Source organism: Schistocerca gregaria, chromosome 3, assembly GCF_023897955.1.
Source record: "Schistocerca gregaria isolate iqSchGreg1 chromosome 3, iqSchGreg1.2, whole genome shotgun sequence".
In the NCBI taxonomy this organism is placed as follows: domain Eukaryota; kingdom Metazoa; phylum Arthropoda; class Insecta; order Orthoptera; family Acrididae; genus Schistocerca; species Schistocerca gregaria.
The window spans coordinates 198,297,695-198,505,400 of NC_064922.1; the positions used below are offsets into that span (position 1 = coordinate 198,297,695).

At 43.2% G+C, this 207,706-nt stretch overlaps 1 protein-coding gene across 1 annotated transcript; it reads right to left on the reverse strand.

Annotated features, from left to right (window-relative positions):
• Positions 1-29,463: 29,463 nt before the first annotated feature.
• Positions 29,464-150,810, reverse strand: LOC126354713 (acyl-CoA-binding protein homolog). The gene is made up of 4 exons (XM_050004562.1): positions 150,727-150,810; positions 110,329-110,374; positions 44,322-44,436; positions 29,464-29,647 (listed from the first exon to the last, which is right to left on the reverse strand). Exons 2-4 carry the CDS (start codon positions 110,344-110,346, stop codon positions 29,511-29,513), a joined length of 270 nt encoding a protein of 89 aa, XP_049860519.1. The 5' UTR covers positions 110,347-110,374; positions 150,727-150,810; the 3' UTR covers positions 29,464-29,510.
• Between the last annotated feature and the right edge of the window lie 56,896 nt (positions 150,811-207,706).

A 207,706-nucleotide genomic window follows, 5' to 3' on the forward strand; every position in this document is an offset into this window, starting at 1 on the left:
AAAGCATTGCAGCAGCAGCAGCATTGCATGGCTTGGCTTCGTCAAGTCGTTGCCAGGTTTGTGCTGGGATGTGGCACCAGGCAGTTATCGTCCACTTTCCTTAATGACACATTTTTTCCAAAATATTCGAACAAGTGATGTACTCAAGAGTAGTTGTGCACTTTAAGTGGAAGCAGTCCACTTCTCACATCACAGTTTGGTTTCCAGAAGCCTTGCACGACTGAGAATGGTACTTATTCATCCAAGAATCAAAAGCACAAGCCTTAAGAAATATATATCGCCAATTGGTATTTTCTGTGACCTTTTCACGGCATTTGGCGGTGTAGATCATGGTTCCCTCTTAGAAAAAAACAAGCTGGGAATGATGGTTTTTCACATAGCTGGTCTGAATCATAATCACCAAACAGAATGCATAAAATTGAGTCGAATAATTCAGAGAATGTCGGAAAGGTAGAAAAGTTTATTGACTGGGGTAGGGAAGGGGGTGGGGAAATTACAACAGCGTACGGTTTTGGGTCCACTCCTTATATACAGTGATGGAAAAAAGTCGCAAGACCAAGAGGGAGTTGCGCGAGATAAACGAAAGTTGGTAGGCATGTTTCTACATCTTAAAGATGATGTCTATTCACATTTCGCGACAGTCGCTTGAGAATGGGGCTGTTAGCGCCACTATGATGATACAAATCAGGTTTGCTTTAAACATACGCTCTAACGGTCGTGAGCGTTAGTTACCTTTAAGGCTGGACATGGTGAGTTGATAATAAGAATCCCTTTAATGCAACAAACACGCCATTGTCAACACCTCACCGAATTTGAGACAGGTCGTGTAATAGGGATAGGAGAAGCTGGGTGGTCCTTCTGCGATACTGCGGAAAGACTTTGTAAGATGGTAATGTCAATTTGATTTTTGTATGTTATCGACGTGTTCGTCAGAAAGACAGCAAGTTACGTTTCTGTTAAACAATATTTGGTCTTGTCTTGGCACAGTATTTGCCTCTGCACAGTTTGATACTTTCTTAGTTGAAGTATGGTAGGTGATGAACGCATTCAGTAATGCTGTGTTGACTTGGGATGGTATCTGTTAGATGAAGAAAGATTTATTGTAAAGGACAGCAAGGATTTTTTTTTAAAAGATATGTTTTCAGGTAAAACTACAGCACTGCGCACCTAGTTTGTAGAAATTATTATTGGCAGCTACTTTGTTCATTTGCTAAGAGCTGAGAGAAAGACTATCCCATTTCCTTCCGGCATTTATTAACGTAATAACTAATTAAACTGTTTGGATTTTCTAGAAATTCTCTGTTAACATTCCACCCTTTTTAAACCATTGTTCACTTTGTTAAGCATAGTATTGTTCGGACCAGTGTTGTGTGTGAAGTTTACGCGAAGTTTTACTCTGTCTCTTTCTGTACATACTTCATTCTAAAATCGTTGTCTTGGAATATCATTTCATAGGAATAGTTCCTCTCCTCATCTCCATGTTTCTCATTCCGCATTACACATTCCACCATGTGGTTTTGCAATACTTTGAATACAGTTTGGAATTTTCATTTAACAATAGAAATCTAGCTTAGCCGTTGCCTGCTTGCTGTTTGCTGTTGTCCTTTTGAGAAATCTGCAACAATTTTGTCAAGGCGCGAGGTACATGGAAATTTTGATTAGGGCCAGATAACTGTTTTACTTCAGTTGCGCATTTAATATAAAGACAAGTTCTATTCACGCCAGTTACAGTTCAATTCGAATTACGTTCTGTTAAGTGAAAGGTTAGCTCAAACGGTTCAAATGGCTCAAAGCACTATGGGACTTAACATCTGAGGTCATCAGTCCGCTACAGTTAGAACTACTTAAACCTAACTAACCTATGGACATCACACACATACATGCCCGAGTAAGGATTCGAACCTGCGACCGTAGCAGCAGCGCTGTTCCGGGATGAAGCTCCTAGAGCCGCTCGGCCACAGTGGCCGGTCAAAGGTTAACATATGAGTTTTAAGTTGGACAACAGTTTATGGGTACTTTAGTAATAAGTAGACTTTCATAGAGTGGGAGGTGAAGTTGGGCTAAATTTCATAGAAATATGATGGGGAGGTTACTATATGACAAGAATGTAGCAACTGTACATAATTGCTGGCAGCGGTGGTCACGAGAATGTATGGTCGCAAGAAAACCGGTCTCCAGGTGGTCAAGTGGCACTACCGAGAGGGAAGACCATGGAGTTCGGTGTATGGCTCTGGAGCATCGCACTGCATCTGAAGCAACAATCCGAGCCGTAGTTGCAGCAGTGACCCAACGAACTGTTACAAATCGGTTTCTTCAAGGGCGTCCTATAGCGTGCGTTCCACTGACTCGAACCACCCCCATTTGCGACGTCAGCGGTGCCAAGCGAAAGCTCAGTTGAGTGCAGGGTGGAGGTCTGTTGTGTTTTCTCATGAAATCTAGTTCTGCCTCGGTGCCTGTGATGGTCGTGTGTTGGTTAGAAGGATGCTAGTTGAGGCCCTGCACCCAACCTGCCTGTGTGCTTGACGCACTGAACTGACACCTAGGGTTATGGTCTGGGGTGCGATTTCGTATGACAGCAGCAGGACTCTTGTGGTTATCCGACGCACCCTGACTGCTACTTTGTTCGTCAGTCTGGTGATTTGACCTGTTGCTCTGTCACCCATAAACAGCGTACTAGGGGATGTTTTCCAACAGAATAACGCTAGCCCACAGATCGCAGTTGTAACCCAACATCATCTACAGATTGTCGACATGTTTCCCTGGCCTACTTGATCATCAAATCGGTCTCCAATCGAGCACATATGGGAATCATCGGGCGAGAACTCCAGCATCATCAACAAACAGCATAAAATGTCCTTGTATTGACAGACCAAATGCAACAGGCATGGAACTCCATCCCATAAACTGACATCTGGCACATGTACAACACAATGCTTGCACGTTTGCATGGTTACATTCAACATTCTGGCGGCTACGCCGTTTATTGATGTACTAGCATTTCACATTTCAAATGGCTTCTCTCGCACTTACCTATGAACTTGCAATGTTAGTCACTTAAATGTGTTACCTAGACAACTGTATTCTTGTAATTTCATTACTCTATGTTAATTATTTTTGGTGTTGCGATTGTTTTCTGTCATTGTATATGAATGACTTTCAACTTAACATTCAACAAGCAAAACTGGTACTTTTTGCAGACGATACTAGCGTTATAAGGAATCATGTAGAGAGAAAGCAACAAAAGAGTTAGCAAATGATATTTTCCAAATAATTATTAACTGGATTCTCTGAAAGTAGACACCATAAATTTTGAAAAACACACTATATTCAGTTCTGCACAAGACATATAGTCATAACAATAAATGAGGTAGTACATGACAAGGAGTTGGTAAATACAGTAGAATGCTCCAAATTTTTGGGCGTGCGTATTCATAAGAGCTTGAACAGATAGAGGAATATTTTTCAGTTTCTCAAACAATTAAATTTGGCTACTTTTGCTCTTCGTATAATTACTAATCTTGCAAACAAACATATCAGCCTCCTGACATATTTTGCATATTTCCACTTAATAATGTCTTACATAATAATTTTCTGGGGTACCTTATCACTTAGAAAGAAAGTACTGATTGCTCAAAAACGAACAGTAAGAATAATACGCGGTGTTCACCCACCGACGTCATGTAGGCACCTCTTCAAGGAGCTAGGAATTTTAACTGCGGGAAGGAGGATGTATGTCATGCGCTTGAAATATATTTCTCACAAAGTAATATTAAATTCCATACGACTGATGGGTTGGGAACACAAGCGATCTAACATTATAGCCCGTTTTAAGTGCAGAACGTTGTAGCCTTAGGAGTGCGTGTGCTTATTTTCTCTTTTACCAGTACCTTCCAGGTACCGATCCTAGACTCTAGAACAGTTATTTAGAGTTCGTAGCTTGATTGATTTACGTAAAAATGCGTAGAACTCCATCCGTCTGGAGCTCCATCGCCTATAAAAATTATTCCTTTCTTGTTCTTCTTAACTGTCCGCTATTACATCACGGCACTTTGAAATCTGTTACTATACATCGATAAAGAGTGCTAAGCTCTTCGACATGGACGCATCTCGAGATGGGTGAGGGCTCGGAAAGCTCCATTCATTCACGAGAGGTGGAGTGTAGAGGTCTTCTTCTGGTCGGTTGCAGATTAATTCGCTAACGGTGTTGCATGGCAGGTTGGTCAATGACAAGACGGAGGGGATGTTCTGTGAGTCCCATACGCAGAGAGATCATAAATTAAATACTATGCTCGAGGTGATGGAAATATGTGGAGCGCTGTCTGGTATACTTTGATGATTTACGTGTTCGAGAATGAACACTGAATGGATGTACTCCACAGTCATCTATCCATGTTCTCACTGATACTCGCAAAGTGGAGAACGGGTGGTTTAGCCATAACAGTAAAATTGGGGAACGTTGCTGTCATATCACTGGCCGGTGCTGAAGTTAGTGTAAAATTGTTCGCGCTGTCAACTGTGATTGTTATTATTAGAGTACATCAATGTTGTCTTTTCCATCCCATTCATGCACTGGTTACCACATAATCATTGACCGATATTGGTTGTTTGAGTTGGGAAAAAAGTTTTGGTGGAAGGACAGCAGCTTGTGGGGTGGATAGCACCAAAACACTGATTGTGTATGTAAGTGCAACATGAGGAATCAGTAGAAAGGGAATGCAGAGTCATCAGCTATTCCGTGAGTGTGAGAAACGAGTCTAAATGCAGAGCTCGTGAATCACCTTAGGACTGTATTTTGGTGACCTACGCCAACGTGGCAAAACTCTTCCAGTTTGTTTATGTTGTAACTGTCTTTTATTTAAAATCAACACATGTGTGCCATGCTATGCTATCCGTTGTAAGAATATGCAACGTCTAGTTTCCTGCGAAAGGTCGTCGATCAGAACTTCTTAATGTCAGTTTAGAACCTGACATTGGCCTCTAAGTCGTGGCAGAAAAACGAAATGTTTGGCATTGTACAAAAGCGTGTTAGAAAACAGTGTTCGAACCAGGACCAGATAGAGCATCTCTTGCGACTTAGTATAGTCTGTGGGATACGATCATTCGCCTAGAGTATAGGTGAACAAACTCTGTCTAACACACACACATATATTCGCTAATGAAATTCGTCATAAATAATCTATCACAATCTGAGAAGGAGAGTGCTGTCCATGCTACAACACTTGGGGGGGGGGGGGGAGGGGATGACATTTAGTACCCATTGTTAAAGCTGTCAGTGACTCAGAAAAGAGTTCGTAAGTAGCAAAAAAAAAATTTGATGATTTGCTCACTAACATAAAAATCTGACAGCGAAGCAAGTTTTAAATATAATTGAAAATCGTTTTTCTTGGACCGCTCCTTCTGTTTCATTGACGAATTTCTCATTAAAAACTAGTAGCCAGTAAAAAAAGTGAATGTATTTGCATGAGTAGGACTAAAAATTATACTGAGTTCTTGTGTTATTAATGTTGACACTAAACATGTATATATGCTCTGCAAAATGACTCGTTCCACATCATTTCGTTAAAGTAATCGTTTAAATGATGTATGGAACATGTAAGTAACCAACCAACCAGATATCTACGCATAGGTCACAATTCCCGATAATTACGAGCCAGTTGTTTGTGGGCACGAGCTGGCGCTCTCTGGCGTTCCAGGTGTGTTCCATTGTGTTCAGATCGGACGATTTTGGTGACCAAAGTGAGTTTACTATTATGCTTCTAAATTATTCTGGCACGATTATGGTCATTTGGTACGCATAGTTACCCTGTTCGAAGATGCCATCTCCGACATGGAAGACATCAAGCATGAGGGAATTCAGGGGGTTTACAATAATTTTCACGTAGCCAACAGGTATAACGGTGCCTTCGATTACTCCCACTCTTCCCGTGAATATTCCCGTAACATAATACTGTCCCCACAGGCCTGAGTAGATGAGGTGGTGCCTGTTTCGAGGAGTCATTCACCTAAAAAAAAGATAACCTGACTTCAAATAATTAATTCAAAAGAATTGCCCTGACTAAAAAGAAATCCTAACAGTAACCTATACATTTCATTAAACACTTACCTCACAAAAATCTTCATTACGCGAACTACTGCAACACAGCGAGCATCAATACTGCCAGCTAAATAAAAGTTTCTAACTACTAAAGCCACTAACTGCTAATAGGCATGTGGTTGCCAAAGGAAAGATTTTGTTGCAAACCAAATAATGTATTTTTTTACCTTAATAGTGTGACATCCAGTTCAAACACGAATATAAATCGTCATTTACATATAGTACAAAGGTATATAATCATGAATAATATTCAGTCTCCAAGTCGAACATGTACAGATCGATAGCCTATACTAACACTTCAGACCTCTACCCTCCATCAATGCTAACTTCTCACATCTAACACCCATCACTGCTGGCCGTTCACCTCCAACCACCCAACAGTACTTCTATTACTGCTGGCGACTAACTTCCAACTGCCCATCACTACTGGCGATTAACTTCTAACAATGAGTCCAACCAGCCACAGAAAGCGCAGTCAGAGATCCAGTGCAAAGCGCTACACAGCGCTGCGACCACAGAAGCAGCCCACTTAAACTTCATGCAATGAAAGTACGTCCACTTGTTATCATAAATGCAAACTGAATGGCCACTTGCAAAACCCAGCAGAGTGGACGACTGGACAAGTGCCTAACACGGGCACTGATATATTGCAAAATGGCCAAAAGCTGTTAATTATTAAAATAAACCACAACTTCAGTTGTATATGCCGATCATAATGTGCCGCCAATAGGTTTAGTTATAATTAAAACTGCTTTTCGTAAAAACAGCCGTCTGGCTTCGTCCTACACAAAATAATACACATATCAGATGTGACATATGTGGCCAGTAACAGAAAAAAACATGCAACTGACGGAAAAGATTCATGTGTGAATAGAAACTGAGAAAACTGCGCCTAGATGGCGCTGATACACACCGTGGTCTATAGCAGCAGCATACAGCTAATGAGACTGTACCACAAGCAAAAATCGAAACATTTTCATAACATAAATCCTGAAGACAGTGAGTGAGAGAAAGCATTAAACATTTTTACAATAGGACAATTTGGGTTATGAAAATTACGTGAGAAGTGACGTGATTTTACTGATATGCACAGCATTTTATTGGGAATGCTTATGAAGAGTTTAGAATTCAGAAAACAGTATAGCAGCTAAATGTAATAAAAATGTTAATTCGAGCACAGGAAGAAACCGTCAAAGAAATTTTTATTTATTTTTTTGTTTTATTTTGTGTCGATTCATTCTTCTCAGTGCAGCCAACCTGCAGTACTCCCATTAGTTATACTAACAGGTGGTGGCCGAGCGGTTCTAGGCGCTTCAGTCCGGAACCGCGCGATTGCTACGGTCGCATGTTCGAATCCTGCCTTGGGCATGGATGTGTGTGATGTCCTTAGGTTAGTTAGGTTTAAGTAGTTCTAAGTTCTAGGGGACTGATGGCCTCAGATGTTAAGTCCCATAGTGCTCAGAGACATTTGAACCATTTTTTTTATACTAACAGGAGTAAGTAAGATATATCTCAGGGGTATACCAAAGTAAAAAAAGCATTATGCATGTTCATTTAATTATGTACTGAAAGAAATTATTTTTCCTTTCATAATTTAAAACTGATTAATATATGTGGATTAAATTGTTCCAAGTGCCAATAACGCGTATCTAATTAATCTGCCCTACCGCTGCGGTAAGCCTGCCATCACTTTGGCGCCACCAGACAAAAACTTGGAAACCCCAGAAATCTGGGTCAAATCGGATTATTTTCCCGCACGCACATAGCCTGCAGACGGGAAATGGCCAATGGCCACGATGTACCGTGGTAAGCGGGGACGTGAGAGGGGGAATGTTTCCTCGTTTGCGTTTCAGTGCTGACGACACCAGCGGATGCTCGCCTCCTACCGATCGGCGCATGTAAAAGACATACGAGATCAACAAGGACTAGTTCAAACGTAGTACTCATTTGCAGTAAGGAATATTAACGTAAATTAAGTCAGTTATAATATAGCTCAGTGAGTGTAGGCAAATGACATTTAAAATAATCACTTGACGGAAGGGAGTGCCGGCGTCGCGGTGCATGCGATCGCTGATTGACGTCGACTTCTTATTGTCTCAGTAAAGAAGTATGGAAAGCACTGGGTATTTCAAAATGATATTTACAACTTTTATGAAACGTCCCCTTAGAACAGTTATATAAGACTGGCCTATGTGAAACGTCCTCTTTGAACAATTATACACGAATGTGCTTAAACAGACACACAATATCTTTGGCGCAACGCAATCTGACTTTCAAAAATCCATACGAAAGAATGGCCCTGACTAACATTAACCTATACGTTTCACAAATCACTTACCTCACAAAAATCTTCGTTACTCAAGCTACTGCAATACAGCGAGCGCCACTACTACCAGCTAAATAAAAGATTCAAACTACTGAAGGTACTAACTACTGATAGGCATAGTTAGCAAATGAAAGATTTTAATACAGAACAAACAATGTATTTACCTCAATAGCCATAATATATATATCAGTTCGTGACACCAATTCTTACAAATTTCAAAACTCCGCCATCTCTCTCCCCACGTCCACCACTGCTGGCGGCTCACCTCCAACTGCGCAACGCTACACGCTGTTAGCATCCAGCTGCCGCTGCCCAACACTACAATGGCAGACAACAATGCAGACTAAACACAGACTGCACACGGCACAGCCAGTGATTTTTTCATACCGAGCGCTATGTGGCGTTACCAATAAGAAAACCTAAACAGCTACTTACACTTTGGTCATACGTATTTCATAAATGGGGAGAAGTACAGGCATGCGATTTGCGGCGTAATATTCATACGCACCAAAGATTGTAGTAGCCCCGTACCGAGTACACCGCGCTAGAGTTGCCATATTTTCTAGACGCAAATTCGAAACACATTTAAAAATTTTGATAATGCGAAAAAGTCTTAGTTGAATGTAAAAGTTGTTAGCTTCAATATTAGTGATTATTGTTTGTTCTGGTGAAAGACATTCGGACATATGTGACTTTCCATCTCTGGCAATAATAGTATTCTGATTGAGAGAGAGAGAAAAAAAAGCAGAAATCAATTACTCTTCCTACAGATCAGGAAAAGATCACTTCTCAAGTAACTGACTGCGAGTTTTAAAATACTCTTACGTGTCCTAACAACAATGCTGCAATGCTCCTGTACGCAACAGACAACTTACCTCGTCTTGCCGCTGTAACCGCGTGACCAGCAACATAATAAAATACATCTACATCATACTCCGCAAGCCACCGAATGGTATGCGGCGGAGGGTACTTTCGGTACCACTATCTGACCCCTCCAAACCTGTTCTACTCGCGAATAGTGCGTGGGAATAATGATTGTCGGTAAGCCTCTGCATTGGCTCTAATTTCTCGAATTTTCTCCTCGTGGTCAATACGCGAGATGTATGTGGGGAGGGGGTGGTGGTGGTGGGGGGGGGGGGGGGGGGGGAAGTAATATGTTGTCTGACCCTCCTCAAAAGTGCTGTCCCGAAATTTGAGAAGTAAATCTCTCCGTGATGCACAACGTCTCTCTTGTAACGTCTGCCAGTGTAGTTCGTTTAGCATGTCCGTAGCGCTCTCTCGGCAGTTAAACGATCCCGTGACGAAACGCGCCGCTATTCGTTGGACCTTCTCTATCTCGTCTATCAGTCCTACCTGATAGGGATCCCAGATAGATGAACAATACTCAATAATCGGGCGAACAAGCTCCTTATAAGCCACTTCTTTCGTGGATGAGTTACATTTTCTTAAGATTCTTCCGATGAATCTGAGTCTTGTGTCTGTTTTTCCCACTGTTTTATATGGTCATTCCACTTAAGGTCGCTCTGGATAGTTACTCCTACATATTTTACGACAGACGTTGTCTCCAGCTGTTTGTCATCAATAAAGTAGCTGTACAGTAGTGGATGTTACATTTATTTACGTTCAGGGTCACCTGCCAGAGTCTGCACCATTCATCAATTCTCTGCAAGTCGTTCTGCAATTGCATCTTTCAGCACGATCGAGCACCTGTTCACAATGCACGGCCTGTGGTGGAGTGGTTACACGACAATAACATCCCTGTAATGGACTGGCCTGCACAGAGTCCTGACCTGAATCTTAAAGAACGCCTTTGGGATGTTTTGGAACGTCGACTTCGTGCCAGGCCTCACCAACAGTCATCGATACCTCTTCTCAGTGCAGCACTCCGTGAAGAATGGGCTGCCATTCCCTAGGAAACCTTCCAGCACTTGATTGAACATATGCCTGCGAGAGTGGAAGCTGTCATCAAGGCTAAGATTGGGGCAACACATATACTGAACTCCAGCATTGCCGATGGAGGGCGCCACATACATGTAAGTCATTTTCAGTTAGGTGTCCGGATACTTTTTATCGCATAGTGTACATACATATTGGAAATACCTTATTTTTAGAAATTTACGTTTATTCACATCTCCATGAATTAAAATACTTTATTACTGTAAAAACATTGCCAGTCCTAGCATTGTTCACGTATAACCGAAAAGGCTGAAAAAGTATGTAAATGAAAACAATTTTCCCCTTAGACTGAGTGAAAACAGTCATATACCGGCCGAAATCGACAGAGACTTGGGCCCATCGATTCTGTCGCAGTTAATGATACCACTCTAACCCGCCGGAAGTTGGGACAGCAGTATCATTTAATGGAAGACTGTCCACCACACTACAAAACGGTCTTAAAGCAACTGCAGAAATTGAAAACTTCAAGAATGATTGAAACCACAAGATAATAATCGATAAAGAAATGTGTTGTAATTGACCTAGAACTGATCAATAGCGACGACCTTGACACCTTCCTCATAGACAACGCAGTACAAAGAACTCACAACTTGCAGACCACCTGCAGTGGGAAGATGGCCGATTGCGAGCATTTGGCAGATGTGGTAGAGGCCATGAGGGAACAGATAGTTGAGCATATCGTCCATGTAGTAACCTCGGCGACTGGTGTTCTGCCAAAACCAACTGTGAAGAACCTATGACAGCTAAAACTGCATCCTTCCCTCTGTCGGCAAGTCCAGAAAGCATCTGGAAGGAACACATGCACAGTATTTCCTGACATATTAAAGCTGTGTGCCATACCGGGACTCAAACCCGGTTTTGTAACCTTTCACGAGCAAGAGATCTACGTACTGAGCTACCCAAGCACGATTCACAAACCCACCATCACAGTTTTACTTTCTACAGTACCTCATCTCCCACCTCTTAAAACAACACAAATTCTCTCGCGTAGCTTGTGGGAGTAGCGCTACTGGAAGAAAAGAAACTGTGGAATTGGAAATGTTTCCAGAATGAGTTTTCACACTGCAGCGGACTGTATGCTGATTTCAAACTTCCTGGCAGATAAAAACGATGTGTCGGTCCAGCGGAAGTAAGCTTTGAGTGTGTGTTTCACGCTTGCCATAGCTCAGTCGGTATTGCACTTGCTTATGAAAGGCAAAGTTCCCAGGTTCAAGCCCCGTTCTGGTGTACCGTTGTAAATCAGAACTCTCAGCTGAAGGGTGAAAATTCATTCTGAAGATCTGCAGAACAGTTGATAGGGTTATTGGGAGAACATGATCAAAATAATGAAAAAATGAAATGTCGTGAGGGTAGGGCCCCCCGCCGGCAGTCTTTTGAGTTGGCGCCACTTCGGCGACTTGTGTTTCGATGAGAATGAGTTGATAATTAGGAGAACACAACACCCAGTCATTGATCGGAGGAAAATCTCCAAGCCAGCCGGGAATCGAACCCGGACCGTTTGGCATGACATTCCGTCGCGCGAACCACTCAGCTACTGGGGCGGACATTAACATAGTGATAACTTCTTATTAAAATGTTATAACCTGTAAAAATGAGTGAACCAGTAAACAATAGCAAAAACAATGACAATAATAATAATTATAACAATAATAATGATAACAATGAGACATAGGAGGATGTTGACTCCTTCTGTTCTCTGAGGGCTTACTTCTACATCTACATCTACATCTACATCCATACTCCGCAAGCCACCTGACGGTGTGTGGCGGAGGGTACCCTGAGTACCTCTATCGGTTCTCCCTTCTATTCCAGTCTCGTATTGTACGCGGAAAGAAGGATTGTCGGTATGCTTCTGTGTGGGCTCTAATCTCTCTGATTTTATCCTCATGGTCTCTTCGCGAGATATACGTAGGAGGGAGCAATATACTGCTTGACTCTTCGGTGAAGGTATGTTCTCGAAACTTTAACAAAAGCCCGTACCGAGCTACTGAGCGTCTCTCCTGCAGAGTCTTCCACTGGAGTTTATCTATCATCTCCGTAACGCTTTCGCAATTACTAAATGATCCTGTAACGAAGCGCGCTGCTCTCCGTTGGATCTTCTCTATCTCTTCTATCAAACCTACCTGGTGCGGATCCCACACTGCTGAGCAGTATTCAAGCATTGGGCGAACAAGCGTACTGTAACCTACTTCCTTTGTTGTCGGATTGCATTTCCTTAAGATTCTTCCAATGAATCTCAGTCTGGCATCTGCTTTACCGACGATCAACTTTATATGATCATCCCATTTTAAATCACTCCTAATGAGTACTCCCAGATAATTTATGGAATTAACTACTTCCAGTTGCTGACCTGCTATTTTGTAGCTAAATGATAAGGGACCTATCTGTCTATGTATTCGCATCACATTACACTTGTCTACATTGAGATTCAATTGCCATTCCGTGCACCATGCGTCAATTCGCTGCAGATCCTCCTGCATTTCAGTACAATTTTCCATTGTTGCAACCTCTCGATACACCACAGCATCATCTGCAAAAAGCCTCAGTGAACTTCCGATGTCATCCACCAGGTCATTTATGTATATTGTGAATAGCAACGGTCCTATGACACTCCCCTGCGGCACACCTGAAATCACTCTTACTTCGGAAGACTTCTCTCCATTGAGAATGACATGCTGCGTTCTGTTATCTAGGAACTCCTCAATCCAATCACACAATTGATCTGATAGTCCGTATGCTCTTACTTTGTTCATTAAACGACTGTGGGGAACTGTGTCAAACGCCTTGCGGAAGTCAAGAAACACGGCATCTACCTGTGAACCCGTGTCTAAGGCCCTCTGAGCCTCGTGGACGAATAGCGAGAGCTGGGTTTCACACGACCGTCTTTTTCGAAACCCATGCTGATTCCTACAGAGTAGATTTCTAGTCTCCAGAAAAGACAATATACTCGAACATAATACGTGTTCCAAAATTCTACAACTGATCGACGTTAGAGATATAGGTCTATAGTTCTGCACATCTGTTTGACGTCCCTTCTTGAAAACGGGGATGACCTGTGCCCTTTTCCAATCCTTTGGAACGCTTCGCTCTTCTAGAGACCTACGGTACACCGCTACTTGTCAGGAAAAGCTGACTTGCACAAACAAATATACTTGAGGAAGCATGTAATGAACATCTCTCTCTGCCGTGTGAATATCTACTAATTGCAACAGCTGTTTGGGTGAGTATTGAATCGGTTGTTTATTGTAGGGGACTGTCCCTGCACTTACATGTGCTTGTAAGTAGCTGTCTTTTCCGGAGCAGAGACCGGACAGGTCGTGCTGTACTAGTCCTAACCGAAAAAGTGATGTGCGTTCTGGTTCTGTCTCATGGTTTTGACCCATAAACGTATAACTAGCGGTGAGAATAAGTCGGAAAGAGGCCATAGTGCTACATTCAGTCACATTCTTCTATTCCTTCAGTGGCTCTCGCACGTTTCTTTTCTTCCACTTGTGTATCACTCATGGTCTGTCACATGGTTCTTACAAATGATTTAAATGGCTCTAAGCACTATGGGACTTAACATTTAGGTCACCAGTCCCCTAGACTTAGAACTACTTAAAGCCAACTAACTTACGGACATCACACACATCCATGCCCGAGGCAGGATTCGAACCTGTGACCGTAGCAGCAGAGCGGTTCGGGACTGAAGCCCCCCAAAACCGCTCGGCCTCATGGTTTTTACATCTAAAAGAGCTTGCTGAAAAGTAATACCTCCGAATTATTATGTGAAAAATCTTCAAGCTTTTTAGATAAAACAAACTTTTTTAACTTGCACTCCATGAAGTAGTTTCGTTTCTTTCGCCAAGTTAACGTTAATCAGATTTTCAAAATAATATTTCGTAGTGGGCACTAATTTAATATTTACAGCTCACTTACCCCATTATTTAATTTACGCACCGTCTGCAGCAAAAACGTGTGGAGCGCGCGCCACGAGAGCGCATGCGCATGTGCGTCGTATGTGTACGTGTATGTGTCTGGGTGGGTGGACGGGTGTAGGGAAGAAGGGAGGAGAGCCGGATGCCTAGCCCGTTGTTTTAGTTTCCTAGTTGAATACAATCTATTAAACAAACTTCTAAAAAATAAAAAAAATAAATAAATTGCTACAGAAGTCTCATTCGATCTCTGTCTCAAATTTATTTACACAAGTGTTTTATCAAGCATGAGGGTATTAACAGATTGCGTGTGGTGTTTCGGACGTTAAAGCATTTGGTGTACTCCACCGTATCCGAGTTCCATAATGCTACTAACACATAGTTACAACATAATCATATTGGCAGACACATAGAGAGTTGCAAGACTTTCATTAGGGCTCGATAGGTTAGGGTGATAATGAGTCAACGGAATAAAATGGGTGGACTGAGACCAGAGAACAAAAAGAGCCATTCCATCATTTTCCGTAACCAGTATGCCAATAAAGCAATGGTCACTTGCAATCGGCAGCTCCTTCCCCTTCCAACAGGCTGTAGGAATGGGTAACAAGAATCGTTCCACCACGACAACCTTGAAATGTTGCTAAGGCCACTCAAGTTTCGTCACATGGCTGTTTCGATCAGTGTAAGCACTTCCATCCATGACCGTATTTACGTGCAGGCTATACGGGCTGCAGCCTACGAACCCATACCACAAAGGGTTTCCCACCACAAACGTTCAAAGTAACACAATATCTTTGTTTTGATATTTAAGTCAGCGTCCACTTCTCGAACCCCTCTCAGGTTGCAGTCAGATTTCCAGTGGCCGCAGGTGATATTTCAGTTAACAAAACTGCTCAGACCTTTATAAAAATGGTGGAACTTTGGCAGTTTGAAGTGCGTGTGATTTCGCGGGAAACTGATATCTTCAATACTAATTTCATCCAAAAAAGAGCCATGAAATATTTTACTTCACAATGCCTTTTTGACCTCCTCAAGATGCAGGAAACTTTATTCCTGAACGAGATATTATGGGGAATGTGCAAAATGTATTAATAATCACTGTATCTAACAAGATAACACGTTGTCTCGTGATGTCATAAATATCAGTGGTTAGCACAATGGACTCGCATTCGGGAGGACGACGGTTCAATCCCGCATCCGGCCATTCTGAGTTAGGTTTTCCGTGATTTCCCTAAATCGCTCCAGGCAAATGCGGGGATGGTTCCTCTGAAAGGGCACCGCCGACTTCCTTCCCCGTCCTTGCCTGATCCCACGAGATCGAAGACCTCGCAGTTTGGTCTCTTCCCACAAACAACCCAATCAACCATAAATATCACGCGACATCTAGTGGGAAATTCAGAAGCCAAACTAACAACGCTATTTTTAAAATATAAATGTATTCTTATAGAATATATTTTTACTGTTGTAGTAAAGTACTACAACAGTACTACAAACGGGAAATAACTCCAAATACTCATCAACATCCCCATTTCAACATTGAGGGCTATATCCGTTACCGTAGGCAAATCACTACAATGTAATAGAAAAATAAAGCTGTTACTGTAAACATATATATATCTTCTTCTTCGCGGAAGGATCACTTAGGACCACGCGTAATAAACATTTGTTGGCCTTCCTTTTCGCCTAGTATTCCTTCATAAACAACGAATGGGCTAGCTTTCGTTGCGTAGACCACGTATGTCGGTTGGTTTTTCTCTCTTCTTCCTAAAAACCCCGTGTGTTTGTCATTTTTCTGATTTCATTTCTATCATGTAGATTTGGAGACCCTAATTCTCTCAGGTCGTTTTCCGTCTGTTTGTACCAGTTCGGTCTTGTAGATTTGTTCTTTAAAAATGTATGGATTTTGTGCACCAGATGGCAGTCATAAGAGTCGAGGGGCATGAAAGGGAAGCAGTGATTGGGAAAGGAGTGAGACAGGGTTGTAGCCTCTCCCCGATGTTATTCAATCTGTATATTGAGCAAGCAGTAAAGGAAACAAAAGAAAAATTCGGAGTAGGTATTAAAATTCATGGAGAAGTAAAAACTTTGAGGTTCGCCGATGACATTGTAATTCTGTCAGAGACAGCAAAGGACCTGGAAGAGCAGTTGAACGGAATGGACAGTGTCTTGGAAGGAGGATATAAGATGAACATCAACAAAAGCAAAATGAGGATAATGGAATGTAGTCAAATTAAATCGGGTGCTGCTGAGGGAATTAGATTAGGAAATGAGGCACTTAAAGTAGTAAAGGAGTTTTGCTATTTAGGAAGTAAAATAACTGATGATGGTTGAAGTAGAGAGGATTTAAAATGTAGACTGGCAATGGCAAGGAGAGCGTTTCTGAAGAAGAGAAATTTGTTAACATCGAATATAGATTTATGTATCAGGAAGTCGTTTCTGAAAGTATTTGTTTGGAGTGTAGCCATGTATGGAAGTGAAACATGGACGATAACTAGTTTGGACAAGAAGAGAATAGAAGCTTTCGAAATGCGGTGCTACAGAAGAATGCTGAAGATAAGGTGGGTAGATCACGTAACCAATGAGTAGGTATTGAATAGGATAGGGGAGAAGAGAAGTTGGTGGCACAACTTGACTAGAAGAAGGGATCGGTTGGTAGGACATGTTTTGAGGTATCAAGGGATCACAAATTTAGCATTGTAGGGCAGCGTGGAGGGTAAAAATCGTAGAGGGAGACCAAGAGATGAATACACTAAGCAGATTCAGAAGGATGTAGGTTGCAGTAGGTACTGGGAGATGAAGAAGCTTGCACAGGAGAGAGTAGCATGGAGAGCTGCATCAAACCAGTCTCAGGACTGAAGACAACGACAACAACAACAACAACAACCTGTTTGAGGCCATTCTTTCTAAGTGCCCCATGAATTGGATTCTTCTCATGCTCATTGTGCCTGTTATTTTGGAGATATTTTTATATATTTCTGCATTGGGTCTTGGATAGTGCACACCATCTTTAGTTCTTGGTCCTAGGATTTTCCTCATTATCTTACGTTCTTTCACTTCTAATTCCTCTTTGAGTGTTCTGTGTTGAAAGTTTAGTGTCTCAGATGCGTAACGAGCTTCGGGTCTAATTACTGTTGTATAGTGTCGTATTTTGCAGTTAGTTTTTGTTGTAAATGTTTTTTTGTTAACTGAAACGCCGTCTCCGTTTTCTGGACTCTTGATCTGACAGATATCTTTTCATTTCAATTTTCTGCAATCCATTCACCTAAATATTTAAATTCTTTTACTTGAGAGATGTATTTATTACCAATTTTGAGATCAGAAGGTGCATCTTTGATGTCAGTCATAAATTTTGTTTTTTCAAATAAAATTTCTAGTCCTATTTTAGCTGCCTGTTCTTGTAACAATTCTAGCTGTTTCTGTGCCTCGGCAATGTCTTGTGCGATCAGTGCCATGTCATCAGCAAATGCTAAACAGTCTAATTCTACGCCCATACGTCTTGGTCCCGGTCTGTGTGCCGGTGCACCTGCTTTTCTCCATTCTCTAACAACTTTTTCAAAAGCACAATTGAAGAGCACTGGGGACAGTACGTCCCCTTGTCGTACACATGTGTCTATTTCAAATTCTGTGCTCAATTCTCCCATAAATTTTACTTTGGATTTGGTCTCCGTGAGTGTTTCTTTTATGATGTTTGTTGTCTTTTGATCTAGTCCAAATTCTGCTAATACTTCAAAAAGGGATTCTCGGGCTATACTGTCATATGCTTTTTTAAAGTCGACAAACGTGATGAGATAACTTTTGTTTGTAGTACTATGTAAATATTTCATTGAGTTTTTCATGTTAAGGATTTGTTCTACGCAAAATCGACCTTTTCTGAACCCACCGTGGTATTCGCCTAGTTTTGAATCCAGCTGAGGTTCTGCGCGGTTTAGTAGGGCTTTAGACAGAAATTTGTATGTTATTGTCAATAAAGAGATTCCACGATAGTTGTTGGGGTCTGTTTTACATCGTTTTTTTGTACAGAGGATGTATGGTTGCAGTCTTCCAACCTGTGGGTATTTTTTCAGTTTTCCAGATTTCATGTATAATTTCTTTGAGTTTTGCAATAAGGTTTTCTCGTGCATTTTTCCATAATTCTGCGATGATTTGGTCTTCTCCTGATGCTTTGTTATTTTTCAGTGACTGAATTATCTCTTTAATCTCTTGTAAACTTGGTGGCTTTCAGTCTGGGATTCGTTGTGTGTGATGGAACTCAAATTTTTCTGCAGGCTTTTCACAATTCAGTAATTTAGAAAAGTATTTTGCAAGAATTTCACTGTTTTCGGTGTTCGTATGGGCAATTTCCCCATGTTCATTTTTGAATTGGAGTGATGGAGGAGAGTAATTTGTTAATTTTTGTTTGAATATTCTGTTGAAATTTCGGGAATTGTTTTTCTTGAAATCATTTTCTATGTCTTGCAATTTTTGGTCTTCGTGTGGTTTACGGACTTTTCGTATTGCTTTTGTGACTGTTTTCCTGGTATCTTTGAGATCTTCCAGGGTCTTTTGATTTTTGTTGCACAACCAATTTTGCCACGCCTGTTGTCTGAGATTTATCAGTTGGTCACACTCATCTGTCCACCATTGGTGTTTACGTGTTCTTGTTTGCGGTGCTACAGCTTCAGCTGCATTTAAAAGTCCCGCTAGCAGTTGTTGCCAATTTTGTGGTTTTAAATGTTGTGTTTCTTTTGTAAATTGTTCATTGCCATTTATCTTTTGTACATCATATTTACCGTGTGGAGATTTCTTAGTGAATTTTCTTTTTTCTGGAATGACATCTAGGGAGAATTTTGTTGGGTAATGGTCGGAATCTAGGTCTAGTCCATTAAGGACTTTAAGTTTCATGATTTCTACTGTATTTACGCGGGAGATCATTAGCTGATCCAACTGATATTCACCTAGTAATGGATTAGGTGAGATTCAAGTTTTCGGTTTCGAGGCTCTTTTCTTGAAAAATGTTGATTTGAAAAATAGATCATGGTTTTTGGCAGATTTCAATGAGTCGCATGCCATTCCGGTTGGTCTGTGTATGCCCTGACCATTTACCTACCCAATATCGATATTTCTTTTCTTTACCGATTTGTGCATTGGAATCTCCCATAAGGATTTTGACATGGTTATTTGGGATTTTTTGGAGAATATTATCTAATTGGTTCCAGAATACTTCTACTTCTTCTACTTTGTTTTTGTTAGTAATGTTAGTTGGCGCATGTCCGTTGATAAGGGTGTATATCTTATTAGCTGATTTTATTGTCATCGTGGAGAGCCGACCCGAGTAAGATTTGAAAGTCGCGACTGAATCAAGTATTGATATATCCACTATAAATCCAGTTCCAAATTTTCCAGCTTTTCCTTTGTATATCCTGTATCTTTCTGAATCAAAAGGATTTTCATCTGGATATCGTGATTCCTGAAATGCAATAATTCTGATTTTACGTTCTTTGGATTTGTCCAGGATGTTTTTTAGTTTTCCTATTTTTAAGAGAGAATTTACATTAAATGTCATTAGCCAAATTCTAGATTTTGGTTTGATTTTGTTATTACGGGGTTTTGAGGTGCTCCGATTTACCTCCACACACACTTCTGTGGTCTCCCCAGAATCCGAATAGACCACTTGCGGTTTTTCAACCGTGGGATTTGATCCACTGGGCTAATTTGTCTTTGAAGGTGCTGTATCCATGTTGATTTATTTGGTCTGGGTTTGTGACTGAAATTGATTTCAGTCTGGTTAACCTCAGAGTTCCACTTATGAGTTTTATAGATCAGCCGCCACTAACATGTGGAACAGACGCTGTAGGGTTACCGCCACTAACCTGTGGAACCGTCGTGCCCTTCGTCCAAATAACGTTGGACGATAGCTTTTATAGTATCACAAAAAGCAAGGTTGCCTCTTCCGCCAGTTCTGCCGTACCGATGATCTTCATCTCAGCCTTCACTGCCGTTGAGGTCTTCACCGTGTCCCTGGCAAGGGGCCCTCACGAGGTACTGTCACCCGGGCCAGGTGAACCAAGGTTTTTTTTATGAGATGTTACTCCTCCCCCTCCTTCTTTTTCAACCGGTCTTAGGACCGGCTATGGCGCAATATATATATATATATATAGTGGACCGCTTAAAATACAAAATAATCGCCATAAAAAGCAGAAGGAATAAAAGCGCAAGTGCCATTATTTTCATTTTTTACATCTCGTCGATCATAACTGATCATTAACTGTTCCTTCCAGTAACCGGCAATCTTTTATCAATTCTTGTGTGCCTGTAGCAGTCAGTTTACCTGTCTCAACAAGACACCTAAGCATGGCGTCTGCAACTGACTGCACCAGCAACGAAAACGTCTCTTGACAGCAGAACAACTCGGGTCCTAGTGTGTTGGGGCTCTGCTTTAGGTCGTTATTTAAATCCTTGGGTTTCGGAGAAAACGACTGACTGCGCCGACAGCACTTCTTTTAGTGTCCACCATAACTCCAAAACTGTGCTTGTTTTCGCAGTTTTCTTCTTTCGATCATCTCTATTTTCTCTGTCAGTCCTATCTGGTACGGAAGCCACTCTTAAGAGCAAAATTCAAGAACTGATCGAAGGAGTGTTTTGTAAGCAACTTTCTTTGTCGATGGACTCTACTTCCTGAAGTTTCTTCCAGCGAATGTCAGTTTGGCATCTGCCTTACTCGCAGTTAATTTTGTGTGTTCGTTGCATTTCAAATCGCTCGGTATTTGTTGTGAGTTTTTTTGTATATAACAGTATCACCGGCGAAAAGCCCAATTGAACTTCTGACCTTGTCTACTAGGTCAGTTACATATATTGTGAAAAGTAATGGCCCTATAAGATTCCTTGTCGGACGTCCAAAGTCACTTTTAAGTCCGAAGACATCTCTCCATTCAGAATGACGTGTTGCATTCTGTTTGGCAGACTTTCCCGTCCAGTCGCACAGTTGGTCAGATATTCTGTACGCTCATATTTGATTGATCAGGCGGCAGTGCGGAACTGAATAGAATACCTTCTGCAAGTCAAGGAAAACGGCATCTATCTGGCCGCCTGTACATACTGCTTTCTGTGTCTCTTGCACGAACAGACCGTACTTGCCGGAACCCATGTTGGTCCCTACAGAGATTTTCGGTCTCCAGAAACGTCATAATAAACATGTTCCAAAAATCCGCAACTGACCGATGTCACAGGCTCATCTGATTCCTGAATTACAATGATGACCGGCAAAAAGTGTGGACAATACCTATACACCGGGACATATTTAGGGTTTATTTGTTATCTCTCATCCGCCACTCAAAACACACGAAACCACGATCCAATTTTGATCAGAATTACTTCGTAAAGGAATATATTTGTGAGTTTCAAAAGCTTGTTAGTCTCTAACCTAATTGCGATGTGGCGATATTGGGAACTTGAATTAATTCTCACTGTTTGCTGGACAGATGGTTCAAATGGCTCTGAGCACTATGGGACTTAACTTCTGTGGTCATCAGTCCCCTAGAACTTAGAACTACTTAAACCTAACTAACCTAAGGACATCACACACATCCCTGCCCGAGGCAGGATTCGAACCTGCGACCGTAGCGGTCACGCTGTTCCAGACTGAAGCGCCTTTAACCGCACGGCCACACCGGCCGGCTTGCTGGACAGAAAAAACAAGTGTATTCTAATAGAATGACGTAAGATAATTTACTGAAAGAAAAAAAAAATTCTTCACTTGGTTTGCAACATGTGGTTTGGAACTGACGTGAAGTAGAGTGGCTTTGTCATGTCTCTGAGCATATTGTGTACGTTTGTCTTTAAGTGCGCCATTCAAACTGAGTAATTATGCTGTATAGCGTTCAGCTTGACCCGGGAGCAGCAGCTGATGCTACACCGACCAGCAGCCGTTTTGTCACTCACCTCAAAACTGTTGTCTTTGATTTTTCGAAACCAATCTGTACACGTTGTTTCAGACAGAGCATGTTCTCCATCCGCTTCCACCAGCTAACGATGACTTTCGGCAGCAGATTTGGTTTAAATGGCTCTAAGCACTAAGGGACTTAACATATGAGGTCATCAGTCCGCTAGACTTACAGTTACTGAAACCTAACGAACCTAAGGACATCACACACATCCATGGACGATGCAGGAGCGCGGTTCCGTACTGAAGCGCCTAGAACTGCTCGGCCACAGCGGCCGGTCGCAGCAGATTTCTTGAGATAAAACCAGAAGAATAACACTTCCCGCAAAATCCGAAATACTGAAGGCACTGCGTAGGTGTGTTCTTTTCGGTCCACTTGAAAGTCACACAAAGATCTGAAAATCTTACGTTTCTACTGTTAAACAGGCGTCGTGTGGCTGCACTTAAACTACTGCTGCACACTCTTCGTGAACTGCGAGAATTAATTTAAGCTCCAAGTAGTTTGCCACCCCTGGAATGTGGTACCACAGATAATCTTCATACCTGTAACTAGCAGCGCATTTTAATAAAGTCTGTACAGCTGCAAAGAGTGTTTCCAAACATGTCTTTCATCAAACGTATCAGATAAATCCACAGACTGATATGGAGGGATGAATGGCATAAATTTAGAAGGCGTTTGGTGCTTGCTGAGGATGCGAGTGATGGAGCAGTTGCTGAAAGCAGTGACGCCGGGCAGTCGCCATGTTGCTGTAGTGGCTGTCACCTAGGTGGTAGAGGACTGAGCAGATAGGATTAGCAAATGTACGGAAAGCTCAGGACTAAAAGGGGTGGTGTTGAGAGTTGGCGCATGGAGTCGTCAGGATCACTGTGTGTAAGTTGGACGACCAGGGAATGGAAGGGTAAAGGTATGTTAGGATTATGTAATGACGAGAGGGAGCTTATTCAAATTACATTGGGACTGTGTATCTAGAATGTCAAGGTCTGATGGTACGCCTCAGGTTATATCACTTGTTTGCATGATTATGTTTCCATAACTTCTGTTCCCTCGCTGTACCTGCACTGACATCCATACTCTGCACAGCACTATGAATTGCATAGAGAAGCGTACTTCACATAGCACCAAATATATGTGTTTGTTCTCACACCACCACATATGTAGTGCTAGAAGAATTAGTACTTAGGATTTATACGTCTTTAATTAGTTGAATCTCGATTTCGCAAGCTCTACAGAGTGATATGCCGGGGACTGTATGTAGTATCTAGACTCATCACCTAATGCTGATTCTTTGAACTTCGTAAATAGGTTTCAGCTAAATGGTTGTTGTCTATCTTCAAGACATATTTCAGCGTTTCCACGCAGCTCTGCCCTGTCTCGAACAAACCTGTGATAGTTCATACTGTCCTTTGTGGATGTTCAGTGTACCCTGTTTGGTATGGGCCCCGCACACTTTTACTAACGAACCGAAGTCTGACAGTTGTTTTACCTAAGACTGAACGCCATTTCACATCCCCACAAACTGTGGACACCGGGGAATTTGTAGCTGACAGGTCTAATTGTGTCTCGTTGATATTGTAATAATAGAAAACTGCATTTTTGAGTTTGGTGATGCACACAGTTTCACATTTATGAACATTTAAAGCGAGTTCCTATCTTTGCGCGACTTTCAAATCGACAACTTACGTGTTTAAAATATGCAACCAGTGGCTTTTTTGTTGAATTTTGTAATCATTTATTTCCTGCACCGTTAACTGGTTTTCGAGCCACTGCCTGCTCATTATTAGATGGAGGTGTTACAGTAACATTATATGGTGGACCATGGGTAGCTCCACGCAATGACTGTGGTGTCAGCGGAACTGAAGAAAATTTACTTTTGAATGCATGATGGGAGTGAACAGTGATCAATGTGTCACAAATATTTTCTATCAAAAACAGGCTTGATCACAATTTATTTATTACGGTGACCGATTTCGACCACTACTGTGATCATCTTCAGACCAATGAGTAAGAACCTCCTGCTGGATTCTCTCACTGGTCTGACGATCACAGTAGTGGTCGAAACCGGTCGCCGTAATAAATAAATTGTGATCAAGACTCTTTTTGATAGGAAATATGAAGAAAATTTATTTACAGGCAAGAAAAGTCATTAAGACGAAAATAATTGTTATATTTTAGTACAGACAATACAACGTAAGTATTCTAAAACGTAAGTTTTTTCCATTTTAAACATTTTTCGTTACCGGTAACCAAAGTTCCATTATTTTCGGCGACGCCACGATCACTGCTTCCAGCTGCATATGGTCCACGGTATAGTGTTCCTGTAACACCTCCATGTATTGAGTAGCCTGCAGTGGCTGGACACTACTAAATGGTACAGAAAATAAATCTGATCAAAATTAAAAAAAAACTGCGATTGCTTCCAACTCATACCCACATTAATTGCCAATTTATGTCAAAGTACTTTACCACTGTTAATTGCATAATTTTCGAAAGTTTAAGGCCCGTTTCACACTGCGACACTGGTGACGGTCGCCAGTAATGGTCACTTGTGACTGTGGTGAACACTCTCGGATCACTGGTGTCCGATACCGCAGGTATTGCCAACTAGTTAGTTAGTGAAATGGAATCGTACAGAGGTAGCAACTAAATTTCGCTAGTCTTTTATGGTTCGTAAAATAAGGTATTAAATTTGAAAAAAAGGACATAAAACTTACCAATTCTGTATTTCTTGTCCTTGCTCTTCTCATTGAAATCAGGCACAAACTTCGTTATAATTTCTTGCCTCGCACTCGTTTTCATCAGTTTTCGCTATAGTCATCGCTTTTCACATCCCAAATAGCAGGACGGTATTCTACTTCACTAACAAAATGTTCCGCGTTAATCAAATCTAAACTCAGGAGTACAGTGTGTACAGTGTAATGTACAATGAAATTTCGCGTCATTGTCTCAGAAATGACTGCCTGTCAGTTGGCAAATCTGCAGCGCTGTGTCTGTGATCAATGTTCCAGTGTGAACACTCCAGTTCAATCTAATGCATATACGGTGGTGACTGCTGTGAGCACAGTGACCTTGTCCGTCACATGTGGCGAGGATGAGTCACTGCTGGGTCACAGTGGCTCGATGAGACATTGTAGTGTTCCAGTGTGTACGCTCCAGTTCAAACGAACTAAGATGGTCACCTTCGTCGGTGGCCGTCGCTAGTGGCCGTCACCAGTGTCCCAGTGTTAAACGGGCCTAAGATAAGTGTTAATATTTTCTGCCTGGCCGTCTATATACGAGGCGTGTTTTTTAAGTAAGTACCGTTTTGAAATTAAAAAAAGACGTGCTAAGAGATCTCAATAATTTTATTTTTACATGAAAGCCTGTATCTTAATCTACTTTTCTACATAATTTCCGTCAATATTGAGGCACTTGTCATATCGTATCATTTTTTGAATACCCTCCTCACAGAAGCCTGCCGCCTGACTTGTTCATCACTGCATCACCACTGTTTTGACTTCGTCATTGACTTCGTCATCGTCATCGTCTTCGTGGTCGCCTCATAATGAGACAATCAATGCAGCAGTTCACTGCAAGACATTGCACAACCTGTGCCGTTCAATTCAAATCAGAACAAAAGACGTGGCAAGTTGAGCAAGGGCATCGTTTTGCTGCAAGACAATGCCCGTCCGCATGTGGCGAATCATACCAAAGATCTCATCACATCTTTTCGATGGGAAACTCTAGATCATCCTCCGTATAGCCTCGATCTTTCACTTGAAGAAACACCTGGGCGGTCAGCGTCTTCAGGACGATGAGGAAGTCAAAACAGTGGTGATGCAGTGGTTAACAAGTCAGGCGGCAGACTCTATGAGAAGGGTATTCAAAAACTCGTACAACGTAATAACAAGTGCCTCAATATTGACGGAAATAATATGGAAAAGTACATTAAGGTACAGTCTTTTATGTAAAAATAAAATTGAGATATCTTAGCATGTCTTTTTTAATTTCAAAACGGTACTTACTTAAAAAACACGCCTCGTAGAACATGAACAGATATTGTCTCAACACAGTTCTAGTAACAAATACTGTTTCATATGTAGTTAGAAAGAACTACTGTTAATAAGCGCTAGTGTACTGAGTCAAATTCTTTTTGCGTGTCTAAATTGATACACATCTAAGCTGGGATTTTTCGGGGTGCACTCGGCCTCGTGATGCCAATTGAGGAGCTCCTCGACCGAATAGTAGCGGCTCCGGCCAAAGAAAACCACCATAACGATCGGGAGAGCGGTGTGCTGACCACACGCCCCTCCGATCCGCATCCTCAGCTGAGGATGACACGGCGGTCGGATGGTCCCGATGGGCCACTTGTGACCTGAAGACGGAGTGCTTTAGCTGGGATTTCTATCAGACCCAGACAAGTCGTGAGGCTTGTAGTCCTTTAAGATGTCCTGTGACGATGTCTTACCTTCTGAAGCGTCGACCAATGTAGAAAACAGTGGTTGGCCGTGTGATCTGCAGTTGCGGCGTTGAGTACGCAATCCGCTTGGGTTGAGTCGTCTGTAGTTCAATACGAGCGTCATTTTGTGTTCGGTGAATCATCATTGCCGCCGCCATGAAACGTCGAATATTTCGACCGACGTCATACTGTGATATGTGTGAGCTACCTTGATTATTAGTCGCATGGTCTTGAGACTGGTACATACATATGTTGCTTCACAATTGTCTACCGAGCGAGGTGGCGCAGTGGTTAGCACACTGGACTCGCACTGGGGAGGACGACGGTTCAATCCCGCGTCCGGGCATCCTGATTTAGGTTTTCCGTGATTTCCCTAAATCCCTCAAAGCAAATGCCGGGATGGTTCCTTTGAAAGGGCACGGCCGACTTCCTTCCCCGTCCTTCCCTAATCCGATGAGACCGATGACCTCGCTGCCTGGTCTCCTCCCCCAAAACAACCCAACTTCATAATTGTCTACAGTTTTTACACTAAAATGGCTGCCACCCTTACCTTTTTTGGTGTATTCGTTAATTTCTTATGTGGCCTGTGTTCCTGTGAGAAACAAATGAATAATGTGGAATAATTGACGTATCGGACAAGCCATGTTTGAGCTGCAGACCTGTTGTCGTTCCCTGAGTCATGGCCACACCATTACAGAAAAACGAGAAATTGAGGTTCCAAAATGTACATCATGGTATGCTGATATCGATACAGCTGTTACTGCGCATTGAAAGTTGTAGTGTGTTCAGCAGCTCGGCAAGTGGCTTAGTGTGATACTGATGGTAAGCTGCAGCAGATTTTCAGATCCTAAAGAAAATCGTTTTCCCGCGCCTATGTTCATGAAACACCTTCATCTGAAAGATCTAATAGCAATGTTATGGGGGCTCGCAGTGATATGTGTCATACATAATTGTGTTATATGAATTTTTGTATCTGAATCGATTGTGGGCGAGCATCGATGTAAACTGCATCGCAGAAGTTAGCTAACATCTTTGAACTGCGCGAGGGTGCAGTAGGACCAGACATTGTTTAGCTGTGGTAGAGACGGTGTCATAGTTTAGGTGTGTGAGAGTTAGGCTGATGATGTTAACCTGTGTTAGTGACGATGCCAGGGCAATATTATGCTTCAAATTTAATGTGTTAGCTTATTATTTTGTTCAATCGACATGATTATAAAACTGATTTGTGAAGGAAGAAATTTAATGGAATGTCAGGTAAATACAATAACAGTGTAATTTTTTTCACTATTGCTGCGCCATCGAACGAACTTGGTTACTGTACTCAAAGTTGTTAGCTTTGAGAGCTAGGAAACTGTATTGTTTGGATGTTAAGAAGTTCATTAAATTTAAAATCTGCCTTGAGCACTTTGTCTCAATAAAAAAAAAGAAGAAGTTATTTCTGCGCATATTTCATTACTAGCCTTTTTCTTACAAGTCTTTTTAATGGATGACCAATCAAGTATGTTCGATTTGCAATTAACAAAGAACTCATTGCACCTCTCGAGTATCTCTGTATAGATACAATAATTTGCACCTTTAGCATAGCGGCGCGCAAGACAGTAGTACTGCAACGTATCCAGATTTGCGCAGAATAGAGGTAAGGAGAAAAGATTATCATTTTTTTTATTTGTTCAATCAGGACCAACTTACGTTATTTACACACAGTTTTTGTGATCAAATTTTGCAAAGCCAATTACTCTAGGTTTCATGTCAAAGTTAATTATTCAGGCAGTTTATATTCAGAATTCTCGCTGTCAGATTACTAACTTTTACAGTATGAAATATTTCCCTTTTCGTTATGACAATTGTTTGTCATTACGGTGCAGCTTTGCTTTCACTTAACGACTGTTGATTTATTATCGCAGCTCTGGCATACAATCAGAAACAGAGCACTTCAGTTCATATTTTTATTACTCCAGATAACTTCAGAAGGTTCAAATGGCTCTGAGCACTATGGGACTTAACATCTAAGGTCATCAGTCCCCTAGAACTTAGAAGTACTTAAACCTAACTAACCTAAGGACATCACACACATCCATGCCCGAGGCAGGATTCGAACCTGCGACCGTAGCGGTCGCGCGGTTCCAGACTGAAGCGCCTACGACCGCTCGCCCACTCCGGCCGGCCCAGATAACTTCAAACAGACCCAGGTGCTAGTATTCTGAATGTTAAAATGATTGGAAAATGTACATTAGGCCTTATCTTTGACTAACTCATGTGCTTAGAAGACAACATTAACAAGAAGAAACCACTACAAAAATCCCGTCGGTGGTGTGAAACTAGCTGGCTCTAGTGACAGTACCGTAACATATTTCTCAGTCTTTTTTTTTCCTTTTTTCTTTTTTCTTGACCTTGTCGTGACGGGGTCTGCACGTTACTCTGGATCTGTGCAATGTTAGTGGTAGAGACGAGTGGATGCTCTTCCTCTCACATATTACCAACTTGGGCTCCCTCTGCTCCCCACTCCCCAGCCTGGTACCGTGTGAAAAGAACTGGACTCTTCAATAGGTACTATCTCAAACAGCCCGCACTACCCAAGGGGTAGAGGACGGAAGTATGAAAAAAAAAAAACAAACAAGCAAACAGTACACCACTATGTCCATCACACGACCCAGAGCAAGGCCGGTGCAAACATGGCCGAAACGTGGGGTTTCTCCATTATCTTAGAACATCATGCTGCTCTACATTCAGAGAACTTAGTTTAAGGAATTGCAGTCCGCTGAGGTAAGTGTAGGGCGAGGTTTTTAATGATACTTGTTCGGGACAGAAAAGAAACTATGAACGATAATAAGTGATTATTTTATTTGGTTATAACAAAAACATTGGATCACTTGTACTTGGGCTCGAGCGTGTCCCTGACGAATGTAATGTACTTCTCCTTGGCCTCGTCCTGAGACATGCCCTTCTTGCCAGACCATGCCTCCCACTTGGCCTTGCCTTTCAGGTCCAGCATCCCCGGTTTCTCTGAAACAAACCAATCACAAATAATTCAGAACAAGCATTCATAACCCCTCTCGTACGCACACGTCCACGCGAACAATATGCAGTAACATTAACCACTAATCTAAAGCTCGGTTTACACTGGAGCGAACACAAGCGAATGAGCATCAGCGAATGGTCTCTAGTGCAAACTGTAGGAACAGCATTCGGCCACGTTCGATTCGCATTCGCTGGTGCTCGCTCGTGTCCCAGTCGTCGTCGGTCATTCAGCGAACAATCAAAGGAAGTTCACACCTTCTCTGCTTCGAAGCTAGTACATTCATCTGATGTTTTGCATACGATTTGCTTTAATCGTTGAAATGAGCTGCGTGAGTGATGAGTGGTCGGAAGTGAATGTAACGTTACTGAGAGAATGATGTACAGGGTGATCGGAAACATCCGTTACAATCTTCTAGGACTTCTAGAGGGCAATGATTAGCTACAGGCGTTTGAAAACATGTTTGCCAGGTAGGTGCGCGACAGGGCATTTATAGCCGGGGATGCTTGCTTTGGATCGGCTGATGTCATTTGACGTTTACCTTACCACTCTGTCCTCGTTCGAGCTTCTCCCACGTGTCTGTATTAGAGGAACGTCTTTGAATACACGTTTGGAGAACATACCGACATGAGCCATCTGTATGGCGCAGCTTACGGTAATGGAAGAACTACTATTAGCCTTTCTTAAGATCGCTGTCCAAAACGTCCGTCTACATCGCATACCCTTTTCCCCACAATTACGCAACGGCTTCGAGAAAAGGGTAACTTCACTGTCAGCAGGTGTGACTGATACTTCAAGGCGAAGCTGCACACCCTAAATGAAAGAGGCCCTACTGGAAATAACAGTGTTTGTGAAAACTAAGTTTCCTCTTGCAACACACTGATATGACGTGAAGATGTGCTGCTATGGTAATTGCTCCTACACCGACGTTGTTTGTAAACACACACACGTGCGCTATTTAGGTGTAGAACGCCGCACTCTAATGGATTGCAGCATGGCACTTGAAAGTAAAGCACCAGTAGGGACGCATTAGAGACGTCAGTGGAACAGTAGGGTAAATATCCACTATTCCACGAAAGACAGTCGCGACCAATGTTCGGATCAACATCACGTTAGCTGCAGAAGGCTTGTCAACTAGGAAAGTTCCTCGACTTGTGCACCGGAGTAAAAGTGGTGTCGTATCGACGTGGAATCGGTGAGAATTGACAGGTAGTGCTCAGGGCTTCACCGCGCAGGCCGTCCTTTCTCTACAGGTGCGCAAGATGATCTTATCTACGACTTTTGAGTCACGGGAACCGTTGGCTGAATGCTCCAGAATTGAATTCAGCGGTAGAAGATGTTATAGGACGTGCATCGCATCAAACCAATGACTCCGTTACAAATGGGCAAAAAACAGTGCACAATGGACGCCCCAGTATTGGCGCCTGGCGTTGTTTACGGACGAATCTCGGATCTGTGTGTATCCTGACAATCGCAGACAAAGTCTTTGGAGACAATCCGGTAATCGAACGCCTCCAACACTGTGTCCCACATGTGCAACAAAGTGGTGGTAGAGTGATGTACTGGGATGGTATTACATGGGGCCACCGAACACCTCTCGTGATTGTTGAGGACAATCTCACTGCTCTACGATACAGGGACCAGTTTCTGCAGACAACAATGGAACGGCATAGCCAACACTTTGTTATCAATTTCGTCCTGATGCCTTGGTTCAAATGGCTCTGAGCACTATGGGACTTAACTGCTGAGGTCATCAGTCCCCTAGAACTTAGAACTACTTAAACCTAAATAACCTAATGACACCACACACTTCCATGCCCGAGGCAGGATTCGAACCTGCGACAGTAGCGTTCACGCGGTTCCAGACTGTAGCGCCTAGAACCGTTCGGCCACCCCGGCCGGATACGTCCTGATGGATGATAACTCGCGTGATCATGAACCTGTTGCCGTGAACAACAGAATGGAGTCAAAATAAATAAATAAACCAAGAGAGAACATTAAGAATGGAAGACCAAGAATGAGATACTCAAAGTGAAAAAGGTGTGCCGGTGAGCTGCTACCATTAATCTACAAGCTCCTATCATTAATCTACGCATCGAAGAAACAACGACGCGAACAAAAGAAAGATTCAAAGGTGGGATTAAAACGTATGATGCATGGATGTCACCGATTCAAAGGTGAGATTAAAATGCATGATGGATGGATGTCACTGACAATATTCGCTGATGACATTACTATCCTCGGTGAAAGTGAAGCACAGGACATGCAAAATAGCAGTACCTACGTTATTAAGGAGTACAATGCAATGTTCCTTCGGATATGCATGCACGTCCGAAGGAACAGGCACTCCAGCGACTATAGCCGCCAAGAAATACAGGAAATGTATTCGCAGTTTAGAATATGAACCACCATCGACTGTATATTGGAATGATGACGAAACTTAGTGCCAGACCGTGACACGAACCCGGATTTTCCATTTTTCGCGAGCGGTCACCTTAACGGCTTCGGCTATCCGTCAACGAATCACGGCCAGATCCAGACTTCCATATGTCGTCGTATATGTGTAACAACTTGCACCCGTACGTTACGTATATTCTCGTCTAGGAAGGGCGTGGTATTGGTCAATAAATACGAAATAGCAGTGCCTATGTTATTAAGAAGTACGATGTAATATTCCTTTGGACAAGCATTCTGTATTTATTCGCCAATACTAGGCCCTCGACTCTCAATAAATATGTCGTCCTTGGACGGTATATACGTAACGTACGAATCCAAGTCGTGACACATGGGTGAAGTCGTATGAGAATTTGTGTGTGGCCGTGATTCTGGCATGGATAGCAGAATCGTTTAAGGTAACCGCTCGTTTAAAACGGGAATTCGGTTTTGAGTCCAGGTTCGGCAAAAATTCGCAATTGCGAATACATTTTCTGAACTACAGAACCAGCTCAATGGAATGAACAGTCCAATGGGTACAGAAATGGAGAGAGTAAAACGAAGAAACACGTAGCGGTTGAGGTGTAGCAGAAGTAAGATTAGCGACAAACTGGTGACCACGAAGTAGACGAAATTAAGGAATTCTGCCACCCTCGAAGCAAAATACCATACGACGGACGAAACAAAGAAGACATAAAAGCGGAATAGCACAGGCAAAGAGTATTCGAGGAGAAAACTAGTCTACTAGTATCAAATACCGGTCTTAATATTAAGAACAAATTGCTGAGGATGGTTGGAACTGCATCAGGTACTTTGGTAAAGCAGGGCAAGAAGAGAATCGAACCATTTAAGATGTGGTGCTACAGAATGATTCTGAAAATTAGTATCAAATATCGGCCTTAATTTGAAGTAGAAATGGCTAAGAATGTTTGGAGCACAACAGTATATGGAAGTAAATCGTGTACTGTAGGAAATAGGAAAAGAAGATAATCGAAGCGCTGAAGATTTGGTTCTGCAGAATGATGATGAGTATTAGTGATAAGGAGTGTGGAGTTTGTCGACAGCATTGGCAAAGAGAGAACATATGGAAATCATTCAGAAGAAGAAGAGAGAGGGTGATAGAACAAGTTTTAGACATCACTGAATGAAGTCCATGATACTAGAGAGTAAAAACTGTAGAGGACGACAGAATGGAATAGATCCAACAAATAGCTGAGATGAAGAGTTTGATGCAAAGAGAAGTTAATGGCTGCGGGCCGTATCACAACAGTCAGAAGACTGATGGACCACTCTCTTCCACAGTACGCCCTAATGAGGCGCTGAATATGAGAAACGGCAAACGTATTTCTCATGTCCAAATAATTTCCTGCTTCAGGAATATCGATCCTGTCAGAGTTTCGGAGATATTTTATCTGCTGAAGGGTGACGAAGTGCTAGATGTGTGATGAAAGTTAGTGTGATAAATGTTCGTTAGCGTACATACAGGCACCACAGCCAACTTTGAAAATACTAAGTAAATTCAGAGAAACAATGATCGATGAATAGTTTTAACTATTCTTTTACCTCCACCATAAGCCTCGCATTGGGATCTTGAGAAAAAGGTAAGCAGTTACGGTGCGAATACAGGCAGTTAGTCACAGTCATTTTCCCCTCGCTCCTTGCCTGGTACAGATGGGCATTGTAGCGGAATGTGGGCATCGCCAAATGATGTTCTAGCCTCTAAAGATAATGTCTGATGTGGTCGTAGGAAAGTCCCAGGAATGCTGCAGAGGAAGTCAGTTGTAGAACAGGAACAGACTAGTGATGTACCTTTCATAACAGAGAGGAACTATAAAACTGCTCATGATTAAACACTAGTACATATTCAAAAACGTAAAAGCGCAAATTCTGCTTACTGTCTTCTCTGTTTGTAAATAATTAAAAGAATGAGGGAAATGAAAGAGTATAAAAAGGAATAAGAGTGAAAGAGGAATGTGTATTAATTATCATTGTTAATATGATTAGATGCGGTCTTCTTCCCTTCCTTTTTCCTCGAAACATTTCGGAAGAACTGTTAAATGGGACTTGTGAACTGTTTACCACATCATATTACCTAAGGATTACCAAAAAGAGACAAAAATAATGATATCACTGAGAAGGGGCAGGAAAATGCATGTCAACAAGATGAATAGCAAATGTGAGGACGGCACAAAAAAGAAAGTTATAAGAAATATTTTCGCGTTAAGGACTTAAACAAAGGACTAGCACTTTAGTAACAGTCTGTGCAACATAATGTTTGGTGCAATATATACAAACGCAATGCGTTCATCGTAGGAACTAGGAAAGACGAGACTGGAAGAATGTGAAATGTCTGTTATAGAGATGGACGAGTAAAGTACAAAGTGAAGAACTGTTAGCTCGGAAAGAACAAGTTGATGGTTAAGTTTATCAAAGAGGTTGATGAAGTGAAATGAAGATTACTAACAATATCAGTACCAATTCACAAGCTCAAGCTAACTAAACTGGCGATAGAGATGACTGTAAAGCCTGTACCATAAGTCACACATGATAGGGGAGACTTAAGACTGGATCATGTTTAACATATTATTAATGCAGGAGGAATGAAGACACGAAGATCAGGTCACAGTCTAGGGAAAACCTAGGCGTACGGCGTGGTCATACGAGTCGATTTAAGAATGTTGACAACAATACACGCGGAGTTTAACACGACATTTAGACACTACTCCCTTATCAACATTGATAGCTTTGGAAGTATGGAAGCCTTTCTATAATTGATGAAATGTTCATAATGACCATGACCAGATACAAATAGTGAAGGGTGATTTCTCGCATACTAGCTGTACAAAAATGCTAAGAGACATATTGACTCTTAAAAGTTCCTGGCAGATTGAAACTGTGTGTCAGACCAGACTCGAAGCCGGAACCTTTGCTTTTGGAGGGAAAATGTTCCACAGACTGAACTATCAAGGAACACCTTACGAATATGACCTCGCAGCTTTATCAGAACCTGTCTCCCACGAAGGCCCGCAAGGTATGAAAGCGAACTTTTGCCATGTTTGGTAGGTAAGAGATACTTGCTACTGAAAGTAAATCAGTGTGGGCATGTCACAAGGTATGAGAGCATTGCTTTCATCTGCAACAAATTTGAGCAAATCACATCACCAATAGCACGTTTTCACCTTTTTTGCAGTACATGTAAAATTTTTATTCTAGGATACCATCAATTGGGTTGCAATTGTAACAAATTTCCTGTTTAATTTACCTAAATTTATCTAAAACAAGATCAAACAATACATCAAAAAAGCACAGAGAAAATACTTGGCACGAAGAAGTTGAAATCAAATTATTTTGTTGGAAACATATTTGTACTCTTTGGATACAAAATCAGCACTGTTGCTGTCAGTATCATTTTTTAAATTCTTTGCATAAAGTAAATTGTTCGAAGGATGCGCTGATAATGAATAAGCTGACTATAAACATTTGTACAACATTGTAGCTCTTTGTATTCCAGCACAGTGAAAGACTATTGGGGCCAAAACAACAGATCAGTCGAGAGTGCATTTGTCAGTGAAAGGCAAAGGTTCTGGGATTAAATACCGGTGTGGCGCTCAGTTCTAATCTATTTAAGTTTAAAAATCAGCGCATACTCCACTGTAGAGTGAAAATTCATTCTGCCACAATGAGGGTTCTTAGTCAGTGACTTTTATTGTGGCCTAAACATATTTTCGTCTATTGCGAGCCATTAATAAGACATCTATCAAGTTTCTTTCATTTCTGAATATCCTGGAATGGATGGAGATCGTTTATCAAAACTAGGTGGCTCGTGTTTTGTTTGCGGTAATTATTGCAGATTCGTATGCTTTATCATATCTGAAACACTCAGCGTGTTTTGGAACCGTTTTCTGACCCTTCTCCCGTTTGACCTATGTAAAACAATTTTACGCAATCCATTATTTATAGCTGTCTTATAGTCTTCGTTTTATGGTTGAATTATTCTGGACTCAAAGGGAATTTATAGACTCCAAGAGTGAAGATTTTGTGAGTTTGTATGCATAGACTTCAAGGCTATAGATGCGTATGAGGTGTCTGGATTTTTAGAGACAAAGAATGGTGTGTTGTAAACTACAGATACTACAATGTCCTGATAACTGCTAGCCCGGTTGCTATTGTGAAATTTGTGTGCGTTGTTAAATTTAGCATTTAATGTGTTAAACCTTTCAGGGGAGTTTACAAGCAAAAAGCTGCAAATTTTTGGTATTTCTCATTTGTCCTTCGTAAAATGGTATATAATTTACCTTTCTATGGTGCATAGAATTTCTTTTTAAATTTTATTACATTACTTCATTATCTGTGAAACGGACATGCTTGTGGTTTTCACCGACGGATAGAATGTATACAGCGCTCAATGTTAGGTATCCTGTTGTTTACAATAGGGTCCGCCTGGCCCCACAAAATTCACACTCTGGCTGGTAAAAGAATAAATGGTCTTTAGCTGTATTATGGAATGGTCTCCCGGAATAACAGAAATGATTATAAGGTATGAAAGAAACTTCCTCGGCCACATACTTCCACAGACACATAACAGGACACCAATACATTCACATTGTTCCTTTGGACCTAAATCATGGAGTACATTCTGGACTGCTGATGTTCAGGAGCGTGTTTCGAGCACAAGGATTCTTTTGCTGAAGTTTGTATGGCAACCATGACGCCAACTTATAAGGGCATTATTTTATTGGTTGATTTCTTGGGCATTTTTAATCTCTTTTGTATTATTTAATTTCTTTTGTCTACTAACACAATTTGTTGATTACTGTTGAGTTGCGCTGTCTCTGCTGCAAGTTTAATTGAACAAATCAGCATTAAATACTGTTTTGGTCAAGTGATGGTTTCAATATATTTCAGACCTTCCCTGTACTGGCTGCTCATTATTGTAGAGGTATGTGTCTTATCTGACACCAGAATGAGATTTTCACTCTGCAGCGGAGTGTGCACTGATATGAAACATCCTGGCAGATTAAAACTGTGTGCCGGCCCGAGACTCGAACTCGGGAACTTTGCCTTTTGCGTGCAAGAGCTCTACCAACTGAGCTACCCAAGCACGACTCACACCCCGTCCTCACAGCTTTACTTCTGCCAGTACCTCGTCTCCTACCTTCAAAACTTTACAGAAGCTCTACTGCGAAACCGCCAGGAAGTTTCTTATCTGACTCTTTGTGACCCTAACAATTTCAACACATTGTGTGCTTCGACATTTTAAGTGCCTATAAATAACAGTACATTGTAGTAGCATCAAATCATAGTTATAGGGTTCGGCCACCATAAGGATCTGTCATTCTACACTACTGGCCATTAAAAATGCTACACCAAGAAGAAATGCAGATGATAAACGGGTATTCATTGGACAAATATATTATACTAGAACTGACATGTCATTACATTTTCATGCAATTTGGGTGCATAGATCCCGCAAAATCAATACCCAGAACAACCACCTCTGGCCGGATGGCGTGTACAGGTACAGCTGCCCATGCACCTTCAATACAATACCACAGTTCATCAAGAGTAGTGACTGGCGTATTGTGACGAGCCAGTTGCTCGGCCACCATTGATCAGACGTTTTCAATTGGTGAGAATCTGTAGAATGTGCTGGCCAGGGCAGCAGTCGAACATTTTCTGTATCCAGAAAGGCCCGTCCGTACAGGACTTGCAACATGCGGTCGTGCATTACCTTGCAGAAATGTAGGTTCTCGCAGGGATCGAATGAAGGGTAGAGCCACGGGTCGTAACAATCCCAAATGTAACGTACTGTTCAAAGTGCCGTCAATGCGAACAAGAGGTGACCGAGACGATTACCAATGACACCCCATACCATCACGCCAGGTGATGACGTTTTGCCATTCTTGCACCCAGGTTCGTCGTTGAGTACACACTCGCTGGCGCCCCTGTCTCCGATGCAGCGTCTACATCTACATCTACATATTTATACTCTGCAAGCCACCCAACGGTGTGTGGCGGTGGGCACTTTACGTGCCACTGTCATTACCTCCCTTTTCTGTTCCAGTCGCGTACGTTTCGCGGGAAGAACGACTGTCTGAAAGCCTCCGTGCGCGCTCGAATCTCTCTAATTTTACATTCGTGATCTCCTCGGGAGGTATAAGTAGGGGGAAGCAATATATTCGATACCTCATCCAGAAACGCACCCTCTCGAAACCTTGCGAGCAAGCTATACCGCGATGCAAGGCGCCTCTCTTGCAGAGTCTGCCACTTGAGTTTGCTAAACATCTCCGTAACAACACGCCGCTCTTCTTTGGATCTTCTCTGTCTCCTCCGTCAACCCGATCTGGTACGGATCCCACACTGATGAGCAATACTCAAGTATAGGTCGAACGAGTGTTTTGTAAGCCACCTCCTTCGTTGATGGACTACATTTTCTAAGGACTCTCCCAATTAATCTCAACCTGGTACCCGCCTTACCAACAATTAATTTTATATGATCATTCCACTTCAAATCGTTCCGCACGCATACTCCCAGATATTTTACAGAAGTAACTGCTACCAGTGTTTGTTCCGCTATCATATAATCATACAATAAAGGATCCTTCTTTCTATGTATTCGCAATACATTGCATTTGTCTGTGTTAAGGGTCAGTTGCCACTCCCTGCACCATGTGCCTATCCGCTTCAGATCTCCCTGCATTTGACTACAATTTTCTAATGCTGCAACTTCTCTGTATACTACAGCATCATCCGCGAAAAGCCGCATGGAACTTCCGACACTATCTACTAGGTCATTTATATATATTGTGAAAAGCAATGGTCCTATAACACTCCCCTGTGGCACGTCAGAGGTCACTTTAACGTCTGTAGACGTCTCTCCATTGATAACAACATGCTGTGTTCTGTTTGCTAAAAATTCTTCAATCCAGCTACAAGGGTAATCGCAGCCACGGTCTCCGAGCTGATAGTCCATGCTGCTGCAAACGTCGTCGAACTGTTCGTGCAGATGGTTGTGGCCTTGGAAACGTCCCAATCTGTTGACTCAGGGATCGAGACGTGGCTGCACGATCTGTTACAGCCATGCAAATAAGATGCCTGTCATCTCGATTGCTAGTGATAAGTGGCCATTGGGATCCAGCACGGCGGTCCGTATTACCTTCCTGAACCCACCGATTCCATATTCGGCTAACAGTCATTGGATCTCGACCAACGCGAGCAGCAATGTCGGGATACAATAAACCGCAATCGCGATAGGCTACAATCCGACCTTTATCAAAGTCGGAAACGTGGTGGTACGCATTTCTCCTCCTTACACGAGGCATCACAACAACTTTTCACCAGGCAACGCCGGTCAACTGCTGTTTGTGTATGAGAAATCGGTTGGAAACTTTCCTCGTGTCAGCACGTTATAGGTGTCGCCACCGGCGCCAACCTTGTGTGAATGCTCTGAAAAGCTAATCATTTGCTTATCACAGCATCTTCTTCCCGTCGGTTACTTTCGCGTCTGCAGCTCGTCATCTTCGTGGTGTAGCACTTTTAATGGCTAGTAGTGTATGAGCAGCGTACCGTCAAAGACATTCGCGTAGCTCACAAATATCAAAACGAGCTGGAGGTTCTCAGTATATCTTAACACATTACTGATGAGCTGCCTGCTCCAATCTCATTTTGGACAGACACCTCAACATGCCTGTTCCTTTCACACATATTTCTCCTTAGCCTTTGTACTTCCAGGCATACTTTTAACTTGTGTTTATATGTAAATAAGTCACGCTCTTTCACGTTCTGAGGTTACTTATTTCACTACAGTTTCTTGTGTTGCGTACTTTACTTAAATGATTATTGTATGTAACTGGAAGATGTACGAACGTCACCTATATCTGCACTCTGATATTTTATTATTCTTATTTTTTATTTGGTTAGTGAAGGTCTGTGGGAGATCGTACCAATAGCGACATGATTTGTAAGTTTCACCCATTATTTAAGAATTATATGCATTTAGTTTATGCTTAGGTTACAGCTACACGCCCTTTTTTGGCCTGTTTTGTGAGGTACATAGTTTAATAGTTTTCAGTTTGTATGTAATAGAGTCATGTTCACAATTTCTAAAATACCTTTGTTTTTATGAAGGACCAAGTGGGATAAGATGTTAGTAGAGGCATCAAGCCAAGAGGAGTGTTAGAGGCATCGAAGTGCAAAATTAGTGTTCAAGGTGTACCATAAATACTAGCAAGAACTCATTCAGGTGAAAGTATACGAGGTAGGGGGCGGGGTACACAAAATGGTATGTCGCTCGTGCAGAAAAATGCGCTCAAGCTGGCGCTCCTTACAGATCTGTTGGTGGCTCTGAAGCCGAAACTGATTAGGTGTTCAAATAAATTAAAATGTGATCAAGATTGCGAATTTATTTAGATACAAGTCACCAGTCTCCTCAAGGATGACAAAGTGAACTCATTTCGTGTAAGCGAAAGATGTTGGAAAGATATTACATGTAAATGCAAGTAAAGAATAATGCCTCGCGAACTCATAGCAGACTCTTCTCAACTGCGCGTCTGTCACAAGATAATCACCATCGAAACAAGATGAGTTGACAGACATTGTAAAGTTTCCATCTTAGTTGTCGCTTATTCACTTTATTAAAATTTGCACAATTGATCAACTTCAGCATTACAGGCCATTTTCAAGTACAGTCTACAAAAAACAGAACAATGAACAAGTTTATATTTAGCATATTGACATATAAAAATATTTTACAAGGGAGAGCGTAAAAATTGTTTACTTACAGGTGTCAACATATTGTATTACCATCCGATTATTAAACGGCAGAAATAGCAGTTCTGAGAGTTAGCACATAATGTGCAAGTGTCAAAAATAAAAACAGAATGTTTATTCAGTGCAGTAATAGTTATTCTTGAAATCAATGCCACGTTATACTCTTATGTCACTGTATGCGCTCGCTTTACTTGCTAAACACGAACTGTAATTCCTGGGGAAGCAGAAACAGCAAAGATAGAGCAGTTTAAAAGTGTGTTAATATGTCGATGAATGTGTCACATGTATACATACTACATCTATGTTGTTATAAACGCATTAGACGGTCGAAACTTAAACAAACAATTCCAGTGTGGACAGCAAGACGAAGCATCAAATGCATCTGCAGAATAGGGTAAAGTTAGAAAAGGACAAAGGATTTCTTTATTGGATTTTGGACGTAAATTAATTAAAATATTAGTTTGCCAGATGGTACAAAATAATAATAAGATGACAGAAGCAAGTGACTACAGTTACGTATGTATAACTACATCCGTATATGAAAAATGTTGTTTGTCTTCGATAAAATAGGATGTAGAATCTCAACGATACTTGCTTCCCTTTTTGCGTTTAATTAAATTGTCCTTCATAATTTCAAAGTTTCGGTTACTTGTATATTCGTACAAAGATTGACTTTATCAAAGGAGGCAAATCTACCTTCCTCTTGGATGTGGATGTTTCTGGTTTGGTCGCCCAGTTCTTGTGAGTTACGAATTCTACGTTTTTCTCTAAATGTGTGCAGCTAGCTCATTTATCAAACTATTCAATTTTGTATTTGATAAATACGCAAGACTAACTATACCAATAGCTATGAGTTGAGTCGAAATTTCAATAATCAGTTCAGCTCATAGTGTAGGGAGTCCTAGGGTTCATTATTATGCACTCCTCACAAAAATTAAATTGCTCTTAATTGCTTTTCTAATTTGGGCATTAAATTATTTACTTGGATTGTGGTTAATTTTTGTATCACAGTTATTGTAAAAGAACTGATGAATTTTCTTTTCATAATCGCTAAACAGTATAATAATTAAGGTATTGCCTTTGTTAGCTTCAGTTTCTACGACTTGCCTTGTTTTTAATTTATTGTTAATGTCACATAGAGTACTTCGTTTGTGCATTTGCTCGCTAATGTAATTAGCACCACGATTCTCCTGTTTTGAAATCATTCTGGCGATTTTACGGGTGATGTCGTTTTGCTACGGTGTTGAGATTTGTAGCCATGGAGGTACGAAAAGGAAGGGAGGTGGCTCTAGTCGTATTCCAGAAAGAGCGCCCAATCAATGCCACGTTATACTCTTATGTCACTGTATGCGCTCGCTTTACTTGCTAAACACGAACTGTAATTCCTGGGGAAGCAGAAACAGCAAAGATAGAGCAGTTTAAAAGTGTGTTAATATGTCGATGAATGTGTCACATGTATACATACTACATCTATGTTGTTATAAACGCATTAGACGGTCGAAACTTAAACAAACAATTCCAGTGTGGACAGCAAGACGAAGCATCAAATGCATCTGCAGGATAGGGTAAAGTTAGAAAAGGACAAAGGATTTCTTTATTGGATTTTGGACGTAAATTAATTAAAATATTAGTTTGCCAGATGGTACAAAATAATAATAAGATGACAGAAGCAAGTGACTACAGTTACGTATGTATAACTACATCTGTATATGAAAAATGTTCTTTGTCTTCGATAATATAGGATGTAGAATCTCAACGATACTTGCTTCCCTTTTTGCGTTTAATTAAATTGTCTTTCATAATTTCAAAGTTTCGGTTACTTGTATATTCGTACACAGATTGACTTTATCAAAGGAGGCAAATCTACCTTCCTCTTGGATGTGGATGTTTCTGGTTTGGTCGCCCAGTTCTTGTGAGTTACGAATTCTACGTTTTTCTCTAAATGTGTGCAGCTAGCTCATTTATCAAACTATTCAATTTTGTATTTGATAAATACGCAAGACTAACTATACCAATAGCTATGAGTTGAGTCGAAATTTCAATCATCAGTTCAGCTCATAGTGTAGGGAGTCCTAGGGTTCATTATTATGCACTCCTCACAAAAATTAAATTGCTCTTAATTGCTTTTCTAATTTGGGCATTAAATTATTTACTTGGATTGTGGTTAATTTTTGTATCACAGTTATTGTAAAAGAACTGATGAATTTTCTTTTCATAATCGCTAAACAGTATAATAATTAAGGTATTGCCTTTGTTAGCTTCAGTTTCTACGACTTGCCTTGTTTTTAATTTATTGTTAATGTCACATAGAGTACTTCGTTTGTGCATTTGCTCGCTAATGTAATTAGCACCACGATTCTCCTGTTTTGAAATCATTCTGGCGATTTTACGGGTGATGTCGTTTTGCTACGGTGTTGAGATTTGTAGCCATGGAGGTACGAAAAGGAAGGGAGGTGGCTCTAGTCGTATTCCAGAAAGAGCGCCATTTTAAGTAGCCCAAAACAGTAGCAGACTAATATTGTTTACGAGTACTTCTTGTTCATTACCGATGTCATGTGCGCGGTAACTATTTTAAATACTAAGAATTACAGAGCTTACATGAATAATTTAGTGCCAGGGATGGCAATTTCGAATGTTTTTCTGTTCTTGAATGCGTATTTGCTGTAGTAATACGACCCAGAGTGACGTCACAGTGAATGCGGTGAACCTAATATTTTGGGCTAGCTAAGATAGTGGCTTCAATTTGTGAAGTAGCCACCATACCTCCCATGTCCATGGTTATACCATACCAATTCGATACTCTGCGGTAATATTCTTTATCATACTACTCCGTAATTTTGAGGGCATTTTAAATTTTTAAGGATTTGTTTAATAGGTCTGTTTCTGCGTTAGTGAACTGTATACGTCAGATTCCTTGCTTCTTTAAAAATCTGAAGTTACTATTATATGATCTATCTTCACTGTATTTGTTACACTTATTCCTTTCTGTAAGCTGTGTACTTTTATTTTTGCGCCTGGTTCTAATATACTTACAGACAACATGAGCAAAGTCATTAATTAACGTAAAAAAATATCGGTTTGGAGGAGCGACAATACTTCCCCTAATTTTAGATGTGACACATAAATCTGGTGATCAAATTGTTATTTATACTTAAATTTAGCACGAACTTCGTATTTTAACCAGAGCACTTTACTAGACTTTTTACTAGAGAAGTTATCTTTGTTTTAGGCTTAATTTTACGACTGAAAAATTTAGGGATCATGTTTAGTTTAGCACACTGTTTACGTAATCTAATGGACTCAGTTGTTTTTAACAGTTTAATCTTCGTCTGTTGGTGTAATACTTTACCCCTCGCCAAGTGGGGCAGGATCAGTCATTTTCTTCATATAGGGTACCACAGCCCTCGATTGTTGATGGAATTTTAAAGCAAAGTAACAGATAATAGCGTCGCAGCCCACCTGTGTTGTTGTCGCCGACGGTGGCCTGTTTGAAGAGCGCGTACAGTTCAAGCAGCTCCTGGTCCGAGGGCATCTTCGTCAGCTTCCTCACATCCTCGGCTGCCTGGTTGAAGCGCTGCCACAGAACAGAAAGCTCTTTTCAGATGTCTTAGCAAATGGTATCCAGCACTAAACAAGTACTCATTCATCGAAAATGATTACCACTATTCTCTCGTTCGAGGCTAAAGCTAAAGATCATTAAAAAATATATTTTCAAGGTTGAAACTACTTTAGTACCTTCAGCGCTTATGAATTTAGAATGAATGCTTATTTATTTCATCGTTCACTGGTAGTGAATAAAGATGAATCTACTTAATGCACATAAAGAACAAGAACGCGGTAGTATCTGATCAGTGGTGAACATCTGAAGAGTAAGTAAAAGCTGTCGTCAACTCAGGTTGGTTGGACGGTCGCAGTGGAGATACGTTCAAACAGCTGTGGTTCTAGCTGCACCATGTGAGTACATCTACCAGTATGTTATGCACATGACGAAAAACATTAGCAGTACTCACAAACAGTAGAATTCGTGACCATGGAACAAGATGTTTAGGTACTTTGGATTAAAGGTCACTCAGGTATTTTGTATAACGGAACTAATGACCTGTAGGCCAGGGAAGCTGCCCGTATCCGGAACCCTCTTACAAGGGGAGACCACGACGTTTGGAACGCGGATTTACTGCAAACTTCGTACACTCGTAGTACTCCATGAGGACGACAAAATGTGTAAGCAGTAGCGCGTACTTCTCAAGCGTTGTTGAGAAAATCAGAAGATAATTTCGGTCGTCAAATATATTCCTGCGCGTGGCCATTTTTACCATCAAGCTCCGGCAGCCGAGTGATTAGCGTTCAACCAACGTAATCGCTGTATCGAGTCCTGACCGTCAGTTTCGTTTTATTTTCAACACAGTCATTTTCTTTGCTATTTATATTACAATCGATATAATGGGAAAAATACTTGTAATCGGATGAACTTTCATTAAATTTACAATGCTATTTGGTAGTCTACAAATTTTTATTACCACAAATAATGTAATATTCATAACTTTATATTTTTCATGTTTTGGCGAAAAATACCACCCTGCAACTCGTTCTCGTAACGTCGAAAGCGACAATTAATCGTACATCTTCCGAAAGCCGTGTGTGCCGGTCAAAACTTGCAGTTAACAGGTAGTTTCGGCTTTCTTCCAGGTATAAGGGATTTCTCAAATCACAGACAAGCATACATTTTCAGTAACACTTTATGCGTTTGGTCGTTTACTAGTCGATTGTTATGAATATTATATTATTTGTGATAATAAAAATTTGTAGACTGCCAAATAACTTTGTAAATGTAATAAAAATTCATCCGATTACACGTATTTTTCCCGTTACATCATTCGTAATATAAATAGTAAAGAAAATGATTGTTTTGAAAATAAAAAAAAGAAACTGACGAACGGGTATCGATCCATCGACCCAGCGATTACGGGGCTTGAACGCTAACCATTTTTTTTCCATTTTGTTCATTGTTGATCGTTGTGTTCGGTCGTTGCGGACGTCGCAAGACATCCAGTTCCAGTTCGGTGGGTGATCCTTCCACTCAGTTTTTTATTACAGAGGCCAAACGGCTCTCTGGCCGAACACGCTGAGCTACCATTCGGCTGCCTCCGCTTCGTGGAAAAAAATGGCCACGAGCAGGTATATATTTGAGAACCGAAATTATCTTGCGATTTTCTCAACAACGCTTGAGAAGTACGCGTTACTGCTTACACATTTTGTTGTTGTCTTCATGGAGTACTACGAGTGTACGAAGTTTGCAGTAAATCCGCGTTCCAAACGTCTTGGCCTCCGCTTGTTTGATATCAAGTTACCTAACATCGACATATGACTTCATATTAAAATTGATGCCATATCCTAGTGGGAAGAAGACTGGAAAACATCAGCTGTATGATTCAAATGGCTCTGAGCACTATGGGACTTAACATCTTAGGTCATCAGTCCCCTAGAACAGAACTACTTAAACCTAACTAACCTAAGGACATCACACACATCCATGCCCGAGGCAGGATTCGAACCTGCGACCGTAACAGTCTCGCGGTTCCGGACTGAAGCGCCTAGAACCGCATGGCCACCGTGGCCGGCACATCAGTTGTAAATGAAGGAAAATATTATCGTTGGATACAACCCACATATCCAGCTAAGCATGGTTTCACAACATGTCTGTAAACCGCAGACTTATCTCTGCAATCACGAGGAAGAGATTTACTCGCAGCAGTTTGCGTTTATTTCGTCTAAGAAATTCTGACATTGATGATTGCAGGAGGTCAGATGAGGAGGACACTAATCATTTAACCTTACCCTGCTCGAAGTACTAATCAACATAGAGAACAATCCTTTTTCAGATCTTAACAATCTCAGGCTTCTATCCCCAACAAGTACTATTAGTTTTTAATAAGGACTGATAGATAAGTGCTTCGATGTCTGTCAAGACTTATTTTAGTGGTCAATTTAAAAATCTGACTATAGGCCCTTAGTTAAAGTGCAACCTCTCTTTTTAAAGAATGTCTAGCGTTTATAAATTAGCGTTGGTGTGCCTTTGTTCACACAACACAAAAAATAATGTTTAGTTGTGTTAATGAATCATGGTCATGTCAGAGTTAAAGAAATACCAATTTCAAATGTTACTGGATAGTGTACTCACGCTGGAGCCCAAATAATAAATAATGGAAGAAGAGCAATTCTAACATAAATTTACCAATAGTAAACAAACAAAGAGCACAAAACGGAATTTGTCACAAGGAAATAAAACTATACAATACGTTGTCCAAGGAGATCAACGAATCAACTAATCTGAGCCATGTGCACGGAACCACAAAACTTCTCATATCAGGAGTTAAAGAGAATTTAAAGAACCTTCCGCCAGAGGCATATATTTTACAATATCTTACCATTGTGACTCTGAGCTGCAAAATCCTTCTCTGTGATTGTGAAACAGCTTTGCTACGGATTATCGAAATATAATAATGTGTTAGACGCTAAAATTCGTTATCGACGCGAAAGGAAGAAACGTTTGCAACGATAAACAACGGCTGTTGTAACGCCTCTTCCGGTTATTAAACGAACTAGTTTCGAACAGTCGCAGATATGGCGTCTCTTGAGAAAAATATGTGAACTATATGGAACTCTTGGGATCCTTATTTTGTAAACAGTACTAAAATGTTGATTTATAGAGATATTTTTTCTAGAGGTTCATGGCGTGCAGTTTTATTCGGGATTTGTTACGATTTTAATAGCACAGCTTAAACTGCTGCTAGGAAAACGATCATCAGTGATAGTTACTCTCACTATCGTAGCTTTTCCTTCGATATACCAACCAAAAATTAGGACGTATATAAAAATTTTATATTTTCTTTTTACAACGAAGAAAAGGTAGATTTATTAAGTATTATTCACATTTGTCTTGTTTGTTCAGGCCTAATACATAATAAATAAATTATTGGGATTCTTTGAACAGTTAGGCTATAACATTTTTTCCGTGGTTTACATCCCGTTAACATGCTGCCATCTGTTGGTCCACAATGGTAGTCAGTTCTCTCTCTTTCTACAGAGTTTTCGGAAATACCGTTGCAAACTTCTAGGACTTGGCGAGAGGAAAGAGCACTTAATATTTTGAACAGGAACCCATATTACGAAAAGTCAGTAGTTGGACAAAGTTTCCGGACATGGATTCCTATTCAAAATACTATTATGTGCTCCAAGTCCTAGAAGTCTGTAACGGGAATTTCCAGACAGCTGAATTCCAATTCTTGTCAATGTTAGTGCCAGCTGCCAGCAGCATTTTTTACTTTAGAATTCACTCGTTCAGAGGCAGGTTATGTAGCTTTCACGAAAATAAATCGTGTACAAATAGGAGTCTCAGTTCGTCATGACACTTCAGTAAAATCAATTTATATAAATTAGTTTTCATTCAATATTCCGTGTGGGGCCCAAAGCTTGTTAATTTAAATGTATTGGAACTGACTCCTGTCCCGCTGGTTTACACTCAGTACCGACGATTCTATTTCGGTAAGCGGTGAAGTAACGTGTACAGAAAGCTTTTAATATATAATTTTTTTTGATTGTTTGGTTACTTAATCACTTGCTTTTAAAACCTAAACTGTCGCTTGTCGGAAGATTTTTTTTATTTTGAGAAATATTTGTCATCATTAATTAGTTTTCCTTGAATTTCTTAGACATGTAGTTTCATAATATGAACCATTCTTGCTAATACTGTACATCTCATTGAATTCATCTGGTCATCACATTTCATCCAGTCGTTTGATTTCTTCCACTCCCACGCCATTGGTCGTTTCGGCATCCTGATCCTAACTCAAAATTCGCTATTAAAAGGACACCCATTTATAAACGTTGATGAAAAGTCGAGCTAAAAATTTTCTATTGGTACTCAATATAAAGCAAATATCGGAACGGCAATAACACTAATGACAGGCGATAACAGATTGCAGTCAACAATAACGACTTAACATCGGCAAAACGATTGAATATTTCAACTCAAAATTGAAAGTGCCAGAATGCGTAAACTGTTTTCATTCCGTTGCTCTTACAGAGTGGTTTCACTCAACAGAAATGAATGAATAGTAATGCTGTCGTCAGTTGGTCCGATTAACTGGCAATTAAATAGGATCTTCTGTGTACTCCCCGTTATACAGTGCTGTCGCAGGAAGCGATGGGTAAACTTATGGGGCAATGGGTTGACGAAAGAGGATGTGTGTTGTAATATATCTGACGTGTTAACAGAGAGCAAGTAAATTTAAGCTTACACATATCCGTCGATCCGTCCCGAAAAAGTGCTTTTACTGAGATTGCTACATTTGTAACAGGAAAAATACAATTCCATTACATATACCAAACGGCGACAGCACATGCCAGATTTTTGAAACAGCGGAGGACAACGAAGAACTAGCTATATGTAGTTTGTGTGGGTGGTCTTATACCACATATGGAGGAATGCTTAACCCCCAACTATGCCACAAAGATTATTACAATGATGAGGGGCTATGAAAATAACTAAGCATTTAAATACGAAAAAGAACGAATTTACATCAACACTTCTGAAAATAATCGTATGCAAATGTATCGAAAACATGTAACAGGATAAATATCTGCATCTATGTAACTCAGCCACATTCATAGGTCGGTCGAGGGGGGGGGGGGGGGGGGGGCAGGTACCAGGCCTGTGGGGTGACAAAACTATGCAGGTTCCGTGGCTCGAGTTCAGAGTTATTTTTTTCGCCATTTCTTTCTAAGAACTGAAAAGTTCAGTATTATAGTGCACCGACAGGTTTGTGCAAGAATCTGAAACACGTTGCAAAACCATGGTATTTATATCAGATCGTTTTGATATTTTAGAGCCCTGCGGTCTGATTAAAACGTCAGAAATTGGACTTCCCGACCGTAAAAAGTTCAGTTGACAGTAAAGATGTGATTTCTCACACCGCGCCTAAGATTTCTTCAAGCTTCTGAAGTCCAGAAGTTCGAATGGATATCTTAGTTCGTGACTGAGTATGGATTTCCTTCTTCTCCCAACCTTATTTTCAAGTTAACATTCTTCTAAAGTTCGTATGTTTCGGTAGCGTCATGTGAGAGCAGTTTTTCACGATTTAGGTTCACATGAATCAAGAATTATTTTTCCATTCATAAAAACTGTTTAAAAATAGTTAACAATATACTTTACTTACTTAACCACTTGCGTGAAATTGTTGCCTTTCCCCTAAAAAAAATATTTGATATTTTTGGGGGTTCGGGAAGGTGACAAGTTAAAAAATCGCACCGGATGTCAAACTACGCTCTTACGCTTCTGGCCATATGACAATTTCGTATGTCTGTGAATACAATTGTGAAGATAAAATGCTTTCGAAGTTAGTACACACCACCAGGAATTTTGTTCTATTCTCAACAATAAATTGATTCACCGAGACAGAGATACTCGATTTAATTCTTTTGTGCAGACGTATTGAGACACCTCAAATTTAATGTAATTTATACCACTAGTAAAATGGTCTCACAGTCTTATTTGTAAATGTTGTTTAGCTCTACTATGAATTTAACTACTAGTTATCAGCTGTCACTGTACTAACTTATGGAGATACATAAAGCGATCGTCTGGAGCTATTAAACTGGAAAGAAAAACTCGCATAGTTTCATCTGAAGGAAAGTAATTTCATGCCTGCATCGCGGTTGTTAATAAGGTTACGATAATAAGCTGTTCGCTATGTAAAAGAGGCCCTAGTGACTAAGCGTGAAAATGAAAATAGATTATCGGTGTCTTTAGCGTAACAAAAAGTATTTAAAGTGAAATAGATGCCTCGTCCTGTGTGTAGGATTCGAGGAAGAACGGAAGCCCGACGTCATGGAGACGGCGGCTATTTAGAACTCTCTGACCCCCTCCCCTCGCCCCACACCCTCCAACTCGCCGTTCTGTTCAAGGGTCCGATAGAAGTTGTGCGAAGGCTCCGTCTGTGGACAAACTGTTCTGTGAGCAGCGCTACAGGGAACACCTATAAATGTGTGTTCGAAAATTGTGGAGGGTAAAATGTTTCCTGTTCTACATTAAGCCCTTTCTGCGTCCTTGTATTCGTTCAAGACCAAATTCTTTTTTCTGCTGATCATCTACACGATTCCTAATATGTAGTTCCGGCACTCTCCCTTCCAGAATGTGTTTCCGCTTTATCTGTCATAAAGGATTTTATTTTATAGTTAATTCTTTTTATGCTATAACACATTAGTTTCATATCTTTCTCTCGTGTAGCACTGCGTCGTCACGTTGTCTGATTTTTCTGCCGTCCATTTTGCACGCAATCGAAGACTTAAGTATCTGTACTTAAATCGGCCTTGTTGCATGTGATGTCCATGACGTGGCTCTCTCACCTTGCTTCCATTCTACATTTTTTTGATCAGTAAGTTATCATATGACAGTCGCGCTTGTATTCCACTGTACTGGTTAAGATTTGTATTAATTAACTCTTTTCTCTTTTCATTCCGAATCTCACAACGTATTACCCTGTTAAAAACACCAAGCTTCTTTAACGCTATGGTGTTCACATGCTGAAATTGTGAACAGGATTACATCTGATAATATTAATCCCAATGTCCCTTTAAATGTAGGATATGGAGGATTTGATACGGTGACTGTACTAATGACAATCACCTAAGACATGATTATAACGCGAGAATGTAAAAATACGCTTGAGAACACGTTTCAGTTACCAAAAACTTAATTGTTTTGCACTAGATACAGCAAAAATAGCTGTTATCGTCTGACGCTTTCAATGAATGTTCTTCAATGGAGGTGAAATATGTACACATCAGGGAACCTGCGCTTGACTTTGGCACTTAAATTGACAGTATTTGAAATAAGTGAAATCGTTGGAATAAGTGTAGTTGGCGACAATAACATGTGTTTGTCGTTTCGGAAAGTGTATTGTTTCAGAAAAGTAAACTTGTACGACGGGCAGAGATAATGGCCTATCGCGTTGGTGACCGTTATTACATATGACAATACTGTATACAAATTATCTACTTCAAAACTATTTTAAAATAAATAAAATAGTATTAACAGAATCTTCCGTCGTTTATTGGTAAAACAACATTATAATAAATGAAAAGCACCAGTTTGCTTTTCATTTATTATAAATAAAATGATATTTGTAACAAGACAAATAGAAAGGGAATCTCTTACTTGTGATTAATAACTTATCTTCGTAAAGGTATGAAGCTGGGCATCGATGATCCCCTTTTGCCTATGATAGTTAAAAGTCTCTTACGTTAAAATTTTCCGCAAATAGTAAGTTTTAGTGCAAAATCGGTATGTCAAATGCTGGTTAAAAAAATCTTTCTAACGATACCTCATTTATCGCTGAACGATTAGTACGGGTTGATAAAAAGGGATGTTGATTTGAGAAATGATATATTAACGCATCTTTTTGACACGAGCCTTTCCTTTAATGTTGCAAACACTTCGATGTCATCCTAGAAACATTGCAACCGATTACAGCCTGCCGAACTTCTGATGTCTCATTGTGGGAAATCTATTGTATTCCTCACCTTTGTGGCGCAAGTGAACTCTCACGTGCTATCCATGGCACACAATGGCCACGGCCGGATGACTGATAGGCTAAGCGTTATAAGCTACTGACCTCCAGAACACCAATCGGTATAAAAATCCAATAATCGAATTTCACGAGCAGTGGAAGGAGTTGTACGTAGTCATCGCAATGAATTGAGAATTATCCCATCTTTCTAAAAATATAAATAAAATGTTGTTACAATTAAGCAGTATCATTAATTCATTATTTCGGGGGTTTAATAAGAGACATACTAAAACTAACTATCATTTACCTTCCATTATTTAAAAAATGAAAGCGTTCACATATAATGCTCTTTCATTCTAAAGTTTCGTTAGGCGCTAATGTTGTTGATGGCTGGGAGACTTGGTTGGGTAATACCAGTATCTAATTGCACTCAGGTGTCATAGACTCAGAAAGGTTGGGAATCACTGGCGTAAAGGAAAACCAAATTGTGATGCCTGCCGCATACACATTTAGTGGTGCAAATTTAACTGAACTTGGTAACTTCTGACACTAAGAAACACTTCTCTGTATTAATGTGTCCCTCACACTGCTTCTCGCTAATTATACGTCAGACGTATGCTGTCATGCAAGATATCCTTTTACGATACTGTGTTGGAGAAATGCTACTTGCTCGCAGATACCAGTACGACAGAATTTACAAACTTCTGGGTTTTTGGTCGAGTGCCACACGACATCGATAGTAGAATCCCTGGATTCTTAGCAAATTTCTTGAAAAACACGATACTTTTTTGACCAGCAGGCTATGGATAAAGATCAAAATCGGAAGTGTTCGCGTGTTTAAGCGTTCGTAGAACACTACTGGTGTTATTTCTTTCGTTTGGTCGTCTACAACGCTAAATTGGTATTGAAATCTAAAAATATTATATCCTAACTTATAGGAAAAGGGTCTTTTTTTTAGAAGACTTTACGGTTTTCCTAATTGTTGCCTATTGCTTGGTGAGATTCCTTTCTTTCATCTACTTCTATATCTATATTGTGAGAGCCACTTTACGGCACGTGGTAATTGTGTGTTGTGAAGATGTGTACTTGCTACAAGCTAAAAACTGAGAGATAGCGATGGTTGAGTAAGGAGTTTTCCGAGTGCAGTCACACAGTAACAGATCTCATATGAGTGACGTTGGAGTGAACTGCCTTCTTCGATAAAATGATATTGACAACCGCTATCAAGCGGGAAGCGTAGCAGCATAGGAAGTGCATCGGTGTCACCGATAGTGTGTTTTCTTCACCAATCATAGCACAAGGCAGCAAAATAGTGAGGGAGTGAGGAGCACTTAACTCATCCTTTCTTTCGACTTCGCAGAAGGATGAGAGGAAAGTTTCGTCTCAGTTACGTTAATCCTTTCTTTTTATTTATTTTTCTTTGTTTTTGGGATGTGCTCATTCGGCCATCTCAGTAGTGGAATGTCAGTTATGACGATACGTAGGTGAGGAATACACGACATCCACTCCTCGAGCGCAGAAAATCTCCGGCCCGGCCGGGACTCGAACGCGGGCCCTTTCGGTTATCGATACGCCGCGCTGATCGCGTAGCTTCTACCGAGGCGGCCTAAGTTAACCCTACAGTTTGGAGAAGGAAGAGGAAGCGGACGAAGCCAGCATCTCTTTGACAAGTCACACTGTTTGCGGGGAAATTTTGTCGTTCTGGTTTGGTCTCCACTCACGCAGGGTTGAAGGGCAGTGTCCTCTCTCTGCTGGAGACGCAGAAAACACATTTTTCGAGGGAAGGGAATGCAGCAAGTGAACTTGCAATGGAGCGGCAACGGATCGCGGAGGAGACTGACACGACTTCACACACGGAAGATACAACAGGGAATCTCCCCATCGCACACTCCTCAGATTTAGTGGTAAGCAAGCCCGGTGGGGATCCCGTCAAAACCTGAACAGAGATAAAGCATGAAAACAGGAAGAAGGTATACTAAACTTTGAAGAAAAAGAAAAATAGAAATAGTGAACGGTCGAAGGACAAGAAGTGCAATTTACAAATGCCTAAAAGAGCAACGGCGTCGTGGTTAACATCAGAGTGCCCTCTCTGTAATACAAAACTGAGAGAACGGATCAACGATGAACTTTAAGGGGTGTCATGGAAGGTCAACCCCGAACAAATACAACGAAGAATAACGAACAAAATGAGATAAAAAAAGACGGTCACGGTGGTGGACTGCCACGCGGGTGAGCCTAGTTCAAACCTCCCTTGCGCTAGTTTTCTTTTTTTTTCCCGCTGTTCGCTGTATTCAAATGTGTGTGTGTGTGTGAATGTGTGTGTGTGTGTGTGTGTGTGTGTGTGTGTGTGTGTGTGTGTGTGTGTCGTAGTGTAAGATCCGTTTGCAACAGCGAGGTGTAAGGAAGGTACCTGTAATGACAGCTGATTCTGCAAAACTACTCAGTTAGGAGTCGAAAGATGGTACGCATTCGAATGGGAATCGCAAACGTTTTATGACAAGGGGACAAATCAACCAAATACTCCACAGGAAAACACGTCTAGTATATCATACAAGGCATTAGTGACAGTACATGTGTCATATTACAGGAATCTCTTACTGACGCACCTAATTAGTACGACTGATGAGTGAGTGAGATATGCCTCCTTGTCTGATTTAGGTGTTCATATGAATGTGAACATTTTTCAAGGAAATGATGAAAACATAATAGTTTCTCACATAAGCTGCAACATATGAACGTAACAGTCTCACAGTCACACAGTTTCTCTGACTCTGTCAAAACATATGTTTCTGGCGTTTCTGAAGTTGCATTCCGTTTTGGAAAGTTTTGACTCTTGAATTCCTTTGTTGTAACATAGTTCACATCCATCTACTTGTTGCTTTTATTTTTATGAGACCTCTTTGTGGTATCTCGCCAGCTCTCACTATTCATCACGTACTTGCGACGGTAGCGTGTTCTTACCACATGACGCATATTCTACAGCCAATGTATAGTATGACAACTGCCAAGACCACAGAAGGAGAACATACATTTCAATGACCGTACGGAAAACTCATAATGTTGTGAAAAAAAGGAAACGCTAGAGATTTGAACACGGGTCACACACTTGGCAGTCTTCCACCGTGACCACTTTTTTGGTTTTTCTTTTTCTATTGATCTCATTTTGTTCGTCAAGGTCGTTCTATTTGTTCGACGCTTGTTATTGCACGTCTTGCCCATCAACCGTTCACTGTTTCTGTGTTGCTTCTTTTTTCACCTTCAGCAAACCTTCTTTCTGTTTTCATGCTTGATCAGTGTTCAGTTTTTGATTGGCTGTCCACTGAGCTACCTTACCCCTAAATCTGAGAGGTGTGCGATGGGGAGTTTTCCTTGTGAGTAATAGGCTAATATGACCAGAGAACCAGGAAGTGAAAGGGAAATACAGTGAAATGAAAAATATACAGATGTATCAGGAGCTGCAAGTGTGTTCACTGTAAGTAGTACAATGTCCAGTGTTGTGATGCGGAACTGTGACTTACATTTCGGTGGATTTGAAATGCTAATGAGTCACACAGATCTGAAGAGTGGATAGCAGACCACATGGGTTAGATACTGGAATTGGTGAAATGTGTGAAGTAACTGTAACAGAGTGCCAAAAAAAGGAAAAAGTAGAAATGTTCAAGGAATACTGAACACTGATCAGTTTAGAGAGTAAAGAAAGGGGACAGCTAGGTTAATTGGAAGAATCGAAAGAGATTCTGAAAAGAGAAAACTTGCGGAAACCGAAGAAAACTTTTGAAAAAGTAATACTCGTGATTTTTATTAGACATTTAAGGGCAGACTGAAAGGAGACAAAACCCCATGTGTCTATTTCATAAACGAAAATGACAGGCTTCATTAAGCCACATTGAAAATTTCGAAATACTTTCAAAATATTTGGATCAGTTTCTTAATTACCAGAACCAATCCATAATGTGGAATTCTCACTCATAAAATCTAGAAGACGATTTACCACTGACTATCAAAGAGATCCAAGAAGTAGTTAAAACCCTGAAAAACAATAAAGCTATTGGAGAAGACTATTACAGCGGAACTTCTGAAATGGTCTTTAGCAAAAATAAAAAAAGAGCTACAATTAGTCTTTGAAGAAAGCTAGAGAACAGAAAAATTCCATGAGAGTGGAAGATCGCCTCGATACATCGCCAACTAAAATTGTTTTGCTAGTAGGTGCGTATAAAGTATTTTCCAAGATCCTACTAAACAGTGCAGAAACAGTAGGCAGTCAACATCAAGGTGGTTTTATAAAGGGCGTATCATGTTCTGAACAAATATTTAGTCTGAAGTCCATGATTTGCCACAGATTGTGGGATTCAAAAGATATTTTAGTATGTCTGCTGATTTCAGAATGCCATTACTTTTGTTGACAGAGACAGTATACATAAAATATCCCGAGACTTTGGCATAAAGTCTAAATCAGCAAATCTTATTCGTGAAACATTTGCAGTCTTAGTATCTAAACTGGAAGTCAGCTTTTCGAAATGAACACAGGTTTACGGTAAGGTAATGGTCTATCTGCAATTCTTTTTAATTGTGTTCTAGAAAAATCAGTGAGAATATGGAATGAAAAACTTAATGAGTAAGATTTCACCAATGAAGTTTGGAAGAGGAAACGAGAATACTAGAATACACGTCTCGAATTTTGAGATGACCCATGTTGTAATAAAAATTAACATTTAGAAGAAAGTGGCAGAAGAATCGGCTTCATAATTTATGCAGGATTAAATAAATATTTAACAAGGGTTAATGCACCGAAATTACTGAAAACAACTACTGGCGAAACAGAAAAATTTTGTAAATTTCAGTATCATGGGGAAATAATCCAAGAAAATGGTTTGTAAAAAGCCGAAATAGATGAAGGATGCATAATGCGCATATAGTGTAACTAAAGACCTTTAAAATAAAAAGTGCCCGTCTAAAAATGCAAAAATAAGGTGTTACAACACAGTAGTGAAAGTAGAATGTCTTTCGTTAAATTACGATCTAGATAAATTAGAAATAACGAAGGCAAATGTTTAGGAAAATATTATACAGACAGAAAATTATGGAAGGCTAAAAACTACGAAATAACGATGGAACTTATCAAAACACAGAAAACATGTCAGAAATAACGAAGGAAAGAAGAGTGATATTTTTTGGACTGTAGACTAGCCAAAAGGATATTCATATATTTATGGTATAATAAGTCAACAATAAACTGGATATATAATACAAAAAAGATTGAGAAAAAACAGTTGTAAAAGCTGAAGAAACAACTGTCAGAAAATGATAGGAAAAAAGTAATGGATACACAAGGATTTCAAGGTAGGAAAGGGAAAATAAAATTGATATTAAATTGTCTGAAGAAAGTGAAAAGCCATACTGAATAGACGAAAAAGTAGAAAAGAAAAGAACAACGTCAAGCAGATGAAACTGGCTCGTGATCCTTAGTTGGCTTATTCGAGGATAAAAATAAAATTAAAAAGGAAGGCTGTCGCACTTGGAAAGAATTCTAGTAGAACGAATGGTAAGAGAGACATTGGCAGACCAAGGAGGCATTGGCAAGTACTTTCACGGTGACCGAAACAGGCGGATCGCCTACTTTTTGAAAGAAGAAGAAGTTGTGAGAAAGAGTGTGTTCTAGCTGAGTAATTTAACATTGTTAACATTACTCCTGCAATTTGTTCGATAGTTTAAATTATTTGTTCTTGGAAGCTGGAAGAGTTCGTAAGGACCAGACAGCAAACCCAAAGTTTCGAGGTTTGATCTGCAGTCGATCGTACGATTTCTTTTTCTGTCACTTTTCTCTTCTTTCACCTCTGCTAATAAAGTGTTGATCAGAAAAATTCCAAATTGCACAGCGGTTCGAAATCGCTGTTAAACTATAGGTCCCTCTACAATTGAATGGGTAAGTCATTTCAAAGGCCGTTGCACGGCAAATGCATGGCAACTTCAGTAGTGGGATGCATAGCACAGCACTGCTTGTGTAAACTAATCTTCAGCTTGAGGACAGATTTACTTACCGCGAGAAATGCATGTTCAACGTAAGTGGAGATGTTAGCCAAGCCTGAAGGTTGCGCTGTTGTACACTACTGGTCATTAAAATTGGTACACCAAGAGGAAATGCAGATGATAAACGGGTATTCATTGGACAAATATATTATACTAGAAATGACACGTGATTACATTTTCACGGATTAGGTGCATAGATCCTGAGAAATCAGTACCCATAACAACCACCTCTGGCCGTAATAACGGCCTTGATACGCATAGGCATTGTCAAACAGAGCTTGGATGGCGTGTACAGGGGCATCTTTAACACGTACCACAGTTCATCAAGAGTAGTGACTGGCGTATTCTGACGAGCCAGTTGCTCGGCCATCATTAACCAGACGTTTTCAGTTGGTAAGAGATCTGGAGAATGTGCTGGCCAAGGCAGCTGTCGAACATTTTCTGTATCCAGAAAGGACCGTACAGGTCCTGCAACATGCGGTCGTGCATTATCCTGCTGAAATCTTGGGTTTCGCAGGGATCGAAACTGGGTTCACCCGAAAAAATGATGTTTCGCCATTCGTGCACCGAGGTTCGTCGTTGAGTACACCATCGCAGGCGCTCCTGTCTGTGATGCAGCATCAAGGGTAGCCGCAGCCATGGTCTCCGAGCTGATAGTCCATGCTGCTGCAAATGTCGTCGAACTGTTCGTGCAGATGGTTGTTGTCTTGCAAACGTCCCCATCTATTAACTCAGGGATCGAGACGTGGCTGCACGATCCTTTACAGCCACGCGGATTAGATGCCTGTCATCTCGACTGCTAATGATACCAGGCCGTTGGGATTCATATTCTGCTAACAGTCATGGGATCTCGACCAACGCGAGCAGCAGTGTCGCGATACGATAAACCGCAATCGCGATAGGCTACAATCCGACCTTTATCAAAGTCGGAAATGCGATGCTACGCATTTCTCCTCCTTACACGAGGCATCACAACAACGTTTCACCAGGCAACGCCGGTCAACTGCTGTTCGTGTATGAGAAATCGGTTGGAAACTTTCCTCATTCCAACACGTTGTAGGTGTCGCAACCGGCGCCAACCTTGTTTGAATGCTCTGAAAAGCTAATCATTTGCATATCACAGTATCTTCTTCCTGTTGGTTGAATTTCGCGTATGTAGCACGTCATCTTCGTGGTGTAGCAATTTAAATGGCCAGTACTGTATGTATGCATGGACGGCACCTGTGCAATGTCCTTTATACGTTGCTAGCGTCAGTTACGGTGAGAAAGTGTTATGTGTAGTTGTAAGTGCATTATGTCGGAGTTAAGTGGGTTCTAACGCAGGCAAATTGTCGATGCTCGTATGGTGAGGGCTTTCGTGGGTGCTTTCGTAACGAAGGGAGCCGAAGTGTTTCGTGTTTTAATAGTCATTGTATCGAAGATATATACAGCAACAGGGAAAGCGACAGAACGCCATCCACTAAGTTACAAAGTCAACACAAGTGTATGTAGAGCTATAGTGGCAGTCACTGAAGAGGATGACATCTGCAAAAATCACTGCAGAAATGAGTGTAGCACTCGCGAACCCTGTCAGCATCAAAACAACACGAATGGAGCTCCTCAAGCAGGGAACTGCAGTGCGAGCTGGAATTACAAAACCACTTATTGGTGATACAGATTCCCGTAACACGAAAACATGGTGCGGAAGCAATAATATTTGGAGTATGGAGCAATGGAAGAAAGTCATTTGGTCGGATGGGTTTAGTTTCACACTGTATCCAACTTCTGGCTGAGTTTACGTCCCAAGATTGAAATATGGCGGAGGGTTCGGGATGATTTGGATAGCCATATCGTGGTGTTCCATGGGCCTCATGGTTACTCTGCAAGGTTGCATTAATGCCAAAGATTATCTGACCAATTTGATAGATCAAGCCATTCCCACGGTAGAAGTGATTTTTGGGCAATGATGCAAAATTGCAGCGGTGTACCGTAGGTCTCTAAAAGAGCGTAGCGTTCCGAAGGATTGGCAAAGCGCACAGGTCATCCCCGTTTTCAAGAAGGGACGTCGAACACATGTGCAGGACTATAGACCTGTATCTCTAACGTCGATCAGTTGTAGAATTTTGTAACACGTGTTAAGTTCGAGTATAATGACTTTTCTGGAGACTAGAAATCTACTCTGTAGGAATCAACATGGGTTCCGAAAAAGACGATCGTGTGAAACCCAGCTCACGCTATTCGTTCACGAGACTCAGAGGGCCGTAGACACAGGTTCCCAGGTAGATGCCGTGTTTCTTGACTTCGGCGAGGCGTTCGGTACAGTTCCCCCACAGTCGTTTAATGAACAAAGTAAGAGCATAATGACTATCAGACCGCCGGCAAGAATGGCCGTGCGGTTCTAGGCGCTACAGTCTGGAATCGAGCGACCGCTACGGTCGCAGGTTCGAATCCTGCCTGGGGCATGGAGGTGTGTGATGTCCTTAGGTTAGTTAGGTTTTATTTACTTCTAAGTTCTAGGCGACTGATGACCTCAGAAGTTACGTCGCATAGTGCTCAGAGCCATTTGACTATCAGACCAATTATGTGATTGGATTGAAGAGTTCCTAGGTAACAGAACGCAGCATGTCATTCTCAATGGAGAGAAGTCTTCCGAAGTAAGTGTGATTTCAGGTGAGCCGCAGGGGAGTGTCGTAGGACCGCTGCTATTCACAATATACATAAATGACCTAGTGGATAACATCGGAAGTTCACTGAGGCTTTTTGCGGATGATGCTGTGGTATATCGATGGGTTGTAACAATGGAAAATTGTACTGAAATGCAGGAGGATCTGCATCGAATTGACGCATGGCGCAGGGAATGGCAATTGAATCTCAATGTAGACAAGTGTAATGTGCTGCGAATACATAGAAAGAAAGATCCCATATCATTTAGCTACAATATAGCAGGTCAGCAGCTGGAAGCAGTTAATTCCATAAATTATCTGGGAGTAGGCATTAGGAGTGATTTAAATGGAATGATAATATAAAGTTGATCGTCGGTAAAGCAGATCCGAGACTGAGATTCATTGGAAGAATCCTAAGGAAATGCAATCCGAAAACAAAGGAAGTAGGTTACAGCACACTTGTCCGCCCACTGCTTGAATACTGCTCACCAGTGTGGGATATGTACCAGGTACGGTTGATAGAAGAGAAAGAGAAGATCCAACGGAGAGCAGCGCGCTTCGTTACAGGATCATTTAGCAATCGCGAAAGCGTTACGGAGATCACAGATAAACTCCAGTGGAAGACTCTGCAGGAGAGACGCTCAGCAGCTCGGTACGAGCTTTTGTTGAAGTTTCGAGAGCATACCTACACCGAGGAGTCAAGCAGTATATTGCTCCCTCCTATGTATATCTCGCGAAGAGACCATGAGGATAAAATCAGAGAGATTAGAGCCCACACGGAGGCATACCGACAATCTTTCTTTCCACGAACAATAAGAGACTGGAATAGAAGGGAGAACAGATAGAGGTACTCAAAAGTACCCTCCGCCACGCACCGTCAGGTGGCTTGAGGAGTATGAATGTAGAGGTAGATGTAGAATGATGATGTTGTGTTCCAAGACGACAGGGCCCCTGCTCAAACAGTTGGCAACGCCCAGGACTGGTTATGTGACCACGAGGATGATTTGTCGCATCTCCCCTGCTCACCACAGTGACCAGATCTCAATGTTATTGAGCCTTTGTGGTCTACTTTTGAGAGAAGTTTGCGTAACCGCCATCCATCTCCAGAATGGTTACTTCAACTTGCCACCATTTCACAACAAGAATGATATAAGGTTCCTAGAAAAATCAATCAGGGCCTTTGATTATCTTTTCCGAGAGGACTGGAAGCTGTTTTGAACGGAAACGGTTTTCCTACACCGCGTCAGACATAACGTTTTGCGTGTTTGGTGTTTCCATGTTTTTGGCCAACCCCTATAACTTATGCATTAACCACATACATTCTCATAAATTAAGGATAATGCTGATACATCTTGAGAAAACGCTCTGGTAGGCGGTTTGCGGGTTTAAATCACCTCGGGTTATGACCAATAGGTGCATCTGACCTGCGGTCGTTGCACTGTGGCGCTGGCAGCGGTCCACGTATGCAGAGGTGTGTTGGTGCATGTCACAGTACGGTGCAGCGAGTAAGTGTGCAGACGTTTCCAGACGTGCTAATAGTGACTGTGTGTTGAAAATGGCTCAAAGAGCACATATTAACGACGTTATGATGGGTAGAATACTAGGGTGACTGGAGGCTGGTGAAACACAGCACGTCGTAGCACGGGCCTTTCGTGTGCCACAAAGTGTGATCTCAAGATTATGGCAACGATTCGAGCAGACGGGAAACGTGTCCAGGCGCTACAGTACGGCACGTTCACAGTGTACAACACCACAAAAAGACCGGTATCTCACCATCACCGCCCGCAAGCGGCCACGGACTACTGCAGGCAGCATTGCTCGGGACCTTACCGCAGCCACTGGAACAGTTGTCTCCAGACACACAGTCTACAGACGACTGTACACACATGGTTTATTTGCCCAGAGAACTGCAAGGTGCATTCCACTGACCCCTGGTCACAGGAGAGCCCGTACAGCCTGGTGTCAAGAACACAATACATGATCATTGGAACAGTGGTTCCAATTTATGTTCACGGACGAGTCCAGGTATAGTCTGAACAGTGATTCTCGCCGGGTTTTCATCTGGCGTGGCCCAAGAACCAGATACCTCCTTGAAAGGGACCTGTATGGAGGTCGTGGTTTGCTGGTGAAGGGTAGAATTACGATTGGTGCATGTACAACCCTGCATGTCTTTGACAGAGAAACTGTAATAGGTCAGGTGTATCGGGACGTCATTTTGCACCAGTATGTCCGCCATTTTATGGGTGCAGTGGGTCCCACCTTCCTCCTGACGGATGATAACGCACGGCCCCACCGAGCTGCCATCGTGGAGGAGTGTCTTGAAACAGAAGATATCTGGCTAATGGAGTGGCCTGCCTGTTCTCCACACGTAAACATCATCGAGCACGTCCGGGATGCTCTCGGCTGACGTATCGCTGCACGTCTTCAAACCCCTACGACACTTCAGGAGCTCCGACAGGCACTGATGCAAGAATGGGAGGCAATACCCCAGCAACTGCTCGACCACCTGATCCAGAGTATGCCAACCCGTTGTGCGGCCTGTGTACGTGTGCATGGTGATCATATCCCATATTCTTGTCGGGGTAGATGCGCAGGAAACAGTGCTGTTTTGCAGCACATGTGTTTCGGGACGGCCTTCTCAACTTATCACCAATACTGTGAACTTAACACTTGCGTGTGCCCTATGTGCCTATGCCATTAGCGCCAGTTTTGTGTAGTGCCACGTGGTGTGTCACCACATTCTCCAATTATCCTTAAGTTATGAGCATGAGTGTATACTAGTGAACACTAGTACGAGGTACTACTTGGATATTGGTAATAAGTAATGTTTAGTACTGGGAGTAATACTGTGATGTTCAAGTCACCACTCCATCTGTACAAAGGAGGTATTAACATTATGGTAGAATACGTAAGTGCATTGGTGACGACCGCAAGGCCAGAAACTATTAAATTATCTGTACATGCAAATTTTGGCAGCTTTAGATATGATTTCGTGCTGTTGTAATTGTGACATGTCTAGTTTTTTTGAGGAGGGGGTCATCAGTTTACTGACTGGTTTTATGTCGATGCCACGAATACCTCTCCTGTGTCATCTCAGAGTTGCCCTTGCAACCGACGTCTTCAGCCATTTGTTGGGCATATTACAGTTTCGTTTTTCTCCTACAGTTTTTAGCCTAACAGCTCCCTCATGTATAATGGAAGTTATTCCTTGATGTCTTTACTCATGTCTTGTCATCCTGTCCCTTCATCTTGTGAAGATGTTCATTTCTTCCCGATTCTACCGATAATCGCTTCATTTCTTATCAGCCCACCCAGTTTTAAACATCCTTTTAAAGCACGAATATCAGACTCCCTGATTCCGTGTATGCAGGAGTTTAAATAGGCGCCCCGTAACCAAGTCCCTCGTCGCGTTCCATGTTTGCTGCAAACAGAAATAAAGATGTTCAGAGGCGGATATGGCTAAACCGTTCGGTAGATTATGCTGAGTGGAAGTTACAGCGGTCGGCCGCTGTTGCCGTACGGTTCTAGCCGCTTCAGTGCGGAACCACACGGCTGCTACGGTCGCAGGTTCGAATCCTGCTTGGGGCATGGATGTGTGTGATGTCCTTAGGTTAGTTAGGTTTAAGTAGTTCTAAGTCTAGGGGACTGATGACCTCAGATGTTAAGTCCCATAGGCCTCAGAACCATTTGAACCACTTTGATGTTAGAGCACAGTGTCACCGCCAGTTGCTTTCTGGGAAAGGTATGTTGATTTTAATTTGCCATTACTTTACTCCGCTGTAATTGCTACTCTTGAGATAACGGAAACGATGACAGCTGCAGGGTGCCTCAATACAACAAAACTGCTACAAGTCAAAGAACCGTGAAAGACCAAATCTTGTAGAAAGTAGACGCTCCGCAAGGAAGTGGGATACGGAAGTACCAAGGATTGAAGAGACATGCTTGACGTTCTCTGAGGCTATAGATACCGCGATAATGAATAGCCCAGTAGATAGTTCAGTTGAAGAGGAATGGATACCTTTAAAAAGGGCAATCACAGTAGTTGGAAAGAAAACCGTAGGTAGATGCAAGACATTTGGCAAGAAATCACGGATAACAGATGAAGTACTTGAAGCTCACAAAGAACGGGTACAAAAATGTTCAGGGAAGTTCAGGAATACAGAAATACAAGTCACTTAGGAGTGAAATAAATAGGAAGCGCAAGGCTGTATGAAAAATGTGAAGAAATTGAAAAAGAAATCTTTGTGGGAAGCACTGACCATCATATCATCCACACAATTCCGAAGATAGCATGAGCCGACAAGTGCAAGAATTATCACAATTAGCTTGTAGCTCATACATCAAAATTACTCACAAGAATGCATGAGCCGAGATGTGCAAGAATTATCCACACTCAGCTTAACGGCTTATGCATCAAAGTTGCTGACAGGAATAACAGACAGAAGATTTGAAAATTGAGGATGTGTTTGATGGTGATCAGTTTGGCTTTAGGAAAGGTATAGTCATCAGAGAGGCAGTTCTAATGTTGCAGCTGATAATGAAAGCAATACCGAAGAGAAATCGAGACACGTTCATTGGGTTTGTCGACCTGGAGAAACGTTCGATAATGTGAAGAGGTGCAAGGTGTTCGAGATTCTGAGAAAAATATTGGTAATCTGTAGGAAGACTGGTTCAAATGGCTCTGAACACTATGGGACCTAACATCTGTGGTCATCAGTCGCCTAGAACTTAGAACTACTTAAAGCTAACTAACCTAAGGACATCACACACATCCATGCCCGAGGCAGGATTCGAATCTGCGACCGTAGCGGTCACGTGGTTCCAGACTGAAGCGCCTAGAACCGCGCGGCCACACCTGCCGGCGTAGGAAGACTGGTAATGTACAACATGTACAAGAATGAAGAGGGAACAATGAAACTGGAAGACTAAGAGCGAAGTCCTCAGATTAAAAAGGGTATAAGACAGGATTTAGTCTTTCGCCTATGCTGTTCAGTCTATATATCGCATAGGCAATGAGGGTAAGGTTCGTGGGTGGAATTAATATTCAGAGTGGAAGGATATCAATGATAAGATTCGCTGATGACATTGCTATCCTCAGTGAAAGTGAAGAAGAATTACAGTATGTGTTGAATAGGATGAACAGCCTAACGAGTACAGAATGTCGATTGAGAGTAAATCGAAGGAAGAGGAACATAATAAGAAGCAGCATAAATGAGACCAGCGAAAAACTTCACATCTGAATTGTGGATCACGAAGTAGATGAAGTTAAGGAATTGCGCTACCTAGGTAGCAAATTAACCCATGACGCCCGGAGCAAGTAGAATATAAAAAGCAGACTAGCACTGGCAGAAAGGACATTCCTTGCCAAGAGACCTCTTCTAATGTCTAACATAGGTCTTAATGTGAGGAAGAAATGTCTGAGAATGTACGTTTGGAGCACAGCATTGCATGGCAGTGAGACATGGACTGTGAGAAAACCAGAAGAGAAGGGAATCGTAGCCTTTGAGTTGTGGTGCTACGGAAGACTTGAAAATTAAGTAGACTGATAAGGTAAGGAATGAGGAGGTTCTCCGCAGAATCGGCGAGGAAAGGAACATACGGAAAACACTGACAAGAAGTGACAAGATGGTAGGACATATTTTAAGACATCTGGAAATGACTTCCATAGTACTATTGGGATCTACAGAGGGTCAAAACGGCAGAGGCAGACAGATTGGAATATATTCAGCAAATAATTGTGGACGTTGGTTGCAAATGCTACTCTGAGCTGAAAATGTTGAAACACACAGGAGAAGAATTCGTGGCTGGCCGCATCAAACTAGATAGAAGAGTGATGGAGATAAAAAAAATAAATAAAAAAGTGATATCTGTAGGAGCACCTTTAAGATGGATTTGTAATAAAACCTAAAGCGATGCATAATGGTTTGTACGTCTTCTCTATAGTCTGCAAGCCACCTTACGGTCATGTCGGAGGGTATACCAATGACAGTTACCCTCTTTCCTGTGCGGGTCGCGAATTATCTGTGGTAAGAATGATATCGGTAAGCCTCTATGTGGGCTCGAACTCCTCTGATTTTATCTTCACGGTCTTTTCGCGAGACACACATAGCAGAAGGCAATGTGTCTGTCTACTCTTCTAGGAATCTTCGCTCTCGGAACGTAGCAAACAAACCACACCGTGATGCAGAACGACTCTTGCAGCGTAACGAAACGCGCCGCTCTTCTTTGGATCTTCTGTATTTCATGTGCCAATTCTATCTGGTGCGTATCCCATACTGACGAGCAATATTCAAATATTGGTCGAAAGATTGTTTTGTAAGCTACGGGGTGTTCAAAAAGTCCACAGTGCCGTATGATTGATAGCCGCGCGTGCCGTATGCCGCACGAAATGAAACTCAGTGAAATAAGGTTATTAATTTATTGAATATTCATTTTTACTTACAAATTTTCACATTAAATGTTGAAAGCGTCCCACCTGTTGTTGAATGCACAATTCAATTCATAATTTTTTCATAATGCGGGGCCACAGTCATAATATATGTCTTTAAAGTCAGTACCGCCATTAGCCTTGTTTATTTGCAGTGTTACATTTAAACGATCATGATTTCGGCTTTAAAGTGCCATTATCAAGTATTTTAAGTGTTATACAGTGCCTAAGATGGCATACTGTCGTATTTAAAGATGGTACACTCAGTGATAAAACAAAGTAGGCTTTACCAGAAATATCGACCCTTAGACAACGTGTCCAATAGTGTATTTTCAATACGACAGTATGCCACCTTAGGGACTGTATAATACTTACAAGATTTGATAATGACACTATAAAGCCGAAATCATGATCGTGTAAATGTAACACTGAATATAAACAACAGTATAATGGCGGTACTGACTTTAAAGAAACTATTCAATTCGTCTAATCATGTTTCCAAACACAAGCTGTTACATTTCTTCTGTAACAGAAGCAGTGAGAGTGGATTTTGCAGTTTTCAATTCGTCGATGGATTTTGGACGGTTTTTATAGATAGTTGCTTTCGCTGCACCCCAGGAGAAAGTCAGGTAGTGTTAGGTCAGGCGATCGTAGAAGCCAAATTCCCCGTGAAATTATGCGATCACCAAAAACATCAGCAAACAGTGACGTTGAAAAGCGAGCTGTATGCTCGGTTGCATCATCTTGTTGAAAATAACCGTTCAGTGTTTCACTTGACACAAGTTCTCCTATGAATGGGTACAGAATTCACTGCAGTATTGTTGTGCGTTTATTGTTTCGTTGAAAAACCCAGGCAGGCGCAGCTAACAATCATACGGCACAGCGGAGAGACTTATTGAACAGCCCGTAATTCGTTTATTGTTGGGCTACATTTCTTGAGAATTCGTCCAATGAGTCTCCGTCTGGCATCTTATCCGTCCTACTCGCGATTAATTTTATGTGGTCGTTCCATTTCAAATGGCTCTGTACACATGTTCCTTGGTGTTTTATGAAAGGAACCCTCCCATCGATTATTCTGCAATTGTGTAATTATACAATAAAAGGTTATTCTGCCTATGTATTCACAATATGGTTCATTTGTTTATGTTAAGAGCCAGTCTCCCCCCAAAAAATGGTTCAAATGGCTCTGAGCACTATGGGACTTAACAGCTGAGGTCATCAGTCCCCTAGAACTTAGAACTACTTAAACCTAACTAACCTAAGGACATCACACACGTCCATGCCCGAGGCAGGATTCGAACCTGCGACCGTAGCGGTCGCGCGGTTGCAGACTGAAACCGCTCGGCCACAGCGGCCCGCCTGAATGACACAGAGAGAGCATTGACCTGTAATTACTCAACATTGACTGAACACTTTGGAAAGCTAATAGTGAAGCACGAGTAGTAGGTTTAACCAGAAAGAAAGGGACTGGCAGATTACGACGAGTCTTACCGCATGGCTGGCGCTGCTGGTCTCCGTAGTATCGCAAAATCTTCGCGATTGTCAAACGACCGAAACGGCGATCGAGTCCGTAGCAAAGAAACGTTAAACTTCACTGCACCATTTGGGAGCGTACCTATAGAGAATACGTGGTCGCTGGCGAGACGGCAGGTGGTCGTTCTTTCAGTAAGGCTGCAGACCGGCCAGGAGAAGCGATGTTCAGATATTTTGTTAGGTTTGCCGGCACCTCAAACTAGTGTTCCCACGATTGAAAAAAGTAGTTATGGTGCCAACTTGCTGAGTAGCCAAGCGGGTAGCTGTCGCCTGTGGGCGTTAGAACTGGCGGTTTACTGTTTGCCCCCGAGGTTTCCTAACCTGGCGCAGCCTCGCCCGTTGGAACGGCGGACTTTCCTGTGTTAGTGCACGTGTCTGGGCAAACAAGAAGCTCCGTTTAATCTAGAATCTTTTAACGGTCGCCGTCAAATTGAACAAATTATTAATTTCTGTCTAAATGATGGCAGCCAAAACCTGTTTACAAAACAGATGTCCGTTCCTCTGTGTGTAGGGTATTATTATTACAAGGTTTTCTTCCTTTTTGTAATTGTAGATTCCTGGTTGAATCCTTAGACACTTCGAAACAAAATCTGTAAGTAGGCTGTTTAAGTTTTTATGTTGGTACCGCCACGTAGCGCTCTATATTAAAATCATTGAGGGTGCTGTGTGAAGTCTGTGGCTGGTTTGCATTGTTGGAATATTTGCTATTGTGGTGTTAGGCAGCTGGATGTGAACAGCGCGTAGCGTTGCGCAGTTGGAGGTGAGCCGCCAGCAGTGGTGGATGTGGGGAGAGAGATGGCAGAATTTTGAGAGCGGACGATCTGGACGTGTTTCCATCAGAAAGAGTAAATTTGTAATACTGTATATCATGAACTAATATATATACGATGACTTTTGAACGTTATTAAGGTAAATACATTGTTTGTTCTCTATCAAAATCTTTCATTTGCTGACTATGCCTATCAGTAGTTAGTGCCTTCAGAAAATATAAACTTTAATTTAGGTGGCAGTAGTGGCGCTCGCTGCATTGCAGTAGTTCGAGTAACAAAGATTTTTGTGAGGTTCAAATGGTTCAAATGGCTCTGAGCATTATGGGACTTAACATCTGTGGTCATCAGTCCCCTAGAATTTAGACCTACTTAAACCTAACTAACCTAAGGACATCACACACATCCATGCCCGAGGCAGGATTCGAACCTGCGACCGTAGCAGTCGCGCGGTTCCGGAGTGAGCGCCTAGAACCGCTAGACCACCGCGGCCGGCTTTTTGTGAGGTAAGTGGTTCATGAAAGGTATAGGTTATTGTTACTCAGGGCCATTCTTTGGTAGGGATTATTGAAAGTCAGATTGCGTTGCGCTAAAAAAAATTGTGTGTCAGTTTAGTGTTGATTAGAATAAGTAAAGAGAGTAATGTCTGAGTACGTTCAGTTTTGCTCATCTGTTTGAATAACAAATGACGTAAGGGGTTTATCTGCACAGTAATTCATTAATTTTTCTAAGGGGACGTTTCAAATTGATAAGCAAATTATGCATACAGGAGTGGTTGCTCCTCATTAAAAGGTCCCGAATGTGTCGCCTGCTTTCATATTCATCAATTACTTCTCGACGCTTCCTTTGCTTACGGCCTTGCGCGCTGCCCTCGCTCTCGTCGCGACATGTGGCATTCTTGGGAGCGTTCGTAACACAATGTGTTACAAATTCAGAACGACAATACAATCACGCACTTGGTCTGATATTCTGTACGCTAGTATTTTCCTCATTAGGTGTAACTGTACCAATGCCTTTCGGAAATTAAGGAACACGGCATCCACCTGGACCCATGTATGTACTTGATTTAAATTAACTTTTTAAAATCACTTGCGCGGTTGATTGCTGTATTAAATTATAAACCTTATTATTCCGTTTTGAATCCTGCAGGACTGTCCATAAATCCGTTAGAGTAAGAGGGGACGGAGATCTCTTCTGAATAGCACGTTGCAAGGCTTCCCAAATATTCTCAATAATGTTGATACCTGGGGAGTCTGGTGGCCAGCGGAAGTATTTAAACTCAGAAGAATATTCATGGAGCCACTCTGTAGCAGTTCTGGACGTGTGGGGTGTCGCATTGCCCTACTGAAATTGCCCAAGTCCGTCGGAATGCACAGTGGACATGAATGGATGCAAGTGATGTCACCTGTCGGAATCGTATCTAGACATATCAGGGTCACATATCACTCCAACTGTACGCGCCCCACACCATGAAAGAGCCTCCACCAGATTGAACAGTCCTCCGCTGATATGCAGGCATTATAAATTCATGAGGCTGTTTCCATAACCGTACACGTCTACCCGCTTGATACAATTTGAAACGAGACTCGTTAGACCAGGCAACCAGTCATCAACAGTTCAATGTTGTTGTTGAGGGGCCCAGGCGAGGCGTAAAGCTTTATGTCCTGCAGTCATCAAGGGTACACGAGTACGCCTTCTGCCCCGAAAGCCCATATCGATAATGTTTCGTCGAATGGTTCGCACACTGACACTTGTTGATGGTCCAGCATTGAAATCTGCAGCTATTCGGGGCTGCACTTCTGTCACGTTGAGCGATTCTCGTCAGCCGTCGTTGGTACCATTCATGCAGGATCTTTTCCCGGCTGCAGCGATGTCGAAGATTTGCTGTTTTACCGGATTTCTGATATTCACGGTACATTGGTGAAATGATCGTACGGGAAAATCCCCAGTTCATCACTATCTCGGATATGGCGTGTCCCATAGCTCGTACGACTATAACACCACGTTGAAACTCACTTAAATCTTGATAACCTGCCATTGTAACAGCAGTAGCCGATCTAACAACTGCGCCAGACACTTATTGTCTTATACGGGCGTTGCCGACCGCAGCGCCGTATTCTGCCTGTTTACATGTCTCTGCATTTGAATACGCATGCCTATACGTGGCTTTGGCGCTCCACTGTAGTACCGCAATAGTGAATACCAGTAGTAAGATGTATAGGGGTAGACGTAATACCGATCGTTTATGTAAATTCAGAGTAGGTGCTTTGCTGTCATCTTTTGACCACCGCTTAGCCAGAGTTTGAATCCCAAACTTTACAGGTTTTCCACGGTTTCCCATAATCGGAAATATAAGCTAGACCGTTCAATTACGAGGGCTGCTATATATATTTCTGGCCTAGGCAACACTAAGTGTTGCCAGGTGCAATCTGACATTTCCATTGGAAAGTTTGACATTTTTTAGCATAAATGTACTCAGAACTTTTTGACTTACGACATTTTTTTTTTCTTTTACAGGGACCTGAAGAAATCAATTTGGCACAAAAATGGAATTAACTCGTGAACATTTTCGTGCGATCATTTTTCACAACTTTCGACGTGGATTATCACGACAAGAGTGCATCGATGAACTTAAATCTTTGTATGGCGACGAAGCACCATCCTATAGCACTGTGAAAAACTGGTACAACGAATTCAATCGTGGCCGACGCTCGCTCAAAGACGAATTCCGTGAAGGTCGTCCAAAAACAGCCGTTGTGCCAGAAAACATCGATGCCGTATGTGAACTGATAATGCAAGACCGTTATGTGACATACCGTGAGATAGAGGCATGCCTATGCATTTCTCCCATCAGCATACATTGCATGAACACTTGGCCGTAAAAAAGGTTTGTTCTCGTTGGATCCCGCACAATTTGACAATCGCTCAAAAGAAAGCTCGTGTGGATTGGTGTAAAGAAATGCTGAAAAAATACGATCGCGGTGCTTCAAAAGACGTTTATAAGATCGTCACAGGTGACGAATCATGGATCTATGCGTATGAGCCCGAAACAAAACAGCAATCGACCGTGTGGGTCTTCCATAGACGAGCCAAATCTAACGAAAGTTGTTCGTGGAAGAAGCACTTCGAAGCAAATGGTCGCCTGTTTCTTCGGCAAAACTGGTCATGTGGCGACTGTTCCGCTTGAGCAACGTAGGACGGTCAATTCTGAGTGGTACACCACCATTTGTTTGCCTGAAGTCTTCGGAGAAATTCGAAAAATGAACAAGACGAATCATTGTGCACCATGACAATGCGAGCTGTCACACATCGGCTCAAACCAGCGCCTTTTTGACCGGCCAAAACGTCGAAGTGATGGGTCATCCGCCGTACAGCCCTGACTTGGCACCCAATGACTTCTTTTTATTCCCACACATCAAGAAAAAAATGCGTGGTCAACGATTTTCGTCGCCAGAAGATGCTGTGGCAGCATTCAAAAACCATGTTTTGGAGGTGTCTCAATCGGAGTGGAAAAAGTGCTTCGAAAATTGGTTTGAGCGCATGCAAAAGTGTATAAATCTTGATGGAGAATATTTTGAAAAACAATAAACCATTTTCGTTGATAAATATTCGTATTTTCATTATTAGGCCAGAAATATATATAGCAGCCCTCGTACTCTCCTGTCATTGCCCAATACCAACTTGCGCTGCTCCATTCATCACCTCGATGTCACGTGGCTTTTGATTTAATAGAAATTCCCCAACATTTACTTACTGCTTTTCTTGCTGCTATCACACCGATGCTAAAATCAAAGTGGTGTTCTTCGCTGTATCTTTGATAGCTGCAGATTTTATTTTGCCACTAATGGTTTCAGAGCTGTAGCGAAAACTAAGCAAAAGACGAAGCGAATCATTTTGTTCGATTTTATTTTATTTGTTGTCTTTTTGTTTCTCTGACGATCCTTAGCCTTTAAATACTTTATGAAAGAAAACATGTTTATCACAGAAACAAAATTTTAGTGACTTTGCCGAGTACAACATGGGATAATGTAATTAAATACCAAGATGCGTGCTTGAAAAAGACTTATGATCGAAATTAGCTAACTCCTCGATTTAAATGAGGAACGCTCACATTAAAGCCTGCTACGGATGATATTTTCTTTGATAAACGGATCTTTATATTCGAAATCTTTGACTGCGAGATGGAGATCTGTGTTTTACAACCAATCTCACCACATCCATTTGATATGTCCGCTCAGTGTTATAAAAACTTGGACCCTGTATGAAACTACTTATATTTCAAGCCTGTTACAAGGGGAGCCGAGATTACTGCCTGCGTCTAATCTGTATCGAGCAGACTTATCGATGATAAGATAGCTCTGTGTGCGTCAGGCGGGTTCCAAAAATACGGAGACGATAAGCGCCGATGCGCCTTTCGATGTAAAGGTCAATTAACGCTGCCCTTCAAGAAACAGAACTTACGAGCATTGCACAATGCATTTCAAATGGAAGCAAACACATAGAATTTCAACTGAACAGAACGCCACCGTCCAGGATTCTTGGAAAGAAACTTTGTACGTTGACGTCATCTGCTAGTCTTAGATGTTAAAGTGTTTTGTTTGCACTGCGTAAGGTTACACTAAGAGACTTCATTCTCTTGTGTCTTAATTTGCATTTTTATTGCTTAGTTTGTTCTCATTACATATTGCGAAGTTTCCATGAGGACACGATAAATTTAATTCGCGTACGCACTGACTAAACAGATTAGTATACGAACGCCTGTTATTATTTGTTTATTTACGGGAAGAAAGAGCCTACACTGAGCGTAAATAAGGAACAGATCCATTGAAGGAAAATATAAATTTTTACCTATATTTGACAATTAAAAAGAATATTGGCTTCTGTCTCGCGATCTTCGGCCGAAATTTGTTTGAAGATTTTTCTAACGTTTCACCAATACGTTTGGCTGGCATTGTCAAAGCTTCACTCTCTACTGCTGGTGTCCGCAATTACGGGGAAAAGCATTGACAATTCCAGCCAAACCTATTGGTGAAACGTTAGAAAAGTCGTTAGACAAATGTCGGCCGAAGATGGCGAGACAGAAGCCAAGTGGATGATTGTCAACAAGTGGCCACGAAAGACTCAACAATTTTGTAATTAAAAACAAGTCAAGACACAGAAGACAAAGCAAAAATATGATGTCTACTATATTTGAAATATTGTTTGTTGGATAACTGTTTTCATATCGTGTGCCACAGCCATAAATTTATTAGAACAATGCTTTTTCCTACTTGGTTGTAATATGACGACAGTCGTTTATTTCACACTATGAACGATGTGTCGTCCGCAGCTCATAGTCTAGTGGCTAGCGTTGCTGCCTCTGGATCACAGGGTCCCGGGTTCGATTTCTGGCGGGTTTGGGGATTTTCTCTGCCCGCGGACGGGATATTTGCGTTGTCCTCATCATATCATCATCATTCGTGAGCGTGGCAAGATCGGACTGTGTAAAGATTGGGACTTTGTTTGCGCGCTGATAACCGCGCAGTTGAGCGCCCTACAAACCAAATATCATCAACGATGTGGGAGCAGGTATATTTACATTACGATGACAGACGTACGAGGGAACTGCAGAAAATCAGTTAGACATGACGTCTCACGCAAAGACCATTGCGCAACAAGAGCGGCGAAATATCAAAGGAGAGTACATGTTATTTGTTTCTTGCTGACACAGTTTTGCTGCGGTACGGATAATAGGTGCGTCACAGTGCGGGGAGGTGAATTGGCGCGGCAACGCTGAAACGTACAACAAAGTTTAAGTGCGCGTGACAGTAGGATTTTTGTGGACAAGACGTCTACATTGCACACAGATTCAACGTTAAATTCTGACGATATCCAGACCAAATCCAATGTCGCATCCAGCCTTAGTGAAAATAGTGCCAACAATTCAACCAAGGCCGCACAGACGCGGGTGATGCCGCTAGGATTGCCAAGGTCCGGAGGAATGCACAACAGACATGAATGGATGCAGGTGATCAGACAGGATGCTTACATACGTGTCAGAGTCATATTTAGACTCATCAGGGGTCCCAAATCACTCCAACTGCACAAGCCCCACACCATTACAGACCCTCCACCAGCTTGAACAGCCCCCTGCTGACATGCAGGGTCCATGGATTCATGATGTCTCCATACCCGTACACGTCCGACCGCTCTGTGCAATCTTAAACGAGACTTGTCCGATCAGGCAACATGTTTCGAGTAATCAACAGTTCAATGACGGGAATGTTGGGCCCCAGGCGAGGCGTAAAGGTGTCATGCAGTCACCGGAGGTATGCGAATGTGCTTTCAGTTCTGAAGGCCAATATTGATGAGGTTTCGTTGAATTATTCGCCCACTGACACTTGTTGATGGCCCTACATTGAAATCTGCAGCAATTTGCGATAAGTGTTGCACATCTGTCACGCTGAACGATTCTCTTCAGTTGTCGTTGGCTCCCTTCTTACAGGAGCGTTTTCCGGCCGCAGCGATGTCGGAGATTTGATGTTTTACCGGATTCCTGATCTTTACGGCACACTCGTGAAATGGTCGCACGGGAGAACCCCCATTTCATCGCTGCCTCGGAGATGATGTGTCCCATCGCTCGTGTGCCGACTATAACACCACGTTCAAACTCAGTTAAATCTTGATAACCGGCCATTGTAGCAGCAGTAACCGACCTAACAACTGCGCCAGACACTTGTCTTATGTAGGCGTTGCCGACGGCAGCGCCGTATACTGCCTGTTTACGTAACTCCGTATTTGAATACGCTTGTATATGACGGTTTCTTTGGCGCTTCAGTGTATAATCAAGCTGAAACCTTCCGGTGTCTCCAGGTCTCTTCCAAGTATACAACCTTCTTTCATGATCTTAAACAAAGTGTTAGCTATAATTAAATTATGCTCAGTACAAGATTCTTCCAGGCGGCTTCCTCTTTCATTCCTTTCCCCCAGTCCATATTCACCTACTATTTTTCTTGTTGTTGTCGTGGTCTTCAGTCCTGAGACTGGTTTGCTGCAGCTCTCCATGCTACTCTATCCTGTGCAAGCTTCTTCATCTCCCAGTACTTACTGCAACCTACATCCTTCTGAATCTGCTTAGTGTATTCATCTCTTGGTCTCCCTCTACGATTTTTACCCTCCACGCTGCCCTCCAATGCTAAATTTGTGATCCCTTGATGCCTGAAAACATGTCCTACCAACCGGTCCCTTCTTTTTGTCAAGTTGTGCCACAAACTCCTCCCCAATTCTATTCAATACCTCCTTATTAGTTATGTGATCTACCCATCTAATCTTCAGCACTCTTCTGTAGCACCACATTTCGAAAGCTTCTATTCTCTTCTTGTCCAAACTAGTTATCGTCCATGTTTCACTTCCATACAAGGCTACACTCCATACAAATACTTTCAGAGATGATTTCCTGACACTTAAATCTATACTCGATGTTAACAAATTTCTCTTCTTCAGAAACGATTTCCTTACCATTGCCAGTCTACATTTTATATCCTCTCTACTTCGACCATCATCAGTTATTTTGCTCCCCAAATAGCAAAACTCCTTTACTACTTTAAGTGTCTCATTTCCTAATCTAACTCCCTCAGCATCACCCGATTTAATTTGACTGCATTCCATTATCCTCGTTTTGCTTTTGATATTCGTCTTATATCCTCCTTTCAAGACACTGTCCATTCCGTTCAACTGCTCTTCCAAGTCCTTTGCTGTCTCTGCCAGAATTACAATGTCATCGGCGAACCTGAAAGTTTTTATTTCTTCTCCATGAATTTTAATACCTACTCCGAATTTTTCTTTTGTTTCCTTTACCGCTTGTTCAACATACAGATTGAATAACATCGGGGAGAGGCTACAACCCTGTCTCACTCCCTTCCCAACCACTGCTTCCCTTTCATGCCCTCGACTCTTATAACTGCCATCTGGTTTCTGTACAAATTGTAAATAACCCTTCGCTCCCTGTGTTTTACCCCTGCCACCTTCAGAATTTGAAAGAGAGTATTCCAGTTAACATTGTCATAAGTTTTCTCTAAGTCTACAAATGCTAGAAACGTAGTTTTGCCTTTTCTTAATCTTTCTTCTAAGATAAGTCAAAAGGTTAGTATTGCCTCAGGTGTTCCAACATTTCTACGGAATCCAAACTGATCTTCCCCGAGGTCCGCTTCTACCAGTTTTTCCATTCGTCTGTAAAGAATTCGCGTTAGTATTTTGCAGCTGTGACTTATTAAACTGATAGTTCGGAAATTTTCACATCTGTCAACACCTGCTTTCTTTGGGATTGGAATTATTATATTCTTCCTGAAGTCTGAGGGTATTTCGCCTGTCTCATACATCTTACTCACCAGATGCTAGAGTTTTGTCATGACTGGCTCTCCCAAGGCCGTCAGTAGTTCTAATGGAATGTTGTCTACTCCCGGGGCCTTGTTTCGACTCAGGTCTGTCAGTGCCCGGTCAAACTCTCCACGCAGTATCTTATCTCCCATTTCGTCTTCATCTACATCCTCTTCCATTCCATAATATTGTCCTCAAGTACATCGCCCATGTATAAACCCTCTATATTCTCCTTCTACCTTTCCGCCCTCCCTTCTTTGCTTAAAACTGGGTTTCCATCTGAGCTCTTGATATTCATACAAGTGCTTCTCTTCTCTCCAAACGTCTCTTTAATTTTCCTGTAGGCAGTATTTTTCTTTCTCTTCCTTTTCCTACTATCGAATTCCAGTGCTCCACGGCTATTAATTTTTCGGCTCCTTTTACTATCTGAATCATTTCTATTATCTCATCATACATTTGCTTAGTTTCCTCCTCGTCTGTGGGCATCTTGACTTTTACTACTATGGTGGGAGTGAGCTTTGTGTTTGTCTTGGCTGCAATAATGTGTTCACTGTGCTCTTTATAGTAGCTTATCCAAATTCTTATTCTTTTTTTATTTACTCATTAAACCTACTCCAAAATATGAGGCTGTAATTGCCTGATGTAGTGTTATTCTGTTCTCTGAGTGACTCGGTGTTTAGGGGACTAATTAGAAGAATTTTACTTATATTGCATAATCCATTTAAATATGACACGATCACAAAAGTGCTAAATGCATCGAATGTCAGGTTTCTTCAATTCATTGCATCGTCTTACAACAGCCTTAACTTAATTTCGTATCCCTTGCTACAAATTTATACCGCTTTTGAAGGTGACTGCCACTATGATGCACATTCACGAACCTGAGTGCGAGGCAGACACACCCATGAGTGCTCGGTACTGGAAACACTGTCCGAACAAGACTTGTAAGGGTCAGCAGTGTAGACCGACCGGTGTGTCATCCTCAGCTATCAGGCGCCAGAGGGTGCGGACACTAAGCATGTGTGGTCAGCATACCGCTCTGCCGACGTTGTCAGTTTTCGTGACTGGAGCCACTTCTCAATCAAGTAACCAACCAACATTAGCTCGTGGTCGACTCACCAAAGCGAGTTAAAATGAAGCTCATCTTAAAAAATTATTATCGCCGAAGGTACTCTTGTTTGTTACTGAGCGATGTTAAGAAACAAAATTAGATGATATCTTCCCACCTTTCCCAGTATCCAAGCATATCAAGGACCCACTGCAAGTTCGAATGTTGTCGACACCTTGCACCAGGCATGCGTCTGTAACCTGCAGACCTGATCTATATACTTAATCTCGTGGGCCACCTCGTCACATGAAGCGACAGCAGAGCTCTTAACGCTAGAAGTCAAAACTGTAGCTTCAGTGACGTTATGTTTATGGAGTATCGCACCTATATGAATGGCACTCATTTCCCAATATTCCACGCCAGCGAATTATGCCTCGCAACACGCGATTTTGGGAGTTCATTCATTATTTTATGTTTACCCAATCTGCAGATCTTTGTATTTATTTACGCATCGTGAACATTATGTTCTTACAACGTTTTTCAATAGTTGTCTTAAGAACTTCTGTTGCAAAACCATGTAGCACCTTGCTCTCTCCCACGAATTTCTTCTGCGGACTGGATTGAAAACCATCATGGACCAGATACTGGGTAAGAAATCAGTCTGAAATCCCGATGGGCTGTTACTATTTGCCCAAACCTGGGGCTAGCTCTTTTCATTTTTGCTGCCTGGGATTACAAGAGCTGTGGAAGAGAATCGTTGCTGCCGTGAACTGACAAAGCGTGCCCGTTCTAAGCTGTAAGTGACCTTTCGCAGCATGTTCAGAGAGTGAACACTACAAAAACTACTCTGGAGACACAGCACACTCTGCTTAAACGCAGCCGGTCGCGGTGGCCGTGCGGTTCTGGCGCTGCAGCCCGGAACCGTGGGGCTGCTACGGTCGCAGGTTCGAATCCTCCCTCGGGACTACGGGACTGCCCGCATCTCGTGGTCGTGCGGTAGCGTTCTCGCTTCCCACGCCCGGGTTCCCGGGTTCAATTCCCGGCGGGGTCAGGGATTATCTCTGCCTTGTGATGGCTGGGTGTTGTGTGATGTCCTTACGTTAGTTAGGTTTAAGTAGTTCTAAGTTCTAGGCGACTGATGACCATCGATGTTAAGTCCCATAGTGCGCAGAGCCATTTGAACCATTTTTCTAGGGGACTGATGACCTCAGATGTTATGTCCCATAGTGCTCAGAGCCATTTGAACAATTTTTTTGAACCAGCGCGAAACAAATGCGTGTATACCCTATGGGTACCAATCCTTGTCCTGATGGCGGACCCAGTGCTTCACTATGATTTCCTCCTTATCGTCCTCAAAATGTCTTCCACGAATGGCATCCTTTAATGGCCCAAACAAGTGGAAGTACAAGGGGGCTCGCTGTAACATGTCAGGTGTGGCAGCTGTGAATGGTCCCCCGACTGCTGTAAATCGTGGGACTTCAACCGCCTTCTGGTGACCTCACCCCCTGTGCCCAGCGACTAACTGTACTTCTGTCGACAGCAGATGCTCCATAGACTCTGCACAAGCGTTTGCGAATATTCACCACAGTTTCTTCTCTGCAGTGAGAAATTGAATGATGGCACGGTGCTTGTAACGTACATCACCTACAGACGCCATTTTGAAACTGTCCTCCAGCTACTCTATCTGTCGGAAGCAGTGTTGACGGAAACTTGACGCGCTCTCTCAGGAGACTTCAGACAATACATAGTAACGGTTCGCATTCGTAGCGTTGTTTTCGAACTGAAAAAGAGTGCGGTGCATTACTTTCTCGCCGGCCGCTGTGGCCGACGGTTCTAGGCGCTTCAGTTCGGAACCTCGCTGCTGCAACGGTCGCAGGTTCGAATCCTGCCTCGGGCATGGATGTGTGTGATGCCCCTAAGTTAGTTAGGCTTAAGTGGTTCTAAGTCTAGAGGACTGATGACCTCAGATGTTACGTCCCATAGTGCTTAGAGCCATTTGAACAATTACTTTCTGGGCATCTCTCTTAAATAAGATATACTAACCATCCTCGAGTATCAGTCTATTGGCGAAAACCGTATCAAAATCCCCGCAGTCGTTGCTGAGATTAGCCTCTACTTACTGACGGCAAAATGCGGCCAATAGCTGATTCGTGATAAGTTTAGATTCTGGTCAAGGTTTGTGGGTCTCTAGAGTTATGCCGGCTGTTTAGTGCTTTTCCCGACAGATACCGCCTCTTTTGTAGCTAACGGGCTCACTAGATGTCACTTACCGACACCTGTGGAACAGGTAACAACCAGTAAGGCCCCGATTTCTTACAGGATTGAACTCCCATGCATGAAAAAGCTTCATACATCTCCTTATATTACAAAGGAGTTAATGTGTTGAACATTTGACTCTAACCATGTAAGCGACATCCGTCTTAGAAAAGGTTCTAAATTTTAGAAATAATTCAAAAGCCAAGATCGCTTAAATATTGTCTACTGGATAACCGGTTTCAGCACACTAAAGGTGCCATCATCATTTATAAACCATTTGGATATGACAATATATGAGGCAGACCAGCTGATATAAAATCATTGTCACAAGAATTAGGAAACAACTGCTCTCCTGGTCATTCTTTTCCAGAAGATACGTAAAACCGAAGTCACAAGATCAAACTATTTGGTAAATGACCACTGCTCGACTGACAGCGGTGATTCGGCTCTGACCTGATTCCTCATCCACCCTCTTCACCACACATTGCCCCAAATGAGTTTTTCCTGTTCCCTAAACTGAAACTTTTGCTTTGCTGGGAGGTAATTGTCATCAAATGAAAAAGTGATAGTTGCAGTCAACGAGTATTTTGCAGTGTTTTACAGAACCTACTTTTACGAGGATTGTATATCCCTCAGTGGAAACTATGTCGGAATGTAAGGTGACTTGTTTCAAAATGTTCAGATGTGTGTGAAATTGTATGGCACTTAACTACTAAGGTCATCAGTCCCTAAGGTTACACAATACTTAAGCTAAATTATCCTAAGGACAAACACATACAACCATGCCCGAGGGAGAACTCGAACCTCCGCCGGGACCAGCCGCACAGGGAGACTTGTTTACGAAACAAAATGTTTTCCTTGTTTTTTTGCCAGACTCATCAAAAGACCATAGTATACCCAATAATTTTACTAGCAAACACTGCAAATGCAGAAGCACCAAATCCAAATGATAAATATTCACATGCAGATTTGCAAATGTTAATATTCACATGCAGATTTGCTCCTCAAAGAAAACCCTGATGATAGCGATACATTCATAGCTGGATTCCTTACATACGGCCGAGCAGTACCCCGGAATCTGATTTATGATACGATCATTATGAGGAAATGTAGCAATTTCTCCAAAATGGAGATAACCGTTAGAATCCGCTGAACTTTTTATCGGATTCTTCTCCTCCAAAGAGGTGCCTTGTTACAGAAGACTTCTTTCTTTGCGTCGGTTGGCTACTATGCAGGGAAACTCTGAGGAACGAATGCATAATTTGCCTTCTACTGTGTATCCCAGACGGCAAAAAGTGGCCACTGCCTTTCTCAGCAGTTGGCAGGAGACCAGGGGAACTTGTCTAGGAGAGGGCACTCCAGTGTAATAAAAGTCCTGCTCACGGCCATGTCGTTAAGATCTTACTGTATTACTTGTCTTACCAGCGGCTGCTGTTGCGCGAACGGTTATCGCATTCGACTTGCCGCCTAGAGTGTCGTTACGGCTTTCCTGTTCATTACCTTGGACAGAGACACGTAATGTCGCCCGCGATAAAGCGTCAGCCTTGATGCTGCAAACAATCATCGACATCGCCGTGTGGCAAGAAGACATTGCAACCTCCTTGCATTGTCACTCCGACTGAACTCTCATGACTGCCTTAGCCTCTCAGATGCGGCTTGTTTAACTCGAAAACTTTCTCCAACCGTATCTATAGCGTAGAGGTTAAATTTAGGTCCGAAAATAACAACACAGTGTCCGCCAATCTGTAACCACTGCCTGTTTATTATTATTATCATAACTATTACCATTAGTATTATTGTTATTATTTAAACTTCCTGGCAGATTAAAACTGTGTGGCGGACCGAGACTCGAACTCAGGACCTTTGCCTTTCACGGGCAAGTGCTCTACCCACTGAGCTACCCAAGCACGACTCACGCCCCGTCCTCACAGCTTTACTTCTGCCAGTACCTCGTATCCTACCTTCCAAACTTTACAGAAGCTCTCCTGCGAACCTGTGAGGACGGAGCGTGAGTCGTGCTTGGGTAGCTCAGATGGCAGAGCACTTGCCCGTGAAAGGCAAAGGTCCCGAGTTCGAGTCTCAGTCCGGCACACAGTTTTAATCTGCTAGGAAGTTTCATATCTGCGCACACTCCGCTGCAGAGTGAAAATCTCATTCTGTATTGTTATTATTAGTACTATTTCTCCGTCTACATCGACATTCCGAAAACCACCGTACGGTGCGTGGCAGAGGGTACCCTATACGACTACTTGTCATTTCCTTTCCTAGTTCAATCTGAAATAGAGCGAGGAAGAAACGATCATCTATATGCCTCCTCATGAGCCCTCATTTCTCGTATCTTAGCGCTCCTTACGCGCAGTGTATGTTGGCGGCAGCCAAATCATTCGGCAGTAAGTTTCAAACGCCAGTTCTCAAAATGTTCTCAATAGTGTTCTTCGAAAAGAAGATTACCTCCACTCCAGGGATTTCTATTTAAGTTCCCGAAGCATCTCCATAACACTTACGTGTTGTTCGAATCTACTACTAACGAATCTAGCAGCCTGCATCTGAATTGTTCCGACGTCGTCCTCCAATCCGACCTGATATGGATTCCAAATACTCGAGCAATATTCAAGAATATATCGCACCATCGTCTTATATGCGATCTCCTTAACCACACTTCCCTAAAATTTTCCCAATAAACCTAAGTCGATCATTCGCCCTCTCTACGGCAGTTCTCGCATGCTCGTTCTATTCCGTCTCGCTTTGCAACTTTACGCCCAGTTATTTAAACGACTTGACTGCGCCAGTACACAACTAATGCTGTATCCGAACATTACAGGTTCTTTTTTTCTATTCTTTCGCATTAACTTACATTTTCCCACATTCATGAAACCAAGTAGAAATTTTGTCTAACACGGGGACCCTCCGTATTGCAAATCACGGATTTTGATGCGCTTCAAATATGTTGTAGAGGCACTTACCCTGAGTACCTGGCTATCCGGTTTCTTAGCGACAGGCCTTGGTTTTTGAAAATAATCGATTTTGAAGTTCATTACGCGATTTGTACACCCGTAATATTACGTATATTCCGAGCAAGTCGGTGTAGCGCAGCGGTAAAGGTTCACGGCTACCGCGATGGAGGTACCGCATCCGAATCCTGTTCGTGTACTTTTATCTTTTTTTTTCCTTCAAAATCTACCGAATTTTTCAATTTATTTCAAAGAATATCAACACGGTGTAAGGTGTGTGAAATTATAAAAATATATTCAGTTATTAATTTTTTCTGTCCTACAATGTTACAAAATCTTATTTTTCATCGTGCACATTGTTTGATGTGCCAGAACAATATTGTAAGTGATATTTATCATAGAAACAACCGAAGCACAAATTTTTGCAGCACCACGCGCATTTTATGAAAGCAATTGTCTTGCAGGTGCACGGTTTCTTCGTGAGCAATACCGGGAAACACAATTCTTTTGCATTAAAAAATATTTCTCTTTCATCCGCCAATTTCAATGCGAACCGCGCGTATCTAATCATGCTTTCAAAATTAGGTGCACTGAATTAATGTAGGATTAGCGAATGTAATTTTATCGAATCAAGTCGGGAGCATTCTGAATAATTTTCGTGAAAATTTTCACCTGTCTGTAAAAATAATCATCGCAGGGCTGGCAGTAAGGACTGCACTTTGGTGGGACCACTTTTAGGGCGCAGGTGCTCGCTTTCCTTTCATCAGTGAACAGATGATCGTATAAAGCTGAATCGGTTTGCCCTCCCCACGAATCGATAATGTACAAAAAATTTTGTATCCGACGTACGGAAGAATTACAAAACGCAAAAATTATTCGTACAGCAGTTTCGTGAACTTACCGTATTTCGTACAGGACACGACTAAATTTCTGTATTCCCCAGTTAATTTGTCTACTGGTTTTTGAACATTAGGACAAAATTTTCGGGACGGTTCTTGCACACATAAAAAAATATGGGAGCAGGATTCGAACACGGTACCTACAGCGTGGTACCTGTGAATCTTTACCGCTACGCTACGCTGACTTGTTCGGAATGTATGTAAATGTTACGGGAATACAAAGCGCGCAATGAACTTCAAAATCGATTTTCTCAAAAACCTAGGCCCGTCGCTGAAAAAGCGGATAGCCAGGGTAAGTGCCTCTACAACACATTTGAAACGCATCAAAATCCGTGATTTACAGTATGGAGGGTCCCCTTGTAAGTCATCTTTATCTTCCTACAGTCACTCAACTTCGACTCCTTCCGTACATCTACATGACTACTCTGCAATTCACATTTAAGTGCTTGGCAGAGGGTTCATCGAACCACAATCATACTATCTCTCTACTATTCCACTCCCGAACAGCGAGCGGGAAAAACGAACACCTAAACCTTTCTGTTCGAGCTCTGATTTCTCTTATTTTATTTTGATGATCATTCCTACCTATGTAGGTTGGGCTCAACAAAATATTTTCGCATTCGGAAGAGAAAGTTGGTGACTGAAATTTCGTAAAAAGGTCTCGCCGCGACGAAAAACGTCTATGCTGTAATGACTTCCATCCCAACTCGTGTATCATATCTGCCACACTCTCTCCCCTATAACGTGATAATACAAAACGAGCTGCCCTTTTTTGCACCCTTTCGATGTCCTCCGTCAATCCCACCTGGTAAGGATCCCACACCGCGCAGCAATATTCTAACAGAGGACGAACGAGTGTAGTGTAAGCTGTCTCTTTAGTGGACTTGTTGCATCTTCTAAGTGTCCTGCCAATGAAACGCAACCTTTGGCTCGCATTCCCGACAATATTATCTATGTGGTCCTTCCAACTGAAGTTGTTCGTAATTTTAACACCCAGGTACTTAGTTGAATTGACAGCCTTGAGAATTGTACTATTTATCGAGTAATCGAATTCCAACGGATTTCTTTTGGAACTCATGTGGATCATCTCACACTTTTCGTTATTTAGCGTCAACTGCCACCTGACACACCATACAGCAATCTTTTCTAAATCGCTTTGCAACTGTCGGATGACCTTACTAGACGGTAAATTACAGCATCATCTGCAAACAGTCTAAGAGAACTTCTCAGATTTTCACCCAGGTCATTTATATAGATCATGAACAAAAGAGGTCCCAGGACGCGCCCGCATCATCAGCAAACAACCGCAGATTGCTGCCCAGCCCGTCCGCTAAATCATTTATGTACGAGCATCAGTTCTACCACACTTCCCTGAGGCACGCCTGATAATACCTTGTCTATGATGAACACTTGCCGTCGAGGACAACACAATGGGTTCTATAACTTAAGAAATCTTCGAACCACTAACATACCTTCGAACTTATTCCATACGCTCGTACCGTCGTTAATAGCTTGCAATGGGGCACCGCGTCAATGCTTTCCGCAAATCTAGTTAAATGGAATCCGCCTGTTGCTCTTCATCCATAGTTTGCGGTATATCATGTGAGAAAAGGGCAAACTGAGTTTCGCACGAGCGATGATTTCTAAAACCATGCTGATTCATGGACATAAGCTTCTCAGTCTCAAGAAAACTTATGATATTCGAACTGAGAAAATGCTCAAGTATTCTGTCGCAAATCGAAGTTAGGGAAATTGGTCTGTAATTTTGAGAGTCCGTTCTTTTACCCTACATGCAGGAGTGACCTGCCCTTTTTTTCCAGTCTCTTGAAACTTTATGCAGGGCGAGAGATTCGCGATAGATAAGGGACCAATGCTGTAGAGTTCTCTCCGTAAAACGAAACTGGTGTTCGGACCTGGTGTTTTATTTGCTTTTAAATCTTTCAACTGTTCCTCGTGTGGTTGAATGGTCTGGTGCAAGTCTTTCTGTAGAGACGCCACTTCGGCGACTTGCGTGTCCCTAACCTACCCCAGTTATCCAACCTGGAGAAAGGGGACCTGCAGTTTGACGTGGAATCCGAACCACCCCTCGTTTCTACCAGCTGCTCACGTCGTGAGAGGTGCAGACTGGGTTAAAAAGCAAACTGAAAAATCTGTGGTCTGAGTGGCTTCGATCACGCTACATGTCGGTTTCCAGGTACGGGCTCTGCGGCTAGACCACCAAGCGTCGATTGGAAATTTATTAACAACGCCAGTTTCTCTTGAAATGTCAAGGATTTCCATATTGTCATCTCCAACGAATTCTTGGTTGCAACCGTACTTTTGTTCAGGCTGTTGGGAACATTGTGAAAGGTTCTGGTTTTAATCTACGAATACTTTTTAATGATGCCTTTCTCTTTGAGTGTTGTAACCTCTATCCACCTCCTCAGCATGTCAGTCAGTTATCAGTTTAGAATAAAATGCAAGCAGTGAAGTATTCAACTGTGTTCAGCGATGGCTCGCCTAGAGGCACTGTGTAACTGCAGCACCCCCTATTTCCACTTGATATTATCTACAACACTTAATAATATTGTGAGTCTCTTTTATGTACTTCCATTTTTATACTTGTCCAATATTTAATCCATACATAGGATGGAGCAGTGCGCCCCACAGTTTGTACGGTGTATTGTTAGGCTGTTGTGCACAAGCTGCAAGCAAGGCTGAAAACAGGACAATGCACTGTCGCTTCCGCGGTGCCGACTGCCGAACCCTGGCTTGCTGGCGCTAAGTACACTACTGGCCATTAAAATTGCCACACCACGAAGATGTGCTACAGACTCGAAATTTAACCAACAGGAAGAAGATGCTGTGATATGCAAATGGTTATCTTTTCAGAGCATTCACACAAGTTTGGCGCCGGTGGCGACACCTACAACGTGCTGACATGAGGAAAGTTTCTAACCGATTTCTCATACACAAACAGCAGTTTACCGGCGTTGCCTGGTGAAACGTTGTTGTGATGCCTCGTGTAAGGCGGAGAAATGCGTACCACCACGTTTCCAACTTTGGTAAGGTCGGATTGTAGCCTATCGCGAATGCGGCTTATCGTATCGCGACATTGCTGCTCGCGTTGGTCGAGATCCACTGACTGTTAGCAGAATATGGAATTGGTGGGTTCAGGAGGGTAATACGGAACGCTGTGCTGGATCCCAACGGCCTCGTATCACTAGCAGTCGAGATGACAGGCATCTTATCCGCATGGCTGTACCCACGTCTCGACCCCTGAGTCAACAGATGGGGACGTTTGCAAGACAACCATCTGCACGAACAGTTCGACGACGTTTACAGCAGCATGGACTATCAGCTCGGAGACCATGGCTGCGGTTACTCTTGACGCTGCATCACAGACAGGAGCGGCTGCGATGGTTTACCTGGGTGCACGAATAGCAAAACGTCATTTTTTCGGATGAATCCAGGTTCTGTTTACAGCATCGTGATGGTCGCATCCGTGTTTGGCGACATCGCGATGAACGCACATTGGAAACGTGTATTCGTTATCGCCATACTGCCGTATCACCCGGCGTGTTGGTATGGGGAGCCACTGGTTACACGTCTCGGTCACCTCTTGTTCGCATTCACGGCACGTTGAGCAGTGGACGTTACATTTCAGATGTGTTACGACCCGTGACTCTACGCTTCATTCGATCCCTCCGAAACCCTACATTTCAGCAGGATAATGCACGATCGCATGTTGCAGGTCCTGTACGGGCCTTTGTGGATACATAAAATGTTCGACTGCTGCCCTGGCCAGCACATTCTCCAGGTCTCTCACCTATTGAAAACGTCTAGTCAATGGTGGCCGAGCAACTGGCTCGTCACAGTACGTCAGTCACTACTTTTGATGAACTGTGGCATCGTGTTGAAGCTGCATGGGCAGCTGTACCTGTACACGGCATCCAAGCTCTGTTTGGCTCAATGCCCATGCGTATTAAGGCCGCTATTGCGGCCAGAAGTGGTTGTTCTGGGTACTGATTTCTCATGATCTATGCACCCAAATTGCGTGAAAATGTATTCAGATGACAGTTCTAGTATAATATACTTGTCCAATGAATACCCGTTTATCATCTGTATTTTTTATTGGTGTAGCAATTTTTAAGTTCAGTGGTGTAGTAGGCCTAGGTACGACTCTGACAGGCGACCCGTACGTAAGCATGCTGTCTGATGACGGACTGACGGACTTGGGCAATTTAGCAGGACATGACGGCACCCCACACGTTCAGAATTGCTACAGGGTGGCTCCAGGAAACGTCTTCTGAGTAAACGCTTCCGCTGGCCACGAAACTCCCTAGAAACGAATATTGTTGTGCATATCTGGGATGCCTTGCAATGTGCTTTTCAGAAGAGATCTCCATCCCCTTGTCCTCTTACGGATTTATGGACAGCCCTGCAGGATTTATGGTGTCAGTTCCCTCCGGCACTACTTCAGACATTAGTCGAGTCCATGCCATGTCGTGTTGCGGCACTTCTGCTTGCTCGTGGGGGCACTACGCGATATTAGGCAGGTGTGCCAGTTTCTTTGGCTCTTCAGTGTATGATGTAAGTGTAAAACAGTTGCACCAGGAGGGATATCTGCTAAGCTCACTTGCACCGCTCACTGTTGGGCTGAGGAACGTGACGTTAAGTTATCGTTCCGTCTAGTGTAGCGACCCAACATTTGACTGTGTCATTCCGTTGACCCCAGCGTGAATCATCCCCGATGCCAGGAACGGAATTCTCCACTGCGGTGGCGGTTGGCGGCAACGTCCTAGAGCGCCGACTCATTCGGCACGGAGGCAGCCGGGCGGCTCGGGAGGTCGTCGACTCCCCGCAACCGGCTTCGCCCTCACCGTCCTTGCGGTGAGCGGGTACGAGGTACGGGTGTTGGTGCAGGAGGAGGGGACAACGGCGGCCGCCTCACGCTGCCTGCTCCACTGCTGCTGCGGGGCCGCCGGGAGGACATGAAGCGCTGGAGAGACCTCGATCGCCGTTCGTATTTCCGGTAGACCTGGTCACATGAAATATACGGGGTGGTCCATTGATCGTGACCGTGTCAAATATGTCACGAAATAAGCATCAAACGAAAAGCTACAGAGAACGAAACTCGTCTAGCTTGAAGGTGGAAACCAGATGACGCTATGGTTGGCCCGCTAGATGGATGGCGCTGCCATAGGTCAAACGGATATCAACTGCGTTTTTTTAAAAATAGGAACTCCCATTTTTTTTATTACATATTCGTGTAGTACGTAAGGAAAGATGTTTTAGTTGGACCACTTCCTTCGCTTTGTGATAGATGGCGCTGTGTTAGCCACAAACGTATAAGTACGTGGTATCACGTAACATTCCGCCAGTGCGCACGGTATTTGCTTCGTGATACATCACACGTGTTAAAATAGGCCGATGCCAATTGCGGAAAAGTCTATATCGTGTTGATGTATGGCTATTGTGATCAAAATACCCAACGGGTGTGTGCTGTGTGTGCTGCTCGGTATCCTGGACGACATCGTCCAAGTGACCGGACCGTTCGCCGGACAGTTACGTTATTTAAGGAAACAGGAAGTGTTCAGCCACGTGTGAAATGTCAACAACGACCTGCAACAAATGATGATGCCCAAATAGGTGTTTTAGCTGCTGTCGCGGCTAATCTTCACATCAGTACCAGACAAATTGCGCGAGAATCGGGAATCTCAAAAACGCCGGTGTTGAGAATGCTACATCAACATCGATTGCACCCGTACCATACTTCTGTGCACCAGGAATTGCATGGCGACGACTTTGAAAGTTGTGTACAGTTCTGCCACTGGGCAGAAGAGAAATTACGGGACGATGACAGATTTTTTACACGCGTTCTAGTTAGCGACGAAGCGTCATTCACCAATAGCGGTAACGTAAACCGGCATAATATGCACTATTGGGCAACGGAAAATCCACAACGGCTGCGACAAGTGGAACATCAGCGACCTTGGCGGGTTAATGTATGGTGCGGCATTATGGGAGGAAGGATAATTGGCCCCCATTTTATCGATGGCAATCTAAATGGTGCTGTGTATGCTGATTTCCTATGTAATGTTCTACCGATGTTACTACAAGACGTTTCACTGCATGACAGAAAGGCGATGTACTTCCAACATGATGGATGTCCGGCACATAGCTCGCGTGCAGCTCAAAAATGGTTCAAATGGCTCTGAGCACTATGGGACTTAACTTCTAAGGTCATCGGTCCCCTAGAACCTAGAACTACTTAAACCTAACTAACCTAAGGACATCACACACATCCATGCCCGAGGCAGGATTCGAACCTGAAGCCGAGCGGTCGCGCGGTTCCAGACTGTAGCGCCTAGAACCGCTCGGCCACCCAGTCCGGCAGCTCGCGTGCGGTTGAAGCGGTATTGAATAGCATATTTCATGACAGGTGGATTGGTCGTCGAAGCATCATACCATGGCCCGCACGTTCTGACGATCTGATGTCGCCGGATTTCTTTCTGTGGGGAAAGTTGAAGGATATTTGCTATCGTGATCCACCGACAACGGCTGACAACACGCGTCATCGCATTGTGAATGCATGTGCGAACATTACGGAAGGCGAAGTACTTGCTGTTGAGAGGAATGTCGTTACACGTATTGGCAAATGCATTGAGGTTGACGGATATCATTTTGAGCATTTATTGCATTAATGTGGTATTTACATGTAATCACGCTGTAACAGCATGCGTTCTCAGAAATGATAAGTTCAGAAAGGTACATGTATCACATTGGAACAACCGAAATAAAATGTTCAGTTTAAAAAACCTACCTGTCACCAACTGTTGGTCTAAAATTGTGAGCCATATGTTTGTGACTATTACAGCGCCATCTGTCACAAAGCGAAACAAGTGGTCCAACTAAAACATTCATATTTCTTTACATACTACACGAACATGTAATAAAAAAAGGAGGTTCCTATTTCAAAAAACGCAGTTGATATCCGTTTGGCCTATGGCAGCGCCATCTAGCAGGCCAACCATAGCGTCATCTGGTTTCCTCCTTCAAGCTAGACGAGTTTCGTTCTTTGTAGTTTTTTCGTTTGACGCTTATTTCGTGAGATATTTGTCCCGGTCACTATCAATGGACCACCCTGTATATCCATTCTCTACAAACCACTGCTAAATGCATCGCAGGCGGCTCTTTCAGTTGTACCGGTTATGAGGGATTCCACCCGTTCCATTCTCACACGGAGCGCGGGAAGAATAATTGCTTAAACACCTTTTTGCTCTCTGTAATTAGTCTAGCCTTGTCCAAGCGACCTCTGCGGGAACGGTACGTAGGAGGTTGTGCAGGATGGCCAAGATAAGGCGGCCCATGTTGTACTGAATGTAGTGTTGCTATATCTAGGTGGGACCTCGTCTGGACTCTGAGATAGGGTTGTAGAAATGAAGTAAAAAGTTTAATTAACACAATTACATAGAACTTCTTACGGAAGCAGTGGTTTGTACACTATATTTCTCGGATGATTTCACCTTTTTCAGCAAGTCTTTTTTCCCTTTTAAGTATTAATGAACCTCCACGAAAGTCAGCTTGTTGTCAAATTGGAACTGTGTAAGAATGATTCCACAGTCCCTGGCAGCGGTCGTTTTTTTTCATCAGTCCAGTAGGCTGACTCAGCGAAAATACTCTTCCCACAGTAGCGTTATGTGCGGGAATAGAAAAGAAATGCTCACATAGTTTTAGCGTTTGGCATTAGCGATCAGGATTTTCGGTTTCCTTAAAAAAGTAAATCCAACCTTTCTCCCGCGGAGTGTTTAGACTTCCGGTATTCCGAGTCACGCTTAGTTTCTGAAGAGGGAGCTCTCCAGACATGTATATTACTGAGACAGTTGTCGCCTGAAATTTTCACGCCATTTTTAGTCAGGTATATAGCAGTAGAATTTTGTACAGAGCACAACTTAGTCATAGGTAACACTTGGTTTAAGAATCATGAAAGAAGGTTGTATACGTGGAAGAACCCTGGAGATACTAAAAGGTATCAGATAGATTATATAATGGTAAGACAGAGATTTAGGAACCAGGTTTTAAGTTGTAAGACATTTCCAGGGGCAGATGTGGACTCTGACCACAATCTATTGGTTATGACCTGTAGATTAAAACTGAAGAAACTGCAAAAATGTGGGAAATTAAGGAGATGGGACCTGGATAAACTGAAAGAACCAGAGGTTGTACAGAGTTTCAGGGAGAGCATAAGGGAACAATTGACAGGAATAGGGGAAAGAAATACAGTAGAAGAAGAATGGGTAGCTCTGAGGGATGAAGTAGTGAAGGCAGCAGATAATCAAGTAGGTAAAAAGACGAGGGCTGCTAGAAATCCTTGGGTAACAGAAGAAATATTGAATTTAATTGATGAAAGGAGAAAATATAAAAATGCAGTAAATGAAGCAGGCAAAAAGGAATACAAACGTCTCAAAAATGAGATCGACAGGAAGTGCAAAATGGCTAAACAGGGATGGCTAGAGGACAAATGTAAGGATGTAGAGGCTTATCTCACTAGGGGTAAGATAGATACTGCCTACAGGAAAATTAAAGAGACCTTTGGAGAGAAGAGAACCACGTGTATGAATATCAAGAGCTCAGATGGCAACCCAGTTCTAAGCAAAGAAGGGAAGGCAGAAAGGTGGAAGGAGTATATAGAAGGTTTATACAAGGGTGATGTACTTGAGGACAATATTATGGAAATGGAAGAGGATGTAGATGAAGACGAAATGGGTGATACGATACTGCGTGAAGAGTTTGACAGAGCACAGAGACCTGAGTCGAAACAAGGCCCCCGGAGTAGACAACATTCCATTAGAACTACTGACGGCCTTGGGAGAGCCAGTCATGACAAAACTCTACCAGCTGGTGAGCAAGATGTATGAGACAGGCAAAATACCCTCAGACTTCAAGAAGAATATAATAATTCCAATCCCAAAGAAAGCAGGTGCTGACAGATGTGAAAATTACCGAACTATCAGTTTAATAAGTCACAGCTGCAAAATACTAACGCGAATTCTTTACAGACGAATGGAAAAACTGGTAGATGCGGACCTCGGGGAGGATCAGTTTGGATTCCGTCGAAATGTTGGAACACGTGAGGCAATACTGACCTTACGACTTATCTTAGAAGAAAGATTAAGAAAAGGCAAACCTACGTTTCTAGCATTTGTAGACTTAGAGAAAGCTTTTGACAATGTTGACTGGAATACTCTTTTTCAAATTCTAAAGGTGGCAGGGGTAAAATACAGGGAGCGAAAGGCTATTTACAATTTGTACAGAAACCAGATGGCAGTCATAAGAGTCGAGGGGCATGAAAGGGAAGCAGTGGTTGGGAAAGGTGTGAGACAGGGCTGTAGCCTCTCCCCGATGTTATTCAATCTGTATATTGAGCAAGCAGTAAAGGAAACAAAAGAAAAATTTGGAGTAGGTATTAAAATTCATGGAGACGAAGTAAAAACTTTGAGGTTCGCCGATGACATTGTAATTCTGTCAGAGACGGCAAAGGACTTGGAAGAGCAGTTGAACGGAATGGACAGGGTCTTGAAAGGAGGATATAAGATGAACATCAACAAAAGCAAAACGAGGATAATGGAATGTAGTCCAATTAAATCGGCTGATGCTGAGGGAATTAGATTAGGAAATGAGACACTTAAAGTAGTAAAGGAGTTTTGCTATTTAGGAAGTAAAATAACTGATGATGGTCGAAGTAGAGAGGATATAAAATGTAGACTGGCAATGGCAAGGAAAGCGTTTCTGAAGAAGAGAAATTTGTTAACATCGAATATAGATTTAAGTGTCAGGAAGTCATTTCTGAAAATATTTGTTTGGAGTGTAGCCATGTATGGAAGTGAAACATGGACGATAACTAGTTTGGACAAGAAGAGAATAGAAGCTTTCGAAATGTGGTGCTACAGAAGAATGGATAGATCACGTAACTAATGAGGAGGTATTGAATAGGATTGGGGAGAAGAGAAGTTTGTGGCACAACTTGACTAGAAGAAGGGATCGGTTGTTAGGACATGTTTTGAGGCGTCAGGGGATCGCAAATTTAGCGTTGGAGGGCAGTGTGGAGGGTAAAAATCGTAGAGGGAGACCGAGAGATGAGTACACTAAGCAGATTCAGAAGGATGTAGGTTGCAGTAGGTACTGGGAGATGAAGAAGCTTGCACAGGATAGAGTAGCATCGAGAGCTGCATCAAACCAGTCTCAGGACTGAAGACCACAACAACAACAACATATAGCTGTGTCTTCAATCATCACCCAATCTGTGGTTTCAGATAGCGTTATCCAATCAAACACTTGATATTTATTAAAAGAAGTAGCCCATTTCCTTAAGTAATAAAATGGTACGTATAGAAAGTCGTTCTCTCTTCCTCAGATTTCGAAATCAAATTAATTATTTCTTGGTTAGGGTTCTCAGTCTTTAATTTGTTCAAAATATTGGTTTGCACGCCAATAAAATAGGCAGTCTTCCTTACATTCAGACATCTTCGAGTACCGATTAATATACAGGTTGGTCCATTGACAGTGACCGGGCCAAATATCTCACGAAGTAAGCGTCAAACGAAAGAACTACAAAGAACGAAACTCGTCTAGCTTGAAGGGGGAAACCAGATGACGCTATGGTTGGCCCGCTAGAAGGCGCTGCCATAGGTCAAACGGATATCAACTGCGTATTTTAAAATAGGAATCCCCATTTTAATTACATATTCATGTAGTACGTGAAGAAACACGAATGTTATAGTTGGACCACATTTTCACTTTGTGATAGATGGCGCTGTAATAGTCACAAACGTATAAGTACGTGGTATCACGTAACATTCCGCCAGTGCGCACGGTATTTGCTTCGTGATACATCACACGTGTTAAAATAGGCCGATGCCAATTGCGGAAAAGTCTATATCGTGTTGATGTATGGCTATTGTGATCAAAATACCCAACGGGTGTGTGCTGTGTGTGCTGCTCGGTATCCTGGACGACATCGTCCAAGTGACCGGACCGTTCGCCGGACAGTTACGTTATTTAAGGAAACAGGAAGTGTTCAGCCACGTGTGAAATGTCAACAACGACCTGCAACAAATGATGATGCCCAAATAGGTGTTTTAGCTGCTGTCGCGGCTAATCTTCACATCAGTACCAGACAAATTGCGCGAGAATCGGGAATCTCAAAAACGCCGGTGTTGAGAATGCTACATCAACATCGATTGCACCCGTACCATACTTCTGTGCACCAGGAATTGCATGGCGACGACTTTGAAAGTTGTGTACAGTTCTGCCACTGGGCAGAAGAGAAATTACGGGACGATGACAGATTTTTTGCACGCGTTCTAGTTAGCGACGAAGCGTCATTCAACAACAGAGGTAACGCAAAACCGGCATAATGTGCACTATTGGGCAACGGAAAAATCCACGATGGCTTTGACAAGTGAAACATCAGCGACCTTGGTACAGAGCCGAGTGGAGGGTCTGAATCAGAGGCTGAGACGGTTCTGCGACCGTGTGGGCTGCAGATTCCTCGACTAGCGCCATAGGGTGGTGGGGTTCCGGGTTCCGCTGGATAGGTCAGGAGTCCACTACACGCAGCAAGCGACTACAAGGGTAGCAGGGGTAGTGTAGCGTGGACTGGGCGGTTTTTTAGGTTAGATGGCTTCGGGCAATTACAGAAAGGGCTACAGCCTCAAAGGGTGCGGGACAAAGTCAGGACATGCGGGGACCAAGCAGCGATCGGTGTTGTAATTGTAAACTGTCGAAGCTGCATTGGTAAAGTACCGGAACTTCAAGCGCTGATAGAAAGCACCGAAGCTGAAATCGTTCTAGGTACAGAAAGCTGGCTGAAGCCAGAGATAAATTCTGCCGAAATTTTTGCAAAGGCACAGACGGTGTTTAGGAAGGATGGATTGCATGCAACCGGTGGTGGCGTGTTTGTCGCTGTTAGTAGTAGATTATCCTGTAGTGAAGTAGAAGTGGATAGTTCCTGTGAATTATTATGGGTGGAGGTTACACTCATCAACCGAGCTAGGTTAATAATTGGCTCCTTTTACCGACCTCCCGACTCAGCAGCATTAGTGGCAGAACAACTGAGAGAAAATTTGGAACACAGTTCACATAAATTTTCTCAGCATGTTATAGTCTTAGGTGGAGATTTCAATTTACCAGATATAGACTGGGACACTCAGATGTTTAAGACGGGTGGTAGGGACAGAGCATCGAGTGACATTATACTGAGTGCACTATCTGAAAATTACCTCGAGCAATTAAACAGAGAACCGACTCGTGGAGATAACATCGTGGACCTGCTGATAACAGACAGACCCGAACTTTTCGAATCTGTAAGTCCAGAACAGGGAATCAGTGATCATAAGGCCGTTGCAGTATCCCTGAATATGGAAGTTAATAGGAATATAAAAAAAGGGAGGAAGGTTTATCTGTTTAGCAAGAGTAATAGAAGGCAGATTTCAGACTACCTAACAGATCAAAGCAAAAATTTCTGTTCCGACACTGACAATGTTGAGTGTTTATGGAAAAAGTTCAAGGAAATCGTAAAATGCGTTTTAGACAGGTACGTGCCGAGTAAAACTGTGAGGGACGGGAAAAACGCACCGTGGTTCAACAACAAAGTTAGGAAACTACTGCGAAAGCAAAGAGAGCTTCACTGCAAGTTTAAACGCAGCCAAAATCTCTCAGACAAACAGAAAACGATGTCAAAGTTAGCGTAAGGAGGGCTATGCGTGAAGCGTTCAGTGAATTCGAAAGTAAAATTCTATGTACCGACTTGACAGAAAATCCTAGGAAGTTCTGGTCTTACGTTAAATCAGTAAGTGACTCGAAACAGCACATCCAGACAATCCTTCCCGGCGGAGTCAGGGATTTTCTCTGCCTCGTGATGGCTGGGTGTTGTGTAATGTCCTTAGGTTAGTTAGGTTTAAGTAGTTCTAAGTTCTAGGGGACTGATGACCATAGATGTTAAGTCCCATAGTGCTCAGAGCCATTTGAACCAGACACTACGGGATGATGATGGCATTGAAACAGAGGATGACATGCGTATAGCTGAAATACTAAACACCTTTTACCATAGCTGTTTCACAGAGGAAGACCGCACTGCAGTTCCTTCTCTAAATCCTCGCACAAAGGAAAAAATGGCTGACATCGATATAAGTGTCCAAGGAATACAAAAGCAACTGCAATCACTCAACAGAGGAAAGTCCACTGGAACTGACGGGATACCAATTCGATTCTACACTGAGTACGCGAAAGAACTTGCCCACCTTCTAACAGCCGTGTACCAGAAGTCTCTAGAGGAACGGAAGGTTCCAAATGATTGGAAAAGAGCACAGGTAGCCCCAGTCCTCAAGAAGGGTCGTCGAGCAGATGCGCAAAACTACAGACCTATATCCCGGACGTCGACCTGTTTTAGAATTTTAGAACATGTATTTTGCTCGAGTATCATGTCGTTTTTGGAAACCCAGAACCTACTCTGTAGGAATCAACATGGATTCCGGAAACAACGATCGTTTGAGGCCAAACTCGCTTTATTTGTTTATGAGACCCAGAAAATATTAGATACGGGCTCCCAGGTAGATGCCATTTTCCTTGACTTCCGGAAGGCGTTCGATACAGTTCCACACTGTCGCCTGATAAACAAAGTTAGAGCCTACGGAATATCAGACCATCTGCGTGGCTGGATTGAAGAGTTTTTAGCAAACAGAACACAGCATGTTGTTATCAATAAAGAGACGTCTACAGACGTTAAAGTGACCTCTGGCGTGCCACAGGGGAGTCTTATGGGACCATTGCTTTTCACAATATATATATCAATGACCTAGTAGATAGTGTCGGAAGTTCCATGCGGCTTTTCGCGGATGATGCTGTAGTATACAGAGAAGTTGCAGCATTAGAAAATTGTAGTCAAATGCAGGAAGATCTGCAGTGGATAGGCACTTGGTGCAGGGAGTGGCAACTGACCCTTAACATAGACAAATGTAATGTATTGCGAATACATAGAAATAAGGATCCTTCATTGTATGATTATATGATAGTGGAACAAACACTGGTAGCAGTTACTTCTGTAAAATATCTGGGAGTAAGTGTGCAGAATGATTTGAAGTGGAATGATCATATACAATTAATTGTTGGTAAGGCAGGTGCCAGGTTGAGATTCATTGGGAGAGTCCTTAGAGAATGTAGTCCATCAACAAAGGAGGTGGCTTACAAAACACTCGTTCGACCAATACTTGAGTACTGCTCGTCAGTGTGGGATCCGTCCCAGATCGGGTTGACGGAGGAGATAGAGAATATTCAAAGAAGAGCGGCGTGTTTCGTCACAGAGTTATTTGGTAACGGTGATAGCGTTACGGAGATGTTTAGCAAACTCAAGTGGCAGACTCTGCAAGAGAGGCGCTCTGTATCGCGGTGTAGCTTGCTGTCCAGGTTTCGAGAGGGTGCGTTTCTCGATGAGATATCGAATATATTGCTTCCCTCTACTTATACCTCCCGAGGAGATCACGAATGTAAAATTAGAGAGATTCGCACGGAGGCTTTCTGACAGTCGTTCTTCTCGCGAACCATACGCGACTGGAGCAGAAAACGGAGGTAATGACAATGGCACGTAAAGTGCCCTCTGCCACACACCGTTGGGGGGCTTGCGGAGTATAAATGTAGATGTAGATGTAGATATTTCGGGACGGATGGCAACTCTAACAGACCGTGATACTTGAAGCTATGTGAGTGTTGATGTTTCTTAACTCGAGGGCGGCGTTCGAGTGGGGTCATGTGATGTATAAAGGCGATTTAGTGATCAGTGCTGCGTTGTCGATAGTCAGCTTGAAGCTTCTTGTGAATGCAATGCGGCAGAATGCCTTTTTCAATCGAACAAAGAGTGTTTATTGTTGAAACTTCTTTTGGATTTAAATCTTTACAAGGTTCACAATACAATATCCAGACACAGCTGCACCTGCAAAAAGTATTATGCAGAAACTGATGACTGAAGTTAGAGTAACAAATGGTTCAAATGGCTCTGAGCACAATGGGACTTAACTTCTGAGATCATCAGCCCCCTAGAACTACTTAAACCTAACTAACCTACGGACATCACACACATCCATGCCAGAGACAGGATTCGAACCTGCGGCCGTAGCGGTCGCGCGGTTCCAGACTCTAGCGACTAGAACCGCTCGGCCACACCGGCCTGCTCTCAAGTGTATATAACGGAACTGTTGCAGCCATTCATAGTGCAGCTAGTGGGGAAAGAACGAGAGAGTTCATTTTTTCTAGAAGATGGCGATACGGCGCATCATATTTCACGGTTTTCAACGTCATACGCCCATTAAGCTTTCGGAGGAGAAAATACAGTTTCCGCAGATTTATGGCAACCCACATCACCGGAGTTTTCTACATGTGATTTATTATTTATAGGTACTTTAAAAGGTAAAGTCTTCAGTAACAATCCACATACAAGAGTTGGAAATAACATTCGCAATCGATTGCAGAAATCACACCAAATGCACTGACAAAAGATTCCAGAATCATGTTGACACATGCTGAGTTGCGTATCAAAGTTTATGGTGAACATTTTCAGCACTTTCTGTGATCTGTTGACTTACTGAATGTGATTACGTTGTTTTTCATAATAATTTACTGTCGGTATTTACAATTAATGACTGAATTGTCGGTATTCTGTTTATAAGACAGGGGCCTCTTCTTTTGGCTACTCTGTGCTGTATTCTAGAATTCTTAAAGTTGTCTCTTGAAACGTTGCATATACTCTTTCTAGGGATAACTTGCGTTTATCTGCAAGAGTCAGTCCCTCTACCGGAAAATTAGGCCTAAGACCAAGACAAGCGGAAACGTACTTTGGGTTCGAATGGTTCAGATGACTCTGAGCACTATGGGACTTAACTTCTAAGGTCATCAGTCCCCTAGAACTTAGAACTACTTAAACCGAACTAACCTAAGGACATCACACACCGTAGCGGTCGCGCAGCTCCAGACTGTAGCGCCTAGAACCGCTCGGCCAATCCGGCTGGCCGTACTTTGGGGCAAGAAACATTAACACAGGTCAACTTGGACACATTGTTGTTGTACTGGGATTCTTATGAGCCTTGTGAGATGTGTTTTTAGGCTTCTTGTTTTACCTTATTGTGTCTTTTATATTTTGGTGATATTTGGGTGTGAGTCAGTTGAGTATTTGTAGGCTGTAATGAAAAATCGGTTCAACATAGTGCGCTAGATGTTTATTTTTATGTGTATAGTTTTAGGACCGCATACTCAAGTTTCTCTCGTGTTCGTTCACGCTAATCGGTTTTTACTCGCTTAAAAATCCCATTTCCAGGCTACTGCACTGCACTGCATTGCTTGTGTCAGTCATTTCTACATCTACATCTACATGTTTACTCTGCAATTCACACTTAAGTGCCTGGCAGAGGGTTCAAAGAACCATTTTCATACTACTTATCTACCATTCTACACTCGAATGGCGCGTGGGAAAAAGAAACACGTAAATCTTCCCGTTCGAGCTCTGATTTCTCTTATTTTATTATGATGATCATTTGTCCCTACGTAGGTGGGTGTCAACAAAATATTTTAGCACTCGGAAGAGAAAGTTGGTGATTGAAATTTCGTAAATAGCTCTCGCCGCAAAGAAAACAGCCTTTGTTTCAGTGACTGCCACCCCAACTCCCGTATCATATCAGTGAGACTCTCACCCCTGTTGCGCAATAACAACAAACGAGATGCCCTTCTTTGCACTTTTTCGATGTCCTCCGTCAATCCTACCTGGTAACGATGCCATACCGCGTAGCAGTATTACAGCAGAGGACGGACAAGTGTAATGTAGGCTGTCTTTTTAGTGGGTTTATCGCATCTTCTAAGTATTGTGCCAACAAAGCGCAGACTTTGTTTCGCCTTCCCCACAGTATTATCTATGTGGTCTTTCCAATTTAAGTCGCTCGTAATTGTAATTCCTACGTATGTAGTCGAATTGACAGCTCTTAGATTTGTGAGAGTTATCGTACACCCAGAATTTATCGGATTTCTTTTAGTACCCATGTGGATGACCTCGCAGTTTTAGTGCCAATTGCCACTTTTCGTACCATAGAGAAATTCTCTCTAGATCTTTTGTAATTGGAACTGATCGTCTGATGATTTTACTAGACGGTAAATTACAGCGTCATCTGCAAACAATCTAAGGGGGCTGCTCAGATTATCACCTAGATCATTTGTGTAAATCAGGAACAGCAGAGGACCTATGACACTACCTTGGGGAACGCCAGATATCACTTCTGTTCTACTCGATGATTTACCGTCTATCACTACGAACTGTGACCCCTCGGAGAGGAAATCACAAATCCAGTTACACAACTGAGACCATACTCTAGGCATGCAATTTGATTAATAATCGCTTGTGAGCAACGGTATCAAAAGATTTCTGGAAATCTAGGAATATGTAATCGATCTACGGTGGTTTCGGCTGCGATCGTTGTCCGCGAAATTTTGAAAGTATTAGGATGGGCTTTATTGATATTAGAGTAATTTTTCTTTACGTCCGTGCAAAGGCGTGCGTAGAGAGGTTGTGTGTGTGTGTGTGTGTGTGTGTGTGTGTGTGTGTGTGTGTGTGTGTGTGTGTTTGTGTGTGTTTTTCCATTCCTCCACCACCGCGTTGATAACCTCTGCGAGTGGGTGCGCGTGTTTTAGCACCTTTTGTGTGAGGTTTCACAATTAACTTTGTCTGCTGAACAGCGTTTTGTTGCAGAGCTGTTAATGTTTTAAACTATAACCTATACACGGCGTGAGTAATGTAGCGCGTTTTATTGCGTCATGAAAGCTTTATTATGATATTCGTTTTGTTGCGAAACATTGTATTGTTTGCATTACATTAGGAAACTCTCGTATGCACGCATACCTTGCAATAAAATGAAAGGAGAGAATACTGGTTTGCAGAACTTAAGGAAGACATTAACTATCGCAATATGTAACACCGCCAAGTAACACAGCTCGATTAACCTTGGACCGTACATGGAAGGAGCTGCTACAGTGTAATACAGAATGTAATTACACTACTGGCCATTAAAATTGCTACACCACGAAGATGACCCGAAATTTAGACGACAAGAAGAAGATGCTGTGATATGCAAATGATTAGCTTTTCAGAGCATTCACACAAGGTTGGCGCAGGTGCCGGCACCTACAACGTGCCGACATGAGGAAAGTTTCCAACCGATCTCTCATACACAAACAGCAGTTGACCGGCGTTGCCTGGTGAAACGTCGTTGTGATGCCTCGTGTAAGAAGGAGAAATGCGTACAATCATGTTTCTGACTTTGATAAAGGTCGGAGTGTAGCCTATCGCGATTGCGGATTGTCGTATCGCGACATTGCTACTCGCTTTGGTCGAGATCCAATGACTGTTAGCACAATTGGAATAGGTCGGTTCAGGAGGGTAATACGGAACGCCCTGCTGTATCCCAACGGCCTCGTATCACTAGCAGTCGAGATGACAGGCATCTTATCCGCATGGCTGTAACGGATCGTGCAGCCACGTCTCGATCCCAGAGTCAACAGATGGGGACGTTTGCAAGACAACCATCTGCACGAACAGTTCGACGACGTTTGCAGTAGCATGGACTATCAGCTGTGAGACCGCGGCGGCGGTTACCTTTGACGCTGCATCACAGACAGGAGCCCCTGCGATTGTGTACTCAACGACGAACCTCGGTGCACGAATGGCAAACGTCATTTTTTCGGATGAATCGAGGTTTCGTTAACAGCATCATGATGGCCGCATCCGTGTTTGACGACACTGCGGTGAACGCACATTGGAAGCGTGTATTCGTCATCGCCATACTGGTATGGGATGCCACTGGTTACACGTCTCAGTCACCTCTTGTTCGCATTGACGGCACTTTGAACAGCGGACGTTACATTTCAGATGTGTTACGACCCATGGCTCTACCCTTCATTCGTTCCTTGCGAAACCCTACATTTCAGCAGGATAATGCACGACCGCATGTTGCAGGTTCTGTACGGGCCTTTCTGGATGCAAAAAATGTTCGACTGCTGTCCTGGCCAGCACATTGTCCAGATCTCTCACCAATTGAAAACGTCTGGTCAATGGTGGCCGATCAATTGTCTCGCCACAATACGCCAGTCACTACTCTTGATGAACTGTGGTATAGTGTTGAAGCTGTATGGGCAGCTGTACCTGTACACGTCGTCCAAGCTCTGTTTGACTCAATGCCCAGGCCTATCAAGGGCGTTATTACGGCCAGAGGTGGTTGTTCTGGGTATTGATCTCTCAGGACCTATGCACCCAAATTGCGTGAGAATGTAATCACATGTTAGTTCTAGTATATTTGTCCAATGAATAGCCGTTTATCATCTGTATTTCTTCTTGGAGTAGGTATTTTAATGGCCAGTAGTGTAAAAGAAATCCCAGTTTTATTCAAAGGATACATGGAAGTGCTGTGATTCATGATGGTTCTCCGAACATTATAAAAGGCGGGACGTGGTGCATGCTCTGCAACGTGCTCTCATGCTGATCACAAGGCCGACAAGTAGTTCTTGTGGTTGGACGTTCCTTTCGTCCTCCAGCACTTGTCAACGCCAGGATGGTCGCTGGTGCATGTGGACTCGCTGCAAAACATCTCCGAAACGCATCTCTCACGTCTTCAATGGGATTTAGGTCGGGGAAACGGACAGGCCAGTACATTCGCCGAATATCCTCCCGTTCCAAGAGTTCCTCCAGCTGCGCTGTTCGATGTGGTAGCTTGTCGTAGACCATAAAAAATCAGGACCGGTTGCATCCCAAAAATGATGCACATGCGGAAGGAGCACAGTGTCACTATAGTGATGACCGGTGACTGTACCATGTTTAAAGATTTGGAGGTCAGTAAGCCCATGCAACATTATCATTGCCCACAGCGTAACACCTGCACCACAAAAACGATCATGTTTCTCCAGTGCTAGACGTTCCCTCATATGTCGAGAGGTGGGAACCATAATGCATCCAGGAACATTGTCGAATATGACGGTGCGGTGTGCATAACGTTACATGAACGTGCTGACCTCCAAATATTTGAACTCCGAACACTCACCCGTCAATATCATTGTGACACTGCACATGTCTTTTCAGGGGTCCAGTCGGCCTTGACTTCATTTTTATGGATGACAATGAACGACCGCAACGAACAGCGCTCGTGGAAGAGATCTTGGAACCAGAGTGTTTTCGGCGACTGCATTAGCCTGCCCAGTCCGCCGACTTAAATCCCATCGGGCTTGTATGGGATGCGTTGCAGAGAGGTAGTACAGTGCGTCCATATACAGCAGCGACCACCTAGTAGTCAGCCGCGCTGGTAGAGAACTGGAACAACCTACCAACCTTGTAATGAGAAAAAGACCACGTCGCAGAGCGCGCCTTGTCATCCACGGTGACCACATACCCTATTAAGTATCAACTTCCGCCTTTTGTAATTTTTCAGGGGAACGTCACGAATCGCAGTGACTACAGTGTGATTATTATCTTTGAATAAAAGAGTCATTTCTGTTCGTCTCTCGCCGTATTTCTTTCATTTGGCCTCTGTCATTTCTTCCTACGTGTGGTCCCACTTTGATCGAGCCATCTTACAGGAACTGGGCAGTGACACGTCACGCGAAAGTTACTTTCGTCCTCCAGTTTTGCACACCAGTACGTGCGATAAATGAACAGCGAAAAAAACTATATAAATCAGCCATACCTGGTGCAATGAGAAAATAATCGCCGGCCGAGCGGTTCTAGACGCTACAGTCTGGAACCGCGCGACCGCTACTGTCGCAGGTTCGAATCCTCCCTCGGGCATCGATGTGAGTGATGTCCTTAGGTTAGTTAGGTTTAAGTAGTTCTAAGTTCTAGGGCATTCATGACCTCAGCAGTTAAGTCCCATAGTGCTCAGAGGCATTTTTTTTTTTGGAGAAAATAGTCAGTGAAAAAGAGTGGGAAAGGTAACTATATATCGCCGAGTCTTTAGATACGTAGGCACAATGAACTTTCATCTGATGCATATAATGGTAAAGATGTGTGTGACTAGGAATGCATTCGCGAATATTCAGTGTGCTCTCGATTCTGTTGAGATCGGGAACAGATCTATCTCAAAGAATCTGCGAGAATATGACACTGAAATGTTTGTATACTCTGTACACGCACACATTTGTAATACTCAGTCTACATATTCTGCGCCCAATAATGCCAACACGCCATCCATCCAGTCTTCTTTGTGTGTATTATCGTATGTGCATTTGGTTATTTTTTACATGGCTTCCTGTTTGGTTCTACAATGTAAGTGTTGTTCTCTTTGCGCCCAATGTGCATCATCATTTCGTGTACTAGCTTAGATTGCCGGACTGATCGCTTGTAACAGCAGATGTGTAGTACTTAATTTGGCCTAGTTGTAGATGAACGTATTGTTGGCGCCCAAGCCCACAAGCCCTCCAATGACAGCAACACTTAATCAGACTATTTCTACATCAATTCCCTTAAGAATCATGTAGGCACTGAGTAGGGACACACACAAAAAATCTCACCCTAAGTGATACCACCAGTTCTCCTTGATGGTCACGAAACACTCATTGTTTTGTTTTGTTTTGCCTTAGGGCGCAAAAAACATCTGGGGTCATACGCGCCCAAGTCAGAACTATAGAACATTAACACAGCAAGGCGTAAAAACGACTATACGTCAGTCCCAAATGACAGAATAGAAGACAACTAAAAAGAGGCACGTGGGAAAAAGGCTAAAAAAGACACTATACTGAAACGGAGGTCCAAAACTAAAAATTAAATGACCTTCGCCATATTGCTTTGACGGATAAAAGGTAAAACGCGATCGACAGCCTGCACGACATGTGTGCTGTTTACTGCCCATCCCTTAGTGCAGCGGGCCCAGGAACACTGTCACTTGCTCACTCTTGGTGGAGCCTGTGTGATGTTTTAATCTGCCAGGAAGTTTCACTACTATCGTCTGCTGAGCCCCTACTAATAACACGGTTGTCATGGACAGCAACGATTTTCGAGACACACTTCACCTACTCCTGAAACATTCATTGTACAGGGAGACGTTGGATGTGACAACACAACTGACTAGATAATATTACTGAAGGGAGGCTGAATGCTCGCCAGTATGTGGTAAGAAGGCAAACCTTGTTGTCATACCGTTCATGATCAAGATACAAAATAGCATATCCTAGCAGGGCAGTGCAAGACCTTGGATTGCAATTCAGTACGTAAGACGTGAGGAATCCACAGATCCTAGATAGATGTGTCTGGTCCCCTGATTTCTCACTTACAGAGCACGTCTGGTATGTGATGATAACATTATTTTCTTGTCATACACTCCTGGAAATTGAAATAAGAACACCGTGAATTCATTGTCCCAGGAAGGGGAAACTTTATTGACACATTCCTGGGGTCAGATACATCACATGATCACACTGACAGAACCACAGGCACATAGACACAGGCAACAGAGCATGCACAATGTCGGCACTAGTACAGTGTATATCCACCTTTCGCAGCAATGGAGGCTACTATTCTCCCATGGAGACGATCGTAGAGATTCTGGATGTAGTCCTGTGGAACGGCTTGCCATGCCATTTCCACCTGGCGCCTCAGTTGGACCAGCGTTCGTGCTGGACGTGCAGACCGCGTGAGACGACGCTTCATCCAGTCCCAAACATGCTCAATGGGGGACAGATCCGGAGATCTTGCTGGCCAGGGTAGTTGACTTACACCTTCAAGAGCACGTTGGGTGGCACGGGATACATGCGGACGTGCATTGTCCTATTGGAACAGCAAGTTCCCTTGCCGGTCTAGGAATGGTAGAACGATGGGTTCGATGACGGTTTGGATGTACCGTGCACTATTCAGTGTCCCCTCGACGATCACCAGAGGTATACGGCCAGTGTAGGAGATCGCTCCCCACACCATGATGCCAGGTGTTGGCCCTGTGTGCCTCGGTCGTATGCAGCCCTGATTGTGGCGCTCACCTGCACGGCGCCAAACACGCATACGACCATCATTGGCACCAAGGCAGAAGCGACTCTCATCGCTGAAGACGACACGTCTCCATCCGTCCCTCCATTCACGCCTGTCGCGACACCACTGGAGGCGGGCTGCACGATGTTGGGGCGTGAGCGGAAGACGGCCTAACGGTGTGCGGGACCGTAGCCCAGCTTCATGGAGACGGTTGCGAATGGTCCTCGCCGATACCGCAGGAGCAACAGAGTCCCTAATTTGCTGGGAAGTGGCGGTGCGGTCCCCTACGGCACTGCGTAGGATCCTACGGTCTTGGCGTGCATCCGTGCGTCGCTGCGGTCCGGTCCCAGGTCGACGGGCACGTGCACCTTCCGCCGACCACTGGCGACAACATCGATGTACTGTGGAGACCTCACGCCCCACGTGTTGAGCAATTCGGCGGTACGTCCACCCGGCCTCCCGCATGCCCGCTATACGCCCTCGCTCAAAGTCCGTCAACTGCACATACGGTTCATGTCCACGCTGTCGCGGCATGCTACCAGTGTTAAAGACTGCGATGGAGCTCCGTATGCCACGGCAAACTGGCTGACACCGACGGCGGCGGTGCACAAATGCTGCGCAGCTAGCGCCATTCGACGGCCAACACCGCGGTTCCTGGTGTGTCCGCTGTGCCGTGCGTGTGATCATTGCTTGTACAGCCCTCTCGCAGTGTCCGGAGCAAGTATGGTGGGTCTGACACACCGGTGTCAATGTGTTCTTTTTTCCATTTCCAGGAGTGTACTTTAACGGGGGCTTGTCTTCAAAAACTGACACAGCTTGTGTTACAGGTATGGTAAGAAATCTCCCCAATCCCCCCTCCCCAAAGATGATTCAGTGGCGACAAACAATACAAGAGCGTGCTCTTCTAGTTGGAGGTCACATCTCATACTGATGGTGACTGATATCAATTCCGAATGGAATGAAAGTTTAATCAATTAAATGCCCTCTATGTTATGAACGTTTCCCTAGAGTTTGATAATTATCGGACTCCTACCTCAAAGTGTAACACTTTCCATTCCGTCGGTGTATCATCCAAGAATACAGTCATCGAAGAAGGCATGCATGCTACATTAGCTATAGATTTGTCAGTGAAATGTGTAGACAGTAACGGAGAAACGAAATGTAGTCTACTCGTACAGTTAAGATACAACGAGATGTAAACATAATACAAACTGTAGCAGTAACCTAGCATTCACATACTCCAAATACAAGAAGCTTCTATCAATTATATTCTCACAGAAAATCTGTCTAAGTGCTCACTGAGAATAACGCGACTATAATGTAGCAGCCGGCCGCTGTGGCCGAGCGGTTCTAGGAGCTTCAGTCTAGAACCGCGCTGCTGCTACTGTCGCAGGTTCGAATCCTGCCTCGGGCATGGATGTGTGTGATGTCCTTAGGTTAGTTAGGTTTAAGTAGTTCTAAGTCTACGGGACAGATGACCTCAGATTCTAAGTCCCATACTGTTGAGAGCCATTGGAACCATAATGTAGCATGTCGGGGTAAACAAACATGTAACTGAGTTTTGCCTTTGTGTAAACAGGGCACAAAAGTAAAATGAAAATTTTACCTGATAGCATTACGGTAAATTGATTTGCTTTTTTACCCGTCAGCGAGCGTTTAATAATGTTTATAGCACAAAAATAAATATGTATAATTTTTATAGCGCAAAAATAAATATTAACTGTAAAAATGTGCGATCGATATGGTCTTTTGAATTTGCTATCAAACAGGAAACATTTGACGCTGCTAATAACACATACGTGTTGTGCGAAATAAATAATGAGCATCCCAACGTCAGTAAGTGCGCTTCACCAGGAAGTAGGCATCACTGTTTACTAATATTTGTACGTCTTCTGGTGACTCCGGACGTGACGTGCTCATTCTCTCCCTTGGAGACGTGCTGCTAACAAGAATTGTGGTGTTGGATGTTTGTAAACTTACCTCGTCAAGGGTTGCCATTCTTGATGCCGAGAGGTGACACAGTGACCTGCAAAAAGAAACAATTGCTTACGTAAGAGGCGATATCCGAGACTCAGTGCCGACTCGACAAGGCTGACTGCGGCCGATTGCGAGGCGTGTAGGCCTGGCGGAAATTGAAGCTCCAGCACTAATGTCGGCTGCTGAGCTCGTAATAGGAGCACGGCAGCCACGGACAGTCAAGGTGAACCAGAAGCTTTGTAAATGCCATTTAACTCTATAAAAGCTATCGTTGAAGAGTTGTCTTCTCCGTACAGCAAACATGTGAATTGTGTACCTTGAGCCAAAAAAAATTAAAAAGAAAATTGAAAAATATCGATCAAGTATTTTATGAACCGATCTGTCTAAAAATAAGTAATAATATAGATTACAGAAACGTTTGAGACACCTTATTTGCTGCAGATTCACAGGTGCGTGAAACGTTTCTCTATTTTTAATTCTTATTTTTTTGTTTTGTAAATAAAACTGCCTTTTCCTGCTGCTAGTTACTTTCTTTATCCCATACGCGTTTCGCCTTCTCCTGTTCTAAGGCATCATCAGTGGGATGATTTGCTGATCTGCGTTTCCTCACATCTCGTTTGGAGGTCGCACTACCACTTTTATCATGCGACCTCCAAACCAGATGTGAGGAAACGCAGATCAACAAATCATCCCACTGATGATGCCTTAGAACAGGAGAAGGCGAAACGCGTATGGGATAAATAAAGTAACTAGCAGCAGGAAAAGGCAGTTTTATTTACAAAACAAATATACTTGCTTCTGAGGATGGCCACACAAACAAACTTGTTTATTTCTTACATTTAGACAAATCGTTCCACAAAATATTTGACCGATTTTCATTTACTTTTATTTCCAAGTTTTGTTCAGAAAGTATGGTCTTATTGACACATTTGCTTTCCTAGTTTCTTCCATTCTTGAAATGTCCTTGATTAGGAGGAAGCGTTTTTGACAGATAATACCACACCAATGTAACTATTTGTGTGCAAAATGGCTAGCCCTTGAAGAGATGAACTTTTTGGCACTTCATTTACACAGTTAGCAGTAGTTACTCGTGAAATACTTCAATTTGTCCTCGAATCACTAATTAAGGATTTTTTAAATTATCGTCGTTATTTTCAAGCAATTATTATTATTATTATTATTATTATTATTGAAAAATAGACATCACGATGGTCAGTTTGATATCCCATTTTTCCATTTCCAATGCTTCGTTTGGCTGTGAAAATTCGGACAAAAACCTGTTGTTTAATTTATAGTGTGTCTACTTTCAGGCTGCTCAAAAATTTGAGCAAATAAATGTAAGGCAAAAATTCATGGCAGAAATTAATGACAGTTATGTAGGTAGGCGAGACACACCCAGATCTCTACAACATTTTCTGGAGCTTGCAAGGGTCGCGTATTGTCAGAATTTTACTACGTTCCACGTGATGTTCTAGTGACGGGATCAGTTGCATGAGGTAGTTGATGGATGGGCAGCCAAGAGAACAGACATGGGGCAATCTCCATGTTTTAACGTATGAAAAATGTGCTACTAAGTGGTGGGATATAAGGGGGCATAGCTGTCAGCCGTGACCAGTGGACTGAATACCTAGCCACTGACTGCATTAACCGACGGCCGGTCGAGGAATTATTTATTTTCTGGCTTCCGGCAGCTAACGGCCATTTAGCCAACTTAAGGTTAAATAAGAGACATAGTACAAACCGTAAATTGATGACATACGAGTGATACAAGTATAACAATATTGACGATTAATGTTGTTGTAGCGACACAAAAAAAATAAAGATACACGTATCCGTTTGACAAAGATATTGAAGTTGCTCTGTATGAATTTTACACGGGGCCAGAAGTTAGCAGATAAAACGAGAAAGTAGTAACACTGGAAATACGCCTGTTCAGAGCCTAAATTGAATAACTATACATATAAAACACATTAACATGACAGTTAAGGTAGCTCCCAGTGCTGATCTAGGATGGTGCGAACACAAAAGAGAAAGATTACCGACGGCTGCCGCTGAAAATGAATATGAAACATAGAGAAATTAATATCTGTTCTGATGCGTCATTATTACTGTAAAGTTCTGGCAGCGCCTAGAATGCTTGTCAATTGAACTCTGATTGTAATTGCTGAACTTCATAGTTAGTCACGGATTGGTTGCAGCAAACTTGTATTAGTTATGAGAAAATATAAGAGCGTTATTGTTAATTGCTATTGGTCGGTATTTAGTAGTACACATACACTCCCGGAAATTGAAATAACAACACCGTGAATTCATTGTCCCAGGAAGGGGAAACTTTATTGACACATTCCTGGGGTCAGATACATCACATGATCACACTGACAGAACCACAGGCACATAGACACAGGCAACAGAGCATGCACAATGTCGGCACTAGTACAGTGTATATCGACCTTTCGCAGCAATGCAGGCTGCTATTCTCCCATGGAGACGATCGTAGAGATTCTGGATGTAGTCCTGTGGAACGGCTTGCCATGCCATTTCCACCTGGCGCCTCAGTTGGACCAGCGTTCGTGCTGGACGTGCAGACCGCGTGAAACGACGCTTCATCCAGTCCCAAACATGCTCAATGTGGGACAGATCCGGAGATCTTGCTGGCCAGGGTAGTTGACTTACACCTTCTAGAGCACGTTGGGTGGCACGGGATACATGCGGACGTGCATTGTCCTGTTGGAACAGCAAGTTCCCTTGCCGGTCTAGGAATGGTAGAACGATGGGTTCGATGACGGTTTGGATGTACCGTGCACTATTCAGTGTCCCTTCGACGATCACCAGAGGTGTACGGCCAGTGTAGGAGATCGCTCCCCACACCATGATGCCGGGTGTTGGCCCTGTGTGCCTCGGTCGTATGCAGTCCTGATTGTGGCGCTCACCTGCACGGCGCCAAACACGCATACGACCATCATTGGCACCAAGGCAGAAGCGACTCTCATCGCTGAAGACGACACGTCTCCATTTGTCCCTCCATTCACGCCTGTCGCGACACCACTGGAGGCGGGTTGCACGATGTTGGGGCGTGAGCGGAAGACGGCCTAACGGTGTGCGGAACCGTGGCCCAGCTTCATGGAGACGGTTGCGAATGGTCCTCGTCCATACCCCAGGAGCAACAGTGTCCCTAATTTGCTGGGAAGTGGCGGTGCGGTCCCCTACGGCACTGCGTAGGATCCTACGGTCTTGGCGTGCATCCGTGCGTCGCTGCGGTCCGGTCCCAGGTCGACGGGCACGTGCACCTTCCGCCGACCACTGGCGACAACATCGATGTACTGTGTAGACCTCACGCCCCACGTGTTGAGCAATTCGGCGGTACGTCCACCCGGCCTCCCGCATGCCCGCTATACGCCCCCGCTCAAAGTCCGTCAACTGCACATACGGTTCACGTCCACGCTGTCGGGGCATGCTACCAGTGTTAAAGACTGCGGTGGAGCTCCGTATGCCACGGCAAACTGGCTGACACTGACGGCGGCGGTGCACAAATGCTGCGCAGCAAGCGCCATTCGACGGCCAACACCGCGGTTCCTGGTGTGTCCGCTGTGCCGTGCGTGTGATCATTGCTTGTACAGCCCTCTCGCAGTGTCCGGGGCAAGTATGATGGGTCTGACACACCGGTGTCAATGTGTTCTTTTTTCCATTTCCAGGAGTGTAGTATTAATTGGGATGGATGGGCAGCGTAATGTGTTCGGTGAGGATATTTCAGTGATGCTGTGCTGAATTTAACGGCGATGACTAAGTTAATGATTACTTCGCGAGTTATATTTGATTTATTCTGGGCAAGTGGAATATTCCTTGACTATTGTGAATTTTTCCTGACGTGTGGTTAGAATAACAAAATTTTATACACGAGTACTTCTGATCAGGCAGGATAAACGGAAAGCAGGACCTAGTAATGAGTAGCAAAAACCGTTTATGGGCAGGGGATTATATTTTTGTATAATTTAGCCCCTGGTTTGTGTTTCACCTGAGGCTCTTACAGTGGAAGCCCTCAGGTTTCAGGTAGGTCGGACGGTCGACAAAACTACTACACCCGTGGATAATAGATGTCCGACAGATAATGGAATCGCCACAAGCCATAACTATATTCTAGTTCGAAATGGTCGCCTAGAGGTCAAATTGACGTTGCGAGGCTGGTTGCATACTGTGTGTCGCCACAGCCCTGTCAATTTCCTCCAGAAAGACAGCATGCAGTTCTTTTGTTTTCTGCTCGGTGTACCTACGAGCCTTAATTTGTAGGTAAAGATCACCTGCGTTCGAAACTTCACGCTCTACAATCTCTCAAATTTTTTGAAACGTCATTCTGTTATAACCTGTACAATGTTATTTTTGTAGCGATCTGTTGACAATAAACTATAATACACCCAGGCCAAATAGTGAAACTTCTGTCTCAAATTTACGTTTGCAATTTAATCAGTGAGACCAAGTGCGGTGATTAAGAACTAGTTTCTCCTCTCTGTCATGCTCATATACATGCAGTACCTTCCGAATTGAAACCACGCTGTGACTCAGTGGATATTTTATCTCTAAGTTTTTCCAGTTTCCTTCGGTTATTCACGGCTGGTATTTCGGAGTACACAACTCTATTGTATGCAAACAATCCACGTGCGCTGCCCTCATCGCCTGGTCGTTTACATATAGTGGGAACGGACAAGCTGCTTCACACTTCCTTTACACCTTTATAGCGTTCTCTAGGTTTTTATTGGACATTCATCAACCAGAGCAACTGAGTGGCTACTCTCAATCATAATTTTCTTTATCCCAATCAGTACGCCACGAGCTTGTGTATCAGCTGAAAAAGTAATCTAGTGTCGAAAGACTTTGCGAAGTCTAAGCGTATACATGTGTCGTCGTCTTCGTCTATCATTTGTGAGGTATCGTTTGTGAAATATTAAAACGTTAATGATATAGCTTTAGGATCGTCAGCATATCTTCTTATACACATATTCCATTCAGACACATACTCTGCAAACCAGTGTGATGTGCGTGGCAGAAGGTACGTAGCATGATACATCTTAGAGTTTCTTCCCGATCCAATCGTATACGGAATGTGTAAGGAATAACTGTTTGAATACCTCTGTGTGTTCTGTAATTAGCATTACCTTGTCTTCAAGATCCCAAAGAGAGCGATACCTAGCGAGATGATGAAAATCTCTCGATCCTTCACTTCACATGGTTCTCGGAATTTTATAAGTAGTCTTTTGCGGGATTCTTGCGTCTATCCTCAAGAGTATGGCAGTTTCCTTTTTTCGATATGTTGGTGAGTCACACAAATCACGCACGTGGAAGGGCACACCTGGAATGCAGAAGTGATTGCGTGTTCCTTCCTTCGCAGACTGACTGCATTTCCTCAGTATTCTTCCAATGCAACGAAGTTTGCCGCCTGTCTTACCTACGATCGAACCTACTCGGTCATCTCATTTTACATCCTACAAATTATTTACTCAGGTACTTTTGTGAGTTTACTGATTCTGACTGTCACTCACTGTAGTTTTGCTTATATAGTACTATGGTTTTTGTTTTCGGTTTTGCGACTTGCATCATTTTACGTTTCTGCGCATTTAAAGAAAATTGCCAGCCTTTGCACTACTTTGAGATCTTATCAAAATGTGATTGAATATTTCGGTAGCTTTTTTCGGACTGTACATCGTCTCCGAAAAGTCTGAAGTTACTATTGGCTTTGACGTCATTAACATAATACATGAACAACAGAAGTCTCATTATACAGGGTGTTCAGAAAGTCTCTACACAGTGCCGTATGATTGTTAGCCACGCGTTCCGTATGCCGCAGTGAATATACCGAAATGAAACTCAGTGATATACAAGTTATTAATTTATTGAATATTCGTTTTACTTACAAATTTTCACATTAAATGTTGAAAGTGTCCCCCCCTGTTCTTGAACACACAATTCAATTCGTCTAATCATGTTTCCAAACACAAGCTGAAACATTTCTTCTGTAACAGAAGCAGTGAAAATGGATATTGCAGTTTTCAACTAATCGATGGATTTTGGATGGTTTTTATAAACAGCTGCTTTCACTGCTCCCCAGAAGAAAGTCAGGTGGTGTTAGGTTAGACGATCGTGGAAGTCCCTGTGAAATTATACCGCCCCCAAAAGATCAGCAAGCAGTGACATTGAAACGCGAGCTGTATTCGCGGTTGCACCATCTTGTTGAAGATAACCATTCAGTATTTCACTTAACACAAGCACCCCTATGAATGGGTACAGAATAGCACTGCAGTATCGTTGTGCGTTTACTGTTCCGTTGAAAAATACGGGACCCACAATCCGACGTCTAGAAATTGCAATCCAAACTCCTATTTTCACAGAATGAAGTGGTTCCTCATGAATACACAATGGATTTTCAGTACTCCACATACGAGAGTGTGGTGTGGCCTAATGGTTTTAGACGCTTCAGTATGGAACCGCGCGACCGCTACGGTTGCACGTTCGAATTCTGCTTCGGGCATGGATATGTGTGATGTCCTTAGTTAGGTTTAAGTAGTTCTAAGTTCTATGGGACTGATGACCTCAGATGTCAAATCCCATAGTGCTCAGAGCCATTTGAACCATACTAGAGTGTTGCCTCCGGGAAAACTGAATTAAATGTTTGACGAACTGAAACTGTGTATTTACCGTCAGCTTTGAACACTTGTCCGACTAAAAACACACGTTCTTCAATGGTTAGCATTTTAACAGTGACAAAAACGAAACAAACGAACGAAGGAACTAAACTTAAACGTTCACGTCAACACTTAATGACACACACCAACGATACTACTGACGCTGGCTGAGATAAATGGAACAGTGGAATGTTGGGAGAGTTCACTTGAAGGTAAGTAATCCATGTAGGTGAACAATCAAACGGCACTCGCGGATAACAATCATACTGCACTACGGAGAGACTTTTTGAACACCCCGTATTTCACTGGGACACATTTTGAGTTAATTCGTATGAACAGGAACAAAAAAATTGTTCAAATGGCTCTGAGCACTATGGGACTTAACATCTGAGGTCATCAGTCCCTCAGAACTTAGAACTACTTAAACCTAACTAACCTAAGGACATCACACACATCCATGCCCTAGGCAGGATTCGAACCTGCGACCGTAATGGTCGCGCGGAACACGAACAACTTCGCTTCTTCCCAGTCATATGGTGGATGAATTGGGGTAAAACCGGCAGGATGTCACTATAAAGTACTTTAAAGCAATGATAAAGTAATGCGAAGAGTGTGGTAAGTGAAGGAAGAGGCAAAGCCTCTACAACAATCCTACACTGCCAAGTCACATTAAATGACCACCTGTCAAAGCCTGAATAGCCACCTTTTCCAGCGTGGGCGGTTCCGAGACGTGCAGGAAGCGAGTCAGTGATGTTCTGGGTGATACAGAGCCATGCCGACTCCAGGGCCGCCCTGGGTTTCTCGGTTGAGGGTCGATGGTGCGAACAGCCCGATCGAGGTAGCCCCCCAGATTTTCGACTGGGTTTAAATCCGCAGAGTCTGGTGGCCGGGGGTGTACAGTAAACTCGTCTGGTGCTCTTCGAACCATGAACGGCACTGCGAGCTGCGTGACAGATTGCATTGTCGTGCTGGTAGGTGGCATCGTGTCAAGGAAAGTCAACTGCATGTAGGAGTGACCAAGGATAGATGCGTACTTGTGTTGATCTATTGTGCATTTCAGAATGACGAGGTCGCCCAGGAAATGCCACGAAAATATTTCCCAGACCGTAACACTCCATCCTCCTCCGACATGGACATTTCCGAAGACTGTTGCAGGGTGTTTTTTTCAGACGGTTCACACCGATGGAACGTAAAACGTGATTCGTCTTTGAAGGCCACCTGCCGCCACAGTGGACGTCCGGTTGCGGTACTGGCGTGCATATTCCAGCCTTTGCCAGCGATGACCAGCAGTCAGCATGCGTACGTGGACCAGGCTGCTTTTGCTGAGGGCCATATGCAGCAACGTTCGCTGAACGGTCGTTGAGGAGACACTGTTGTTAGCCCCTTGCTCCATCTGGGCGGCAAATTGCTCTACAGCTGCATATACACTACTGGCCATTAAAATTGCCACACCACGAAGATGACGTGCTACAGACGCGAAATTTAACAGACAGGAAAAAAGCTGTGATATGCAAATTATTAGATTTTCAGAGCATTCACACAAGGTTGGCGCCGGTGACGACACCTTCAACGTGCTGACATGAGGAAAGTTTCCAACCGATTTATCATACACAAACAGCAGTTGACCGGCGTTGCCTGGTGAAACGTTGTTGTGATGCCTCGTGTAAGGAGGAGAAATGCGTACCATCACGTTTCCGACTTTGATGAAGGTCGTAGCCTTTCGTGCGGTTTATCGTATCACGACATTGCTGCTCGCGTTGGTCGAGATCCAATGACTGTTAGCAGAATGTGGAATCGGTGGGTTCAGGAGGTGTAATACGGAACGCCGTGCCGGATCCCAACGGCCTCGTATCACTAGCAGTCGAGATGGCAGGCGTCTTGCATGGATGTAAAGGATCGTGCAGCCACGTTTTGATCCCTGAGTCAACAGATGGGGACAACACCATCTGCACGAACAGTTCGATGACGTTTGCAGCAGCATGGACTATCAGCTCAGAGGCCATGGTTGCGGTTACCCTTGACGCTGCATCACAGACAGGAGCACCTGCGATCGTGTACTCAACGACGAACCTGGATTCTGTTTACAGCATCATGATGGTCGCATCCGTGTTTGGCGACATCGCTGTGAACGCACATTGGAAGCGTGTATTCGTCATCGCTATACTGGCGTATCACCCAGCGTGATGGTATGGGGTGCCATTTGTTACACGTCTCGGTCACCTCTTGTTCGTACTGACGGCTCTTTGAACATTGGACGTTCCTGCCCGAGGCAGGATTCGATCCTGCGACCGCAACGGTCACTCGGTTCCAGACTGTAGCGCCTATAACCACTCAGCCACTCCGGCCGGCGCAAAACGTCATTTTGTCGGATAAATCCAGGTTCTTTTTACAGCATCATGATGGTCGCATCCGTGTTTTGCGACATCGCGGTGAACGCACATTGGAAGCGTGTATTCGCCATCGCCATACTGGCGTATCACCTGGCGTGATGGTATGGGGTGTCGAATTGACGGGGCACTTTGAACAGTGGACGTAACATTTCAGATGCGTTACGACCCGTGACTCTACCCTTCATTCGATCCCAGCGAAACCTCACATTTCAGCAAGATAATGCAAGACCGCATGTTGCAGGTCCTGTACGGGCCTTTCTGGATACAGAAAATGTTCGACTGCTGCCCTGGCCAGCACTTTCTCCAGATCTCTCACCAACTGAAAACGTCTGGTCAATAGTGACCGAGCAACTGGCTCGTCACAATACGCCAGTAACTACTCTTGATGAACTGTGGTATCGTGTTGAAGCTGCATGGGCAGCTGTACCTCTACACCTCATCCAAGCTCTGTTTGACTGAATTCCCAGGCGTATCAAGGCCTTTATTACGGCCAAACGTGGTTGTTCTGGGTACTGATCTCTCAGGATCTATGCTCCCAAATTGCGTGATCATATAATCACATGTCAGTTCTAGCATAATATATTTGTCCAATGAATACCCGTTTATCATCTGCATTTCTTCTTGGTGTAGCAATTGTAATGACCAGTAGTGTATATTCGCCCATACACACCTCTGCAGCCATCGTTCATCCCATGATCCACCACAGTTGCATCGGCCCCTGTTTTGGATGGTGACATTTTGCCACGCACGGTATACTTTAGCCACGGCGGCAGTGAGCAGTGTCAAACTTTTACCGGTTTCGGAAATTCTTCCTCTCTTGACCAAAAAGACATTGGTCCTGTCCTTTTGCACGGCAGGTAAATCGCTGCGTTTCCGCATTATGATCACGACTGCGCTGTTTCCCGCATCCCCCCGGTACCCCTCATACGGGATGAATGTCTCAAAAGTTGCTCATCCGGATAAGAGGACAGGTCGCGCAGAACCAGTTGCTAGGTCCGCCGGATCTCCAGATTTTAAACCTGGACATTTACCTTTGGGGTCGTCTCAAGGAACTCTTCTATAGTGCTACAACTGAGGATGTGGCACAACTACAGCAGCGAACTGGAAACGGCTGTGCAGTGTCCAGAATGAGATGAGCGGAGCCTGCAATATTACGAGAGCCGTAAGAAGAGCACGCCACTCTCTTCGAATACATGGATATCATTTTGAACAAGTGGGGTAAAAATATAGCACGTAGTTAAGCTGAACTTCGGGACCCTTATCTCCGCTTTCTGAGAAGAACCGATTTTTGAAGTTTGTGTTGCACATTTGATCCCTACTCTACCGCATAATCCTGAAATAACGCAATTTCAGACAAGGCTTTATTTTACGTTTTATTCTTCTTCTGATGCTTACATTACACCCAAGAAACACTTACCGTTACCTTTGACTCCAAAACAGGCAGTGGTCACATTAATGTGACTAAACCGTGTATCACAGCGGTTGTATTAACATCTCCTGCAATTAATAACCATTGTGATCGTCGATGGAAAAGGTGCCACTCCCCAGCAACTAACTGACTTAAAGACCAAGCTGGGACTTGACCCTGACTCACTGAGATACCAGGGCAGAAGCTCATCATCATCATTTCCTTGGGGTTTTTGACCCACTTCAACGCAGGGTCAGACTTGTTACTATGGATTTGCCGTTGTAAGTTGCGGAGTGTGGCCGGATGCCCTTTCCGTCGCTACCCCGAACCATCCGGGACGGAATTAGTATACTCCATCTGTCTGAGTCTAGTGTAAGCCATGAAATAGTGAGAACGTTTTCAAATGTCTCCAAGTCGTAAAACTGAGGCGAAACGTGGGGACCAGCCGTATGTTCACCTACCGGTACGTGGAAAACCGCCCAAAAACCACATCCAGGCTAGTCGACACACCGCCCTCGTCGTTAATCCACTGGGCGGAATCGATCCATGCCCGATGCGTCTTCCCGAGTCCAGGAAGCAGCGCATTTGCGCTATCGGGTACCCTGGAGGGTAGGGGAGAAGCTCATGAATATAGTAAATAGTCTACAGATCAACTGCAGCTTAAATACCGGTTTTTGTTATTCATTTTGTTGCTCTAATGTCTACTGCATACAAAATACGAGACAGCTATGATAAATTAAATGTAAATGTCGTGTGACTAGTGCTTTCCGTCGGGTAGACCCTTGGCCGGGAGCAAGTCTTTCGATTTGACGCCACTTCGACGACATGCGCGTAGATGGGGATGAAATGATGATGATTAGGGCAACACAACACCCAGTCCCTGAGTGGAGAAAATCTCCGACTCAGCCAAGAATCGAACCCGGGCCCTTAGGATTGACATTCAGTCGCGCAGACCACTAGACCACTCCTTTTTTTTAAATATATATTCTCATTTTGTTCGCTTTCGTTCGGTGCATCTGCTCAGCGCAGACGTCGTCAGACACCCGTTTAAGTTCGTCGTTGATCGATTAACTCAGTTTTTTTTCTTACAGAGGGCAGCTAACCCTCTGACCGAACACGCTGAGCTACCGTGCCGGCTTTGTATTCGTAGTCTTGCTCTTTACCACTTTGCCACTACGTAACGGCTGAGCACTCAGCTACCGGGGGCAGACTACAGCTATTATGATTTGAGAAGACCATATAGAGCTTCAGTCAGTGCTCGCAGACTCCTCTGGCAACACAGAACTGTTCATTACTGAAACTAAGGCGCACATTACCCTGTAAAAAATCTTGATCAGACATCTTTTATACAAACTAGATTCTAAAATATTTGGCAATTTATTGGGCTATTTTTTGATATCGTCTACGAAACTTGGACGCTCATCGTAGATTGTGTAAAAGTTATGTCAAAGGTCTTTTATGATGTAACACTGCGAACGTCCAAAATCATCATCAACAGCTTTTTTTTTTTGAAAAAATATATTTTCTCAATCGGAAAGTTCGTCCGAACACGACAGTCCTTTATTAAGATATTTTATGGTCATACAGGAGGTGACATGCCTTTGCGTTACCTCAGCCTTTAAACTGACTTATCAGGCTTGTTAGAATGGGACTTACAGATTAACGTGAACCCCAAACAACAGTTCAAACTGAACTACTCGCAGAGATGAAAGAAACGATATGTGACTGAAAAATCTTAGCATTCATTAGGGATCGAACTTCGAACCATAAGAGTGAAACCTTAACAGAATACCAACTGCCTATGTCAATGATTACTCCTATCCAGCTTATACACCTACATCCGTACTCTCCAAACCACTCTTAAGTGCATGGCAAAGGGTACTTCCCATTGTACCATTTATGAGGGTTGCCCAGAAAGTAAGTTCCAATCGGTCTCGAAATGGACACCACAGTGAAAACCAGAAACGTTTTATTTGCAACATTTAGTTACACCTTCCACCCACTTCTCTACATAGTCGCCGCCACAACTTCGAGTTTTGTCGTAATGCTGTATCAACTTTCCAATATCCTCGTCATAGAAAGCAGCCTCCTGTGCTTCAGCCAGTTACCTGCACTGGTTTGGAGCTCGTTGTCTGTGGAAAAATTTTGTCTTCATAGCCAGTGGATCTTGCGAGCAGAGATGAGACTCGGGGAGGGGGGGGGGGGGAGGCAATTACGAACTGTATTATGGCTGATCAAACACTTCTAATCGGAAACGCTGCAGGAGCGTCTTCATTGCCCCTGCAGTGTGCGTCCAAGAATTGGCATGAAGAAGGAACTGGTCGGCAGTTGTGTTATGTGGGCTGCATGACACAGGCGAAATCTCTAACCAGGCCCTAGTACTTGGCGAAAGACGCTATTTCCTTCGCATCTTTACGTGCTCACTGTTCACTCAAAACTGAAAAGAGCGTCGCGACACGATCTACGGGCATACTAGAGACACTGTCCAACACATCCGTGCAAAGCTTTGCCGAATTTTCCCAGTGGTTTCCAGTTCGCGACCAATTGGAACTTAGTTTCTGGACAGCTGTCGTATTTGGGCTTCTTCCCGTTTCGTTCACGTATGGAGCGCAGGAGAAACGATTGCGTAAACGTCCTTTGTGCGCGCTGTCATTAGTCTAATCTTGTCTTCACAATTGTTGTCGGAGTGACACGTAGGGTGCTGTAAGAAGGAAGAAAAGGAGAGTAGTGTGTAACTTAGAGACGGAGCACACTCTCTGATTAAGGAAGGATTGGGGTACAAATCGGTCGTGATCTTTCAAAGGAACCATCCCGTAATTTGCCTGAAGCAGTGTAGGGAAACCATGGGAAACCTAAATCATGACTGCCTGTGAGATTTTTGATACAGAGTGTTGAAGTACATTTCTGGATTCATCACTGAATGTTGGTTTTTGAAACTCTGTAAGTAGGTTTACTCGGGATAGTTCGCGTCTGTCTTCAAGTGTCTGCTAGTTCAGTTTCTTCAGCATCTTCATGACACTCTCGCATGAGTAAAACAAAGCCGTAATCACTCATGCTGACCTCCGTGTAGCTCAATATCCACTGCAAGTCATCTTGGGTACGGGCCCCACACCCTTGAGGCAATATTCTGGGATGGGTCGTGCGAACGTTTTGTAAGCAATCTCCTTGCATTTTTCCAGTATTCCACCAAAGAAGGGACGTCTGCTACATACTGTACCTACGGCTGAGCCTGTGTGATCTTTCCGCTTCATATCCCTGCAAATTGTTGCGTTTAGGTAATTGTATGATTTGACCGTTTGCAGTTGAGACTCGATGATATTGTTGTCATAGGGTAATTTTTTTTAATGAAGTGCTTAATGTTTGCATCATTTTGAAACTACATCAAAATATTTCCGCTTTCTTAAGATAGTATCACGCTGCAGATAAGTGCATCTCTGATAAGTCTTAAGTTTATATTAATATTGTCGGAAATGTCATTAATAAAGAACACGAACAGCAAAGGCCCTAGCACGCTTTTCTGGGGCACTTCTGAAGTTACTCGTACATCTATCGATGACTGTCCAGCCAAGATAACGTACTGCATTCTTACTACCAAGAAATCCTCGATCAGATTACAAATTTCGCTTAAGAGCTGATAAGCTTGCACTTTAGGTAATAAGTACTGTCCACCTCCATAGGAGTGTTCAACGAGGCAGAACGCGGGTTCGATTACCAGCTGGGTCGCACATTTTTCTCCGCTCGGAGACTGGGAGTTGTGTTGTCTTCATCATCATATCATGCTCATCGACACGCAAGTCAACGAAGTGGCATCAACTAAAAAGACTTAAACCATGCGGCTGGTCTACCCGACGGAGGTCCTCGCCAGGTGACATTTATTTTCATAATAAGCGTTATGTGTGGTACTGAGTCAAATGCTTTTCTTCAGTCAAGAAATATTGCATCTACCTGAGTGCCCCGATTCAGGCTTTCAGGATATAGTATGTGAAAAGCGTGAGTTGCGTTTCACACGATCGATGTTTTCAGAAGCGATATTCTTTTTTAAATAGTCACCACAACAAATCTAAAGACGAACACCAAACGCCATTGAACAAATCCAGGTCTCACATCTTAATTCCATAAGAAGGTCCTGTTTTCTATTGGGTACTTATACTGTGTTACTTCTCAGAGGCGGTGCGAGGAGTACAAGGAAGCGAAATGAGAATGACCAGGGGGAGTTTCCTTACAAGAAAGAGCGAGGGTGGACTTAGGTAGCTGAACGAGTGTCATTAGTGTCCCCTGAGAGATGGAAAGAGTAGTCCTCCACAGACGGTGGAGAAGGTCTTTCGTTTCAGAAAGGATTTCTTGAGGATTCTTAAGGTTTTTTAATGGCCACAAGACGATTACTCACTGATCTACCGAGTGTAAACGACGTTTTCTACAACAGACTGTCGATGTTGTCAACACTATCTCCTATGTCTGGGACTGACAGAAGAGTACAAATTCTTACATTTCTTCCTGAACTCTTAACTCTACATTTCAACCAACATCGTCCACTCGCTACTTGCACAGAATACTCATCCGTGTTTTCCTCACAGCCATTTGTTTGTTGGCATCCACGCTGGACTCTCTATGGAAAAGTACGGGCCACGTCAACTGGTAACTCACCTATATCTGTCCTGCAGGTGCTAAAAAAGAACGAGTCGTATGGAATTGCCGGCCGAGAGTCACTGAAGAGTTGTTCAGCCACCTAAGTGGAAAAGTTATCTTCCTCTTGGCATGCTAACAACTTTCCTTCGCCAAGTGCAAGCGTTTGTCTTCATAACAAGAGCATGTTTTAAGTAGTGTTATTATTGTGGTGTTCATTACTGAGCTAGAGGATGAAACTGTGCATTGGCACATAGCATGTTCTTTTCATACGGTTCTAGTCCGGAGCGTAACACACAATATTGGAGCAGAGTTTGATAATGAGAAAGCTTTCGCCAGCAATCTGCTTTACTGCTCAAATATCTGTGATGAAACTTGTCCAGTACTTAACTGACTAGTCGTGAGCCATGTAACAGTCATGCGTTGCCGATCTCAGCGAAAGAGCGTGGCAAGTAAAAACATCGGAGCTCATGCGCAGAAAAAGTGCGGCTGGATTCTATCATTTTGATGCTAAAGTAACTGTATTACTACCTTTCACCTTGCCCATAGTCGATAACGTGATAGCGCTTTGGCACTTGGCCCTGACGTAATCTGTGCCAAATCTACACGTATTTGCTTCATTACTATCTAATCTAACATCCATATTTTCAGCATCCTTGGAATGCGTTTAACCTTGACGTGTTATTAATCAGTGAGGCTTCATGTAAATTTTAAGTGATATGTACGTGGAGAGAGCGACCTAAATTAGAGGCCAGTTACTGAGACTACTCATGGGTGCATTTATCCACGAAATTACGTTGTCCAATAAGGAAAGGCTGGTCACGTCAACAAAATGAAAAGATGGCGGTTCGACGGCGGGTTTAGCGACTTGATTTCTGGAGCCGCGAGGCGGAGGGATACAATCGAAGAAAAATATACTCACTAGTTTCTGTTTCAGAATACAGTGGGAACAGTGAAGCTATCCAGCGTCCAGAAATAGTGCTACCCATTTCTTTTTATTGCTCCTTGATCGTCGCGGAAAATGGAGTCTTGTTTGGGTGTAAGTAATCGTCTCCACTAGCCATCAAGGGATCACCAATGGTATTGGAGGGCAGCGTGGAGGGTAAAAATCGTAGAGGGAGACCAAGAGATGAATACACTAAACAGATTCAAGAAGGATGTAGGTTGCAGTAGTTACTGGGAGATGAGGAAGCTTGCACAGGGTAGAGTAGCAAGGAGAGCTGCATCAAGCCAGTCTCTGGACTCAAGATTACAACAACAACATGATATCTAGAAATCGATATCAACTAAAGGGGTGAAAGGATAACACAGATGGATCCCGCTGCAGTTGCTGACTTCACTACTGCACAGATCAAAAACTGCTTTTCAAATGGCTTTCCTTCTCGATCTTGCTTTGCGAGATAACCAGATAGCCCAGTGAGAGGGTAGTGGTCTTTGCACTCCAGACAAAACTAAAATTTCCTTTGCTTTTTTAAAACAACTTTCATATAAATCTACAAGACAGCAACTCGATGGAAGACATGGAAGACTACGTCTTGAACGAAGTTCCTTCAGAACTAAACAGGGTGGGTCTAAGGCCTAAGTGACGCAAGCAGCCGCTTGGACGTCAAGCTCAGAGGGACACTAGGAGCACCCTAGAGCAAAAATTGTAGAGGTCTTACCAAGAGATAACATTACCAATAGATAACCTTCCTTCGGAATTTCTAAAATCGTTGGGGACGGTATCAACCAAATTACTATTCAAGTTTGTTTGAAGAATCTATGAGTCTGGATACATATCATCAGACTTCCGGAAAACATCATCCATTAATCCCGAATCTAGCAAGGACAGATAAGTGCGAGAACTATCGCTCCATCAGCTTAACAGCTCATAAACCCAAGCCACTGACAGAAATAATATACAGAAGAATGGAACAGAAAACTAGGTATCTGTTTGATGTTTAGTTCGGATTTAGCTAAGGTTAAGACACTGCAGAGGTTGTTCTGACGTTGCGCTTGATAATGGATCCAAAACTTAAGGAAAAATCAAGACGCGTTCATAGGAAGTAGCGTTCGACAATGTAAAATTGTGAATGACGTTGGAAGTTCTCCGGAAAATACATGTAAGCTATTGAGAAAAATGGGTTACATACATTACGTACAAGAAGCAAGAGGGCAAAATAAAAATTGCGTTCTCGGGTTACAAAGAGTATAGTCAAATGCTGTCTTTCGCCTTATTGTTCAGTCCACACATCGAAGAAACAATGGTGAAAATAAATGAAACGTCCTGGAGTGGGTTTAAAATCCAGGTGAAGGGATATTAATGGTTCTCAGTGAAAATGAGAAAGAATTGCAGGACCTTTTAAAAAGAATGAAGAGTCGCCTAATGAGCACAACTGTGTACTGGAAGTAAAGAAAGACAAAAGTAGCGAGGAGAAGCAGAAATGAGATTAGTGTTATACGTAGCAACAAAATTGGGGACCACGAAGCAGACGTATGCAATTCTGCTGCTTTGGAAATAACACGACGGGCGACGCAAGAAAGATATCAAAAGCAGACGAGCACAGAGATGAAGGCTATTCCTGAGGTAATTTAAAAGGATGTTGAAATTTAGGTGGATAAGAAATGAAGAGGTTCTCTGCAGAGTCTGCGAAGAGAGGAACATACGGAAGACATTGACAAGGAGAACAGGATTTATAGGACGCCTGTTAATACGTCGTGGAATAACTTCCATGGTGCTTTAAGGAGCTTATGGGATAAAAACCGTATGGGAAGACGGAAGTTGGATTGTATCCCATAAATAATTAAGGACCTTGGGTGACGATGCTACTCTGAGATGAAGACGTTGGTCAGTGGCAGGAATTCGTGGCGGGTCACATCAAACCAGAGGACTAACAGAAAAAAACAGGAATCAAACTTATGATGACGGAGGGTGGGGAGTTAATCGCTAAATATTATGTTGCTTTTGTGGGAAAATTTCCTACAGTGTGGGAGCATTCTTTTCAGTAACCTTTGCATCGGCTGTTGACAAAGCACTGTATTGGTACTTGCTAGGGTACCAGAAAGTTGGACGAATGTTGCCTACTGATTCTGCTGTTGTGTGCAAACACGAACTCTGGGTCTGAGACATTATTATCGAGAGTGGTAGCGGGCGAACAGGTGTTGAGAGTAGTCGGACACAGAGAGACATGGAGAGATGTCGCATCAGGAGAAGTCGCAGCCTGCGCTGACCGTGCTTGTAGCCCCATAGGAGATTATAGTATTAGAGAATTTTTGGTAGTTTGCCTTTTTTGTTGCACGTGGTTGTTGCTTGCGTACATACTAGCGGGATTTTATCAGATTTGTGTATGCATACGTTGAAAGTAATATTCACATATTTGTTGTGACCAGCTGCGTGATTGATTATAGACAATTTGGAATAATTAAGGTTTCTGCTAGTCAAACTGTCCAAGGAAAAAAAGGGTTTTCAATTTTTAGAATATAGTAAATTAAGAGTTTTTATTGAGTCCTTCCCCTTTTTTTTGCACTGCTTAAGGCTTGTTGACTAAACCCTTCCGGAGCATTTAATTTCTATAAAAATAAAGTAAAGGAACAATTTCAGCAGTAGTTGCAACCATGCATTGCACTCTGCACGGATCGCAGCATTTCTTTTGAATAATTTTAGCGGCTGATCCCGCTCCCTCGGGCATGGGTGTGTGTGTTTGTCCTTCGGATAATTTAGGTTAAGTAGTGTGTAAGCTTAGGGACTGGTGACCTTAGCAGTTAAGTCCCATAAGATAAAAAAAATAAAAATAAAACAATTTTAGCACGTTGCTGAGAATATTCTTGCAGCTGCAGCGGATAGACGAGGTAAATTGTCTGCTGCGTGCAGGGGAATTGCACTATAATTGTTAGGAGAAGTTAGAGAATATTTTAAAAATGCGGTTAGATACTAGAGTATTGATTTCTCATGATTTATAGGAAGAGTAATTAATTTCTGTTTTTGTTCTCTATCAGAATACTGACATTTCAGATAGCTGGAGATTTCAGAAAATATTTAAATACTGACATGTCGGAATAAGGGTGTTCATAACACAAATTGTAAGGCTACATATGCGATTTTATGATAACTAGATTGCCTTGCAATTTTTACAGAAAAAATATAGAAAACGGTAATATTGTCAGAGATACAGCTTTACACATTTCCGTACGTCTTTCTCCAGGCTAAAAACAATTATAGTTTCTAGATAACAAAAGTTTCATACCATATGTAAGAAGCCGAAGCAAACTTGGATGTTGTTGTAAATTTATGTATAGGTATGATCTATTTACATATTTCAAATGATTGTTTAAATAGAATATCAAATTCTACGATACTCCCTCTATTTACCATATCCTTTGGGCTAGATTCAACTACTAGGATCGCGGCCGCCATTACGTTTTTTTCCGATGCGTGCTATGTCAAGGATAGTAAGATGAGGCTGGCATCAACTCCCTGTAAAGGTAATGCTGCATCCCTTCCAGCATTTTAGCGACGCGGAACCAGTTTTACAGGTACGCAACCAAGGCTTACCTTACATCGGCAAGCGAACGAGGACGTAGCAAACCGGACCGAATTCTGACGAAGGTTAAAATTTCCACTATTTGAGTTTGGAAGGTAGGAGAGAATGTGTTGGCTTATGGTTCACGACCACACTATGTTCAGTGCTCTCAGTTATGGTCCAAAAATCTCTACAGAGTATCAGATTTATGTCAGAAAATAACATTGGTAGCGATCTGTCCTTTGGACTGGAACGTTAGGTTTGGTGAACTAGCGCGTCGGGTTGAATTTTCTCCCATCTCCTCATATCAACGCAAGAATACTAATAGAACACAGTAGTTACGCTTTGAATGTTGTGATCTGCAATGAATAGTTAGGGCAGGAAGGTGAGCCTTTAATCTCACGTCGACCGCTATGTTATTAGAGATGAAGTTCATTGACGCATGGGACAAGTATTAGGAAGGAAATCGGTCGCGTCCTTTTCAAAGGCACCATCACAGAATTCGTCTTCAGCGATTTAGGGAAAACACGGAAAACCTAAATCCGGATCGCCAAACGAGATTTGAAACTCACTCTTTCCTAATGGGACTCTACTATCTTAGCCACTGTGTCATATCTATTGGTACGAACGTTCTTCAGTTTTTCTTTTTCTTAATTTTCTTATTCGTTGTATGTTACGACCCGTGTACTAAGAGTAAAACAGTATTTAGCCAAAATGACTTTTGTCGGTAAGTAGTGGGTCAATCCGTAATCAAGTCTGGGGACAGTCACTACGAACTCTTCAAAACGATTCAGGAACTAGAGGAGAAAAATCACTCCATTAACAGTTTGAACCGTCCGAAAAGGAGAAAACGGGATAAGCACCTGCGGTATTTCATAAGACGACTTTCGCAAAAACAAGACATTCCGGAAACAGACCCGTATCAGTGTGTGTCGCGCCTCTTCATGTTTTTAACTCACTCTGTAGGTGCCCAATCTGGGAACTGATTGTGACGCGACGAACTTCACTCAACACGGTTGTTCTTGTGGGGAAAACCCTGACTAAAGGCAATTTACTGATTGAAACTAAAACTGATGCACACGGAAGAGCCAAAGAAACTGGTACACCTGCCTAATGCCGTGTAGGGCCCATGCGAGCGAACAGAGGTGCCGCAACACGACGTGGCATTGACTCTGCTAGTGTCTGAAGTAGTGCTGGAGGGAACTGACACCATAACTCCGTAAGAGATGGAGATCTCTTCCCAGATACGCTCAATAATGTACATGTCTATGGAGTTTAGTGGTCAGCGGAAGTGTTTAAATTCAGAAGAGTGTTACTGGAGCCACTCTAACAATTCTAGACGTGTGGGTGTCGCATTGTCCTGCTGGAATTACCCAAGTCTGTCGGAATGCACAATAGACATGACTGGATGCAGGTGACCAGACAGGATTCTTACGTACGTGTTACCTGCCAGAGTCCTATCTAGACGTATCAGGGGTCCCATCCGCTCATAATTACAGAGCCTCAACCAGCTTGAACAGTTCCCTGCTGACATGCTGGGTCCATGGACTCATGAGGTCGTCTCCATACCCGTACACGTCCATCCGCTCGATACAATTTGAAACGAGACTCGTCCGACAAGGCAACATGCTTCCAGTCATCAACAGTCCAATGTCAGTGTTGACGGGCCCAGGCGAGGCGTAAAGCTTTGTCTCATGCAGTCATTAAGGGTATACGAGTGGGTCTGCGGCTCCGAAAGCCCATATCGATGTTTTTCCGATGAATGGTCCGCACGCTTTGTTGACACCCCAGCATTGAAATCTGCAGCAATTTGCCGAAGGATTGCACTTCTGTCACACTGAACGATTCTTTTCAAGTCGTTGGCCCGTTCTTGAAGTATCTTTTTCCAGCCGCAGCGATGTCGGAAATTTGTTGTTTTACGGATTCCCGATATCCGCGGTACACTGTGGAATGGTCGTACGGGAAAATTCCCACTTCACCGTTACCTCGGAGATGCTGCGCCTCATCACTCGTGCGCCGACTAAGCACCACGTTCAAACTCACTTAAATCTTGATAACCTGTCATTATAGCAGCAGTAACCGACCTAACAACTGCGCCAGACACTTCTTATATAGGCGTTGCGGGCCGCAGCGCCGTATTCTGCCTGTATTTGAATGCGCATGCCTATACCAGTTTCTTTGGCGCTTCAGTGTATAATTATGAAAGGCAACGTAGAAACCATGCGAGGGTACTCCAGTACATCTATACTCCGCAAGCCACTTTGTGGTGGATGGCGGATGGTGCCTTGTGTAACAGTGTCAGTTTCCATATTTACTGTTCCAGTCGCGAATGCACCACGCGAAGAACGATAACTGGTCAGCCTCTGGGTGATCTCCAGCCATCTTGGTCTTCCCGCAAGGTACTCCTACGTAGGAGGAAGTAATATGTGAGTTGACCCTTCTAGGCACTTACACTCTCCGAGTTTTAGCAGTGGACCGCATCCTTATGCAAAACGCCTCTTCTCAAGCGTGTGCCACCTGAGATGAGTGAGGATCTCCGTACTGCTTCCGCGCTTCTTAAGTGAATTTGGAACGAAACACGATGCTCTTCTTTGGGCTTCTCTATTTTCTTTATCGATTCTGTCCGGTGTGGATCTCTTACTAAAGACCAATAGTCAAATGTTGATCGCACGAGGGTTTTGTAATGAATCTTGTTTGTGGTTGCACTACTCTTCCCGAGGATTCTCCCAATTTATGTGGCCGCTCCATTTCAGTCGCTCCATACGCGTACTTCTAGATAATTAATGACTGTGATTGCTTCCAGTGTTGCAATCGCGTAATCACAAAACAATAGGTTTTTTTATTTATGCACAGTACGTTACATTTGTTTATGGTTTGAGTCAATAGCCAATCCGTGCACCACGCGTCGACTCTGTCGGTCCTCCTGGGTTTCTCTACAACTTTACAGAGTTGCGACTTCCCTGTATACAACAGCCTCATCTGCGAAAATCCTCATGGAACGATGTTATCAACTATCCATTACATACGTTGTGAATAGTAATGATTCCGTAACACTCTCTTGCAGTACGCCCGGTTGCTTTTACGTCTGAAGATTTGTCTCCGCTAAGAATGTCATGCTGTGCTCTATTTATTACGAACTCTTCAATCGAATCACACAGCCGGTCTGATGTTCCGTATGGTCGTATTTTTGTCATTATGTGACGCTGCGGATATGTATGAAACGCCTTCTGGAAGTGAAGGAGCACTGCATCAACATGGGCACCACTGTCTACTTTCTGGGGTTTCGTGGGCGAACAGAGTGAGCTAGGTTTCACACAGCCGTTTGTGGAATCCATGTTGATTGCTAACGGTTTCTAGAAATATAGAAATGCCATAGTACACGGCATTAAATTTGTTTCAGAATTCTACAACAGTCCGACGTCAACGATATAGGCTAGAGTTTTGTGCCTCTGTTCGAATATACTTTTTTGAAAACGGGAATGACGTACGCTTTTCCCCAATCACTAGCAACACTTCGCTCCTGTCCACCGTACAAGCATAAGTGAAGCTGAGTTCATGATGTAGATGTTTCCAGAACGTAAAAATGGAAACAGTGGATACAGGTAGTTGTCTGGAAGCAGATATCGTGAAGCTGCCTTCTGTCCATTTTTTATATGCCTGGAAAGTGGAAGGGTAAGAGAAGTTCGCTGGTGCCAGCGCAAAAGGGATCGCAAGGTATTCCTCAAGGAAAGCTGGTTCAGTGGAAATACTACTATGATGTGGTAGGCTAGAAATAGTCGTCGGTCGTTGATAGCCAACTCACAGAGTCCGACCCACATCGGGTAACAGGATGCATTCATTCCCAGGGAGGTGACGTATGGGTCCCATCATTCTGTCTTCAGATACTTAATTTAAAATAAAAAATAAAAATTACCTGTCCACTTCCGGCAACAGTTTGAAGATTGAGACTAACTGTCAAGGAGCCTCGCTTGAATCTTTGAACACCTGGCTGGTGGTCTCTGATCGTAAACGGAAGTTCCTTATTCCACCACGGCATCAACCATCGGTGACGAAGGCCCTTGGAGACTGGCTTCACGTAATAGTAGTGCCGAAGATTCCAATTGTTACATTTCAAAGATCATCGTCAATAAATTCAGATGCTTAGAGAACGTTAGTGACGTTGGAAATGTGTGTTCCAGTTTGCCTTCTGGAATGCCCGAAGGTTTGGTGGAGGAGGGAGGAAGGAAGGGAGGCAGGGGGAGAGGTTTGTCAGGACTGAGAAATGGTCACTGTCACAGACATTATTATGTGCAGCCCACTGTGAACGGTAATAGGATGACTAAGTTGGACGAGCAAAGTGCAAGATCAACGAGTGAGAACGAGCCATGTGCTACGTTGGTATATGTAGAGTATCTGTCATTGAGATAACACAGTTCAAAATCATCAAGCAACTTTTTGAGGAGGAGATTCCTACCAGCTTGTCTTGAAGTCCTCCATAGAGGGTTACGCTCATTTAAGTCCCTAAGATGGAAGAAAGGTGGGAAGGAGTTGCTATCTGGTAGCAGACATATATTACAAATTACGATAACAACGGTGGTTCGAACCTGAACAGCCACCATCTCCAAGTGTGTTTTGGGGGGCAGCCGTTCGCTATAGACATTCGACTGAACCAACGTACAGTGCAGATCCATCTGGACACCCTGTTGGGATACGCACGATTCCTACGGTGAACTTCGTATAAGTTGATCTTGGAACAGATATTAGCTGAAAGATAGGTTTAGTGCAGGGCCATAAAGCTGCAGCATAGAAGTTTGTTACTTGATGGTCTACAATGTGATCAAGAACTGTGCCCCACGATGTCTCTCCTCCCTGTTTGTCTACACTCGCTTTGAAAAAAATTTTTCACTAGCGGAATTCGATATGGCTACTTCCATGAAAAGTTTCAGTACAACAACGTGCATTAGCAAAAACTTATTCGGAGGCATACCATACATTACACCAAATACAATAATCAGTAATATACTCTATGGGTAAGTGCTTACGTCTGTGATACTTTCTTGGGACTCTGCCACATTATTCGCCTGAAATCTTTTTAATACATTTTCGGGTTTCGTTATTTCGTCTTTCATTACCGAGAATGGGTAATACGTAGCCCACCAACAGTTTGAAAGACATCCACTAGCTCATAGGTCACGCGGGGTAACCGCGCGGTCTTGGGCGCCTTGTCACGGTCCGCGCAGCTTCCCACGTCGGAGGTTCGAGTCCTCCCTCGGGCATGGGTGAGTGTGTTGTCCATAGCGTAAGTTAGTTGAAGTTAGAGTAAGTAGTGTCTAGGCTAAGGCATCGATGACCTCAGAAGTTTGGTCCCATAAGACCTTACCACAAATTTCCAAAATTTCCAAGCTCATAGCCTGACACGCGGACCATAACGTTAACGTTCGCTGCTCTCAACTTCACTTTATTGCGAAATTTTTAGTGTACTTAATTTTGTATCAGGTACTTTATTTACTTTTCCGTGTTTGTAGAGAGGATAACTTTGAGATAATAGCAATAGCTATGTAAGCACAAGGTTTTTGTTATCAACAGTCAAGATATCGAATTGGCTTTGACGTGTACGCACCGGGTAGGCAGCTTCAACGACATTAGCAAACACCAGGCGTGCCTTTGCTCCACTGCAGTCCGCTGGCACGCCTTTGAAGTATATCTCTGATTTATTTCCTACGAAGTGATGTAAGAAACACTGTCGACGAATGTCTCGCTTTATCACTGCCTTGTGAGTGAGACTATTACAGGAATGGTGTCGCAAAAAGAAGGGTCCAAATTTGTTTATCGGTTGAGCAGTCTTCTACATGTGTTTTCACGAGGATACTGTGTTAACTGTACGTAAAGTAAGTAGCAGGAACGGTATTTATGACCAAACACCCCGAACGCGGTGGCATGGTTAAAGTAATACGTGCAATTCGTGCTCCAGTCGCCAATGTTCCTCCAACCAATCGCGAACAGTTATGGCCCGGTGATATGAAGCATTGTCATCTAGAAAAGTTTCACCGTTGTTTGGGAACATGGAGTCTATGAATTGCTACAAATGGTCTCCAACTAGCCGAACATAACCATTTCCAGTCAACGATCGGATCAGTCGGGCCAGAGGAATCAGTACTTCCATGCAAACACATATAAAAGCATTGTTCATCAGCTTGGGATCCTTACAAAATGGAATTAATAGAATGGATGGAGAAGATCCAACGAGGACGTCGCGTTCCGTCAAGGGATCGTATACTGAAATGAAGTCATAGGATAGCGATATGCAAATATACAGATGGCGACTGTATGGGGTACACAAGGTATAAAGGGGCAGTGCATTAGCGGAGCTGTCATTTGTACTCAGGTGGTTCATGTGAATACGTTTCCTACTCGATTATGGCCACACGTCAGGAAGCAACCAGATTTTGAGGGGGAATCACAGACGGAGCTAGAGGCAAGGGGCATTCCACCACACCATTATGGAGCGACCACCAGCTTGCACAGTGCCCTGTTGACAACTTGGGTCCCTGGTTTCGTGGGGTCTGCAACACACTCGAACCTTAACATCGGCTCTTACCAACTAATATCAGGACTCGTCTCACCAGGCCACGGTTTTCCAGTTGTCTGGGCTCCAACCGAAATGGTCACGAGCACAGGAGTGGCGCTGTAGGCGATGTCGTGATGTTGTCAAAAGCAATCACGCCATAGGCCATTAACGCCATATTTTGCAGCATTTTCCTAACGGATACGTTCGTCGTGCGTCCCACGGTTATTTCATGTGCACTGTCGTTCGTCTGTTAGCACTGACATAGCGCTCGCTAAGTGAAGGCCGTCGGCCACTGCGTGGTCCGCGGTGAGAGGAAATGCCTGAAATTTGTTTTCTCGCCGGCAGTTGTGGCCGAGCGGTTCTAGGCGCTTCAGTCAGGAACCGCGCTGCTGCTACGGTCGCAGGTTCGAATCCTGCCTCGGGCATGGATGTGTGTGATGTCCTTAGGTTAGTTAAGTTTAAGTAGTTCTAAGTTCAAATGCCCCCCCCCCCCCCATGAACCATGGACCTTGCCGTTGGTGGGGAGGCTTGCGTGCCTCAGCGATGCAGATGGCCGTACCGTAGGTGCAACCACAACGGAGGGGTATCTGGAGAGGCCAGACAAACGTGTGGTTCCTGAAGAGGGGCAGCAGCCTTTTCAGTAGTTGCAGGGGCAACATTAACCAAAACGGCCTTGCTGTGCTGGTACTGCGAACGGCTGAAAGCAAGGGGAAACTACAGCCGTAATTTTTCCCGAGGACATGCAGCTTTACTGTATGATTAAATGATGATGGCATCCTCTTGGGTAAAATATTCCGGAGGTAAAATAGTCCCCCATGCGGATCTCCGGGCGGGGACTACTCAGGAGGATGTCGTAATAAGGAGAAAGAAAACTGGCGTTCTGACGGATCGGAGGGTGGAATGTCAGATCCCTTAATCGGGCAGATAGGTTAGAAAATTTAAAAAGGGAAATGGATAGGTTAAAGTTAGATATAGTGGGAATTAGTGAAGTTCGGTGGCAGGAGGAACAAGACTTCTGGTCAGGTGACTACAGGGTTATAAACACAAAATCAAATAGGGGTAGTGCAGGAGTAGGTTTAATAATGAATAGGAAAATAGGAATGCGGGTAAGCTACTACAAACAGCATAGTGAACGCATTATTGTAGCCAAGATAAATACGAAGCCCACACCTACTACAGTAGTACAAGTTTATATGCCAACTAGCTCTGCAGATGACGAAGAAATTGAAGAAATGTACGATGAAATAAAAGAAATTATTCAGATAATGAAGGGAGACGAAAATTTAATAGTAATGGGCGACTGGAATTCGAGTGTAGGAAAAGGGAGAGAAGGAAACATAGTAGGTGAATATGGATAGGGGCTAAGAAATGAAAGAGGAAGCCGCCTAGTAGAATTTTGCACAGAGCACAACTTAATCATAGGTAACACTTGGTTTACGAATCATGAAAGAAGGTTGAATACGTGGAAGAACCCTGGAGATACTAAAAGGTATCAGATAGATTATATAATGGTAAGACAGAGATTTACGAACCAGGTTTTAAGTTGTAAGACATTTCCAGGGGCAGATGTGGACTCTGACCACAATCTATTGGTTATGACCTGTAGATTAAAACTGAAGAAACTGCAAAAATGTGGGAAATTAAGGAGATGGGACCTGGATAAACTGAAAGAACCAGAGGTTGTACAGAGTTTCAGGGAGAGCATAAGGGAACAATTGACAGGAATAGGGGAAAGAAATACAGTAGAAGAAGAATGGGTAGCTCTGAGGGATGAAGTAGTGAAGGCAGCAGAGGATAAAGTAGGTAAAAAGACGAGGGCTGCTAGAAATCCTTGGGTAACAGAAGAAATATTGAATTTAATTGATGAAAGGAGAAAATATAAAAATGCAGTAAATGAAGCAGGCAAAAAGGAATACAAACGTCTCAAAAATGAGATCGACAGGAAGTGCAAAATGGCTAAACAGGGATGGCTAGAGGACAAATGTAAGGATGTAGAAGCTTATCTCACTAGGGGTAAGATAGATACTGCCTACAGGAAAATTAAAGAGACCTTTGGAGAGAAGAGAACCACGTGTATGAATATCAAGAGCTCAGATGGCAACCCAGTTCTAAGCAAAGAAGGGAAGGCAGTAAGGTGGAAGGAGTATATAGAAGGTTTATACAAGGGCGATGTACTTGAGGACAATATTATTGAAATGGAAGAGGATGTAGATGATGACGAAATGGGAGATACGATACTGCGTGAAGAGTTTGACAGAGCACTGAAAGACCTGAGTCGAAACAAGGCCCCCGGAGTAGACAACATTCCATTGGAACTACTGACAGCCTTGGGAGAGCCAGTCCTGACAACACTCTACCATCTGGTGAGCAAGATGTATGAGACAGGCGAAATACCCTCAGACTTCAGGAAGAATATAATAATTCCAATCCCAAAGAAAGCAGGTGTTGACAGATGTGAAAATTACCGAACTATCAGTTTCATAAGCCACAGCTGCAAAATACTAACGCGAATTCTTTACAGATGAATGGAAAAACTGGTAGATGCGGACCTCGGGGAGGATCGGTTTGGATTCCGTCGAAATGTTGGAACACGTGAGGCAATACTGACCTTATGACTTATCTTAGAAGAAAGATTAAGAAAAGGCAAACCTACGTTTCTAGCATTTGTAGACTTCGAGAAAGCTTTTGACAATGTCGACTGGAATACTCATTTTCAAATTCTAAAGGTGGCAGGGGTAAAATACATGGAACGAAAAGCTATTTACAATTTGTACAGAAACCAGGTGGCAGTTATAAGAGTAGAGGGGCATGAAAGGGAAGCAGTGGCTGGGAAGGGAGTGAAACAGGGTTGCAGCCTTTCCCCGATGTTATTCAATCTGTATATTGAGCAATCAATAAAGGAAACAGAAGAAAAAGTCTGAGTAGGTATTAAAATTCATGGAGAAGGAACAAAAACTTTAAAGGTTTGCAGATGACATTGTATTTCTGTCAGAGACAGCAAAGGACTTGGAAGAGCAGTTGAACGGAATGGACAGTGTCTTGAAAGGAGGATATAAGATGAACATCAACAAAAGCAAAACGAGGATAATGGAATGTAGTCAAATTAAATCGGGTGATGCTGCGGGAATTAGATTAGGAAATGAGACACTTAAAGTAGTAAAGGAGTTTTGCTATTTAGGAAGCAGAATAACTGATGATGGTCGAAGTAGAGAGGATATAAAATGTAGACTGGCAATGGCAAGGAAAGCGTTTCTGAAGAAGAGAAATTTGTTAACATCGAATATAGATTTATGTATCAGGAAGTCGTTTCTGAAAATATTTGTTTGGAGTGTAGGCATGTATGGAAGTGAAACATGGACGATAACTAGTTTGGACAAGAAGAGAATAGAAGCTTTCGAAATGTGGTGCTACAGAAGAATGGATAGATCACGTAACTAATGAGGAGGTATTGAATAGGATTGGGGAGAAGAGAAGTTTGTGGCACAACTTGACTAGAAGAAGGGATCGGTTGTTAGGACATGTTTTGAGGCGTCAGGGGATCGCAAATTTAGCGTTGGAGGGCAGTGTGGAGGGTAAAAATCGTAGAGGGAGACCGAGAGATGAGTACACTAAGCAGATTCAGAAGGATGTAGGTTGCAGTAGGTACTGGGAGATGAAGCAGCTTGCACAGGATAGAGTAGCATGGAGAGCTGCATCAAACCAGTCTCAGGACTGAAGACAACAACAACAACAAGTTCAAATGGTTCAAATGGCTCTGAGCACTATGGGACTCAACTGCTGTGGTCATCAGTACCCTAGAACTTACAACTACTGAAACCTAAGGACATCACACACATCCATGCCCGAGGCAGGATTCGAACCTGCGACCGTAGCAGTCGCACGGTTCCGGACTGCTCGCCTAGAACCGCGAGACCACCGCGGCAGGCCGGTTCTAAGTGTAGGCCACTGATGACCTCAGATGCGCTCAGAGCCATTTGAACCATTTTTTGCTATTCTCGGCACAATCTTTACACTGTGGATATTCCTCAACGGTTTCCGAAATGCAGTGTCCCATACATTTAGTTCCACCTACGATTCCGCGTTCCAAGTTTGTTAATCCCTGTCGTGCGGCCATAATCGTATCGGGAACCTGTTCTCATGAGCCACCTGAGTACAAATGACAGCTCCGCCAATGCACTGCCCTTTTTTACCTTGTGTACTCAATCCCATGACTTTTGTCACTCCAGTCCACCATTCCATGACGGACCGCAACGTTCTTCGTTGGAACTTCTCCATCCATTCTATCAACACTACTTTACTAGGATCCCACAATGATTATCAATGCTCAAAATATGATATGGTTATTGATAAGAAAAAGGGAAGGGAAACCAACAATATCGAAAATAAGTATACATACACTACTGGCCATTAAAATTACTACACCACGAAGATGACGTGCTGCAGACGCGAAATTTAACCGACAAGAAGAAGATGCTGTGATATGCAAATGATTAGCTTTTCAGAGCATCCACACAAGGGTGGCGCCGGTGACGACTCCTAGAACGTGCTAACATGAGGAAAGTTTCCAACCGATCTCTCATACACAAACAGCAGTTAACCGGCGTTGACTGGTGAAACGTCGTTGTGATGCCTCTTGTAAGGAGGAGAAATGCGTACCATCACATCTCCGACTTTGATAAAGGTCGGAATGTAGCCTATCGCGATTGCGGATTATCGTATCGCGACATTTCTGCTCGCTTTGGTCGAGATCCAATGACTGTTAGCACAAGATGGTATCGGTGGGTTCAGGAGAGTAACACGGAACGCACGCCGTGCTGTATCCCAACGACCTCTTATCACTAGCAGTCGAGATGACAGGCATCTTATCCGCATGGCTGTAACGGATCGTGCAGCCACGTCTCGATCCCTGAGTCAACACATGGGGACGTTTGCAAGAGAACAACCATCTGCACGAACAGTTCGACGACGTTTGCAGCAGCATGGACTATCAGCTCGGACACCAGGGCTGCGGTGACTCTTGAAGCTGCATCACAGACAGGAGCGCCTGTATGGTGTGCTCAACGACAAACGTGGGTGCACGAATGGCAAAACGTCATTTTTTCGGATGAATCCAGGTTCTGTTTACATAATCATGATGATCGCATCCGTGTTTAGCGACTTCGCAGAAAACGCACATTGGAAGCGTGTATTCGTCGTTGCCATACTGGCGTATCACCTGGCGTGATGGTATGGGGTGCCATTGGTTACACGTCTCGGTCATCTCTTGTTCGCAGTGGCGGCACTTTGAACAGTGGACGTTACAGTTCAGATGTGTTACGACCAGTGGCTCTACCCTTCATTCTATCCCTGCGAAACCCTACATTTCAGCAGGATAATGCACGACCGCATGTTGCAGGCCCTGTACGGCCTTTCTGGATACAGAAAATATTCGGCTGCTGCCCTGGCCAGCACATTCTCCAGATCTCTCACCAACTGAAAACGTCTGGTCAATGGTGCCCGAGCAGCTGGCTCGTCACAATACGTCAGTCACTACTCTTGATGAACTGTGGTATCATGTTGAAGCTGCATGGGGTAGCTGTACCTGTACACGCCATCCAAGCTCTGTTTGGCTCAATGCCCAGGCGTATCTTACCAAGGCCGTTATTACGGTCAAACGAGGTTGTTCTGGGTACTGATTTCTCAGGATATATGTACCGAAATTGCGTGAAAATGTAATCACATATCAGTTCTAGCATAATATATTTGTCCAATGATCACCCGTTTATCATTTGCATTTCTTCTTGGTGTAGCAAATTTAATCGCCAGTATTGTAATACTAGTTAAGTGTATAAGTGCATAAGCCGGCCGCGGTGGTCTCGCGGTTCTAGGCGCGCAGTCCGGAACCGTGCGACTGCTACGGTCGCAGGTTCGAATCCTGCCTCGGGCATGGATGTGTGTGATGTCCTTAGGTTAGTTAGGTTTAAGTAGTTCTAAGTTCTAGGGGACTGATGACCATAGCAGTTGAGTCCCATAGTGCTCAGAGCCATTTGAACCATTTGAACCAAATAAGTGCATAATATATTTGTCCAATGATCACCCGTTTATCATCTGCATTTCTTCTTGGTGTAGCAAATTTAATCGCCAGTATTGTAATACTAGTTAAGTGTAATATTGGATTCACATTTGCTCGATTCCTTTAGGATCAATTCCCATGCCAAATAGTTCGAGAACTTGTTTTCAGTCTTTCATTAAGTATACCGAGCGATGTGGCGGAACGATAAGAAACTATTTTTGAAGGACCGGGATTAGTCTCACTGTCGAAACACCCAGATTGTTAATGTTACTTCCGTCAACCGATTAACACGAACATGTTAAAAACAGATATGAAGACTTACTCGAAAAAAGAAGTGGTCCGTATTTATGGTAGATTTCGGTTTCTTCTGCCCAATCAAAAAATGCTTGCCGATTGAATGTGGGAGCGTAGATGAAGGGATAGTGCATTGAACAAGAATACAGTGACACACCTACCCAGTAGCGTATTGCCGCCCCCCTCCACCCCCTTCCCCCCTCAAATGGTTCAAATGGCTCTGAGCACTATGGGACTCAACTGCTGTGGTTATTAGTCCCCTAGAACTTAGAACTACTTAAACCTAACTAACCTAAGGACATCACACACATCCATGCCCGAGGCAGGATTCGAACCTGCGACCGTAGCAGTCGCACGGTTCCGGACTGCGCGCCTAGAACCGCGAGACCACCGCGGCCGGCCCTTCCCCCCTCCCCTTTTCGTAAACAGAAAGTAAAATTAAGGATGACCATCCCGTCGAGGATGAGTCATTACAGATTTAGCTCAAGCTCGGATTGCCTTATTACAGTGCCGTCTTGCCCACCCATTATAAGGTTATTACATAACGAAAATCTCCTCTACAAAAATCAACATGGATTGCGCAAACAGAGATCTTGCGAAACTCAGCTCGCTTTTTTCGTCCATGAAATATAAAGCGTCCTAGACGAAGTCGCCCAGGTTGATGCCGCGTTCCTTGACTTCCGCAAGGCAATCGATAGTTTCACACTGTCATTTAGCGAACAAAATATGAACTTACTGAGTATATGTATTTGTGATCCTAATCAGTACTTCCTTATAGAAGAAACTCAACATGCAGTTAATCTAACAAAATGGACGGGTGTCAAGATAACTTCGGGAGCAGCCGAAGGTAGTGTTATTAGGGCGTTGTTATTTATATTTATGATGTTCTTCCAACTCCGCCCGAACAGGCCTCTGAGAGCGCAACGATACCGACCGACCACCATGTCATCATCAGCCCGAAGGTATTACTGGACGCGTATGTGGAGTGGCGTAGGGTCAGCACAACGGTGTCCCGGCCGTTGTCAGTTTTCGTGACCTGGAGCCGGTACTACTCGGTCAAGTAGCTCCTCAATTGGTCCCACAAGGGCTCAGTGCACCCCGATTGCCAACACCGCACGGCAGACCAGGATTGTTAGCCACGTCCAACGGAGCTTAACTTCGGTGATCTGAAGGGCGGTGTGTCAGTCGCGGCATGTCCGTTGGCATGTAATAATAATCTAGTGGATGCAGTTGCTGGACGATGCTATTGTGCATTGCAAAGGTGCAACGCCGAAAGAAGTAAGAAGCGAAATGCAGAGAGACCTGAAGGAGATTGACGATTGATAGGAAGTTGATCCTGAAGTTAAATAAATATAACATAATGCTCATAACTTGGGCAAAGATTCCAGTACTGCTCGATTCCACTGCTGTCGACAATCGCTGAAAACTGTAATTACCATAAAATGCGTAATAATAACCATTTGGAGTGACATAAAATGGAATGCTCTCATGTTATGTTATGTTATATTAACCGGGGACCTAGAAATGACGGAGAGACGCCGTCCCCGCCGCAGCCACAGTGGTCCACAACCCCATGACGACTACCGCAGTCCACTTCACAGCTCCGCCGCCCCACACCGAACCCAGGGTTTTTGTGCTGTTCTGCCCCCGGTAGACCCCCCAAGGAACGTCTCACACCAGACGAGTGTAACCCCTATGTTTGTGTTGTAGAGTAATGGTGGTGTACGCGTACGTGGAGAACTTGTTTGCGCAGCAATCACCGACGTAGTGTAGCTGAGTCGGAATGAGGGGAACCAGCCCACCTTTGTTGAGGCAAATGGAAAACTGCATAAAAACCATCCACAGAGTGGCCGGCTCACCGGACCTCGACACAAATCCGGCGGGCGGATTCGTGCCGGGGACCGGCGCTCCTTCCTGTCCGGAAAGCCGTGCGTTACACCGCACGCCCAACCCGGCGGGCTAATGATCTCATTAAAAAATTGTTGGAAAACCTGATGCCAGGCTGAGATTCATTGGGAAAAATCTTACGGAAATGTAATTCATGCACGAAAGAAGCGACCTACAAAACGTTCGTTCGACCTATTCTTGAGTACTGTTCTGCTGTCTGGTACCCTTAACCATGAGTATTAACAGAAACAGAGAAGATTCTGTATCTTCAATAAGACAATAGTGTTCTTCGTCGCTCCAAAACCAAGTTGGCACGATTTGCGAAACACCCTGCCGACATTACGGTGCTCACGTGATTACCCAGGTCGCCTGATGCTGATTGAGCATACCTATGACGCCATCTAGCGAGATGTGTACCCCTTGGATCCAGTTCCAGCCAGCATATGTGATTTATGGACGGTTGTTGGCTGGTTATGCTTCACAATGACTTTCCAACCCTTCCAGTGTTTCGAGGAGTCAGTGCAACATTGCGTCCCGTCGTCATCAGTCCTACGTCTAAATTTACACATGTACTCGCCAAGTACAAGGGTACTTCTGGTACTACTATCTGATCGTCCCATCCCTGAAACATTTATGAACGACAAGTGAGAAAGATTTTTGGCATGTCTCCGTATGAGCTCTAATTTCTCCTCTTTTCTCGTCGTGGTCATTTCGCGAGACACATGTTGGGGAAAGTAACGTGTTGCCCGAATTTTGTTGGAACGTACGCTCTCGAATGTTCAACAGTGCACCTCTCCATGATGCAGAACGCCTCTCTTGTAGCGACTGCAACAGGAGGGTTTTTTTTCCCACCTCCGTAACGCTCTCGGGCGGAGTAAACGATCCCGTGACGAAACGCACCTCACTTTATTGGTCACAGATCAGAAGGTGCAACAACTTTAATCCGGAGAGCAACGATGCCCATAATGGTACATGCAAACGGGCGCTTGATGCTGAAAGGTAGCAGAGAAATAAACTAACAGTGAGTCATGCACTATCTAATGAAATCAAGAATGCTGCCAATATTCTTGCATCATAGACATCGATATAATCTCTCGCAGTATATTGAAGTTCCGTGACCTTGTGCCGTCTCCACGGCGTAATTCGGCCTGCTAAATGAATTAACTCTCGGTCTACAGATAACTTCTGACAATAACGACGGAAGAAGTCTGAATAGAAATCTGACGCGGCTACAAGTGCGCGAAGCATTTATTCAAGAATGTCGCGGCGATATTACGTGTACATGTAATTTAATTCTCGGCGATGCCCAACTGAATCGGATCATTCTGGAAGTCAAGGACCACAACATGAACCTGTGCTCCACTCCTTACCACCTTTTGGATCTTGTGAACGAATAAAGCAAGCTGCGTTTCACGTAGTCAGTGCTTGCTGAAATCATATTCGTTCTTGAGTAGGAGTCGTTTCGTCTCCGAAAAAGAAATCCTAGACGAACATAATATACAGGGTGTCCCAGGAAGAATGATCAATATTCAGGGATACGACAGGAATGTACATCTGAAAAAAAAACCTTCAGATAGACATATTCCCTATTCCGAATAGTTTCCAAGACAGAACATATTTAGTCCACATTTGTTTTTATGCCATAGTGGCGCTCATGTATGTTTCTTACCCACCAAAATTCTTTGATGTTTTACTCTAGCCGAAAGTACCCCGTTGCTCTCTTTGCTCAGTTCGATTCCCGCCCGGATCGGGGATTTTCTATGCCGGGGACTGCGTGTTTGTGTTCTCCTCATCATTTCATCATCATTGGGGAAAGTGGCGAGAATGGACGCTTAAAGGATTGGAAATTTGTAAGCGCGCTGATAACCGCGCAGTTGACCGCCCACAAACCATATCATCATTATCGTCTTTGTTCGGAATGTCTTTCTACCATTTAACTAGCCCTTGGATGAGTTCATGATATGTTGTGAGTGAAGTAATGCGAGATGTTGAGAGTATATCAGACAGATGCATCGGTTTAACTTCGCCTGTACAAGCGCTGAATAAAATGCCAGACATATACACTAATAAAGAATATGCAGGTAAATGGTGTGGTATCGATAGCTACAATGCCGCAGCGTAATTAAGAGTTCTTAGGTTGGCACTACGCCACAGACACCGACGGCAGCGCCCTCTAGCCGGCGCTGTGCAGCTCTACGAGCACCGCTCCAGATTCAGTCCATTTGATCAAGAGCAGACGAGCAAGCAACTTAGCTTTTACTTCATAGGAGGCTAGCCAGGACAGACTTTGCCTTTGTTGCTTCAATGATAGTTCGTCCAACTACTAGTAACTGTTAGCTTTGATACGTGAACGGCTTCGCACCTACGCGCTCATCTGTCCGCAAAGTTAAGTAATACTATAATTTGTGTATGTTCATACACCAGTAAAAGAGCTTTAACGTATACGCAGTACCGAAGTACTTCAGTTTTTCCTGCCCCTACTCGCGTCCTTCACTCTCGGCCAATTTTGCAGAAGCAATTCACAGGAGCAGAACCAGGCGCCGCCTATCCAGGCGGGATGCATAAAAGGTGTATGGTTACAGCTTCTGCGGTGGTGGTATTCCTGCTGCTGTCGAAGAATACCGTCGGCACTTTCCGATGTGTCGAATTCCTGAACGTAGAATTTACCGCGGTTTTCAGCACATTTCGTGAAACAGGTATTCTTTCATGTTCCCAGTTCTCTTCAGAACGTGTAGTTCAACAATCTCTGCAGGAACAACACATTGTTGGAATGGTGCATTTAGTCCCGCTACCAGCACATGACGACTTTCTGCACGAATCAGTGTCCAACGAACATATGATGGCGAATATTACATGCGGAAAGCTTGTACCCGTTTCCCGTACAGCATGTCCACAATATTCTCATTGGTGACAGTGCCATTTGCTTCCATTAGAATTATTCACCGGCGGAACCACGTTTACACGGAAAACAATAAACAACACAAATGGAACCATTGATCGCTGCAAGAAAATCCATAGGCTGAGTTCGTTTTTCGATCAATGTTTGGTGCGGTATGATATGCAACATGCTGGTAAAAAAGGGGAAGTAAATTCGGCAATTAGGCCCTAAAGGTCACGCGATAGTTGACTGACTGTCGTGTCATCCTCAGTCAGTTACCTTCGGAGGAGGTATGCGGCCAGCACATCGCACTCCCGGCGGTTGTTAACGTTTCCACTCTGGAGCCGCTACCTCTCAATCACGTAGCTTCTTCATTGGCATCACGAGGCAGAATTCATCTTGGTCCAGTCCGTCGTGTAGACCCCTCGGCTCCGGAGGCAGACTAACATGTTGATAGGTGCAAAAATGGTTCAAATGGCTCTGAGCACTATGGGACTTAACTTCTGAGATCATCAGTCCCCTAGAACTTAGAACTACTTAAACCTAACAAACCTAAGGACATCACACACATCCATGCCCGAGGCAGGATTCGAACCAGCGACCGTAAAGGTCGCGTGGTTCCCGACTGTAGCGCCTAGAACCGCTGGGCCACCCCGGCCGGCTGTTGTTAGGTCCATCCATTTTAGAAGCTCGAATGAAGATACGGAATCACTTGCTTTTTTCTTTTTTGAGGGGGGAAAATTCGTTTGTTGAGCACTTTGATGACTTTCCTTTCCCCACGCATTGCAGTGTACTTCTGCAAGATGAATATTTTACCAGACATTTGAGTTAACATCTCGAACACACTTACTCTAATCACTGGACTAGCTGTGGCTGTACAGCTAACCGGCCACCAAGATCGCCAGTCCGTACGCCGTTAAATTTTTGTTCGTGTGGTTGGACGAAGTCTGATGTGGACAAACGAAAGGTAGTGAACTGCTCGGCCGCACGATGGCGATGCTGCCTCCATTAGGAAACCTGTACTGGCATAAATAACATGTTCTCCCAAGAATGCACAAATGCATTGAAGCTGTCGTTGCGATGTCCAAACGCTTATTACGAACTGCACAACAGCTGTAATGTGACGTGTACGATAATACTAAGGGGTGCATGTGTTATGCTTATTTTAATTGATTGCAAAATGCATGTTTTAATATTTTCTAACTGCTGTGCACATGTGAACCTGACAATGTACTGAATCATACATAGAATAAATAGCAATGGACATTAAATATGTTTTATCTCGGAAATCATTCGAAACTGGTTACACGTCCATATGTAGCTTTCTGCTTCAAATGATCGTTCCTGCCATATCGCTGAATACTGAGCATTCCTCCGGGTGCAACCTGTGCATTCCATAATTATACAAGAAAATAACGCCATTGAGATAAGTTTATATTTCTGACCTTCAGTCTTGCGAGCCTTCTTACATCTTGCAACGACCTCTGACTTTTTTTTCAGTCGCGTATTTCGCTTCGTTCTTCCAACGGCCTACGGCAGCCGGATGTTAAAAGAGGGATTTTATTACTTAAAAAGAGGTGCGAAATTGTATACTATAATTGGCGCAGTGACACATGCCTTTTATATGACAGCAAAGTGCAGTCTGTAGTAATACTCGACGCAGACAATGAACAATGTTCGTTAGCAGGTGAAATAAGTCAGCACTCACTAGTAATAAAACCTATTAGCAACAAGTTCCTGGTCTGAAAAATTGACAAGCAAGTGTCTGAGTTATAAACCCATATTTAGTGAACCAATAAATATTTTCAGATAGTGAATTCCGAGTCGAAGTAAAATTGGTAAAACTTCTTGGACACTACGACGACAACACGCTCGAAAACAGTTTTTGGTGCACCAAAACTGTCTTTTGGTGAAAGGTTAGTAGAGAATATCCATTATTGCTGAAGAATTATTTAGGAATGTTGGCTCCATTCGAAAACAGGGTCCGTATGTATAGCAGAATTTGGACTATGCTACCAATGAAAACAGAAGAGTGAAACTGAATGCATTTGGAGTGTGACTATAGTTTTACATCTAATCTATGCTACACAAGCTACCTTACGATAGGTGGAGGAGGATTGTTTGGTGGTGGGTACTTTCGAGTTGTAATAGTTCGCAGGGAGAACGATTGCAGGTAGGCCTCCATGTGTAATCGAATCTCTGTAATTTCACGTCCATGGTCTTTTCGCGAGATATACACAGGAGAAAGCAAGTACTTTGCTCGACCCATCCAGGGACGTACGCTCTCTGAGCATTGGCAGTAAATCCCCTCGCAATGCAGAAACCCTCCCTTGCAGCGACTGCCACAATTTGCATGAAGGTGAAGCATTTGCATGAAGTCGAAATAAAACTGAATATGAAAATAACGATTAGTACTTTCCAGCATCATCTGTATCAGTAACTCGTTATTTACAGTTCTAATAAAACACCCGTTTCCTTTGTTTATTCTTTAAAAAATTATTAAAATTCGAGAACTTGTTCAGTCTAAACTTTAGGGGTACATTTTGTAAGGGTATTGGCTGACATCTAATATCTGTCAGAGTTAACGATCTTAGAAAGGTTGGAAAGCATTATGTTACAGCCTTTTGCTACATAAAATAAATGCGTAGGTAAGAATTAATTCTGGAGTACCCGTCTTCGGATCTCTTTTGGAACAACACTGTCTGCCATCCTCAGTTAGAATTTTGCGAAGTTCTTTAGAAGAAAGAAACTTATCTTTTAAAGGCGTGCTCCTGTGATTTGAGCTCCGAAGCGATCTTCGAGATTTATGCGCCTCTGGCGAGAAATTTAAGCCACATCACAAGCATGAGCGTATGGAATATGTAAACAAATATGTTCCTATCGTCGCCATGATGAATCTTTTTTCATAAGCTGTTCGACAAATAATCGTAAGTGCCATACAGATCTGATTTTAGTTTCGCTATCTGCATACGCCTGACTGTAACGCGACGTACTGCTACAGCTACATTTTGTACAACAGGCCAAAGTAGTAGCCCACACAGAACAACAGATGAAGCTGTTTGTGAGGTGGATTTGTGGGCCGGAATGTCGCCTCTGTAGCGTATAGTGAGAATGGTGATCACAGAGATGGGAGGTGTGGAGCGCTAACTCACCTGTCTGTAGCTTAGAGTTCGTCGCGGGCGAACGGCGGTAGTGAGCGGACTGACGCTGCAAGCAGAGCGCAGAGCTGTGGCTGGATGCGGCGTGAAGAGGGGCGGAGGGGAGGGGGAAGCTGCTGTGGAGGGGGTACGCCGTCAGTGCCCTGGGCCTCGCTAATCACACGAAATCCGCCCGCCGCGAGTGTGCAATCCCAAAACGCCAACGGACTGCTATTCCACGCTTGTGCCTGAGTGACGGGTCAAAACACGTGCATGTTGAAACACGCCCGTCGTCAAAGAGCGAGTGCGTATTGAGGGTCCACTTAAAATACAGGTATAGCTACACCCCATATCTACTCCAGTGAGAGAAGGGAGAAAGCATGGTTAGCAAAATGAGATTTTCACTCTGCAGCGGAGTGTGCGCTGATGTGAAACTTCCTGACAGATTAAAACTGTGTGCCGGACCGAGACTCAAACTCGCGACCTTTGCCTTTCGCGGGCAAGTGCTCTACCAACTGAACTACCCAAGCAAGACTCACGCCGCATCCTCACAGCTTTACTTCTGCCAGTACCTCGACTCCTACCTTCCAAACAGAAGCTCTCCTGTAAAGCTATCCCCCAGGCTGTGGCTAAGCCATGTCTCCGCAGTATCCTTTCGCAGGAGAGCTTCTGTAAAGTTTGGAAGGTAGGAGACGAGGTACTGGCAGAAGTAAAGCTGTGAGGACAGGGCGTGAGTCGTGCTTGGGTAGCTCAGATGGTAGAGCACCTGCCCACGAAAGGCAAAGGTCCCGAGTTCGAGTTTCGGTCCGGCACACAGTTTTAATCTGCCAGGAAGTTTCATATCAGTGCATTCTCTGATGCAGACTGAAAATCTAATTCAGGAAACATCCCCCAGGCTGTGGCTAAGCCATGTCCCCACAATATGCTTTTTTTCAGAAGTGCTAGTTCTGCAAGGTTCGCTGAAGAGCTTCTGTAAAGTTTGGGAGGTAGGAGACGAGGTACTGGCAGAAGTAAAGGGCGGGGCGTGAGTCGTGGTTGCGTAGCTCAGATGGTGGACAATTGCCCACGAAAGGCAAAGGTCCCGTGTTCGAGTCTCGGTCCGGCACACAGTTTTAATCTGCCACGCTGACACGGTAGGTCAGGTGTTCGGTCAGGGGGCTACTCACCCTCCGTAATAAAAAAAATTAAAAAAAAACAAGAAAGGAATCAACGATCAAGTTGAACGGATATTTTGTGACGTCCGCCCAGGCCAAACGCAACGAGCAATACCGAACAAAATGAAAACTAAAAAAAAATGTCCCGGCCGCTGCACCAAAAAAAGGATGGTAGAGCACTTGCCCGCGAGAGGCAAAGGTCCCGAGTTCGAGTCTCGGTCCGGCACACAGTTTTAATCTGCCAAGACGTTTCAGGATGGTTAGCGTTTAATGTCTCGTAAACGAATGGGAGAGGTAGCGAGCTGGAGAGAGTAAAAACTATAGGGTAAGGATGAGATTGGAATATGTCCAACAAGTAGTTGAAGAGTGGAAATGTCATCGTTATAAGTGCAATTTTTTCACAAAATGCGTTGTGAATGTGGTTTCTTTGCGTGTCCATAGCCTTGTTCCTTACGCCAAATGATGGAGAAAATGTTTCAAACATTGATTACAATGGTGTGCCCTCTTTGAGTTCCAGGTGCCATGCGTCAAGGTTTCTTCCAGTTAGCTGATGTACAGTTCGTAAGCTTTTGTTTGCATTAGTAAAACATTTTTTGTAATGGAAGAAGACAGCCGGCCGCGATGGTCTCGCGGTTCTAGGCGCGCAGTCCGGAACCGTGCAACTGCTACGGTCGCAGGTTCGAATCCTGCCTCGGGCATGGATGTGTGTGATGTCCTTAGGTTAGTTAGGTTTAAGTAGTTCTAAGTTCTAGGGGACTAATGACCAGAGCAGTTGAGTCCCATAGTGCTCAGAGCCATTTGAACCATTTTTTTGGAAGAAGACAACTAGGGTTTCAGAAATAGTAAAAAATGCAAAACTGTGTGATCAAAGTGTCTGACACTCACTCATCTCGAATAGCTATTAGAAATTCTTATTATGAAATATAATAATGCAAAAATATCATTGTAGTCAAAAGATGAAAGACCGTTGATGATGGATGCCGTGCCGTACTTCATTTTAAAGACCAGCCATGTTTCTCAGCTGCGAAACGGAAACACCTCTTGACCATGTTGCCATTTCTTCCTCAGCAGTACAGGGAGTTCGGCAATAAACTTAAAATCTTTCTTCTTGGCACTTACGATCACTCAATGGTAAGGTACCTAGAACGTTCTTAATAAACTATTTACTTTCTCATGGTTCAAATGGCTCTGAGTACAAAGGGACTTAACATCTGAGGTCATCAGTCCCCTAGAACTTAGAACTACTTAAACCTAATTTACCTAAGGACAGCAGATACGTCCATGCTCGAGGCAGGATTCGAACCTGCGACCTTAGCAGTCACGCGGTTTCAGACTGAAGCGCCTAGAACCGCTCGGCCACAGCGGCCGGCTTACTTTCTCATGTGTCTTATTATTTTTGCTGTGATGAGGTGAGCAGCATAATTTTGTCGTATCAGAATAGCTTGTCAATTTTTTGGATACAAAATAGCTGTGTACAAAAAAATATCCGTCGTTTTCATTCTCCTGACAAATGTTAGATTTGGCACACAGAACGTTTGGTATTTCCACTCTGCGGTTGAGAATGTTGGTTGCAAGTGCTTCGCCGAGGTGCTGAGATTGACACAGAGGAGGAAGTCGTGTCAGGCTGCATCAAACCAGTCACAAGACTGAGGATCAACTGCCCGGTTCCGAAGAAAGCGTTCATTTTCTGCCGATTGTGGTGCATTTTGATACAGTTTTCTGGTGTTGTGACGTTCCTATAACTGCATCACCCGCGAACTACCTCATTAAACTGTCGACTTTGGCTGCAATCAAGAAAAGTTCAAATGTGTGCGAATTCCTAAGGGACCAAAATGCTGAGGTCATCGGTCCCTAGACTAACTTATGCTAAGAATAACACACACACACATATGCCAGAGGGAGGACTCGAACCTTCGGTGGGAGGGACCGCGCAATCCGTCACACGGCCCCCTAGATCGGGAGGCCATTCCGAGCGGCTGGCTGCCATCACTTATAAGTAGTACTCAGGAAGCAATTTTTTTGCCTGACGATTTCGTCCGTTAAGAACGACGTGTTGAGTTTTGAAACATCCTGACGATTAACACTGTGTGCCGGACTGAGACGCGAACTCGGGACCTTTGCCTTCCGTGGGGAACTGCTCTACCAACTGAACTACTCAAGCACGACTCCCGACCTGTCCTCACAGCTTCAATTCTGCCAGTACCTCGTCTTCTACCTCCCAAACCTCACAGAAGCTATTCTGCGAACCTTGCAGAACTAGCACTCCTGGAAGAAAGGATATTGCGGAGACATGGCTTAGCCACAGCCTGGTGGATGTCTCCAGAATGAGATTTTCGCTCTGCAGCGGAGTGTGCGCTGATATGAAACTTCCTGACAGATTAAAACTGTGTGCCGAATCGAGATTTGAACTCGGGGCCTTTGCCTGAAAATCTCATTCTGGTGTTGAGTTTTATGTGCTATGAAGTCCTGAGTCCATAGAAAAAGTTGATCCAGTATTGTATAAGCATGTATTTCTGTCGTTATGAGTCAGTGCGGAACTGCATCGAATCTCTTCCGGAAATAAACGAACACAGCATCAACCTTGGTATCTAATGCCTTTATGACGAACAGAGCGAGCTGAAATTCGCAAGGTTTCTATCGAAGTCTGTAGAGGCGAGTTTCGTTTTCAAAAAGTTAATTTTACAACATAATTCGATAATTCTACAACAGATGTGTCAGTCAAGTTCTACATTTACGATCACGACTCTGCTTGAGAACGGATATGACCCCCACCTCATTTTTTTTCTTTCTTTGATCGGTGGGAATCATTCGTCGTCACTCAAGTGACCTTCTGCAGTCAGTAGTTTCACAGACTTCCGTGACACTTAGATGAGCTGCATACATCAACTTTTTTAGTAGTGTCCACAGACAATAATACGAAGTACTGAGGTCGAGGGAAGATGGCAATCTATCGAATAAATAAACTGGTCCTACCACACTTATCCATAGGCCATAGTAGATGTCATTCAGTGCACCTCGAACAGTGTGAATGAAAAATGCTGGTGGCCCATTATGCATAAACCACATGCCTCTTCTTACCTGAAGGGGTATTTCCTGTAGCAAACCTGAAAAAATGTTCCGATAGTGCAGACAGCATATGTCTGATGTGCTGGGAGAACATATGTACGTACCACTCACCTACAGCTGAAGCCCACACATTTATTTCAGACTATTGCTGCTGCCTACGCTGAATTAGACCGTGAGGAGTTTCGTCTACAAAAGCTAGTAGTTAAAATTTTGTTATTCCAAATCAGAATTCGACAGCGACGAGGATCGTGGCCTATCGAGACACCCGTTTATCGTACCGCGATATTGCTGTTAGCGCTCGTCGAGATCCGAAGACTGTCAGGAGGACCATACTCAACGCCATGCAGGATCTCAACGGCCCCATGCGTTAGCCCCTGAGACAACAGATATATTGTTTCCTCTGCTGCGCAGGATTATACAGCTACCTCAGATACATTGAGTCAGGAAATGTGTTTGTTTCGATCAAGACGAGTGTCCGTACGGACAGTGTGTCAATGTGTGGAGCACCACGGACTCTCAGCACGGCGAATATCGTTGCTGCTTCCCTTGACACGGCTGCAGAGACACGTGCGTCCAACGACAATACGGGCACAAACGTGGCACCGCATCGTCTTTTCGGGCGAGTTCCGATTCTGCATACAGCATCACAATGGACGTACCCATGTGTGGATGCTCTCGTGTAAGGAACTGACCAGCACCCATCTTGATGGAATAGGTGCTCAAGACGATTGGTTCGCATGGCTGTACTCTATCTTTGGATCTTGTGGCGTTGTCTTTCAGCAAGATAATGCCCGACAGCATGCAGTCCGTGCTATCCTGACCTACCTCGATAAAAAGCGTATTCGTTTTATGTCGTGGCTAGGGAGTTCTTCAGACGTCTCACCCGTTGAAAACATCTGTCATGGCCTGCCGAAAGATTGGGCTTCTCGCCATCTACTATTAATGATGAACCCTCACATAGAGCTGAAGCAAATGGGGTATCTGTACCTGTCATCCAAGATCAGCTCCATTCGATTCCAATCCGAGTTGGAGCGTTTTCACTGCCAGAGGTGGCAGTTCTATACGGTAAATTTCTCACTTTGTGCACCACCAAATCACCTATCAATTTGAATATGTATTCTTTCTACTATATTGCATACATACACTACTGGTCATTAAAATTGCTACACCACGAAGATGACGTGCTACAGACGCGAAATTTAACCGACAGGAAGAAGATGCTGTGATATGCAAATGATTAGCTTTTCAGAGCATTCCCACAAGGTTGGCACCGGTGGCGACACCTACAACGTGCTGACATGAGGAAAGTTTCCAACCGATTTCTCATACACAAACAGCAGGTGTCCGGCGTTTCCCGGTGAAACGTTGTTGTGATGCCTCGTGTAAGGAGGAGAAATGCGTACCATCACGTTTCCAACTTTCATAAAGGTCGGATTGTAGCCTATCGCCATTGCTGTTTATCGTATCGCGACATTGCTGCTTGCGTTGGTCGAGATACAATGACTGTTAGCAGAATATGGAATCGGTGGTTTCAGGAGGTGTAATACGACACGCCGTGCTGTATGCCAACGGCTTCGTATCACTAGCAGTCAAGATGACAGGCATCTTATCCGTATGGCTGTAACGAATCGTGCAGCCACGTCTCGATCCCTGAGTCAACAGATGGGGACGTTTGCAAGACAACAAGCATCTGAACGAACAGTTCGACGACGTTTGCAGCAGCATGGACTATCAACTCGGAGACCATGGCTGCGGTTACCCTCGACGCTGCATCACAGACAGAAGTACCTGCGATGGTGTAGTCAACGACGAACCTGGGTGCACGAATAGCAAAACGTCAAAAAAAAAGGGACTTAACTTCATTAGTCCCCTAGAACTTAGAACTGCTTAAACCTAAGGACATCACACACATCCATGCCCGAGGCAGGATTCGATCCTGCGACCGCAACGGTCGCGCGGTTCCAGACTGTAGCGCCTAGAACCACTCGGCCACTCCGGGCGGCGCAAAACGTCATTTTGTCGGATAAATCCAGGTTCTGTTTACAGCATCGTGATGGTCGCATCCGTGTTTTGCGACACCGCGGTGAACGCACATTGGAAGCGTGTATTCGTCATCGCCATACTGGCGTATAACCTGGCGTGATGGTATGGGGTGTCGAATTGACGGGGCACTTTGAACAGTGGACCTTACATTTCAGATGCGTTACGACCCGTGGCTCTATCCTTCATTCGAACCCAGCGAAACCCTTCATTTCAGCAGGATAATGCACGACAGCATGTTGCAAGTCCTGTATGGGCCTTTCTGGATACAGGAAACGTTCGACTGCTGCCCTGGCCAGCACTCTCCAGATCTCTCACCAATTGAAAACTTCTGGTCAATGGTGGCCGAGCAACTGGCTCGTCACAATACGCCAGTCACTACAATTGATGAACTGTGGTGTCGTGTCGAAGCTGCATGGACAGCTGTACCTGTACACGCCATCCAAGCTCTGTTTGACTCAATGCTCAGGCGTATCAAGGCCGTTATTACGGCCAGAGGTGGTTGTTATGGGTACTGATTTCTCAGGATCTATGCACCCAAATTGCATTAAAATGTAATCGCATGTCAGTTCTAGTACAATATATTTATCCAATGAATACCCGTTTATCATCTGCATTTCTTATTGGTGTAGCAATTTTAATGGCCAGTAGTGTACAATAATTAAAATTTGATTATTTCCTTCCCTTCCTAATGTTGCACTCTTAATTGCCAACTGTATAAATCCTCTTCGGTTTCGATAGGTATGGGAACACAATTGCAGGGATTAGAAATCAGAGCGCAGTAACTGCCTTCTGATTAGATGTTGTACAATACTGCTTCCTGCGATCAGACGTTGCTGCAAAGCCGTCAGTCTGTCTGGATGTGCGGCACGGTTGCACCACTACTGGTAATATTTCCTCCTTCGCTCTTCACATCCGGCCTTTTGTGCGTCAGACGCTGTAACCCGTTCTGCTCCGTGTGTTTCAGAGTAGTGCCATCACTGCAAGAACGGAACGGAGTGCCACTATCTTTTTTAAAGTCGATTTGTCGTTAAAAAACGAGGGAACAGAAGGAGAGATGTCGATTGCGGCCTACGTGTGGGAACTACGAGTATGATAACCTTCACTTTGAATGGGTCAGGAAAATTAACGAAAAATATAGACAGGCATAATCGACATCTAAAATGGCTCTGAGCACTATGGGACCCTACTTCTGAGGTCATTACTCCCCTAGAACTTAGAACTAGTTAAACCTAACTAACCTAAGGACAGCACACACATCCATGCCCGAGGCAGGATTCGAACCTGCCACCGTAGCGGTCTCGCGGTTCCAGACTGCAGCGCCTACAACCGGACGGCCACTTCGGCTGGCATAATCGACATCTGATCGGCAGTTATCTTACGTAAGGATTTCAAACAGTGCTATCCTATCGTTTGTGTCCGATTTTTACAGGTAACTAAATAAAGATGTTAAATACAGTTTTCCGTAATTCCTTCACGAAAGAAGACGAAGTAAATATTCCAGAATTCGAAACCAGAAAACCTTTTACCATGAGTGACATAAAAGTAGATGTCTTAGGTGTTGCGAAACAACTCAAATCAATTAAGAAAGGCAAGTCTTCCGGTCCAGATGGTATACCACTCAGGTTCCCTTCAGAGTATGCAGATACAATAGCGCCTTTCTTAACAATCGTATACAACCGCTCAGTTGACGAAAGGTCTGTTCCTACAGACTGGAAAGTAGCACAGGTCACACCAATATTCAAGAAAGGAAATGGAAGTAACCCACTGAACTAAAGACCCATATCATTGACCTCAATTTGCAGTAGGATTTTGGAGCATATACTGTACTCGAACATTATGAATCACCTTGAAGAAAATGACTTACTGATACATAACCAACACAGATTGAAAAAATATCTTCGAAGTAATGAGAGCTGTCGACAAGGGATCTCAGATCGATTCCATTTTCCTAGATTTCCAGAAGGCTTTTGATACCGTTCCTCACAAGCGACTATTAATCAAATTCCGTGCATATGGAGTATCGTAACAGTTGTGTGACTGGATTCGTGATTTCCTCTCAGAGAGGTCACAGTTCATAGTGATAGCCGGTAAATCATCGAGTAGAACAGAAGTGATATCTGGCGTTCCGCAAGGTAGTGTCATGGGCCTTCTGCTGTTCCTGAATTATATAAATTATCTAGGTGATAATCTGAGCAGGCCCCTTAGATTGTTTGCAGATAACGCTATAATTTACCGTCTAGTAAAATCATCAGACGATCAGTTCCAATTACAAAATGAACTAGAGAGAATTTCTGTATGGTGCGAAAAGTGGCTATTGGCACTAAACAAAGAAAAGTGCGAAGACATCCACATGGGTACTAAAAGAAATCTGATAAATTTTGGGTATATGATAAATCGCACAAATCTAAGGGCTGTCAATTTGACTAAATACCTAGGAATTACAATTAAGAGCAATTTAAATTGGAAAGACCACATAGATAATATTGTGGGGAAGGCAAAACAAATAGAAGATGCGACAAACCCACTAAAGAGACAGCCTACATTACACTTCTCCGTCCTTTGCTGGAATTTTGCTGCGCGGTGTGGGATCCTTACCAGGTAGGATTGACTGAGGACATCGAAAAAGTGCAAAGAAGGGCAGCTCATTTCGTGTTATCGCGCAATAGCTGTGAGAGTATCACTGATATGATACGCGAGTTGGGGTGGCTGTTACTGAAACAAAGGCGGTTTTCTTTGCGGTGAGATCTATTTACGAAATTTCAATCATCAATTTTCTCTTCCAAATGCGAAAATATTTTGTTGACACCCATCTACGTAGAGAGAAATGATTATCATAATAAAATAAAAGAAATCGGAGTTAGAACGGAAATATTAAGTCGTTCCTTTTCTCCACGCGCCATTCGAGAGTGGAATGGTAGAGAAGTATTATGAAAATGGTTCGATGAATCCTCTGTCAGGCACTTAAGTGTGAATTGCAGAGTAACCATGTATATGTAAATGTAGACATCGTCTATTAACACTAATCTACTGTTACGTTGGGCAATGAGTATGCTATTGCGCCCACGGCAGACTGGATAAATCCAGGCAGAATTTGCAGCAACGTCCAACTTCGTGCTGGTTGTGAATTTCAGACGTGTGACGGAAAACTCCTGCAAACCAGCTTAGAACTGCATCGAAGCTTACGAGCACATCAGTGTCTTGTAGTGGCATCAGTGTCTTGTAGTGGCGTCTACATCTATAACTATTCTGAAGAGCCAAAGAAACTGCTACACCTGCTTAATATCGTGTAGGACCCCCGCGAGCATATAGAAGTGTCACAACATGACGTGGAATGGACTCTACTAATGTCTGACGTAGTGCTGGAGGGAACTGACACGATGAATCCTGCAGGGCTGTCCATAAATCCGTAAGAGTACGAGGAGGTGGAGATCTCTTCTTAACAGCACGTTGCAAGGCATCCCAGATATGCTCAATAATGTTCATGTCTATGGGGTTTGGTGGCCAGCGGAAGTGTTTAAACTAAGAAGAGTGTTCCTCGAGCCACTCTATAGCATTTCTGGGCGTTTGAGATGTCGCATTGTTCTGCTGGAATTGCCCAAGTCAATCGGAATGCACAATGGGCACGAATGGATGCAGTTTATCAGACAGGATGCTTACGTGCGTGTCACCTGTCAGAGTCGTACCTAGATGTGTCAGCAGTCCCCACATCACTCCCACTACACACGTCCCAAATCATTACAAAGCCTCGACCAGCTTGAACAGTCCCCTGCTGACATGCAGGGTCCATGGATTCATGGGGTTGTTCCATACCCGTACACGTCGATTCGCCCGATACAATTTGAAACGAGACTCGTCCGACCAGGCAGAACATTTCCAGTCATCAACAGTCCAATGTCGGTTTTGACGGGTCCAGGTGAGGCGTAAAGCTTTGTGTGTTGCAGTTATCAACGGTACTCGAATGGGTCTTTCGCTGCGACAGCCCGTATCGACCCTGTTTCGTTGAACGGTTCGCATGCTGACATTTGTTGATGGCCCAGCACTGAAATCTGCAGCAATTTGCGGAAGGGTTGCACATCTGTCACGTTGAACGATTCTCTTCAGTCGTCATTGGTCCCGTTCTTGCAGGATCTTTTTCCGGCCGCAGCGATGTCGAAATTTGATGTTTTACCGGCTTCCTCATATTCATGAACCCTCGTGAAATGGACGTTCGGCAAAATCCTCACTTCATCGCTACCTCGGAGATGCTGTGTCTCATTGCTCGTGCGCCGACTGTAACATCGCGTTCAAACTCACTTAAATCTCGGTAACCTGCCATTGTAGCAGCAGCAACCGATCTAACAACTGTGCCACACAGTTGTTGGCTTATGTAGGTATTGCCGACCGCAGCGCCGTATTCTGCCTGTTTACGTAACTCTGTATTTGAATACGCATGCCTATACCAGCTCCTTTGGCGCTTCAGTGTACATTTACATACACATTGCGCAAGTCATCGTACGGCGCACCGCCGCTATTATTCACTTCCTTTCCAGTTTCATTCGCAGACAGAGCGAAGGGAAAACGACTATGCATATGGCTCCGTGCGAGCCCTAATTTCTCTGGTTTTATTTATCCTTACTTGAAACTTATGTTGGCGGTGCTAGAATCGGTCTCAGTCAACTTTAGATGCCGGTTCTCCAAAATTTTTCAATAGTGGTTTGCGAAAACAATGGCGTCTGCCTCCCAGGGATTCCCTTATAGTTCACAAAGCATCTCCGTAATACTCGAATGTTGATCGAGCTTACCGGTAACAAACCTAGCAGTATGGATCCCAAACACTAGAGCAGTATGAAAGTGGGTGGCAATACACGCGGTCGTCTCTACAGATGAACCACACTTTCCTAAAATTCTCCGAATAAACCGAAGTCGACCATTTGCCTTCTCTACTACAATCCTTTCTTTATTTTAATTTTTACTTGTGTGCATTAGCTCACAGCTTTCTACATTTAGAGCAGTCTGCTATTCGGTGCGCAGATGAGAAATTCTGTCGAAGTCATCTCGTATCCTCCTACAGACACCTTCCCATGTACTAAAGCGTCATCAGCAAACAGCCCCAGTTTCTGCTCACCCTGTCTCTCAGATCATTTATGTATACAGAGAATAATAGCGCTCGTATCACACTTCCCTTGGGCATTCCTTAGAGCCCACACAGAAGCATACCGACAATCCTTCTTTCCACGTACAATACGAGACTGGAATAGAAGGGAGAACCGATAGATGTACTCACGGTACCCTCCGCCACACACCGTCAGGTGGCTTGCGGAGTATGGATGTAGATGTAGATATAGATACCCCTGTTTCTGATGAACACTCGCCGTCGAGGACAAATTACTGGGTTTTATTACTCGAGAAGTATTCGAGCCACTCACACATTTGGGAACCTGTTCTGCATGCTCGTACCTTTGTTAACGTCCTGCAGTGGGACACCGTGTCAAGCGCTTTCTCGAAATATAAGAATATGAAACCATCCTATTGCCCTTCATCCATGGTTCGAAGGATATCGCCCGCATCTCGTGGTCATGCGGTAGCGTTCTCGCTCCCCACGCCCGGGTTCCCGGGTTCGATTCCCGGCGGGGTCAGGGATTTTCTCTGCCTCGTGATGGCTGGGTGTTGTGTGATGTCCTTAGGTTAGTTAGGTTTAAGTAGTTCTAAGTTCTAGGGGACTGATGACCATAGATGTTAAGTCCCATAGTGCTCAGAGCCATTTTTCGAAGGGTATTACGCGAGAAAAGGGCAAGTTGAATATCGCACGAGCAACGGTTGCTAAATCCGTGCCAAGTTTTCCGTCTCAAGGAAATTTATAATGCTCGAACTGAGAATATTTTCAAGAATTCTGCAGAAAATCTATGTTAATGATTTTGTGGGTTCATTCTTTTACCCTTCTCACGTGCAGGAGTCACCGTCCCTTTTTTCAGTCGCTTGAGACTTTGCGCTGGTCGACAGATTCGCGATAAAGGCAAGCTAAGTAAGGAGCCAATGCCGTAGTGTACTGTCTACAAAACTGAATTTGGGTTCAATTCGTACCAGGAGGCTTATTTGTTTTCAACTCTTCAAGTTGCACACTATACGCCAGGGATGCTTATTACAAACATCAGATTGATCCGCCTTTACGCTTTGTATCTCTTACCGCTCCGGCAGATTTACAAGTGATTCCCTGGCAAACAGTTTCATGCAGAACGGCGAAAACATTCTTGACGAATTTTTTCCATGAAAGCAGCTGCCGTCGAAAGGCGGGTTCGGGTGGCAGTCATTTAAAACAAAGGCGTTTTTGGGTGCGGTGAGACCTATTCTCATCCAAATGCTAAAATACTTTCTGTTGGCGCCCACCTGCATGACCACCGTAATAAAATAAGAGGAATAAGACATCGATTCTGTAGGTACATGATATAAACATTTAAATAAGTTCAACTGCAGTTCTGAACAAAGTAGAGAAGCATGTACAATGGTTTTGGACTTTCGTCAATCGTCGAGAACATAGTTCCAAAAATTAGCAGAATTCCTTGAGAAAACTCTACCATAGATTTTAGATAAACAAGACCAATTTCTTTATCAGAACCAAGGTGGTTCAGATGTCCGCGCTATCCTGTAAGAACAGTCAAACTTGCACAGTACATTCAATGTTATGTTCATACGATATACCAGACATATGGCACAAGCATCGATTTAGAGTACAGAACTCAGAGTCACTTGCTGACCTCAGTTAAATCCCCTGTTTTTCTTTTCGCACTTGACTGAAATGTGTCGTTAAGTTATATACTGAACAGAAAATATATAAGCTGAGTAAGTTGAAAATGCAGCTTCAGTTCGTTATAATTCCGTCCCCATAGCTGAAAGGTCAGCGTGACGGACTGCCGTCCTAAGGGGGGCGGGTTCGATTTCCAGCTGGGTCGGGGATTTACTCCGCTCAGGGACTGGGTGTTGTGTTGTCTTCATTATCATTTCATCCCCATCCGGCGCGCAGGTCGCCCAATGTGGCGTCGAATGTAATAAGACCTACACCACGGCGGCCGGACCTTCCCCGTAAGGGGCCTCTCGGCCAATCACACTCAAAATGGCTCTGTGCGACTTTAACATCTGAGGTCATCAGTCCCCTAGAACTTAGGCCAACTTAAACCTAACTAAGCAAAGGACATCACACACATCCATGCCCGAGGCAGGATTCGAACCTGCGACCGTAGCAGTCGCGCTGCTCCGAACTGAAGCGCCTAGAACCGCTCGGTCACAGAGGCCGGTGCCAATGACGCCAAACGCTCATTTCCATTTCATTTACATTTTACGATGAAAGACGTTTTAACTCTCACTGTCGTGCGTTGACAGTTCTTGCTCCAAAATAATTTGCAGCCTTGCACTTAAATATACAGGGTGTTACAAAAAGGTACGGCAAACTTTCAGGAAACATTCCTCACACAAAGAAAGAAAATATGTTATGTGGACATGTGTCCGGAAACAATCACATCAGTCATGGAATGGAAACACACAGCAACAGAACGTACCAGCTTGACCTCAAACACTTTGTTACAGGAAATATTCAAAATGTCCTCCGTTAGCGAGGATACATGCATCCACCCTCCGTCGCATGGAATCCCTTATGAGCTGATGAAGCCCTGGAGAATGGCGTATTGTATCACAGCCGTCCACAATACGAGCACGAAGAGTCTCTACATTTGGCACCGGGGTTGCGTAGACAAGAGCTTTCAAATGCCCCAATAAATGAAAGTCAAGAGGGTTGAGGTCAGGAGAGCGTGGAGGCCATGAAATTGTTCCGCCTCTACCAATCCATCGGTCACCGAATCTGTTGTTGAGAAGCGTACGAACACTTCGACTGAAATGTGCAGGAGCTCCATCGTGCATGAACCACATGTTGTGTCGTACTTGTAAAGGCACATCTTCTAGCAGCACAGGTAGAGTGACCCGTATGAAATCATGGCGGTGAATCGAGGAAGTACAGTACATAATGACGAAATTATATATATATATATATATATATATATATATATATATATATATATATATTTTCTGTGTATATAAAATATAAATGTGAATGAATGATCTGTGTGTAGCATAATAATAGTAACGTGTTGTATGAAATTGTCTTTTGAACAGATACTGTGAATTATTTGTATCACAGATATTCTACCACCATTTCTTAAACTGTAAAAGTGTTAACGCAGACTTCGGTGAGCTAAATGATTTTAATCACTTCTTTTGTTGAAATTACGTTAACGTACAGATACGATATTGGACACCAAAGCAGAAACAACACATGAACATGATCTCTTTTGATCTCAGGGTTTGAAACTTTAGGGGCCTGTATGTATAGTTATTTGTATCGCACTGGTTTGTTAAGTTTAATTTCATGAAGCATATTTAGTTATAGCTTTCTCTTAATGGCGCCTACGTGAAAAACAACATACTCGATATTAATGGCCCAGTACGGTAAAATTTACATCATAAAATGAAAATAATGATGGAGATGCCTTACTACCTTCATAAATACATAAAATGAATACACTTTATCAGTAATTTCTGGGGTAGAAGAGCCGTAATTATCAAAAATAGTTATATCGGCCATAACAGTGGACAACAACGAGGTAAGATAGAAACTAATAAAACTTTCAATAACTGCAGGAAATGACACAATTCTCTTGTAAATAAAAGATGTTTCAATAGTAACAAATAACATATTGTATTCTGAATACGACTTTGATAAATTAACAATTGTTACACTTATCACGCACGTCTTAATATGAAACGTAGGAAGAGTGCGTCTTGCAAGGTAAGCGGCACTACACGGAAACGTACAATGTCTTCTCTTTTATCAGACAAATGGATGTTAACAGATTATATATTGTCGTCTTTAATCATTGTCTACACAGATAATAAATCGTGCTTATTGTCTTTGTCCTTTTCACTCGAAGCTCTTTACATGAGAAACTGTCAATGTTTTTCAAATGTTACAGAAAAATATTAAATCCTTTTCTCAAGTATATTCACAGGAAAAATATGCCAGGAGACGGCACAACGTACAGGCTGCTTCAAGAGGAATAATAAAGTTCTTACGAGGTGGTAGTGGAGACTAATTCCAATAAAACATTCTCTATACCAGGGGTTCAGTTTTTGTCGGTTACAGCGATACAGCCGGTTAAAGAGATAACTTTTCATTTTACGTGTTGATTCTGCAATTGCTATCAGTGTATTTAGCGATTTCCATTTTTTTTGAAGTTCGTAGCTGAATTTTTCAACTGTGGTTCTGATTTGTTGGCCAGTTCTGCTACACCGTTCAAGCATACCACAGAGCACGTCAGAGCTCAGAAAAGCAATAGCTCACACTCACCATTTACAGACCACCTGATAGCAAACATCCACCACCCAACAAACATTGAAACTAACTTATACATCCTAAAAACTAGTAGCAGCGTATATCAATAATTAACTTTAGAAGAATACTATCACATCCAAAAATCAATAACCCAAGGAAAGCAAGTACTCAATGAATACACATCACTGCGCAACAAACCCCTCTTCGCCACAATAGAAGAACTATACAAATAACACCCACACCAAAACTACTCATGGGAAAACGAATAAATAAAAATAAAATAAAAATCTTTCTACCTCTCCCTCCCTCCCTCTCCCTCCCTCTCTCTACCTCTATCTCTATCACTCCATCATTCTCTCTCTCTATCTCTCTATCTCTCTTTCTCTCTCTCTCTCTCTCTCTCTCTCTCTCTCTCTCTCTCTCTCTCTCTCTCTATCTATCTATCTATCTATCTTATCTACCTCCCTCTCTGCTCCAGTACTTAACACACGCTCTCAAATCCGCACAAACTATACACTACTGATGCCAAGTACAATTCAAACTCGCTCGCCTCACCCAGCAAAACACGCTACGAAAAAAATGAACACCACACAGCCACGACATCACGCATCACGTAATGGCAGCGAAAACTCCGCCTATGTTTTGAAAAATCGAAAAAAGTGCAGTGGCAAGCGACCATAGGTTAAGAAGTAAGCCTATTTACTTCGCCAACAACACAGGAGAACGCACCACAACTTCACAGCTGTACGTTACACACAAAAAACGTGATACAGAATCAATTCCGGTTGTAAATGCATAACAAACAGAAAATAAATTACGTTTTGCTGTTTGCAGATGACAAGTTGTATATTGTGTAGCAGAACAGCTACCAAAATAAATGCACAATAACAGCATGTAAGGTATGTTAACTAATGCTTACATCCACTTTTCGCCAATTAAGCTATAAATGGAACTTTTACATAATGTTGTAAACAACACAAATGTTAATATGTATCAACAATTTTACAGTTAAAAATAAAAATTTAGCCCACTGACGATAGCGTAAAAGTGCTGAAACATGTATGGGTGAAACAAAACAAAAAAAGGTGTCTTGCATAAGGCAGAACTTCTCATCCCATTTTCGTTGCACAGCACAGCAAGAAGAACTGCACCACAAGATGATTATTCGTGCCTCATGTATTTGTAAATAGTTTGTGTTTAGTCACTACATTCGACCGAGTCACTAGTGAGTGCTAGCGCAGCTGGACAATGGATAGCAGGTAACCGCGGTCCGATGACTCCTAGCGGTTCCCACGTCCCTGCGAAAGAAGAGCAATGAACGCAGTTATGACGTGTAAGCTCGTAGCTCACGCGCCCTGAACGTTAAATGACGAACGTGTTTATTTTGATGTATGAATATTCATTTAATCGTGAATAATGAGTGAGTCACCAACACTTATCGGTATTCATTACAGTCTGAATGAATCCAAATCATTATGCAGTGGTGAAGTCCTAGTCCCTCTGTTACACATAGGTTTTACATTTCCGTCAGCGGGCGCAAACACTTTTGCCTCCGGTCTGGATTGTAATGGACTCGGCGAAGCAACGTGCAGCGGCAGCCATTCATTGGAGGAACGGCAGCGACGAGTTCCGGCGAAACAGCACGGATACGCATCCAGCAGCATTGGCACGACACTTCTGTAAGCTTAGTACCTGCTCTGGCTATCCTGCTTCCTGTAATTTCCATTCGTTGTAACCGTTGCTTCTGCTGTTGCTTGCCACCGCCAACTTCCTGTGATAGACAAGGTTTTAAGAAAGAAACATGTTACTATACTCTCGGTGGCGAAAGAAAGCCTCACGAGGCTGTTAAAGTTTTCAAACGAATTCGACGTACATCTACATCTACATTTATACTCGTCAAGCCACCCAACGGTTTGTGGCGGAGGGCACTTTACGTGTCATTGTTATTACCTCTCTTTCCTGTTCCAGTCGCGTATGGTTCGCGGGAAGAACGACTGCAGGAAGGCCTCTGTGCGCGCTCGAATCTCTCTCATTTTACATTCGTGATCTCCTCGGGAGGTATAAGTAGGGGGAAGCAATATATTCGATACCTCATCCAGAAACGCACCCTCTCGAAACCTGGACAGCAAGCTACACCGCGATGCAGAGCGCCTCTCTTGCAGAGTCTGCCACTTGAGTCTGCCAAACATCCCCGTAAAGCTATCACGCTTTCCAAATAACCCAGTGACGAAACGCGCCGCTCTTCTTTGGATCTTCTCTATCTCCTCTGTCAACCCGACCTGGTACGGATCCCACACTGATGAGCAATACTCAAGTATAGGTCGAACGATTGTTTTGTAAGCCACCTCCTTTGTTGATGGACTGCATTTTCTAAGGACTCTCCCAATGAATCTCAACCTGGCACCAGCCTTATCAACAATTAATTTTATATGATCATTCCACTTCAAATCGTTCCGCACGCATACTACCAGATATTTTACAGAAGTAACTGCTACCAGTGTTTGTTCCGCTATCATATAATCATACAATAAAGGATCCTTCTTTCTATGTCTTCGCAATACATTACATTTGTCTATGTTAAGGGTCAGTTGCCACTCCCTGCACCAAGTGCCTATCCGCTGCAGATCTTCCTGCATTTCGCTGCAATTTTCTTATGCTACAAGTTCCCTTATACTACAGCATCAGCCGCGAAAAGCCGCATGGAACTTCCGACACTATCTACTAGGTCATTTATATATATTGTGAAAAGCAATGGTCCCATAACACTCCCCTGTGGCACGCCAGAGGTCACTTTAACGTCTGTAGACGTCTCTCCATTGAGAACGACATACTGTGTTCTGTTTGCTAAAAACTCTTCAATCCAGCCTCGCAGCTGGTCTGATATTCCGTAGGCTCTTACTCTGTATATCACGCGACAGTGCGGAACTGTATCGAACGCCTTCCGGAAGTCAAGGAAAGTGGCATCTACCTGGGCGCCTGTATCTAATATTTTCTGGGTCTCATAAACAAATAAAGCGAGTTGGGTCTCACACGATCACAATTTCCGGAATCCATGTTGACTCCTACAGAGTAGATTCTGGGTTTCCAGAAATAACATGATACGCGAGCAAAACACATGTTCTAAAATTCTACAACAGATCGATGTCAGGGATATAGGTCTACAGCTTTGCGCATCTGATCGACGACCCTTCTTGAAGACTGGGGCTACCTGTGCTCTTTTCCAATCATTTGGAACCTTCCGTTCCTCTAGAGACTTGTGATACACGGCTGTTAGAAGGGGGACAAGTTCTTTCGCGTACTCTGTGTAGAATCGAATTGGTATCCCGTCAGGTCCAGTGGACTCCTCTGTTGAGTGATTTCAGTTGCTTTTCTATTCCTTGGACTCTTATATCGATGTCAGCCATTTTTTCGTTTGTGCGAGGATTTAGAGAAGGAACTGGAGTGCGGTCTTCCTCTGTGAAACAGCTTTGGAAAAAGGTGTTTAATATTTCAGCTTTACGCGTGTCATCCTCTGTTTCAGTGCCATTATCATCCCAGAGTGTCTGGATATGCTGTTTCGAGCCACTTACTGATTTAAAGTAAGATCAGAACTTCCTAGGATTTTCTGTCAAGTCGGTACATGGAATTTCACTTTCGAATTCACTGAACGCTTCACGCATAGCCCTCCTTAGGCTAGCTTTGAGATCGTTTAGCTTCTGTTTGTCTGAGAGGTTTTGGCTGCGTTTAAACTTGCAGTGAAGCTCTATTTGCTTTCCTAACTTTGTTGGTGAACCACGGTGGGTTTTTCCCGTCCCCCATTGTTTTACTCGGCACGTACCTGTTTAAAACGCATTTTACGATTGCCTTGAACTTTTTCCATAAACACTCAACATTGTCAGTGTTGGAACAGAAATTTCGTTTTGATCTGTTAGGTAGTCTGAAATCTGCCTTCTATTACTCTTGCTAAACAGGTAAACCTTCCTCCCTTTTTTTATATTCCTATTTACTTCCATATTCTGGGATACTGCAACGGCCTTATGATCACTGATTCCTTGTTCTGCGCATACAGAGTAGAAAGGTTCAGGTCTGTTTGTTATCAGTAGGTCCAAGATGTTATCTCGACGAGTCGGTTCTCTGTGTAATTGCTCGAGGTAATTTTCGGATAGTGCACTCAGTATAATGTCACTCGATGCTCTGTCCCTACCAACCGTCCTAAACATCTGAGTTTCCCAGTCTATATCGGATAAATTGAAATCTCCACCTAAGACTATAAGATGCTGAGAAAAGGTATGCGAAATCTATTCCAGATTTTCTCTCAGTTGTTCTGCCACTAATGCTGCTGAGTCGGGAGGTCGGTGAAAGGAGCCATTTATTAACCTAGCTCGGTTGTTGAGTGTAACCTCCACCCATAATAATTCTACTACTAACAGCGACAAACACGCCACCACCGGTTGCATGCAACCTATCCGTTCTAAACACCGTCTGTGCCTTTGTAAAAATTTTGGCAGACTTTGGCTTCAGCCATCTTTCCGTACCTATAATTATTCAGCTTCGGTGCTTTATATCAGCGCTTGAAGTTCTGGTACTTTACCAACGCAGCTTCGACAGTTTACATTTACAATACCGATTGCTGCTTGGTCCCCGCATGTCCTGACTTTGCCCTGCACCACTGGAGGCTGTTGCCCTTTCTGTACTTGCCTGAGGCCATCTAACCTAAAAAAAACAGCCCAGTCCACGCCACACAACCCCTGCTACCCGTGTAGCCGCCTGCTGTGTGTAGTGGACTCCTGACCTATCCAGCAGAACCCGAAAGCCCACCACCTTATGGCACAAGTCGAGGAATCTGCAGCCCACAAGGTCGCAGAACCGTCTCAGCCTCTGATTCAGACCCTCCACTCGGCTCTGTACCAAAGGTCCGCAGTCAGTCCTATCGACGATGCTGCAGATGGTGAGCTCCGCTTTCATTCCGCTAGCGAGACTGGAAGTCTTCACCAAATCAGATAGCCGCTGGAAGCCAGAGAGGATTTCTTCCAATTAACAGCGACACACATCATTGGTGCCGACATAAGCGACCACCTGCAGATGGGTGCACCCTGTACCCCTCATGGCATCCGGAAGGACCCTTTCCACATCTGGAATGACTCCCTCCGGTATGCACTGAGTGCACATTGGTTTTCTTCCCCTCTCTTGCTGCCATATCCCTAAGGGGTCCCATTATGCGCCTGACGTTGGAGCTCCCAATTACCAGTAGCCCCACCCTCTGCGACCGCCCGGATCTTGCAGACTGAGGGGCAACCTCTGGAACAGGACAAGCAGCCAAGTCCGGCCGAAGATAAGTATCAGCCGGAGACAGAGCCTGAAACCGGTTCGTCAGACAAACTGGAGAGGCCTTCTGTTCAACCCTCCAGAATGTCTTTCGCCCCCTGCCACACCTCGAGACGACCTCCCACTCTACCACAGGTGAGGGGTCTGCCTCAATGTGAGCAGTATCCTGGGCAGCCACAGCCGTAGTCCGATCGGGGGATGCGTGGCACGAGCTGGCCGTCCCCGACAAACCCCCATCCGGACCCCCACAGTGATGCCCATTGGCAACAGCCTCAAGCTGTGTGAGCGAAGCCAACACTGCCTGAAGTTGGGAGCGAAGGGATTCCAACTCAGCCCGCAACCGAACACAGCAGTCGCAGTCCCAACAGGTAAATCGGACACTTTGGTTATTGCTGTGAGGCTAGAACAGTTACCAAAAAGCATGAAGTATGAAGACGCACATACACAGTTCGAATTGTTTGAAGACGTAGGCATACATGCTGAGGACAAAGAAATCTTTGAAAAGATAATATCCGAGGTTTTGAATAAAAAGAGAGCAATTCAGTTGAATCACGCCATCGCAGGTGATAAGGTTTCGTCATGGGCTGGATTTGCCTTGATTGCATGGAAACGCAGCATCAAGATGCTCAAATTAAAACTGCCATCAGTTAACGGTGATATGATGTGACACTTTTGCGTATATCACCATTCATAATGTTGAGTTACAGGACACTGCGAAGTATTATCATTTGCTCGGTTCATTATCAGGCGAAGTACACAACATAATTTCTCACCTTTCGATAAATAACACTAACTACAAGGGGACCCGGCACCGTGCGTATTTCCTATCGTTGACCATTTTAACATTAGTACACAGTTCTCAAAAACTATTTGTTCAAATACAAAAACCACACATTCTTGTTCAAGGACTTGAGTACAACCTAACACAATTAAAAAAATTCGTCGTTATTTCCACAGATTATTCACTTTTTGGTTTCCTTAAGTTAGCGTTTTAATTTGGCTTGTAACAGGTACAACAGTTTTTGTTTGATTTCATCGGCACACCTAAAGAAATTCTTAACACTAACGACGATGACAAAGGCAATTGCAAGTGAACTCGATGCGCTACAGAATGGGACTCCGAATCATGTGCACTTGTTGATTTCATTACACCTAGATGTCTCTTCACAAGACATAATTACGTCACAGCTCCCCACAAAAAGCGCTGAATAGTCTACAAGAGCAGAGTTTGAGGTCCATATCTCAATTCGAATAGCTTTCCGAAATTCAGAGGAACGTGCGCTTTTTTCGAAAACAAATAAAAGTCATTAGAAATCGTCAGGAACACAGTACCACCACATAACAGCATACCTGGTAATAGATAGCAGAATACCTCCAACGCCAAGCAGATTATATGTTCTAGGCAGACGTATGTCGTTACTAGTGCTGAATGTGTAGTGCTAGGAATTTTAAATGCCGCACCTTAATTTTTTTGCTATCAAAATGCCCAAATTAGCTTGTCTTGCAAATAAAACATTAAATGAACATACCTAATTGAGTTTTGGCTGCGCCATTTTGCACCTTTTCGTAATATGAACATCTTTTTCCACTTGTTTAATATCTTTTGTATTTTTGCCACATTTTGTTCCTAAAGAAATAAAAATATGAACGTTACTGTAAAGGCTTAGGAACGAAGAAGTTTCCGTTTGCGAAGCTTGGTTTATCGTAGTTCCTCAGTTCGCGGCTAGAACCGTAGGCTCCCTACATTGTACTAACGGGGTTGTAAGAACGACTCTGGTGAGACTGCCGGAGTTGTCAGTATTGCATAGGTGACGTTACAAAATTCGCTTTGACTACTGTAGGCTCCCTTTGCCTTGTTGGATAACTGGGGTACGTTGACGACACACAAGTCGATGAAGTGCCGTTAAATTCAAAGACTTGCACCAGGCCAGTCAGGCAAACGAAATTTATTTATTTTATTTTCATGTGTTAACAGCGTCAGTAATAGAGTATGCCGAAACAGGAAGTGAGCTCCCGGGAATATGCCCAATGACTTCTTGAAATTAGCCACATTTGTGGCATGTGGTATTCCTGTTTCCGCCAACCCTATTATGAAAACATATTTGCAGAAATATAAAGGGAAGTCTGTTCCAAATCAGAGCTCCTCGAGAATCATACGTTCAGCCTCTGCACGAAGATAAATTATAAGCGATGAGGCCAGTAATTTCTGAAAATCCGGTATATGTTCTACCAGATGAAACCAGTGATATGCAAAATAGGTATTTACTAAACATTTTAGTAGCACCCCTGCACGGACAACAAGTGAAACCCAAGCTGTTGAAAATCTACTTGGTGAATAAAACAAACAACGCCATTGTGATGAAAAGTTTCAATGATGCAGGTGATGTATCATGGCCTGAAGGAATACAGTATGATCGAGTGTGGCTAATACTTACGGATCAAGCATTTAGCATCTGCCAGCCTGAAACCTATGTTCTGTAATCTAAGGCACACGACTTGTGTTGCACATGAATTGCATCGAGTCTGTGAAACACTAAAAGATGAACATTCATATGCAAATACATTTCTGTCTAGCACAAAGAAATTGCTAAAAGTGTCTCCTGCTAGGATACAAACGTATGCTGAAATTGCAGATCTTCCTGTTCCAACTTGTAGATTGGGTACTTGGGTAAAGGCAAGGTATACTTATTAGTAACCGTTTTGAGGCTATATGTGAGATGTTATACCGAATGATTTTTCAGCTGTGAAAAAGGCCAAAAAAGTTGCAGGTGAACAGAAGTTGCAAGATGAATTTTTAATTGCGTTTGGTTACTCTTTCTTGACAATTGCCACTACAAATTTGGAGGAGCAGTATCCTCAGACAGGAGAAAATGGACTGTTCTGGTGGATGAAACAAATATTACGGAGATGCTTTGGAAACTCAAATTGGAACCCCTGCAGGGAAGGTGACGTTCTTTTCGTGGAACACTACTGAGGAAATTAAGAGAACCGGCCTCTGAAGGTGACTGCAGAATCATTCTACTGCCGCCAACGCACACTTCGCGTAAATACTACGACGATAAAATAAAAGAAATAGGTCTCGTATGGTGGCGTATAGACAGTCGTTTTTCCCTCACTCTATATGCGAGTGGAACATAAGAAAGAAAGTGACTGGCTGAGGTACAGGTTACCCTCGGCCACACACCGTACGATGGTTTTTGAACTATGTATGAAGCTGTAGATGTGAAGGAAGCTCTGGAGGGTACTACAAGGCAGGTACTAGAACAGAGCTTAGCCAAAAACCCGTTTATTGACTACGTTACAGCAAACAGGGATTTCAGATTTCGACTGCCAACAAAATATACACTACTTGTATCTGTTTACGTTGAACGATCCTTTTCTGCGTACAAGTATTTAGGTAGTGACTAGAGATGGAGCCTCATTGAAAGTAGCATCGAAATCTTAAATTTCATCTGTTTTAACGCTTTTATGGACATACGATTGTAATATTTTGTTCTCGGAATTCTTTTATGCAGATTTTTAATACGTGGTAACACGAGAGAATTTTGTGTCATAGATGATAGAGAACTGGTTTTGATGATGCTTGTATTAATATTAATATATAAAATCTGCGCCTTTTCTGCACTTTTTTCGACTAAATTATAGCATATTCGTCACACCTTTTTAACCAAAATTTTCCACCCAAAATTCCTATGTCACTCCTGTGCTACCAACCTTACGTGTTGCGTTAAGGTAGAAAACGCGAAGCCTTTGTAACGCGCAACAGCTTGTGCTACAGTTATCTAAAGAGCGATCACAGAGCTTCTAATTGCACATCGATTAGCTGTCTTGCTCGTGGGAAACGACACTATATGTTGCTACACGAAGAATTACAACACACACAAGATGAGAAATGGAAGGATTGTCCGACTGACACGCAACACGAATACAATGCAAAAAAAAAAAAAAAAATCTATCTAGGACATGGAGTCGCAGTTCACTAAAGGTCAGACCAGGCAGACGGGAGCTCCTAGCACTGACGTGAATAAACGTACGAGATAATAGTGGTAAATGGCAGAATCCTCGTGCTCTATTAGATTCTGGTTCGCAGTCATGATACATTTTCGAAGTATATGCACAGCAGAGCGCCAATTCAAGAAATACACATTCATGTTCATAAATTAAGTTGCAGAATGTGCTGCCACACAACGCTGCACTACACAAAACTGGCGCTAATAGCATAGGCACATAGGGAACACACACGACACAGATCTGTCAGTCCACGGTAGTGATGATAAGTTGAGAAAACCGTCCCGAAACACATGTGCTACAAAACGCCACTGTTTCCTGCCCATGTGCCCCGACACCAGTTTGGGATATGACCACCTTGCACACGTACACAGGACGCACAACGGGTTGATATACTGTGGATCAGGTTGTCGAGCAGCTGCTGGGGTATAGCCTCCCATTCTTGCACCAGTGCCTGTCGGAGCTCCTGAAGTGTCCTAGGGGTTTGAAGACGTGCAGCGATATGTCGACCGAGAACATCCCAGACGTACTCGATGGGGTTTAGGTCTGGAGAGCAGGCAGGCCACTCTATTCGCCTGATGTCTTCTGTTTCAAGGTACTCCTCCACGATGGCAGCTCGGTGGGGCCCTGCGTTATCATCCATCAGGGGGAAGGTGGGACCCACTGCACCCCTGAAAGGCGGACATACTGATACAAAATGACGTCCCGATACACCTCACCTGTTACAGTTCCTTCACGACATGCAGGGGTGTACGTGCACCAATCATAATCCCACCCCACACCATCAAACCACGACCTCCATACAGGTCCCTTTCAAGGACATTACTGTGTTGGTATCTGGTTCCTGATTCACGCTACGTGAAAACCCGGCGAGAATCACTGTGCAGACTATACCTGAACTCATCCGTGAACCTGGGACCACTGTTCCAATGACAATGTACTGTGTTCTTGACACCAGGCTTTATGGGCTCTCCTGTGACCCTGGGTCGGCTGAATGCACCTTGCAGGTCTCCGGGCGAATAAACCATGTGTGTCCAGTCGTCTGTAGATTGTGTGTCTGGAGACAACTGTTCCTCCGTGGCCGTCTGTGGGCGCTGATGGTGAGATATCGGTCTTCTTGTGGACGTCCCGTACTGTAGCGCATGGACATGTTTCCAGTCTGCTGGAATCGTTGCTGTAATCTTGAGGTCACACTTTGTGGCACACAGAGGGCCCGTGTACTGTATTTGAGCAGCCTCCAGTCACCCTAGTATTCTACCCCTCATAACGTCGTCAATATGTGTTGTTTGAGCCATTTTCAACATACAATCACCAGTAGCATGTCTGAAAACGTCTGCGCACATACTTTCTGCACCGTACTCTGACATGCACCAACACACCTGTGCGTATGTGGACTGCTGCCTGCGCCACCAGCCGCTATCCTTACCGTTTACAGACGATTCAACACCTTCGAGAAGAAAGTTAATACTGAAAGTCGATGGTTCGAATTCTGTCGGTGGTTTACTGGAAATAACCGAGTGATCTCTCACACCGGTGGTCCGTCGAAAAGCCACATTCCTTTGTGGAGGCAGAACTGTTCTCTGTAAATGTGCGGTGTGTTACGACAGACAATCAGGTGACTGGGCCTCTTGTGTTACCACATCGTGTTTCAGTGACCTGTTATCTACATTTCCTTGAGAACGAGCTCCCAGCATCAGTGTAAAAGGTTCCTTTTGGCTACAGGGACGGGTATGTTCTTGCAGCATTACGAGGCTCCTGCACATTCTAGCCTCGCGTGACGCTTCATCATCCCTGGATCTTATCCCTTTATATTTTTGCCTGTGGGGGTGCTTGAAAGTCTACAAAAGAAAAGTAAACACAATAGACAAATTGATCGTTCACATTATAGAGAGTGTCGCCGTCAGAAAGTAAATTCGAAAGTGTATTTAATTTGTAAGTTGAATTTATGAAAATAATCTTTGAACCAAGTCATTTTCCACTGTCCGCCCTCCGGTAGTTGATTGATAGTTCCGGTTCAGCCGCGCTAGCGAGTGGTTGCTGTTAACTGCTGCGCTGCACTTGCGTGTTTACATCGCTGTACCTGGGCTTCGCCGAGTGCTGCCCAATCGTTAATCTCCCTGTTCGTTCATATTCCTTGTGATGTGATCGCTCTTTCTGGTCTTGCTACTGCTATTTGGAATTTCGGTTGTTTAACTGAAATTTTGTCGCTGGATTAACCATAGCTACAAACCTCAGGAAGAATACCCTGGTATTTGCTTTTGACAAGGAATCCCGTTCTGTTCAGCCAACATCCCTGGAAACAGATGACTGGATTACACAGGTAATTGGTTTCAATTCTGAAACCGTCCATACCTGGCAACTGGATCATGAAAAATACGGTGTTTTTACGATAGTGGGGCTAGAATGTGTGGTAGTCTCGTAATGCTGCAAGAACATAACCGTCCTTGTAGCCATAAGGAACCTCTTACACTGATGCTGGAAGCTCGTTCTCAAGAAAGTGTAGATAACAGGACCCTGTAACACGATGCGGTAACGCAAGAGGCCCAGTCACCCGATTGTGTAGATTTTGTGCGTAGAAATAGTTATAAAAGTAAGGTTTCCATCTATAGGGCGGACATTCATTACAAAACTATTCGTGTCTTGAATCCTCCTATTGAAATTGAAAATGGTAAGATTAAGGTAGCTCTTTCAAACTACGGGGACGTTAAATCAATTGCAATGAAAGATGGTCGCCTCGCTTTGAACTGCAGTGTTCCAGCGGGGTCTGCTGAGTAGAGATGGACGTCAAGACGAAAATTCCGTCTCATATGTTTGTGGGTATAAGGCACAAATTGTTTAAACAGGTCACGTAGCTACATATCATATATGTAACGAAATCGGCCACTTCAGACAGAAATGTCTGAAGTGAGTTCTTAAAAGTAATTTGATGCAACGCCAGAAGCTTACCTTAAATCATCTGTTACCAAATAACAGCTCGGATAAACTGGTTGAGGATGTTAACGCAGCGGACCAAGCTGATGTCTCCCTTCACGGTAACAGTCAATTTCCCCCGTTAACAACAAAGGGAAGCCCTGTTACCACTACTCGTGGAACTGAAATGCAACCGGAAAAACGACCTCTGGAGTCAACTGATAGTTGTTCAGAGGACGAGCTGTCCTATCTAACTCCCTCACTTCGCAAGCAAAAACAGTACGATGAGGAGGCAGAGGAGACGGAAGGCAAAATGCGAATGGAAACTAATGAACAGAAAGATAATACACGTACTGTACCATAAAATGAAGGGGTGTAATCAGTACTAATTTCAAGAGAAAAAAAACAGGTGCAGTAGCCGATTGCAAAGATCAGCAGCTACCTGTGAATAAACAAATTCAGGGAGGGGTTGCAAAACTGCTGTCTCCATTTGTTTCCCTCGATCAGGAAGTAAATGATATTAATAAAGGACTAGAAAATTGTGGCCAAACTGAGATCACGGTCAACACCGCAGGGCAGGCGCCGGCAACAGAAATTGCGAAAGCGTCTGCTGCTGCTCCAGATAAGCCGAGAAGTAAAATACCACCGCAAGCAAATAAGAATGTAGCTCGTAACCAAGGGAAGGGAAAATCCGGTAAGGGCGACCGAAGCCCAAAGAATGTTCGGCCCGAAACGGTCCTACACGAATCATTGGAGGAAAAATCAGAGAGTTTAGCTTTACTTCCGCCAGTAACTCGTCTCCTACTTTCCAAACTTCACAGAAGCTCTCCGGCGAACCTTGCAGAACTAGCACTCCTGGAAGAAAGGATATTGCGGAGACATGGCTTAGCCACAGCCTGAGGGATGTTTCCAGAATGACATTCTCACCCTGCAGCGGAGTGTGCGCTGATATGAAACTTCCTGGCAGATTAAAACTGTGTGCCGGACCGAGACTCGAACTCGAGACCTTTTTCCCTTTCGATGGCAGGTGCTCTTGCCCCCAAAAGGCAAAGGTCCGGAATTCGAGTCTCGGTCTGGCACACAGTTTTAATCTGCCAGGAAGTTTCACCTATGACACTGTTGCTCGTTCAGCACCACCCAGGAGTCACGTGTAGGGTAATTTAGGTTATACCAACGGACTTGAGCAACGAGCGCTACTGAGGGAGGCCAAGAAAATCTTTGCATCACCCTCTCTACCTCTGCAACAGGAATTCTGTCATCTGCCACAGCAAAGATTGCGATCAAGAAGACCAGCAAGTTTTACTGCAGGACGACTCATCGCGGATGGTTTTGTTCTAAATGAAAGCTGGAAGCATGAATGGTCAACAAAAACATTGGGAACAAGAGCCCATCGCCTTGATCCCACAAAGAAGCCTAAAGGTTTTGACTACTGAGGAACTTCTGGTGTCGCTTCAACAGATTAAGGACTGGACATGGTTGTTGTAGCTACTTCAGGTACAAATGGGGCTGCATCAGTTCACCAATGTGTGAATGTAATCAAGAAGAGCAGACAATTGAACATCTAGTCCAACGCTGTCCACTTCATTCATACCATGGAATTCCCGACGACTTGTTCAATCTCACACCAAGCTTAATAAATTGATTGAAAAACACGGAATTAAGGTTTAATCTTGTCTTATATTATACACTACTTGCCATTAAAATTGCTACACCACGAACATGACGTGCTACAGACGCGAAATTTAGCCGACAGGAAGAAGATGCTGTGATATGCAAATGATTAGCTTTTCAGAGCATTCACACAAGATTGGCGCCGGTGGCGACACTCACAACTTGGTGACACGAGGAAAGTTTCCAACCGATTTCTCATACACAATCAGCAGTTCGCCGGCGTTGCCTGGTGAATCGTTGTTGTGATGCCTCGTGTACGGAGGAGAAATGCGTACCATCGCGTTTCCGACTTTGGTAAGGTCGGATTGTAGCCTACCGCGATTGCGGTTTATCGTATCACGACATTGCTGCTAGCGTTGGTCGGGATCCAATGACTGCTGGCAGAATATGGAATCGGTGGGTTCATGAGGGTAATACGGAACGCCGTGCTGGATCCCAACGGCCTCGGATATAACTATCAGTCGAAACGACAGGCATCTTATCCGCATGGCTGTAACGGATAGTGCAGCCACATCTCGATCCCTGAGTCAACAAATGGAGACGTTTGCAAGACAACAAGCATCTGCACGAACAGTCCGACGCCGTTTACAGCAGCATGGACTATCAGCTCGGAGACCATGGCTGCGGTTACTCTTGACGCTGCATCACAGACAGGAGCGCCTGCGATGGTGTACTCAACGACGAACCTGGGTGCACGAAGGGCAAAACGTCATTTTTTCGGATGAATCTAGGTTCTGTTTACAGCATCATTATGGTCACATCCGTGTTTGGCGACATCGCGGTGACCGCACATTGGGAGCGTGTGTTCGTCATCGCCATAATGGCGTATCACCCGGCATGATGGTATGGGGCGCCTTTGGTTACACGTCTCGGTCACCTCTTGTTAGCATTGACGGCACTTTGAACAGTGGACGTTACATTTCAGATGTGTTACGACCCGTGGCTCTATCCTTCATTTGATCCCAGCGAAACCCTTCATTTCAGCAGGATAATGCATGACCGTATGTTGCAGGAACTGTACGGGCCTTTCTGGATACAGAAAATGTTCGACTGCTGCCTTGGCCAGCACGTTCTCCAGATCTCTCTCCAACTGAAAACCTCTGGTCAATGGTGGCCGAGCAACTAGCTCGTCACAATACGCCAGTCACTACTCTTGATGAACTGTGGTATTATGTTGAAGCTGTATGGGCAGCTGTACCTCTACACGCCATCCTAGCTCTGTTTACACAATGCCCAGGCGTATCAAGGCCGTTATTACGGCCAGAGGTGGTTGTTCTGGGTACTGATTTCTCAGGATCTATGCACCCAAATTTTGTGAAATTGTAATCACATGTCAGTTCTAGTGTAATATATTTGTCCAATGAATACCCGTTTATCATCTGCATTTCTTCTTGGTGAAGCAATTTTAATGGCGAGTAGTGTATGTATATTGCATAAAATCAGTTGTCTTATATCAACTGTATATTGTATAAAATCACCATACGATTAAATCAAAGTTTCCCCGTAGCAAACTAGTACAACAGCAACCAGAACAACGTGGCTTGTTATCGCTTATAGCAGGCGCTACTCCCGTCGACAGGTGGCGTCCCAGTCATCAACAGGAAGAGCAGACAGTGCAGGACTATTTCTGCACAGTCTACACGCCCGACATTCTTGACGTTTCCTGACTTGTCGGAGACAGGCTGCAATATGTTCCTCCAGCGTCGACTCCCATCCACCTACAGGCTGCCGCCATCCTCCTGCCGCCAATACTGCTTCTCCTGCATGTGCACCTTGCAACCATGTAAGCACTGCAACGGACTTCAGTTCGCCAAGAGTCTCCATCTCAGATCTAAAGCGCAGTCCCTTTGTAGTCAGCCGTCCTCATTCGCTGAAGTCGTCGGTCTGCGAGGTCGTTGGTCTCCAGTGTCTTGGGTCTCCAGTGTCTTGGGTCTCCAGTGTCTTGGGTCTCCAGTGTCATGGGTCTCTGGTATCAAAAAGCTTCCAGGGGACAAGGGCTGCTGTCCTGTGGTGGTTTCATACTCAATGAAGTCCTCTTTCCACCACCCCCTGGCTCCTTTAGTTTTCTTTGGTCTTCTCAGTTTTTACAGGACGTTTTGTTCCTCATCCATTACCTGATGCCTACATCCCTTTTCCCTCCCATTCTTAATGCATGTCACGGCAACGAGTGACAGACGAACCCTTTATTCCTTTCCTCCGCCATCTAACTATCTCTGCTCCCAAATATGCTACAGCATTTCCCCTTTCCCTGTTCTACTTCCCCACGTCGGATCTTAGGCAGTTCCGCTCTAAGCGGATTCCTGTGGTGTTTCGCCCTTCTGCTTCTTTATTCCTTCTTTGCTGCATCTTCCCTGGGTTTCTACCATCGGTCCTTCCAAAACATCCTGCTCTTAATCTGTCTCTTTTTCAATCCCACCTGTTCTTGTCCACCTCGCTGTTACTGTCGCCACCACGCTGTCCATGATGGCTGTATGGCGACGTCTCTCAATCTTGTGAATCGGTTGCGGGGTCTGGAATGCAGCTGCCTCAGGCTCCCCAGACACGAACAGACACTCCACGTCTCCAGGTGGAGGCCCCAGCCCTGTGTGGACACACATCGACATCGCATCTTCTTGCATTACTCACACGTTACCATTTCTCTCCCTGCAGGAGCCGATACACAAGCTCCATTGCAACAACTCGATCCCTTCACCATCTCTTTCGCCAAGAGGGAAGGAGGATCTTCGGTAGTGAGCAAGATGGTTCTGCCATTTTCTCACCGTGGACGAAGGGATGTGGTATCTGCATCTGCTCTCTTACGTCCACAATAGTTTCCGAGTGGCAAGTTAGCACAACAACTATAATAACAACACAACTTGTTATCGCCAGGAACATCGGGACGCCACCACTGCAGGCCGACAGGTGGCTTCCCAGTCGATAACAGGAGTTGCGGGCAGTGCGGAACTATTCCACACCGCGAGTCACGTGCCTGAAAACAGTCCACACTGTACATCTCCAACTCGGCAGTATTCAGAGCAGTGCATGGCCACTGGAAGTCATTTTTGGGCCTTACGCCGGTCAATAGGGCCGTCCGCTCTGCGGTTCCTCATTCAGGGTAACTTCCATCCAGCACCGGCTATCGCCAATCTGACAATTCCTTCTTTTGGCAGACTCCGACTCGCAGATCTAGGCGCTGGATTACGCCTCACTGTTCGGGCTCCATCACACAGTTTGAGTGAAGCCTGGTGATATCTCTTTTAGTAACTCCCTAGGTAGTTACTTGCTTAGTGGTATGCAGTTACAGGAAGAAATAACACTATCAAGAAACTGTACAATCTATGTGAGTTACATAGACTGTATAGTTTCTTGACATATTTCTTCCTGCGACTATATCCTGAATAAGTCTGTTATTATTGTCGATCTTCTGACCGCTTTTTTATCTGCATGTACCGTATTCCAGTCCATAACAATAATGAGGAGCATTAATAAAAATAATAACAGGCGGGAATGAGATTTTCACTCTGCAGCGGAGTGTGCGCTGATATGAAACTTGCTGGCAGAGTAAAACTGTGTGCCTGGCCGAGACGCGAACTCGGGACCTTTGCCTTTCGCGGGCAAGTGCTCTACCAACTGAGCTACCCAAGCATGACTCACGACCCGTCCTCACAGCTTTACTTCTGCCAGTAGCTCGTCTCCTACCTTCTCCCGCGAACCTGGAAGAGTACTTGCCCGCGAAAGGCAAAGGTCCCGAGTTCGAGTCTCGGTCCGGCTCACAGTTTTAATCTGCCAGGAAGTTCCAACAATAACATCGATTAGTTTAGCACTCTCAAAGCCATGAGTAGCATTACCAGGAACATATAAGATGATCAAAGAGGAGAAGATTGAAAATTACGGTGACAATAGCTGCTAAGAAGAATAGACTGTCACTGGAGGGCTGTGTAACGAGGGGAGGAAAATAGGAGGGGGAGGGAATGTTGGCAAGAGTGAGGTACAGACGAGTATGTGAAAGAGATAGCTATTGTAATAGAAGGAGGACCATTCGCTATCTTTCGCAATTTGAAAGGAATTTAATTTCTCTTATTTTTTATGGAAGATCATTTTAAAGTTGAGTTCATGATACAGAAAAGATTTTGAGAACATAACTGTGTGATATAGAGAGGATTTTACTTCGTTGAGAACGGATGTGCTATTTAGACAGTAGTTAAGAGTTGAAGATACATAAGAGGGATAACAATGACTGAGGTGATGGAGCAATCACAGGGCATGATAGTCTCTACAGTTATTGACATGTAGACATGATAATTGCTTGTAACCAGGAGTGATACGGTCAAAATAACGAGCGCCACAAATGTTCTCACACTAGTTCCAGCCGGCATAAGTTCTTATTCGAAAGTCCTTGAGGAATAGGATCACAATAATGAAGATAGGAGTGTTAATGATTCCATAACTTTCTTTCAAACTCGGGAGGCACTAGATTCATTGAAAGAATGATTTTTTAGAATCTTCTATTTTTTTCTTTCCTTGACTATACGTGCCACGCGAATTTTTAATTTTATTTTTTCTCCAGTGACACCGAACTGCGATAAAAATTCATTTGTTCTACCAGTTTTAGATAAGCAACATAGCGCATATTTTTATTTGTGTAGATAAACCGTTTTTAAGTCGCAGAAACATTTACGTGTTTTGTGCTTTTGGACAAATTTCAGTCTCGTTTCATTGTACCACTAAGACATTTTTGAGACAACTTAGAAATTTGTCAGAGAAAAACGCTTGCAACAAAAGATTCACTTCACCCCACTCATAGACTGATCGCACCGATCGAGTAAACAGTGAGACGAGCGCCGAGGTAAAGTCTTACGTGGAGGAGAAAATGAACATTTGTCTATCCACTGTCTCAGCCGGATCCCTCTTCCATTACTACTGTAGGCGGAGCACTGCGTGTGCCCATTACATGAGCCGAGCAATCGGCCGAATGCACACTCTGGACTCAGCACTCGGCAGCAGTAATGAGACCTTTTAAGACAAGGGACTCATATTTTGGCAGACAGCGATCCAAGTCTCCGCCCAGCCATCCTGATTTAGGCTTTCTGTTATTACCCTAAATCGCAGTGGCGGCTGTCGGGGTGGTTCTTATAAGAGGTATTGTCCGTGTTCCATCTCTAATGACCTTACCGTCGATGGGACGTGAAACACTGATCTTACATCCTTGGAACAGGAATGGATGGAAAGTGGGAGGGAGATTGTAATACTCTACACTACACACACGCACCATACAGTGAATTGTGGAGTAGAGATGTTGATCACTGCTATCAAATATCAAAATGGTTCAAATGGCTCTGAGCACTATGGGACTCAACATCTATGGTCATCAGTCCCCTAGAACTTAGAGCTACTTAAACCTAACTAACCTAAGGACATTACACACATCCATGCCGGAGGCAGGATTCGAACCTGCGACCGTAGCAGTCGCGCGGTTCCGGACTGAGCGCCTTAACCGCGAGACCACCGCGGCCGGCATCAAATAACACACGAAATATGTATCACGCCATTAGAAACGTTTTATTTATTTTTTGTTTCTAGGTAGATAAAAAATTGCGTAAAGAAAGGGTGTTAAAAAGAAGTTACATATTCGCACAGCAGGTAGTGTTAGTAAAAAGTAAAAGAAAAGTTCCTGTAATGAAATGTCGGGAAGCCAATACCTTTATAGATATGGATAAATCCGTTCTTACATTCCATATGTTACGTAAAAGTAGACACTGTAGGCGTTGCTGCATGTGGCTATCAAACATCCAGACACATCCTTCAGTTCTTCTTTGTAATGAATCTCGCGCTCTTTCAAATACATCTGGCTCTATTCGGATTGCGTCGCACGCATTGGTCACACGCTCATGTAACGACCGCACATTGTTGATGTGTAAGGCATACACCGATGCCTCTAAATGTTCCCACAGCCAGAGATCCAACGAATTCAGTTCCGGTGAACGAGGAGCCCATGCTACCGAACCTCCTCGACCAAACCATCGCCCATGAAATGTTGCTGTGAGACACCGTCGCACGATCCGTAGAAAACGGGTTGATTCCCCGTAGTGCATAAACCACAGTCGTTGTCTTTCTGCAAGCGTTAAGTTCGCTAGTAGCACTGGTAATTCGCCACGTAAATTACTGCAATAGTAAGACACATTGTTTGTGACAAGTAATATTTGCAATTGTCAATACATATTGGTTTCATAATATATAATTATAGGAACTTTTCATTAGTTTTCACCAGTACCACTTCATGTAGGAATAGGTGACCCTTTTTTTAATTTAAAAAACCTGTAGACCAGTGGTTGCCAATCTTTCTTAGACCATTACCCCCGAGTGCAAGCAGATATTAGCTATTAGTCCCCCCACCCCCCCCATATACTCACATTATCACCAATTTTAGCACCTAACTAAGCCATAGATTGAAAGACTTTTCTTGGACCACTTTTATTTTTAAAATTATGAAAGATAAATGATGTTTAGTGCGTGTGTGCGTGTGTGTGTGTGCATGTGTGTTAGAATGAATGGAAAATGAATTCGTGGTGCAGCGAACGTGCTACCCACAACTACTTCTCAGATAAGAAAGCCAACTATCCACAGTAAGGATAGACACTTGTTACAAAACATACTTCTCGTGCATTACCCCTCTGCATTGGGGCACTTGCTTGATCTGCGCTCTGCAACGCCATTTGAAACTAATGAAGTTAGAATCTTTGCACTATACTTACTGTTCATAAATCACTTTTTTTGCTGCACTCCATACTTCTGAACAGACAGAAATTAGAAGATTTCAGGCTGTTAATGGGTTGGGTTGTTTCGGGGGAGGAGACCAGGCAGCGAGGTCATCGGTCTCATCGGATTAAGGAAGGACGGGGAAGGAAGTCAACCGCGCCCTTTCAAAGGAAACATCCCGCCATTTGCCTGGAGCGGTTTAGGGAAATCACGGAGAACCTAAATCAGGATGGCCGGACGCAGGTTTGAACCGTCGTCCTCCCGGACGCGAGTCCAGTGTGCTAACCACTGCGAAGCCTCACTCGGTAGCTGCTAATGCTTTGTGTCTGACCACAGCCACTAATAGTAATAGAGGTAATAATAATAATAATAATAATAATAATAATAATAATAATAATAATCCCATCGGGCGCCTCCCCAGGTGGCGGATAGGGGAAAGCTTCCTAGATATAGGTGGTACTGGGGAAATGAAATACCCAGGGCGGACCAAAAACCAATAAACCCTGTGGTGTCTGTTCAGCTTCTGGCGGCCAGTGGTCAGCGTCTGTTCCTTTAGTTGAGGCGGCTGCACAAAATCTTCTCGAACTCAAAAATCGAGTCGTATACCTGTGGTCTCAACAGAGATCACCACAAAAACTAAAATTCAACTGGAACGCATGATGGAAAAGACGACCATAGAGTCACTACCCCAGGCACCAGTCGATAGACTGGATTCACCTGATCATCGGATTCTGGGGGATCAGGGACACAATGCGGAGAAGAATCGGAGCTTCTCAAAAACTGCTCAAAACGAAACGTAAAAATTTTATTGGTACAATTAATGTGAACACCCTCACTAAAGCAGGCAAATTAAAGCAACTTACCAACGCAATGGGAAAATTTAACCTGAAAATCACTGCACTGCAAGAGACAAGATTCACAGATGAAGGACACTTTAACACAGAGAATTACAGGATCTACAAGGGCAAACCTGCCATAAAAGTAAGAGACAAACTACCACTTTTCGGAACAGGATTCGCCGTACACACTTCTGTACTCGACTCAGTTATTGTATTCAAGTCTCCCAATGAAAGAGTCTCCCTGTCATCAGTAAAATCAGCTAATAAAGCATACACTCTGATCAATGTGCACCCTCCCACAAATCACTACAATAAAATCTACCCTGAAACAGTGGACAAATTCTGGGAAACGCTAGAAGAAACAACAAATAAAGTACCTAGGCACCATGTGAAAATCTTAGTAGGCGATTTTAACGCACAATTAGGGAAGGAAAAAAAAATCAGAGATACCACTGGACCCCACACCAAACACAAACGTACCAACAAGAATGGTGAAAAACTAATCGACTTCTGCAGAAACTTTGCACATAAAATAATGAGTACCCAGTTTCAAAGACCTGTTCATAAATTAACCACATGGAGATCACCCAGTCTTAGACAGGGTGAATACCAAATAGACCATGTCGCAATTTCCAAAGGAAACATAAAAGAAATTCAAAGCATCAGAACCCGCAAAGGTGCCTTTGAATCAAATCATCATCTTCTCGAAACAAAAACAAAATTCCAACCTAACAGAATGCTAAACAGGCCACCCAAAAGTACCAGATCCGTAATATCTGCAACTCAACAAAGAAAAAATTCTCATGCAAATTAATCAGGAAAAATCAACAGACTGGAAGAAACTAACAGAGAAAATTCAGGAAGCCCTCAAATTAGGACAACCCCCTCGTAACAGGAAACATCGCTGGTGGAATGCAACCTGTGATGAGGCAGTCGACAACCGAATAACTGCATGGAAAAAATTTAGCAGTCACAAAACTCAAGAAAAATGGGAGAACTTTCTTAAAACCCAAAAACAGGAAAAACGGGGATATGGCAACAACAGACTCTCTGAAATCCAGCAGGATTTCATCAAAAATAATACAAGAAATTTTTATAAGACTTTCAGAGAAAACTTACAGGGATACCAAGCGCCTAGCTTGTGCTTCAAGAAACCCGATGGCTCTTTGGAAAAACAATACGAAAAATAACTGCAAAATCTTAGCCCAATATTTCAGTTCCCTCCTCAACTGCGAACCACCTCAAGAAAAACTTCTCTTCTCCAGTATTCACACACCCAGACTCACATGCCCCGGATCTTGAAGAAATTATGGAGATAGTCAAGCAGCTGAAAAATAAGAAAGGACGAGGAGAAGATGGGATCATTGCTGAGTTCTGGAAACTAAACGATCCTATACTTATGCAATAATTACACCATATAATGTCAGGCATATGGATAACGGAGCAGATACCAGAGGATTGTAAATGCGCTCTAACTCACCCGTTACACAAAAAGGACGACAAGACAAACATGAACAATTACAGAGGAATTTCCCTGCTTCCAGTTGCTTACAAAATCCTTTCCAAAGCGCTTTTAAAAAGGATAGAATCCCAAGCAGATACACTAATTGATGAATACCAGGCCGGATTCAGAAAAGGACGCTCATGTGCGGAACAGATCTGGTGCTTAAACACAATATTACAAATGAGGAAATGCAGAAACACAGTAGTTACATTCATCGACTTCAGGAAAGCATATGATTCAGTGGACCGTGGAACCCTGTTTAAAATCATGGAAGAATTTGGGATCGACCGAAAGACACGAAAAATCACAGAACGGACACTTACAGGAACAACGGCCAAAGTGAAATTTTTGGGGAAGTATCAGAACCCTTCGAAATAAAATCTGGAGTCCGACAGGGGGACGGACTATCCCCAATCCTTTTCAATATTGTTCTAGAAAAGATAATCAGGGAATGGGAACCTCACGTAAAGGGTATCCAAATTGGTATCAAGAAAGAGAACCGAATTAAAGTCAAGTGCCTTTCTTTGCCCGACGATATTGTAATTATCACCAATAACAGAACAGAAGCGATTCACGCAGTGGAAAAACTACATGAAATTTTACAAAAAACCGGACTACAGATATCTTATGAAAAAACCCAATATATGGTAAGGCAGCCAGAAAATAAATCCCTTTTAATAACAAAATATGGGAAAATTGCACAAGTCTGCCATTTTAAATACCTCGGTGAAACTATACAGTCCTCAGGATTAAACCGAATTGCTAATGAACAAAGAATCACCAAGCTCCAGAAGGCCTACAAGCTAACATGGACGCATTACAACAAGAAGTGCAATTTCGACAGACGCAAAATTAAGGCACTGTACAACAGTGATTCTTCCAGAAGCAATCTATGCACCTGAAACAATGGTGATTGATGGTCATTCAAAAATTAAGGAAATACAAAAGCAGGAAAGAAAAATTCTCAGGAAGATTTACGGTCCAATCAACAAAAATGGGATTTGGATGAAGAGACTACAAAACGAACTCTATAGAAAGATCAACATAGTAACAGATGAAATCAGAAAGCGCCGAGCCAAATTTTATACACACATCTACAGGATGGAAGACTCCAGAACAGCAAAGAAATTATTCAATATTATAACAAGGAGTAAATGTGGCACAGAATGGCTGAAAGAAGTCCAGAGGGATTTACAGCAGATCAACATAAAAAATCTCTAATATCGCACCGAGTGCCGGCATAAAATCACAAGTGTGAAGTTTGGGGAAAGAACATCGCATCAGCCTGGTAAAAAATGGACAGAGGAACGGAAGAAGGAGAATTCTGAGAGGATGAGGAGGTTTTGGGAAGCAAAGAAGGAAAACATCCGAAGATGAAATTATGAATTCAAGTTCAATAGCTCTCCTAAACGGGAACAATCGTTATAATAATAATAATAATAATAATAATATAAATATGGCTTTTGGAACAGACAAATGTAAGAAAAAAGCATAGTCAAGGGAAAAAACACTAAACAAGAAGATTACATATTGGATAACCACAGCGACTGCATAGAAGCGATGGAAAAAAACAGATACTAGATAAATATCTAGGATACAGACAAAAAAATAGGAATAGATAATACAAATATTAAAGAAGAACTAAAAGAAAAATATAGACAAAGACTAACTAAAATACTGAAAACAGAATTGACAGCAAGAAACAAGACAAAAGCTATAAATATTTATGCTATACCAATATTGACATACTCATTTGGAGTAGTGAAAAGGAGTGATAGAAACCTAGAAGCACTCAATACACTTACACGATCACAATGCCACAAATATAGAATACATCACAATCATTCAGCAACAGAAAGATTCACATTAAGCAGAAAGGAAGGAGGAAGGGTATTTATAAAAAAATCCTACATTATGGACAGGTAGACAATTTAAGAAAATTCTTTATAGGACGAGTAGAAACTAGCAAAATACACAGAGCAATCACTCATATAAATACATCGGCTACACCATTGCAATTTCATAACCAGTTCTACAACACTTTAGATCACATAACATCAACAGATACGAAGAAAGTAAATTGGAAAAAGAAAACACTACATGGCAAGCACCCTTATCATCTGACACAGCCAAACATCGATCAAGTCGCATCCAACACATGGCTAATAAAAGGCAATATATACAGTGAGACGGAAGGATTCATGATTGCAATACATGATCGAACAATAAACACCAGATATTACAGCAAGCCTATTATTAAAGATCCCAATACCACAACAGATAAACGCAGACTTTGCAAACAACAAATAGAAACAGTAGATCACGTCACGAGCGGATGTACAATACTAGCAAATACAGAATACACCAGAAGACATGACAATGTAGCTAAAATAATACATCAACAACTTGCCATACAACATAAACTAATAAAACAACACGTTCCCACATACAAGTATGCACCACAAAATGTACTGGAGAATGATGAATACAAATTATACTGGAACAGAACCATTATAACAGATAAAACAACACCACATAACAAACCTGACATCATACTGGCCAATAAAAAGGAGAAATTAACACAACTAATCGAAATATCCAGACCCAATACAACAAATATACAGAAGATAACAGGAGAAAAAATTGAAAAATACATCCAACTGGCTGAGGAAGTCAAGGACATGTGGCATCAGGATAAAGTTGACATTATACCAATTATACCATCAACTACAGGAGTCATACCACACAATATCCACCAGTACATCAACGCAATACAGCTACATCAAAACGTATTTATACAACTACAGAAATCTGTAATTATTGATACATGTTCAATTACCCGGAAGTTCCTAAATGCAATGTAACATATACCGTACAGTTAAAGGAAGTCATGCTTGATCAAGGTCCGCGTCACTTTCCATTTATAACCAGACATAACGTCTGAGAAAGGAAAGAAATAATAATAATAATAATAATAATATGTAGACCACTGTAGCAGCCCTTTTGCAGTCACAGGTGTGTCGCGGTGTCAATTCAATCATTTATTTGTTTCGAAGCGAGTATTGAATCAATTTCTGGACTACTGCATGTCCTATCTATAGCTTGGAGAAGCCATTTTCTTGAGATATTTAGCATTTGTTACGTCTCACTTTTATCATAGGCGATGTACTGGCAAAGCACAACATATGATTGTGGCTGGTGGACTATGTGGGGAACCTGTAGCCTCCATCGTATTAATGCCACTAATTGAGAAAAAGTAAGTATTGATAGCTTACAAAATCGATATTATAGACTTACAACATTGTGATAATAGTAATGTTCTTTCGAAAACAATTTAGTTTCATGACTGAAACAGAATCGAATCGTTTAGTTTTACCCCCAGGTTGGGAACTACTGCTGTAGGCCGTGGTGCAAAATAATCGCCCTTTTATAAAATGCCACCTAGTGGAAACATTGTTCCTATATATTGAATCGTTTACGACGTCATATTTGGGTTATTCAAGTTTCGTAGGACAGCGTGTTAAATGCGTCTGCCAGGAGTAAACGTGATGGTAATGTTAATTATGTAGCTTTTTGGATAGAGGTGCCTCCGTCCTTGGAGTCGCTCTGACTGCCCTGGACCAGGCTGCTGTTGAGTCACGGTCGCTGTCTTGCAGGACAGTTGTAGCTGAGCACCTGACGAGGTACCGGTTCCAGCAGGCCGCATCACACGGTCGCCTTCTTGCTGCCACTTCTTGTTTATCGCGGACTGCTCGGAGTCCAGTAGACTGCCTCGCTCGCTTGCTGCCGCAGCAGGTCCCTCCTGGAGGACGCTTTCGGCATCAGAGACTTCCCGCATAAATAGCGCCCTCTCTTGACACATTTCAAGCCATAAGTCATTATTCCTGTGTGTGTGTGTGGGATTGAAGGGACCAGACTGCTAAGGTCATCGGTCCCATTATTCCTGTCAACAAGGACACTTTAAATATCAGCACACGTACAAAATTGTGAAGCATATTTTTGTATTTGTTTAGTTGTATGAGTACGGTAGAGACAGATGATGATGTACTGGGTTGATTAAAATTTCATTGTGTCTGACAAGTTCCCCTTAGTTGTCCCTGCCGATGTGGTGTCGCGCAAATAGTCATTTCTCGACCTTATCCTTCCTTCATCACCGTCCTACGTACTCAAAATCAGCTACTCCTGCTTCACCTATTCCACCCCACTGCAGATGGGCCTCGTGGCTCTGTCCTGTTTCTCCCTCTTCCTTTCTGTAGACATTCCCAAACCACCATCCCCCCCCCCCCCCAGCCCACCTACCTCTTACAATATGCTGACAGCACCTACTACCTAGCTATTCACCAGACCCTCCACGTCTCCCAAGCCTCGTTCCATCCGTACTTGAATCTCCTTGTCGAGTGCTGTAATACCGGAAACTTCAAGATAATCCACAGAAAAGTGAAGCCTCCATGTTTGGATGCATTGTAATAAGCATCCCTCTCGTAGAGAAACAACTGAAGGAGTTGAAAACAAATAAGCCACCAGGTTCGGATGGATTCCCAATTCGGTTTTACAAAGTGTACTGTACTGCATGGGCCTCTTACGTAGCTTGCATTTATCGTGAATCTCAGGTCCAGTACTAAGTCCCAAGCGACTGGAAAAAATCACAGGTGACTCTGGTGTGTGAGAAAAAAATGGTTCAAATGGCTCTGAGCACTATGAGACTTAACTCCTGAGGTCATCAGTCCCCTAGAACTTAGAACTACTTAAACCTAACTAACCTAAGGACATCACACACATCCATGCCCGAGGCAGGATTCGATCCTGCGACCGTAGTGGTCGCCCGGTTCCAGGCTGTAGCGCCTAGGACCGCTCGGCCACTCCGGCCGACGGTGTACGAGAAGGGTAAAAGAATGAACCAGCAAAATTACAGACCAATATCCCTAAATTGGGTTTGCTGCAGAATCCATCAACGTACTCTCATTTCGAATATAATAAACTTTCTTGAGACTGTGAAGCTTATGTCCACGGATCAGCATGGTTTTAGAAAGCATCACTCGTGCGAAACTCAGCTTGCCCTTTTCTCACATGATATACTACGAACTATGGATGAAGGGCAGGCAGGGTACATATTTTCAGATTTCAGGAAAGCATTTGACACGGTGCCCCGTTGCTTGCTCTTAACGAAGGTACGAGCATATGGAATAAGTTCGTAGATATGTCAGTGGCTCGAAGGCATCTTAAGAAATAGAACCCAGTATGTTGTTCTCGACAACGAACGTTCATTAGAGGCAAGGGTATCGTCTGGAGCACCCCAGGAAAGTGTGATAGAAGCGCTGTTGCTCTCTATATACATAAAAGATTTGGCGGACAGAGTGGGCAGTTATCTGCGGTTGTTTGCTGATGAGTCTGTGGTGTACGGTAAGGTGTCGAAGTTGAGTGACCAGGAAGATACAAGACGACTTAGACAAAATTTCTAGTTGGTGTGATGAAGGCAGCCAGCTCTAAGCGTGAAAAAATATAAGTTAATGCGGATAAGTAGGAAAATTAAATCTGTAATGTTCGGATGCAACATTGATAGTGTCCTGCTTGACATAGTCATATCGTTTAAATATTTGGACGTAACGCTGCAAAGCGATATAATGTGGAACCATCATGTGAGAACTGTGGTAGGGAAGGTGAATGGTCGACCTCGGTTTATTGGGAGCATCTCAGGAAGGAGTGGTTCACCTGTAAATGATACAGCATATACAACGCTGGTGCGACTTCTTCTTGAGTTCTGCTCGCGTTTTTGGGATCCGTACTAGATCGGATTGAAGGAAGACGTCGAAGCAGTTCAGAGGTCGGCTATTAGATTTGATATCGGAAGGATCCGAACAACACGTAAGTATTACGGAGATGCTTCGGGAACTCAAATGGGATCCCCTGGAGGAAAGGCGACGCACTATTCGAGAAAAACTATTGAGAAAATTTAGAGAACCAGCATTTGAAGCTGACTGCCGAACGACTCTACTACCGCCAACATCCACTACTGGCTATTAAAATTGCTACACGAAGAAGAAATGCAGATGATAAACGGGTATTCATTGGACAAATATATTATACTAGAACTGACATGTGATTACATTTTCACGCAATTTGGGTGCAAAGATCCTGAGAAATCAGTACCTAGAACAACCACCTCCAGCAGTAATAACGGCCTTGAAATGCCTGGGCGTTGAGTCAAAAAGAGCTTGGATGGCGTGTACAAGTACAGTTGTCCATGCAGCTTCAACATGATACCACAGTTCATCAAGAGTAGTGACTGGCGTATTGTGACGAGCCAGTTGCTCGGCCACCATTGACCAGACGTTTTCAGTTGGTGAGAGATCTGAAGAATGTGCTGGCCAGGGCAGCATTCGAACATTTTCTGTATCCAGAAAAAACCGTACAGGTCCTGCAACATACGGTCATGCATTATCCTGCTGAAATGAAGGGTTTCGCAGGGATCAAATGAAGGGTAGAGCCACGGGTCGTAACACATCTGAAATGTAACGTCCACTGTTCAAAGTGCCGTCAATGGTAACAAGAGGTGACCGAGACGTGTAACCAATGGCACCCCATACCATCACGCCGGGTGATACGGTAGTATGGCGATGACGAAAACACGCTTCCAATGCGCGTTCACCGCGATGTCGCCAAACATCCATCATGATGCTATAAACAGCACCTGGATTCATCCGAAAAATGACTTTTGGCCATCGTGCACCCAGGTTCGTCGTTCAGGACACCATCGCAGGCGCTCGTGTCTGTGATGCAGCGTCAAGGGTAACCGCAGCCATGGTCTCCGAGCTGATAGTCCATGCTGCTGCAAACGTCGTTGAACTGTTCGTGCAGATGGTTGCTGTCTTGCAAAAGTCCCCATCTATTGACTCAGGGATCTAGACGTGGGTGCGCGATCTGTTACAGCCATGCGGATTAGATGCTTGTCATCTTGACTGCTAGTGATACGAGGCCGTTGGAATCCAGCACGGCGTTCCGTATAACCCTCCTGAACCCACCGATTCCATATTCTGCTAACAGTCATTGGATGTCGACCAACGCGAGCAGCAACGTCGCGATACGATAAACCGCAATCGCGATGGGCTACAATCCGACCTTTATCAAAGTCGGAAACGTGATGGTACCCATTTTTCCTCCTTACACGAGGCATCACAAGAACGTTTCACCAGTCAACACCGGTCAACTGCCGTTTGTGTATGAGAAAGTTGGAAACTTTCCTCATGTCAGCACGTTGTAGGTGTCGACAACGGCGCCAACCTTATGTGAATGCTCTGAAAAGCTAATCATTTGCATATCGCAGTATCTTCTTCCTGTCGGTTAAATTTCGCGTCTGTAGCACGTCATCTTCGTGGTGTAGCAATTTTAATAACCAGTAGTGTATTATTTATTGCTTATATGTCTCGTTCGATGAGTAGTCGAGACATAAATTTTAGCGGCAAAGATGCTATTTACAGTAAGCAGGCAGTGTGAACGGGTCGAACGGTAAAGGCTATACACTAGTAGCATCCGACCACGAGTAGAAGAGCAGACGGCCGTCTAAAAATGAAGTAATTGTTAAAAGTAATGGTATCCCTCTACATTTGTTTGTTAAATTGTTCCTAAATGGTTTCGTATGGCTTTAAGTCAGTCGTGGATGAGCCTTTGTTGGGGAGAGTCAACACAGAAGTGCCTGGCTGGGCTTGGTATTTTCAGTATGGAGGACATGTAAATAGATATTGCTAGCAATGTTGGTATTAGCTGCACAGAAACAGTAGCAGTGGCAGTGTGGAATGGATTAATTTTTTTGGTAATAGTACGGACTTATTCGGTACTGCTAAAAGATAGATACTGCCAGTTCAGTTGTGAATTCATGGTAAATGGTTATTGCGGTATACAACGGAAGTAACGACGGAAATCTGGCTTTTGTTATTGCGTAATAGGAGAAGATAAAACGTGAGGGTATTTCGTTGGAAGCGAGTATTCAGTAGGGTAGACTGTACAGAAACCAGTCTGTGGTTGATGAGTTGCCATTGCAACGAGAGATCATGTGCTGTTCGGAACAACTACCTAAATTCGTTTTTGTGTGCTCCAGTTTTGCAGACGCATTTATTGTTGGGTGTTGTAAATGTTGTTTGGTGTAGGAATTCGGCACCCTCTAATGTTATTGAGTGTTCAGCGTAGGAATTTGTGTAATTATACACAGACTGAGGTAATAGTGTGGTTCATTGTAATTGAAATGTTTATTCATTTTCACTTTAGTGATAGGGATTCGGAAGATACAAGTAGTATTTTGCTACCACTAACTAATTTAGAAACATTATAATTGGTTGGTCTTACAGCGTAAAGTTTTCCCCGCTGAGTGCCAAGATCTTGGCTCGAAAGTTGTGTAACAATTGGTTGGAACCATCTAACAGACGAATCTTTTCCTTTCGATGGGTGACTTTGAGATAGGAACAGATAGTGGGTGGCGATGAGCCAACATTTGAAGAGGCTTAATCTTACTTTAATCTGTTTAAATGTTGTGGTAAAAACATTGATAGGGGTTTAGAGTTTCGTGGTCACTCGTTCACCGTCGTCGACTGCTTCTACATGTGAAAACAAATAAAGCTATGGAGCATTAAACTGAAATGAAACTCTGAATCTTGATTTATCCTCTAACAGGAAAGAAATGTACAACATATATTGTCTCTCCAAAGGAAGTAAAGAAATTATCGAAACGGAGAAATGTTAAAATTGTCAATCAGAGACGTTCTTTGATGCTAACATTCAATTGTGCGAAGTCACAAAACGCTAGAAAAGTTGTAGTTTAACAGCAAATCTGCTTTTCTTCTTCAAGATTACGAAATATTCAAATTAGTTTCTCTAACTGAAAGATAGGGAATAGAAGTAATAGTACAGAATAAACCCGGAAGAGAAATAAACGAAATAAGCACGTAGCAAATATACTGATTTCAATACGGGGAGAAAAGAAACAAAATAGATAATTTGCAGTGTGATAATTTTATCGCTGATTGAGCGATTTGGTACATCTAGGCATTTTAAATTTCTTGACGGTAATAAATGACGATATTCACGCCTTGAAATACAATGTATCATAAGCAATCAGTTATCTGCTAGATATATACAGATAATAACGTAGCATTGCGGGCAGAAGGTAGTTGCTGTTGGGTAATTAGCTGTAATATATAGCTTGATTTCATCTCACATTAACGTGAATAGCAAGGATGTAGATGAATCCACTGCGTATGTAGAAGTATCTTCCTGTTAGCATTTCCGTAAGAGGGTTCATTTATTATTCAAATACTTGATGTGAAGGAATTACGCTAAGATTCCAAATTAATTATTAAATTATAACAATTAATTACGGTGAGATGTGCGCTGTATTAACACTAAATGTGTAGAGTGTACAACGTCAATCATTAACTGCAAAGTAGTCGGTTCAGTTAAATACATTCTGAAAGCTGGTTATATGCTAGTAAAGAGATGTTGTCTGGTTAGGCTTTATTGTACCGGCCTTAATAATAATATTAGAATCCATGATAATCTCACGCTTTCACGAATACTAACATGGTGTGTTAGATCAATGGATTTTTCTGATCGCTGTCAGTTCGAATGTAGTGATGTAACGAATTGTTTGTACAACATTAATAACTTGTTAATCGTGCTGATAACCCTCTTCATCTACGTCTACATCATACTCCTCAAGCCACCTAATGTTATCTGACGGAGGGTATCTTCAGTTACCACTACCTGATCCCTCCAACCCTGTTGTTCAATAGTAAAACTCTCCCTGGTGCACGATGTCTGTCTTGTAATGTCTGCCAGTGGCGTTTGTTTAGCATCTCCCTAACGCTCTTTCACCATCTAAACGATCCCGTGACGAAACACTCCGCTCTTCGTTGGATCTTCTCTATCTCCTCTCTCAGTCCTACCTGATAGAGCTCCGAGATAGATGAACAATACTCAAGAATCGGGCGAACAAGCATCGTATAAGCCACTTCTTTCGTGGATGAGTTACATTTCCTTAGGATTCTTACAATGAAACTGAGTCTTGTGTCTGCTTTTCACACTATCTGTTTTATATGTTCATTCCACTTAAGGTAGCTCTGGATAGTTACGCCTAGATATTTTACGGCAAACATTGTCTCCAGCTGTTTGTCATCAATAGTGTAGCTGTACAGTAGTGGATTTCTTTTCCTATTTATGCGCAATATGTTGCATTTATTGGGGTTCAGGGTCAACTGCCAGAGCCTGCACCATTCATCATTTCTCTGCAGGTCGTTCTGCAAATTCTTACTATCTTCTGGCGTTGCTACTTTGCTATAGACAACTGCAACATCTGCGAATAGCCATAAAGAGCATCCAACGCTTTCTATAAGATCGTTTATATATACTGTAAACAGCAACGGTCCTATCACACTTCCCTGTGGTATTGTTGATATTATCTTTACATCTGTCGATTTTGTTCCGTTAAGAGCTACATGTTGAGTTCTATCTGCAAGAAACTCTTGAATCCAATCGCAAGTCGGCTTCGACACTCCGTAAGCTCGTATTTTTTTCATTAAACGGCAATGCGGGACGGTGTCAACTGCCTAACTGAAATCAAGGAGCGGCATTAACCTGAACGCCGTTGTCCATTGCGCTATGGATCTCATAGAGGAACAGAGCGAGCTGAGTTTCGCAGTATCTCTGTTTTTTGCGGAATCCATGTTGACTTTTATAGAGGAGATGTTCATTTTCGCCGGCCGCGGTTCTAGCGGTTCTAGGCGCTCAGTCCGGAACCGCGCGACTGCTACGGTAACAGGTTTGAATCCTGCCTCGGGCATGGATGTGTGTGATGTCCTTAGGTTAGTTAGGTTTAAGTAGTTATAAGTTCTAGGGGACTGATGACCACAGATGTTAAGTCCCATAGTGCTCAGAGCCATTTGAACCATTCTTTTTGTTCATTTTACAAAAACGTCGTAATTCTAGAGCATAAAACATGTTCCATAATTCTACAACAGATTGACGTCAACGATACAGGTCTATAATTGTGTGGATCTGTCTTACGGCTTTCTTGAAAACGGGAATGTCATGCGCTTTTTTCCAGTCATTATGTACCTTTCATTGTTCAATGATCCACGATAAATTACTGATAGAAGGGGAGCAAGTTCTTTCACATAATCTTTATAGAATCTTATAGGTATCTCGTCTGGCCCTGACGCTTTTCACCTACTAAGCGACTATAGCTGCTCTTCAATTGCGCGATCGGTTATCTCAATATGTGCCATTTCGACGTTCGTATGACGATTGAAAGGGGGGACAGTATTACGATCTTCCGCGGTGAAACAGCTTCGGAAGACCGAATTCAGTATTTCGGCCTTCTCTCTGTTATCTTCTGTCCGGTGCCGGTGTTGTCGCTGAGAGAATGAATAGATGATTTTGACCCTCTTACTGATTTTACATACGACCAAAATAAAATCTCTTAGGGTTTTTACTCAGGTCGGTTGACAACCTCTTACTAACCTGAGGACATCAGACAGATCCATGCACGAGGCATTATTCGAACCTGCGACCGTAGCAGCAGCACGGTTCCGGACTGAAGCGCCTAGAACCTTTTGGTCACAGCGGCCGGCGTCTTACAATCAAAGTCATTGAACACTTCTTTCGTTGCTCTCATTACGCTCATTTTCGCTTCGTTCAGCATTTGTTTGTCGGCTAGGTTTTCACTTCTCTTGAATTTGAGATGAAGTGCTCTTTATTTACGTAGCCCTTTTCCGACACGGCTATTAAACCATGGTGGATTTTTCGCATCCCTTAAAATCTTACTCGGAACGTAATTGTCTGGGGAATTATGAACGATGTCTTTGAATTTTTTCCATTTGTTCTCCACACCTTCGTCCTCATCACCGAATATTTGATGATGACTGCTGAGATATTCTGAAATTTGTATCCTGTCACCCTTGCTGAGCAAATACATCTTCCTATCTTTATTTACATTCCTTGTAGGTCCTGTCGTCGTAGATGCTGTCACAGCCTTATGATCACTGATACCTTCCTCTACGTTAACTGATTCGCTAAGTTCAGGTCTGTTTGTTGCCAGGAGGTCTAAGACGTCACTCTCATGAGTTGGTTTTCTAACTGTCTGCTCAAGGTAATTCTCTGACAAGACATCCAGTGCAATGCCACACGAATCCCTGTCTCTGACATCAGTTTTGATGGCATAACACTCCCAATATATACCTGGAAAGCTGAAGTCACTCCCTGTCACAACGTCATGACCGGGAAAATTTCTAACGATACTCTGCAAGTTATGTCTGAAGCGCTCTACAGCTGCAAACCCTGACCCAAGTGGTCTATAAAAGCATCCGATCACCATAATTGACCGTTCTTAGATACTCAATTTCACCCAGGTTATTCACATTCGGAATCCGTAATAACCTCAGTTGACTTTATCGAATAGCGATACTAATTCTGGGACCTTTTCTTGGATGCTCCTGTAGTTTACTAAAATAATATTAATCTTTCTATCTCTGATCTGCGAGGACAAATATTCTCTGAGGTTACTGTGTCTGATTTAACAGGCAAATCGTCTTTGATCCCAAGGGAGAGGTTCTCTAACCTAAAAAAGCCCCATGTGCACGCCACACGTAATCCGCTATCCTAGTAGCCGTTTCCTGCGCGTAGTGCACGCCTGACCTGTTGAGGGGAACCGACCTATTAAGGGGAACCTTACAATTCTGCACCCGATAACGGAGGTCGAGAAATTCACATCCGATACCGTCGCAGAATCGTATAAGCCTCTGGTTTAGACCTTCCACTCTGCCCCAAACAAGCCTATTTGTGCATCGCACAACCACAGGGTTAGATAAGTTACTATAGCAGCTTATTCGTGGAAAACTAATATGAGAAAATCAGGAATTATTACATATATTAAGGCAAAAAAGTTCAAGAACATTGAGACGAGTAGAATTAGTAAGGATCAGCGCGTAGAAGTGTTTGCTTGTGAATTAATACGGAAAATAGTTCACTTTTAATTTAACGTACATAGGTCCCCAACGGGAAAATTTGAACTGTTTATGAGGAATCTGGATTCCTTACTGTGCTATCTGTCAGAGAGCAGCAAGCAGTTAGTAGTCTACGGTGACATCAATGTAGATTTTCTAAGGAATTCTGATAGAAAAAAATGATCTGGAAACCTTCTGTGGATCCTACAATTTGATCTCAGTGATTTACTTCCAGACTCGGACAGATTAAGACCGTAGGATCCTAACTGATAATGACTTCTTTTGGTAAGCTCAGAGTAAGAAAACAAGTGTTTATCCAGTAACTAATGTTATCTTGGATCATGATACACAGTAAGCTAGGATAAATAACATAATGCCTTACCGTATGGATACTCGTCAGTGGAAATCAGAATAATAAATGACTCTCCGACAAATGTTTTTAAGTATAATTTACAGGAGATAACCTGGGATTAAATTTGTAATGAACCAAATGCTAACGAAAAATTTAGTCTACTCTATGATAAATTAATATCATTATTTGAAAATAGTTTTCTGCATAAGCTGATCAGAAAGGACACTAAACAGCCGTGTAAAAACCACGGATGAATAGAAGGATTAAAGTATCTTGTGAAAGGAAAAGGGTTCAAATGGTTCAAATGGCTCTGAGCACAGGTCATCAGTTCCCCAGAACTTAGAACTACTTAAACCTAACTAACCTAAGGACACCACACACATACATGTCCAAGGCAGGATTCGAACCTGCGACCGTAGCGGTCGCGCGGTTCCAGATTGTAGCGCCTAGAACCGCTAGGCCACCGCGACCGGCAAGGAAAAGGGAAATGTATCTTTTGGCAAGAACCACTAAGGACCCATCAATAATTTCACACTACAAAAATTACTCCAAATTACTAAGAAAGGCTATTAACAATCAAGGAACAAGCATATAATTACAAAAATCAGTAATTCCGGTAACAGACTAAACCTATTGGTGGGCGCATTCAAAATACCATGAGTGGGCGCCTTGCGATTTTTACGCCACAGCTATATAAGATTTTTAATCTTAGGAAAAATAATCTTCATATAATCGGTACTTGCATCATAACGGAGAAAACATAACATTACATCATATGGCTCTATAAAAATAATCTTTCATTTATATCTTGCCTTCACAATTGTCTATTATCGTCATTGTAGTTTCTAAGTCTAAGTCGCGTAACTGTGGAAGTGCTGTGGAATGAGTACATCTGATCTACAGTGTCATTTCCTTTGGTAGCACTGTAGTCCATATTCAAACTCGAGTTCTTAGTCTCTTGATCTGTTACATTTGTGCTATGCATTGTCGATAAAAAGAATTACAGGTTTTTCCTTTTAGGAACTGCAGAGGCCATTCAAATATCATCTTTAAAACCGGAAAGACATGATTGGACTTCTCTGGCTTTACTTGCTTGGAATTCTGGAGAAATTTCCGTCTTACCTTCTATCATGGTTCTCAAGAAAGTCACTCCTTTGCCGAGGAGATTTTCAGACAGAGGGTAGCTGTTGTAGTAATTGTCGGTCGTAAGATTTCTGTTTATTTTTCTAGATTGGTGTCGGCATCTGCTTGCCACAATAAATTTTTTAAGTTCAGGTTATAAAATGTCTTGGCATCACAGAAGGCATACATTTTGATGACATATTTTGCAGGCTTATTAGGGATATGCTGTACAAATCTCCAGCGTCCTTTGAAAGGATGCAACATCTTGTCAGTAGTGGCAAACTCTCTGACCATGCAGTAAAAAATACAGCCGTTGATAAATTCTTGATGGAAGTCCCGGATGGATGCCAGTTTGTCACTTTGTTTTCTCTCATTCCGGGTGCCCAAGTCATCGATCCTAAGAGCTCAAAGCAGAAATCGAAAGGGCTTATAGTTGAAGAGAGCTCGTAAAATAATCATTCCTATGCCATCTGGATCCCACAGTTCACAGTAATTCGTGCGTCCTCCTTTCTTTATACCTATTAAAAATAATGGACCTAAAAAGAGTCTTTATCTCTGGTTTTGTTGTGTTTCTGCAGTCTTGTTCTCTCTGACATTGAATTTCAACTTCTGATTGTAGCAGTTTGCATTTTCCGCAATGTTATCATCGCATCAGTAATAAAAAGGTAACACGCAACAATTTCTTTTTCTGCAATTTTAGCATTTGCCTTTGGAGCCGACAAAACGTTTAGGATGTTCTTGGCTTTGGTTTTAGGAGAAGAAGGGAAAAGGTCACGTATCCAAACAGTTTCATCTTTTGCTATGTAAATAAGGTAATCGCCACTATGCAACCATATGGTCATCTGTTTCCTCTGTTGACTGTTCGGTGTCACTACTGTGGTTTTTTCTTCAATAAATTCCTCTTCCAACTCAGATTCACATGAATCTCACAATCTTGATAATTCTTCTTCTGACAGTTATCGTAATACTTTCTCATAGTCTTCAGAACGCACAATTTGACAGTGCCTGTAAAATGCTTTTACTTTCTATTTCCACCCTTTTATGAGTCCAGATGAAACGAATGTATATAACAGCAAGATATTGTTGCAAAACAAGATCCAAGATTGAAAAAAAAATAATGCAAATTTCATTTGAGAACTTTTATTCGATTTGAATATTCACATAAAAGCAAGATTCATTTGAAGCGGAAGAAAAACACAAGCACTTCACATCACAAAGATCGTAGCAGTAAGCACATCATCAACACGACATTCATTTTTCGAACAACAATAACGACCCAACTGCTGTAAGCGTGAATTGCGCAAATGTAGTAAATGGTGACATCTGTTATTAATAATAATAACAAATACGTATTTGGACGTGCACTCAACTATAACGCTATCTCTTGTACTAACAGAAAATTAAATCTTGCCGGCCGTGGTGGACGAGCGGTTCTAGGCGCTTCAGTCCGGAACCGCGCGACTGCTACGGTCGCAGGTTCGAATCCTGCCTCGGGCATGGATGTGTGTGATGTCCAGAGGTTAGTTAGGTTTAAGTAGTTCTAAGTTCTAGGGGACTGATGACTTCAGATGTTAAGTCCCATACTGCTCAGAGCCATTTGAACCATTTAACTGCCGCAGGCTAGAAGTAATGTAGTGAACTGGAGGCAGGACAACCAGCCACAGAACAGGATAAGACCACTACTGAACAGAAATGATGGGCTGTAAATGTTGAGTCACAGGTTGGAAGTGTATGTGATAATCATTTCTTAAATATAGTACGAGTCATAGGGACAAACTGTTCATGAGGAAAATCGCAGCAGTATGTTGAAAATGTAACTGATAATATTCTGTCATATCAACGTGTCACTAACTTCTCGTCCTGAAATTAAAAAAAAAAAAAAGATATACATTCTCTGAAAAATAAAAGCTCATCTGGTTTTGATGGTTTTTCCAATGGCAAAGTAAGGAATGTTCCCATATAAAAACTCTGCTCTTATCTGAACTAAAGGTACAGGGTGTTTAAAAAATGACCGGTATATTTCAAACGGCAATAAAAACTACACAAGCAGCGATAGAAATACACCGTTTGTTGCAATATGCTTGGGACAACAGTACATTTTCAGGCGGACAAATTTTCGAAATTACAGTAGTTACAATTTTCAACAACAGATGGCGCTGCAAGTGATGTGAAAGATATAGAAGACAACGCAGTCTGTGGGTGCGCCATTCTGTACGTCGTCTTTCTGCTGTAAGCGTGTGCTGTTCACAACGTGCAAGTGTGCTGTGGACAACATGGTTTATTCCTTAGAACAGAGGATTTTTCTGGTGTTGGAATTCCACCGCCTAGAACACAGTGTTGTTGCAACAAGACGAAGTTTTCAACGGAGGTTTAATCTAACCAAAGGACCGAAAAGCGATACAATAAAGGATCTGTTTGAAAAATTTCAACGGACTGGGAACGTGACGGATGAACGTGCTGGAAAGGTAGGGCGACCGCGTACGGCAACCACAGAGGGCAACGCGCAGCTAGTGCAGCAGGTGATCCAACAGCAGCCTCGGGTTTCCGTTCGCTGTGTTGCAGCTGCGGTCCAAATGACGATAACGTCCATGTATCGTCTCATGCGCCAGAGTTTACACCTCTATCCATACAGAATTCAAACGCGGCAACCCCTCAGCGCCACTACCATTGCTGCATGAGACACATTCGCTAACGATATAGTGCACAGGATTGATGACGACGATATGCATCTGGGCAGCATTTGGTTTACTGACGAAGCTTATTTTTACCTGGACGGCTTCGTCAATAAACAGAACTGGCGCATATGGGGAACCGAAAAGCCCCATGTTGCAGTCCCATCGTCCCTGCATCCTCAAAACGTACTGGTCTGGGCCGCCATTTCTTCCAAAGGAATCATTTGCCCATTTTTCAGATCCGAAACGATTACTGCATCACGCTATCTGGACATTCTTCGTGAATTTGTAGCGGTACAAACTGCCTTAGATGACACTGCGAACACCTCGTGGTTTATGCAAGATAGTGCCCGGCCACATCGCACGGCCGACGTCTTTAATTTCCTGAATGAATATTTCGATGATCGTGTGATTGCTTTGGGCTATCCGAAACATACAGGAGACGGCGTGGATTGGCCTCCCTATTCGCCAGACATGAACCCCTGTGACTTCTTTCTGTGGGGACACCTGACCAGGTGTACCGCCAGAATCCAGAAACAATTGAACAGCTGAAGCAGTACATCTTATCTGCATGTGAAGCCATTCCGCCAGACACGTTGTCAAAGGTTTCGGGTAATTTCATTCAGAGACTACGCCATATTATTGCTACGCATGGTGGATATGTGGAAAATATCGTACTATAGAGTTTCCCAGACCGCAGCGCCATCTGTTGTTGTCAATTGTAACTACTGTAATTTCGAAAGTTCGTCTGCCTGAAAATGTACTGTTGTCCCAAGCATATTGCAACAAACGGTGTATTTCTATCGCTGCTCGTTTAGTTTGTATTGCCGTTTCAAATATACCGGTCATTTTTGAAACACCCTGTATGTAATGCAACACTAACTTAGACATATTTCCATAGAGACTGAAATATGCCGGTGTTAAAAGCCTCTTTAAGAAAGGTGACAAGATAGATGTCAACAGATACTCACCTGTTTCACTGCTTACATCATTTTACGAAATTTTTGAGAAGTTGATGTATTCTAGAATAGTATCTCGCTGAAGCAACAATAATATCCTCAGTGAATGACAGTTGAAGTTTAAGAAGGGTTGTTCTATTGAGAACGCCATTTACATGTTCACACACCAGATGTCCCAAGCATTAAATAATAAAATAGCACTGGTTGGCATTTTCTGCGACGTACCTAAGGCATTTGACTGCCTGAATCACGGTATTCTCCTAGATATACTTAAGTTTTATAGGACTGATGATCTAGCCAACCAATGGATAACGT

Coding starts and splice junctions, on each gene's coding strand:
- LOC126354713 (XM_050004562.1), bottom strand. Junction 29,648..44,321: donor CGTCGGCGACAACAACACAG/GTGGGCTGCGAC, acceptor GGTTTGTTTCAG/AGAAACCGGGGATGCTGGAC.